The 237564-nt window shown below is 38.5% G+C and overlaps 1 protein-coding gene across 6 annotated transcripts; it reads right to left on the bottom strand.

Moving 5' to 3' along the window:
* Positions 1-5972: 5972 nt before the first annotated feature.
* RBMS1 (RNA binding motif single stranded interacting protein 1) lies at positions 5973-153160 on the bottom strand. Of its 6 annotated transcripts, none has more exons than XM_082285319.1 (14): positions 152954-153160; positions 74466-74641; positions 49338-49396; positions 46435-46526; positions 35073-35230; positions 31866-31945; positions 23172-23287; positions 22220-22269; positions 22036-22129; positions 18749-18799; positions 16545-16655; positions 15790-15870; positions 14437-14521; positions 5973-6116 (listed from the first exon to the last, which is right to left on the bottom strand). In XM_082285319.1, the coding sequence occupies exons 1-13, from the start codon at positions 153026-153028 to the stop codon at positions 14444-14446; spliced, it is 1221 nt and encodes a 406-aa protein (XP_082141445.1). In that variant the 5' UTR covers positions 153029-153160; the 3' UTR covers positions 5973-6116; positions 14437-14443. The 6 variants fall into 6 exon arrangements, with proteins under 6 accessions (XP_082141445.1, XP_082141444.1, XP_082141446.1 ...); XM_082285318.1 differs by lacking the exon at positions 5973-6116 and adding an exon at positions 9104-11604; XM_082285320.1 differs by lacking the exon at positions 5973-6116 and adding an exon at positions 9104-11604 and having other exon boundaries at positions 23181-23287; positions 152954-153159.
* Between the last annotated feature and the right edge of the window lie 84404 nt (positions 153161-237564).

The following is a 237564-nucleotide window of genomic DNA, read 5'->3' as shown; positions in this document are numbered from 1 at the left end:
CGAGCAAATGTGCTACCAGACTGCTGGCTGACAAATGGCAAAGTTATGCCAACGTATTACTTATTCTGGAGGCGCCTGAGAAGCAAGCAGGAGGATAGTAATTCATGTGCTAAAATATATTCACATTTAGCATAAACAAAGAGTCCTCAGGGTCTGCAACAGGAACATATTAGCTACATGTAATTTATGCCAACCAGTAAGTCAGTGGAACAATTTCATTATTAGATATGGAATTTGAATGACTTGTATTTTCTGAAGTCAAGAGTGGGCTGCTCTACTGTCATTTAAATTATTTCAGAATAATGCTCTGATGAATGACTACATTGTTCTTCCAATAAATTGACTCTTGTGCTACATCCCCCTTCCTGCTACCAGCCACACAATGAAAACACAGATTAGTCATGTAGCTTTTCACAGTGGCTCTTAGATTATAGTCTGGCTGCTTCTTGGTCACCATAAAGAGCAGACTAATTCAGTAGTGGTGACTCCTTTCCCTTTCTCTTTTCCTTTCAGGAAGTTCTGCCGAGATCCATGCAGCCATCCATACTAAAACTTGTTCCCTAAAAGGTGTGAACTAAGGAAAAATTTTGGCTTGCCCAAATAAAGGCAGTTTGAGCCTTAAAATTCAGCAGCAAAGATGCTGACAAACTGACCTTCGTGCTCTGGGCGTGTCTGCAGGTCTGAAAGTAAAGTTTCATGATTCTATGGGTACAAAAATCAACCCATCAGAGATATGGGGCACCTCTGCAAGCATCAGCTTTAATGAATAGAAGGTGGATTTTGGTGGTAATGGCTAACAACCAGTCAGATGTGTCTCAATTTTGTCTATAAACTAAAAACAACATTCTGAAAGAGATGGAAACAAATTCCTGATGCCTGCTACCTTATAACTCATTTTACACACTTAACTAATAACACCTTGAAAAGCTGTTACTGTACGAAGTGGACAATGCAAAACTGTACCTTTCTCCCTTAGTAGCCAATGGCAATTCTGCAGTTTTCTCCTGTAGAATTACAGGTTGGCTATAAAGTGAATTTTTCAACATGTCAACATGAATTAAAATGGAATTTACAGAGCAGACAATATGGGCTTGAACCTGCTCTTCACTGGAACAACTTTTTGATATTTTGTTAGTATGAAATTTCATTAGCATTAGCACTAAAGCTTTAACAGACCCAAACCCATTTGCCAACCTGTTTCCTTAGGGAAAAGTGTTCTTATTTCCTTTCCAATCGGCATGACAGACAGCAAGTTAGGGGAGGGAGTTAATTGTCCCCATTAGTCATCACCTTGTCAGGATGACTGGCAGTCAGTAGCCTTCAGGCTTGCTTGAAAAGCTAAAGCCAGTTGAGATCTTCTTAAGTCTGGACTGGAGAGACACCTCTGGACCTGCTGCCCCTCAGTGACACCTGAAAAGCTGGTCCAATATTTTATGCCAGGTCTTTAATATGTCTGTTAGTTCCTCTTCATCCAAAACTCCTGCCAATAACAGGGGAGAGGAACAAAAGGGAATTCAAGGTTTGAACCCCATTAGGTTCTCTTTCTAGCCTCCTCCTACTTCAGCAGTGTTATTCTTGCAAGTCATTGATAACCAAAGATATGCAGGAACAATTTGTTACCATCTAAAGTAATCCACTAGAGTGCAAAATAGCCTATAAAAAGAGTAGCCATTTCTGGAAAAATCTCTGCTTTAAAGCTATGATATATTAAATGGAGTTTACACCAGAGCCTTCACAAGTAGCTGTTGGAAATAGTTATTAAAGGAGGTATTAGGCTAGATTCAGATCTTGTGCAAACAGTTGTAGCTCCTGCGAGTACGATCACACTGACAGGCTGGTTTCAGTCCTTTAGGCAAGAGAGAGGCAAAAAAGTGAGAGACGCTAGCAGAGCATCTGCTAGTTAGATCAAAAAAAGTCTGTCTTGTTGGCAGAGCTATTGTCCTTTGGTCACACCAATCCTAATTTGAGTCCTGCTTGCAGCAGCGTATAAAACCTGTGACAAACATAGTCATGCTGACACTGAGCTGGATGCCAAAAGAAGATAATCACAAGTACTTGAGACTGCAAAGAAAAAAACCAAAAAACCAAACCAAAACAAAATCCCAACAAGCCACACACAGGGATGGAAAACTTTCAGGTCTGAAACTGGGGCGGGGGCGGGGGGGTGGGGGCAGAAATCGTGTCTTTTCCTCCCCAAACCTCATTCAACACCAAAAAAAATCCTTAAAAATTGCAGGCACATGCCTGGATCAGATCTTTTTCCAGAAATTCAAGTCTATGTACTGTTTAGCCTAAAGCTAGGGTGTATGCAAAACAGAGAAATACTTTATATTTCCAGACTTACAGTATTTTTATTTGCAACTGTCTGTGAACTGTCCTACTTGTTCTGATTGCTCTTTGGGTCTTTTATTGTGCCTGATACAGCAATCTGGCCTGGTCCAGAGGTGAATCATCTAATTACTTTGAAGACTGACAAAATCCCTGGCAGAGATTAACAAATGCTTCTTGTAGTCCACATCTAAGAGCAAGTCTGTGCAGGTCAGAGCCACTGGCCTCAGGCACTGGTGATGAAGGCCAAGGCTGTGTCCAGCAGAACCTGGACCCAGAGGGGTTCCAGAGGGGAACACAATAGTCTGAAACACATTGGCTACATGATTCTCCCTGACCAAAAGGGATGCTGCAAAAAGCTTCTGAGATCTGAAGCACTAACATCCTCTGCAAGTTATGGTTAATTTATTCATTAGATTCAAGCTGTACACATAGAGACAAGCAGCAAAAATATCCAATTTGTGGGCCCCTTCTCCCACTTGCCACATCTGTATTAGTTGTCTGGATTGATATGTAAGAAGCCCTCTTTAATGATCACTGAAAGGTTTTCTTGAATGCACTTTGCAAAAATGACCTGCCTTTTCTATATCACTTTAAATACTTAGAATAATTTTGGTTTGTAGTACAGATTTTTTATTTAGCCCCCAAGACACCAATTTACTTTCACAGCTTTATCTACTTCCTGAGAAGTAGAAAGGTATTTGTTTGTTTTACACTGTGTTTGGAATGAACACGCTTTCAATTGTCATGGCTCTTATAAAGATATAACAATCATAAAACGGATGCTCCCAAGAGTATATGAAAATAGACTGGCTTTGAGTTAACGGGAAAAAGATTTCTAACTCTGGTCTGGGTTGAACCTTTGCAGGCTGCTTGACTTCTCCAGAATTCCCTTGCTGTTTGTCTCCTTTTGTGTTTGTCTGTCACCTACAAGCTACTTACCAATTCTCCCTGATCTTTCATGGAACTCTTGTGTTTCTGGTGACGTTGTGGTTTCTATTAGATTTTTTTTTTTCTTCCCCTCGCCTGCTGTGCACTGAATGCATCCTTGCATGTTTTATTAACCAAAAGAAAATTAGCTTTAATTTTCCTCTAGTAAAGATAACCCTACTGTTACGTTAATAAGGACTAAAAACACATTACCAGAAATGTGAGCACCTGCATTGTATTGTGCAAAGGCAGGATGAGGTTTTGCTTTTAATAACAGGTAACTGTAAGCACTCCATAATGACACGCTATGAATGCGTGTTTACCTTTTGGGATTATTTCGGTTTATCCCGATGCCCTCTGGTGGCTGCACCAGGAGCTGTTATTTAAGCTCCTGGGTGAGATCAGCAGCTGTGGGACAGCTGGGGGGCTCTGCCCTTTCTGTCCCCCCGAGAGAACCAATAGCCAAAGGCGGCAGCAGCGGAGAGAGCCCGAGTCCCAGGTGGCACAGAGCACCCCTCGGAGCCCGGGGCTCTGCACCCCTCACTCACCTTGTGAGTCCAGTTAAACGAGGCCAGCTCCAGCTGTTGGCTCTGCTGATGTAGCACAACATTGCTTAGGAAATTAATTGCAGGCTTGAAACAGGGCAGCACCATGCATTGCAGGGCTGATCAGATGATCCCCACTTGGAAGAGATGAGCTGTGCATATGTGGACTGTAATACACAGACTGGTATGATTTGTCCTGAATTGTTTTTCCAGAGATGACTGGCTAGTTTCATCTGCAAAATACTTTTTAGGAGAGGAATTTCTGTAACTGCCTAATTTATTTTTTTTTTCATAACTGAAACCTGGATTTTCAACACCTTTGTACAAAATTCACCCTAAAATAGAGGGTAAAGCTTGCTGTTTCTAGAAATACCACAGTAAAGACAGAGCTAGACCAATCTTAAATACGAATAGTTTACCTAGAAACAACTTAAACCCAAATGTTCCCACTCTCCTGCACAAGCTTACTTCCCTGCTGCTGGCTGTGTTCTGTAACTTCTGCAGCTCAGGGCACAGAGACTTGCTTGAATGCACAAGTGGCAAAGGGGCTTTTTGCTGTGTGAAGCCTGTGGGTTGCTGATGAGCTGCCTCCTTCCCACTCACGTCAGAACCCTCTGCCTACTGGCAGCTGGAACTTGTTGAAGTATGGAAAGTGAGCAGAGCAGGGCTGAAGGAGGTCAGGAGCTGACGATCCATGCAGCTGCTGACTTCTGGAGCATTTCATTCTACTGAGCTGCACTGGCCTCTCTTAGAGCTATTTGAAATCTAGTTTTCATTCTGTTCTGGCAAAGACAGCAACACTTGGAGCTCTTTGAATATCCTTTCCTCCAACTGCATTTGAATGCTTTCCTGACTCAGGGAAGACCTGGAGTATGTCAGCCCTTACTGCAGCCCGTCTTGTGCCTCCCTTCCCTCTCCACGGCTCCCTGCGCATGAGGGTCCAACTCTGATCCAGCCCAGCTGTGTAACCTTGCTCAGAGTGCTGGAAAAAAAGCGGTGAGAAAGTCTGGAGAGGTAAGAAAAGTAACATTATAGACAGAGGTAGAGCTAGTGGGACCAGACTGCCAGGAGCTCGAGGGTTTAGGAAGGAAAGCAGCAATGTTGAAGAAGTATAAAATCTAAAGAAGAAAAGAGCAAGGCAAGTCAGGAAGCATCAGGTCAGTCAGTTTGTTGGGGCAAGGCACCCATGACAGGGGCCCTGACGGAGCTTGGCAGAAGATAGAAACATGACAATATTGAGGGTCTGCTCCTGGGAGCTGCAGGGACTGACTCTTCCCCTCCTGCCCAATGTCTGCCTGGCCAGGAAAGCCACTGCTGGTACCTTGCTGGGTGAGCAGACTCATGCTCAGCCCAATGGCTTGGGAAATCCTTTCTTTGCTGTGGGCTGGTCAATAAATAACTGCTTAGTGTGCCTAGTTATGTATATTCTGCTTACAGATTATCTTTGAGACTGGCTAAAGATACCAGAACAAACTGATGCAAAACCAAGCTGGTAACAAATACCTGTAAATACATTTTCAGGATTTTTTACATTCACTGGAAGGAAAAAAGAAAATTAGCAGTGTTTTCTCATTGGTATGAAAGTATTTCCCACTGGGAAAAGGCTGAAGCACACAAAGGAAAAGTAATTTTCTATTTGTACTTTGAAAAAACTAAAACTACTTACCAAAACATAAAATTTACTAGTGTTTTATCTTGGGCTTCTTGTAAATCATTGCTTTATTCCATTACCCTTAAGTGCTTCATAGACATTGCCTGAAACCATCATTCCTGTGTGTGCATTAAAGGTGGTTAAAATACTTGGGAAAATTTCTACTGCAGGTGACTTCTTTAACATCAGCGGAGTGCATGTGCAGAAACCATTTTACAAATATTATTCCCCTTGGTAACGCTTGCATGTGGGGCTCTGGAACAATAACACTACTTAGAAAGCTGCCTGAGCAGGTTGACCCAAACACCTGCAGTGTGCATGCGGGAAGTCTTTAGGGTGCCACATACCTTCATTCCTTCAGCTCTCCAAAAATCCCTTTGTATTGCACTGAAGCTGTCAAAAGAGGTCAGTTTATTCAGCTGAAGGGAGACCAACATAACACAGAGGAATTCAGAACACCACTGATGTAGGTACTGAGTGAGGGGATAGTGTTGAAAAAGGCAAGATAACTTGAACAGTTAAAGCTTGCCTGTGGAGAAGCTGGCCTTTCTTCCTGGACATGGGAAAAAAATCCAGTAGTATTTTCCTGTGATACGATTTCTTCTTTACTACAGAAGAGGGCTGCACAGATTCCTCAGATGGTAGATGTGGTTAGAGCTGTCCTGAAAAGGAAAGACTGACTCATTCCACATGCAGGCTTTTACACCCTCCCTCTGATCACTACACTGTAAATCTTTGCTGTTCTGACATCAGCTTGGCTTTTCTTAGTCACTGGAGGAGAAGTTGCCAAACAGAATAGGTTTTGTATATCCTAACCCCTATTCTGGATAGAATTAATGGACTGAGTCTGAAAGCCAAAAGCCTCAGATTTGTTTGGGTTAATCAACGCCAGAATTTGTTGGCGGGGGAAGGACACAGATGATCTTTCACAGTTGAAAGAGTACATCAGTGTGGCAAGCGTTTGGAAGGTAACACATGTCTTAAATGCCACCAAATAACACAGTGGCTTTCACAAGACACTGCTGGACAGGATAGATTGAGTATCTTATTCCAACCCATGTGGAAGTTTGCAAAAAATTTTGGAGTGGTTGATCACAGCAAAAGGAACAAGTGCAGGAAGTACGCACAGGAGGAGTAGGAGTACAAACCCATATAAATATTCTGGCACATCAAATGCATTTCTGATATGATGATTCTGTGGAAAATTAGGTGGCACAGTTTTAGTCAATCATCAATTTTGTCTAGTATGGTGGAGGTACCATGGCACAAATTAAAGCTGGAAGGGGAGAGCAAAACAGCACTTACTAGTTTGGGGTTTTTTCCCATTAAAAACTAACACATAGTAGTGTTTTAGACTACTCTGACTTACACTACAACTGTTCTAGCCCAAGATTTAGCAGGGCTCAGTTGGTCAACAGTACTTGGTTATACTGCTTGTTAATGCATTGCTTGCACTTGTCTTGCACCTGTCCAGAGTAGTTAATTTAGAAAATAGAGGAAAAGATTATGTTCAGTGCCTAAAGAAAAGCTACTTTGCAATCCCTAACAACCAACGAACAACAGGGTTGGCACATGATCTTGCACAAAACATATATTGGTACACCATCATCCTACATGAATCTGATACTTACCCATATTTGTTAATAGGTTAAAAAAATTATTAACAGCAGGTTTGCAAGTAGAGTTCAGAACAGGTTGCATGCAAGAGGATGGAGTCAATGTTTGAACAAACAAGTTGGTATTGAGTTTTATTATATACAATAAAAGTATATTACATAAAGACATTGTATTACTGCAGACTGCCTGATAGGAATGATACACACAACCTTATTAGATCGGGCAAAAGGTACTAACCTGAAAAAAGCATTAATTCTTATCAAATATACAAGTGAACTAAGTTTATCATAGTGATAACTAGAAAAGCAAATAGAGAGCAAAAACCATTTCCAACCTGTATTATTCTATTTACATACAGCTTTTGTGAGGAGTATTCATACTTAATTTAAAATGAATGCTTATTAATCTGAGTTTAATTCAGTATGGTGATGAACATGAATAGTATTCATGTTCATCAAAACCCTTTTAAAGTTTTTAAAGTTTTCTGTATTCATCTTCTCATGCATTGCATTTGGGACAGGCAACATACTGGACCAATATTTAAAATGACCCCCAAAATGGTTACAGGAGTTGAGTGTTTAGTAACACAGTGTGATGGTTTTTTCTCTCCATTAATCACAGAATCACAGAATATGCTGATTTGGAAGGGACCCACAAGCATCATTGAGTCCAACTCCCTGCCCTGCACAGGGTCATGCCCAAGAATCACACCATGTGCCTGAGAGCATTGTCCAAATGTTTTCTGAACTGTCAGGCTTGGTGCTGTGACCACTTCCAAAGGAGCCTCTTCCAGTGCCCAGCCACCCTTTGGGTGAAGAATCTCCTTCTAATATCCAACCTAAACCTCCCCTGACACAACTTCAGGCCATTCCCTCGGGTCAGTTAGTACCATCATTGTTGAGGATGTCTTCATTGCATAAGCAACTGTAAATCAAGTTTCCCATCCTCCAGGTGAGTTACTTTGCCAGCTGCCTCGGAAACATATTTATTCTCAATATCTCGCATGAGTATGGCATGATTGAAAGCTCAGGCTGTGCACTGCCAGCAGCATGCCCCCACCTGTCATCCCCAGCAGGCTGCCTGGGATCCCTCACAGCCAGGTGTGCAATGGAAAGAACTGCCTCCCAAGCTGGGGAGAGCTCTCCAGCGCAGCACAACCTGGCATTAACAAGCCTCTCCTTTGCCTATCCTATCCAGCTCCTGTAGTAGGGAGCAGGAGCCCTCTGGATGACCCAGCCCTGGTCTCTGCTGCTGGGCACACCCTGGGGTGCCCAAGGCTAGACCAGAGCCCGTCTCCTGCCATGCACATCAACTCAAAGTCATGTCAAGACCAAGCAGTTGCTAAAGCATTTGGCTGAGGAGACACAAGAGTTTGAATTTTCCCCTCTTGCTTTCCCAAGCCATACTTTGGTCAGAGCAGTCCTTTACCTGATACACACCATCTTGCCAAAAGAATAATAAAATCAAAGATTACCTTTAAAGAAATAAAGGGCTTAAAGATTGCAGCTGGAAGGCCAACACTGGAGATCTCTTTGAATGCCAGTAAAGTATCACCTCTGCTCTGCAGAACTGGGTATTCCAGCCCACACCAGCACACGTGGGAAGACAAAAGCCCTTGAAGGCAGCAATTCAGTGCCATGAGCTACCAAAGTCACCCTCCATCTCCAACCTTACCTCAGGAAAACGGCATTTACAGCCACAGCACGCAAGCCTGGTTACACACAACTCCCTGTGTGGGCTGACACACAGCAGAACGGAGTTCTTGCATCCAAACCAGACATTTCATTATATATTTTTCACATATATTTTCCTGTTTTGTATGAAAGAATTAGTGACTTTGTAGTGTGGCGTGAGAGAGTTAAAATTTAGTTTTGACGAAAGATGGAGGAGAAAAAACCCAGGCTGTCAAAAAGCAATTCCAAACATTTCAAAATAAATGCAGAAGTTTTACCATAGCCTGTTTGGGTTTTCCCCCAATAAAGGAAGGTCTGAAGGAAAAAGACGATGCATTTTTGTTTTTTTGGATCTTTTTTATTCAAAAGTTTTCAAAGAAATAAAACAGAAAAAGCTAACAATCTAATCAAATTTACAGTTCAAAAATGTCTTTTGGCGTTTAACAACAAGTCCTAGGAAACAAAACTACAGAGTTATCTTGAACCGGACAAATAAGTTACCACTGGCAAGTTTGTGGCACTAGTAAAACAAAAATAAAAAATTAACTCTCTTGATCATATAGATATCTCTATGAAAATCTTTTTTTTTTTCAATCTGTACAAAAGGTCTTTCTTCATAAATTAATTTTTTATAATTTAATGGCTGTCTACTATGTGATGTTTAAGTAACTGATTATTTCTTTATGTACAGAGGTTAAATTTCCCAAATCTTACCCAGACAATGAGTATGGCACTTAGTTCAGACATTTCTGGCAGCAACTCTTCCCTCCCTCTAATCCAGCTATCATACTGCAGTTTTTAATTAATGCAAAAATAGCAAGTAGTGAGAGATCCAGGTTTGGAAAGTTACCAAATACAGGCAAGGTGCTGCAGGAAGTCTGGACTTTTACAAAGCAGTAATATTCCAGGGAGCATAGAACCAATAATACCACAACTTTTTAAAAAAAGAAAAAACAAAAACACATCTCTTATGACTATGCATTTCACTAGAATCTACACTTCTCAGAGCAGCAATTTACTTTTGAAACTATGAAATGTCACCGACATCTATACTCCAATACTCACACAAAATTTAAAAACTAAAAAATACTTGAAAGAAACAACTGCTTAGCCCTAGCTCCCGAGCTAGGATGATTTGGTCTGTGGAAACAGGGAGGGCCAGCAACCTGTCCCAATACAAAAGGAAATAAACTTTGAGGTAGATAACTGATCATATACAGCTGACCAGAGAAGTACACAGTTTTGGAAGACAACTTAATTTATCATTCGATTTAAAACATATGCAATTGTAATAAAGAGCTTTAGTAGCAGTGAATTATCTAATATGTGAAGTACAAATAACTGTGTATTTATGAATCAGGAATTTCATAGTTTCAAAATTGGTTTTCTTTACACTTAACACTTGTAGTGATGATGTAAAGTGTGGCACTGCTTGGATCCAAGTCTTCCTTCATGCTTTTGTGTCCATACATCAATTAAAATTATAAAACCTAAATGCAAATGTACAAAAAAGGCACATTCTCTTAACCGCAAACTGGTCCGGCAAAAATAAAGAGTACAGAAGACGCAATGCTGAGACAAATCAGAATTATTGGTTACTGGCTCTTTGTTCTTTGGTAAAGTTACCTTTTAAAAGTGCCAAGTCTTTTTATTTTTATTTACCTACTATAGAGAGCTAGTACCCAATCAATTATGCTTCTACTTAAATCTCAGCGTATGTTTGAAAACGAATCCTTTAGCTTTTGCCATTTTGCTGTAATAGCAACTTTTCTGTTTGCTAAGTCTCAGCACAATCCTCATCCTAAAGCACTATCATTAGTATAAAGGAAGGACAAAAACATTCGGTGATATCTCCACCCCAAACTCCCTACTCTACCTATGCTAAAACTAGAACATCAAGTTAGTTTCTGAAAAAAGGCAAAAAAAGATTTTACATTGCATCATACAGCAGAGTTCCTAAATCATTCAAACTACCAGAGGGAACTATTGGCATATGGCCTTACAAACAATTTATACTATTAAAATTTCCCCAGTCAGAAAATGTGTTTCACACAAAACATTTTTTCCCCTCTTGCATTTCACTACCTTACATATTATGTGAAAAAATCATTAAAAACACTTACTACACATTAAAAAAGCCAAATTTTCAGCAATTTTTATTGACTACCTTTAAAAGCCCTATGCTGCTGTTTTACAAGGCATAATAGACCAGCTCATTTGGTCAAAGCATTCTACACCATTAGTTTGGACTACTTACTGAAACAGCTACAGCATTGAAAGATTTAAGGCAAATTGGAATTTATAGAAAAGGATAAGACACTTCACACTACATTAAAAGAAAAACAGAAAGCTAAGAGACCAGACACTATAACTGCAACACTGCACTAAAGCAACATTCACACACTGCAAGCACAGAACATCGTCTTAGATGTTTTACTATTTTAAACTTCAGAAAATCCATTTCATACAAAAAAAAAAAAAAAAAAAAAGAATAAAAGAAACGAACAAAATAAAAATAAACCAAAACACAAATTCTGTCATGCACGTGAATAAGTCTTCGTGGTCATCTGTGCATACCCAGAAATTTGAAGGTTTTTTTTTTGCGTCATAACAATTGATAAAAACTTTTCTTTTACTAAAATAAACCTGTTCATGGGAACAGCTACTAGATGAATTTAAGGTTTTTCTTATGCACCTTATAGAACTTATAGCAAAAATAGTTTTAGTTGATTTCATTATAAATAACATTTTCAAGAACCTGTGCAAAACTGTCAATAATTCCTAAAGCACAATTGATCAGTAAAATCCATGATTGTTTCAGCCTTTGCACCCTTCTCCAGGCCAGGTCAACACTGGACATCTGTAACACAGAAAGGTCAGAGCTAGAGCAGAGTTACAATCACACAGTTTTTTTCTAATTTAGCTGTCCACAAAACTAAATAATTTCCTACTTTAGACAGCTGTGAGAAGCCAAACGAATCTGAGCATACCCCCTGAGAAGCAACACAGGCAGCACTGCAGGTGCTTGGCCCTTCCCAGGATAAGGCTCTCCACCCGGACAGAGCCAGTGCTGTTTCCCCCTCTCTCTCTAACAAATGCTCAGCACACAGAGCTCCCAGGGGGAACTGAGGCTACACTCAAAGCTCTTCCCTTCTTTATTGTTTTGTTGTTGTTGTTGTTCCTTTTAAATTGACCAAAAGTGGTTGAGGGTGCTACTCCTGTACTCCTGTGGCATCTCTGAGGCTTTTAATCTCTGGAAAAGGAACAATAACTTTCTTTTGGTGCGGCCTCAAGGAGGCTACGTACAACAGCTAAGACAGACACAGCTACTGTGCCTCCCTGATGATAATACTGAACAGCAGGTCAGGGCTCATCAAATTAGAAGGCAGAGTTTTTTATGTACTGGCTTATATTGCCACATGGGTTTAAAAAAATACCCAGCTAATGACAAAAAAGTTTAGACAATTTTTTAACTTTTCAAAGGAAGGCAAAGTTTGGTATTTTAAGGCTTGTACATTTGTAGGTGCATAAAAAACAGGTTTGGTTTTTTTTTCAAGTCCTTTTGACTATTTTTCACATAGGAACAACTTTTTGAAAAGAAGCTGTAAAGTTATTAAATGTAGCTGCCAGAGGAAAGATGCGGTGTATTTCTGATTGACTGCATCCACTCATGCAAATGTGCTAGTTGTAATTTACCCCTCAAATTATGGGAACATGGATATTGACCTTCCCAAAAATGCTGCATGTGCATTTAGAAAGAAGTTTCAGTTTGACAACAGTAAAAAAGCCACAACAATCAAGAGAGTGCAGTGTTCCCTGTATTTAGGGCACCAAGTAACTGCCAATTCCCTCCCCTTCACCTGTCTGAAACAAGACAAGTACCAGCATGTTCCAGGGACAGAAATACCAAATGCCATGCTCTGAGGCTGAAATCAGCTGGGTAATATTAACCTTCTCCATGTGCCCACTGCTACAGCTGACACAGATTTCACTGGCTCCTACTGCGTATAAATACAGGTAACAGTGCTTCTCTGAAGAATAAAATACGTGGAGAACTGACTTACAGCAAACACATAGAATTGCTCACAGAGCCTGGAATTCTACACAGAGTTATCAATACAAAACGTGTCTCAGATGGCAACAACAACTCATCCTTCCAGGAGACTTAAGGCTGTTCCTCCTGCCTGGCCTCAGTCTATGGGGAAAGATACTGACAGGCTGGGAAAGAGAGGCAGGATGGGGATGTGACATGCAGGATTACGCTTCGCTGGCTACCACAGATCTCTGTTGGTAAGGAGGCTTTACATGCCCACAGGGAAGACTTAAGGCAAAACAAATAATTCCTTGAAAAGCGGTTAACACCAGGCAACAGCCTTGGCATGGGAAACGTGCAGGAGTCATGATTTTAACACAAGGAGATGGATAACGAGAAGAGCCTGTGGCTTTGCTTTCTGCCTGCCCTGGAAGCAAATCAAGGATGTGGGCTTCCTCTAGATGCCAGCATTTGGCCCGACTACAGGAATAACACAGGTCATATGCTGTGCTATGCAGGCTCTGCCATCTGTTGAATTTGCCAAGTTTCCCCATTGGTTTGTTTCAATCTTTCCATATAAGAAGCTGTTATGCCAATAATGGGGATGAGAGCACTGTTGTCAAACAGCACAGCAGACCTGCAGAATCAAAGCTAATGCCAAAATGTGTGTTTTGTTGGATCAATACATTTTAGAGAGATATCACACAACTGTAGCACATAACTGATTTCGACTTTTCCGTATCAAATAAATGCCACAAGGGCTGTAGAAAAACCCTTCTAACATGTGCCTCCAGCACATTATTGCAGCTGAATTGAATTTTTCAGTGTGAGGTCTTAGAAAATGTGATGTAAAAAATTATGTAGCTTACAAAGCACTTAAAAAAACGATGAGTTAAGGAAGAACTAAATTCCAGGATTTTAAAACATGGGTCATGGAGAAGGGAACAGTTAGTGCAAGTAACATTTTCTGGACAGAAATGTACAGAAGGCAAAAGAATTTTGAATGAAGTAAGTTCAGGTAAAGCTAATGATCTGCTAGTAAAAAAGGTCGTGCAAGCAGAACCAGAGGAAACCTGGAGTAGGAAAGTAAAACTCTGGAATTAGAGCCAAATGAGGACACAGATTAAAAACTGACAAAATTCTGGACCAAGCAGCTTTTTCCTAGAAAAAAGGATGAGCAGGGAAATCTTCAGGAGAAAAGATCAGTAAGGATTTCTACCAGACCACCTCCCTGCCCATGGTCTGTAAGGCAGCCACAAAGCTGCTTCTAATCTTACATGTACCACAAAACTAGAGCATGATATGTCTATCAGTACAGCTCCCTTTAGCATTTTGATTCTTGTATTTTTGCATTAATTCATTGTTATTCTGTATAAAGCATGCTGCTAAAATGAACAGATTAAAATTGAACATAATCCAGTTATGGTCTAGAGAAATTATTAAAACAATATTACTCAGAATTCATTAATTCACTTCTGGATCCCATGTTTCCTTCCCTGGCTTCAAATCAGCCCCGAGTTCAAATCAGCTTCACTGTCCCCAGATATTATCATCAGTATTATTTATATGACATAAAAAAAATTCACTATAGAGTACTGTAAGTTATGAAATAAAGTATCTTTGAATTCACATCTTTCATGAGACAGGATGAGGCCCTACCTCACAGTTACTTATTTTGCTGATACGTGTATGGAGAATGGTCACTGGATGTCTCTACTGTGACCTGTTGCTGACCACTGGCTTCCTGCAAATAAAAAGGAAGACAAGCCATGAAACAAAATCAAGCAGCATTACCTGCAATCCATACTTCCATTTGACTCATGCAATTAACAGTCTTCAAATCTAAAATCTTCCTCACATTTCTCAAATGAGGTATTCCAAATCTGAGGTGTTAACTTTACCTTGATTTATATTTCAGAAAACGGAGAAATAAAATGATCATGCAAAACTTATATTTCCTCAGCTGCTTTGATAATTAAAAAAAAAAACCCCAAACTTTTGACATTATAGAAATCAGTAAGACAGAGAGAGCAAATAACTGCTAGAATATTTTCTATCTGCAGATGTAAAAGAGCATTCTGTCCCTCTCCTTTTAAAGGGGAGTGAGAAGAATGAGATCTACTTACCACAGAAACACTATGAGTACTGTGATGGGATTGGCACTAGGCAACACAAAGAATTGTAGATAGGACTTTGCACCAGGCTCCCCAGAAACCAGGCAATTAATTCATTCATCTGAGAGTGCTCTGGCAGACAGAGCAATCAGGTAATTACCAAAAGTATTTCTCCAACCCACATGGGCAGATGCACCAAACTGATTTAAACAAATTCTGGAGTTTCTGAATAAATAGACTTTGAATTAAATGGTTTTTTTCCTTACAGGTTCTGGAAGAGACTGTCTGGCAGTCATTCTGAATACATGAGCTGCAGCATACCATGTCTACCTTCTTAGAGAAGCACTGACCGATGAAAGAGTGTAAGGTAAGTCAAAATAGTAGATAAATTATTTTGTTTACTTATGTTATGCTCTCCAACGAAACTAATCAACTCCTCTTTGATGGAGAGATTTATTAGACAAACATGCACAGTATCCTGAGATGCCAGGGTCAAATCAGGACTCTGCAAAAAATTACAATCAAGGTCTGTTGGCAGAGAATTTTGCTCAAAGGTAAACTAAGTGAAAGATCAAAACTACAATACACTCCCTGGCTTGTTACTATTTGAGTTAGGTTTGACAAAACACAAAGTTTGCCTGAGCTATGCTGATAGAGAAGATTGATCCAAGTACTGTACTGCCATAAGTACAGGTCATTTTTTGTTGTAATACTGGCTATATTAGTTGAGAATAATAACATTTTATAGTTTTAATACATATGGCATTCACAGTACATTCACAGTTACAATATTTGCCTTTAAGCACGAATTTTCCTAGCAAAAAAAAAAAAGAAATTAATATCATATTAATATTTCTTATCTCTGGTCTTTCATAAAATATTTTATAAATATACTGACCTCAACAGGAACCGCTGCTGTCTGGACATGTGTGTACTGGGGGATGTAGGCTCCTTGCATAGCTGTTGTGGCTGGCATGTACTAGAAAGACAGAGTCCATTATGTTGAGGTCAAGTCCAATATAAGTTTAAAGGTATTCAAAATACCTATCATGGTATTATTTAACAGATACTGGCTGTTTCCCTAAAGCAATATACATGAGAGAAAGACTTTTGCGTCTGAAATCAATAGGCTTTCCAGAAAAGTCATGTATCTGTTTTGAGAAAATTCAAATTTAGACTTCAAAGAGTATGTAAAGGACTCTTCCTTCTCTGTTAACCCAAATCATCATATTTTCTTCTTTTAACCCAATCTGGTCAGAAAAGAAGTGTCTTGCAGTTTAGAAGCTAGCCTGAATTTCTTCTGATTTAACTTCTGTTCCATACTTTAAGAGAACAGAGTTGCAGAAAGGAGTATAAAGAGTAAAACCAACTGGTTTAAATCTTTTGGATGCAACTCTGAAGTTACCTCCTGGATTCCTTTCATTTGCTTTGGTCTATTTTTATTTACTCATTTCCAATTTCTGATCAGTTAATAGGCTGAATAAAAGTTGCTGAATATGATTTCAAAATGGAGTCAGCTCCTAAGAATTCACTGGACATGAGATGACTTACAGGATTACTTTTTTCCACATGCAAGCTGCACAGGCATACTGTGATCTACATGCGGTATTTTCTACTTGGGTAAGTTCTATTTTGTATCAAATTGCTACATACTGTTCCAGTACTGCCTAATGAAAGATGACTCATCTGCTGTGTCAGAGGGCTTATCATTGATGCAGGCTGTAGTGACATGGTGTGGTCCATGGAGGGAGTCAGAACGGCACCCTGTTAAAACAGAGAAACAGAAATTGTTGCAGAACTGAGATTTTAATTTCATTTTTGATTTGAGAGTCTAAGTACGGACTGTTCTTATGAGGGGATATACCACAAAAACTCTCCTTAATCCCAGGCACTGACTCGAAAAGCAGGTCTGGGGCATTCTGAATATTTTACTTGAGTATCTGTAGATGCTCAAGGTGGAAGACTTGCTTTGACTTCCCATTGTGCATTCAACTGATGTGCAATGCACTTGAGAGACCTGCTGAAAATGCTTTGTAAAATATGAGTTTAACCAGATGCTGACTTGAAAGCAAAAATTTGCACGTTACCTGGTACGGAATCACTTAGCTTAAGCTTTGGAATTTCATGCTTTAGTAAGAAACTTTTATCTCATCTTTAGGAATGGTGGCTTTGGAGGAGGAACATTTGTGTCGGGAGAATTCTACCCATCACACGCGATGCTCACACAGGAGACAGCTGCCCTGCTTAGTGGCTGGTTTCATTACAAACACATTTCAGAAGAGTGACTTAGCAATGCTGATTCTTTGTCTAAATACCAGCTGCTCTGATGACATTTCTATTGCTTCTGCACCATTTTGTTAAGGTCATAAAAATCATACTCTAAACTTTTAAACACTTCAGATTTCTAAATATGGAGGGCACACTCATAAGGTTTTTCAGAGGTAACTGAAATGGAAGATTATCAAGAAATTTCATTTTACCAATCATGTTCCATAAAAACACATCTCCTAATACTTTGTATGACTTATGCTTGCAGCAGTTGTTGATTAAAATTAGTGGAGGCTCAACACTAACAGAAATAATTGCAGTGTACTGAAAACAAGTATTTTGAATCAATAACTAATCCTTAAAAAGAAAAAAAAAAGTATATAATATACTTGGAAAAACAACCATGTGATCAGTGTAGATGAAATGAGTCACAGGCACATCAAACACTGAAAGAATTTCCTGTCTGTAGACTGCAGGCTTCTCTGAAAAGCAAATGAGCAAGACAGCACCCGTCTTTGCACAGGCCAAAACTGAACTTCAGTCTAGAATCTAGGTCTTTATTTTCAACTGTGAAATCCATCTTGTGTACCTGTGAAACTAAGACACCTTATAGCATTATAACATATCAGCTCTTGTCTTTCACAGCATTATTTGCAGGATGTTGTTTTATGAAAATCTGTGTTGATAGAGAAAGAAGTTTAAACCTGCTCTATGTGTATTTAACATCAAAAACCACAAATACAACAACAATTAAGTGTGTGAGAGGGTGTTCTGGTTCAACATCACCTTCTCTGCATGCCCAAGAAGAAAATGTTCTGCCAAGAAGATTTACATTTTATAATCTGCATGGAGAGGTTAATTAAAGTCAAGACAATATCCTTTCTATATCTGGAAACAGACCTGTTTGTTAACTATGGGAGTGCACGTATTAAAGTGCTGTTATTATTAATAATGTTCATCTCAAGAAACCCAGTAATTCTCAGATATAATGGTACTTAATTGGCAAATGACATAGACAAGAAGCAAAATGTCATGGGAGAGTAGAGATTAGAATGCCTGACAGTCTGGTACCAATGCCACAGCCGAAAGTGTAGGGAGACTAGCATTACTCATGAGTGGTGAAACCAGAACAAGCTATGCAGGTTTTCTCAAGTGAGTGCCCATAAAGTAATTTATATCACTACATCCATCTGTGTTTCACAAATTATCCAGTCTGAACTATTGTAGACCTATTCTAAAACGTTGGGTCTCCAATTCCAGGTCCTGAAAGGTAGACAGTATGTGAAACATTTGGTATTTGCAAAGTACTTTCCATTTACAGTAAAAAAATAAAACAAAAAAAACCCAACACCACTAAGTTTCCTCTTGGAATTTTTCTCTAATGGTCCTCATCACACTGATACTCTGAAGGTAGCTTTCTTTTTTTCCTAATAAAATGAGGTCCCAATTCAGGCTACTGTCTTTGTTTCACTTTTCATTTTGATCCATGGAAGTAATTGGGCAGGAATTGACATACTTCCTGTTGTTTGAAGTAAGTAAAGTGTTTATATAATAGATAGGCACAACAATGAAGAAGCATAAAAACTTACTGGGTGCTGCATTATATATGGTTGAGGCTGCATCCAAGAAGGACTCTGAACCTAGAACAAAATTGGTATTATATTCTTCATTTTACACATTCTTGGAATACTCCAACTTAGATATAGTAATAATTTAAATCATGTTAACCTGCCTCCTCCCGTTTTTATTGACTTTGGCTTTTTAATCCAATTAGTCACTCTGTGGAACAACATTGATTTCTATGAAAAATGTATTCATTGTAACCTGTAAATCAGAGACGAGATTTGGAGACCATATACCACATACACTTTTCAGAACAAAATACAGTGTTTTTAGTGCAGGTTTCAGAAACTTTATCAAATACAATGAAAGGGGTCAAATAAGGGAATGACAGATTTCTGCTATGTTGAAAAAGGAGGCTCCTTCTATCTCAGAAATGTCTTTGGGGAGAAGTAATTGGGATCTCAGAAGGTATAGCACCATCTGCTTTCTAGTGTGATCAGAATAAAATAAATTATTGTATTTTCACAACTGAAAAAAAATATCAGGGATTCTGCTGTAATCTTGTTTCAGGAAAAATGAGAAGATTTAGGAGAGCTGTTCTTTTGCAAGACATTGTGGTATGTTATTCCCAAAGCACAGGAAGAGGAGAAGGTTCTGATGAGAGTTCCTGCTCTTGCAACAAGCACATTTTCTCTCCAAAACCGGTGACCACCCAAACACTTCAGTTGCAGTAACTAACTTTGCATGACAAACTGAATTATAAAATGGGAAACTAATAGGTTATATTGTTATCCTGGTTAAAAAGAGCTGGTTGCAACAGCTCTTGGAAAAAGCATGCAAGAAATACAAAAGGTAAGGACAAAAAACATTTCTTCCCCACCTGCTGCAGGTGTGTAGGGTAAGGCAGGAATCTGACCTGCACCACACACAGAACTGGCTCACTGCTGCCGGACATTTAAAGCCCTTTAAATGCCTCTACCATCATTTCCAGAGTCCTGTGAACAGGACAGGTAAACACATAGCCTTGAAAAAAACCCAGGTGAGGTATTTTCTGGAAGATGGAAATATTTCTTCCCTCCTTTTGGTACTGACTTTCAAATCAGAGTTGTTGTTTTTTTTCTTTTTCAGTCAGGAAAAAAGCAAACAGGAGTTCAAAAATGGAATGGAAAAGACTGGAACACTCCCTTTCCTCAGGCAAAATCTCAATGGCAAAACTACTGGTACAGCCTGACTAAAGCTTTGGCTAATCTCGCAGGATGATAGTAACTGGCTCGGTGCAGTCATTTGGGTACACAGGGGTTGCAGAAACAAACACTAGCCAAAACTTGATTAAATTTGTTTACCTGAATAAGAATAAATCTAGGAGCAGGTTATACCATGCCTCAAAGAAAAAAAATAATAACCTGTGTGATATGTTCTGTTGTTTAGAAGACAGAAAGCTGCAGGTTTCAGTGAGAAGGGTTCAGTAATGAAGATGTGACTAATACTCAAATTGTGAAACTCTTCTGGCCAAGAACCTCCTTCCTCCTCAATACAGAATACTTCAATTTAATTTCAATTCCAATTACTGTGTCACTTAAAGCATAATGATATTAATAACTCCATCCACAATAATTTAAGCTCCATGCCATGTATATCGTAATACTGGTAACTACATTTCTGGAAACATAACGGATTGTGGTCTGCCTATCTCAATAAGCCCAAAAAACAATACTGTATTGCTAAGCAGTATGTTTCCATGCCAACTTCCAATTTTTACCTGGATTCTGAATATCAGAGAGTCTTATATTGATAAATAATTTATATTTTAATACAGAATAGCAGATAATTTTGCTGAAATACTTTTCTGGCTAAGAACTTACTGTAATTTCTGAGGTAATGCAGTACCGAGCAGAATGATTCAGTATACTGAAAAATAAGTCTAGCACTCTCTGCCGAGAGCAAACATCGTGTTGCATAAGTTACCTCAGAAATTAATATAAAAATAATCCAGCTGCCCTTCACACCAGAGAATGCTGCTTTAACTCCTACTCAGCACTTTGCTCGTGCAAAGTGGCATTAGATCTCCAGACTAATATCAGACAATTCTTCCTCATCCTCCTCACTTGGAATTGAAGGTTACATGGAAATTTCTGCAAGGGACAGCTGACAAAATGGCCCACAGTGCCTCTGTTAGCCTCCTGTCTCCCCCTTAGACACCCTTCCATATTCATTCACACACAGAGGACATTAGAAAGCTCAGCATGTCTCCGTCAGTAGAAAATAAACAGCCTCTTCTCCTTCCCCGACATATAGAAGTAAGAACTTTCTAAATTTAATGAGTTTGAGTTATTTATGACCTGAGTCACTGCTGTTTACTCCATCTATGTGTTAAACAGTAAAATGCCAAAATAGCTCATCATTTAGCGTAAACTGGCATAATTGGCAGGTCTTAAGCAGTAATTACAGAGCACATATCTGAGACTGCCATACTAGTTGTATTTAAAGCAAGTTGTTTGTAAACTGAAATGTATGATGCCCTAAAATTGAGGGTTCCTAAGAGATCTACATCAAAGTACTAAAAGTGTTCCATATAATTTCTCAATGTGTTGAATTGTATATCAATATCCCTTGTGATGACTCAAGATGGCACCTATCAAAATCCCTCTTCAGAAAGTTTTGGACTGGGCTCTAAAACCAAAAATGCCCACAATTTGTGTTTTAATTTACTGTTCAAAATAAAGTACCCTTTGGTTTAGAAATACTGTGCTAGGCTATTAAATGCTTTACTCCTCATATAAAACCACTGAATTTGAATGCTGAGGTAATTTGAACTCTGAGCTCTGTTTTTCAAATTTCCTTCTCTAATTCTGTACCCTTCTTAGTACAATTACATAAGACATTATTGTTGGGCTGTCTGAAAAAAAACCAGAGAAAAGCTCAAAATGCATGGAAAAATATCTTTAAAAATGAATTTAATTAAATCAAGAAGGTTTTAAATAAAGAATCATTACTTTAGATATACTGCTGGCATTAAAAGAATTTGACTGAGAGACAACAAAAAATCTCACATAAAATGCAGAAGTGGCTATAAATCCCTCAGCCATCAGCACAAGTTGGAGACTTGGTTTTGCAAGACACCAGGATCTCATTAAATCACTTTGCTTCCTGACACACACACTCTTAGGTTTTCAGGCTGTCACTTTCATGCTGTACAGCACGAGGAGGCCACTTCATTAAAATGAAACATTATTGGAGACCTTGTAAAACCAGATGTAACAATTGATAAATAAACATAATGAACCATTTCAGCTACCAAGTTCTAAATACAAACCTGGTATGTAGAAACCGGAGAAGCAATATATGGCGTAATAGATGTCTGAGTAATCATTCTGTTTGCTGTAATACTGTAGGGTGATGGATAAAATCTAGAAAATGCAGAAATATTTATTAAATGCCAGTTCTGTGCATCTTTCATAATGCAAACATTTTTTTTCTTAGTGTGCCATTCAACATACCCATTTTGTAAAGCAGCTGTGGTTGGATCATATGTGAGTGTCATTCCAGCCTTAAAAAAAAAAAAAAAAGGTGTAAAACAGAGAGTTGACAAAATTAATTTTAATTGTAAAGGATTTCTCTTATTCTTTCTTTCATTGTCTCATCTTTAACTGAAAATTTGTATTGAAATAATTTATTGCCATAACTCAAGGAAAGGTTAATTGACAGAAGTAATTATATAGTGAAGAGAATCACCGATATTGACTGTGAATACAAGTTTCCATGTTCCCATCATAAGGAACAAAATGCAATCTACTAAACACCTGGCTAAAAGAACATGTGTATGTTAGAGATTCAGGGCATGCAGATGATTATGTTAGGGTGTTGCCTACAATATATAAACTATAAGAATGAATGGGGAGTGCAGTTTTTCAAGAAGGCACATTTGAATTTTCCTGCCTAATACAAATGAGGTGTCTAGGCTTGCTAACCACAGTAAGTCTGCAAAACTATTATCTCAAACATTAAAGATTAAAACAACTAAAAATAATTGACTAAATAATTGACTAAAAATAATAATGCTGCATGGCACTGGTATACTATTTTAATCTTGTGAAAGTGATGTGCATTTTAGTGTTGCATACATCAAAGGATTATTTACTGCATGTAAGCACAGTTATGTTTCTGGTAGTTTAATAATAGGAGAAAGCTGAAGTTTATAATTTGACCAAGTTGAAGGAGATTTTATTGTCCACTTTAATGAGGTAGGACTCAGCATTTCACATTTTGCTTTTTCTCCTCAGAAGAAAGACAGAGTTAAGTGTTTTTTTTATAGAGACACAAACTGTCAGGTAAGAGTTGCTTGCACATTTTTAATATGCCAAAGGCCCAAGCCAAGAAGTCTCAATGCCTATCATTTTCCTAAGTATTCATTATTGCACACCCACACTAAAGCTTGAAGGGAGGACTTACAAGTCTCACCTCGCCTTCTCTGTGCCATGCTCTTCCATTCTGTATGTATTTATTCTGATTCTGTCTCTTTTTCTGTCCTCCATCGGCAAACTTGCACAATAAAGGTTCTGCAGGAACTGAGAAGAAAGAAGAAAAATTAGTTGAAGTAGCACTCATACACAGGTGTTCAACTCTCCAAATGAGGTATGGTTTTAAGTTATATTCCAAATATGACAGTTAAATAACACAGAGCTGTACTACAGCATTAACAACTGTTCTGCAGGGCACAAGGGCAGCTGCCACACACAAACAGAGCATCTGGAATGCCTTATATCTTTGATTTTAAACTACTGCTGTAAAACCTGTTGGAAAGAAACATGATCTGTATATCCTGAGTATGTGTGTCTTGGTCTGGGGATGAACAAGAACTGCCATCAGAATTCTGAGCTTTGCCTCTTTGCAAGTATATCTAAAGAAGGAGGAGAAAAAATCTGGCCAAAGGTCTATAACATATTCTCCCCACCCCTTGGAGGTTTCAGTAATGGCCCAAAACTTGAAAGTGTTTTACTCATCCAGAACAGGCAGAAGAGCTGGCACAGTACATCCACTCACTCCAGCTGGCAAGGGAGAGTGGGCACCTTTATCTCCTGACACCTTGCACTGAGAAAATGCCACAACTGTCAATTCCCATTTTATCTCTGCTCTATAAAGAACACCCAATGCAACCAGAAATTCTTTAAGATTGTACTTTTCGGATTTTTGCATCCTGCCATGAAACAGTATCACCACACTTTATTATTTTTTATTGTTACTGTTATTATTATTTTTCCTAATACAATCCTGACCATTATTTCAATTTTTAATGTCAGAATTGAAGCAATGGAAAGGTTTGCATAGTATTCTTTCTTTCCCTGTTACCAGCTTCCATGTTTCCAAGTACCTATGGCTGAAGCACAGCTCTGCTGCATCACACCACACCCTCCCTAATCACAGGGTGGAATCACTGTTATGACTTGGATGTAAACGCTTCTCTGCCAATAATTCCTAGTGCATGAGCTGTCTAAGCTTTACCATGACACTCCTCCAGTCATTCTCTGTTTGGAAACATCTTCATGAGACATGGCTGGACCTGAAAACATGTAAGTTTCCAAATGCAGAGTAAACATGTGGGGTGGGAAGGCCACCTGCAAAAAAACAACCCCAAGAAAAATTTTCAACAAAATCTATTGATATAACCATGGTGAGTGCTGACGTCTCTTCACCCTGCCTTCATTTGCAAAAGATGATTGGTATTGAAAACCTCAGAGATGCTTAACCTTGCAAAGAGCTTGACTTTTAAAACTTTGGCACAAAATGAGCATTAATGGCCAAGTCATCCCTGGCTTTGGGTGTCACACCTAAAACACTAGCTCTGGTTCTACTGGAAAAATATCCACTTCCTGAATGACACACCTTTTGATAGCCTTCTCTATGAAAAAGGGAGACAGAACTGGTGTGTGGTTCCCTGTCTCATCTCCAGCACTGGCCACACAGGTCAGAGACCTGCACCTCCCCTACCTGTTGCTGTTACACAGAGTCAGACTATAACATTAAACATGACAACCAAATTAATTTAAAACCTATTATCCTATAGAGAATAGTAATTAAAATCCTACAATCATAAAATAAACCAGGAAAAGGTTAGGCTAATGACACTGGAAAAATATACGAGACTTATGGACGATGGAGTAAATGAACAAGGAAATAACAGAAACCCTAAAGTAGGAGACAAACTGGAAAATAGTGTCTTCCAAACCTTGCATTTCTGAGGGGATTTTTGGCATTCCCAGAACTGAGTTTTACTTTGGGGTCTTCTGTTACGTGAAGCAACTTCTGTTTCAACACATTTGGGGCAAAAAGGTACTATGTTAATATGCTGATGGATGATTTGATGTTGCTTTATAAAAGCTATATCCCAATAACCTTGGTCACAACACATAGCATTTTAGTCCACATACAGTTCTCTTGAAATAAGAGGAGGTAATCTCAGAATATGCTAGCCAGTATGGGTAAATTTGTCAGATTCTGGTCTGAAATTATTTTGATTGATTTTACACAGTGAGGAAAACAAAAATCCATTGGACAGTAAGAGAGGAGGTCCAAATACTGAAGTTAACTGCCTTAAATGAAAAAAAGCTCTTCCCCAATTTGAATATCTTTGGCCACTTACGCATTATTTCAAAAAATCTAGTTTTGTGGGGAGCATATGTGACTTCCAAAATATACACTATAAAATTTTGGATGAAGTCAAAAGAAACTGGCATGAGAACAGTACAGAAAGACATAAGAAAAACCCTAAAGGTTTCTAGCCCTGTCATTCTGTGTTATAGTACTCACAGGTAGTAAATGCTTTATTTAAAGCTGCATTATGCTTTCATTAAAAATCCCTACAATGAATTGTAAAAGAATTTTCTGAAAGCATTATTTGTGCTTGCATTTCCCATCATTGTCTCAACATAAAGATATTTTTAAAAAAAATCAGAGCAAACCTGTCCAACTGTTTGAATAAAATGTTCATAAAAACCTATTTTAAGAATAAATCTGAATTTTTTGTCAGTAGATAACTGAAAACAGCTACATTTTAAATGATCTTTTGTGTTGCATTGTAAAAATACTCCAACAAATTTAAAGAAGAAGAAAAAATGAAAGAAGAATTATACACATGTACTGGATTTTGCATATGTAATATCCAAAACCTGCAGCAGTGAAGAAACCCAAACATTTAAAAAGCCATCAGTTAGTGATCTAACAGAAGTTAGTGCTCCATCTTACAGAACACAGATCCAGCCATGGGAACCCTTTTTTCTCTGACCTTCCACCTTCCCTTGCTCCTCACTGCACCCACGAAAGAGGCCAAATGCTGTGAACGCTCCAACTCACGTAAAAAAACCCAGTGCAGACCATCTACTTTATAGCACCAGCTGCTGTGAGCAGGCTGCACAGCATTGGCCTTCCCTGATCCTGGTTCAAGATCTGAAAGCTGACAGTGGGGACTGCTCCAGTTGAAAGCCCAACTGCAATTTTTGGCTGCTCTTCCATACACGTGACCCGAATAGCACCGTGTTCATTCCTGCAACAACACAACGACTGATGGTCATCAGAGGGAGGGTCATGAGAAGGAGATAAACCTTCTTGGGAGCCAAGTATGACCTACTGATCTCCCTCCCACCAGAGAATGAACATAGACCTTACTCTCTCCAAAATGAGACCTGAACTTTATTTCTTCAGCTTACCTTTTCTTGTATTTTTCACAAATATGCAACATATTCTCTCTCTTGCACATAAGAGTGTGCATATAACAGATATATATTTGAACAAAAAGCTCCAACAAGTCCTACAAACCAGTTAAGCAATCTTTTGTAGTCCAGGAAGGAAGGGAGAGTCATTTTTATTGTTTAATTGCTGGGAACTATGCAAGCCCAGTGATGAAGCAGATCATTAATCATTCAGTGACTTGCCTGTATGCACAAAACCAAGGCAGTGTACAAATATTCAGAGCTGCATTCACAGCTGAGAGGTGCCTGATGTAAAAGGCTATGACTTACAGTGGAATTCAGCTTTTCAGCTAGGACCGTATGTTTAACATGTCCACGCTTCTGACACACAATGAAAACCAACACTGCCAATGGTTTGCAGATGCCTGTTGAGCTGCAGCTACGTAACCATGAGCTTTCCTGGCCTTCAACAGCAGGTCATGGCTTTAAAACTTGGGTGTGGAAAGTGCTGATCATCTCATCCTGCCCTGAATCACCCTCCTCTAGGGCTAATGTTTTTAAAGAAGAGAGATGTGAATGCAATATTAGTCCAGAGAGTAAAGTCTTCCTTGTAGACACTTTGTGTGCATCTGCACATTAGAATTCAGTTTGTCTTTGTTCAGCGTCTACCCAGATAGCTACCAGGTGATACCATAAATGCAAGAACAAAACTGATGTCCTTTGTTTTACTTTGTGTTTACACCCTTGACTTTACATGGCTGATTTTATCAACTTTTCAATAAACCCTGCTTTCAGTTACTAAAAAATACAAGAAAGTTGAAAAATACTATTCTTTTAGTCAGTTTTCAATTAAACTGCATCTTTTAGAGACTTTCATTACTTATTTTCTAGTGCAAAGCATATGTGACTTAATGAATTCTGACATTAAAACATCACTTTAATGATAGAGCAGAAGATACAGCTAGAAACTTTTGCCAAAGGCTGTGGGAATTAAAAAAGAAATTGTGCAACCTAAGATTTGGGTAGCTTTGTATCTTTAAGGAGAAGTTAAATATTATACTATTATTGTCACCATCCTAGTCTTCACTTAAACATAATGCTCAGGATTACACTGTTTTAATAATTTATACAAAGTTTAATAATTTGTCACAGAAGGATATTTTGAGAGGTTTTAAGAAGCATTTTTCTTTTCTATTCCTATGTTGCTTCTTAAAATTAAGCAGCAATTGCAAATTATGAATTTTAAAGCAGTTAAACCCTCTAATTCACGGATTTCACAAAATATTCAGAGTTAATGATCTTTGTGAGTCCCTTCCAAGTCCAACTCTTAAGTGAATGGCCCATACAGGGATCAAACCTACAATGCTGGTGCCTTAGCTAATCTCAGGGTCTTGATCTAAGCAATGAAATTTTTGCCCCTCTGCCTTCAATGTGACAACCAGGAGTGACACTGGCACTGGCAGCCCTTGACACCCTGTAGCAGCAGTTTTCAGGCTGTGGTTCATGTGTATTTTCTAAAGGACCTGTGAAAGATAATGGAAACAAAAGTGAATTTATGGTCAAGCAGCTTAAATTCACTAGAGATGTTCAGTGCTGGATACTTTGTAAAGGTAAGAAACAGAAAACACTCGAATATGACTGACAGAAGGCAGCTACGTCAGGGCTCCATTTTCACTCCTACCCGCACTAGAGAGATGTCCATGACCAGGTAATTTCAAACAGTAGGGTCTATCATTCCTGGTGGACTTCTTCCTATCCTAGTCAAGAACACAGGCAGGAGCAGAGCTCTCTCACACTCAATTTCCTCCCTAAAACAGAACTGGAGTGACCAATATCTTTATCCTAAGTGGGAAGAGAGGGGTGGGTCATGGATAATTTTTGATTTTTGCATCATCACCATAACCAGCCATTCCTGAAGCAAAAATGCTCTCTACCTTACACACATGAAACCAAAATCACCTTAGTTCTTTTTCAGTAAAAGAAATATTAAATAATCCATAAAGCCTATAGAACAGGCATAAAACTTCTGCAACTTTTAAACTTCTGTATTCTCATTTTAAATAAAAGAGAGACAAACAGTCAAACTTACACATACCTTACACATTCTGTAGCACAGCTACTTTAGGTAGTTATTTACATAACTATTCTCATGTATCATCACACAGCTACATGCTACTGTGACTGGGAGGAGCTGCCTTTCAAGATTTTGCCCACAAGATCATTTCTACAATCACTACGGATCCAACACAAGACTAAAAGACAGTGAGCATTGAGTATCATCTTCAGGGGAGGAAGGCTAAGTATGCTGCTGCTCTGCTCTCACTGCTCATCTGCTGCACCCTGGCTCTTTATACCAGTCTGGTCTGTGTCCTCCAATGCACGTCATGACACATACATTTCACAGGAGAATAGAAAAGCTTTAAATATTCCATTCTTAACTGAAAGCAATAGTTCTTTAAGGAGAAGAGTGAAACTAAATGCAAAAGTTACTTTGAAATTAGAGCAATCATATAATAAACATTCAGTTGAGAAGATCATTAAGTACAAAAATTAGAGTTCTGAGTTTGGTTTTTGGTGACAAAATGGAAAGGAAGTCATAGTCCACAAAACACAACCAACTATTACAATAACCTACATTAAAAAAAAGGACAAACCCCAACAACAAATGGTGAAACTAATGCATCACTTCTAGGAGTTTCAGGATTATACCAACTTGCAGGGCATTTCAAATTGCTCTCTGAGCTAACCTTTCTTCTTCTTTACCAAAGATAAACAAGGACACACTAAATATTGAATATATTTCATTAAGCTAAATAAAGCCTGAATAGCCAGTTACATCTGGGTTTAACCTGCTCAGCATCATCAATGCCCAGTCACTCACCTAACTCTAGAGTTGACACTTTTGTGACCATCCTGTGTTAATCCCCAGCCTTCTCAGATTCTTAGAGGTTTTTTTGTTCCATCCTCTCATGCTCCAGGGGAGGTTTCACCTATGCTTTCTATAACTGTTTGACCCATTCTTCCATTTAAACCCAAACTTAGTTAAAATAACAAAGCTGCATTATGAAAGTGTGTTTTTGTTGAACAAATGTTCTTCCTCCCACACCTATTTCAATACAGGCCCATCTCTCCTACCCTCTTCATCCTGATAACAGTGTTTTTAGAGCCAGCTCCCTTTGCTGATTTTAGCCAAGTTTCTAGGACACAATGTTTTAATTTAAACATAGTTCCAGTTCTACGATTTTGTTTTGCATGTGTTTGAACCTGATCCTTTATAATCCCAATGGTTGCTAATCTATTTCAAAGCAGTTTCCCTATCTTTGTTTGTTCAAGAGCTTTCCCACTACCATCCAGTTTTCTCTGTGCAGGTAGTCCAAAATCACAGTTGCCTCATGGCTGCGCCACTTTTTGGCAGACTGCAGTATGGTATTATGCATAAATTGAATTCTCTAATAAGACTGCACTATTGGACAGGTGGCTTGCTCCAGGAAGAACGTGAACTCCATAAAAACCTTTGCAAGGAGCTGTGAAACTTCACAGAACCAGCATGGAAACAGAGGCTGTACCCTACACAACAAAATTGAGAGTCTTTAAAAACGAAGGTTCTCACAAGTCCCTTATGCACCTGATTATTCATCTCTTTTTCAGTATCATGGAAGGTGAGACCCCATCTCACTTAACTGACTTCCAGACATTTGGAGTTATCTATTTATGAGTGACTGATCTAGACACCCTTTGTTACCACAAGGAGAGTCTCTGGAGGTGTGTTTTTCTTTACCTGTTCTAGACAGAGAGCCTGGACAACTACTTTGCAAAGTAAGCATTAGGAGTTCAAGCCTGTGAGGTGGATTACATCTTGAGACCCCTGTTTAGTTTCCACTTTCAGACAATGGACAGTTCTGTGCAAATTTCTTGTCCCTAATTCATCACATTTTTATGTTAATTATTTCCTTCATACTGCAGAAATTGTTTCTACAATTCCATGCAGCAACTTTTTATTTCTGCCTGGTTGAACCTACTCATGTAAGGGTGCTACTCCAGCTTCAGCAATGGCCCACCAGAGACAGAGCATGATTAGCAATGACATGCTTGATGGCTCATTCATTGAGAAAGGAGAATGCAAGTGAAAATAAAAATTAACAGACTAAAAAGCACTAATAGGAGCTTCTGTTACAGTTTTTTTAGTGTCATTACTGCCTGTTGATATACAGACAGGCTGTAACATTTTTACTAAATGTAATAAAGTCAAAATAATAACATAACTAAAGTATAAATGCAACAGTGCACTTAAATTTACCAAAACTTTGTAACAAAGTTTTAACTAAATAATAATCTCAGCAATTAATCCCAATGCAAAGGGCCTGCAAAAGCAAGGCTAGGGAAGTCAAAATACTGCATTAGATTAGTTTTGCTGAAGGGAGTGGTTTCCTGTACTCTGAAGCATTTTCCATCCTTACAGCAGCACAGACTGCCTCAAACTGGAGCAATCTTTCAGGGATGAGGCATGTTTGGAGTTTTACTAAACAAGCTGCATTCTTGTCTGCCTGCCGAGGGCTACTTTCCTCCTCCTTGGTGACAGGGTCTGGCTACAGAGAACATTTCACCAGTGGGATAAAGGCAGCTTCAGCAACCACATCAACACTGTAATTTGTAAAATTCCCACTTGGGATTCTCAATAAAATGCCTACTGAAAGCTGCCTGGAATGTCAGGCACGTATTCTTTCCTTATTGTCCTCTTTACTTTCTATTTTACTCAGCAGCTCTGAATTTCCTCTCCTCATTCTTCAGTGTTCATGGAATATACATTTTGTCTCTTAGAAACAGTGCTGACAAAGCAGACAAACTGATGAGGAACTTGGTGTGACAACAAAATTGTACTAAGCCTTCTCTGAATTTTGCCTTGCACAATATTTCTAGAAGCAGCATTCTATGCTGATCTCCTTCCATTTTCTTGAAGGACTTCAAAGCCTACACTGACTTGAGAGTTGCAGCTCCCCAGTGAATGATTGTGCCAGGCACTGCTGCAGATTCCTTTTTTTTCTAAGCAAATATTTTTTTTTAATACTTCAAAAAAAATCATCAACAGATGACAAAACCAGCCAATTTTTGCCTCTGAAAAAAGCCCTGTCCATGGACAATCAGCCAAATTCTGTTCTCGTACTGCTATTTGTTTCCTCACTTCAACTGGGATTATGTGGGATGTAAATTTGTACATAGCTGGCATCTTAGCTGCTTGTTTCTCTTCTAGGAGAGAACACTACTAGATTCCTAGAAAAGGTTTACAACAGAAAAGCCATATAGTGTGTTCCAAGCAAGCATTACAGTCATCCAAAAAGACACAGTTTAATTTTAATAAGCCTGCCTCTAAACGAGAAGCCAGATACAACAATCAGTGTAACAGGCTTCCACCATGCAAGCAATAACCTATTCATACATCTTGTAAGAAATATATGCAACATACCAGAAACTCCTGCTGGTGTCTTTATGAATTTTCCATTAAAATGAGCAATCACTGCTTCACATTTTTCTGTTGACTCCATCCTAAGAAAATAAAGAATAATTTACATAAATTAAACACTCAACCAGATTCCCATGTTTGTGATTTTTTTTAAAGCATATTTCTTGCTTTTCCTCTCTTCACTGCTGTGGCTTGCTTTCCCATGTGTGAACAATGGAGAAGATGTTTTCTAAGAACATATAACTTCAGAAAGGTAAAGCCAAACTCAATTAAAATTTTATGTGCTCTGAGACCAAACTCAGTGCCAAACTGAAAATAATACTCTTATTTACTCAGAAATTATACTGTAGCTGTCCAAGCTGGATAAAGTACCTCTGTTGTCTTGAAAGAAACAGAAGGACTGACTCACTATCACTCATAACTGAATCCTTAGTGCCCATGCTGCACACAGCAAAGGTTAACACCACTTTTCAGAGAGGATTCAGAACTGTCTGTGCAGTTTAAGAGTAATAAACTCAAATATAAACCTGCCTGACTGCATGACCCAAACTGACCTGGCAACTTTTAGCTTATACACATCATCTCCACTAAATGATGCACCTGGCTCTTATTTAATTGTCTCCAAGTTCAAAACAGGAGCCAATACCAGCACAGCTGTGATGGCTACTGAGAATGTATCCAAAATCTTGAACAGGTTTGTGCACTCATGCTGTCAGATCTAGACTTAACAGACTGGGCAGACAGCTGGAGAGGTCCTGCTGGCCTGGGAGTGGCTCTGGAGGCTGTGGCTACACCCTCACGTTGCACTCTGCATGTGTCAGCCCCAGCTGCCAGCTTGGACTCAGCCGCAGTGAACGACTGAGATGTGCAAGTACAACAAAATTTATTTTAAAAGAAGAACATTTTTTTGCAGCTGTCTGCAAGATTATGTTTGGTTAATATTGTACAGATAATTTCTTTTCATTTGTTCATTAAGTTCTGTAATTCATACCTACAAATTAGGCCAATAGCCTCAGCAGCAAAGAACTGGGACTAAAAATTAGTAAGTCTTGGCATCTTTTTAATTATGATAGCCTTTCTGCACAGGCTGACAAAATACAATCATAGACAACAACCAAAATCACCAAAATACCACACTGAACAAGAGGCTTTTCTAAGGATTCCAAAAATATCTCTTAGAGAATATTCAGAAGTTCTGGATTGTTGAATCAGGATGAAAGAAATCAAATTTTTTTTTTGTTGCACATGAAACAAACAATATAATTTAGTTTCAGACTCAAGTCTGGACTTGATAAAATACATTACTCCCTATTAAACTAATAAAAGTCTCCCAAAGGCAAGAAATTAAAATATTTATTTAATGTCTACAGGTTTCTTGGAAAATTTTAACTTTAATTAATATTTATCCAAAAATTTTCCAATACAAGAAAAAAATGTTCACCTTGCAGCAGGAAAGAAGTTCTAGTTAGATACAGGAGCAATATGTATCCTATAACTTACATATACCATACGCATGTATATAAATAAAGATTTATATAAAAATAACTTCACCCGTATATATAACACATAAAATGCATAACAGAGAAACTATTGAAGAAGTACTGTAAAACTATCTATTTTAATGTCTTCAATACAAGTGAGGTTTTGGATACCCACAAGTCTTTTGGACTTTTGCATATGATTCTAGAACACTTCCAGCTATATTAGAAAAAATATATCCTCTTATATTTCCTACCATAACACTGATTCAAGGTAGAGGTGGTAAACAAGTTTAGGGAGAAGAGACTGAATGAATTCAAAATGCCTACTGAATTTTAGAGTGGGTGTTACTGGATTCTACCCTTCACAGTACCAAAAAGTGAAAGCTACATATAAAACACAGCTATATGAATGAAATTAAAATGTCCAATTAATTTTACCCCAAAAACATGACAAACACTTGTTGATTTTTTTAAAGGGGACAGGAAGAAATTTTAGCAAAGCCCAAACCTGCTGGTTTTCCACTCTTAAATAATGAATATCGTTCTACTATTTCTAAATTTGTTCCTTTGTTACACCTTCTTGAAACTGGACAGTGTGACAAGCATATAAAGTTGGGCGTCAGGGCACTTATGGGGGAGAGATTTAAAAAAAAGAAAAGTAGAAATCACAGTGCTATGAAATACCCCCTGGCCAACTCACAGGAAAACCAATCCCTAAACCTTTTGGCCTCATCAGGAGATAAATTTGCTCAGTTCTTTTCTGTGCACTCATTTTAGATTCTGCTATTTGTTCAAATACAGAGCTATTTTAATATTGGCTGAACATCGGAATTACTGAAATTTCACTTCACAGAGATTTTTCAACATATTTTGAGAATCCCAATTCTTTGCTCAAAACATGCTCTTATTTTTGATAATAGAAACCTTCAATTTAAAGCCTCTAAATTTTGATTGTTATATTAGGTTTAAAGCAGGACTTAGATAAATAAAAGCAGCACAGAAAAGACTTTGATGAAGAGATCCCAGAAAAAATAACTGCATTAACTGAGAAAAAGTAGACTCATATGGACAGAATATTTGGGAGGTATCCACTAATTTATAGAAAATACTTGTTCTGTTGATTGGGGTGAGATATTTGACTTAGCACACAAATATTTTAGGATGAGATTTACTGTAAGTGAATAAAAATATTTTCTTTCCCAGTTGACATCATGTTAATGAGCCTGAAAATTCAAAGGGCTGATGTTCAAAGGGCAATGATGAGTTCATTTTCTCCAAGGAACTAATGAAGAAAAACAAAAAAAAAAAGGAGTGGGGGTGGGGAAGAAGGTTCTTCCTTCTGGTCTGCTGACTTGGATTCAAACTTCAAAAGCCAGAAAAGTCACAGGACAAGTCTCTCTGAAGCATCACGTAACTCTTGCTTACTGGTTCAGGGATAGAGGAGAAAGGAGAAGTACAGAAAAGAGAAGGAAGCGGTTTAGAGTGAATTCTTATTCTAGATAATTGTTCAGTAAGAGCAATGCATTTAAATTTAGCCACCTAAGCAAGATGAGACACAGCTTTACCAAAGGAAGAATTAACAAAACCCTGCTGGATAACTCCATCTCAATCTCCCTTCTCTTTACCAACTTTACAATTTTCATTAATTTCTGCCTTTTCCACCTATTCTTGCCTTTTCAATCAAAACAAAGGAAAAAGGCTGCCAGCATGGCTAACACCACCGAAGTACCTTGCAAAGCCAACACCACGGCTTGTCCCACTCGAGTCCCGCAGTATCCTTGTAGAGATAACCTGCCCAAAGGGCTTCAGCATGTTCTCAAGCTCCTGCTCATCCATTGAAAGAGGCAGATTGGAAATGTATAAATTAGTTGGGTCTTGCTCTTGTTGCTGAAAGAGAATTAAAACCAATTGTTACTGTTGTTGCCACTAACATTTTGAATTTAAACAATTACATATGACTTTTGGTGCAGATTTTTACTTCTCAGGCCCCTTTGTAAAGGCTGCTCTTTCTAGTATTAGTGACCTCCATCTTCTGCCACTGCCTGCAGCATTCCTGAGAAAGTTCCCCTTCTCCTATTACTGCTGACACCAACATTTTTAAGTGGAGATAAAGGTGAATAATTGACCAGTTTATAGTCCATGTTAAAACTCCACGTTTCAAATTTTTCTGAAAGGAAAAAAAAAGTAAAAATGATATAAAGGAAAGAAATTAGCAGACAAGAAATGCAAGAGTGGTGGAAAGCACTAAGAAAACCAGATGCAAATTAAGAGAAAAGATTGGGATGACAACTGGAAAATAATATGAGGAAAAAATGAGAAAATGCATTTAAGAGTCTGTACGTTGCCATAATACCAAAAGAATAGGGTGGCACAGGAATGAGTGGGACACTGTTGTCTCCTCCCAGATATGAACATTTTTGACTTTTCACCAAACTTTTACATGATGCATTCAGACAATACAAAAGTCTTCCAAAAACTTTCCCTAGAAACAGACAAAATGAGAGAGGAGGGTAGCCAGGAGATGAGCAATTAGGAAGGAGACAAATGTAGTCACATCTTTGCCATTCTCTGATCTTAGGCTACTCACTACTTTGTGTGATCTCTGTACACGCCACAAAATGACACCTCAGAGAAACCTTTTTGTTGAAATTGGTGATTTTCAGTGTTTGTCTACAGATTTCCCAGCTGTGGTTAGGGAGCATCTCTTTCATGCTGGTGATTGTTGGCCATGCTCTGTGTACTGATACACATTTTTAACCTACACAGATTGACATGACTTGGCCCTTAAAATTGTGTGAAACTTTGATGTCGTCATTGTTACTCTGGTATAAATGGAAGTCTCTGCAGGATGCCCACATTCAGTAGAATTTTTCTGGCATCAGCAGTGATATGATCTGAAACATACACAATTTTCATAGAATCACAGAATGGGTAAGGTTGGAAAGGACCATGTCTGGTCATCCCAGATCACATTGCACAGGATTGTGTTCAGACACTTCTTGGATATCTCCAGTGAGGGATACTCCACAGTTTCTCAGGGCAATCTGTTCCAGTGCCCAGTCACTGCACAGTAAAGAAGCTCATATTCATTTGCAGGTAGAACTCCCCGTGCATCAGTTTCTGCCCATTGTCCCAACATATTTATTGGTCCCAACATATTTGATGGCACAGTCCACAATACATTCTCCTTCAGTACAAGAGGGCTAACTGGCTTGCAGGGAAGTTTGAATCAAACCAGACAACAAAAACAAAACCGTACAAAACCACAGCACTTTCCTCCTGCCATTAAAGCATTTCTTAAAGTGATTATACTGTATGGATGGTGATATCTTTTCATGCAGATCAGGCATCAATCTGCTCTTAAACCACCCTCATATTAATAATATCTCAGTACTTTTACTAGCACGTTGCATAGTTTTATATCTTGCTATCTTGGATATCACCTTTCACTTTGGGTTAGTTTTCCCTAGGAGGGGGGAAAAAAAAAAAAAGAGTGTTGGGGCTTGGGGGGAGGTCACATCTTTGAGGCAGAGAAAGGAATTATCCTGTTCCAGAAACTAACAAGAATTAAAAATTGGGAAGCAAATTCTAGGCTAAGAAACATTTACTTATTTGCATTTTTACCCCAAGCCTCACATTCAGTTCAAAAGAGCTAATGTTCTGAAGTTTTCCACAAGGTTTTTTTAAGAAATTTGAATAAAAGACCTGTAGGAGAGAAATGTTCTTCCATTACACCCTCCTGATGTGCATGCCTCTGCCACTGGTATGACTGTAATTCCTAGCCACACCAAAATCCCACACACCTTACAAAACAGACTTTTCCAGCTCCCAGGTATGTTGCCCTCATTGGCCCCTTTATGGTCCATTACAAATGGCATCTGATTACTGTGCACAATTTTTTTCTTTTGTTACCTAGTGGAGATATCCCCCTTCCAAAATAATACTGAATCTATACAGTACACAGACAAGTTTGGGGTGCAAATGATCTTGTCTTAGGATACCTGACTTCTTTTTCATATTAGAAACACCAGCAGAAAGAAAAGAGAAGAAAATGGATTCACTGTGAGGCCAGAGCTGACATTAATATTATTTGCTGGGCAGTATTACAGTAGTTAGATCTTGACATTCAGTTCAAATTTCCTCAGGCAGGAATGTGAGATGAAGAACAGCTTTCACAGTTTTAGAACTGATTTGTTACTTAGATAGCATTAGGCAATTTTGTTTTGTACCTTGAGATATGTAGGGTTAACTTCCTTTTGCAATGAGTTCTATTAGCAAAAGCTTTATAGGAGGTTTCAGGCATAGGCATTACAAAATTGCACTTGTAGCCATAGCAAGATCTTCTGAAATTCCAATTAATATTTGAAAGGAAAAGTTTTGAATGCTTTATTTTTTATTATAGACTGTAAAATACATTGCAGGCAAATATCCTAAAACTTCCCTAAATAATCTAAAACAGTGTATCAGCTGGAAAGTCAGAATCTTTGCATATTTCTATTTAATTTCCTAATGTTTTTATTCTAGAATAACGGGAAGTATTAATTACATTATAAAAGTATTCTCATTAAAAATTCTAACACTTGAGAAGATAAAAAAGGCACCATTTTGTTCACAGTAGTAAAAGTGTAATTTACATGGAAAAAAAAAATTTCATTCAGAATCACCCAACAGAGAAGGAAATTCAGTCAAGTGCAGAAAGTCAGTGAAACATTTCAGGTAACTGGGTAGAGCACACTCCCCTTTTCTTGGGCTCCTATTGCAGCCCAGGGGCTACCAGATTCCCACATTATCCTGGCACTGAAGTCAGGATGAGACCATAAGTTTCCTTGCCAAAAAGGGGCACAGGGGCCTACTGCCAGTCACTGCACATGCTGGGCATTAGATTCCTGTATTTATCCACCTACCAGAGAAAACTTCATGCCATAAAATCATGTAACACTATTGTTAGGGAAGGCAATACTCCACTTTGGAAGAATATTAGCAACTTCACCACTAACTCACATTGCAAAGCACTTGGGAAAAAAGTGAAAAAAGAAGTGCATCTGAGGAAACTGTTCTAAGGAAATTGTTTTCTCTGAACAGAAAGCATTTTGTGATGGAAAAATTTTACTTGTGGCCCATGAAACAATCTGTATTTTGCATTATTAATTGTTGGGTTTTGGTCAGGTACATGGTGAATGGCTGACTGGAAAGGACTTACTTCTGCTTTCCTGACCCTTTCTCCACATCAGTCTAGCACTGCCTGAATACTCGCAGGGATTCAGTTACTTCTGATCTGATCCTTTGATGGAACACACAGACCACAGCAGACAAAAGGGGAGTTTGAAGACACTTCTACACACGTCCATAGCTAGAACTGGCAAAGATAGCAGGCACAGGAGGGAAACAAAAAGCAAAAAAGCTGCCAACAGATGAGGATGTCTCACTGAAATCCTGGAATACAAGTTGAAATTTCTTCCATCTGTAATTCTTCCAGCAAAATAGTTGAAATGCCAACAAACACATTCCATAGTGCATTGAGGTGGTATCTGCACTGCAGGTGCAAACCCACGGCCACCCTGGGGAGCAGCAGCAGTTCAGCAATAAGGATAAATCACAGAACCACAGAATATCTCAAGCTGGAAGGGATCCATAAAGATCACCAAGTCCAACTAGGTCTGGACAGATTAATTTAATCCACTTCTTCACTTTTCAGGAAAAGAAAGAGACGGCCATTGGTTCTCAAAAGGGTCGTTTACAACACTCATTTGCAACCTCTACTACTGTTGGAGTAGATGCAAAGTGAGACTGAACTTTTTCCAGACCGTATTTGGAATTCTATACGGTTTGACAGTGGAAAATTTCTACCAATTAATGTGTGAAACACCTCCTCTCTTCCTCTGCATAACTTTCACCATGCAGCTTCTGTCATGTCCACAAGACTATGACACCTTGAAACAGCTGTCTGGGTATGTTTTGGGAGCTCATAAGCAGCAAGTTAGTTCCTTCCCCTTAGAATATGCTGGATTTCCAAGCTGACTTCCAAATAGCAGCCACAACTAGGACTCTCCTCCCATCTCTGTGCTATCTTACACAAAAGGCACTGTACAAACAGATGTTTGCCATTATATAAGATTTTGGCATGGAAAATGGTTACAGGTTAACAGATAAAATTCAGAAAGTTAGGAGAAAGACAAACTATTTAACTCATCCCTCTGTCTCTCTGGCAAGCAGGAGTTTAATACCTTAAGTTATGTGACTTTCTTCCTTACCAAAACGTGTCTCACCATAGCTTAATTCACAGGGTTATTTCTATTCTGTCTCAGAAGAGAAAAACAATTCCTTTGATATCTGAGTTTTTAATTCCTCTTCTGGAATTAAGGAAAAAAAAAAAGTGAAACCAGCAAAAATACCTTCCAACATAGCTCAAACCTTGCCTATACACTGTAATCATTCTAAGTGATTTAAAGGCAGGTGTTTCTTCCTCTGCTTAAAACCCATGAAATGGTATAAGCCACTTTCACCTTATATACCTTAAATCTCTTGAAATTATTTGCACTATTTTATGGAAATGATCAAAAGTCAGTGGGAAGTTCCCTAATTTTGGGCAGCAAGCCTCCATTAACATACCGACAACTGAATATAATGGTGTTTTTTAAAGTCTACACAATTTAGGAAAACAGCTTAATTTGAGTGTCTTCATATCTCATGCAGGGTTCTCCTCAGCTAACAGAACCTTCAGCAGATCCTGAAAGATGCTGAAATTGCTCAGCATCTTCAGATTATGGGCAATGTCAAGGAATTCATAGGCTACTCAGTAATATCCATATTACTGAGGAAACTAGCAAGTCTTGTTTTTAGCAATGCAAGTCGTCAAGTTTCTATCAGTCTTTTCTCACCAAACACCTTTAGCTGTGTCTCCAGAAGTTCTCTACCAGAATGTAAAAATAGAAAGATGCAGAGCAGAGCTCTTGCAGAGTAACAAGCTGCTTTTTCCCAAAGAGCTCTTACAGCACTCACACGATAAGCTGACTCCAAGACACAGCATTTCTTATAAAAGTGATGGGAATGATCAACTGTTAGTATTTATTTCTGTGGAAAGAGGTGATCAGGCTTCCTACATAATGTGAAGTGCTCTACCATCATCTGAAAGAAATTAACAAAAACCTCCCTGTGCGTGAGGAATTGTTCCTAAATTGAGAGCAAGAAACTTGGCAAAATGCTAAGACATCTGTTTTCTGTTGCTCTGTGCAAGGTCAGAGTGAATAGATAGCCATTCAGAAACATGTGACTAGGCACTGCTCACAGCATGGAAGATCCTCTGGCTGATAGGGAAGGAATTAAATACTTGTCTGCCTTCATATAGATACTACTTCATAATTTACAATTGGCCAGTGTCTCACTGAAATATGTCTGTTTTAGCCCCAGTTTTAACACTGTCTGACCACAGAATGTTAACAACACAATTCAGGGAAAAATCACTACCATAATCTTCACTTGTTCTCTAGAACTGCATATGATTAATCCACTAAACATTTAAATTTATTTTTACAGGCACATCTGTATTAAGAAGAGGAATTTAACTACAATAAGCATAGTGATCAATCTGACTATGGCTGCATGACTACATTCCTTTTTTATTCCTCAACGATTTTGCTTTCCCTTTGCCAGAAGGGCACAAAGGTACTGCCTGGGAGCACTGAATGAGCTTGCCACTGTTCATAAGAAGGCACCAGACCGTTGTCAGAACAAGCCACAGTACTACTTAGCAACTGAGGTAAGACATTCGTGAGTTGAAGCTCTTTACTCAAGAGAAGTGGTTGTTAACTGTATTTAATGCACTTGCAGTTCCTGAAGTGATAGTCATTTGCCTCCCAGGTAAGCAAAATTTGGCTTACCTTCAATTTATCTTATAATGACTTTTAAGAACTTTTATGAATATAAGGACAAAAAATTATTATATTTATTTAAAATCTGCTAAAGTAGGATTTAATACTATTACCTACAAAAAGTAGTACAAACTAGGCAAAAAGAAATCTTTTCTTACAAGACAGTTGCTAAAAACTGCTGTAGAAATCTGCTTGAGTTAGCTCCAGTTTGCCTGTCATCTGTTCTTTGGCATTCAGAAGCCCAGATGCAGAATAAAAAAATTGCAACCTGCCTACCTTCTCCAGTTAGACTAAGTGCACTAGCTACCATGGTAACCTAAACTATTTTTCTTACTTTGCTCTGTAGAAATGAAAACTGATTTAATTCTCCAGAAGGTTGTCACAGTGTAGACAAGTACTAAGAGCAATACATTACTGAACCTCAAAAAAGCCATTTCTCATTTTTGCTAACTCAAAACCACGTTCTTATCAGCAACATAAAGGAAGAGCTGCCTTCAATACATTATACTTAACAGCTGTGGAAAAGCCTTGATTTCTGTTACACAGATGAGGACAAGCAGCTAAGCAGCTTTTCCCTCCCTAAGTTCACACTTTATATAGTGTGACAATTCATCTTTTCCAAATACACTTGGAAAAAAGTCACCAAGAGTAAGTTTAAAGTACAAAAACTTAGGAAAGAAAGATAAAGCTACCTGCACGTGGAGAGTACATCCCACTTCTGCCTTTGTAACCAGGAGTAAAAAGTATAAAGATTGCAAATTTGGATCATCTCTGCACTCCAGAGGATCAACATCAACTCAGACAATGGGCTCATATTCAACACAAGTGAAAACCCACCCCCATGTAACAAGTTTCAGAATTTGTTCTGATGCTTTGAGGGCCTGTAGACCACTCCAGAAAACACAAATTGTATCTTAAGAATGGTGGAAGTCAATATGTGATGGGAGAACATCCTTTACACTGTTAGCACATTGTTATGCTGACACAATTCAAATAAGAAACAATTTTTAAGACAGCCCTAATTTTTTTCACAAGCTTAAAATATTTGAAAGTATTTAGTGGTATGTTAATATGACAGCCAATACAAATAAGCAGGACCACAATTCATTGTGTCAGCGGAAGTGAAGACTTTAAGGAGGAGGAAATTGTAACATTATGAATCTGAAGTCCTAAGTCCTAAAAATGTGCAGCTCTGGGGAAATCTTCGAATGGATAAACAGTGAGCCTTCCCACAAAAATGCACATTAGTACATAGAACAGCATTCCTTAGCTCAAATTAACAAGTCTCACTGACCACAGAAATCTTCCATGTCCATGGACTACTTTCAGGGCTTCTATTGTAAGTAGTATATGTTTTCTTAAGGTAACCTTATGCTTCCAAAGGAAAAAAAAAAATAGGAAAACACAAACTGGAAAATAACAAATATCAATAGTTTAAGTTACAAATTATCTTGACTATCTTACAGCAAAGCTGTACATACAGAAGAACTAAAAATCTCAGAGAGAATAGGAGACATGAGAAGACAAGGTCTTCAACAACAAAGTCTGGAGAATCAGGGTCATTGAGTCCATCACAGCTGTGTTGCACTTGGATGGCCAAATCATTTTAAAGAGAGGACACCACACTAATTTTAAACACATGGTTGAAGTTCAGTTGTGAGAATGTACTTTAATCCTTCTTGTGATGCCTAAAGTACATTGCAAGCTCTTTGCAAAAAGTGGTAATTCCTTACGTAGATCAGTTTCAGTAGATATACGCCTTTCACTATTATCTCAGAAATCTATCAACCTACCAGGAGATGGACAGCCTGGTTGTGCAAATGTCACTGCCATGACAGGAAAGGGAGTTGTTTAACACTCAGTGAAGTCTAAGCTGACTGGTATTCTAGCTGGCTTGTGCACTTCTACATTGCTGTCAGTATAATACAGATATTCTCTTGCTGACTTTATCTGAGCTACAGACACAATGATTCTCTTCCTGTTTCAAGTTTTCTAGACAGAAAGATGAGAAGAACTGTGGGTTTTACTAACCATTCTTGTTTAGTAGCTCTTTTTTACCTTTTACATTTACACATTAGTTTACATCCAGAAAATAAGAATTAAAGTCAAGTTTCAATCTGAAACAGTTGCTTCAGTAGCTACAGGTGAATTCAGTTAATACCATTTGATGGGACAGAACTTGGTGTAAGCAGTGACTTGAATGCTTTACGTAACCTCAAGGTCAAAAGCCTAAGAGAATTTAGGTGTGTGATATGTCCATAGCATTTACACCTCACCATTTCTAAAACATCCTTACAGAGTCTCACCATTTTAAATCTCCATTCAAAACACCAAGACATAGTTGATTTTCTGTGTGCATCTATCTCCCTATACACAAAGTCACTTTCTGTCTGCTCTGAATAATGCAGAAACTTGGAGTTATCTCCCTTTTACCTGTGGGGAGGTGGGAAGTGAAGAGGGCTCTCAGAAGAATCACTCTTACAGCAACCATGACTTTTCTTACAAACAAAATGGTCAGAGCTTTTCAACTTCTCCAGCAACAGTGATGGAGAATTTCTCCCCGGAACAGATTTGGCAGGATTTGGCCTGAAACCGTATCTTGGGCTCTGGGCCTTCCCAGTCTGCTCAGCAGCAGCAAAACATAGCAAGTGGGATTTTTCTCAAGTCAGATCAACTTGGAAGCAGACTGCAAAATACAGCATGATTTTTACCCCGTGGATAGGAAAATCATATTAATAATAATAATAATGTAGTTCACTACTTATTATTTTAAAAAATAATGTAATTGTAATTTGAAGTTATCTCTATGAAACAACAAAAAATTTAATGTATAAAAATCTGAACCACTTCCACTAAAGCAGGATTTGCAGGTGAACTTGCTGATGTAATTTTTAACTCCCCCAACTAGAGCTAAGCAGGACACTGCAAGAAGGTCTTTATGGCAGCCAGAGTCAGAACATGCTTCAGCAATAACATTTTCCTCCCCCTTCAGCTGCTGCAGGTCAGGAACCACATCTAGGGGGAGGCTGAGAGCACTGAGGAGCTGTGCTGCTCCTGACACACTGGGCACAGAGTAATTACAACACCTTCCCATGGATAAATCATGACAATAGGCATGGATTTCCTCTTTGAAACTGCAGCAGCTGCAGTGGTCAGTAAGGAAATCGATTGCCCAGCCAGCCAGGAAACTCCTCAAATCCTTCTCTGTGACACTAAGGCTCAAGCCTGAGCAGTATCACTGCAGGACCACCACTCCATGGCACAGGTGATTGCATGCAAAAGGATAAAATAATAAATACACAAACTTTTATAGTGTCTTGCATGTGAAGGGTCTGATTTACTAATCTTGCCAAAACAACTGTGACCGGCCATTCCCAGTTTGGAGCATGTAAGTAGAGACAGGATTTTTCAGACAAAAGGAGAACACCATTGCCCAGGAAAAAAAAAAATCCAACAGCTCAAAATAGACAAAAATCAAAGCACTCAAACTCATAGTCACTAGTGACTGTTTGTTGCAGTACTGTTCGTTGGGTTGGTTTTGGGGTTGGTCTTTTTAATAATTCAAACACTCTCTCTGTGTTAAGAAGCAGAACAAGTTTCACTGCAAGGCAAACCTCATAGTTACAGGTTTCCCACAGGTCACCACGCTTGACACAGGGTCAGAAAAATACCCCAAACTGTAGGATATTTTGGTGCACATTTCTTCATTAATGCTGACAAAAAGAAGTATTACCAATATTGCAACTGTCAGAGGAAATGAGTCAGAAATATATACTATGAAAAAAATTAAGAAACTATTAATTAGATTACTATAGTTAATTATTAGAGCTTCTCCATCTACTCAAGAAAAAAAATCAGACATCAAAGCTCATTAAGAAAATGAATTTACATTATTTCAAAATCTCTTTTTGCCCCACCTATCTAGATATCATATTCATAAGATGGCAGACAGAACTTTGAAAAATACAGGGTATATTTTAAAGTGATCACCTAGAACCTGAAGATTAAATAAAAGGCATTAAATTAAGCACACATAAAACCTTATAAAAGGAAAAAAAACCCAAGTATTTTCCAGTAAGCATGTATGCTTGTGTCACGGCTGTAATGAAACATGCATTAAGTATGAAGCATATGGTTTCCATTTTGTTGCCCTGGAATCCATCCAAAGACATTTATGTTGTTAGCTTAACTGTTCTCTTCAGCTGAGAAGCTGTGGAAAATATCTCATCTGAAAAAAATCTGTACCTAATGGATAACTATAAAAGATTTGCTCGATTTGCAGCTGACTACTTTCATAAAAACGCCTCTGAGATTACTAGAATTTAGGTTTTTTTAATTAGAACATAATTTTCAAACTAAAACTAAATTTGCTGTAAGAGGTACCAAAATTATATCAGCAGATTATGATGGTAATACTTTCTTTGGTTAACAAATCTGTAGATGTGTTTATGGCTCTCTTTTGGAACCAGGCCATCTGACCCAACAAGAACGCATGACAATATCATTACTAATGTATCGTCTCCCTAATTTCATAAAAGAGCACTGCTCTGAAGATCACATTTGGCTAATAAGCTGGTTCAGAGGCAAGGTTCATTAAAAATTAGAGAAAAAGAAGATAGCTCTCATACTGTTATTTTTCAATAATTCTTGGGTTTGCCTTGATGCAGAAATAGGTCATCAAAGAGCTGACTAAGACATCTATCATGAATGCTCAGATTAAAATTTTACTTATATTAGCAGAAAATATGGTTTCAGAAGGGCTGAAACAAAGTTCAAAGGTTAAATTTTGCCATGGTATACTTAAAAATTCATCCCTAAATTACAAGGCTTCTAACCTCAGTAACAATCTATGAAACCTTTCATACTTTTGTGCTGTAAACCAATTCATTAATCCTGCTGTAGATCTTACAAATGCTAAACTTTTGTTTGATGAAGCTGATGGAAAATACTAATATGAATAAACTGACAAATGCAACCAGATCAGTTTGGAGACTTTACAATATTATGCTTCTTTATTTCATTAGTTGAGATTATTTGGGATATGGCAGTCATAAGTCTCAATTTTATTACCTCAATAATCATGTGGCTTGAGGATTGTGCTCTCTGTAAAGGACTCTGCAACTGGAAACTCCACACTGCCCTTGTTGTGCCAATGTACAAGCTTGCTCCCCTTCACAACCCATTGTAAAAAATTAGCTGGTTAAGCTGGTTATTTTAACTCACCTTTGCCATCTGTGCTTGGACTCCACTGGCCTTTAAAGCAGAAACCGCCTTCTGAGCAGCTGCTGGGCTGTCAAAGTCAACAAAACCATAACCTGAAAGAGAAAGCATTACTTTGTTAACAAGACATCAACCAGCTTATAAACAAACACTTCACATCCAACAACCATGCTACTGGCACAGTTATTTAAAACAATTTTCTTGTTGATGAAGAGGGACAATTTGAACTCAAGCACTTCATGTAGTTCCACCCCCCCAAAAAAACCTAGCAAAGTTGAACCTTGAACTGTTGGAGATCTGCCCAAGTGGAACAAATCCATTTCCATGCCCACTCATTATAAGAATTTTGGCCAAATTGCTAACAAGCAGTATAGAGCTTTGCTTTGTATTATCTGGTATGTAACTTCTAACAGAGATTATTTCAGAGATCACCAAGTAAAGCATCATCTGCTAATTTTTCTGAAGTAAATTCTTATTCCAATTTGAATAAACAACAAATAAGTCTTTAAGTTACTTTTTGTTTATTCAAAACTGAGAGAGGAATTTCTCCCAATATATCTCCCCAACATATCTACCCAATTTTTGGTAAATTACTTATCTCACTGTATATACATAAAGGACAGTTAAATTTAAAACGCGAGTGAAAACGCAGTTTCAGTGAAAGCAAATGATTTTTCCTATTACTGAAAGAAGAATGTGAAAAATTGTCCTGAAAGCATTTTCTATGCCATATAATGCAATCTTTAAGTATTAAAATAAACTCAATGCCATTTGAAACAAATTCCATATATTTACAATGACCACTTTTCTTATTCTGAACAACAACACATAAGGGATTCCAGGAAGTCCAAACAGCAATATACCTTGGCCTTAACAGACACTGACCTTACAGGCTGGGATTTTTAATCCAGCCTGGGAATTAGAGGCTCAAGGCTCACCAAAAGGCAGTCAGAGTTTGAAAGCTACTTCCACAAGATGTTACTGCAACCCTCACTATGCATTTTTCAATCCCCTTCTTTTCCACTAATGAATTGCCCAAGTATTAAAATCCCTTTCCAGAGTTAAAGTCAGGGTAAAAGAAAACAAATGAGAAAACCAACAATGTAATAACCTCTGGATGAGTAGAAAATGGAAATATTTCTTCAAAATATATTAGTATCCTCTTACAATATATCTACACCGATAAAAGGTTGTCTAATGTTATAACTGAATCAGCTTTAAAGCTCTTAACTTGGGAAAAACAACTCAAGCAGCCTTGTACATCAGTGCAAGCTTATTTATGCTGCCAAGAAGCTGAAGAAAGCAGCATATTGTTTTGTGTAACACGTGGTGGTGTGGATTGTTAAATCCTGACATGAAACAAAGTGAATTAGTTCATATGAAGTTTTGTGCTGCCAAGGCAAGACTAACTTCCATACCCCAGACTAGCTCTCCACACCCATGGCAGCCTGGGTTATCACCAACACACTGCAGGGTGTAATACAAAGTTACATACTGACACCAAGCATGCCATCAAAGCTGGCTTTGCCACCTTCCAGATGATACAGAAACTCAAGTGCTCCTTGTTCCAGTTAGTTTAAATCCCGTGGTATGTTTTCTGGCAAAAGCCAGAGATGCTGTCAATCTTTTGGTTAAATTCCAGTTAGATATCTGCATTCTGCCTACTTATGCTCCCACTGCAATTTCAGTGACACACAGTGAGCTTCCCTGGAGCCTTACCTTGCAGTATATTATCACAACCAGCTTTTCATCAGTGAGATTTAAATTCTGTATTGAAAAAGTCATCTTAAATCTCTTAAAGAATTAATGTGAGAATTTCTGTATCACTGAAAGGACTACTGAACACTTGAGGAACTGACAGGATGGACAGACTAAATCAGTTAAGTGCAATCATAGGCATTAACTAATTCAAATAATTGAAAAGGGTATCTCCTCTTTCCTAGTCACAACAACATCTGTATACAAGCTAGGAAAAATTTTTCTAGAAATTTCGTATTCTGAACTGTCAGGACCTGTTTAATTTGCTTAAGATGGGGAGTTGAGAAGCTATGTCCCTGCACTGCTTCCAAGTTCTGCACAAAAACTTTGTCTTAATTAATGATGAACTCTCCTCCCTCTGCCTATCAGCTTTCTGCTCATTCATGGGCATTATGCTTATTAACACTGCTCAATCAGCTGACTTAGTATTTCACTTTGCTTAGAAATTATCCTCTTAATTGTAAAAAAACGGAAGTCTGAAATCTGGTATTTCAGTGTCTGCTACCACACCTTCTCCCACCAGAAACATGCTTGGATAGGAATCACTGCAGTTGCAGTGAGTGATGAAAATCCATGAACTGATGTATCCAGCTTATCTAAAGGAGTTCAAATTTTTTTTTCCAGCGGCAATTACTTTGTTGAAAATGAACCCTCTCTTTGCTCCCAATACATTCAATCGAACATAACAAAACACAATTAGAGTACTGGAACGTGTAATTAAGTGCTGCTTAAAGCTACACTAATCAATGGAGCTTATTTCCACAATGTATAATTTTTTAAGATGCTCAGTATAGTTGAATGGTCATCTGCAAGCTTCCCTAGTTTATCCAGGCAAAAGGGGAAAAGCTGCTTTTAACTCCATTTTTGTTTTTAAAATAGAGGGGAGCTGCCAGCCAGCACTGTGCATATCAGCTTCACTCTGGCTTGGCTGCGCCACCGCCTCCGGCTGTCTGCCAGCTCCACTGGAGGCAAATGCGTTGAATACACCAACCACCAGCAAGAATAAAACTAGTTTAGGAATAAGAATGGGAAAAAAACCCCAAGCCAAACCAACAAAGGTAAAAAGCACTTAAAATACAACTTTAATGTATTTTCTAGAATCAGTTATGACTTTCAGGGGAACGCAGTATAAAGGAAAATATACATACCTTTGCATTTGTTTGTAGTCTTATCCAAAATAGCCTTCGTGGATACAATTTTCCCATACCTAAAATGTAGTACACATCCGTAAGGAAAATGAGAAAAGAACATCCTATTATAATAGACACACAAATCACTTTATTTTATATCATAGTACCCTTTACTCTATGCAAAATGAAACAATATATAGATTATATAATTATGGAATACAAACCCCTACACAGATGGAAAGGACAAAAAATATCAACAGTTTCAAGCACAACCTTGTTCTATTTGCCCTATATTCTCAGTGGCACAACAGAATCACAGGGCAAGCCAGAAAAACAACGCTTTATAGAAAAGAATTCAATGCAGTTAAAATCTTGGTATGCATAAGAGATCATGTTTTAGACATAAGCTGGGACTCTCTCAGTATATAGATGAGTTAAAGCAGACCAGTTGCCTTGTCAGTGCTAGACTTGCTAGCTAGCACAGTATGGAAAGAGAAAAAAAAGAAGAGCAAACCCCAGCAAAACCCCAACTGACAGACACAAAAATATTACCTCTGACTTAATATTACTCTGTTCTGGAAAGTGACAAGTGCAAGATTTATGAAAACTGATCAACAAAGGTGGCAAAAATTTCTGCACATTTCTGTAAATATAAACAATTTCAACTAAAACAAAAACATCCCTCAGGAAAGTCAGAATTTTCTTATTGCCAGTTTCTCAGCTTCTCAGTACCTGATAAGCCCAGTCTGCTATGCAGCCCGAATGTGAGCACACAGAGATTTGAGCAACCAAGCTTGGGAAACAGGAGGACAGCAATCCCAGCTATAAGAACAATTACTGTTCCTGAAGCACTCTGCAAAGTTTATCAGAATTAGGTATTTTAATCATATTTAGAGTAGAATTTATTGCTGCTGGTGAAAACTTGCAATTTCGCTTGGAATAAAAATCCCACTTTTAATTTAAAAGCAGCAATTCTCCTGGCCTGCATCAACAGTAGGACTGGAAATGCAGCAAAGGTTTCCCAAGCTCCTTCCCCTCTGTTTGTTTTTCAACTACACTTGTTAGGATGCCTTCAGCACAGAAGAAAGAAATGATGCAACAGGAGTTTGCTTTCACTTGAGAATGTAATGTAACTTATTACACTAACAGAAGTATCCATGCACTGGCTGCTGAGAGGCTCTTTATCACTGTACAGGAACCCAAAATGAACTGAGAATTATGAGAAATGTTATCAGTATATGAAAGGGGAATTGAGGAAAAATGAACTTTTGCCATCTTATCTGCTAAATAAAATTTCAACAGTGACTATAATTTCAAAAAGATATTATGTCAAAAGTCAACTAACTCCATTTCTGCAGTAGCTGTAATAGTCTTAAAAATTCTTCAGAATATATTAGAAGCCTAATAAATTAAGCTTAGTTTGTTACAAGTATTCAAATAAATGTTCACTTGCAAAGTGATAGTTATTCAAAGACAAAGCCTATTTACAAAGTACTTTCCCCACAGAGCATTCAAATACACGTTTCAATGTAGTTATCACTCTTTGTGACCAGTTTCAAGACCCTACTGTTTATGCAATGAGTTATTGGATGGCTTCAAATAGTTGCAAGGGGGTAAACCAGGGACACAAACCATGAGGTGGTAGCTTCCTTATTTTATCTGAAACTGTGATCATCTACACTGATATAAAATAGAACTATCCATCTATAGCCTAAAAACATACAAGCATCAATGAAAATCAGTGCATACTTAAATTTACCATGTTAGAAGCTGTAATAAAGCAATAGAAACTGTGTGTAATAGTTGGAGCAAGTACTTCCTTACTAGTGCCACTTATTTTCCAAATACGTCACTCCATTCAGAAAGCTTTAGAGTCCCTAACTCAAAACTTCTCTCATTTTCTCCAGAATTTTTCCGAGTGCAGAGTAAACGCACATGCTGTGAGAGAGACAAACTGCTCAGGGTGCTTGCACCCAGCATGACATTTGACAGCCAGCATTCTCCATATCCTATCAGCTTCACTAAGCTTCTTAAAGTGAAGAGCTACATAGCCTTTTGTGGGAAAAAAATCCCTGAAGGATGATCTTGTCTCTGCTACTGTTTCAGTTCTTGAGAGCATAGAAAGTGGTGGCGGTGAAGAACTCCAGCCTTGGGTACTTATGTACACACAGTAACCCGGCCAGCTGGATCCTGGCTGGCTTGGACTGCTCCGGCCCACAGCGCTGATGCTCACGAGCCCATGAATGGGTGTCTGCACATCTGTTCTTTACAGAAACTTGATGGACCACCTTCCACTGTGCAAGATGGCTTAGTGATTTATTGTACTGTCCTAGATAGCACGGCTCCTGTGAAGAACCAGCCACCATGGAAAGCTGCCAAGAAATTTCAGCAGTGTGAGTCTAGGAACAAACTGGGAACCAGTATAACAATAGCAGCTATTGCCAGGATTTCTCCTACAATTTTCCCTCCCATGTGTGAGTTGTTCTCCACTCATGCCATGAGGCACAAAGCAGTTTACTTGCCCTGAGCCTGGCCAGCAGGATGCACTCCCTCCTTGTTCCCAGCATGTGCTCTGATACCAGGGGAATTACTATAGCAGCTTCTCCCAAGTGCTTCCTTCAAATTATGACCATCGCAAAAACTTTACTTCCCCATGAATTCTACAGTCCTTATACTCTGCTTTTAACACAAGCTCCTGTCTCCAACTGCTCATTTGTTGGGTGCAACTGCAATCAATACCCTGCAGAAATCAATGAGCTATGAAACACCGGCCAGGATGTAAACTGGTACGTACTGCCTGCCTACAAAAAGGATTACAGCAAGCAAGAGAAAATTTGTATTCCAAAGATGCCTATGATGTTAGGCCTTGCCTGAAGATCCTAATTCCTCTCAAAGCTTATAGACATCTAGTTGTCTTAGGCACTTGGTGAGGCTTCTCTCCTGCTCCACAGCCTCACTGCATGCTTGGTGAGATTTCATACCTACAGCAGAGTGCTATTCCCATGGCTGGCGGAATTGCTTCTACAGCGACTCGCGATTGCTCATTCCCTCTCAGCTGAAACAGTTTTTTAAAACATGCTTTCTTTTAAGTTAAGTACCAGTCTTAAGAAATAACTGCTAATCTGGCTGATGACAAGCAACTAGATATTTCTTATTAAGTGGGTTATTTTTCTCCCAAAAATAGCATCAAATTTGTGTTCAGCAGCAATAGAGAGTTCTTTTTTTTTTTTTTCTTTTGAGTGGTATTAACACATTCTTCAGTCTGAATTATCTTTGGAGATGGAAAGATGTTTTCAGCTTTGTATCTGTTTTCTATACAGCACTCATACCAATATCAACTCACACACTGAGAAAGAGAGGGCTTAAGTAAGAGGCAGGTAAATAATTGCCAGGGTGCACTGGCTATGGGATTAACAGGGGTGTGCTCAGCTGCCTGTGACCCAGTGTACCAGATATGGTTATAGGACAGAACACCAATACAAACATCTATCTGGACAGGACATAAAGAAGAAACATGTTCAAAACCAAGCTAGGAAGAAAAGCAGTACAGCTGCTTCATAGGATAATGTTCACTACTGCTCATTACATACTCTTAGTGCAGAAATGAAAAAATAAGCCTCACCTGCTCATGCTGCCCCAACATCTACTGCCAGGCAACATGAATGTCAAACACTGCAGTATAGCTTTGTCTTAGATGCCTTTGAAGTGGAAGACTTGAAGCGAAGCATTACCACATAATTTTTTTAATCATATTGTTCAGCAACATGGTCAAAACCAGTGCAAACAATCATCCCGACAGATTCACTGCAAATAGCTAGGGATGCATTTGATATTTAAAACATCTCTGAAGCCTAATTTTGGCAACCTCCATGACGTTGAAAGAGAAGGGTCCTTAGAAAACTAAGTACATGAATCAACCTGAACCACTACTTATGTTTCTCCCTTTGTACATCTGGTAGTATAACGAACATATGTAGAAATGTGAGGGTGGTAAGACGCCATCACGAGCATGACAAGGAATGAGGAATGAAGTAGCTTGAAGTCTCTGCCCCAAGTGCTGTTTTGAGTGTTGAAAGAACTTATCTGTGTGTGCATTAGGGGAGGTACAGCAAGAACAGGCAGTGAGAGGCTTGATAAGGTTTGTCTGGAATTAATTGTTCAAATCTTTGTCCACAACATAATGTAATATACCGCATACCACCAAGCTTCCCTTTGCAGTACTTTCAACCAGTCTTCCAGCTTTTGCTGTGAAGGATTTCTCTACCACAAGATGTTGACTTGGACAGAAATACGCCAGAAGGATCTCTGCTACCATGGAAAGTCCTCACCTTTTATTGCTGCTTAGGTCCTCCATCCTGAACTGTCCAGAACTTTGTATTGAACATGAACAGTGATCTCCCTTTGCCCAAGTCCATTCCAGTTGTAAAAAGAACATTCCTAGGGATCCTGCTGTTACAGTTTGCATTACTGTAGTGCCGTCAAAACTCCTCTGATATGCAGAAACAATGCTGCATATCTTCTGTGTTTATTCTAGATTAATTTTTACATCTTAGCGTCTTATCACTGCCCTTCATGTAATACTCTTATTTTTACAATCCAGAATCATGTGGTAAAACCAGACATGGATTTCGTAACTTGTAAGTGGCTCCAAGTACATGAATTCACTTTAAGGTGGAATTGTGAAAGGAAAGAGAACCTGGCTGAACACAAAATTTTCTGGTAGGGAGCCAATATTCTCACCAGGTGACTCAAAGACTGGAGGAAGCACAACAAACAGGCAGATCCAGCAAGGAAGGTCACATGGGAGACCAGATCAATTAATCCTAAAATATAATGCAGCTGCTGAATAGATCCACATCAAAATAAATTGTAATTTTGACTAGGGTAAATAACTAAAAGAAAATGCATAAAGCAAATACTTCCAAAGCAATTCCTATATATTAATTGTAACACTAAAAAGAAAAAGCAGGTGGGCCTGCTTAGTCTGTAATTCAGCTTTAAAAATAAAAGAGACAACAAGAAAAACAAGAAAAATTTTTCTTATTCAGGATTGCCTTATTCACCACACAACATGTCAGTGAGTACCTTGTACATACTCTAAATGCAGCAAATTCCAGTTGAAAGGAAATCTTTCAGTATGACCTTAAATAAATGCACACAACCAACACTTGACTTCTGCAAATCAGTGATGTACAACATTTAAGGTAAGATCCTCACCTCCCCAAACACAGAGTATTCTGTTTTGAACACTATGACTCAAAACATTTATGTGCAACCAATGGTCCTCCTAGCCAGGACCACACCACCATCTATCCTGCCTGTAGAGTGGGTGGAAGCTGCTCCATTCATCTCAGTTGAGACCTGAAGAGGAAAAGCCCTAACAGCTCATGGGAAGGCCTAATCTCTGCTGGAGTTCCCAGTTCCGCTGTAACACCTGGTGCAAAAGGAGCAAAGAAAATTCCCTGGGTCCGAAAAAAAGTCAAGGGAGTTGTCAGCAAGAGCTGACTTGGTACAGCTTGCTCCTGTTCCTCACTGATCTTCCCATGTTCAGGGCATTTCTAAGCCAACAGTACAGCCAAGGGAACATAATCTGCGCCATCAATCTTTTCTCCTGGATCCAAAAACCAAGCACAAAAAGTTTTATCTGGCTCCCATACTTCCCTGTCTCTGCTGCATTTTGGGAAAGTCGTGTACTGAACCTTAAGTTCTTGCTCCCTTTTAAGCTTGGACAAACACAGGGAGTTTTTGTTTCTCTATGTATCAAATTTATAATTTTCCAGTAAGGGGAATTTCAGAAAATAAATGTCAATACAACACTGCCAGTCCTTGTGATAGCCTACTCTGATCCCACTCTTTAGTTTTGGGTAAACATTTCTTACAAAAACTTGATAAAGAAATGTATTCAATCCAGAAGAATACTGAGTTTGGAGAACAGAATCAAACCATATGGTTTCCATTTTTAAATTCTTCTTCACCACATCTATGCCCTAGTGCAGAAGGAAACATTGCTGAGAACATTTTGTCCGTATTTTGTTTTCTGTTGTTGGAAGACACACTGTTCTTTGAGAAATTCTTTGGAGTAACTCAGTTGCTTCATGGCCATCATGCACCTAAAGGTTTTCTACCAGAACATAGTAGGTGTATCTACCACCAAAAGCTGGACCAATCATTCTAAGTGTGTAATTAAACATTACATAAAAAGTTGCAGTTATTCTTTCTATTTTTTTTTTCCCCAGTTAATGGGTATGGATCATCTAGCTTAGTATGAGTTCTGTTTTGAAATTGTTATAGATTTGGCTATTTATTTGGTTTACTAAAGTCTCCTTTCCTAGTATCAGATATTCAAGCACTGGGTTAACTGAGATGTGCCCTGTTTCAGGCATTAGACCATATTTTTTACTATATGCAAACCAGAACTTATTTGTGTACCTAAATTAAAGTGTTATTTTGATGACATGCTGTTAAATGATCAAGTGGTTTTGACATAAAGCTAGTTCCTTCCTTTCTTACTAATTGTCCCTTTGGCACTTTGGTATTTCAGAAGAAAGATGGTATTTTCAAAATATCCAAGTAGTTCTCATTGTCATTTGTTATTATTTTATTTGGGAGATAAAGAATAGCTCCAAATAAATTAGAATTTATTATTATAAAAGCCAACTACCTTTTTTTTTTTTACAAAATTACAAAAATTACAGTTTCCTTATTAATGTAAATACTTTTGAGACCTGTGTGCTAAAAAATAAAAAGTAAAATTAAAAAAAAAAAGATCCCCCAACTAAAAAACCCAAAATACCCTAGGCTCCACAGAACCTGGGTTTTACTGTCAAACCAATATTCTTATATACTGCTGTAAACTCTTCATTAAGATCAGCAAAGCTTTCTTCACAAGCTATGTTTAATTCTTCTTTTAAATACTTCTTTTAGTATATTTCTGTTTCAATAAGAATCAGTGTATGTCATCATCATTACCAATGCAATTACCAACATCACCACAGTGCAAACTACTATTATTTTGGTACAAATATTTTTCTTCAGGCTCAGTAGGTTACAATTCCATATTTCCCTGAGAACTAATCAAAAGCAGCAAAACCAGATGCAAGCCCAGATATTCTCTCATCTCTTGCAGTTGTCTGTCCTTAGAGGAGCAGATGCTTTGCACAATGGACATACACAATTTAATAAAGTGTGAGCAAATGCCTTCTAAGTTTCTTGGACAATATTCATTTCAACAGATAAACTGTTTTATGAATAGGTATTTGGTTTGTAGTGTACAGGCTCTACACAAATGTAAATGCTCCTCAGAGATAAAAATAATCAGGAATTCAAAATCCTAATGGACAGTAAATTGACACATTAAAAAAGATTTTGGAAATTATTATTTTTCAGCTACCTAATTTGTTTTTTCCAAGAGTAGTTATTTCCTGATCCAGACAAAGATAAGCTGTGGGGAGAGGGAAGACATGTTTTTAGAATCAGGAAATGTTTGCTTCCTTCTGCTCTTGCTTTGTAGAGATGTGAATAATCTCTATCCATTCCTCAGAAGCTGACTGAAATTCAAGGGGAAAGAGTCCCGTTAGCATTCCAAAGCTATTTTTATTACATTTTCCAAAGGTTTTCTAATTAGTATGCTCCTTTTTGCATGACAAATTGATTATCCTAAAAGCAAGACCCACTGCACAATGTCCTTTCATTCAGCACAGCTGAGGAAGACTTTAGGTTTTAATGTCTCTGGGCATTTTAAACATTTCAGAAATATTTCAGCTGACACTAAAGTAGCTTTCCCAATGTGGCTTTCTGGAGTCTTAATGAACAGACTTCCAAGAACTGCCTGCAGAGGTGTTTTCTCTGTCAGTCTTAAATCAACGAAAATGTAAGGGCATGTTTATCTAGTTTTACTTCATAACATTAAGAATGTTGCAGTATGTGAAAAAGCAGTTTTTCTTCAGTACTATGATGACACAGTCATGGAGGGGAAAAAAATTAAAAAGAATCCATTAAGTATGAACACACACAACCCCCCCTCCCAGCAAAACGCTTTTGGAGTTGGAGGGGAAGGCTCTCATATTATGCCCTGTCAGGCATCAAGAGGAATTCAACTGATGCTACTTTGAGAAAAAACACAACAGCTGTAGAATCGATTTAATAAGAGATTTTAAAATGTAAGTATAAAAATCTTTACATTAGGGGTTTTGAGGGCTTTTTTTGTTAATTTAAAATAAAGAAAAAGGCAAATACCGAAGGATGAACCTGTAACTTCTCTGACGAGTCTATCACTATCTGTAGCCTCAGTTGCTCCACTGAGGATGTGAATTCAGATACTTGGCAGAGCTATGATTAATAATCACCTCTCTTCAGGGAGAGATTTTTGTCAAAGCCCTGAATCTTGGCCTATCCTCACTCAGCTGCAAAATGATTTTTACTACTAAACATATGGCCTTTAACTTCCATTTAATCTTCCATAGGCTAACAAGAGAATACTGCTCAATGTTATGGTAGGGAGAGACAACAGCTCCAGACACTGAAAAGGGTGAGGGCAATAGCAGCTGAAGTGGCAGAGCTGACCTCTTGCCCTGCACCAGAGATCACCTTTCATATTTCATAGACACCTAAAGATTCTCATCAACGTAATGACTCTTATGAAAGTCAGAACATGAACATGCTGGTCCTAAATTTGTTGACTGCATAACTGTTCTAACTGGAGACACATGCTGTGAAGAAAAATGGAATTTCAAGCAACAAATTGTGAAAACCGATCCTGTTCAGTGCCTCTTGCCGCCTCTGCCCCTGTAGTAACCCAACCTGACTTCTGACAAACTGAGGTGATTTCGCATAATCTCTGAACCATCTGCTAGGCTATCTGTCACTTCAGTAGCCTTGTTACTTTACAGTTTATAGGTTAAGCAGGATAAATAACCTATCAGAAACACAAACAGATTTGCCTCTTTGACACACTTTGAAGTGCAAATATTGTCTAAGTAATCATAGCTTGCTTAGTCCTAAACTGAAGAAAAAGAAAATAAAAATCAAACAAACGTGTGTTATTTCAGAAAAGGAAATTGTTTATCATCATCTTTACAGTTTATGAAATCTAGAGCTCAGCAAAACTAAACTGATTTTTCCTAACTAATTTTTGCCTACACTTTTAAGAGATTTTTCTCTTTACCCATTTAAAAACACACATATGAAGTATTTTTAAATGTGTAAACTATGAAGAGTGAAGGTTTTCAAACATCTGTTTGCAGGGACACAAACGCTGGTTGACATTAAAAGTGCTGTTTCCTGCCAATGATCTATTGAGTTTGTTAACCAATGAGAGTGAACGACCACTCTGGTTTTCCTTATAAATTACATGGCATTGTTCTTTTGAGAAAAATATTTAAATATTAAGTGATGTGTGCAAATTAGAATGGTTTAGAAACTAATTAGCTACTATTCTGCTTCTAATATAGAATATTATAATTTATATGAAGTGCTCTTCCACTGAAAGCATTACAGAAAGTTTTACCACGAGACACAGAAGAGAGGATCCTTCAATCGAAAATAGTTTGCAGTTTTTCTGATAGTCACAAACAATAAATCTCACAATTATTACAAATTATCATAAAACAACTAACATGTATTAAGTTGATCCAAACAAGAAGTTGCCAGTAAATGCTACAACATCAGAAAAATCAAGGAATCTGCCTCTCAAAAAAAAAAAAAAATTAATTTAAAAGATACTCAGAATTCTTCTCTAACTCGCTTTTTAGTACTACCACCACTCTCATTTAAGAAAATACAGGATAATCTAAATTTTCTGCAGCAATTTTCATGTGCAACTACTGACAAGGCTATTCAAGTACATGGGAAGAGGTTACAGTTTCCTACTGTTACAAGATTGAAGAATAAAACCGTGTTAAGAAAGCAAATGGTCTCACCCTGTTGTTTTCTTACCCTAATGCTACAGAATGGACACAAATTATGCACTGAAAAAAAAAAAAAATCTGCATTTTACACACAACTGAAAGCCTGAAACAGTATTATTTGCAAATAAATTATCAATTTCCGTGGCTCCCTGAAAGAATATAAAAGATATGAGCACATAGGGTTTCACATAGCCACAAAAGATACAGCTTTTTTTTTTTTTTAAATAATAATTCATTTGCAAGCATAACCAAAAAGTACCAAAAAGGTTCAAATTACAAGCCTGAAATGTTGTTTCTACAGTCTAGTGATTTCTTTTATCCTTTTCTTCATACTGAGAAATGGTCACTACTCAAGACAATGACTTGGGAAGATGAGAAATTAACCCAGATGAATGCTAATATGTATTTATAAGCCAAGCTCATGGCAGGGCTGCAGACGTGCATGTATTGATCTACCACTACCTGCTGTTTTAATCTGAAAGTAAGGCAGTATTTCCACACTCATCCATAAATCTTGGCAAATTTCAGCCTCACTGATTTTGCAGAGCCTACACTAACAGCTTGAAAGAATAAAACTATGAAGACTTAACAGAGCAGTTCTTGTTATTCATAACTCTTTCCTCTTCCCTCTATTAAACAGTAGAGATCAGCTTGGGAGCATAAATGAGTCTCTCTACCTGAAGACCTTTTATTTTTCTATTCCTCCTCCTCCATCCAAGGAAGCCAAATTCAGTCATTGTCAGCATAAGATGCATTGTCCATTATTTTGGCCATTCCTAAGCATATTTCTTTTTCTTGTGGGAGAGAATTAAGGAAAAGGCAAAGGGAAAATAAAATAATTTATCTACACTTCCCAATACTTTTTCTCTTGTTTAGTCAGAAGAGTATAAATCAAAATGATTTTATCATCTGACTACAGGCTTAGCTAGTGTGAGATTTCCTCCTCTCTGGATAGATAGGCAGACGTCTATTAATACTACAAGCCTGTATACTTGCAGAAGACTACTCTTTAATTTATTCTTGCATATCAGTTTCACTTCTGGTGAAGGTTGCTAACCAAGTCTTATACCCTCAGTTTAAATAGATGATGCTCCAAGAAAGCCAACAGTCCAGAAAACCATGACATTGGAGACTGCCATAGTACAAGGGCACTTTCAACCACATCCCATTTCCCAAGTCCTGATCCATCTGCCAACTCCGAATGACAAAAAACTGTTTCTTGTATCGTGAAAATTGCATATATAAAAACTACAAACATATATATGTACATGCATACATAATGCTTTTTCTTGCATTGAAGATGTCTTTTTGCTGGTATAATGCCTATCATTGATAACTTTTTCAAAATACATCAATGTATTTTGTATGTTTTCCTTCCAGTTTTGTAACATTAAGACACCTCAAAAGCCAACAGGATTTCCATGACTTGGCCTGCTGGGTTAAAGTACATTATAGACAAAGATGCCTTTTTGTCCTTACCTCTATCTTGCACTAATTTAACACTCCATCTTGGAAAGTGCTGACTGCCTCTCTTCTGTCTGGAAGGCAGAAGACGAAAAAACCCAATACATTCAAATAACTTCCCGTTTCTCTGAACTGCATTTTACACTGGTACTTTTATGAAATACTCATAGTAACATCCTGCTTTCAACAGCTATTCTATACTGGAATTAACACCTTGTAGCAAAGAAACTACAATAAAGTACGAACTCCTTTAATTTCTGGTAACTTAACGTCAATTGTATCAGAAGAGCACTAAATGGACAAATTACTCAAAATCACTGCTAAGCCTTCCAGATGCCTTGTCCCCTTAATAGCATGGCATGTAGACTTTATCTCTATTTGAATCTGCTTCTGTAGTCTCAAGTCCCAGCTGTGCTGAATAGCAAATATCTCCATTTCAATAGGGAAAATGGTTGTACTAAAATAGTTCTCTCCAGGGGTCAATATACTTCAGAAGGGCATTTAAGTGGCTGTATGTTATTGAGCAGAAACATCAGCTCACATATTATTGATTGTAACTGCATGGCTCTGTTGAAAAGATGCCTGCAGTAGTATTAAGTGCTGAGATAGGGACAGAGGAGTGTTATGCATTAAAAAAATACTATCCATCTGTTGCCAAATTTTAGATAGATGAGCAATCACAAGCTGTAACACAAAATCTAAAGCGCAACCTCTGTGGCTGATGCGTCAGGGTCATATTCAGTGACACTTCCTCAGTTTCACACTGCTTAGACAGTCTTTTGAATATTGATTGAAGCAAGCAGGAGGCAGAGTTTGATTTCTGCAGTTTTGCAAAGAGTATGTAATAGATACTTACACGTAAATTTTAAATATACCCTTTTCTTTAAAAACACCATTAACCTGTTCTGATCCCATCGCTGCAGCAGCTCAGCACAACTGAAGCCCTCTGCACCATCAGTTCACTGAGCCCTGACCTGCAGCCAGGGCAGCAGGCACACACACTGAGCACCACCAGACTGCCCTGCAGAACACACTGAGCTGGCTGAAATTCATGTGATCCCCAAACCCTCAGCTCCAGTGACTTTTGCATAATGACTATGTCAAATATCATCATGGGAAGGTAGGTCCAGTGTCCTAGACTGCACTTTGGCAGTATGCCCAAGGAAGAACTTGGATCACTAGGCTTCACAGATGACAGAGGTTAATCCTGGCCTAACAGGAAAAAACTCAACGTAAAAGCATTTGTGCAAAGGGATGAGTCAGCTGGGCTCAGAGAAAATTAGGACCCTCCAGCTGGCTGTGTCAACTGCAAGCCTGGATGAAATCTACATTAAGCAGAGTAAGACATATATTCAAAGTTTTGTAAAAGGAGCACCTGTGGGAGTTTCACAAACCCAGAACATCAGCTGCCACAGAAGGGACTAGTCAAAAAACACATTCGTACACAGAGTAAAGAAAAACCAATCAAACACTGCATGAGTGCAAAGCTGACAGGCAAGCCCAAAGTCAGTAAAGTTAATCCTGTATCACCACCTTTCTTGGACAGATTCAACAATATATGCCAGCAAGGAAGCTTGTATGATATGATGACAGTGTTTCTGGGCTTTAAAGGCCTTTTCAGAGAGCCTGAGCTGACTATTTCTTTGCCTGCAAGAGGGCAGCAGAACAAAATTTCTCCTAGAAGTTATAAAGTACCACAGGAAAGAAGCCATAACTTCTATCTGAGGATCAATCTCAATGCCTACATTTCAGACTTTAAAATAGTTAGTTTTCTAATTTTTCCAATCAATTTAACTAAACAAGATGCTTAAAACAATTCAAATAGAAACCTTGAAACACTTTACATGAAAACCACTCAGAGGCAGGGAAATGTAATGGATACAATTATCACATAGGAAAGGACTGAGAATGCAAAGAGGCAATGGCTACACACAGTGTCAGAGAGCCACCCCCGAGTAAGGAGTTAAATAGTATCTAGGTCATTCTAAAGTCTTTCCTGCACACCCTCAGCTCACTGCATATCGGAAACGCTGTGTGGGAAGGCCAGGGAACTAAACGCACAGACCAAGTATGACTCAGACTGCAGTAATTTAATGATACTTTTATTCCCTTAAATTATCTTTGGGATTAAAAGAATCCACACTCTTAACGTGAAACCAAATCACAATGAAAGGAAGAAATCACAAAGCAACAGATCTTTAACAAAAGGTATCTAGAAACAAATTAATTATTAATGGCAAGGACCAAAACCTTTCCTTAACATACTGTATGGTCAGAACAGCACAAAGTGAAGAATTTGAGCCCCAGTCAGATGTTCTTCTGAAAGCCTAGTGAGGATGATCTCAGCAACAGGAATGTCAGAGAACTGCCTGCCAAAAAAATAAAGGAGAACTGTCATAGCTAAATGCTGACCTCTACCACTAGGGGAAAGCAACTTGAGAGAAACAGCCTCACACTTCCTCTACCACTGAAGAAGTTCAACTCAAGAGCTGTCAAATATCTTTGGCACAAGCATGAACAGAAGAAAAGTATTGGATCCTGAAGAAGGCAGAACATCAATGACCCAGATCCAAATACAAATCCAGCACAATTCCTGAGAAAAAATTTCTGCAAATTCTCTACCCCTGAACAAAGCAGAAGTTTGGAACAGAGACTAGTGAGCAGAAGAAAACATTACCTTCAGAAATACTCCCTCCTGATTATAATATAAAATACTGAAAATTTACTCTTTCCTCTGCACTTTAAGCTGCCTCCCCATCTCTCGTTTATGAAAAAGGACAAAACAAGGCACAGTAACTACCAGAAAATGAAGAGCAAATCTAAGATGCCTTCTATCACAAGTGCAGTGCTGTATCCCCCCTTTTTCCCTTGCCCCTAGCCCTGGCCACTGCCTCGGGTTCTCCCTATTGGCTCCTGTACCCCAACTCCGCCCATGGACCGCCCCTGGGCCCCTGACAAAACCGCCTGCTCCCTGACCATGGGGTCTCTCTGCCTCAGGAAACCACCTGGACAAGATGCAACCATAAAAGTCCTCTGTGGTTTCCATGAGGGTCCCTTCTCTGCCTCCTTTGCTTTCACCGTGTTGCAGAGCCCAGCTGGCCGGAGCAGGAGCTCAGGGAAGTCCAGAAAGGACTACAGGAGGGCAGAATGGCTGCCCTGCCCTAAGCAGCCCAGCTGTGCTCTCTGAGAAAGCTGCAGCTTGCTAAACCAAACCTAGCACTGCAACACACAAGACCCTGAAAATTTTCATAGAGAGAAACACAAATTAATTTCCCCTTTTTCATGGCAAAAAATTTAACTAATTTTGTTGCAGCGATATAAACAGCAGTAGGTGCCCTTTTCAGAAGGGGTTTTTATCAGTATATTATAATACCATTATAAAGAATTGAGCATCTGGCTTTACAGCTATATATTTAGATGCATTTTGCTCTGTTTCTAATTAAACTGTATCATTTTATATCCCATGAGATAAAGAAACAAACAGTGTTCCCAAAACCTATATCCACCACTAGGATACTTGTTCAGCAACCAGTTACCTGAATAGTCAAGTTTTGCTACTGCTCACCTTTCAGCTACATCCAGAACAGTGAGCCTGTGCTCACAGATTACCACCTCGATCTCAGATGGGAAACAGTTCATCAGTGGCAGTCAGAGCTGTCCCCTCTTCCTGGGAGGGCCACTCTTTTCAAAATATTTAATGACATTTGTGAAACTGCATAATCCAGAGTGAGTGTCTTAGACTTCAAAGAGAATTAACAAATATATAACTGATTAAAAAATAAATAAAATGGGTGGAAAAAACCTTCAGAATTTCCCATGGAACAAAGTCATATGCAATTCACTTGGGAAGAACAGAGGACTGGGAGAGATTCTTGTGTATTTTTAAAATGTCATAACTCTGAATATTTGGAAGATGTTCAAAAAGAATTGATCCTAATTTACATTAAAAAAGTACATTCATGCTGAGGCCTTTGTATGATGACGGACTTTTCAGCAGCAGTCCTGGCTTAATAGTCTTTCACTGCTAGTACTATACCTCTGTTCTGAAATGTGGAAGCCCTGTAAGCTGTCTCAGAGAAAAAGGGACAGAGAGCAAGACCTTCCCTCTCATTATTTGAGATCTTCAAAATGTAGCACACAGACTTTTGGCAACAAATAAAAAAGCCTTAGCAATAAAAATAAGACAAAGCCTTCCATACTATAAAAAACATGTAGCTTCAAGTATGGGAAATGTACGAGTTTGAATACAGGATCTCTGGGGAGGAGGGGGAGGAAAGGCAAATGATTTACAAAGAGTCCTTTCCAGATCAACAGTACCACAAACAGTGATGAGGGAAAGGAAATGCACACTGCTACATCAGCTCTGCTGGATACCCCACCATGCCCATACCCTCAGGCTTTGAAGGGAAAAAGTTTCTGTTCTCTCTGCCAAATGTCTTCTCCAGAACTCAGCCAAGGCATTCAGGCTTAACACAGGGGAGATTTCTGCCTGGGGTACTGCACAGCTACAGGTTGAAAAGAAGGAGAAAACACAATGCCAAAAGAACCAGACATTGCGGAGTTCATCTGGCACTCTGCACTCATGTAGCTGAAAAGCTCAGGCCTCACTCTCAAATAAATCCTCAGTCCACGCTATGGAGCAGGGAGTGGTTTCAAACCCCAGTGCTGGCAACAGGAGCAGTGGGTGCCAGATGCTCTGGGCTTTCCAGGAGCAGGCCTCTGTGAGCACATTGCACACACACAGCTTCAGTCAAGCTTGCATCGTCTCTGGGGCATGGAGAAGCATTTCTGTTTGTGAGCACAGCAGTTCCTTTGGGCTTTGATATATACACTAAATGAAATTATATACCGAACTATAAAACTGTGCCTGTCTCTGGGCTCCAAAAGCTCTTCAGTTACCCTTTCAGCGAAGTCCTTGAAACCAGAAATAAGTAGTTTGGCTCTTTTTCAGGTCTTTAGATTTATTTCTGACATTAAGGGTTTGCAAATAAAAGATTGGAGGTTTCTCATGTATTTGTACTACCCTGTATGAAGCTCTTTTCTCACAACTTTAGATCTTTTATTAACATAACACTTATTTCACTATTGCATTCACTCAGATGATAAAGTCCTTACTAATGCAACAGAATAATTGTTGATACTTTGAGAAGACTGGTGAAAGCTTATTAGTGACTACATGTAAGCCAGAAAGCAGAACTAGGATTAGAAATATTAATAATGTGTAAGACGTAAGTCCACAACGTTCTCCTAGGAAAAAATACTGATCCAGACTCTGTCTTCTAAAGATAACATGTAAAATTACAAAACAGCACAGAATACAGAAAAAAAGTGTTTAAGAAGAACACACATTTTAGGCTAATATATTTCAGTTAAGATGGCCAAAATTATCAGTTAATTAAATGTAATTATTTATAACCAAAAGTGAAGTTACACACATTTGGTGGACAATTTTCCTCTTCTGGTAAAATAAAGAGATTAAAGAAAAGAAATGGAAATGTAAGGGGCAGGACAGGAGTACAAATCAGAACATATTTCTTCCACTGAAATTGATTCTGTTAATGGTTAACTCAACTCACACAGGTTATTTCAAGTAGAATGTTTGTACTAGTAACAGTGTCAAAACAGACCCAAATCAAAGTCTTCTTTTTTTGAGTTTTCATTGCCTTTTTTTTGCTCTATGTCCATGTATCATGACATTATCAACATTCAAATTAAAAATTTGACTTTTTTTCCCAGGTACAGCACATCTATCTACAAAGATCAGATATTTAAACAGTGAAATGTTAATTCTTCTCTTGGTAACCCTTTAATTATTTAATTTTCTACCTTTTTTGAATGTCAAAACAAAATTTTAGGACTTGAGAGAAAACAATTGATGATCAAGGCTTAAAATTCTGTGGAGTTTTTTTAAAGATAAACACTGTTTTTTCTATTTCCTCAGTTAGACATTTCATTGGAGGTAGCAGGATCTGAATTAAATAGTCTACCTATATTTGCTACTGCTTTCATTCTGCAGGTTAAATATGAATATTTATTGTGTGGGTTGCAAAGTGTTTGGGGCAGTTTTTTGTCAACTGTAAATGTAGCTTGGCAATAACGTAGGTAAAAAAAGGTTAAAAGGCTATCAGAAAAATGACTGGCCTTATACAGTGTCAACATCAGATGGCTCATTTTTTAATTTCAAGGAGTTAACATTACAGAAATCAGAGCTAAGCAGAATGAACCTTTAGCAAACAAAATCAAGACTTCACAAGATTTCTACAAGTTATGTGAAACCACGTGAGATATTGGTCATTGGATATAAGAATCTGCTTGAAAATACTGATCCTGATTTCTATGCTGAATGGGCTCCTGAAGAAAAGGACAAGCTTGATGTAAGCACGCTGAGGCCAAATCCAACTTGGGCTCTAAGCTGAATCAATTCTGGACTGGTTTCTGACTGAGACGCCTGCCTAAGTGGTCTCGGACAGAAGGGACAATTTTTGGCAGCACAGAATGTCAAATTAAAAAGCCTGATTAGTACTCGTTAGCATTTTTAGTAGTCCACTGGAATTAAAAAATCCCCGTCAAAATGTTCTTGAATTACTGGTTATTCCAGTGACTAACTGCTGTTATCACTTCCCATCTGCATCAGGTCCCTGCCATTGGGGAAGCTGGGGACTGGGACCCTGATCAAAGGCATTCCAACAGCTGCCACCGGACATTTCTTTCCTGCAGCTCTGCGGTTGCATCTCTGTACAACAAATACCTGCAGACTTGCAAATACTCACAGATTTTACAGCCCTGCACTACCAAATCAGCTTTTTGTTTTCCAAGGAGAAATCTTCAATGGTGGTAACGTTACCAAATCTGTTTTCCTAGTGCTTCTTTTACAAGCAGCTGCAGCTGAAACATTCCTTCCACTCTCTTCTCCTCCCTCGCCCCCACTTCCTCAAGGAAATTCCATGGGATCACCATTCCTCTGGCCCCACACTGCAACAAAACACTCATCTCCCAGGAGAGAGGGAGCTTGTGCAATCACTGGATCCCCACATCTGTGAGCACAGGGCAAACAGAGTTCCTTCGTGCATCTGTATTTGGATTGCTTGTTTTTTAAACAATGTGCTGAGGGGAACTGCTTTTAAGTTAGGCTAAAAGAAATACTGAGTTTGAGAAACTGCAATCTTTGCCTAGTAACAAAATGGTAAGAGAAAATTAAAACCATATTTGTTTTAAATTAGAGGCATGTCAAGAGATTATTTGCATCTGGAGGATAGGACAACTTTTTTACTTTTCTCTCAATTACAATTTCCCCGAAAATACCTATGGGTTCCTAATAACATTCTACAAGAAAGCATTATTGTAAAAAAGACACCCTGGAACTTCTCAGAGAGGATTTCAGTGTAGATTTCATTTGATCATGAATGTAAAGCTGCCTGAATTTTATTGCTAGCTAATTAAAGTCCAAATATTGAGGGGAAGATAGAGAGTCTTCCTTCATGTTATGCCAGAAAAGACACTTCATAACATGACTGCTGAAAGCAGTTCCTAAACAATAAAGGAAATGACTATTTAAACCAAACTTCACATCTCCAGGCCAATCACAATTCCCATGGCATACCACGCAAATGCCTCGCTACTTCTTGTGGAAGTCAAGCCCTGACAAAAAGGAGCATTTTGGCCTCCGGATCAGGCCTACATCTCTCTGGTGCATCTGGCAAAAGGAACATACAATAATGAGTTCTATTACTTTTCAGCTGTAGAAATGGGATACATATTTTTGACAGCAACCTCTCAGAAGATCACCTGCTAAGACAGAAGCCAGCAGAGCTGGTTTGCACACCACAGTGGCAGGCCACTCCTCCTCTGACAGTTTGTCTGGTTGAGAAGCTGGGTGCATCGGCTGGGCAGGACACAACTGAGATTAGCTAAATCTGGTCCCAGGGCTCCTGTGGGTGTTTCTCTACTGTGTTCCACACCCCTGCACAGGCAACAGCACTGGCACAGTCAAGTGAATACATCCAGGGAGCACACCTTCACCATCCTTGGTGGTATGTTTGCTCTGAAGAGCAAAACTGAGTGAAAAGTGCAACTAAGGAAAATCTACTGCAGATAATACAAACTCCAAACCATGCCACAGTCCTTGAACAGGGAATAAAGAAAAATAGCATGCTGGTATTATACAACAGAGCTGAACAACACAAATCATATACTGCTCAATTACTAAAGAATCTATCTCCTCCTAGAACCAAATGATATACTGTAAACCTGGTGTTATTTATTCAGACATGTATGCAATAATACTATTTTAAAAATGCACACATAACTCTAAAAAAAAGAAATTTGCAGAGGGCTTCTTTCTACCCTAAAAAGGTAAGAACAATAGATAGGCTCCTACTCCAATATAATCAGTATTAATACTGTTCTCAAAGGGAACAGTTTCAGAGACACTGATGCATCACATTTAATTATATGACATGAAATCATATTCCACATAATTATGAAGGCAATACTTCACTGCAGCCAGCAAACCATGAAAGAAAAATGCAAGAAAAACAGAGACTAAAGGAAAAAAAATGGAAATACTTTAAAAAGAATGGGAGAAGTTAGCTTTCAAAACTTTCCCACTTTCACTTAGCCATACCATCTATCTAAAGGGGTTGTGTTCATGTGCTGTAAGTATTTCTAAGCAGCAGTGACCAGCCCACACCACTCTCCCAATGAGTTAAATGCAAGAAATGTTCGGACTATTTTCTAAAGTCCAGCCCTTTTTTTCTAATGAAATATGCTGATTAAAACTAGCAAATTTCTTGATCTTAAGCGACCACAGCAGTGCCAGCTCCTTGCTACAGTAAACGTTTGAGCTCCAGTTCACCTCTTTTCGGTCCTAAGTGTGTTTAAAGGAGATGAGAAATGGCAACATGGGAGAGGTCACAATTACACAGCAAACAAAGAACATGGAAACATTAATATGTTAATGGCTGTCACGTGACAATGAAAATATGTCTTTTATTAAGAGAGGGAATTGAAACAACTTTTAAGTGATCTTGCCCCAAAACAGGGAAACATTGGAGTATATAACTAAGTAGGTTTTGAAAACAAAGCTGTATATCACATCTGGCTCACATGTTTTAAGAAAACCATTAGCTTGCCAGTTGTTTTAGCTATCCCTGTGTTCATGATGCTGAATATTTAGCAAGGAACCCTTAAATTACTCTCTTAACAAGACAGGTGATTTCAGAATGCACATATGCAAAGGCAGCCACAGCAAGGTTCTGTTTCTGTGTTCAGACCATCCTGGCACAGAGCAATGGCCTGTTGTGATAATTCTATATTTTGTTACATTAAAGCAGCTGCTTTCCTGATTGTAATACCATTAAAAATCCACAATATGACCCTACAGCGATAACTTAAGGGGAAAGGCCAACTAAGTGAAACTGTCCAGACAAAAAAGCAATTTCAAAAATATCCTATAGACTACAAACAGCTTGATACAAGCAGCACAGTGTGAGAAAACATCCTGGAAAGGAGAATACCAAAGGGTGGGCTGGCCAGATGATTTATGCTGAACTGAATAGAGGAGACTTGGGTTAAGTCTCAAAGCTTGAAATCTCACCCAGGGACTGGGGATTGTCAGGAGGATGCAGGATCTGCTGCATCATCCTCATTTAATGATGTAAATGCCACAAAAGGAGGTCTCTGAAGAAACTCAGCATTACAGAGACACAATGCTGCTGCAGGCCAGCAAGTAAATCATAAGCAAGACAGTGGAAAGTACAGGGCTTTGGAACCATGTGGCTTCAGCATAAAGGTCATCCTCAGCAAAGCACAGTGCTTAGTGAGAGTCTGGAAAGTACCTAGAAAACATGTCAAAGCAAGTTACAAACTCCTGACTGAATCTGCTAAGACCCAATCACGTAAGTCCCTAATCAGATAAGCAGGCTCAACCATTTCAGTGAATAACTGGAGTGGATTTAATCTTGTATCTTCAGATCCAGATATTCAGTAAGTTAAAAAAAAATACTAAGAGTCACCAAATAAGAAAGTACAGTTAAAGCCTAAATAATATGTTCAAAACCCCACAGAACAGCTGAAGAAAGCATATCAAGTATTGGTACCCACACCAGGAGAAGGGAGTGCAATTAGGCATGGCTGAAGTTACCACTGCTTCTGCAACCCTGTAAAACCAGCTCTTCATGGCAGAGGCTTGCTCAGTGCAGATCTCATGCAATGGCACTCTATGGTTGTGAAAAGAAACCACACAGCAGGGTCAGGCAGCTTCCTGCAGGCTTTCCCAAACCTCACTGGCTCCTGTCCTCCGCTCCTGTCCTATTTAGCTGATTGCTCCTGTCCAGCCTCCCACAGAAAAGACAGGATCTGTGGGCCACTGCATTGATTGCTTTGCCTGCTCCCACATACCTGATGGGAAGCTCTTACGGGCACGACTGACTCATGCTGTGTCCCCCTGACACTCCTCTGGCTCTGGACTGACTGTTATGACATCCTTGTGACAAACAATACCTACTTTAGTCTTCCCCACACTTCTGCCTCTGGCACAACTGACATGAAGAAATTTGTTTTCTACTCAATGCAGAACTGGAGTAGCAGGCTCAAGTTTGAATGAACTATTCAGAAACATGGCAGCTTCATTTCCCACACAAAAGCCAGTAATACTCTCTGAAAAACAGCCATGCTCCCAAGCCCTCACAACAAAAACATAATGTGCTCTTTTCCACTTGGAAAAGAGGAAAAAAGCTTCACCTAATAGAAAAACAGAATCAGACCAATCAGATGAAGGTGGAGACAGATTTGTAGACATGTATACTGGCAAGTTGTACTCTTGCCAGGAAAATGCTTTTCCACAAAGCTGGTGAACGTTTGTTCACTGTGTTCGTAAATACTGCACAGCTGTGCTAAAACAGGAGAGCAAGCCCAACACTTCCATAACTGATAAGAGGCTTCTCTAGTGATTCACCAAAAATAATTAAACAAAATAAAAACATGGCCAATATTAGCACTGCTGTCATGACAAGAACTAATGCAAATTCTGACTAAAGCAAATAAAAGTCACAGTATAACAATCCCCCACACAAGAATTCTGTAGATTATTCAAGCTTGTCTTCTGAGGGATTCTGTCAGAAGCAATCCTTCTCTACCATAATCATCACTGAAAATAACTTTTCAGTAGAGTGTGTATGATACAAGTCCATGATGATCAGAGGGAAAAATCTCTGTAGATGGAATGTTTCTGGTACTTGCAATGATAATGTTTTTCAACCATTATTTCCTCAACCCACAGGTGTTTCTCTTCCTGATCTGACATCAGCCAAAAGATACAAAACAAGCCAGTGACCTTTTTATGTACATCCACTGAAAGCTGCTTATTGCCAGCTAGCAAGATCATTTCTACAATATGCAGAGCAGCCTTTCAATCCATTCTTAGCATCAAGCACTGCAGTGAACACCCTCTTAGGACAGCAAGACCCACTCTATATGGAGAAAAGGAGGTGTCATGGGTTAGCAAGCATAGTACCGGAAGTGATGTTACTCTGAAAGCCTCTCAGTAAAATCTCAGGCATTTGGAAAGAGCTGAAAAAAATATTTCAGAGACCTGGAGTAAACAACAGTCTATTCATTGACTTCTGTGTGTCCAAGATTTTATTCTCCATTTATTTTGTATTATCTCAGCTTAAACAACGAACATGGTAGGTTCACTTTCAAGATTATCTTGTTACATCCTAGAAGTTTAGGCAGATTTACAAGAAGGACACGGTTTGCATCTGAAACTTTCCATGGTCTACAAAAGTGGCTTACTGAGCTTCGATGAGCATGGAGAGGGCTGCTATTCCTATCTTACTGCCACATCAAGTTAGTTCTTAAGGGACTATGTTGTCCATGTCTAAAGTTTCTGGACATCTCACTTGCTTCCTCAGCAGAAATGGAGAATTTTGAGACAGTCTCCTTTCCTCTTAAGTAAAATGCTTAGGAGGGAAATATCTCACAGGAATAATTGCCATGACCTTCCAAGTCTGTAAATTCACATCAGAATTGATTTAACAACTTCATGGCTTAAGTTCTTGTCTGTTCTTTATTTATAAAATTCATGCTATTCCAACTACAATTATATATTGAAAGCAACAACAAAATCGGAACCTTTGGCTCTCCAAGAGGAAGGGGACCAGTTACAGCGAAGTATTGAATGTATTTTTTTCTAGGCTGTTCATGCACCAATGACATCTGAGACTGTGCAAACCAAAATGTCTTCAGAAAGAGATTAAGGAGCTATAGTAACCACTGCACAAATAGTAGTTACTGGGGCGGCTCCAGTGCAAAATAACCTCACAGCTCTGTCCTAACACAACATGAGTGCACAGGCCAAGGTTTCTTCATTAGTTCAAAAGACAAAAACGGGAAGGAAAAATCCACTTCTGTAAAACATGCATTTGCAACTAAAATGCAAGTTACAAGAGGTCATTGTCACATGTAATGCAAGTTACAAGAAGTCAATGTCACAAATGTTTAATTTATCAAAAAGTCTTTTCACAGGTTGATTATCGATTCTCTTCTCTGCAAAACACAAGGATTTCATTTGCTGTTGGAAAAATGAGCAAATATAATTTTTTTTCTTTAAAGACCTGAGAGCAAGCTGTTTTTATTATAATACTAAGATGACTTATATGTGAGTACTACCCTGAAAGTCCATGGGGGTTTTTTTAATAAAAATAGAAAATCTCCTCTATAAATTAGGTATCAGATTTTTTGCAATATTCAAAACCAAAGGTACTTCATATAAGCTTGGATTTACAAGCTTAAATTTACAGCTTCTCCTAGCTATTTTTCTTAATTGTGTTGTGCTTTGTTTTTGTATACTCCTAGTCACTTATCTGCTAAATGGAACATAAAATTTTTTTTAGAATTTCAGACAGTAGCATTATATACAAATCTTAATAATTCTTCATCCAAGATACTTATATTTGGAGTTTTCTTACATGTAGTATTGAAAATTTTGCTGAGTACTTTTGATTTCAAAATAATCCAGACAGGGCACTAAGAATTTCAAAAGTATTAAGACATTTTAAAATTTCAGTAAAACATTTAAGGCAGGTGATTTTAAGCAGTGTATAAATAACCCAACTGCACAGTCTTTTGACATATAATCCATATTCAAAAGTAAGAGGCATATGCTGCTGCAGAAATTAAAAAACAAAACAAATAACTCTCATAAGCAAAAAAATCTTATGTTAACAACACTGCCTGAAAACCTTCTGCTAAGACAGAACTTCAGCCACTAGAGAGGGTTCTTACGTGGATCAACTATTTCTAATCATAAAAATAACTGTGCTGTAAAGTACAGCCATAAATTAGTCTGAAATTAGGCTAAACCTTCAAATGCACATTGTAGTTTACAGTGATTCAGAACAATTACTCGCGTTTGTATCAACAGATTATCTTGGTACTGAACAGAGGAGATTCTCTATGCAGGCTCTCAATAGCAAGTTTCACGTTTAGGTATTAATTTTTTCTGAGATTTCAACAGCACTATGGGTAATCACAGTTTTTATGAAAGCAGTGGGTTGCTTCAGTTCACCATTGTATTCCCACTTTCTTTGCTTCTCCAAAGTGTCAAACAATATTTTCCTTCTGATTGCCAACGAAGTTGAAACCTGCCACCATAGCACAGCATGGAGGTGTTTGTTTATGGGTCTGGTTTTCTTCCCTCATAATCCAAACATGCTGTATACCCACTATAAGCTTTTAAGGTACGACATTATAATTAACATTTAAACGTAGTACTTACGGTTGGCATAATTTTACCAGGTCCTGATCAGTGGTGTTTGGAGGCAGTGCTCTGATGTAAAGGTTAGTTTTACTTAATTGATCCCATCCTGAGTTGCTGCTGCTACTACTGTTGTTATTACTGCTGGTGGTGCTGGGACTAGGAGGAGCCATTGGGTGGGCTGGTACAATGGACTGCTGCAAAGGAAAAAGCACGTTAGAGTAAAGTACAGGTAGCAATCACAGCATGCACATCAGCTCAGTCTACAACCTGGTTACCATCTGGAGCACTGTGTTCAATCTGTGCGTAATTACCCACGGATTTTAAATACAACTGCATTCACACCACATTTGGGACAGGATTCACAGGCACATTCTAATACACCCAACCACCATTTGATGCATGCTCAGTGCATGACAAAGGCTCAAATTATATATAAACTCCACTGAATATCACTCGCAGGATTTTATCGCTCCTCATTGTGTCATCTGGCGTGAAAATGAAATAGGAGACATTGTTCCTCTAGGTGCCAGCAGGTACAAAGTTTATAGCTCCATGACTGTTTCACATGTCAAATTGCGGCAGACACAAAGACCATGCTCTTTCCTTAATCTATCCAAAAATGCAAAAATAATTAGAAGCCTCTTTTCTCTCTCTTCTGGATTTTAGTACTTCACACTATACTGCTACTGATTTTTTAAAGATAGAGAAGGAGCACTGATAGCTTAAGGACCAGACTTTAAATGAATGGTGTGCCGTGGCAGAACTTTCATACTACCGACTATCTCCATACTTGTGGATTACTTCACAATTGTCAAGAAAAAAGGCCTTATATAATGGTAAGATATTCAAATTTCAAAACGAGAAAAGCACATAAGTACTTCTACCTACTCCTCAAGGTATGTAACGCTATTGCTCTTAAAAATATCCTAGAGGAAATCTGCAGTAGAGAAATCATTTGCATTAACAAAAGTATAGCAGGGTACTGTACAAAAAGTACTATGAACATGTCTGTGGTATTGTAAGAGAGGAATACTTCAAAAAATATACTAGAGAACTGAAGTTGCCTGTATACCTCTTGTGACTACACGGTTTTGACTGACGAACTGGCTGCATGTGCCCCCTTTCCTGCAAAAGCCTGAGCTTCCACCAGAAGCTCATAGCAAAGAATTGGCCTGTAAATGCAGAAGAAAAGGACAGTAGGGGGAAAAAAATAAAGTGGAATAAAGTGAGATGTCAATGCAGACTCACTTGTTCCCACCCTAGTGCCACTCTCTTCTTTGCATTAGTACAAACAGTTGTATAGCCACAAACCGAACCAAAAAATTATCTTCCCTGATCTGGTACACCACATGTGGCTTTGCACTATGCAAAAGCTTTGGCTGTCACAAGACAGGAAACAGGAATGTGAAGGCAGAGAGGAAAGGATTAGAGTTTACCTCTGTTTAAAGCACCCATGAAACTACACACAAGAAAATAAACAAGAAAATCAAAACTATTCTGGAGATAACCTCAGGAAATTGGAATGAAAGTGTGAGTGGGAGAAAAGTACAAAGGCATGCCTTGTATCAGATACTTTATGGTAATTATGTGTTTCTTTTTTGTGTTTCTCTAGGAAGGTTTTGAAATCTTCCAATTTGGCATGTTGCAAAGTTTATTATGCAGCTATAATGGCCTGGAACAGCCAACTGCAAGACTTGCTATAAAATCAACATTGGTAAGTAGTACATTGTTGCTGCCTAATTTAATTGAATTGAAAATTACATGAATGAAATACATTCCTGATCATTTAACATTTCAAAACTGAACATCAGTATTTCATTGCCATAGGGTTAGAGATTTTTTTGTTTTGTTTTGGTTGTTTTTAATAAAGATCTTTAGAAAGATTTTTAGAAACATCAAATCTCTTCCAAAATATTTATATTTGGAATTGAAGCACTGATCTAGAATTTCTTCCAGGGAAAAAGATTAAATGCTCCCTTCCAAGTTTGCAATGGAAACATTGACGGATTTTTACAATAGCAGCTCAAGTCAGTCTGTCAGACCACTCTGCTTCCAGTAATGCCAGGCAATTATTTTTAGGGTCACAAGCAATGCAGAATGACAGAGCAACTAGCTTCAAAACATTTTCACAACAGAACAGACTTAGTCTGGCACAGTGATATTCTCTTCAAAAAGCCTTCAGTGAAGTTCTCAAAATGCAAACAATGATCAAATGCACAACTGCTCTGTTCATGGTTTCGAAATGCGCACATATCGTTGCCAGAAAACTCAACATACCTGTCTTCATCTAAACTGGTAATTACAATTGAAGGCTAAGAGCCTCTATTAAGTTTTTCAGGATCTTTGGTGGGGTTTTGTTTTTATTTCTTACATTGTTTTTCCCTTAAAATCTTTGTTTTTCTATGTTATGAAGACCCGGAGTTTTGTAAAATCTTGTCACCAGCTGGCCAAAGGCAGGAGAGGAAAATGTGTGTCTGTGTGTAGAGAGAGCAGGAATCCTAACTCTGTAAAACATAAGCACTCCATTCTGAGAAAATTAAACTTCTATTTAAACATGAAGATGTTCTAGTGCTAGTGGTCACATTCAAACATGATGGGAATGTAAATGGGACTACAGTTGTCTTCCTAAATTTACAGACAGAAGGTTTTTCACTGCTTCCACAGAGACTATTCATACCTTTACAAGCCTTAAAAGCTTTACAAAACACATGTGCTGGGTGCCGTGCAGCTCTCAAAGCCTGCAACCCAATGACAGCCAGCCAGCCACTAAAGGGACAGTGACATCTTAAAGCCATACAACTAAAACACGTTTTTTACATTAAAACTTTAATTTTAAAATCCGAATCACTCTTTCCACTCTGTTCCTCATAGACAACTACTTGTAAAAACTAAATTATAGAGGTCCCTCTGTTGTTCAAAGGGGCCTTTTTTTCCAGTTGCTCTTGCTGCAAAGGGCTGGTTGGCAGTGCAGCCTCGACACCGTGACCGCACTGGCGGAGCCTCCTACGCTGACAGCGCAGGCCAGGAGAGTTTGTCTGCTGGCATAGTTGCATCACCTCCCAAGACAACATCAGCTAAGCCGATAAAAGCACTCTTCTGCCTGTACAGCTGCATCCACACCTGGGCTTTGGCCAACATATTGATGTCAGCGAGAATGTATGACTTTTTTCCACACCCTGGCTGATACACTGTGCTTTGCTGGCAAGACATTCTGCAGTGGAGACCTGGCCAAAGTCTGGGGTTGTTTGTTTAGAAACAGCTTTCACAAATCTTAACTGAGAGCTTTGTCTAAAACCTGAAATCAAATTTGAAAAGTTTTGGTGTACAAACTGTAGTTTCTGCTGCAAATCCATATCAAAAGCTGTTCTTAAGTTTTTACTACATGGATCTTACAACAACTCGCAATATCGCAACATACACAAAAATACATTTTTTTTTTTTTTTAATCATTGCATCTTAAATTAAAACATGGAACTCAAGGATAGGAGGAATGAATGTAAGCGACAGACCATTATTTCTTGCGACAATATTCCTGTTCACTGTTTTGCCATTCCCTCCTTAGTTTTCACTCCAAAAGGTAATTAGCAATCGTTCTTTTCACATAGCAGTTTCCTTCCTCTCATCTTCAACAAACATCTAAGCAAAAAAGGCCAGTGACAGAATAATCAGCCCATCTGCTCTATGATCTCCCCATCCCATTCTGGAGCCAGCTGTGAGGAGCTCCCAACACTCCTGCCTGATCTCTGAGGGACCTTCCCTCCAGCCCTCCGCAGCCCCACCACAGAAATGGGAAAACTTATTCAGAAAATGAAAAGCTCAGTGACTGAACAGTCCCTATGAAGTGCCTTAAGACAAGGAGAGTTGTCTGCTGTGTTTTCTTCTCAATATAAACCCAAGTGGGAATAATCGCAAGTACTGAAAAACAGCTGGAGAATATACTCATTTTATATGAGCCATTCCTGTCTTTCTTACATACCATTCTATGCCTAAGGACTGCAAATGAGTCAGAGCAGGATTTTGTCTACCAAGAAAGAGGAGAATCTCTTTGCTGTCAACTGAAAAAAAAGACACCAAACCAAAATGGAATAACCCCAAGAAATTCCATCGACCTGAGAGATACTGATCCCTGCTGCCTTCAGACTACAGAAGTCCAACAGAACTTCAACGAGCAGAAGGTAACTTGGACAATGACTGTCCCAAAGCAGAGTATGATCACTACAGTTGCAATCCATTTAAGTCTCTTTGTGCAATAAAAGCATGCATATGAAGTTATATAACATACTAGCATTTAATTATGAGTTTAATCACTCAGCTAAAATTCCTAATGGGAAAAGTACCACAACTTTTAACAACGGAGTTAGTTCTCATACATCAACTCTAAATTCAAACCATAAACTGCAGCATACAATAACTATCAGATTTAGCCAGAACTGCTACTTGGATCATCTCATAGTATCAAAATCTCATCAGTAGTGTTTCCCTAGCTTTGTTCAGGTGACTATGCTACAAGCACCTGCTTACCCTGCCTGGCTTTGCCTAACCTCACTGATTTTGAAAGCAGCACCTTCAATAACTGGCATTGATATAAAAATTACCATACGTTTTTGGGTATGTGCAACAGTGGGAAAAAGTATTAAATCTGGATTTATTTTTTGTTAAAGTGAGGGTTGCTTGTTTAATTTATTTATTAATCCACCTAACACTTTAGGTTAGAGAGAGCTTTACATGTACAATGAAAGCAAGGGCTCAGGAGAACAGAAGAAGCCATACCTAGTGAAGCAAGACACTGCAACACTTTGTGCACAGCTTAGGAAACAGAAGTCATTTGGAATTAAATTATGTCCCTAGCAGAAAGAGCAACTCCGAGTGTTTAACAGAAATGAGTGTTCATGGATGAAAAGTCAATTTATTGCCTTTCTTTAAATAAGGAAACATTGAACCTTGATCACTTATTCTAAGCCAGCAAAGTAACGGCTGCAGTGGAGATGCCATTTTGAGTGTCCTGCACTATTCTGTTTCATGTTTTTCCTCATCATGTCTGAAACATGATGGCAAGCAAAACTGAATTTCTGGAGGCCTCTCCAAGTTCAATTCTCAGTGGACATGAGTCAACCAGTAGAAACTGAAAGCTCTGCTGCTGCTTTACTCACATCTCCTGCCTTAGGGTAGGTTCTCCAACTGTTGTTCTTCAGTCTGTAAGCGCTTGTCACAGGAAGATTCAGCAACCAAATCTAAGCAATTTCAGCATACCACCAGTATAAAGAGTATCTCAGAAGCTCCAGACTCCTATTGAAAATCTCCTCAGGCAGGAAAAACCCTGATACCTGCCTCCTTTTTCTCCTTTAAACCGCCAACCTTCACTTTTCTTTGCATGGATAAGATAAAAAATACGATTTCATAGTGACACTGTAAGAGTCAACAGGACTATTCCAGCAAGGGTTGGTTTCCTGCACAAGGCAGAAACTATGGATATCGTGTTTTGTGATCATACAGAGCTATTTGCATACCCAGGATCCAAGCCTATTGCGTCTTCCTTTAGATGGTGATGACGGGTGTTAGTGCTTCAGCCACATGGAGCAGAAACAACTACTGGGAAGATGCAGGACCTTGAGGATGGAGGCTGGCATCAGGCAAAGACTCTGCCTGTTACAAAACATCACAGGCAGCCCAGGAGCACCTGGAGATCCAGCCGTGTTTCTCCCAAAAAACTCTCTAAGTGTTCCCTATCTTGGTATGAAAGAACTGCACCAAAAATACTACAGTTGGGATTACAGCAATGATGGACTGCAATAAATAGGATAAAAATTAAGTACTCAAGGAAAAAAACATATCACACTGATATATTCACTGAACTGAACTCTTGCCTTAATACATAAGTTTTAAGATGAATTTTGCAAGATAAAAATATAGGGTTGTATCTTTTTTCTTGGCTGTATGTTACAGCCAAGTCCTATGAAAACTATTTTTCTAAATACAGGTAACAGTCTTTTCCATACTAAAAGAAAACAAAAGGAAACAAAACCATAGGTGGATAATCATCGTGCATCTATGAAGATTATAATAATTTTTTAAAAATTATTTTCACTCTCATTTGTTTTTAGTTAATATTCTCTTTCTTCTTCATTGTGTTTTAACTAATTTGAACCAGTTTGCCAGTAAGAAAAATGTTTCTGGTAAAATCCAGGGAAACAGTTAATGCATTTTTTCTGAACCACTTAAAGAAGCCCTTCCTTGAAACAGAGAAATGCATGAATGAGTAGGTACTTCTCAGAGCTTCCTTTTTAAAAGCTCATGAAGAGTGGCTCTATCAGCAATGAAACAAGACAAAGTCTGGCATAAACCCCTAGTCATGGCTCAGATGCTCCTAACAATTTCACCTCTAGACTCTTCTGATTATAACTCAAGCTCTCTCCCCACTGAGCTATTTTGCTTCCTTTCCTCAGATCTTACAGTAACATAGCAGGACTGAACTTGTTCTCACCAGAAAGCAACAATTACCAAAACCAGAAAGTACCCAAGTTAACCATTCCAGCTTCTTACAAAATGTCACGTCTTCATATTTTTACAGGAAATGGAACCAATATTATTTAAACTACACTTATTAAAGCTTAATGCAACAGGAATCTTCTGTTCCTAATGAAAGAAAGCTCAAAATCTATCTACATCCTTTCTATGAAGACACTTGAAAAAGCATGAGCATAATCCCAGCCACATTGAAGTATATGACAAAACCCACACTGATGCTTCTGAACAGATTTTTTTCTCCAAGAATAGGGTGTGGAGAATTTTTCATTGTTTTTACTTAAAAAAAAAAGCTTTCTGACTTGGAGTTGGCAGGTGAGATGGTAATAATAAAACAAGAAATGAGTGCAAGAAGCTGGTTCAGGTAGGTCTTCTAGAGTCTCAGTGATAAACGAAAATGCTTCAGTTCCCAAGAACTCACCTACTCCACTGACCTTATCCCCTGACATGGATTTTTAGGTGCTCCACTGACTGATTCCTCTAGTTCAGAGACAAATAAAAGGTGCAGAATACACAAACCTAGCCACACCACAGCACAAAAGCTATCCCAAAGGAGAGCAAGGGGAGTGATGAACCAGGCTACATCCTGTTCCTTTCCAGACGTAATGAGCCCTTCCTTTCCCCTTCCACCTGCTCATCGTGAATCACAGCGTCCGTCTTCCCTCTCAGTTTTATACCTGGATTTCCTGGACTATCCCCCGAAACAACACCTTGGTACCTTGCCCTAGCCACGACAGAATTATTGACGCATATGAAGCAAAATACTTGAGTTTTAGTTTCTGAAAAATGAACAAGCTGCAGCAATCCAACAGCTAGGCCACATTAAAAGAATCTAAAGAGAAAGTCAAGATGCTGAAGTACCTGAAGAAAGAGAGCGTGGTACTAAGATCTACCAGACAGACAAAAAACATGTACATGTTTTTGTGGTTAGCCTTTCACTGAGCAATAGACACAAAAGAATTCACTGCCAACTTCCTTCTTGATTCTCGTATACACACACAGGCCTATGTCCTTCACTGAAACCAGCCAAAGCTTTTGCCCAGGATCCAGAAAGCACAGGGTACTGAATATCTAGACTATTTTGAAGTTTTTGTTCTAGCCTGAGGATTCAAATTATAATTAAAAGAAAACACATCCATTTTCAGAGAGATGTAACTTGCATGCTATGGTTTATGCAAGCACCCAAAAGGTAGCAAGTCCAACACGTGACGCTGAATCCAAATAATAAAAAATTCCTCCCTTGCATTACGCATCTCTTGGTACATGTTAATAGCAGGGTATAAAATCCTACTATGTTCTCCACAACAGGAAACATTCAAGATATCCTTGGTAGGAGAAATGCTTCACCTGAAACAGCAATTAACTTAGAAACTCCTGGGTCATGCAGTAGTTCAGATTAGACCATAGATGGTCACATAAGAGCTTGCAAATCACATACAGCTCACAAGCAGTTCAGTGGCAGCTCAGAGGACAGCACTCATGGAATCTAAGTAAAAAATTATTCAATAAGCTTTTCATAAGCATTAAGAGGTTCACAGTGGTCCTTTCTCATTGTATAAAGGGCTCTGCTTTAGCATTAATTACACAGGAAACTCCTACCTCACTACCTCCATTTAAAAACTCTTCAAATGTCAGCGTACTAAGATCGGAAAATAAATAATATGTATTATCCTCTGACTGCACTTACAGTGTAATGGGATGAAGTGGGACTTAAATATATGGAAAATGAGAGACATGGCTTTATCCTGGATATTTTTTGGCTCCCTTGTAGGAAAATAGAAGAGAGTAGGTAACCATTTCTCAAAGTAAATCCCACAAAACTAAGCTCTGGTAGTGAGACTCCTGCACCACATAAGACAGTTACTTCTGTTCAGAGGACAGACTCTCATTAGAAGAATGGTAATCTCCCACTCTACTGCTATTTGTTCAACTTTTCTGTCATTATCTGTTGTGAACTTTTACCCCCAGTGCCAACAAACAGGGCCATGGGGACAATATTCAATGCGATCAAAAACATGCTGCTTTCAAGAACTCCTATTTGTGATGTTTAAAATGCGTTTATTTTTATGGGTGTAGGTAGTTACATTGTTAATTTCGTAAAGCAGGAAATATGACATCTCTTAAATATTACGGATGCCATCCATCACTGTATTTTGGAGGTTAATCCTGCTAAGTCTGCACATTTCATAAAGCTGATTAAAAAGTAGCAGAGTATAGATACAGACACCTTGGCTTATTCAAGAACTGCCTGAGTATCTGTATTACAAAAACTAACAGTACAGAAAACAAACAAAAAAAATTATGTTAAGTATGTTTGGCCAGTCTTTAGTTCTTTAAAATAATAGAGAAGGAATGCCTTTTTTTTGTAAAGTTTAAAACTCTGCATGGAAGTTTCTGAAGTATTATTTACTCGTCTTCCATATTATATTAGACTTTAGATACGTATTGTCTCTTACTTTAAAAGTGTCACAGATTTCATGATGCACACAGGAGAATTTTACAGCTTTTTATTTCAGCTTTTAAAAAATTATTTTTACACTTCTTTTTAATTTCTTTTTTTTATTATTTTCCAAACTCTTGGCTTTTCCACCAAAACCTACAGTGTCCCCATTCTGCTCATCTCACTATCCTATCCACCCTCCCTCCATAGACAGCAATTATAGGATAGAAATGGCACCACATTGAAGATGCATGTCAAAAGAAGCATCTGCTTTTCTGGCAAACTCCACACTGTTGGTGGCATTGGAAGTATTGCTATACTGTTTGTCACAGGGTTAGACCACAGATGGCTCTTTTGGCTGACATGGGATCTGCTATGTCATTTTTTGTTTATTCAAGTTAAATAAATTGAAGAACTTGAGCCCGACCGTGCATGAGGGAGTCAATTCCTATCAAAATCCCTTTGTCTAAAATTGCTGATTCCTTATGGGCAACATACTGCACCCAGCATAGCAGCAGCATTGTTACTGTGAATCCCTCTGTTCTGTTTTAAAGAAGATAATGGATGTTCTTCCTCCTAATGCCATTACACAACTATTTCATAGGTAGCCCAGTCTATTCCTGCTGCTTTTTGACAACATCAGTGGAACAGTTGAGGCAGCTGGCTATCTGGCCCTTTCTTCTCCATTCCAAAATCCTAATCTCTCTGAGAGACCACACCACAGCCAACATCTCCAGTTGTCAGAAAGATGGCACATCAGACAAAAAAAGGGTAGAAAAAGCCAGTTCTGTAAGACTTCATCATCCAGACTGAATCTGGATGTCCCCATGAAAAGGCTCTTAAAGTGGCACAATTTATGTTTCAAAGTACGGATCCCATTAGATATTTTATCCTTCCTACTCACTTTGCAAATGTTTTTCCTTTTCTAAGTGTCACCAGGCCTAACTAATGTAATCAGCAAAGAACAAGCCAGTGTAGATACACTGCCTGAGTGCAACACAAAGGTTACTGTAATTCTGATACCAAGAAGGTCCAATTCTGCTGCTCAGCAGCTTGTTACATGCCTATGTCAAGTTACAGTTGAACCAACCTCAGTGAGAACAGCAGCATCTTGCATCACTTTCCATGGGAATAAACGACTCCTCCATGAGCTGAAGAACAGGAAATCATACTCGGACCATCATAGTCCTTCCTAGTTACTCCACTGCAATTGTTTCCATAGTCTTTCACAGTGTTTGCCATAGAAGTGAGGTCAGCATGACCTGTGCTGGACTGAAAGTTCCATTCATCTTTTTGCTACTCACTTCAGAAATTTCAAGAAGTGCCCTTAGGGTTTTAATATTCTGCAATATGATAAAATGCAGCAGATACAACTCATTATAATCAACACATTGAAACAGGTCATGCACAGCATTGCTGGTAAAGGATTAAAGCAAGTCTCAGGCATAACTAGGAAAGCACATCCCGAATTCAAGAAATACTAACACTGTTAAATTCATCAGGATTTCATACCCCACTGCCTTTACATACTGCAGTCAAAAAGAAGGGAAGCACAAGATACTTCTACAATTATTTCAGCAAAGATTGAAATGACTATCAACTAAATTTCAGCTAGGAGTTTGTGCTAATTTGTCGTGGTATTTTGACATTCAAGGAGTCCACGTTTGAGACTATGCTGCTGCAAGTGGTGCATGTATACATACACATTATATATATGTTATTTAAATATTTATTATTATTTATGTTTATATTTATTTTTATGTAGATATGGTCTGACACTGAACTTGCAATTTGCTATGGGAGAGTGACCACATCTCCATAACTGTGATTCTTCTCCATGGGAAAACCACCAAAATGAACAGAAGCAGGCAAGTGTTATTAAATTAGTAATACAGTTTTAAAACAAGAGGAAGATCAGTAGAAACTTTTTAAACCATCAGACTCATTATGTAAGGAGTTGTCAGTTTTCTGCACTTGCACATATCGGCCTAGTTCCACCCTCACCCAGTGGTTCAGCATTCATTTGCACATGCTGAAAATCTACCCAGAAGTTTTATAAATTTCAACATTGTATAGAACTGACAGACCAGAAGACAGCAGTGTATAACGTTGGCAAAACTTCTCAACACAGGGCTTTTCTACAGAGCACCAGGGAGCAAACTGCTGGGTCTGCATGCTGCAACACGTACACCAACTTTGTTTGGATTGTAATGAGACTGCATGTAGCATGTATGCGTCTGCAAATGACATTCCCAAAGTCCTCTAAATTACTCCCAACACTCTACGTGGTTTCCTAGAATAAAACGTAGAAGCTCAAATCTCATTAGAACAGAACTGGAGTTTAACTTCATTGCTTCTGAAACGTTTGCCTCCTGCATCATTTCCTATTTGGGAGGAGAGCGTGGCGTCAGTACAGGCACCTGGCTGCAGTGCCTGCAGCGAGGGTCTGACACAGCAGCAAGACTTACCACAAATTTTCATTAATTCAACTGTATCAGTGCAGTTACACACACAGTGACACCTCCAGCACAGACAAGATCTTAATTGTGCTCTCATGGAAGGCAATGAACACTGCAGTGCTGTAAGCTTGCCTTATACCCAGCAAAAGTGACTTAAAGTAAAAGCTGAGAAAAAGCTGTGTGCAGGCAGTACCGAGAATAACTGTTTCCAAATTTTTGGGGTCGGTGGACACCATACTACTTTTGACATTTCTCAGAGATGATCCTGAACCTTGAGACTGCCATACTAAAACTCGCTGCATGCAACCTTTTCAGTTCACTACAAATGTTCACTACAGCAGAGCTGACATTAGAAGTCCATTTTCTCCAGATGTATGATGTAATACACAGTCACACACAGGATACCCTGTGCTCTTCAGGAAAAAAGGAGTGGTCTGTCATGCTCAGAACAATTTGTACAACTTTCTCCTATGTAGCACATAGAGATTTACACGCATGCACAGGCACCACAGGACAAATTACAATCAGTTTAGCCTGACAAAAGCAGCTATGTTTAGCTCTTGGGAAAGACGGAAACAAGAACAGCTCATCCAGCCAGTGAATGATTCAGACAGATACTTAACACCACCTTTCCTGCAGCTGATATTAATACAGAAAATGCTGGTAAGATGGTACAGACAACTCAAGACGTCCACAGTTGATCAGGTAACACTAGCAGCCAAAAGTGTAGCAACAGCACAAAATATATAGTTTCTCTCATTTGTTACCCCTTTGCCCTTGAAAGTGTGTGTGTGTGTGTGTGTGTGTGTGTGTGTTCAAGTATACACACATAAAGCAGATTTATGTACATTGTCCTAGATCTGCATACCCCATATATCCAAATCTTGAATTAAATCACAGGCTGTTTGAACATTGTGGATTAAAACATTATCACCTAATTTTTTCTTTCTTCTGCGAGCCTTTATGAGCGGCTATCTTGAAACAATCTGCTAGAAAGAATACTAGGAAAATGTTGACATTTGGACAATTTTATCCTGGAAAAGACAAAAAAGTAGTAATTTTTGCCTTTAGATATTTCCAAAATCCTAACCTGCAGTTGTAGCTTGGTTTAGCTGCCTAGAAGTTAGAGGGAAGCACTTTCTTCTCACATTTCGCATCAGTACATCTTTTTCATCTCACAGTACCCAGTGGCTATGCCCTCCAACACATTTTTCTGTCTCCCAACAGACAATTTTTATGTACAAGAGTAAAAAAAGGAGAATTGCTTCATTTCTTTAAGGAGAATTTTAGATGTTACAGTAATACACAAATCACTTGCTTCATTACCAGAATGCTTAATGGAGCGATCACTTTTTCAGCATAATTTCAGGGAACTGGGACTAGGATACTCCAGAACACAATGCTTAGTATAGTAAAAATACTATTTAATGCTATTCAACCTGGATCAAGTAGGGCTTGTTAGCATTTGTTCAGCATCAGTTTCAACAGATCCAGGCTATTTCTTGCAAAACCATTCCGTTGTTTAATGAAAGCCAGTTTGGGCAGCATGTCTACATCTGTGGCCTAGAGAAGCTGATTTTAAGTCACTTTAAAGCACAAAGTTGCTGAACACTCATTTAAGACAATCTGTGAGTGAACTCTTTTGAATTTTAAGCCTAGCAAATAGGAGCATGACACATTTAAATTAGAACTAGTAGCAGTAGTACGAGAATCTGACCAATTAGTAAATCTAATCTTCTTTATGCAAACTTATGAAAAACGTAAATATTTTCCTAAATGCAAGTGATCAAGGGCACACAGATGAGAAGCAGTTCTTTCATACATAAAGGCAATTCACTACAATACTGTGAACACAACAAATCTGGGGACTTGATGAAACATAGCAAGGAGTTTGCTAAAATCAGCATAGCAAAATCCAGCACATAAGCCTACTTTTGTAGATAGCAGTCTGCTTCTCCTTACAAATAAGGAAACCAGTATTCCTTCAGTAGGATGAAATTCTCTAAGTTGTAAAGGTAGGCCTTTAATCAAAATTGAAGATTCATCCACCAAAACAAGAGCAAGGTTTCCAAGGGCAGGGCAGCTTCTGGTGGAGCTCTCCAGTAGATGTCTAGCTGCACATTAGGAATGATTTGTCTGCACTGACCTTTGATGGCCTGAACATAGCACCAGTTCAACCAAAAACAGCGTGGAAAGCTGAAATCTTTCAAACATTACTGATCAGATGTTTTAACATGGAAATTAAACTCCTGATAAAGTTGCCAAGTAGAAACAGCGCTTTCTGAGATATCTAGGATGTGCAGATAGTGAAGAGGAAAAGGGCGGTATAGGGAAGTCAAAAAGCTTTAAGACGGGTGGTAAGATCTGCTGGTCTGATAAAATGGCTTTGGTGCAGTACCAAATAAAGAACAAAGATGGCTTTGCTGGTCCTGCTGGCAGCTCAGCTTTCAAGCCAACCTTTCCCTCAGTTTGGCTGAAAAGATCCAAATGCAACGGAGGCAATTGTGGACCCACAAATCAAGATAACAGTTCAAGAAATAGCTTAGGCTGGCATTACTCCAAAAAGCAGCATCCTTGCCCCTATGGCTGCTCACTTTCCCTCCTGGTGTCTCCCCCTTGCTCATCAAAAGAACAAGGAGAATAAAAAACCAAAAAAAAATTTAAAAGGGAAGTTCAGACTGCTTCATTTACCAACGGTGCAGACTCATGAAAGTGGTAACAAAACAGCATTAGGCTGTCAAACAATCTGGAACTAAACCAACGCTGGTTTTTCATACACAAAGCAAGACAACTGCAGCAAAAACACGTGGTACCTCTGGCTGAGTCTTACAGGTAAGAAAACAAGCAGCATTCACAAACCTGCCCACTAAAAGGAAGTGAAATCCTGTGTACGTAACACGTGCAGCGATGCTGCTCTGGCCTTAGGGTCAGATTTTCCTTACAGCCTTATCTGAAACAAACCCACGTCAGTCTTTTCTCATTCTTTAAAGGATAATGTTTTGGTAGATGCTTATCACCTATTAGATCCAATACTTTCTGACTGCTGACTTTTTACAAATGACGATCTTGTCCAAAATCCTTGTGCATGCAATTCAAAAAAACCCCATGTTACAACTTTATTTATCATTTCCGGTTCTTCTTGATAGCTGTAATTTAAATTGAATCATACAAACAGAAGAGCTGTTCTAAGTCACTTCCAGAGCCCTCATCAATTTTCCTCACATATTGCCTTCTAATTTAAAAATTCACTCTTGGTTTGAACCAAGAGACAATTTTTATTTTTCTTTTGTAAACTACTGTTTTAACTCATGTAGCTACTTTTTAACTCAAATTTTGAATTCTGACAGAAAAGTGATTTTAAGTGGTTAAGAACATCATTCAGATGTCTGAACGTCAAGCACACAATATGACATATTTTAAAATGTTCGTAACTTCACAGTGTATTAAAATGAACAATTCCTTTTACACCCAGAAAGTTAGTTCTGAAGTTCAGTTACAAAGATTTAGCAGCTGTATGCTAAGAAGATGCAGGATGCCATTCCTTGGTGCATCCAAATAGCTGCTGGGGTGAATGTCTGACTGCACAATGAATCATTGTCAACTCTGAAATGAAAAAACACAAGAATTAGATAACACCTAGGAAAGCTTCCAGATGTACTACTAATACAACATTAATAATACACGAGAAATTCAACTGCAAAGCAGAACTGGTCATGGCAGTGCAGGTAAGAGTCTGACTCAGACATGTGAGCAGCTACAGCTACAATCAGAGATGATCCAAGGAGCGCTCACAGCAGCCACAAAGTGTTAGGAAGCCCCTGCAGTCAGCAGGCCATACATCAGCACAGCTGGCTCAACAGCTGCAGCACCTGTGGGAGACAGCCTCCACCTCTGGGTGGTGAAGGGTCACATGGCTTGAACCATGTCTGGCTTTATATACAGATAGAGATGACAAACACTAGTCAGGAATAAACCGGTTCATTTGGGCACAGAGCCCAACTCATCCAATTTCAATAGTCATGTTCTCGTCCTTGGTACAAGAATTCAGCTGAGGAATCATACCTCTGAATGCACCAGAAAGTTATAGATGAAGGAAATATTTCTAATAAGTACATTTGGAATCAATAATTAACTTTAAAACACTGCAGTGAAAGGAAATCTGCCCAGCCAATGGCTAACATTTTAAGATAAATTAATCATTTGCCCCTGCTTACTGCACAACCCCAGTGTTTAGCAACTGCTTTCAGTTTTGTCTTACACTGTGGACAGTTTCAAGGAACCAAATTTTTAATAAGTACATTCAGCTGCACTTTTCTTAGTGGCAATTCTACCTTTGCAGCTTATCCATCTGCACAACAGTTGGATGTTTAACACTAATAATCTTGTACACCAGCATTGGTTCACTATAAAAGTTACCGTAAATTGAAGTGGAACGACCATGTATTGCATTTCCTTAAAAACAAACAAACATCTGAATTTTGAATTTATGCCATTAAATTGGATTTCAAAATTTAAACAGGACAACGGAATACTCCAATAAGGACTTCCCAGTCTAAAAAAAAAAAGGAAAAAAAATAAAGGAGAAAAAAACCCCAAACCCTGAGGAAGTTCATTTCATAGGAAAGACAAGGCCATAAAACCACTAAAGATAACTAGATTAAATTTCTGTATAATCTAAGCCACTGAACTTCACGGAGTTATTCCTGTTCTCAGTAATATTTCATGGTTGACTGCCTTTCTGCCCAACAAACATCTGCTTAGAAATAAACTTAGCTATTGCTAACAGTAAACCAACTTTTACTCTTTTCAAAACCCAGAGTTCTACGTAGTTTCAACAGTCCAGTTTCTTGCCAAAATGAACTTTGCCATTGTTATTAATCCGGAAATATCAATAATAGTATTTAGATGAATGTTCTCATAGACCATAAAGAAACTACTTATAGAGTACATGGCAGGCAGAATTTGAACACAGTTTTATCATTCCAAATAATCTGCTCTATCCTGAGCTTCAGGGGACAGACAAACACAGACATCTATATAGGTATGTGTGCGTGTGTAAATATTTTTTTTCCCCAAGATAGTCCTAATTGCTGAAGTATTTGAACCACTTGCAGATGTTAGTACATTTCAATGCGAAATCTGAGACGCAGGAAATGAATATTAACAAGTACCTTTTGAAGGGTCAAACCTTAACAATTCATTCAAGATTATCCAAAATATCAGTGATGGGACCATTTTGAACTTCAGGTCACCATCTTAATCCCTATGAATAACCTTTATAGGTGTGGCTGACCTGAGATTTCTATTATTACCCAGGACAATGACCCAACACAGCACTTATTTCAGGAAATGAAGAAGGTGGAGATAGATTCAGCCATTTTGAAAGAGGGTCAACAGAGAAGTGTCACACCAAAATAATGTCTTTTGATAGAAGGATAAGACACACAGATAGCTAGATGTTTCTTTACATCATCTAATATACTGGAATACAAAACCATACATTTAATAATACCAAAACAATAAAGTTGCAAAGAAACATTAAATGAGAAAGCACAAAATTGTCAAGAGCTTTGGAGCAGGGAATTCCCAACAACTTACTGAATACATAAAGAATGGTTACATGAAAAGCCAGAGTGCCTTTTATAATGACTAAGCCAGTCTACAGCCCTTAGTGCCTTCTGAGACCATGACACTCCACACCTGACAGATCTAAGAACAGTATGTTTGCTGGCAATCTGACAAAGTCTGCTTCCAAAGTTAACATGATTTTGTCACTGCAGCAATTAAAATATCGACCTAATGCTGCAACAATGACTTCCTTAACCATTTCCATCTCGCATTAGCCTCCACAGCATTGTAGAACATTGTAACTGGGAATGGAGGCAGCAATTAGAGCACTTCAAAAAACTAAAAAACCCTTGCATTTTTCTACAATGTGCCCTATGTATCACTAGCACCTTTAACCAGCTGAAATTCTATGTAGTGAATTACCTCTTTGTATTCTTCACCATTAAAATTACTGAAGCTTTCAAATGTACTCTATAGCTCCTCAGTACTGCAGGATACTACTGGCTGTCTCAGCTCAAAAATTGTCCCCAGTTCTGGAATATTTACACATATATGTGTGTACTGGAAGCATTGTTGCTCTAAGACAATAAAGAAATGTTATAATTTATATTTTTAAGTGAAACACTTTTTCAAAAACCTGGTTTTGATGTGTTTCTCACAAGTAGCATTCAGAGATATATCTCCTCAATGCTGAATAAAAGCCAAAAAATGCCCCTGTTTCAAAGGTTAGTTGCTAAGCAATTGCATTTAATACCTATCTCAAATGGTTTTTCCAAATTACGCAGAAGTAGTTTAAAATAAGCACAAGTACTATCATAATGAGGATCATGCAAGCCAAATAGATTGGGTGGAATAATATTAAAGCAATTTAAACACCATTTGATTCTGCTGAATGTGAGTTTAACACCAACCCCACAATATACCAGCTATTCAGCTCAGGTTTCTCATTGGGGAAATTCAGGAGCCTTCTGGTTCTCTGTCTCAATAAGCACTTATTGATGTCAGCAGTCTCACCCCATGCAGTGGCACCACTGGCTATGGAAATACGCACTGGCATAAGCAAGAGTCTTAAAATTCAGACCCACAATTTTAGAACTCTTCTTGAACTCATCTGGAAGACAGACCACTAAACACTCCAAAGAATCTTGTCTGCTGATGGTTGCTTTCATAGCGGACAGAAATCCGTGGAACTGTGTGCCAGCTCTACCAGAGCCCAGGTTTACCCAGTGTGGCTGCAGCTTTCCTGGGCTTGCAGGAGGCACATCCCCGGCCCGAGCATGGCCACCCTGTCCCGCCTCCACAGCACAGCCACAGTGGGCAGAGTTAACACAGAGCTGTACTGTATGTTACTTCTACACTACAAGCTTCAAAGAGTTTCATGCTGTAATAGGTTATTTAAAACCTTAGCTAAGTGATTTGCTAAGCTAAGCCAGAACAACACACATGCATGGAGCAATACAAACAGTTCCAAATGGGTCACCGTGGGCATGCTCAAAGGTGGGCACACAGGTGACATGCAGCTGCCAGTCACCTGCAGCAGCTCGAGTGACAGGGTCTCCCCCATTCCCACAGTAGCCCACCAAAATATCTGTTGCACAACTGTTTAAAACATTATTGGCAAATTATACACATAGGCAGAAGAGAAAGAAAAACACCACAAGACTTGAAATTCCTTCATAGCATGAGATCTCCTTTGCAACACACCAACCATCTCTTCAGTGCTCAGCTGAAGAGCACTCCAAAGCCTGGGCAGGCAGCACTGCACCTGGGGATGCCCAAGAGACATCACTGCTTCCAAAGCAGGAAAAAACAACCTATGGTCTGGTGTAAGAAGGCTGAGTGAAAGAGGCATCACCGACTTACAAAATAAAAAGCAGTATCTTCCTCTTACCCTTTAAGTGGGTTATGTACAAATAAAATATGGAACCTTAAATCAGAGTCTCTTCTCCAAACTCGAGGTGAAAGGGTTGGACAATAACCAGTCTCCCTGAGAAAACTGAGGTCGTATGCCACATGCCTGCATACAAGGTAGAGGAAACTTCCAGGTCCTGTAGCACTAATTTATTTGGGGTTTTTTTCATTTCTTTGTTTTAAGAATTCTGTATTTTTATTTGTGGACACATTAACAAGGATCTGCATTTGATTTTACCCTTGCCTGCCTGGTGTTTGGAGTGATTTTGGACTGTTGCAGTGGCACAAGCACAACCTGATAAAGTTTCTGTGGGTCAAATAAACCTTAAAGCAGGATTGTGAATCACCTCAGAGTAGCCAAGCACCTGTGAACACTGCTTCAGATTTTCACAGATAACTGGATACTCCTTCACCAAGCTGCAGCAGCCTTCCTGGGAGCTGGTAACACCAAAGGCATGAGAAGTGCCCTACAGTGACTAACAATCCTGGGAAAAGTTCCCTTGTAACGCTCATCCAAACTCACACCTGAATCCTTAGATTTCGCTCCTCAAGCACAGCAAAAATGGAAGCGCCATACACACACCTGGAATATCCTAAAGGACTGGATTCTAACACTGTTATGCTGTAGTACCCAAAAGACAGAATATATGAGCTGTAGTTAACCTAAGGACTCATGTTTCCACTTTACTGAGCAAAGCACCATATGGTCAAGGAGATTCGGATATAAAAGGACAGAAAACAATAGAAGGTAAGAAAAGAAATAAATTCCCACCTAAGCAGAGAAAAACCCACACAATCAGGTATGAAAGTGCCATTGCCAATAACAGACACCATCAAGAGACAGAATCAATGGTGAAATAAAGTTACATATATTTAGTTGCCCTAAAGAAGCATTTCCTTTCACAAGCAGGTAAGCATCAGGCTAGACTAAGTTTGATGCTCGTCTTGCCCTGGTGTTTCTGCTGTTCTTAACAGAGGAAAATGAAGCCCAAATGAAGGTCCCCAGAACAATGTGTTGTTTGTTTCCACTGCAACCTCACAAAGTTCTACAATTCTATCAAATAAGTAAATTCTAAATACCCGCTCTATTTGACACATCATTGTTCTACAGCAGAATACTTTAAACAAATAAGACACACACCAGTGATTTCCTAAACAATTATAGTTAAGCATACAACATGGCTTTTATGAGGACACATGAACAAAAAGGTATTATTATAAATTATATTATTATATATTTGTACATTTTTGTAATTGCCGGCTTTTTTTTTGCAACAGGCCCTAGAGCTGATATATCCTTATACTACATCATAAATTAAAAAAAACCCATTTTTTAAATGTTGCAGCTATATTCTTGTTTTGAAGAGCTTGTAAGACTTCAAAATACTTACTAGATATTTTTAAGCCAATGCATCTTAGTGCACAGGTTAAGTCTTGAAATTGGTATAGAGTTTTACTGTTAAAAATCAATTTACATTAACAGTAATAAAAGTTACTAAGTTTAAACTCCTAGAAATAAACTAACTCAAACTGCCACAAATCTAGTTATCTTGAATTTGTTTAAAGCAATCTCTCACCAGCATTCAATTACTTCAGCTGCAGTTTAAAACTACGTTGTGAGTCAATGCACACAGCTGCAACTACACTGCCTTAACTGCAGTCTCTTGAGGGAAACAGCTAAAGCTGTGCTAATCACGGTAACCAGCCCTTACAGCACATGATTTTTTTGTTGTGTGTATGTTTCCTAAGTTGCTGGGTTAGGAGGCTTGTGCTTATCCAGCCCATGGTTCCTCTCCTCGTTTCTCCTCTATTTCTAACTCATCCCTTCCCTTTCCTGTTGCATCAGGAAGCTGCAAATACAGTGGCTTCTGCAGGGCTGTTATAATTACCACAGTACACTGCAATTCTGAAACGTATGCAAAATAACTCACAATTACTTCAACACAGCTCGAGAACTTTCAAATGTGCTTCTGTTGGCTTTCTAGAAAACTTCCGACCAACACTTCTTCCAGGATCAAAACCTCTCCATGCACCTCTTCACTAGGACTACAGATTTATAAGCCTTCACACTGTCTCCCAAGTAAGGTGTTTTAAAACAACTGGTTGTAGAAAAGGAGAAAAGCATTCATAAGAAGCTGGAAACAGATCCATGAGGGAAAACTGCTAGGGGTTCCTAGTCTCCGTTGACTTCTTTTGTCACATGCCATCTTGTGCAACCACAACTTTAAAAAGGGGGAAAAAATGCAGACCAAAAGAGATATAATGTCAAATGATCATTATTTTTATTTACTTGGTTGCAGCACTGTGCGGATGTTTTAGGAGCCATCTCAAGCTCTCAGGAAAGGATTTTCCCCTCCCTTCCTTCCTTCCCCTCTCCTCCCTGCCAGCAGTTACAATTTAAAGGATCTAACCCTTCTGAAATGTGTTAACTCAAGCAATTTTTTTAACAGTTGGAAGTTTCAGGGGAAAAAAAATGAACCCAAAACAAAACAGCAGATGTTCAATACACAGACTTCTATCTTCCCTTCCATGTGAAACTAAACGGCAAAGACACATACTTTAAACGATAACATTTCCAAAGACATAAAAATATATGGTTCACCCTGTTAGAAATACTAAACAAAAACTTCAAATTGCCAAATACTGATAAGACAATCATATCACTTTTTGCAATCTGTAACATCATGCCTGAACAAGATAAGGTGTTTCCTTTTATTTCTTTCATTCACGTTTTGGTGCAAGTATAGAAACCCACTCACTGAGTAGTTTTGCTCCCTTGAGAATAAAGCAGAACTTCACAAACAATCTTATAGACGGACTTTAAAAATTAAAGTAGTTGGTACTTAATGCAGGAGTACAGTTTTGTGAAACCCAGGCAGACCGTTTAACATTGTATACAATGTAAAGGGAAATAGAGTCTGTCACCTCAAGCCAGTGATACAAAATTACAATTCTTATAGTTCTGAGAGAAAGAAACAAAAAGAAACTAAAGCCCATTTATTTCTGTAACCAAAGATGTCTGTTCAATCTTAGGCACCTCAGCCTCCCCCTGCCGCAGCACCACCCATCCACGCAGGAGGTGTCGTGTCAAATCCTTCTGGGCACAGACTGCTCCATGGAGCTGCATGTTTTGAGTTATGACCATGCCCAGGTCTTGCAAGTTTAATGAGGTTCCTTCTCACACACACAGACACCACACACAGCACCAACTGGGAAATAATAAAGTAGGATTACAGGTGTAGCTTCTTGATAGGTTAAACCTATAGATAGAGTGAAGGGCTAATCTACATTTTTAACCTGAGATTGGCAAAAACTTTATTCATTTAACCATCATTAGAAACCCACCTTAACCTTCAATTTTTAAAAAACCCAACCTTCGACACAACACTTGATATTAACAGAGCTGCATGAAAAGATTGATCAAAAGCTTTGTCTGTCTCTCCATACACAGGCCAAACATCAAATCAGTGTTAAATTCCTCACATGCAGCTACACCCAGTTAATCTTCTTGAAAGCATGAAACTATGTAAATCTCCTTATGCTGTCGAGATAAACATTACACTCATCAAAATGTAACAAGAACCACTGTTACTGGGCAAAGCTGTTAAAAGGCATAGACACCGGGCTGAGCACCCAGGCTGTGCTGGTAGGACCCTGCACTCACCTCCTTCCCAGGCCTCCAGAGCTGCTTCTGGCTTCCTCTTCGAGAAACCTGAGAGCAGAGGAACCTCCCTGCACAAAGTGATTTAAAATCCCTAATCAAATAGCTGGACTAGCTCTGTAGATTCAAGGAGCAGATGGCAGGAGAAAGCCTAATTTTCCATTTACGATAATTTTACAGAGTGTAGAAATATTTACTTCAGAGGAGCGCCTCCCAATTTACATGAGAATAACAAAAGTGGGAGGAGGGACAGAGAATCATCTTGTTCTCAACAAACCAAGAGCTAAAAAAGCCTGTATTAAGCAGTAGAGTATATGTCATTTTGTTTCCTTTTCATTACGGATGCACACATGAGCATTCTTTGCACACCTCAAGTAACCTTGATAGTAAAAATATTAGCTTACACCTACCTTTTTCAGACAGGATGTATGGCTATGAGCGTTGTGATAGGTTATTACTGCAGATACTGTGTAGCTTTCATTCTTTAACAAGACCTACATCTGCATTTCATATTATTTCTCAGATGAGCTGTCACTCATTTAAGCAACATCTCAATTTTAAGCCTGGTAGGAGTATTTTTAATATGCCTGTCTGCCCATAACGCAGGAAATCCTTTTGAGCAGAGACCACATTTTAGTATTCTTATAAGTACTCTGAAAGAGACAAGATGATCAGGCGCCACCGAATCAAATCTGACCTGAAATTGAGAATGCTGACTGGCTCCTACATGCCTGAGTTGCACGTAGATAGAGTGTAGATACAACAGGTAACAAACATAATACTATTAGCACAGATTTGTTTATAAAACAAAACGTAGTTATTTGGGAAAACAAAAAGAGATTATGGGTAAAGATCTGAACCTACTCTACCTATATGGCATTTTGTGAATGTTTGAAATTAAGGTAGAAAACCACATTATAATACAATGCCTTAAAAATAAATCAGGAGAGTGTCACCTTGCCTTTTTACAGTTAATCATTCATTTTTTCAACTTATAGAGACTGCTATAGACTCTTAAAAATGAAACAGGATAGTATTAAACATGAACTGTTCTTTTATTATTCTCGTATGTATGCAAATAGCAACACACACATATAAGCTACTCAAAATATTTTAATTTCTCTTTTAAGTTACTTAAAATTTTTTCAGCTTCACATACCACACACTGTTAGCATAGGAAATCCAGTTACTCATTTGAGGGACATTAGTTGACAACTTTTCCTGCACTAACAGTCACTAGGGTCTCAGGCTAAAGCACAGCTACAATGCAATTGTCTGAATATGGGTTACACCGAGCATACAGAGACTTAATCTGAACTTTTCTTAATTACCAAGGGTCGAAAAATTAGGCTTGCAGTGCTCTTCAACACTGTTTGACATCAGCTCACCCCTGCAGGTGAAGGCTGAGTGAAAGGGAGATCAGAAAGCCAATCGCTAATCGACATTAGTCTACATGAATGAAGTTAATAGGAGTTTTCCATGGACTTAACTGGAGAAAAGCACAGATCCTGGCTCCTTATGTAGGAAGTGTTTGAGCAGAGAATAGCTACACACTAACAAAAGAAACCTTTGGTACCCAGGGTCTTAAGCCCACATAATACCCCTGTATTCATTTCTTTCTCTCCCTATTGGGAAAAAAGGGTCTGTTTGTTTTTCTGATTCAGTCGGCCCTTTTAGCTCTTTGAATCTAAGGAGTGCACTGTGAAAAGAAGAGCATCTTATCAGCCTGCTCCAGACCAGCAGGCAAACTCACATCCGCACACAAAACACAGCCCTGCCAGCACGAGGCCTGGCCCCGCTGCCCTCGGCTCCTGCCAACACCCCGCCCCGCACCCGACACACTGCACAGCCACCCAAGGGGCCTTCCTTGATTAATGGTCCTAGCAGGGAGAGCACGAAATAGTATCGGATGAACTGCTTCATTTATAAAGTATGCAGGAGCACCAAACAAGATGATCAGCATGGGCGTATCCAGGACATTTATTAACAATAAACCAAAACCAGCACACACAATAAGCATGTTTTGTTACGTATGGACTTGAACATTTTGAGTACAAGATGCAAAGATAACTCCATGCACTGCTGGGCAGCATCTGCAGAGCACTGCTGAGATAACACATCAGTGATTCTTATCAAAAAGATACTTCTATAAAATAACAGGGAGAAAGGAAATAGCAATTTTTTCTTAAGCTTTAAGAAAATATGAGAGCCTAACTTTCACTGTCATGCAGGTTAGCCACACAGATCATGTGTCATCCCAACAATGCACCAAGGGTTCAAAATTTCCAAGCCTATGTCCTCATTATTTATATGAAACCCTTCACTGTGTGCAGCAGCGATATCTGATTTCCTATTTCTACCCTTAATGCATTCTGACCCCGAGCAAAATAGAACAAACTTCCCCATTATTGCTGACTGAACCCGTCAAATTACTTGTTTCAGCTACTAAGTGCAGCAGACACGGAAGGATTTTTTTCTCACCTGGAAAGAAGCCTGCCATAGTATTTTTGGCATGCTTTGTCAAGCCGGGAGCTTGTCAGTGACCTCTACTCTATTTACCCTCTGGCACACACACAGAGCATGCTTTCCCACTAACTTAAAAAGTAAGTATTTTTCTTTTTTTATTTAATCAAAGAGTCAATGAAAAATAATACACTAAGCAGTAAATAATGTAAGGTTAATACCAACATTGCGTCTTGTGTGTATAAAAATGCAGCCAAAGACAAACGGTCCAGCAAGGTTGTAACACAACTATTTCAAATATTTTATTTCCAGCAACTAAACAAACAAACAAAGAAATACCTCTTTCAGTACATCTCCATAGATGCGAGTGTTCCGAGCTTATCAGAGCGATCTCTCTGCCCATAAAATGTCACAGGGTCCCCCTGTGCCCTCCCCGGGGAAAGCTGGGGCGCGCCCGAGGGGCGGCGGAGGTTTTCTGGAGGGTTATTTGAAAGAAAAAAACGCGCCCAGATCCCCTCGCTTATTTTACGCCGAGTGAAAAACATCCAGCCCCAAGTTTCGCTGTTGCGACACCGGGTCCTTTCTAACATGTTGCCGAGCCCGCCGGGGCCGGCACCCGCCCGGCCCCAGCGGCCGCCCCGCACCGCCCCGCACGCCCCGCGAAGGTGACCCGGCGGCGGCCGCCCCGGCACTCGCCAAGGTCACGGCGCGGCTTTTACGAAAGGGTAAAAAAAAAAAAAAACCAAAAAAAAACCCAAAAAAACCCACCACCTAATTAAAAAGGAGAAGAGAGTTTCTTTCTGCAAATCCCAGCTCTCGAGAAGCGAGAAGGCTGCAAGCTGCAACTCAGGCCAGTCGCCACCCCTCTCCCCACTCCTCCCCCAGCACCTCGGGGCTGCGGGGGGGAACGTGGGGGAGCCACAAATCCACACAACCCCTCCCTTACCTGCTTCCTATAGGGGGTCCGACTGCCGCCCGCCGCGCTGCTGTTGCTGCTGGGGAAGATCATCGCCCCGCCGGATCCCCCGCTCCCCCTCGGGATGGGGAGCAACTTTGGCGGCCGCCGGGCTGCGGCGCGGCGGGGCTGCAGGGCGCTCTCCGCCTCCGTGCCTTCTCCGCCGGCTGCGGCTCCTCGAACCCTCCGCTCGGCCCCCGCCCCGCCCGGCCCCGCTCCGCGCCGACCCTATCCCGCGGCGGCCGCCCAGGCTGCCATCCACGGGCCCCCGCTGACCGCCGCCGGCTGCCCCAGCCCAGCCCGGCCCGGCCCCACCTCCCGCCGGCCTCAACCACCGCCCAGCAGAGGGAGGGAGCGGGCGGGGAAGCGCCGAGCCGCGGCGGGGAAGCGCGGAGCGGGCGCGCTGCTCGCGCCCCGCCCCGTCCTGCGCGGGGAGGGGGGCGCGGAGCGGGGCGCGGCGCCAGGGGAGGCGCGGAGCGGGGCGGCGGGCGCGGACTCCCCCGTGCCGCGCAATGGTTGCGCCTGAGAGGGGGGCGGCGGGCCCGCGTGCCGCGCATTCCGCCGCGGGGCGCGCCCGGCGGGGTCCCGACCCCCGAGCGGCTGGAGCGGGACATCCCGCGGCGCCCCGGCTGGAGCGGGGACAGCCGCGTTTGGTGCACTCCCCAACTGCGGGGCTGACCGCTCCGAGGCGATAAACACTGCGGGCTTTAACTCTCTTTAAGTTTTTCTTGACTAGGGATGAGGAGGGGGGAGGAACATCCGGTCACAGCCCTCTCCAGTGCCTCAAGGCAGCATTTGGGAAGCAAGGGGAAATTCTTAGTTTCTTCACGAAATTTAGGCCTAGGAAATGTTAGAGTTCTTAGGCTATAAGACTGGGACACGCAGAGACAAGGAGTTCCCAACTTCACTCGCTAGTAGTCTGCACTATTTACATTACTATATTTACATTACCTACTGATGTTGACAATATAGTTTCTAAGAAAGTCCAGAGCTATAGCTCAGTCAGGCCACTGACTGATCAGTGACACTGCAGAAGAACTTCTGTCACAGACATGCATCATCAGGCACCTTTTGGTTTCTCTTCCTCTTTCTGACAATACAGTGGCCCCAACCCTGTACACCCCAACATGTCCACAGGAAACAGCTGGGAAGAAACAGAAAATTGTCAGGTACTTCATTACTGTAAGGCCAAATAACATCTGACAATGCTAGTATTTACAAAACCACATTACCTTCAATTACTTCCCCAGAAATAATCTCTAAGTATTTTGGTATCCTAATATATTGCTACCGCAGATCAGAGCCCATCTGAATAGAGTACAATAGGAAAGCAACAACACTTGGCAGAACTACATTCTGCATAACTTTCCTTTTTCTCCCTCTTTCAAGTCCTAAAATGGATCTCATTCAGTTTGGCCTTGATTTGATAACACAAGTTTAAGGTCTGCTAGTACTGGATGAAAAGCACTGCAGCCACATGGTGATCGCTGGCACTGGAAAACATTTGATGGAAATAAATTGTACTGACAGACTTTGTGTCAGATCAGGTACTGTCTGTCTGTACTAGCCTAACTTCACGCTGGGTCACAGAAGATTCGTATTCCCACTGCTGGCATGAAGGTAGCACATTAATGCTAGGATAAATTCAGATTCCCTGGTCTGGTTAAAGCCTCATGCCTGCTTTACAACAACATCAGTTGGCATCAATACTGAAAGAGCAACAGTTCAGCAACTGATTCTGGGTGAAACCATTTTTTTTTTTTTTTTCTCTCTGATCAGGTTAATTTTCTTCCAGATCATTTCCTTTGTTGGGTTCAGCATGTGGCTGTGCTGCTGCTTGTGCCAGCGTAATGGAGGAGGTAGCAGTGAGCAAAAATAGGCAGGGGCAACAGGGTGGATACTAGTGCTTGTTTTGGCAGCAGTATCAGATTATATTGGCTTAATATATTCATGTACCTGTGGCTTAATTTGACAGAAGTGTAGCTGTGTGCTCATGCCTTCCTGAGATGTACCTCACACAGCAGTCGATCTGTGCTCTGGTCTTACTTATTTCAGCCCCTTGGTCACAGATGTCACAATCAGACTCAATGCCGAAGCACCCTCTTAAAGCAGTACAAACTGCAACAGTGACAGGCTACTTCTCCTGCTCAGATCTCTATTCCCAACTGAAAAACAAGAAAAATATTTTCTGGACAGTGTTGCAGTCGCTCCAAAGGGGTGACAAAGCTTATGTCTGCTCCACCTACGGGAGGGCTTTGTTAGCTGGAGATGCGTTTAGTGACCACACCTTCCCCTCGCAGGGAAAAGCTTTTCAAAAGCCATCAATCATCCCTTGCTTCCTTTCCTCTCCTCTTCCTGCCCCATCCCCCAGGGAAGAGGCTGGAGGGATGTAAACACTATATGCTCGATTGGGTCTCAGTCACTGTCATACCAGGGGAGGCTCTCAAGAATATTCCAAAGCAGTATCTGAAACGCTGCCGTCTTGCCCTCTCTGCTGTCTCATGTCCCAAGGCTTCCCGCGATTTGGACACGGTTTCCCTCTCTTAGATTCAGTATGTGGCACGTTTCTCTCTCTTACCAGTACTTTCTTTCCTAACATATTAGGAAAGCACGTAACAACGAATATAATCCTGTAAACATCTACTAGATCACAATCTAACAGTATCTGATTATTTATTTTTGTTAAGGAAAAACTCATTACAGAATTTTCTGGGAAGAAAACTTGATGTAATTTCCTAAGTGTTAATGTGCCTATCAACATTATTTGTTCTTTTTAAAAGGCTTGAGTACTCTGTCTCCATTTTTGTCTCAAACAGGGAAATAGCTGGCTTCCAGTAGGTTAGACAAGGTTATCAAGAATACAGAGCCAGACTCCTTACAGCAGTGTGTCTGGAGAGAAAGGGACAGCAAAGCTAAATCGAAACAAGAGAGTTTCTGACTGGACACCAGGACAGCCAGGCATTGCTCTGAGAGGTTGTGCACTCTCCATTCTTGAGCATTTTCAAGACCAGAATTCATACAGCCCAAAGCAACCTGACCTGATCTTTTTGCTGATGCTGCTTTGGGCTGGAGGTTGGACTAGAGATCCCCTGAGGTCCCTTCCAATCTGAACCTATGCTCATATGAAAAAGCTGCTTTGTTCTTACTCCAGAACATAGGCAAAATTATTTCTGTGTAAAACCCAGTATTTGAGATTATGTTGATAAAGCTCAAGACAATTGCCTGGACTTTTCAGTACTTGTGCAGTGATATATCGGTTCAAGTACTGTCAACAATTCTACATATTTTCTGAGATGCAAGAAGCATGCCTTGTTTGAAAAGAACAGTGTCAGTCTTACTGACTTAGCAATGCCAAAACTGAGATGCCTAATCTATAAAATATATACAAATATGATCATAAGAATAATATTTTCAAGTACTTTGTTATTAACTGCACACAACAGGTGTGAACAGACTTGCAGGTAGCAAGGAATTTGCTGCTTGCAGTTATAAATGAGCAATTCATTTTGATCCTGAGGGAAAAAGGTGACCATAGGGTCTAAGAGTGCCTCTATAAATCATTCAGAGCTTCTTTAAATTACCCAGAGTTGCTTATTCAGAAAAAAAAGGAAAACTTATGAGCACCTCTGATGCATTTTGGAAATACAATGTAACAATTTACATGTTCTGTTTTGTTTGCTTGCTTGTAGGTTTGCAGAGAGATGGTGTAAATACAGAAAGACAGACTTGTCTGGAAACCTGGAGACAACTGAAAGTACTCAAGAATCTTTCCAGTAGGCTGCAAAACTAAGTCATTATTTTAAAAACAGTTCTGCGCATTTAAACTGCTACTTTACCATTTCTGTTCTAAATCAAATTCATGGCTTCCTTTACTTATCTCAAAATTCAACCAAAGTAGCTATTTCCCCTCAGGGGATTTAGTGCCTCTGTAGGACAGATGGTCTCTCAGCCCTCGATCTGCTCTAAATGGGAAACTTACAGTCTATTGCAAACCCCTGTGAGTCCTGACTGGATCTCCTGAATTTCCTTACAGCTCTGCTCTCCTGATCACTTCAGGGTCGTCTGAAGACCCACTACTGGAAAAGTGACTGTGGATACCTCATTTCCCCACCCTGAGGGTACCTAGGAGATTTTCATCACAATGCTCCGTTCCCTGAGCATCCATCCTCTCATCACACCTGGTCATACCGAGAAAGACAGAAACCAGAGGAGGCAGAAAGCTGAGCCACAACAATGCAAAAATACTTTAAAATACCCTATGCAAGCCAAGGAAACAGTATGCAGGGCTGAACTATGAAAGATATTAAGCATTTCCTGTAATGTGTTAATAAAGGGATATGTGAAGCTGAGTATCATACAGAAGCAGATTTTTAATTTTAGCCTTAAATTCATCTATTAGAACTGAAAGTATCAAAATAATTTCCAACAGCCAAAGAACAGAGTAAACTCCATTGCATGGGAAGCTCCTTTAGAAATAAGTTATCTCACAATTAATTGTTTTTACTTAAGTATTCCCAATACACAGGTAATGAAAAAATCTGTATCTTGCTAAGTGAGGATGAGGAGGAGAGGTCAGTAAAAATGGGACATAGTAATGTTGTGAACATGCCAAACACTTTACATATAAAATCTTCTTTAATTTTTTTTTAAATTAGAACAAGAAAATTATTATGAAACTGCAGAAGTATATGATCTGCTAAGAGGGAGGTATTGCATACACAATGAGAAGCTGTTGTTTAAGAATGCAGTATTCAAAATAATCACATGAATATATTCAACAGTAAGAAAAGGAACTTCATGATGATCTGAAGAGGGAAAACAAATAATCTTTTCCAGCTGTACCATTTCAAATACTGGTACTAAAGTACCAAATTACGTATACTCTACAGTAGAATGTGAAAAAAATGCCGTATTATCACTCATTATAAAATACATGTGCACAACCACTATAATAGATTTTTTTTATCTGAACATCACATCAGCTCATTCTCTCTGGGAGCCCTCCAACCTGTCTCTGATTTTTTCATCACCTCTACTGCAGAGGTTTTTCCCTTATGTCCAACAGCTCGCTGTGAAAGAAGAGCAGTCCGCTGTTCCTGCAGCGCTCACAGAATGCGTCTGCTATGGCCACTGGGGCTGCACCTCCAATGACATGCTTTGACTCCTATTCATTTTGGCTTGCTGTTCATTCCTTCCATGCTTCCTTAAATGTTCTTGGAAAGATTCTTAGTATAAATTGCACAATTATACATAATTGTTGCCATTCCCTCACTGATGACTGGTGTTAAGAACATGAACAGAGTGAGCAACACAATCTCTTGTTAATGCCATGCCATGCCAGCATTTTATATTATGGAAAACACTATATATTACTTGAAAGCCACGACAAGATACTTCCTTATAGAAGCATTTCCACTGTCAAACAAATCCCCTTCCTAAATATACCCTGTATATTCTGGGAAGCACAAGTATGAAACATAATTACTGTAAAGGATTACTACGTAAAAGAAATTTAAGGTGGCTGCTCATAATCAGCAATTAAAACACAGGTCAAAATCCAATCCTCATTTGTGGAATGAACTGAAATGACTCTTAAAGATCTCATTTCTGCCATTAGTCTGATAATATTGCCAGACACTTGTTTGAAACTATAAAGCAGTCAAAGTGTGTAAACAGATGCCGAATATATTGTAGAATAAAATAATAAAGTCTGTCCAAAATGACAAACATATTGCTTTTTCTGCTTTGTTATTAACTATGTAGAAAGTTCATCAACATTATATTGAACCATATTTATTTTTTAACAGAGACTACTAAGAATAGTTTGCTCTTTTGACATGCTTTTTTGACGGTGTATTTTTACATTTTTTGCAGAACAAATTTATGGAAGAGAAGAAGAAAGCAAAAGTATTAGCTAAGTATTTTCTAGGAAACAATGATTCCATGCAGCTATTTGATTTTTATATATTTGCATATTTACATTTTAATACAGATATTAATAAAAGAAGCAAAATCTGGAAATACACAAACATTTTTTCTAAGACTTCAGTTTGTGGGGTCCTAAAGCAGAGTTATATATTCTGGTTTTTAAACAGAAAAGAGGCTCTTCCTAGCCACAATATGTTCAGTTTTGGTGTGCTGGGTTTCCTTGGATGACATTATCCATCATATTGACCAGGTTGGAATGGTTACTATTTTATCAGAATTTTAGAAATAAGAAAGAAAAGAAATTAAAAGACTCCTACAATTAAAATATGTTTGAAGATTGAGAACAGTTAATGACAATGAAAAGATAAATCACTGCACAATGGTTAGAGTGGAAGATCTGACCACAAATCGGCCAGACAAAAATTTTATTCCTTTGTGTGTTGTTTTCTTGGTATTTAAGGCAAAGAAATAGCGTCAGATTTGTCAGTGCACTGCTGTTATAGAAAAAAAAGAATTCAGCTTCTTGCCTGGTCTTTAAACATCTATAAATAGGGACATACATTCTGAAGCCTTGAACAAAACAGGCACTACTTGCATTGTAAGCAGATTTGGTTGTAATGCAATGAGGAGCAGGCAGGAATCATAACACACATGGAAAAAAAGGAAGAAGACAGAGAAAGTTATGTATGATATGATACATCAAAAAGGTGGAGTTGTCATCACTCGTGCAAAATCAGGCTTATACACTCAAGCATGGGCTTGAAGAATACCTGAGGAAAAGCCAGAGTAGCTCCTGTTCTGCAAAGCTCTGCTACAGACAGCAGGCACACTGGCAGCAGCAATGAGCCAGACTGGGGACTGTGTACAGTAGGTGTATACATGTGGGTACCTTGGAACAAAACCACAAAACGCCACTCTTTCCAAACAATGTTGCTGTCCTAAGATGACTCTTCTTGCTTTTTTTTTTTCCTTTCCCTGAAATGAAGAAGTCCTGTTGTGTTTGTTTGACAAATACAGTAGCCAAGTGAAGAACTGACAGCTCTACCCACTGACAAGCACTGTGCACATTTTTCCTGTCCTCACACACTTTCCTGTCAATTAACCTCATTTCTGACCTGCAAATGTCTTTACAGTGCTCCAACTCCCCTGAGTACACCATCAACACTGTACCGGCTCTCTGGGGTCCATTTACATCATCTCGGCTGGAGTGTGAGAAACTAATTTCCATATAGATTTCAAAGGGGCATATAAATTTTATCTGTTTCAAAATTACAGCCTTTACCCTCCATGTTTGTTTTATAATCACATATAAACAGAAAGATGTTTGTTTATAATGCACAATCTGATTTTAATGACCTAATTTAGAGTACAAAGTGAAGAAACAAAGTAGTGTGTCAGAAGTTAAGCAAACGTTCAGTAATGAGCCTTAATGTTATCTCATTTTCAATATCTTTAAAATAAAAATATCCACATAAACCTTGATAGAATTGTTCCTGAAGTACCTGGAATACCTTACATCTCTGAGAGGCATTATGGATTTCCGTCTGCCAAAGAAGCTGTAAATTATATTTTTCCTCGAAAAGTACATGCTCTACCCCTCTAAGTTTTGAAACTGTGTACTTGCTACATCTGCAGCACCTCCACAACATCAATATAACACAGAACAAAATGATCAACAGATACATCTTCAGAATAAGAAAATTCTTCCTCCCATGTAAATTCAGTGCTCATAAAGGTCATCTGGCTCATGGTCATAGCAATGAAAGACCTCCACCATCAAGGCACTCAGCATTGGCAGTGGAAGGCTTCTCACGTGCCAGTAACCTCCAGAGCCCACTCTCAGAGGTGAAAGAAGGTTGTAGCTCCTGCTGATGCAGCCCTTCCCCAAAGGGATATAGGATCCTGAAGGTGTAGAGTGTAGGGATGCATCACAGATGGGTGAAAAGCAGGAGCTGAAAACCAAGGCCACCTTTTGACACACTGTATATCCATCAGCTGCAAACGGGGTTCCTGCCACTTCTGCTCTGAGCTAAACTAGCAACCAAATGCATTGCTACCCCAAGTCTGTGTCTTCACAGTCAGCATTTGAGTTTCTGTAATTTTAAATTCAGATACAATCTGAATATTTATGTTCAGTAATCAGTAAATTAATCAAGATGGCTAGGACAATTTATTTCAGGTAGTAACTCATAGACTTATTTACTAATGTTCCATACTAAGTGTCATGGGCTGCTGGCAGCAGCACAAATCATGGTGGGAAAATATTTTATTGCATCATAATTAAGCTTTACATTTATTTAGGTAAATAGATTCTTAGAGTTATTTTCAACACATGCTCTTCAGTTGGATTCCAAGTATTTATCAGATACTGCACAACCATATTTCACAGGTCTGCTCACCAATATCAATTCACATAAATCAAAGATAAAACCTGGAATGAAATCCTGGTCTGATCAATAGGAGATTTACCAGCAGGTCCCAGATTTCACCCAGAATGAAAGCACTTACATTGTGCTTTTGTGACTTACTGAGTTTATTCCTCAATATTTTTAATGCTCAGAGATGCTGAAAAGGAAGAAAACTTCTAGTCCTCTCCCCCCCTCCTGGCTCTGAGCTTCATGGTTATGAGCCCTTTGCTTAATCCACTGTTTCTTTTGCTTACTGATTCAAGTCACTAACCCAGCAGCTTTTCTTTCTGCTATGGCAGGGAGTTGAGCTGGGTCACTGAGCTGTCTAACAAGACCATCACAAGTTAAGTGGCAGGAGCACACAGCTGGGGGAAGGCAAGGTGGGAAAGTGCGCGTCCCTCCTGGGAGGAGGCTGGGTGGCTTCGCTCAGTCTAGGGCTCCCTCATGGAATTTGACTTGAAACATTTTCACTGACAACCATTTTTTAAACAATACATTTCCAGTCATATTCCAGAAAAGTGAAGTTATTGCAACAACCAGACCCCAGACATGTTATGCAGATGCACTCCAAGTGAGGTGGGTGAGAGAGTTCAGATAACACAAGAATTAGGCTGAACTTTCGCCCCCAGTTCCAGTGTTCTTTGAAGTTCTTCACTGCCTTGGCAACTTCTTCCCCTATCTTCCACTATTGCAGCTCTTGTCAGAGGCTCTGCATAGTCAGGATTTTCTCCATTCTGGGATGTTCAAAAAGAATTTTGCACTAAGCTCCTCAGGGACCAGATCTTCACAATGTTTCCGTGCTTGCAAGTACAGCTTGCTACACTCATTTCTCTGGGAGCAAAACTCCCAGCTGTGTTTGTTGAATGGGGCTCTAAGACAAAAATTATTTCAGCAAATGGCTACGGGAACTTTCTATGAGTACTTACTAGGAGGAAACAGATGATCTTCTTCTAGAAGGAATTAAATTTGGATAATTTTCTCAATAGTATTTTAACATGTATCTGTGAATATATGCCCATGCATATATATCAGGCTTTTGCTACTTATCCATCAAAACCACAGGTAAACAACTGCCCACTTCAGGGCCTGGTCCAGTTGTCCCCTAATATAATCCATAAGTACATAATGAAGACAACAGGGCACTATCATAATATTGCTTTTGACCCCAAGACACAATTTACCATTCACTATTCTAAAGATCATTGAAAAGTTCTCATGTAAATATTTGTTTACTTAATTACAGATGGAGCTTTGCTGTATTTTTCAAATTTTTCTGTCAGATATAGTATTCAACCTAGTTAGCTGAACTCCAGTCCAAAACACCATGTGACTGTATTTGGTGAAGTACACAAAAATGTGCTTGGACAAACAGAATGCTTCTGGAGACCCACAGATACCATTGCTCTAGAACACAGGCTTAGGTACTCCAGTAGCAAGGAAAGGGTAATGACTTGGAAAGGCAAACATGCCTGCTTCTTATACCTCTGTATAAGAAGATACCTCTAGTGTAATCAGTTACTTTACAGCAGACAGTCTCATTACTATAAATTGCAACTAGAGGCACTTTTGCCTTGCAAAGGAATTCATAAAAACATGTCAGATCATGTCAGCTGAGATGTTATATAAATCACATTCTGCACTAAGTGAAAAAATACATTTTGCGTCCAAGGAATTTCAGATTGTTTTCTGAGTAGAGCCCACTGTTTCACAACTCAAGAAGAATTTTCATCAGAATTACAGACATCACTTAAGAGACATGAAAGTTGAAAATCTAAATATGCCTAAATGCTTCCATTTTAATCCCCTTGTTCATTATATTTCCACTAAAGTTGCTACTTCATTCCACAAAAGGGTTGTCCCCAACAGTGCCTCAGACTGTGTAAGCACACCCTTAACTTCTGCGCTTGCATGTATGGAAGTGACATTACCCAGAGAAAAGGAGTGTTCTGAAATCAACTACAAATGTAATGACAGCAGGTATGAGTGAAGAAAAATCCTTACGTTGAAATACTAACTTCAACTGCTCTTGCCACGAGAAACTAACTCCCAACTTTTTCTGACACTAGGAGGTGTTTGATTTTCTTAAATGTGATTCAGTAGTCGGTAACTTGAGAAAGAATAAACGTTTTTTTCCTCGAGACGACATGCAATATCACAGTTCATGGGAGTAAATCATGTAGGCACATGATTTTGCAGGAACTAAGCCAGAGTGAAAAAAAGACAAGAGAGCTGCATTAAGCCCTTGGTGACTATATTCAGTGGGCTAAGCATTGGTTTCACCAGCGGATTTGACCAAATTGTTCTTTCTTCATTCTCACAGAATGGAAAAAAAAAAATATGAGAAGCTAACTCTTCGAGATAGAAATGACTTAAACTGCAAAATAAAAGTCCAGTTTGCATCTTCATTAAAAAAAATTAAACAATAATATTACATATTTTGTATCAAAATATGTAATATCTGGCCACAAATCAGCCTAAGCAGAATCACAAAAAACAACTCATGTTGAGCTTCCTTGCTGTAGTTTTTACTAATGTCATTGTAGGATACAAAAAAAACCCTGTTTATTTCCACTAAAAAAATCAGGTTAAGTCTTTGAAATGTCACCAATGTTGACGACCTTTAATTTTTTAACAAAACAAAAGGCAGTCTTAAATTAACTAAAAGGTTAATTCTAGAATGTATTACCATAACATTTCCATTTAAAATAGTACATCCTCTTATAATCTATATTTTAGATTCCTCAACTACACTTGGTTTAAATACTTAAAATTGTCTAATTACTGATTTTCTATTATGTTTGGCTGATACAACTCGAGTTGAATCAAAACTGTGCTAGAACTCCTTTGTTAAAATGCTAAACCAGCCAGGCAATGTGCCTCTCATTAACTACCAGCTAGTTCTTGACTGACACTGTCGATTGCCTGCGAGGCAGCTCACCCTACAATGGAAATTATTTTATGGTATCTACCTGCGGATCTCAGTTTGTGCTGGACTACTCCTCCTCCTCCTTCTTGCTTCTTTCATGAACTGTAAACTATAAAGTAAATATATGGAGGGAAGAGGGGGGGAGAACCCTGCCTTTTCAAGCTGAGAAACTCCAGACTTCAGAAGACAGATAGTACTTAATACTATTTACTGTACCACTGTAATTATTTGGTAGTTGATCAAACTAATAAACACACCCTTTGGCAGAATGGGGACTTCGGACTACTTGAATAGATGTGAGCTCCTTTTCTTCACTGAGACTTCAGTTGTAGCAGACCTGATTTAAGAGATGTCACTCCCTGCCATAGCATTCCCTCTCCACATCCATGCCAGCCACTTATTCCACCCTTCAAAGCAGACATTACCACACTTCTTAGCTGGATTGAATCAACTGCCTTATGTGGGTGTGCTATGAAGTGGAAAAGAAAACTGATACAGTTTAAATCTGTAGATATACATATATATTTTTCCCTAATTCTAGTTCTTTCCTAATTTCTTAGTCCTGATCTAGAGAGCAGCTGTGACACATAACAGGATTGGCTAGACCTGGGAAAAGAGGCAGAACGTCTAAATCCCACCCAACTGCCAAGGGAACAGCAAAATGAAGATGCAGTCTGACTGCAGAGTCCTGACCAGCCTCAAAACTGAAAGTAAGCAGTTACTTGGGAGTTTACGTAGCTGCACATAAAATGTTCTCATTTTGAGAAACATTTGCAAACACAGAATGTCCTTAGTTTTGTCTTCAGATCTCAAAGAAACTTGCAAATGAAATAATCTCTGTTTAAAACCATGCTTCAGTGAAAGACACTGTGCTATACTATGTGCATGGAAACAAACTAATAAACCTCCATAAAGAGAAGGAAAATTGTGTGATTTATTAATCTGAATATCAGTGGTTTAAAAAACAATGTGGAGATGTTGCTCATTTAGCAAAAAGCTTAGGTTGACAAATTTCCTCACGTGTAGGGCAAATCTTTCTTCAACAGCTGAAATCATGGTTACAGTAACTTCCTATTCAGTCATTTCCTTAATTAAACCATTGAACTTTAATGTGAAATGCAGCCATTACAAAACCAGAAAGGAATCTGAACAATAACAATCCAGTCAAATGGGCAGCACAATAAGCAACAGCAATGTCAAGAACACTGGCTGGCACGTTTTGGTTGGAATCAAGGATGCTGTGATTCCCTGAGATACTAAATCAAGTTCAAGTAAGCTCTGTGCTGGATCAAAGCTGCACGAGCTGCATGATACGATGCAGTGAAAACTTGGCACTAATGGGCTCTTTGGTAAAGGTTACTTAAAAAACAAACTGTATGTCATCTTCTTCCCAAATTTTTGAAAGGTGACAGTCTGGCAATAGCAACGCCTCATCATAGTCTCAAACATCTGTCCTGCTCTGAAACTGAAGATTACCCAAATGGATGCATTTTTTAGTCCCTTTTTGCCTCCCTTCTACTCCAACCCTGCAGTCCCCAGTGGTGCCCAAAAGGTCAAGGTTCTCATTTTAAGCATGCTCTTTCCCTTGGACAGTCACTACATTCACGCCTGTCTTTGCCTCCTACAAATGGTCCAGACGCCCCAGACAGCTAAAAGCCAACACCTGGGAGGATGCTGGTCACCACTGCTCTACCCAGGGCAGTGCCTATTGCATCAGTGACACTGAGTCTGTTCCTTGAGCAGAGACAGAAACCCTGCCTGGCTGCAGCACTGTGACGCTGCCTGCATTCAGCAAATGGGGCACCAGTGCAGAAAGCCACAAGGAGCTCCAGGCAGGATCCAGGTACCCCTGTGCCTCCACAATTGCACTGCACACTCTGCTTCAGCAGCAGAAAAGCAGCTCATGTGTGCTCCTACCTGACCTGGGCCACGTTTGCACAGCCAAACAGTTCCACCAGGCACAGATCTGGCCACAGTATTAGGTTTTGATAGTATTCAATACTATTAGCTCTTTCCCGTTGCCCAGACAGCAATAACTTTGTGGGTCTCTAGTTACACAGGCAGCTCACACTCTGGGTAGGTGCGAAGGGTCACAGAGTCACTGCAGGGAAGGGCATAATCTGTTTTCCAGGAGGCTTTAGGTGTTGGGGCACAGTGCCTTCTTGAAGACGCAAAGCCACTAGCCAATCTAAACACACAGCACCTTAGTTTCTGAGGCATCAATAGGTCATTAAAAAGTAAACAAAAGAAAAAGTTTACAGAACAAATGCTATCAAAATTCTGGTGCCCACTATCTAGAATATAGATATGCTTAGAGAAAACCTTACATTTGATCAGGATAGTTTTGACTAGAATAACCAAAGACTTTACAAAATAATTGTAAATACGCATACACTGCCTTTTTTTTTTTTCTTGCATGTTTTACACCCCTTAACTCAAAAGTGAAAGGCATGTTAGATATGTGGAACCAACTGACCCAGTGGATCCCATACTTGGGTTACACTTACAACTTTAAATTGGGTTAAGGACACAATGTTTAATTGTTAAGTGTAAATCTCATTGCAGAGATTGATACTCAGTGCACTAGGCACACTAAAACTTGTAATTTTTCCAGGAGAATTGGTATCACCATATCTCCAAGAATTCTTAGTTAAAAAACCAAACAGACAAAACCTCAGTTAAGAGACTACTTTTAAGACACTGATCTGCTTGGGCTGTGAAATAAGACAGAATGGTGTTCTCTTCTCTGCCTCAAACAGGACTCTTCTAAATGTTTCTCCTAGCTAATTTTGTTCTTAATTGGAAAAAATAAATCCATAAAGATAAAAATCAAAAAATCCCTTAATTATGCATTTTAAAGTGCATGTTGTCTGCAGTCTGATCCAGCTCCCAGACAGTGGGATTTTTTTTTTTCCGTGTATTCAACAGGAATGATGGGTATCATGTTGCTAACTTCAACGCTGCAATCTGATTTGCACAGGCCAGCTCAAGTGGAGAGTTACTGAAATCAGCTGGATTCTTTTACGGTACAAGATAACAGTGTACAGATAACGCTGAAGACCGAGGGCTAGGCCTAGAGCCTGCTGATTTCTCTAACTGGCTGCACCAAATACCAACAGAGCCTCCCTGGCTCTGCCAGCAGAGCTCTGCACAGGAGCAGGCGGTGCCCCAGCACATGCTGCAGGGCCCAGCCTTCACCTTATGCTGCAAATGCCCTGCGGTGGAGTGCTCAGGGTAAACAGAAATCTTGTTTTCACAGGTGTCAATCCAAAGAGACTTTTTGGACCAGTTTACAAAACCCAGTGGGGAATGAATCCTGGATTTCCCTGTTGCTAGGTGCTCATAAAACACCGCCAGTCTTCATGAGCTCGTAATTAAGTTATAATAGCCATCATAAAGTTGCAAAATTCCTATATACTAGATAAGACCATAATCCTGCTGGATGATATAAAGATAACCAACCACTTTTTCCTTGAAATTAAACATAAATGTGATGATGTTTTCTAACATGCTACTCTTAACACTGCTTTTACTTTACAAACTCTTTTAAGCGAAATATTTCTCAAGAAAAAACAGTACTTGTATAATAACCCTGTTAAACAGACTGACACACAGAGATATGGAGGCTTTGTTTGTAATGAAGATACTTTACTAAAGGGAAAATAAATCTGCTTCTGGGATGAATCTCCAAATTGAAAGGGTTTTTCAGGTGATGGAAGTGTATTGTGATGGGTCTCCAGCCTGATTACTTCCTGCAGGGATGGTTTTGTCATTGTGCCACCACCACTCCCCTGTGACTTCTAAACAACCCAGGGTCACTGTGTCCTCTCTTTAATTAGTATCTCACTGCTGGAGGGAGGGGAGAATGTCAAGGAAAAAAAGAATGAGAAGACACTGTAAACAAAGGTCCTCAGGGGCATCTTAACAATTTGGACAAGGAATGAAAAAAATGCTCTTTTGTTGGTGGCAAAATGAAAAGAAATGGTTGGGGTGGTCCAAATTTCAATTTTAGTTAGATGAATTTGGATAAAATAAAGAGCAATCATGCTAAGAAAAAAATTAATTCTGTTCCCAAGAGGGCTTTATCACCCAGCAGATGAGGATGCATTCTATATTTTACAAGAAATCCAACTCAAATATTGTGTTCCAAGCATAAAGCAACCAAAGCCCTAAGGAATAGCCTCTGCTTCCCTAAGTACTATGACCGAGCTCAGTTGAGGTGATAGCAATTATCTTTATTTGCATTAAAATAAAACTTCCAATGAGCATCTTTTGTACAAAAATATTTGGACTGTAATTTACACTTACATTTTTCATAGAAAAATTCAGATAATCCAACAATAAAGTAAAATAATAATAATAAAAATAATGATGCATAATAATGCATAATAATGTATATAAAGCAGTAATACCACCTTCACACTAGATAATTAACTTGCCCTGAAAGTTCTCTAGACTGATGATTCACAAAAATAGCAAATATTACTAAAGACTGGACTTACCATAAGGCAAATGTTGTGCATATGAGCACATGGGTTAAGAGTTAAAACATTTACCTTTTTTACTTTCCAGAATCAACAATACGATAGAGAAATTTGCATACTTTTTTAGCTAAATACAACAAAAAGGTCAGTGCTTACACAAAATTTTATTTTCCTTAGAATTTGGAGTATTTTACAGTATTTCAGATTAGCCTTTTTCCTGTTGTCTCCTGGAAAATCAGGAAGTGAAATTTGATTTTAAAGCAAAACTCTGCCGACAGGAGGGTTTCTCTTTAAAGCTGACAGTATGAGAAGTTAAATGGCAGTTTGTCAGTCACTTGGCTATTGTAGCACATAGTAGGTGGCCTTCCCCCTCCTGGAATTTCCTCCTCCAAGGTAGGCCCTCAGGTTACTCGTGCCTTGAGTAATGGGGAAGGGAAGAGAAACCACACACGTTTCTGAAGAAAACCATACATGCGAGGAGCTGCAGAAGAAACAGACATTTGGAATATCCCATGGAAACAGGAGCCCCAAATTCAAGCTGGAGGCAGCACTCACACCCCATCCTAGTGCCTGCTGCCTTGAGCACTCAGGCATGGATCTCTCTCAATTTCTGCTATCCACATGGCCACAGTTTTTATATAAAATAACACAATAATGTTAATAAGGAAGAAGAGGAATAGACTCTGTAGCCTGTGGCTACGGCGCTCATCCCAAATATAAGGAATCCACATTCGAATCTTTCCCTTGTATTCTGTTTCCAAACTACTGAATGCAGAAATACAGAGTATATTTAGGTCCTTAGGTACCCACAGAATTAGGCACCAGTTAAGGCAGGGCTTTACTGGAGTGCCCCAATGACAGACTCAGCTGCTCAGCCCCTATAAGGATTCAAACATTCTATTTCTCTAACTAAAATTAAATACAATTGAGCAATATGGGTTTGGTGACTTGTCTTTTTGGTCTTATTTTAAGGCCCTGGATCGTGAAGTCTCATGAACAATAGACTTATGTCAACAATTCTAACACATCGCTTCAGTTCATGGATGCTTTTGGTTCTGTTTTGCCTCTTGAAACTCCCGTGCCCTGAGCAGTGCAGTCTCCAAAAGGTGGGGTTCAGCCTCAATGGCCTAAGTCTGGCTGCGAGCTGAGCATTATTCCATGGTTTCAGTCTATACCACAAGAGTGGTGCCCACCAATACACAGGTGAGCTCAGATTCTACCTTTGGATCACAGCATAAATATATAAAAAACTCATATTTCATCTTAAATACATTAAAAAATACAAAACATCTCCCATCTCTTCTGTGTAACACTGCAGTATTAAACTGAAGAACAGTCTGATTTTGTAATTAATTTTTTTTTCAAAATCAGATGTGGCTTTTAAATATTTCTGGTTTTTTAATCGGTCTTATGATTTTCATGACTTGGCTTATGGTGCCAAACACTTAGGGCAGATAAGAGTGCCATTCTACATGCCCCAACTCTTCTCCCACCTCACACAACCACAGCAGAAAATTCTTCTTTTTAAAATATAAGCCCAAGGAAACCCACCAAATTCTGTGTGTGAGGGGAAATAAAAAGCACATTTGAATTGTACGAATTTTAGCTTTAAAAACATTGACATTGATTAAAGATTTCCATAGTGTACAATTTACAAGAAATTACCTCAGCAGGGTGAATGGATTCGGTTTCATAATCACAAAGTTCCCTAACTCCATGGTATTATATTCCAAGCAAGCTTGTATATTAAGTTTAATTTCACTTTTTTCAGGAAGTGATTTTACTCAAGATTGAATACAGCTGTTAGCAGAGCTCACTGTTCCAAAAATGCTTCAATGCAAACTGAAAAAAAAAGTTTCTGTAGGTGAGGACTTGCAGCCAAGCTCCATTCTCAGAACACACTACTGAAAAAATACAGTCTTTAAATATTCAAATACTAAAGAATGGGAGAGGTCTGTGTAACACATTTGATGACTTAAACGAATTGCTCCATCTTCTTTGACAACACAAAGCTAGCAGACTCCCTGCTTTTACAAAAAGAAACATGATGGTAGATATACCTCTTTTTGTTTTGTGCCAAGCATTAGTATCAAACCCTCACTTTTCGGGGGGTGGGGGGTTTAGTTTCATTTACTATTTCATCTTGATTCTGTTCTTTTAATATACACAGAAATGTATGCTGGCATAGAGAACAGGGCCTCTGCAGAGGAAACGCTGCCAGCTAAAAACACAGGATGTAATCGAGACCACAAGAGACACATACTCAGTTATAAATGTAACTATGCTGGAGGTATGGGAAGGAAAAAAAACCCTCTTATTTTTCTCTGCCAGTTTTAATTGTTTCAGTGATACTTTCCCACTCTTATTTTGTGCCAGTATAAGAAGAAGAAAAATAATCAAATTTAATTACTTTTGCAGCTAAGATAACTGCAGGATTCAGTATTCAGCAGCCCAGACGTCCATTTCTCCTTGCAGGAACTCCCCGGGTGTTTTACACACATCTCGGATGACAAGCACACACTCTCCGTGCAATGCGAGCTTGAGCAAGGGCACTGTCTGGTCAAATAAGCACTAAAGGCATAATTAAAAACAATATTAATATAGCCTCAAAGACCCCCAGAAACAAACAAATAAAATAAAAATAATTTCAAAATAAAAATACTAATGAAACTAAAATTGAAGACTGGTAGAAATACACTATAATAATCCATTTTCATCTCTGACTCGCCTGCTTTGAGACAAGAGAACCAGGAAGTAAAACAGACTAAAAAACGGGGGGGAAAGGTGAAACCAATTCCTGTCTTTTCTACAACAAAATCTTTTCTCTGAAGTAATCGAGAGTAAGCGAGGTACCTAAAACGCTATTTTTAATAATAAACGGGTTTCATTATAATATGACTCAAGACTTAAAAATCTGTTGTTAACAGGCGGCCTCAGGCTCCCGCCGCGCGCCGGCGAGCGCGGGGCGCGGCCCACACGGACCGGGGCGGGCTCGGGCCGCGCCACCTCCTTATCGCCCGTGTCCGGCGCTTCCGACCGCGGCGGGGAAACACCCCCGGGCTCCCCGGGGCTCGGGAGGGGAGGCAGCGGGAAGCGGCGCGGCCGCTCCGCCCGCGGGACCGGCGGGAAACTCGCCCGGCTCGGATGCGGGCGCAGCCCGGCAGCGCCCTGAGAAGCGCTGGCTGAAACAAAGGCAGCGGTCGCTCCCAAGGAGCGAGCCCTGCCGGAGCCCTGGCGTTCGGGCTCAGCGGGTGTTAACTTTCCGCTTAACTTCACGGCAGCAGCCCGGCCCGCAAGGCGGGAGGAGCTCCAGCTCTGGAGGCTCCCGCAGCCATCTTGTCTCTCAGCTGTGGAACTCGCCGAGCAGAACAAGCCCGTAAGAAAAGCTCCTAACGCTACAATTCCCCGCTAGAGGGAGCTCCCCAAGCCCCCGCGGCAGGAGGAATAAGAACTGTATTCAATTAGGGAAATCGCATTTTGACTTTTTCGGAAAGTTTGTATGTGATGTATTTAGAACACTCCACCGCCTGCCCACAGCCCTCAGTGCTGCAGAGCTGCCGCTCCGTTGCCAACAGCCTCCCTGAGTCACCGCAATATATCAAGCAACCTTGAAGTTTGGAGGCTATCACTGTTACGCAGTCTTTATATAAACTCACCGGTTCATAATGCACTTCAGAAATAGCATGGAAGTCAAAAGTCCCCCTAAAATATTTTTTATATGAGTATGCTCAGTCTGAATGGCAGATACATGTCCACACGCAAAAGTGGAATGCGGATCAGAAAACCCCTTTTGCCAGCCCTAAGGAGGCTTCCCTGGTTGATGTGCAGGAATAGGGAACAAATTCTGGTTTTGCTTAAACCATCAGACGTTTTGCCTCTGAATCCAGTGAAGCAGAGTTAGCTATAGATGGACCAAACCGGAGGGGTTCCTATGCTTCTCCGTACTATGGCTCTAGGGTTCCACTTAATTTGCAGGAATTAAGCAGCTCTTAGGCCAGGCATCAGCTAAAAAAAGCTCTAGAGATGGGTACAGTCCTGGGATCTATTTGTCAGTTTCCATCTGTCCAAAATGCTCTACAGACCCTTCTCCAAGTGCAGTTTGTGCAGAAGAGATGTGTTTTGCCTTTATCAAATAAACTAAGAACATCACTAGAAGTTTCTTCTTTGCCTGTTCAACATTTTTCCTTAGGAAATACAGATCCTACAAGAAAGGAAAGGAAGAGAAAATCACTTTGCACAAAAGCTTGAGACTTACATTTGAGCAGTAAAAAGGCCCTATTTGTGATAATAGACTGGAGTCTATTCATATAAATTTAGACAGTACATGCTTTTATTTCAACATCCACTGAAATCCATATTGTTACTAATTTGCTTAAAATTTCAGTAACAGATTGCTAATATGTTTGGAACATCCTTTATCACTTTAATTGTGTATCAGTTACCCCACCATTACAGCTTACTACCGCTCAGACTCTAAACTGTACACTAATTTTGAACTTATTTTCTTTCAACAAAAAAACTACAGTACAAATATCCAAGTTTCCAAAGCCAATGTAAAACTTACATAGATTTAAGTTTGTCCTCTTGAACCCCCTATCAAAAAAAGGCACTCGTGGTAAAGGGTTCTAGTGGATCACACACAATAGGATGCAAGAGCTATATTGGTTCTATTCTGCTTCTGCCACTTTATAATTCCTCTGCTGTGACTTCATTCCTCTCTCAGTGGAATACACACTGATAATCCTGGGATCACACTTTAAAGCTATTTTGAACCTACCCATGAAAAAGGAGGCATTAATTATGATATTAGAGCTATGGTTGCTACTTATCTACTGTTAGTTCTCCATTCTTATTTGAAGATTTACAAAAAAACCTGTTATTGCATGTATTCTATCAACATTTTTTTACCCTTGGAACTTAAATAAGATTTTATGTACTTTGACCTTTTATTTGATCCAGTATTAGTTATTACTATTGACTTTAAAGCATTCTGCTTGTACACTTGCAGCATGATCCAGATAGTACAATGGCTGATAGTTTTGCCCATGTTTCATGTTACCTGTTTGGAATCTTGATGTTTATGCCAATACTTTTTAAAAGTAATTGACTCATACAACATTTGGGAGATCCAGTTAGGTCTTCTTCTCAACTTAATACTGCTTTTGATTTTAACAGCAGAGAGAGTAGAATACTTACAGTACTTCAGAAACAATACTTACTGTGAAGAAATAACATCTAAATCAAATGTTACTGAAACATGCAATCAATAGTTCTTTGACAAGCACTGGTTTAGGCAGGGTCAAGAGAGCCACTTGGTGGAATGACGTTCCATTGCTTTTTTTGGCCTTACATCCTGATATCTATATAATTTTAAAACATCACAATAGTGCATACACCAGGTACAAACAGTACAAAGTAGGTGAATACTGTTCTTCTGATTATTATGGCAGAATGCACAGCACCCTGACTGACTACTGTCACCTAATCCTCACTGTAGTGTCTTAAAACCTCTGCAGCCAACATGGGAGACACATGACATATATTCAAGTGGGACAGTGAAAAGTTCCTTGTACTGCAGAGCTGAGCTGAGAACTGGAACCGGTACTGTTCCCTTTACTGTTCTACTTTGATATGCTGATAACTTCAGATAATTTAGTTTACAACCTAGAAGTAAACAGAAGAATCTAAAATATTATAGAGCTAGTACACAAGGAAATAAAAATAGTAGTGATTTGTTATCTTATTCATGTTTAATTACTGTTGGTTTTAACTGGGAAAAATAACGAAATACAACAGAAAATGTGACAGGCACATAGGGAAAAGTGACATTTTTCTGTCTACCTTGCTGAAGTGATCTGGCAGGCTACTGCAAATATTATGAAATAGATAATGGCTAAATATTATGAAATAGATAATGGCTGTATGAAATATGGAAAATGGAAACATGGAGGCAGCCACCAGACAGAAAACTCTGCATTTGCAGCCTGCAAACATTCATAATGGAGACTAGATCTGATCTAAGACTCTGACTGACAAAATAAAAAAAACAAAAGAGAAAAAAAAAAGTAGCTGGACCAATCCAGGTATTTAGTTTAGACAAGAGAACCAGACACAGTGTTGACAGGCCAGCCTCGGAACAGGAAAGCAAATTAGAACTTTCTTTACCTGTAATAGGGAATTACACAGTTGCAGTATCATTCTTCCTAATGCAGAGTCAGGATTTATTTCTTTGAAGGTACACAAGGTACACATTTAGTGTTTTAACTAAAGGGACAATGTAGGGATTGCAATGTTCTAGGAGGTGGCCCTGCTGCTAGACTTTCTACTGTCTTGAGTATTATTGGAACAACCTCTTGTCTTGATTATTTGCAGACTACCCAAGCTATCCATTTACTGGAAAGTGGGTGACAAGCAGGTAGTCTGGGATGGGAGAGATGTGAGACCGGATTCATTAATTCCCCATGCTCTGGGTAATCACTTATTCTGATGTTAGGAGACTACTGAAGATTTGATTTAGATTTATTTGAAGGCTCTGGGTAACAGACACCTTATGCCCACTTTGTTGTGCTATAAATACTTTCTTGAGGGGCAAGGCAATGATGAGTAACAGCCCCTGTCTGTCCTGGTTAGGAACACGCAGAAAACTCACGATGATCAGCAAGCAATAACAAGGACATTCCTTGTTTTCTTCCGTACTTGGTTCAATCCTCATGGGGAGGTGGAAGGGGTGTCCACCAATACAAGTATTTTGTTACTTTTTTAGCACATGCTCATATATTCTTTTCTTTTCTTCTTTCAGAGGTATATCAATAGATAAAACCAATCCTCAAGATAAAACAAATAACTCCACAGTATCCCTTTCTTCCAAATTCATAGAAAGAACACTGACTCTCTAGATCTATGTATAGATCCCTTGCTCACTTGGTCATAAAGAGCAAAGTCAGGTCAGAGGAGAGGAGAATTATGGAAATAATTCAATACTGATTTGAAAATGGTGGCTGAATAGCAGAGACAGATTGGGTTTAAAATGTTATCCTGCTGTGGCTGCTATCCTAGGCAGCTTTAGGATGTATTCCCCTATTCTTTGAGAATAAAATGGTGCCTTCCGTTGCAGAATGCAGAACTTCCGTGAGAGAAGTAAAGAACTTTGCCCCATGTAAGCAAAAATGGTGACATGGATTCATACAAAAAGGAGACATTTGCATTAGTTATAGATTCTTTTTCCATGCCCCCCTCCCTCCAGCCTGTGTGTTTGCCATTACTGTGAAGCACAGAGCACACAGATCACTCTTAGGGAGGAAGAGATTGTTGCTGGGGTCAGGCACAAGGTATTTCCTGAATTCATTATTCTCAAGTACAAAGTTTTGCAAGCCTGTTGCCTGGTCTGTCAGACAGCACTTTGTTTTTTGAGTACTCGAAATGTTAGATCTTACCATGCAACTAGAAGTTGTGCTTTACAGAAGTTGTGCTTGTATGCAGCATTCAAATATATAAGCACATGAATGTTTTAAAAAATAAAAATACATTACAGTACATTATTTATATATACATTACATTATCCGTATACATAATCAGTATATTATTTTATACAAGTTTTTTATGTTTATATATGACAAAGATACATGGGAATATTATAGTTCCATAAATGCATGCTAATAAATGTGGTGTGTTATCAATGAATTATAAAACACCCATTAATTCTTACTCAGTTTTCATGGTGTATAAAATAACAATCCTGGGTTTCCTTTTTCCGCAAAAAATAGACTAAAGAGGCTAAATTTTGACTAACCGTTTTCCAATCTAAGTCACTTGGCATATTTTTCTATTACATGCACAAACTTTAATTACTAATTGGAATTAATTAACATTTTTCATTCTTGAAGCACTGCACAAATAATGAAGCTTCTCAACACTATTATTACTATTCATATTTATTATTATTATTATTACTAAACTCTTCATTTACAAATGGTGGAACATCTGTAACCATTTTAGGGATCTATCCTCAAGCGTAAAAACAAGACAGCAAGGTTTAAAGACTTTTCCCCATTTGTGAATTGGTGTTTAAAAGCCTATTGACTAACACAGAATCCAGTTGAGAACTCAGTGTCTTAACACCTTCAAATAAAATCTTTTGCTCATCTATTCCATATTCAACCTCACTGACAAGGGCCAGAACATAAATGTCCTCTAGCCTTAAACTTCCTTGACTAAATAGGAAATAACTATTGGCTATAACCAATAGCTCCCAAGTTAACTGTAGTGGATCGTTCCTGGGCACCAGGAGTACTGAAGCAGTCTGTTACTATTATTCCCAGCCTCTTCATGTCCTTAAAACCTACCTGATGACACAATTTTGTAATTTTCTTTTTCACTACACGTGACCCTACCTTTGAATTCTTAAAGTCTGGTGGTAAGGTAAGGTAAGATCACAGAAAAAGTGATCTGCATCTGGCCTGAGCCCTCAGTTATTGCACCATAGCCAGCATGGCATGATTTTCACATTAATTCTCAAAAGGTTTGGTTTTTAGCAGTTAAGGACTTGCTTAACTTTGGATTAAGACATTAATCCCAAAGTTAAAACTTAAATTCTTCTTGAAGATAACATCAAATCCTTCCTTCTCTACCTTAAAGCTGGTTTAGTAGCTCTGGAAATGCCTAGATTTTTCAATATGGGCAGTGGGAAAGGAAGCTTCCCCATCAGCCCTGTGGATTTACTTCAAACCTGCTTTTGGAGGTTTGTGATCAAAAAGAACAAGTGTGCAGTTCCCTTTTTTGACTCTCTGCTGAGCATTTGAGGAAGGGTGACAACTTAGACAGTGGCCTCTGTAAGTACAACAAACACAGGCTGAGACCAGCATCTCATTTCACATCACCAACAAACCGCCACTGAACACTGACAACTTTGTTCCCTTCCTACTGGCTACAATGCCTTTAGACAGTAACATCAGATTGGAAATTAGGTATGTTTGGGAGAAACAAAGATTTTTTTTTTTAATCAGTTGAAATAAAGGCATGCCAAAATCATTCACATCTTTATAAACTAACTACACTCTCATTCTAAAATCTTGAGCATTATAAATGATAAGACAATTTGCTAGATGTAAAATAAGTGAAAACTGAACTCTCAGAAATCGTATCACTTCTGCTGAAGTTACTTGCAAAATCAGTGAAAAGCAAAATTATAGAAAGCAGGCCACAGAGGCAGCACTTGATTTAAAATCATTTATCTTACAGCAGTGTAGTTCAATTGACCCTTTTATTAGTCAGGAAGAAGATGTAGGATTTACCCCATCTTCCATAAATCAGGGCATGGAAATCAGGACAGAGTTTTAAATATACAATGAGGCATTTAATCTGGAAGATGGATACACAAGGAGGGTCCAGAGGCAAAACACCACCAATCTGAGCTAATCTCTCCATTGGTATCAGGGATGAGCATCATGCAGCAAAACCAACAAACCTCACAACAGTTATTGACAATAAACCCCTTTACTTCATTCTGAACTTTTTCTTATTAAAGAGTTAATATAACATTTCAAAATGATATTTACTGCCTTTAAAAATCTTGAAAATTAATTGGGGCAAAGAAACAATTAACTCAGCCTGAAGCAGAATGCTCTCAATCTAGTGTTTCACTAAAATCTCTAAAAACAATATATTTCAGGTAAACTAAAATGTTCCATTGCATATGGATTCCAAATGCACTGCCTTTCACTCTCAGTTTTCAAACTCCAGCAACTCAAAAAATTCTTCAGATAGTTCTTGTCTTACCAGACAAATGACAGTCCCCCAAACTATCCAGTCTTTTGATCCACTTTATAAGGCATAAAACCCAGACAGATGAGATATGGTTATGTTTGAAACTAATTAACAGACCCATGCTTTAAGGCAAAATAGGTTTCTTTGAGGTGTTGGGATGTTAGAAGAGGTTGGCAAAGCTCCTCAGGTGTGGAAAGACCTCTGCCTGTAGCACCCAGCTTCACCACACACCTGCTATCCCAACATCTGTGCACCGGTGTTGTTCGCTGCTCTGCTTTCCTTGTTTGTTTTTAACTGCAGATATGAAGTACAGTGTGCTGTGCCCCGTTTACATGAATGAAAAGACCTATTTACAAATACATCTTAGCCTTTGCAAATCTGATTTCTCCCTAAATATTACATGCTTTCCTCATTCCATTTTCACTTTATGAATTTACTTCATGTCCTGTGATATGAAGATGATTTCACTGTAAGAACAGACTGACTGACTGGATTTTTTTCTTAATCTGTACAACAGCAGTCATTGTTTACTCAGAAAAGGTAGCTCAATTTCCCCCTATTTCCATACTTTGAGATTAAATTAATTTCCTCATTTCATTTGTAATGATGACAATAAATACGTAATTTTATTTATATTTCAATTAGACTTTTAGCACAACTGTTGGTCTATTTTATACCAAAGACTACAAAATCTAGTACTGAAATACTCTAACACTATGGCACAGGATTTTCTCCAGAAACCTCCTAATTCTAGCTTGAGTTTCACAATTACTTTTTCCTCCACTGTACCAAAAAGTTAATATTAAACTTCTGCAACTCATTTTTTACCTACAGATTACAGAAGTGCCTGACTAAGCCATGTTCTACATGGCAATAACTTTTATGTAATAAATCAGTAGTATCTCACATTAATATAATCCCTTTTATAAGACATAAAGGTAAATAATAACTGATTGCTTTTCTCAGACTGCCAGGACATGGATGCCATGTTTTATTTTGCACATCCTCAGTTGTTTTCTCCAACAGTAAATGAGAATTCACTAGTGCAAAGTTTCTTAAATTTCTTTCAGCAACAATACTAGCATAAACATTTCCCCCCTTATCCTGCTTGTTCCTAGTACTCATTTTTGCTGTGTATTTTTAACCTGGGCTGGTTCCCAGATCTATTTCATTGTATGGCCCCACTAGCAGCTCTGCTGGCATTGTTGATGGGGTAATGTGGGGAGAAAGAATGGCTGGAGACAAAGATGGATGCTTGAAGTTGGTACTGCTACAAAAGAACACATCTGAAAACACAGCTTTAGTTTTACAATGTATCTTCTGTATTAAAGGATACTGATCTGAACTGAGCTGCAGACCTCGGAGCACAAATTACGAGCACTTAATGTTCGTCTGCTGTTCACCTCCTTTAGACCCACTGCTTGCACCAGCCGCTTCTATTGAACCCATACAGCAACGACTCTGTTGACTACTGGACAGCAGTGAATGTTCTTACTACAAGTTAGGCTTTGGCAGATGAGCATTTGCAATCGTGCCTCTAGTAATTTGAGGTATTGCTGCCTCCAGGTGTCCTTTTTGCTCTTCTGCCAAAAATGCCTGTCTGGCAGAGTGAGCAGAAGGGAATGCTTGAGCCTCAGCTGCTCCAAATACAGCGTGTGGTATCTCCGCTCGGCAGAACTTTTCCCCCAGATTTCCCCAGCCTCCTGCACCAGAAGAATTACTTTTCAGGCACTCCAACTCCTGACTGTGAGAAGAATTTTATTCCCATAGGACAGACTGAGGAGGAGGCTGGAAGGTGAACTTTCATGTGCTTGCCAGGTAGTCTTTCTGTTGCTGCTCTCCTGTATTCCCTTGGCTGCTGTGTCCTCACCCCCTTCCCCAACTAGATTCTCTTTAATGAGGCTCTATGACCATCCCAGATACATTGCTTTCTCACCTTCTGCCTACAGCACACTTTCCTCTCTGGTCCTAGGTAGTTACCAAGGTGGGGATACCTTTCTCCAAGAAGCAGTGCTGATGGTGCTGTACGGAGGAAGCAAGGCAAATTTGAGTGGCAGTGTCAAACTCTTCCAGGGAACAGCAGAGGCATGGGCAGGTGTCCCCTTGCTGCCCTCACTGGGGTGTGTGAGTAGGGAGAGGATAGACAAGGAGGGTGTGGTTAGATGGGGAAAGTAATGTTTGACATCTGTGCCAGATTCACCAGAGTTAATCTCTAAACTCCCTTAAATTATTGCTTGTATAGGAATAGTTTAAAAGTGCATTTTTCTCATGTTTCTCCATTCTGTTACTGATCCAGAGTCAAGAGGCTTGTGGTCAGGATTAAAAATAAGGAGGCTCAGCCTGTGTCTTTTTCAACGTTAATGGCATTTGTGACACATCCTGAGTTATGACTCTAACAGAAGAAAATGTCTCATGACCAGAGTTACTTGGGTGGAGCCTTTAGCTAAGCAAAAGCTGAAAAAGAGCCCATCAGTGCTTTCTCTTGATGATTTGAAATTGTAATCTTGTTATGAAAATTACCCTTAGGAAGACAACAAGGAGTTCACAGAGGAGGACTGTTGCTAGGGACTTGCATGGTTTGGCAGTAAAATACTGCAGTTTGTAAAAAGCAATTTTCTGCTGTTGATTTAATAATATTTAATAGATGGTACTCTAAATTTCTATGTTATTCGTAACACAGTTGCCACTTCTGAGCTTTACTGTTGTGCTCTCTGTATACCTTTAGACAATATAGGGTATATCTACAGAGTCCTCTCCCTATAGACCTGGAATTACACAGCCCTGTGCACTTGGACCAGCAGTCACCTCACTAGCACCTCGGCAGAATTTGTCTCAACATATTTTCTCATTGGCTCTGGGCTGATGTAAAGTGATATCAGCATGCTAAAAAATCAGGTGAAAATATCTGCAGGTATCCCTTAGGGGTGTTCGCAGCAGCTGCTCTGCTAATCAAGGAACACTGGAGGACATGAGGAAATTCTAACTGCCCACCTAGAAAAGCATCACATCTTCCACGGACTCCCCCTCTGCCCTTTGTCATGCCAGGTAGGTGGCAGTCCCTGCCTCTGGTGCTTTTACTATGAAGCTGGAATGTGTTGGCTGAGCTGCAGGAGAAGTCCCTCCCCCCCTGTTCAGCGGGTTGTTAAAGAGGGGTGAATTGCATTTTCTCTGAGGACCATACCCCAAGGATACATAAAAAAGAAAAATATGAGAGGTCTTTTTCTTTGCAGCATTAACTTTTCTGGACCACACTTCTCACTGGTTGTGCTACCATAACACTTAGTTCATAATAAAAAACTTTTAGCCTTCACTGCCTCACTCCATTTGCCATTAAAACTCCCCTAAAAGGCGACAAGCATTTAATTTTCTTCTCGATCCATCTGCGACTTGTATCGGCGCCATGCTGAGGGCAGCAGGAGCCGAGGGTGCCGGGAACACTTGGCAATACCCAGAACCTGGAGCTTGCGTTTAAGCCACAGCTCCCTGCCAGCTGGAGACACATTTAACATTCCCTGCATGACTTCAGCAGTTCAGCCACTTTCCCACATTCCACAGCTGGCCTCCCACCACTGCTCAGCCTGCAAGCACACACCACACCGGGGTCATATTCTTGCCATCAATTCTCAAGTACAACTTGCTAGTGAAAGCACTGGAGAGTTCTGTTTAAAATGTGATGGCACCATAAGACCTGCATGTCCTGGCGTCTCCGAAGTGGCAAGGCTACATATAAAGAAGTACTTTCCCTATGCTCTTCAGCTCTTCTGTGTTTTATAAAAGCCTGCATATCTTGGGAGCCACAAAATGGTTGGGTGGCAACCCTGTAAAGTCCCAGAACAAATCCCTACTACTATGAGTAATCCCAGTGCTTTACAACAGGACACATTTGGAAAGAAAGTCCTTCAGTACTGCATCCATGGATGTTTATTGTTAATAGTTCTCTTTTTTGACTGCAAATTCATGTTGCTTCACATGTACGCCACATCCATTTTTGTCCTTGTGCAGAAGTTAAAAAAAGGAAGCATGGAGTCAGGAGATGTCAATTTTTAATACCATAATTAGCTTGATGGGTTTCAGTGGTTCATATTTTTTATGTCTACAAGTTGAACTGGCTTGTACCTTTTTTGTCATGCTTCTTTTGTCATGAAAAAATAAACAACAATAACTTTCTAAAAGAATTGATGAAGAAATCTAAATTCAGTAAATTTCAGTGACAATTCACTACAGCAACATTCTGGCAACTTGTACTTAGAATTTATCTTAAAAGAAAACCCAAAACTATTCAAACAATTTATAGGTTAAGCATCAAGATTTTATGGGGATCACTAGAAGGGAAGCCTATTGTATGATTTGTATCTGGATTCCTCATTTATCTATTACCAATCACATCAGTGGTTAGGGACTGAGCAAATAAAGAATACTTGAACAAAATTAAACCTGCATGTCTGGGTGTGTTGGGCAGAAAGGTCTACAAGTTCATGTTAGTTTTCCCTGGAAACAATCAATAAGCGAATATTACTGAATTTCTGGGGTGCAGCACAGGACTATGAATTCCACTGAAATAATGATTTGAGTAGCTGAAGTGATCTTGCCATGAATGTACAGCAAGTGGTTGTATTGGGTCTAATGAGTTAATAACAGTTGTGAAACTGGACAGGGAACAATGCAATGCTTGGGCATTTCTCATGTATCATTTTAGGCCTGTTTTGGTATATAAATAGGACCTCATGATTCTGCAGCATCTTAAAGCAACGTGAGTTAGATCCACACATATACCAGAAAATATTTACCAGAAGATGTATTTTATTTCTCTTTTATCTTTTGATATTTATTTTAACACTTACTTTGCTAATGTTTGAGTGAAAACCTTAGAAAATTAATCCAGTCATGTTATCATTGAAGTATAAAGACATTTGGCCCACATTTTGAAATATCAAGTAACATCCTCTCACTTACTTTAAAAAGCTAAGTTAAGTCACTATTAAAAGACAAGTAACACTCAAATAAGCTTCCTCTTATAACAAAAAGAATCAGCGAAGCATACTTTTTATAAATTATTTTCTATAAGCTAGTTTTGAGCAAAGTCCCAGTTTAGGAGTTAACAAATGAAATACGCTCTAGCTCTAGTTAATACAAATTTATCACGGAAGCAGTGACAACCCCTTATCTGCACCAGGATTGTTGACATCAGTACCCAGGGGGAGTAGCTACAAATGCATGCCATTATTAGGGGAAAACTGTGCTGCCAAGAAGGTAGATTTATATTAGCAAACATTAAAATGTTATTAAGGCAGAATTCTTTACAGCCACAAGACATGCTGTGTAGCATGATATTCTTACAGTCTTAAAGGAAACGTGATGGTTGCACTTGAAAGTGAAATCTACCAGCTTTTGGAGTTTTTCTCTCTCCATTCGCTGGGCATAAGCCCATTCAAGTTAATATGGGTGATGTTACCCATAGATAGCAACAAAAATTTCACCCAAGCCCACAGGGAAACCTCTCCAGTGCACAGTGGACACAGCTTTGACTTTACTGATGTGCTTTTATGTTTGGCATTTCCTTTTACTCTGCTCAGACTACAATTCTTGCACCAGTCACTGTCTAAGCCCAGGGTGTCCCCACAGAGAGCTCATTTCCAGCCTGCAGGCACAAAGCTATGTACTAGCAAATGGACAACTCCTCTCTCAGCCTACCCAGTGCCTATCCATCAGTTTTTGCACCTAGACTGTCAAGATATTCTTTTGACTTTGCAAGCCAGGACCTTCCTTTGGCTTCCCAGAATATACAGAAAGCCATCTAATATAAAAAGAAATATTAAAATATAACATAACACAACATAACATACCAAGAAAGAACTCATTAGATATTGAAAGAACTTTTTTGTATTAAAGATATGAGGGAAAGGTACTGGCAACAGTTGGCAATATAACATGAATTGCATCTGACAGAAAGGCCTAATTCAAAGGGCAGTAATTTGAGAAAATATACTTCAATGGTAATAAAGTCCCTGTACATTCACTTCTTGATTGGGCTGCTTGGAAAAGCACTTTCTAATTCTGTTAGCAAACATGCCACAGGATTGCTAATGAAATTTTTTATCTACTTCTCACACAAGAGTCCATGCACTACTCCTAAATTCCGAATTTTTGAAGCAATAATACTGGCATGTCACTGTCCTCCAGCTGAGTATCTGTCCAGATAAATGAGAGGCCTTTTTTTGAAAACTGAAAGTTATTCACCACTGAGGGATTGAGGGTCTTGACAACATAAAATGATTATTTTTCCTCTTATTACCAGCTCTAGTATAGAGTAGAATGTAATTATTCTATCACAACTGTAATAAACTGCAATTTCAGACAGCAGCATGAATAATTTTTGGTCAATGAGCAAAAATTATTTAAAACAGCTCAGTGAAAGTGTAAAGAACGTATAGGTTAAACACCTCAATTTCAAGTGTACAAATAATACAAAAACCTGTTTTCATCTCTGATGGATGAGTCTTGTGATTATCTGAAATTGCACAGGATTAGTACTATCCCAACAGAAAGCAAAGGTCAAGAGGTCTTGATTAAGAAAAAGAATATTTGAAAGAAAACATTGTCTATTTGAAACAAATGCAGGCTCCTGCACCTGGGGAGGAATAACCCCACACACCAGTACAGGCTGGGAGCCAACCTGCTGGGAAGCAGCTCTGAGGAGAAGGAGCTGGGCGTCCGGGTGGACAACAAGCTGTCCATGAGCCAGCAGCGTGTCCCTGCGGCCAAGCAGGCCAGTGGTGTCCTGGGGTGCATTAGGAAGGGCATTGCCAGCATTGCCCCTCTGCTCAGCCCTGGTGAGGCACATCTGGAGTGCTGTGTCCAGTTCTGGGATCCTCAGGAAAAGAGAGACATGGAGCTCCTGGAACAGGTCCAGCAGAAGACTATGAAGATAGTTAAAGGACTGGAGCATCTCTCTTACAAGGAGCAGCTGAGGGAGCTGGGCCTGTTCAGCCTCCAGAAGAGACAACTGAGAGGGGACCTCATCAATGCCTGTCAGTACCTGAAGAGAAGGTGACAAGAGGATGGAGCCAGGCTCTGCTTGGTGGTGCCAAGCAACAGGACAAGAGGCAAAGGGCAGAAACTGATGCACAGCAAGTCCCACCTGAACATGAGGAAGAACTTTACTGTGAGAGTGACTAGCATTGGAACAGGTTACCCAGAGAGGTTGTGGAGTCTCCCTCACTGAAGATATTGCAGAACTGTCCGGATACAATCCTGTGCCATGTGCTCTGGAACAGCCCCACTCAAACAGGAAGGTTGGACCAAATGATCTGCTGTGGTCCCTTCCAAACTGACCCATTCTGTGATTCTGTGATTTATGTTTATACTTTGTTTGTAAGCTTTGAACTCCTCTTCTGGATCCTGATGAAACTTTGGAACATTTCTCATGTACCATTCAATTAGTGTCCATTTTTCTGCAGTGTCATCAGCTGCACACAATCTTGTTAATTGTTGTGCAGTTAAACAAGTCATATACTGTACATTTAAATTCATATACTACATTAACTTTCATTTTTACACACATCCATTAAGTTTTTCATTAAAAATGTTCCTTCGAGTATAGTCTCTACATAAAAATAAACACTGGCCAGTTAGTGAAATAACATTAGTTGCAAGCACTACAAGAACTATTATGATATATACATATGCAAAAGTGGTATCCAAAATAATTCATATTTTTAAAAAATTCAAAGTAATAAAGAAAAAAACTAGAATAAATATAAAATAATACTGGTGACTCTGGAAACTCCTAGTGTTATAATGTGAAACACAAGTATTTCTGGGACTAATGACATGCTGAACTGCAGTTACAATTCAGATTATCCACTTTCAAAGTCTACCAACTGGCTTGTTGCTTTGACTTTCCTTTATTCCTTCAGTAATTTGTGTTTGCCTTTCATGGGTTACTATACCAAAGCAGGGACAAGTATATGGATGCTCACTAGTCACAGAAATAAGGGTACCCAAACCAATCAGAATTAATTTTGCAGTATGTTAAATAACTATTAGTCCATACTTGCAACTCCCAAATTCAGGTACATGTTCACAGGTCCAAACTGAGTTCAGGTTTTGCTATGCCCTTACCATTACTTTGTATATATAATTTACTCCTTAAGCTGTACAGGTGAAAAAGCAGTCGTGCCCCGCAATGCACTCAGCCACCATGGGATAGAATTACAAGTCAATGTTCTCTCCTCCTGTTTATGTTCTAAGTTCCAAGAATGACTATCATATGAGTACAATGGAGGTCTTTTCAGCAGTATGCTGACATGAAAGAAAAGTTCAGCTATGTTGTTTAATTGTGTATACACCAGTGCTAGGCAACTCTCCAAACCTTACTGTAAACATTGTTTAAGGTTCATCCAGATCAGCACGATAATGAAGCTTGTGCTTTTTACGCTTAGCTTTTAATGACAGTTGCTTTTCTTTATGGTTTTATATTTACCTCTTCTGAAGCACAGTTAGAGACATCATACCGGGCTGACCTTTTCCTTTTACAGTTTGGTGGGTTGTCCTCTAAAGCCTTTGTCTAATATTCTGTTTACATCGTGTTGTTTTCCTGGATGGAGAACTGATCTATTGTCTTTTGTTAGTTTGTCTGGAGGACATATTCATCACTGCCTAACAAATGGCAAGACTAGATTGGTAAGAAGAAAAGTGCATGTTCAACAAACATGGTGTTGAAGACTTTAATGGAGCCAAAAACACTTAAAAGTTCCATTAACTGTATGATTACTCTGAAAATATCATTCATGTTCTAACAAGTATGTATGCACATAATAATGTAAAACTGGCACCTTTAACTCTAATGTATAATCACTATGAAGTTATTTTTGTTAATGTAAAGACATCTTCAACTACAAAAATATACATCTGAGACCAAAAATATAGGTCGTGTGCTCCTTCAGTGGCGAGTTGTTCGAAGTGCCGACTGGGTGTGTGTAGGCAGACAATTATGAGACAAAGAACACTGCATTCCTAAACTTCAGTTCAATTTAAGAAGAAAGTCCATTTATTGCTCAAAGGACATAACTTACAGTGTTCCAAGTTTCTATTATATAAGTGCTGCTGCATTTTATTTTCAGCAGGACAGTGAATTTTTACTGAAGAAATTGCCATTAGACTGCACATAAATGTAGTCTTCACATGAAACCCCTTTTTGGGGATGAGTACTGAAAGATGTGCTTTTTTGTAAATGGCTTTTATTTTGCAACACAACAGAAAAATCAGTATAGTATTTACCCAACCCCAATTATATATGTCTAAAAACTTAGCAAAGTACATCACACCTACATTTTTATCTATGTGCTTGTCAGAATCTAGACATTTCAGAGCTCTGGTAAAGACAGGCAGACTTCAGACTTGATCTGCAAAGGTCAGCTAAAACTTCAGATTTTTAATTGTGTGACTATTCTTAACTACATTAATAAGTTCCAAATGCTGTTTTCATGGTTAAGCATTTTATGAATTGCGATGCAGAGCTGAAGGTTGTTAAAACTGACAGAAATAAAGTATTAGCAAAAAATAACATCTCTGTTGCAGCTGAGATGTATATATAGGTCTCCTGACAATGAGATTAATGTGTTGCATTGTACTTTATCAGGTCTGCGATGAGCCTGACACTATCTCCTAACACTGGAGATCTCCCTAATAGTACCCATTAGTCACAGGATATTGAATGCACAGAATGCAACAAAGTTTTAAAAAAAGTAGTAGTCTACCTTAAAGGTAAAAGGATTATCACACCAAACACTTCTACTACCCCTTTTGCCTATTCCTAAGTGCACTTTGTGTCCTGGGTTTCCCTGACACACGAAAGCCCCCTGAGCCCTCCCACGCCATGCAGTGGATGCCTGGCCTGCGTGCGGGGCTGCCGGCCTGCTCCAAGGGAAGAAAGAGGAATAACCAATAACCTGCATCCATGGCCAAGCATCTTCCAGTGTGTCACACGAAGCTTCTAGAGACAACCCTCCTGACCACCTGGGCTCATAGGAACAGAACATGAAGCAAAAGAACAAATACAAGAAAATCTGCTTTTCCTTTACTATCTATTTCATTTCAAATAAACATCCTCTTCTATTTCTCTTGAGAATTTGCTTTTGAAGGTTTGGCTGGATCCTCAGCAATTTCTTACACTGGTCAAAGGCAACAGAGAAGGGTGTCCTCAACTATAAGAGATATTTAGCCAAAATCATGATCATCACCTTCCCTGGCACAACAATACTCTATGCAGGCAGAGAAATGGGAAGAAAACAAGACAGAATGGTCCAACACCCCTCATTAAACCTGCCCAGTATAGGGCTTCAGCCTGTACTGGGAATGGATTCGGGAAAAGTGAGCAGAATTGACACTATGGAAAGAACATCCACTTGAGGACATTCTCTGTACCTGCAAGGGTCTGGGTCACTGTGAGAATGAACAGTCAGGAAATTATTGTCCATTTTGGATGCAACAAAGTTCACCAATTTATTTTTTGTTCTCAGTAACTTTTTTTTTTTTTAAATAAAAAACCACTTACAGTGCCTTAGTGAATGCTTCTGTGAGAGATGCTAATAGGATCTTAGGGATATTTGCTCCTTCCTTGCTGAAACAAGTTGGTATGTTTGGAAATTAACTGCATAAAATCCCAAACTTAATTGATATAAAAAAAAGAAGAATGTAAAAAGAAATTAAAAATAGAAACTTCAAGAGTCAAACATAAAACTAATAAATTAAATCAAGAAAAAAACCTTTTTTGCTTAGAGAACTATTACTAAAATCCAATAAAGACCAGGAAATACAAACATACATATTTAAATGCTTCATATATTTATGCTCCAATGCATTTCTAGAAAAAGAAAACATATATTGTTTACCCAGCATAATGCTCTCTTTAACTAGAAAAAATATTTAATTTCAAGTATTCCTAATGTGTAACTTGATTCTCAGTTCTTAGCTACGTATCAGTCATGGGATACATTCCATAGTTATGAAGTATTACCTTGAGAGATTTCATGCTTCCAAGCATACAGCCAATTTCTGCCCTGGGATGCAAATGTACAATTCTCTTTGAAGTCTGTAAGAGTCCCAAAAGTAGAACATGCTGCACACTGCAACTGAGTTTTTCCTGTATTTAGTGTCAAATTGTACTCAGCATTACTTAACTCCATTCCCCTCCGATTTTAATTGGAGGGCTACAACTAAGCAGAGTTGGTCTCTCATGCCAACACTTACTGCAATTACATGAAATATGTGTCTATGTATAAATCATAGTAAATGTGGTTTTTATAAAGCTAAGCAACTTCATATTCATTCCTCTGTGTAACATAACTTTTTACTTCTAAAACTCTCAGTATTTAATTAAATGTGTTAATATAGTTATGATATATTCATGTAATTACTTGTGTTGTACACTACTTCACATCCTAGAAACCTTTCAATTTAAAATTAAATCCAAGATACCTGTGTAATTTCAGTACTCGTAATTCTCAAGAAAGGAGACATCAAAAAGAATGCAGAGAAATCTCATCTGTGTTCTGCCAAGTGCTCTGCAGCCCAGTCCTGAATAGTGCAGGCAGGGAAAATGCTCACTTAGTGAAGTGAATAAATATTCATTGTGCATTTATTTACTTCTGCTATTACTGGATTTAGTCATATAATTAAAACTATTACAATCATTAATTAGAGGACAATATAGTTAATAGAGTTTTAGGTGACATGAGTTTAGCACACTGAGTCAGCTTAATTAAGTCTTGTCTACATTTGGAAAATTACCAGAACTACTCTGAAATAACCCTGGATAGGGATGTATAGATACATGAACATCTATATGGAAATTTAATGCACTCAATAATTCCAGAAAAGCATTTCCTTATAAATTCCATTATATTTTTAGGTGCAGACAAGCTCTAAATCTCGTTAGCGTCAATACTCTGCACCGTTGACAGCTTTTACTCTGTAACGCTCCAGTGTGTTTACTTCAGTACCATCAAACCTTTAAGGCTTCGTCCTGGAAAGAAGCAAGAACAGAAGCCTCGTGCATCCACTAACAGATTTAAATATAACTACATCTACAAGCAACACTGTGACAAGGCAATCAGCTTGCAGAAGAAGAATTCCTTTTCCTGTTTAGCTGGCTTTGAAAGTGGATTAAGTTGTTTTGGACAATGGTACTCTTTTTTTTCAAGAAGAAAGCTCTGCTCACTTGAAAGTATTTGGAGATAATTTTTCCAGAATACCTAATAAATCCTTATACCTGGCCTTCCACCAGTGCTCGCTGTGCTAATACTGTGCCCAGTGCTTGCACAGCAGTTACCCTTGAGTTACACTCAAGGATCTCTGCTGTCAGAGTCAAGGAACTAGATGCCAAATACCATTCTCAGGGGATGACTGCGCACAACAGAGATGCAGGATGAAACTACATGCTGCAGAACTCTGATGTTATAATTTTTGAGTGTTAACATCCCCAATATAACCTGTGATCAAAAAAATAAAAATCAGAAAGAAAGAAAAGCAAAAGCTACAAAACAGAGACGTTAAACGTGAATGAAATAAAAGGGATCTTCTCTTGTTTTGATGTAGTTACAGCTTCAGGACAGCATACTCAAAGCGCAAAAATCACTCTGCATTATTTGCAACTCCTTCTCCATAACACCAAAGCCCTTTTGTGGGCTGTGTTGCTCCACAGGGGTAGGTCATGACAGAAAAATACAAACTCTGTGTGCTACTCCTTTGGAGTAGGATCTCCACCACAGCCAAAGGCCATAACACACAGTGATTCTGGCCACTTCACATAAAATACGAATTAAAATATACAGATCATTCTATTTCAGCTATAGAAACTGCAAATGCTATTCTGCAGTGATGACTTGAGCACTTCTAACCTGCTCCTGCTCCTGCTTTTTCCTCCAAGTGATCTTAATTTAAACAGAAAGCCCACCTCTCTGCTCACCAAAGCAGGCTGGAATCTTATTTCTAGTCCAAACATGGGATCTCCTCAGGCTGCAGTGATGGACCTCAGCCTTGAGCTGACTGACGCATGACCAGAGCAGTGTGTTTGGACACATAAGGATTCTGGGATAGCACAAACAGCACAAATGAGCAAGGAAAACTAATGTAAGAAAGCATGTCTCTATGCTTGAAGCTTAAAAAGACAAGTTACTGTAAATTCTAAGTTTCATTCTGACTGATATACTGTACCATTTCAACTGAGCTCTATTCTCCATGCATACTCTTCTGATGTTTTATACTGAGATGGGAGCCTTCTGGGGTTTTTTTCTGTTTAGCCAATTCTGCTTGGAGCAGTGATATTCTGTCTACTAAGTGGATACTAACTCCATTTAGTCTTTGCTACACTGTGTATTTTCTTGGATTCAGATTCATGCCAGACCTTTCAGCATAAGAGAATTTATGAACATATAAAATATCAAAAAGAATTGCAATACCACCACATTGCTTGAGAGAGTGTTCAGGAAGTTCTTGCACTAGTTTCAGTGTAATGAGAAAACAAATGTATAAGGTACAAGAAAGTAAAAAGAAATGCAAAAACTCTTCAGTTCTGTGAATTTTACCTCTGTAACTTCTACCTCTGTAACTGATACTATCCAGTATCACAACAGGGCTGCAGCAGATAAGAGGCAAAGATAACTGTCACATTTGTCCCAGGAGCACCTTTTGTCCTCTCACAATCTGTATAAAACAAGGCCTTTGCCAGAGGTCTTGTCTGTCTGCTCCCCAAAATCATCCATTGTTTTTGTAAAAATAACCTTTTATTCTTGCTGAACTTTAGCAATCCCCAAACTGAGTTCTTGTAGAATACTGCCTTCAATCTCCTTTTGTTGGAGATGCAACTCCCCATGGATGGCCTGGCAGCTGGAGGTGTCTTCTTGTGCCATGCTGTGGCACACATGCCACAGCCTCTCCACTGAATTGGGCTTCTGCTCTTCTGTGCTCTTTTCACTTATTCTTTTCCCTTATCTGTTCACAACAGCAATTTTCCTCTTTCAAAATTAGTTTTCTTTACATTTTCCCTTCATCTGGCTTTGTACTTTTCAGCTACCTTTTCCTCTTTTCCTATCTCAAATGACAACACACGGCTCAAGAGACAGGTCTACAGCCAGCTGCTAAGAGCCTATTTAACCCACTTCCAGAGACAAGCTCAGCGCTGGGGGCAGAGAAATCAAACTGGATCAGCCCCATGGAACCATCTCCCTTCTGTCCAAACCCATCACTCCCAAGACAAGGTGCTCTGAGCCTCAATGTGGGAGCAAGGACTAACACTGGGTAGCTCTAAAGGTGTCTGTCGCTTCAGTGAAGCCAACATTAAATAAAATTACAGAACCCCTGCTACTTCTCTGCTGTTATCTCAGTGGCATTCCGAGACATGGTTTCCTTTTCTCTTTTCCAGATGCTATTCCTGTAAGTATCAATTACCAAAAGATTCTCACTAAAACTGTGAAATATTTGTCATTCCCAGACATGGCTCTCAGCTTTCTACTCCCAGAAATCCCAGCTCAGTCTCCTGACATCATCCAGTAATTAGGCAAGCCAGAGTTGCTTAAATTTGTACACAACCCTTGATACCAGCCTTCTTTCTTTTTGCTGTCTCCAATGCATCCAGAGGCTCCTGAACTCTGCTTTAAAGCTACAGGCTGTCTGGTACAGTCTGGAGATTTTCCAGGTCACTTAAACTGAAAAATGGGGGCCGTAATAAAATAAATATTCAACTTAATATTATGTTTATTATTTCTTGATATAAAAGGAAGATTCATGATTTTTCTGCAAAGACTAGATTCGAGGGACATTTAAATTAAAGAACACATGCAGCTCAGTAACAGTGTCAAGAGAAGGACTGAGGTCTTAATTTAGGAAAAAATCACAAACTAGTGCCCATTTTACACATTAATGCCTTCATTACACAAACAGCATCCCAGAATATTTTATAAATCATACATGCACATCCATACTTCACTAGATTGCCTAATATCTAAATTACTTGAAGCACAGGCTATCCTGCAGAGTAGACACCACACTTTCAAAGATCAAAGAATAACAATATTTAGTCAATCATGGAAACTGAATCAACTGTGAATATTTTCTAACAACTGGTAGCTAAATCTAAACTAGACTACATATCCAACATGTTTCTAAAAAGCGTGCATACAACCACCACCAGAGCACTGGGATGTGCAGCATCCTCCCTGGATGACAAGAGTAGCACAGTTTCCATCAGTGAGAAAGACAGAATACATTTTCAAAGACAACACTCAGATAAACTCCTATTCTTAAAGGTGTGGCACAGAAATGCCAGGAGTTCTGTTGTTCAGCATATACACATTTCTAAACTTCATATAAACATCAGTAAAAGAGGAGCCACTTCTACTAACCTTGACAGAGCTGAACAGAGTGTAAGTAAGCACGGAAAATGGCCCATTATATTTCATATGAATAAAAAGGTATCTATTATTCATGCAATCATTATTCAATTATTCATCTGACATAGAATTCCACTTTCAATTTTTAAAAGAAGGAAAGGGGCAACAAATGTAAATTATGCATAGTTGCTTTCCTGCCTCTTTTGGGGGCAACATGGCAAAGTAAACTTTTGTCATTCTCTTTCATTTTTACTATGGTATTTTGCTATTTCTCCCACAAAGTAGCATGCCTACTCAGCATTTAAGTGTTAGATGCTTGGTAACACTCCTCCCTAGTCCCAGGCCTCCAACTAAATAAAATTCCAAGAATAGCATTTAAAATCCGTAAGAGCAAAAACATCCCTAGCACACAAATGTATCTTCATTTTTTTCCCAATTCTATATTTTTGGAAAAATCTGCACTTTTTTTTTATATTTGGATAGCCCAGTCACCATCAAGGTAAACACTCCAGGACAAAGAAGAAAATAAAGAAGTGTTCAACTGGTAATTTCTTCTCTGTTACAATGACTTGCAGTGATAATGCTGCTATCTTTGACTTTCTCGCAACGAAAGTCATCTTAGGGCCAACTTAATCCAGTGTAGGGTCCCTAAATATATATTCTGGCACCTAACAAGGAACCTGATTTTCAGAATTAATGGACAACTATGATCAGTTTAGTTAGCAGTGTAAAAAGGAACTGACATTTGGTGGGTTTTACATGTTTTTCTCATCACCAATCTGGTTGACAACCATAGCTGTGATTTTATTTTTTTTTAAGATCTAGTAAAAGCAGCATCTTTAAGATTAACTCTAGGATTTGGGAACATGTGAGTTCCTATTATTATACCTGCCATTGAAAATCCTTAGAAAATCTGGGGGAGAGTATATAAAAGACACTGGAAAGAAGTGCTAATAAAAGCAGAGCGAGCTAAAGAAGCTGGGTGGGTGGGTTTGGAAGCCTTTCATGTATCCATAGCTCCTGCAGCTGATGAACTTACTGTAATTTGGAAGAAAAGTCATGTGAAATATAGCAGAACTGTTAGCGAAAAGCAATAGGAACATGTAAATTCTTCCAATTTTTTCCACTAGAAAGAATACTGCCTTCCTCATTATTCTGCTGTACCTCCGAATAATGTCTGCTGGAAAGAAACAAGATTTGGGGGCTAATTACTGTTTTATTTAATTTTTAATCCATGTTCCAGACAAAAACCTATCATCACATTCAGATTTGATGCAGGAGCAAGAAATGCCAGCCCAAAAAAGTGGTTTGGTATAAGAATGTATACAAGTCTGTCACAATTTACAGCATAATTTTGTAGCACTATAATGTTCTGCCAGGAGAAAAACAAATAGACAAACCTAAAACCTCAAATTTTAAGCCGCTTAAACAAGATATTTGCTAAAATGGCATAAGGGAATTTGCATGATTTATGATTATTGCAATGTCATTTGCATATCTGTATAATGCCTGGCCTGTTAAACAGAAAAAGGGATTTCCTTCTATACCTTTCCTTTCCAAATTCCATAGCACAGCTTACAATGATGGAACACGGAAGGAACAGTAGCAGTTTCTTTAGAGCCTCTCATGCTGATGGATGGCTACCAGGGCCAGCCTTACAGAATCACACACTTGTTTGGGAAGGACGACTGGAGGTCGTGCAAGCCCAACTTCCCTCCAAGAGCAGGTTGCTCAGGACCTGTTGAGTTTTTCACCATCTCCAAGAAATTCCAAAACCTCTCTCAGTACCTTCAGGTCACACTTACAGTGAAAAAAAGATTTTCTTCATATCTAATCACAATTTTCTTATGTCCTAACTTGTGTCCATTGTGTTTCACCCTATTGCTTATTCCCCTCTATGATAAAATACCAGCTCTGCAGACAAGGGGAGAGCAGTGGATGTCATACCTGGACCAAGTGGAGCACTACAAGTCTCTGTACCAGGACTGGTGTGTTTAAACATTTTTACCTCAGAGAAGTGCAAAGTTCTGCACCTGTAAAGGAAGAGTCCCTTGAAATTATGTCAGCTGAGAACTGACTGGCTGAGGAGCAGCTCTGCTGGAACAGACCTGGGGGCTGTGGCAGCCAGCCAGCCAAGCATAAGCCAGCAGCATGCTCTGGCTGCTGCTGGGCTGCACACAGAAAGGGAAGTGACTATCCCCCATTTGAAAGGCTCCGTTCAGAATCCCAAATGTAGTTTTGGGCCCCCAGTAAATGGCACTGATAAGCCAGAGCGAGTTCAGTGCAGGGCTGTCAAGATGGCTGGGGACTGGATCACATATTCTGTGAAAAGCTGAAGAAACTGGGTTTGTTTGAGCTGGAGAAATGGAGGCTTTGGTGGGAGTTAATAGCAGCTTTTCATTTATAGAATGGAAATTTCTGAGAAGGTTATTAAGGAGAAGGGGCAGGTTCTTACAGTAGTCCATGGTATGAGGACAAGTCAATGAGCCTAAGCTGAAACACCAAAGGTTCAGACTTGAAATAAGGAAAAAAAATCCCCAATAGCTAGCACTGAAACTAGCACAGCTGAGAGGCTGTGCATCTCCATCCCTGAAGACTTTCAAGAACAGACCGAATAATGCTCTAAGCAGCCTGGTCTGATCTTCTAGACAAACCTGAGCTGAGCAAAAGGCTGATTTAGAGAGCTCCTGGAGTCCCTTCCAACTTGAATTATCCTGTGATCCTACCCCATGCATCTCCAAGAAGTGTCTTGCTCCACTTTTTCAACGCATCCTCATTTGATACATTTAGACAGCAATTAGATCTCCCCTTAGCCTTCTGTTCTTAAAATAGCCTGCTCTTCTAAATAAAGCCATCTGTAGGACCTGGGCATAAAAGAGGGAAATACCCATATTCATCAGAGAAAGGAAAAAAACTTCACCCAAATACAGATGTGGAAAGAGTAGAGAACAACCTAAATACAAGCACTTTGAATACAGTCCAGTAAAAGGCCTGAGTGGTGAGAATAATGAATTGGGAAAAGAAATTTGGGACTGAGAACAAAGAAACTCCTTCTATGACCCAAGTTCCCTGTGTTCAGGGAAACTGGAATTTGACTACTCTGTCATTTATTCAAACACATCAAAGAAGCTACTACACATAGCCCTTTTTTCCAGCTACCTGGAACAATAATAATCTGAGCTTTTGGACAACTGACTGGGTCAAAAGAAGTAAGAGGTATTCTAGAGCCTTTGACCCTGATAGGAGCTATGTTTCCCCCTCCAAAATGTCCCCATGTATTCCCGTCATTTTCATGTGCAATAGTCAAAAGCAAATGGTCACTAATCAGGAAAGCTACCCAGAGTAAACCAGAGGGTCACTGACACTATTCACAAAATTCAAAGTTTGTATCATAAACCCTTCTTTAATGTTTTTTCTAGGAGACAGAATGTTTTAGCTAGTACTTTTCCAAATGAGTCACTAACACCCTTGTCTTAATTCTGCAGCTGCTGCTAATTTGAAGTGCCAGCCTTCTCCCCCCTTTCCCCAGAATGAAATAAAATATCAATGTTGCACTGTGCTGAAAATGGAAAGTTAGATGTAACATTATGCTACAAGGCCTCTGAAAGTTTCATTTACGTTTGATTCTTTCTTTTCTCCCAGGCCTATACCTAACTTAAGCCCTCTCAGCAAATTATTTCACACTTACCTCCACAATCATTGGTCCTGAGAATGAAAGACAGACTCAAAGGGTTTTTTAACACTTAGTGCACCAACATCTAACACAATTTGAAACAAAAGAGCAGATATAGTAGAAAAATTATGTTAACAATTATCTGCATTTACGTGTAATCAGCAGATTTTGGTAACCTAAGAGCCCTGTTGGCCAAGGCCACAGAAAACCTTTTATCCAGAAGAGCTACACAGCACCACTGCATCAGACAAAGGTGAGGCCTAAGAGGGTGGACTTCTTTTGGAGACAATTTCACCCATAGCCATGCAAATCTCAAATTTCTTAAGTATCTCATTAGCTTCTCCACTGTGAAAAGGTACCGCAGTTGGGGGGTTTGGGGTTAGTTTTCAGCCAGACTGGTTTCTTGATTCAGCTCATTGACTGATCATACAGGGCCAGCACAGGGAAAGGGATAGGAATGGATTGCTGGAAGCAATGGGGGAAGACAACATTGCCCTTTTTGGCTCTGTGCATAGTTATGTAAAATTAAAGTGATTATGTAGCTATGGCCTGAGGGACAGAAGAGGTCACAGATACTACCAGAGCCTATAAACTGCTGTGGAAATTGTGTCAGTGTGTGTTGCCAAGAGACAAGCACAGGAATTCATTTCTTAACCTGTTGTAAAATCCACAAAGTGAAGCCTGTTCACTCCACCTCTCTAGAAAAGATCAATACTTCCCTCTCAATGCACAAGAGTCACACCAAACATTTTGTATTCCACTTTGTATCAGTAAGCACTGTTTATCTACCTTGAATATGAAGCATTTCTCACAGGCCTTACATGCATGCTGAGATTTCAGAAATTTATCTTAAATATATTTTGAAATATTTTCAACAAGTCGGAACAACTGAGACTAAATGTGCTCTTACAGTCTCAGACCACAAACAAGAACACAGTACTCTGAAAGCTACCATGGAACAAGTGAGCTGTGTATCTGGTTGTACCCATGTCCAAGCTCCTTGTCTTCCTCAATTCTGAGATAACATAATTCAGCTCAGAACTTACTGAAATAACATTTAAATGCAGATCTTGGTATTTTCAGCTGAGGAAGACTAAGAAGATGCATGAAGTCAGATAATAATTATCATCTATTAACCACAGTAAATATGACCTGAATCTGTTGTGTGTCTGTTTCGACTGAAATGAATTAAACTCGAATAGAACAGATTTTTATCAGCATGCTTTTCCAACATTTTTCACTTTTTTAGAAAAGTAGGAGTTTTTCCAGTAAAAATAGTTGTGAATACTACTTTGCACAGCTCACAAAAAGTCTATACAATACAACAAAGACAAGTATATAATTTTAGCTAAATCTGAGCATACATTTTTAAGGGACTATGTCTCAAACCAAAAGCATAATTAAATGAAAAACAATTTATTTTTAAAAGCCACCGTTATTTTCTCAATTATGGAAGACTGAAACTGAAATACATAACTGTACAGAGCTATATTTTCCCATTTATTACTACGCCTTTGTTCAAACTTCTTTACTACTACCACAGTTACATTTCTTTCATTAGAAGTACTGTGTTAGTAGTATCAATTACCTTTCTGAGTAAGAATGATGCATCTACTATCAATATTGATAGGTCAAACTTTGCTACTTGGACTTCAAAGCAGATGAAAAATTGTGTCCAAGGTGGTTTTTGATGTATATACTAAGTAGACATGTTTCTTAAAGGCATTGTTTTATAGAATAATAGATTTAGAAAACAATGCTTAGCTACATTGTATTATTCTCCATTCAAAATGTGAATAATTTTGCCTACCTTTTCTTTGTTCTTTCAACACTGAGTGGAAGCTCAGAAATTTACTCAAGCAACTTTATCCTTGAGACTGAGACCTAGAGACTGATTCTCTAAGTAGAAGCAAAATATTTAGAAGTATATAGCATGCTCAATTCTGGTTTAAAAGTAATGAGAAAAAAACCCTACTATTATTAGGAAGAGTATCAGCTGAGTTTTGAAAAAACCCCATACTTTAAAGAACTGTTTTATTCAAAGAAAATTAGCCTCTCCCCCCACAAACTTATTGCACACCTTTCATGACTGCCTTGGGATCCTGTGCTGAAGGTAAAGCTAGAAAATACACTTGCACAAATCAGACACTGTGCAATTCTGGCTTCTTACAGCTGTTGCCTACCTACTGGATATAAACTTCACAGACTCAAACCCGGTGCCTGGAGGGGGTTAACAATCAAATACAAAAGGAAAACAGCACTGGATAAATGTCTCAAGACTATTTCAAGTCACAGATTGGTTTATCACTCTTCTGTAAAAGTCAGTCCCATAAGACCATCAGACTCAGGATCTGCTCGTATGTCTGCACTAAAGTTACTACAGAATCACAGAGAGGGACCAAGATTTTGTTGACATTTGTTAAATGAGGCAAATCACACAGCATCAAATTAAGCCCCAAGCGTGGTGTACTCGAGGGATGAGTTTAGTCTCAAACTTCTAGAAACTACAAAGCTAATAAGAACCTGTAATTTCTACCATTAATTCAGTGGAGAAAATATTTTTTACTTTGTCATTCGTAAATTCAGTCTGTAGCGTCTGTATATTTATACCATTCCTCTCTATAAAGAAGCTAGATTTGGGGAGGAAAGTTGCGGCTTTAAAAGCTCTTTTTAAAAGATTCCCTTGGAGAAAAATACAAAATTAACACACCTTACAGATGCCATTGCTGCTTTTCCTTGATTCCAGCCCTGATCACACAATCTCTGTGTTGTGCTCCCTAACTTTTGCTCCTCTGAAGATTAAGACCATCATGTCATTGCAAATCATCTCCAAATTAAGCATGATCAGCATAATCCAACCATAAATCAAGGTTCTAGTAAATGTTGCTTATCTGAAACCAAAGGCAAAACTCATGTTAGCTTCAACAAAGCCAGTCTTCGAGATGATGGTGTTGTGAAGTGTTACTACATTTCATGTTCCTTTATCAGAGTTATTTAGAGAGTTACAACAATGTACATTAAAATACATGTTATGAACACTTGCAGAGTTTTGTATGAACTTTGCTCAACCCATTTCTAGAAAGACTTTTGCATATATAAGAATTATTCCAGCCAGAGTTTCTAGAAATACTTTCTGAAGGGCATATTTCTGGTTCATCACAGACCACCTGAACTGAATTTTAGAAGTTAAAAGTAGCTACAACTGGGACAAGGACAGAGATGCCCCTCACAAAACAAGCTGGCTGGAACAATTATGTAGCACAATCACTGTGACCAGTGATGAAAAGTTACTGTGTGTATACTGGTGTATGGATGTAAACAGACGTTCCCAGTTTTAGACTGGGATGTTTGGAAGACAGTGCTCTTTCTAGGTAATACTCTTCATTTCTCCCTATTTTCCATCCTCTGAAATGGAGTCAGAGGGATTACCTTACCACCAAAATGCTCAAGCTTTTCTTAAAATTGGTGGATTTTAAAATTCTTTCCCTTCCACAATAGAGTACATTTTTGGAAGGAATTCTTTGGATAGTTGCACGATAAACCTCCAGCCTGGCTGGAATGGGAGAGAGCACATTCAAGAGGCTGAAGAGGGTAATGGGATCAGGTAACTCTGTGGAGACAAAAAAGTTTGTCTGCAACTAACCTGTGCGGTTTTTTTCTTTTATTTTAATGAATTTCTAAGCTCAGTGAAGAACCACAGAGATCACAATTATGGACAATTAATATAACTTCCCAGAACACAAAATGTGCAAATTACTTTTATCCAACCTTATAAACACATGTACTCTGCTTTACTGTAAACTTGTCTTTTACTATGTACAGATTTTGCAGTCTTAGTGCGTACAGAATAAATCTAACTAATTGGAATTAGTAATCATTTATGCTGATGAAAATCAGTCCATGAGCTACTAAAACTTTTTAAAGGGTAACAGACCTGTGGTTGGTGCAGAATGCAGTGCCAAGGTACACAATAGCAGCAAACAATTAGCAGGTCCTGCCTCTTCTGCTTTAGAAGCAGATGGTTCTACATCGGTCTATTGATTTCATATACTGACACTAAACTGCAGCTTATTCAGTGTCTGCTAATAAGATAATTTCATGTCTACACTGCTTAATAACTAATTTCCTTCTAACTCTGCCATCAACAGGCTTGGGTAAAAATTAAGTGTTCCCATTTTAAGGTTTGCTCTCAACAGCCTGAGAGCAAAGTTTTGACATGGCAGAATCTGCCTGCTCACTACAATTTATATCAATCTACAGTCCTGCCTACAAACCTACACAACTTCCAGAAATATTAGTTCTTCTCAGAGATGCCAGGGCACCAGTTTGAAGGTACTAAATGATCAAGTTCAAAGCCCACTTGAAGATAATTCAGCAAGATTCACCAGACTTCATTAGGTCTAGGTTTTGTTACCTAACACCATACAAAATTACTAGAATTCAAGTATCACATAGGTATTATCTATGACTATTAAATGCTTAACACTTTAGATAAGCCATTCTATCTACAGGAAATGTTGCCATCTTCTATGAACTCTCTCTTATACAAAGAACTTTCCTTTATGATACAGAAGCCTACCAGGGGAATTAGCCATATTGCCACATAACTCTCCAAGGGAAAACCAGTAATACAGGTAGTTATCACAATTTAGTTGTAAACTGTTGTGTGCATTGTGACCCTGCATTCCACTTGATAGGGGAAAACAAAAGATAGATTCACTTTTATTTCTTACTTGACCAAAGCAAACAGATTGTGGCCTGGACATGTCTCTATACATTTGTATTTGTTTATGTGTAATCTGTCTCATTAAATATTACAATACTCTGCCCGGCACAGCCAGGTTTTACTCCTGGGCAGACAGGCCTTTAAGCACTGGTAGAACACATGTAATCGTAATAAAAATAATTTTCCAAAATGTTGAAATACAAAATCTCTCAATTATAAGTAAAGCTTTAAGTATGGAAATGAAATACAACTGAGCTGAAATTTGAAAAGCAATGTTACGGAAATGCTTAAAGAAAGCACCCAAACCATTAGAAACATCCGGGGAACTTGGACAATATTTTTGATGCTCTCTGACCAGCCATACAATGCTGCAATATAGAAACTGTCCTAAAACATACATTCATTAGAAGACACAAAAATTTAGCAGATATGTCAAACATATTCCAGAATAAAAACTGTCCTAAAAATGAAGGTTTTACAAGCTTCAACTTAAAGCTATTTCAATCTGTTTTCATTGCCATAATATTTCATATTAAAAGTCCTCTTCCAAAGTTAATTTTGCTCATTTCATTTAAGTCCATGATTTCACTAATCTCTTTTGATGCAGAGCTCCCTAAGAATAGGGGGAGGGAGGTGCTGAATCACAGCAAATGTTTATATCTCCTCACAGAATATATCACTGAACCAGCTTGAATACTTCATGAATAAGATTGTGAAGATCATAACAGTCAAATACAAAATCTGTTTTTTAAAATCTAAACCATATTTGTAGCAATTAAAATAGTTGACCACATCAACATTTTAACCTAAAGGGCCATTAGGAATGTATGCAATTTATCTAATGAGTAATTTTGAGTGCTCCACAGAAAAATCCATTTTCGAGAAATTCCTATCACCTCCTAGTTATTGATTTGCAGATTATTAGTCAGCAGATTTTCCATCATTATTTAAATAAAGATAAGATGAGAAGCAAAACTTCTGGTTTAGGATGTTTTCCTACCTCCCCCAGTGTAATCATGTACCATTACCCATCACTCATTCAGCAAAGGTGATTCACTCTTATTGTCATTCGTGTTTAACAAAAACCAAATATTTCTCCAGACTTACTGAAAGAGTGGACACAGAGTGGACAGTGAGCTGTTTTGGGGCCCAAAGAATAGAATATCTAAAAACTATGAATTAAATTAATATTTCCGCATGTTTAGAGGGGATCCATGGTGGGAAGATTGCTTGTATTACTGGATTCTGCATACTTGAGTATCAAAACTTACAGTTACTGGTCCTTGTATTTCTACCAAGGAGACAGCTATTTTTCTTTTATTTGTTTTGTAAAATCGAGATCTCTGAAAACAGGAAACTTTCACTGGATCTCAGATATTTCATTTCATGTGTGTAGGTCAAATGGATCTGTGTTCTCTCTGCTGAAACAGAGCAATGTAATTTCAGGTTGTATAATTTTATAGCAAAGACTGCAAGACAGTTTGAAGATGTCACTGACTGCAATACAAATCAATATTAGATTATCTGCACAGGAAACATTTTCAAAAGATGGTCCACCATGCTTTCTCATAGGATCATGGATTTCTAGGATCATTCTTTACTAACTACTACAAGCTATTACAGTGTATCTCCCTCTTCAATTATTTACAGGTCAAAACAGCTGGGTGATACTGCTTTATATATATTCCATGTTATGTACTTGGTTTGTAACTTACTATTGCCATGCAAAACCATGAAGATAAAAGTTTCTGAATAAAGACATTTGTTTCATTTGAGAATGTACATGCAGTCATACAGCTAAGTGATGCAAAAGGCTGTCCTTTAGGCATTCTATCTTTCTTTAAAATAAGGCATTAAATATATATATATATATGTAAACGGTACTGCAGTGATTACTCTGCAGCATAATCTTTAAATGGCTATAGCCTGTACATCTTTAGCCTAATGTCGATTGCACATTTAACAGATTAGTCATTTCAAATCACCTTAAGACCTTCATCACATTTCTATCAATTTCTGTATATATGAAAGCACATTTCAAAGCTTCCTCATTGCTGCCTTGTAAAATGTCTCATGACTGTCAAACGGAATTTATTTCTCAGCCAAGGAGTATAAAATACATTTCACAATACAGTAACACAAACGCAATAAAAAGAAGAGCCTATCAAGTGTGCAGATAAAAGGAAGGGAATTCTTTCCTGTCATTGCCAAAGAGGCAAGACACTTCAATAGCAAAAAAATAGAAAAATCACAACCAAACCCCACACCACGGTTATAACCTCTAAAAAAAGTTCACACATTGAAGACTCATATGGGTCTGTTTTGATTTGTGAGGAGTGTCACTGGTGGTTGGAAAGGCTTATGCTAAATGTTCCAGACAGCTGATGCAACCACCTCTGCATCTGCCAGTTTGCAGCATGATGCTTCTAGAGCAGTGGGGCTGGCTGCCCTTAAAGACTTGAAGGAGAAAGGGAAAAAGGTGGAGATTCTCCACCGCAAGAACTACTAACATCCATATCCCCGCAAAAAGCAGCTACCCGTCTACAACATTAATCATCAGCAGCTGGACCCTTTGATGCGTTTTTTAATCCAGTTTGAAAACTGCGAGGTGGCAGCTCACAAAGGTCCAACTCCACAGACAATGAGTACCCACCCGAGTCCGACAGCTTCCCCAATGCCCGTAATTAATTGGAATTAAATACGGCCATCCCCATAGCAGCAGTAAGCACGCCCTGCCACCCCTCGGGATGTCGCAGCACCCCCGCCACGGCTGAGGCACGGCCATGGCAGCCCCAGCCGGGCGAACTTCGGGTCTTCTCCCCGCGTTCCAGGGGCTGCGCTGGGCGAAGGCAGCGGGAGCGCGGCCCGCAGCGCTCCGCTCTGCGGCGGGGTGGCCGAGGACGTGGTTGGGAAGGAGGAGACACACCGAGAGCCCTGGGGAAGAGGAGGGACCGGCAGCGGGAGGGGGAAGGCGAGAGGGGCGTCAGGTCGGAGACTGCACGGTCGGGAAAGAGAGGAGGGAGTGGAAGCCCGGCGGGGGCTCCCGAGGCGGCGGCGGGCGGCAGGAAGGGGCTGTCGGCTCTTTCCTGTCTCCGTCCCCCGGTGCAACCTGACCGCCCCCCCCGGGCCGTGCCCCAGCCGCGGAGCCCCCGCCCGGGCTCGGCCCTGTCCGGCCGCTCGGAGCGGGGCCAGCCCCAGACCCGCCGCGCCGCCCGGCGTGCCGGACCCTACCTTCGCCTGCAGATACTGGGGGTAGTAGTAGGTGGTGTACTGGGGGTACATCTGCTGTTTCCACACTTTGCCCATGAAGCTGGAAATGTAGCCTGCAGTGCAGGGATGGGGGGGTACTTTGGGGGGCTCCAGCCGCCTCTCCGTCTCTAGCTCTCCCCTCCTGCCTCTTCCTCTCCGGCGGCGGCGGCTGCTGCTGCTCCTCGGCCGAGCCCAGACCTTCCTCCACCCAAAAGCCACAGCGGAGCGGAGCGGGGGCAGGCACTCTCGCTCTCTGCCCAGGAGCTCCTGCCAAGTCCCCGCCCGGCCGGGCCGAGCAGCAGCGGAGCGGCGGCGCGGGGAGCGCTCGGGGCCGGCGCGGCGGTGCCAGGCGGCGGGGCAGGGCTGGCGGAGGGGCGGGGGACAGGGGCGAGGGGAGGCGCTTAGCCCCGCTCGGCGCCCGGGGCGAGCCCCAGCCGTGGCCCCGCGGCGGGGCAGCCCCCAGGGCGGGGGGCGGCGAGCGGCGCCGCTCGGCCCGAGGGCCGCTCCAGCGCCGGGGAAAGCTGCGGTGCCCGGTGGGAGCGGAGCGGAGCCTTTCCGCGTTCTGGAGGAGAGGAGGAGGAGAGCTGCAGTGGCCGTATCTCGCCCGGCTCGGCTCTGACCTAATTAGCCTGGTGGTGCTTTGTTATCGCCTTCCCTCTTTTGTGCATCCCGCTGCTGAGCAGTGGTGCAGGGCACAAGCTGGAGAGGAAAACTGGGTACAATTCTGGAAAACCAAATTTGGCTTCAGTTCTGCCTGACGGTACAGGGTCCATTTATCTGCCGGAGCAGAAGAGACTGCAGTGCTAAAATCAGTTTACAGAGCAGCAACCACAAAGCTAGACCAATTTCTCTGGCCCATTGCACGTTCTTAAATTTGTACTTCAGCCAATGGTGCCGAGTTCTCCAACAGGAAACATTCCTGTTGTAGACAATAATAGCTGTATTTTTTCACTTGAATATTTTCTCTGTGAAAGGTAATTTCCTGAACATTAGAAGTAGGGACCGGCAGCATACTATGCTCTACTGTTGTTTGTAAAGAAAACACTTAGTCCAGTGGGTTTACTTCTGACAAGTCCATCTCTTTTCAACCCAAAGATAAGCTGATCTTCAGAGCATTAAGCCGATGCCATTTCTTTGTCACACTAATCCAAATCATTTTTGTCTTGCAGCACTGTTTGATTAATAAAACATGTATTTAAGGTCCACCAAAACTCCTGAGTTTATTAGCATCAAGCATATCACTAAATGTGATAATAGCAGAAAGAAATATTTAAAACCTGAAGGATGTACAGGCATCCCAATGGGATTGCAAAGGCAGCCTTTGTGCAGCCGTGAATCCCCGGTGCAGTCTGAGCAACGAGAGGTAACTGCAGATATTCTTCCAAATTCCATCTGAGCAGAGGACAATTACACAAATGACATTGCAGCTCTCCTTGCTAGCTATTAAGATCACTTTAAAACTTTTTGCCAGGGAAGAGAATTGTACTTGCTTTGTGGTCCACACAGATTAAAGGACCAGCTGTATCTTTAGGAGGAGTTTTCCCCAGAAAAGGCATGGGAGCTTTTGAGTTTTGGTTAGGTTTGGGGGGGTTGTTTGGATTGTTTGGGGATTGTTTTTTGTTTGTTAGCACACAGCTAGAATGACTATGAAAACAAGGAGAAATACAGAAAACATATGAGTTGGTAATGTCCTTTGTGAGAGGCACAAAGATTAAAGCTAGGGAAAAGCTGATCAGAACAGAAATACCAGGTATTTGAGGGGGTTAAGAATGTGCATCTGGAGAAGCTGAAATGGCCATGGCTAAAATCAGCTGTCCTCTGTTTACTGGCGTTTATGCAGTGGAAAAAGCATACAGGCAGCAATTATCTCTGAAGAATGCCAGGTAATACGGCTCCAGGGTAGTGCATGGTCAGAGGATAGCAGAAATGAAGTTTCAGAGCTTCATGGGGAAATGTGTTACTACAGCCCAGATACGTGAGGATACTGTTGTAGACTGCTTTGAGAACTGCCAAACTGTGGTCTGAAGTTCTTGGTTGAACTACAAAGAATGTGGTGCTGGCCTCTCATAAGCTGACAGGTTACGGGTACTAGTACGCTTAGTTTTCTTCAGAGAAAAACAGAGTAAGAAAGAAGAAGAAATAAAAGCTGGTAACTGACGGATGCACTTTGTGGGGATTTTCCTGAGGAGAAGGAAAGAATGAATCTGAAAGAAAACGTTATACTAAAGACATCTGGAAATAAACAGTGTTTTCCTAGAATCTATCTTCATATAAACAGCAACTGTGGTTGTCACAAGTATATTGTGCAATCCTGAATGAGGAGAGAAGCATCCAGAAGAAAAAAAATCTTTAGGAAAAGAGGAAAGGGGAAATGCAGCCTCTATCATTCCAGCATTTACAACTGCAATAGTCTCCAGCTTAACTGTGTCAAGTTACTGGTAATGGCTGATGGCTGCCAGCGAGAGGAGCAGCAATGCACTCTGCCACAACAGCTCCTGGAAGTGATGAAAGAACAAATCTGGCTAAGAGAGTATTTGATTTCAACCGTAACAGCTAAAGCTGATCTCCAAGTTCCTTCCCTGTCTCTCCTTGCAGAGACTTAGAACTTTCTCAAACGAAGTCTTTTGCTCTAAAGATTAATCTCATCCCCAAACATGTGTCACTGTTAAAGTAATGATGAAACCAATTCGGTTCCATTTTCAACCAGAATATTTTCTAATTAAAGATCTACTTCCACTGGAATATCTGCGAAGCTGACATCAAAGAACTTCAAAATTCATAGTTTAAAATTTACCATTGAATTAAAAAAATAAGCCTGAAACTTAATACTGCAAACTTTTACAGTGCAGTGATCCCAGTGATGATTAATGAGTTTGCAAATAATACTCAGTTTTTATTAAAAAGTGGTTAGAGGATATAATTATTTTATTGGAATCATTTACATGAGCTTCAGTTACAGTATTTTAAATTTTTTTTTAAATTTATGTTTAAGGTGTTTACCATATTAATTAATGAAGACTTCTTGGGTCAAAAAAATCAAATTTAGCATCACAGAAGGCAATCTCTGCTTCTGTCTTTTTAATACATTGATTATTCAACCAACTTAGTAATATGAATGCAAGTTGAGCAATACAGTCAGGATGGCATTGCAGATGAAACTTTAAACCAAATTACTAATTTCTTAACTTTTCATAATAATGGAAACGTTTGGATTTAATTACTTATGTTAATTGCAATGCAAATAAAAACTTTTAAATTGAAACGGTTTGTGCTGTCTGGCAGCACTAACTCCTGTCATAACTAAATGCTCACAAGGTTTAAAATGCTTCCACCATTTATGCACCACACAAGGTATAGGATTAAGAAGGAAGATAAACACTGAACTGTGTTCTGGAAGTAAGTAGATACCCAAAAGAGTAAAAAGCTGACTTCCTACAAAATGTTACGGAAAACAGTACTCCACAATTTTGTCCATGGCCAGAGTTCACTGAGTATTGATAGAACAATATTAACTTCTACTTGATTCCTTTGCATTACTTCCGTATCATGGATATTCTCTAACTGCTCAGGAGTGCTTAAAATATGATGAAAACACAATTGGGTTCTTGCAGCAAATGCCTGAGAAGCGCTGTATGTGCTGCCATGTCAGAGGAGTTTTAGGGCAACTCAGTGGAACCCAATCACTGGTTATGCCCTGACTCTAATACTGTTGTAAGAGAAATCCCATTCACATTTTACAGATTAATTTAAACATCAGGAGTTCTACCCTAAGGCAGAAAAAGTCAAATGCAAGGCAGAATAGGAGGGAAATGTATTTAAACCGTCTCACTTCAGGAACCAAGGGAACTGCTGTACTCTGCACCATTTGTGGTCTTTGCATTGGTTGAGGTGAAAGAGACAGACGTGTTTATGGTGAAATCGTTATTACTATGACACAGTCTGGGATATTTGAACAAGACTTTTTTTTTTTTCTGGTTAAGATACTAACTTGAGTCTTGGGAGATCTTTCCTCAAAACCAGATGTACCACAGCATGTGGGTGAGAGGGTGAGCAAGTCGCTAAATTACCCTGTGCCTTACTTCTTTTTGCAAACTGTGTCAAACATTCACCCCGTTCTTTGCCTGTGCAGGGCACCACAATCACTCGCTAAGAATCTGCCGATTGCGATTCACATAAAAGGACTAAAACAAATAGAAGCACCGGCAGTACATCAGTTGTGGATGCAGAGAGGCCAGGTACTGCGTCCTAATTCACGCACAAATGTTAACAAACCACGAATCTATTTTACATTCTCAAAGAGCATGTTAGGGCTACAAAAATGCAGCGCAGCTTCTTTGCTCTTCCCCACGCCTTCAACACACACTGTTCCAATTACTTGCAAAACCTCCTTGTTGTAATGCCACCCTTAGCCCCATCACAGGGCCTTGACTGCTTTGCAACACAAATGAAAGACTCTTCAATTTAGGTCGCACTAGGCCACACTCAAGCACAAAGGCTAAATAAACGGCCATTGTTCATGGGCCACCAAGATGAAAAGCACTTGATTGTTGTCATCAATTAAATCAGCTCTCTGGCTTTAGTGGCTATTAACCCTTTCAGCAAATTCTTAAATATTTATTTCAACAGAGTGAGTACAATTCTGTACTTTTACAGTAGCTCTCCTGGTGTAACAGCATTTCCCTGGAACACTGCTGAATGTAGCGTGCCCTTGTTTATCCTTAGAGCTGAGCCATGCACTGCACTGGCTCAGCTGCTCCTGACAGCTGCAGGCACTGTGATTCACTTCTGAAAACCTACAGGGCTATACACTATTCTAAGATTGTGCAAGTGAAGCATTTAACTGGCATTAACATACAGACATTTAACATGCTTCTGCATTTGAGCCTCCCCTTTCATGGTTTCATGTGCACCAGGCAATGCTCCCAATATTGGCAATGGATGCCCACAAAAGATGCCACCACACTGCTTATGAAAACGGTTTGTGTTTGCAGCTAAACATATCACCATGAATTTGGGTAATAACCTTTTCCTCATGTTTAGATAGGTCTCGAAGAATTCTTTCCAAAGTAAGCACCCCACTTCCTATATTTTCTATATTCTGGTTTATCCCAATCATCTAACAGAGATGACTGCACACTAAAAGCAATTTGTTTTTTTCCGGCATGCTTCATAAAACCTTGTGAGGTACCTCTTGTTGGTCCAGCTCCATAGATCTATTTAATACATGTTTTATGTAAATAGTCTTCTCACTGATGGCAGAAGTGAGTTGTATTACAGGACTATGTTCACTCTAGGGTGGAGGTAGTTAAGAATCCCACTTTTATTCATACATTATTTATCAGAAACTTCCATCCCACGCAGTTCCTAACTATCCTGGAGTCTCTCTGGCAATACAGACTTCACTGTGTGAGCAGATGAACAAGGAACAGAATAATTGTATCGCTATAAAATATTGACCAGCTATGATTCTTTCATTAGAACATTTCCTTTCAATTTTCTCATCTCAGTTTCAGGGCAATATTTGCCATTCCTCCCGTCTCTCCTCAAACACCAAGCCCAGCCTGCTTTGGCTGCAGCATAAGAATAATTGTGAGTGTCTTTTTACCAGCTTGACCAACAAGCCATTGTTAGTCCTGATGGGATTCAAACCATTGATTTTAATCATTTGTAGATAATTTGGAACAAACATCTTTTTTTTCTGCCATACAAACAAAAACTGAAAATTTAATTAACACAGAGAACAGCCATCTTATTTCTGAAGATTTTAGTTACATATTGCACTGTCTTTAGGCACATCTTAAGCAAGTGAAGGATACATCCTTCAGGCTTCATTCTAAAATGACCCTAAATGCCCCTAAATTTTCCTATTTTTGGAATAAAACTGTTCCAAAGCATGGAATGTCTACTTTCCAATCTACACATAGTTGTATTTTAGACAAGTTCTACAGCTTATAAACCATCTAGCAAGTCTTTCCAATGTCTCAAACTCCTCCTGCTGCTTCCATCACACACAGCAACACCTTGAGCTGCCCCATACCTTTGTGTGATCCCACCTAAGGGTGAGCTGGTTTAATTGAAGTGCTGGCAGGCAGATGGCCCAGGCTGAACCCCACCTGTGGACTCTCAAACAGAACCCCAGCTTCCTCGCCCTTTCCCACCTACTGACTTTCAAGCAGCTTTCAGGGTCATCCTACCTTGACGTCTGCTCTACCATCACCTTTCACTGAAGTCACCCAAAGACTTCAAAAATCGTGATGGCATAAGGGATGATGAAGGTGGCTAGGGAAAACAATTACATGAGCAGCCTTATTTCCTTAAGAAAGCACATGAATAATTTGAAAACCATAGGCAATTTACCCATAATCAAATATACAACATTAGGGTCTACATTTTTGATGTCTTAAATTTGTAATTTAATGGAGCTAGAGAATAAGTCATTTTAATGAACTTTTAAAAACCCTTTGTCACATGAACGAAACACTTACAGTATGTATCTCAACCGATATGTATCAGTGCTATTTTTATTTGATTTTCTTTACACAGAGAAAACATCTTGCCCACAAAAGGACCAGACCACATTGCCATTTAGAATTAGTCCATGTATTTGAGCTTCATTCACAATTTGTCATGTTTATCACAAACTGTTTGTAAATGCTGAACACTCGGCCTGTGTACATGCAGATTAACACTTACAGTGCAATACGCTATCAGAGCTAATAGGTGATGTGTCTCTACTGCATAATTCAAAAAACGTTAATGTGTCAGCACCCTTGATCTGCTGTAAAAATGGAAGCTTCCTCCTTGGCTTTGAATCCATCTCTGCCATCCAGATGAAATGCCAGGTCTTCAGTCAAGCTGGGATGATTCATTCTAGCTGATGACCCCACTGTGGAAGCCCCAGCATTCCCTGCTGAAACAGTCTTCAAGTCATGCAACACTGACAAAGCAAAGTTCAGCAACTTCATTTATTTTCCTCTGTCTGGCAGACAGTAATGCCAGTGCTGATGGGAATTTGTGGAACCAGGAGCAAAGCCCAGCTAGATGTCCCACTTATGGTGTATTTCTCAGGTGATTAAAAAGTTTTTTTATTTCTGAAAATTGCTAGAGGAGAAGTGTCAATCTGATAAATTGAGATTCTTCTGGGTCCATTTTGTGCTGTTTCAGGACATGCCAATTTACATGCTAGTGTGACTGAGAAGACAAACACTTTTGCATTTAATTATAAACATTTATGATATTTATAAGCCATCCTTTTACTGTACTGTGATTTTTTTGGATTCATCTTCACAATACTTTTCTGAATCCATTTTTTGAGTGCATTCACAGACATGAAATTGGGATGAGAAAGGTTTGTGTGACTGTTACAAGATTATAAAGGACATAAATTGTGTTGCAAACAATAGAAATAAAATAATATATATTAGAAAAAATTCTGTAATTTTGGATTTTCTTATTCCAAGGCTAGTTCTCCAGTTTTGGGCCACCTTAATGAGTTTGTTGTTTCTAACATAAATAAGTGAATACACTAATAAAAGCTTTGAATTCTCATCTGTAGATTTAACTTTTTTGTATCATTCTTGTTTCCTAAATTATGAGTTTCATCTTAAGATAGTTCTCCCCATCCTTAGGAATTCATGCCTGTTAGAAACACTGTTGTATCAAAAAAGGGTTTCAGACAGACAGCAAAATGTTCTTAGCGTTTAAAAACCTTTCCAGTTCTTGTGTTTCATAACAGCTCTTTATAAACCAATGTGTATTTATTTTGCTGGAAAGTTTCCCAAATAAAAATATTGCATTTGCAGTACTGGTCTCTGGGGCTTTAATCCACTGAGAAACTTATGAAAGTACTCACTGATTGTGGGATAATATTTCTATCAGATGCTAGCAGTATTTATTGCATCATTTTATGAATTTTGACTCTTTAAAAAAATAATTTGATGTTTATAAAGCACTTTTGCTTCCATTTTCACTAGGGGAGACACAAAGACATCAAATCTCCAAACATATATTCCTAGGGGACCTAAAAACTGTAAATAAACAAGGCAAAGTCTGAGCTGTAATCAACACATCTCTAGCAATGAAGAATGTTAACAACTTTTTCTCAGAGGACTTAGAGACTAGCAAGTATTTGATAAACCTTGCAATCATGTTGAGAATTATAGTTTTGGTATTTCATACTTTAATACTGGCTGATCAAATATGTTAGGAATTCACAAAGGTTTTATAGTTTCAGTTTATTATAATTTCTAGTTAATTTACAACCTTAGACTCTCTACAAAACCTAAGGAACGCCGGCATGTGTGATTACAGCTGTAGGGCAGAATTTTCAGAATATCACACACAGTTCTGTGCGTGGGACAGCCCTGCCAGGCAGGAGCAGCAGTGTTTTGGACAGAACAACGTGGGAAATCTGGATGCTCAGACCTCACAATCCGCAACTTCCTCACAAGGGGAAGAGAAGGGGCGGGCATTGATCTCTTTTCTGTGGTGACCAGTGACAGGACCCGAGGGAACGGCAAGAAGCTGTGTCAGGGGAGGGATAGGTTGGATATTTTAAAACGCACTGGAACAGGCTCCCCAGGGAAGTGGTCACAACTCCGGCCTGACAGAGCTCAGGAAGCGTTTGGACAACGCTCTCGGGCACATGGTGTGATTCTTGGGAATGGTCCTGTGCACGGCAGGGAGTTGGACTCGATGATCCGTATGGGTCCCTTCCAACTCATCGGATTCTGTGATTCTGCGAAGTAGCAGTTCCTGACGCCTCAAGAACAGCGTCCGTCAGGCGGTGCCGCTGGTCGGGTGTGACAGTGGGGACGGACCCCTGCCTGGGAGTCGCAGCCGCCAGCGACCCCCCGGCTCCCCTCCTGTGCTGGCACGCCTGGGGAAGGCATCCCGGGCGCTGCGGAGCCGCTCGGAGCCCGGGCAGCACTCCCGGCGCTGGAGCCGCCGCTCCCGGGCAGCATTCCCGGCGCTGGAGCCGCCGCTCCCGGGCGGCATTCCCGGCGCTGGAGCCGCCGCTCCCGGGCAGCATTCCCGGCGCTGGAGCCGCCGCTCCCGGGCAGCACTCCCGGCGCTGGAGCCGCCGCTCCCGGGCAGCATTCCCGGCGCTGGAGCCGCCGCTCCCGGGCAGCACTCCCGGCGCTGGAGCCGCCGCTCCCGGGCGGGCCCCGGGGGCTCCGGGCGCTCCCCAGGCCAGGCCCGGGCTGGGAGCGGGGCACAGCGCCCCCTAGCGCCCACCGCGGGCCGGGATCCCGGGACAAGCGGCTCCAGGCAGGAAACGCAGGGAACTCGGTAACGGCAAAAGCCCAAGGGATGCCGTCATCCGGACACCCGGGGAAACAACACTTCAGCCTTTTAAATTCCATTTCTGGCGTCTGAAACGTTTGATGCTGCGAGGTGCCAGGTGCTCCTCGCTCCCGGAGTGCCATGAGGGAGATCATTTCCCACGGGAGATACAGAGCACCCCGCAGATCCCGCGGCACTGCTCCCTGCCTGCCTCATTATCAGCTCCATGAGCTGATGTTTTCTATTTCTGTAAGCCTTCCAGACGTTGGCCTTTCCACACGCCACGATGACGACAGAATCACAGAATGGTGTGGGCTGGAAGGGACCTTAAACATCTATTTCCAACCCCCCTGCCATGGGCAGGGACACTACATCATTCTGAATGCTAAATAAAATCAAATAAACTAAGTTTTGTTCCTTATTTCTAATTTGTATTTAAAAAGAAAGACACAGCAGACCATGCTGAAAGCCCTTCTACCTTTTTATTTTTTTAAATATGATTTGTTTTTATCATGGTTACGGCATATAATACATTTAACTGTAGTTTCTTTAACTACTGATTGTGTATTTTCTTACCAGCCCTAGACATTTTCCCCCTCTCAGAATCCAATAAAGTATTCAAAACACCCACAAAGGAAGTAAAATTAATCTGAGAGAACTGAAAATTTGAATAATTAATATAAATGAAATTAATACTTGTTGATAATATGTTTACGTAAGTATTTAACAGAACTAAGTAAATTCATCATACATCTTTTTACAAATTTATACAAGATTTTAACCACAGCTGTCAGTTTTTAGTACAGTGCACAGATTCTTGTTACCAGTAAAAGGAAAAAAAATCTCTTTTTAAAATATAGATTGTTAAATTAGTGGATAGGTTGCTTTGTCCTTTCAATTTCAAATTTTTTTCTTTCTTTCTTTCTTTCCAGTTATAGTACATTCTTAGCAGGATATAGTAAGACAGACATATGAAGTAATTTCTTATCAGGATAAAGAGGTGAAGATATACCTAAAAAAAACCCATGCTCAATATAAAGTCCTTTTGCAAAATGTATATATGAACCAACTCATCTGGGAGCAGTTAAGCACATTTGTGTGTGTGATAGGTATTATTCTTGCAGGCATAAATAAACATGGACATCATCAACTCAAATGTGGGGGTCTGGTAGACTGTGGATTTAAAAGGCCTTCAAACAGGGAGGAGCCTTTTCTCAAAACAGCATAGTTAAAATTAAAAGAAATTACATGTTTGCATGAAGAATGCTGATATTTGACTTCACATTTCAGCTCAGCCTCTTCAGTTTATCAAAGGAAAAGATAAGACATGGCTCCAATCACAGTTGCTCACAGAGCTGCTCACAGACAAGACCTTCATAATGACCTTTCTTCAGTCTGCCATTCAATCATGGCATGATTCAAATCCAGGAGTCAATTTTTATGTCTCAATTTTTCCTTACCTTTGTACATTCCGGAAGCTGAGAAAATTGCTTAGGGAGGATCATACCTTCTCATGAACAACATTTATTTTATTGCTAAAAGGTAAGCATTACTCATCTTTTAACATGGGTCATTTGGCCTTGCCTTGTGTCTGATGATCCAATTCTTATGAATAGTCCTTTTCATGGGTGTGACAGTCACCCAGTTACTTTTACTTTGCTTTCATGCTGCTGTCCCTGGCCCTGTTTATCTCCCCATCTCTGGTCCTTTCCTATTAGATTAGTTGAAATGGTTGAGGGATCAGAGATAAGGGGTCATCTATGCTAAGGTTCTTTAGATCTTAAAAATATAGATGCTTACAATTTATTAAAAAAGTGAGCAAATAAGGTACCACTTTCACCTAGAAAATCTGCCTAAGCAGACAACTTGTAAAGAGCTTATTCATAAAGAGGAAGCTGATGTAGTAGACTTTGGACTCCATCCCTCCAGGAATAGACTGGCTACCATGAAGATGGAGCACAGAATCCCAGCAAGCTGCAGGTTTTTGGTTTATGCACCTAAACTCACACAAGATGGAAAAAATTTGCTTTATTTCCTCCGTGTCACTTTGTTTTTATAGTCTCCTGTGTTGCTGTAATGACTCCCTTCCCCAGGAAGAATACCATCAGGCTCCTTTCTCTCTGGAGTTCTGCAGCTCTGGAGTTTGGTCTCTGAAAGTTACAGATGGAACAGCTGGGGATAGGGGTGGACCTTATCTATAAAGAACTGTTTTCCCTTACAAGCTTGTCACCTATGAATCTTTTCTTTCCCTTTTCACTTAAACACGCTTACAAACACAAAACCACCTAAACTAGACCTAACTCTCCCTCGAGTGGAGAGATGAAACACTACTTTGTTTGGTTAGAAAAAAGTTGCAATATATGCTCTCAGATAAATTATATAACGATCTCACTATCAAGCCTTGTGTTACACACAAAGGTAGAAAAGCACTGCTGTAAAACACTGGATTGTCCTGCATTTTACACAGCACAGAACTCCATCGGAAGCACAGACCTCGATCAGAATAAGATTCTTTTAAGTCTTATGGATAAACACTTTTACTCAGCACTAGTTTTCACAGTAATAATTTGCCATGGATTTCCAAATTCTTACAACCTGTTTCTTCCTTAAAAAAGGTTCCTGGAAATGTCTGTCCTTTCTCAGTAGCTGTGCACTCACAGCAAGTGGAAATACCTTGTTGCACATTATTTTTACAAAAAAATGAGAGAAAAGAGAGATGCAGAGAGGTATTTTTCTTCCCAAACCATCATGTTTGACAGTTCTGTTTTACACTTATGGAAGATTCTCAACAGTGCCTCACCCTAAATGGCTTGTCAGTGACCTACCTCGGTCACACCATAGAGAGTTAGCAAACTCAGCCTAAACTAAGTGTGACTTCCTGAGATGCCTATTTCATGGTTATTGCAGGAAATTAATTGGGATACATTGGACAAAAATCGCAAAAAAGCTGGTGAGCTGTGGTTGTCCCACTGAAAGAATAAATAAGCACAGGAATCTAGTCTTCAACGACAGCCAACAATTCAAAAGGACAAACTGGCATCATTTTAGGCACAGTGCTAGTGGTAGGCAAACATAAAAAACCCACAGATCAGTTAGAATTTAGCATCCAGAAAGCTCAGTGGCTTTGTTGAACATCTTTGAACCATGAAACTTGTGAAATTTCTGCAGGGGTGTTAGCACTTCCTGGCTTTGGCAAGGCAGGAACTATTGCACAAAACAGCCCTTATCAGGGGATTTTGGTGCTGCCAGTCCCAGTGCCAGCAAAACCCAAGAAGCCTCAAGCAATTATAAATGCTAACATGCAAAAGAAAGAGTGAAAGTCTCTGAATATAAAGAAAGCATAAATTTAGGATTCTTTTCAAAAATTTAAACCAACAGAAGTCTACCCTGAATTAATGTTTCCCCTTAATTTCAATAGTGTCAGGCATTAAATTGTGCAACAGCAAAAAAATACTTGCCTTGTAAATATTTTAGCAGAAAACATGCTTTAAACAATTTGCCTTAGTGAAAAAACCCAGAACTATGGACATTACAAGGCAAACATTAATAAAAACATGTAGGGTATGATAATAGTAAGGAACTAATTGATCTCCCAGCTACAATGCCATTATTATTCGCTACATATTGATGATGCTTTGTATAAGAGGCTTTATTTCTTCCTTCAGAAGGATTGCAATCTAAACTAACACAGACCCAGAACAGATGGTATAAACAGAGAAGGTAAAAGTAGAGAACAATAGACAAGCCCAATCTACATATATTCCATCTGTTTAAAATTAATGCTTTCATCACATTTTGTTGGAGATAAAAATTAGTATCTCCACCTGGTCGTGAGAGAAGTACACGGATGGAGGGGAAGAATGCTGACTCTGTGCTCTGCTTTCTTTCAACCAAAAAATATTGCCAGGCATTCTCACAGGAGTAGGAGCAAGTGAAGAGCTGATAGGATGAAATATCAGTCATTCTCCATAGCATTATCCCGACCAGCCCACTAGAAATTTTGATCATAATTCAATGATAATGTGTAAGAATTAATTTTAGTGATTCATCCACCACAATGGCAATCTTTCTGAACAGGGACAATGCATCCACGCTCTCAAGAAGAGAGAAAAATTTCTCTTAAAACTGTACTTACTTCTCTTACTTTCTTTTTAGCTTGTAACATCTCTTCATCAGTGAAAAGCCTTATTGTCATGAGGTGTGGACCTCTCTTCAGAGCTGTAGAGGGCCCTTTCAACAGCATGTGAGCATTCAGTGATTAAAAGTACTTCACTTTGGCTTTGGTTGAAGGCAAAATCCAGAATAACTCAAAGTCAGTGTGTCTGCATCAGAACACGTAAGATAAATGAGAATGACTGACACAGAGGGTGTAAATCTTTTAAAGCTGCTCTGCCTCTTCATCCAAGCTGCAAAATACATGTTGTCCTGTTATAGCTGCCCTTGGTTCACTACTTCCTTACTAACAGCTTACAGCACTCAGAAACTGTGCAGTGACAGTTTCCTTTGTAAAGCACTTCCCAAAGGCCCTGGAGCAGAGTAAGATTTGCAGCACAGTAGGAAAGAAGGCACACATGCTTTCATACATGGGACAGATCCAAATATAAATTCATTAATGTAGGAAAAGTTGAAGCCATGAAGCCCAGATCAACTTCTACAGAGATCTCTACAAAGATAGAATGGAAAACAAATAAAATCTATGTCTTTCTGCAAAGTGGAAGAATTTGAGAGTGATGAGGTGGAAAGAAAGAGGGCCAAACAGAGAAGTTTTTCAAAGCAATTTCATTATTGCATATAGTGCAACTAAATCCAAATAAAATTCAAAGTACTCCATGAACAGCACACCTACCAAAGCTTGATTACCTGTGTGTTTGTGCACTGGAAACCGCTCATCACCAGCTACCCAACTTCATGTCCCTTACTGCCCAAGTCCAGTGAGAAAGCCAGCTCCTACTGTGTTCCCAGCCACTCACATTCCCTGACACTGCCTCCACAGCATTCCTCTGCCTCCATCTACTGCTTCAGGCAGAGGCAGCAGATCCAGCCACTGGTTCCTAGTCAAGAAAGATCTTGCTGGCCAGGCAACGTTTGCTGATTGACTGGTGGCAGTCTGACAGGACTGAATGCTGCTGAGCTCATTGTGCAGCCTCTCCCTTCCTGGGGGCACTGCTTGGTGTCTCTTTCCTTCTCCTTTTCTATTCAACTGATTTTCACAAAGCCTGTAGGAATCTGATGGGTGGGATTTCTGCCTTTCTGTCTAATTTCAAGTAATCTTCCACAATTTCAACACCAGCGTTGAGAATTACTAGGGATGCACATGGGGTGCAGCTTCAGAACTTTGTTTCCTGATGACAGCGAAGCTCTTAGAAAGGCTCTTCAGAGAAAATGTTGCTCACCAGCATTGGTGCCAAACACCAAGGATGATGGGATTAGTGCTGATCCTCTCAATTGTCCTTTGGGCTTGTGATGTGTCCTTGAAAACTCAAGTATATTATAAAACAGCAATAATGTAACCATACTGAACATACCTATTATATAGACCATGGTAAATTCTCATAGGTGAATGGTGATACTATGAATTTTTTTTGTATATTCAAAGACAGCTCTTCTACAGAGCAATCTCCTGACAGTGAACCTCTGTTGCTAGTTACCACATCTATTTTAATTCAGTGCAATAGCTCAGCTTCAGCCTAACCCAGCAATGAGATCAATTGATGAAGTCAAACTGAAAAAAACCCCTACTTTCTGAGCAATTTAGTTCCAGCATCTCTCTGAATAGGATTTAGTCAGTGAATCTTCGCAATTCTGCCATTTGGTCTTGTGTTTGCTGTGGGTTCTGCAAGCATTTGTGCCTCCAGAGGAGAATTTTTCCATGTCTCCATGGAGCAACGCTACAGTAACTCTATTTGATAGAGCAAATTGATGAACCCCAAATTAGAAAAATATATATTTTTAAAAAGAGGATCTTTCTTCTCATTAATTCCTCAACTCTTTGCAAATATTCCTAGCTACAGTATCTTAGTTATGGTGTTCATAAAGAATGAGTGATCTCTTAGAATCTTAGTGTGATCTGCATAACCAGAGAAAAATGAATTATAATAAAAGGCAGGGTGGAGTTATGATTATATTCTAACACTAGCATTTTCACAAGAGAAAGGCCATTCTGACTTACACATAGGATGGTTTTGTTTGGTTGTGGTTTTTTTGAGACAATTAAAGAGCTGAAAAAATAGATAACAAGATGGGAATAATTAAGCAGTTCTTAAGAAAGCTTTTGCGATAATGAATAGGATACTAGTCTACAAATTCTGCAAGCTTGGTAAAGGTAGAAGAACAAGTATTGCAGCTTTTCAAAGGATATACAAGAAAAGCCTGGGGAATGTCAATTTGTAAGGAAAGATGATAGTAACAACTTTTTATAGCAAGAACAGAGATGTTGCTGGACAAAAATGTTCCCACACATCTTCTCTTGTAATAAGCTTTTGAGTGTTCAAGAATAATGGGTAGGATTTTATTCTACAGAAAATTTTAAAGATTTTTTTTTCCTTTTCCTTCAGGGAATCGGGTTGAAGAAGACAACTTGACAAAAAATTTACATTGATTTGTCAGCAAAGATTGAGATCTGTTTTGGATTCCTTTTGCATCATTTACAATATATATGGGGAAAACATTAAAAATATCTTTTTGCTTTAAGTAACAATTCACAAAACCAGGAGTTTTCTTCTAAAACATACTACATCAGAAATGCCAGTATAAGCAGAGCACTGAATCCGTGTCCCACTTACTTTTGGGAAATTGTGCATAAACTGCTAAAGATGTAGACAACATCAATAGCCCCATAAACCAGAGAAACAATCAAGCAAAGCAACACGAATAGTATAAATAGAGTATAAAAAACAATAAACCCCAGGACATTTCCAGTGATTACCTTCTATGCTCAGAAAAGTCTCTGTAAAGTGGTTATTCAGATTTGGTGGGAAGAAAGAAAACAGATTCGTTACTGAAAACAATTTGTGACTAACTTAGGTTGGGGTGGGTGGATAGTTCTTTTTTGGGTTTGGGGTATTTTTTGTCCTTTTCCATCATTTATCAATTCATGTCAATCACTGTTATCTGCCAATAGCAAGCGGTCAAATTTGAAAGGAAATTTCAACCTGTGAACTTTTTATCTTGATCATTTACTTTTTCTTTTTCATACTGAGTGACTTCACCTAATTTGTATTTGTGTTTCTTCCCTCTGTTGGTTCACTGACACTGTCAAAATCTTTTAAAAATGGCCAAATAAAAACAGGAAGAAGAAAAGACAGAAAGTAAACAAATGAGAATCTTTCTCTCTTCCTATCCAAGATAACCTAGATAATAGCAGTTATGAACTATGACTAAATCACAAAAAGAATGTTAACTGATATTCACTAGGATGTGAAGAAAAACTTAATTTAAAGTAACTGTTCTTTGATTGCTGCTTGCTTTTTCTAGTCTATCAGAATTACCATTCATCTACAAATACTTGGACACTCTTCTACACAACACATTAGGCATGGAGATCCCTTCACAGTTGTACATAAACATAATAAATTCACCTTGTTCTGTTCCCTCTTGATTTGATGTGAAAATCCACTGGATTTTCAGAAGTGACAGACTTTTTCTAACGTGTGGGAAACCCTTGATCAGAAACGCAAGTGCTTAAAAACCTAAAACTTGAATATATACATCAAATTGAACCAAATATAAAGCAAGTAAAATCCAATGTGTTCTGAACAGATATTTAGTGGGTAATACCAAAATAGAAGGAACTGAAGCATGTGCTGGTATACCAAACTTATCTCCAAGTAGAATAAACAAGATAATTTTAAGAAATCTAAATTTAGCCACCAAGCTAATTAGAAAAGGTGTAGAAAGCAAGGCTGAAGGTATTATCCAAACACTATAGAAGACAAGTGAAGAGATAAATCTGAGAATTCCTGTAAAATTTATGTCACAGAAATGGACAAGACAAAGAACAGCAATCATAAAAAGTCCAAAAGTTGTACTCCAGGAACCTATTAGGGCATCAATCTTTAGACACTGACATAAATTTGGAGTTTTGTTAGAAATTAAGTGGTAACATATGATTTCTAAATATTTATGAGACTGTATTAGTATTCAGAAGGGATTAATTGATTTCCTGCTGGAGGCATTGGAAGCCTTTGGTGGTCAGATTTTTAAAAATCAAGGTGTTTATTTTGATTTTTAGGACTGTGAACTCAGCAGCTTGCTCAGAGTTGGATCAGATAGGTAAATTGATTATGTAATTGTAATGAAATTTCAGAGTATATCCATTACAACTGATTATGCCATAGGAAATAAATCACTAAATGCAATCTCCTGGTTTTCTTTTTCTTTGCTTTTTTTTTTTTTGTTTTGTTTTGGGTTTTTTTGGTTTTTTTTTTTTTTTTTTTTTTTTGGTTTTTTTTTCTTGACACAATGTTAGATAGGAATTGGAAAATCTAGATAGAAATGAAAAATCCTTTTCTCAGTGCCTGGTCTTACTGACTTTTTAGCAAAAATATGATTAAATATTTACAATGTTGATACTAAGATTATGAAATAACACTAAAATATTTACACATAATTTATTTTCCTTTGTAACAACAGCTACTTTGTTCTATCAGTGATGAAATCACTTATTATAGAAAAGGAGAGGCCTATTAGGTCATCTTCTGTGTCTGCCTCCCCCATCCAAAACCAAATAGCTCCTCCCTGCTTGGAATTTTCCAAATGGCCCCTATGTTTATGTTTATCAACCTGAATTCCCTGTTTTTCAAGACTATGGTTAAAATTGCTGTACATTTTGATAACAAAAGCTTCCATAAGAAAAGCAACAGAGCTTCTACCTTGCAAAGCTATGAAAAATATCATCATTAAAACTTTTTACACCCATTTTGAGTTTTCCCAATGGTTAGAATCAGCAACAGCATGATGAGATAATTGCTGAGTGACAATGGAATAAATTCAAGCAAACTGCAGTATGCTAATGTTATGCAATGGTACTTTGTACATGTATTTATTAATATGAGAGACCTTTCCTTTTTTACTTCAGACCACTTTCATCAGTTTCTTGGTGCATGCTGTCATTTCTGAAAGGAATTGTCTACATGGTATTGCATGACTCTATGTGTCTCTAAATGCTGATTTTTTCCCCTCTTTACCTATTATGCTTGTCACAGGAGCCTCTAGCCTGAAATCAGCATAAATGAGTGTGGCTGGCACTGTGTGCATGCACAGTCACACAGCCTCATCTGTGAATCTGCAGCAATTAATTATATTTATAGTGAAATATCTGCAGAACATTTGCATGTATGAATTATGTATTGAGGAAAAAGCAGTACACTATGGTTTATGCATTTTTTGTTCTCATGAGAGCCCCTTTGTATCTGTAATATATGCTATGAAGCAAACCAGATTTTTATTAATTTGTCTATCGTATTAATGATGAAATATAATTTTAAGTAAAGACATTATTTTTAGAAGTGTTTTTCAAGTAGCTATTTATTTATGATTTTACCCTTACATTTTCAGATAAATTGTCCATTACTGTTAAATATATTTTTTTTTAACATTAAATTCTTCTAGCAAAGACCAAGGAAAAAACCCCCGAATCATCAATGAGTACAGGCCAGAGTTTAAGGCAATGAAGTATGCATGAAATATAAGCATGATATGATTATCCCTCATTATGGTTATTACAATACATAATGAGCAGTGTCAGTCTGTTATCTTATCATTTTATTATTTTGTGGATTCACCCAAGAGTAAAATGTAAATGTAGTAACAGAAGTAATGAGTCAGTGGGCTGGGAAGGATGATAAAGAAATAATAAGAAGGTAGTATGCTGCAAAGACTATTCTGAGCTAGACTAATTGTATGCTCTGAAATTAATTATCTGCTATAAATACGACAGGTGGCTAAGTTAGCTGTGAAAGAAAATGGGACAGAATATTCAGAAAACCTTCTCTCTTTGCTGAAGAAGTTTTGGAGACAATATTGAATTAAAGATTCATATATTAAAATTAATCTGCTCGAGGCTCCTGTTAAGAACTTACTCTTATTTTTCACATACTGTCCTAAATAGGGATTTAAATATCAAATTAAAATTTTTTGTGATGTAGTGCCTGCATATGAATGACTAACCTTCACTTTCAGTGTACATCTGTATTTTTCCCAAAAGCAACAAAAAATACCTGAGAAATAATAAGAAATCAAATAATTAGTTTTTTTTAAATGGTATAACATACAGTAGCTTCAAAAAAACACAAATAAATTCTATTAAAACCCCAATTTATTTAATGATTGCTCTCTCATGGTGTGACTCCATGTGCCTGTTTGCTTGGGTAGAACTTTGCAGCCTTGCAAAGAAATCTTGGAGAAAGGTTCCAAACACTAAAACTGAAATTATTTAAATTAAATCTTCTGTGAATATTGCTCCCTAATTATCCTAGTTGTTTACAGTTACCACAGAATTTTCACAGATTAATACAAACCATTAAAAACTAATAATTATTATAACACTTGAGAAGAATTGTAAGATGAGATTGTTTTTCGTACAAAATCACGGTCAGCATAACCACACACTCCAGTGTTCCTTCATTTATCTTGCTGTAGAACAGTACTTAGCCTGGAATTATCTTAGTTAGAAAGGAGGAGGGGATTACATTATTCTTCAAGGTTCTGTTGCAGGAAAGATATTAACATTCATTGACCTTGCAGTGGCAATTTGTACTGATGAGCATCATTATATGACTGGTATATTAAAGCAGCTTATTAGAGTTAGGAAGCATCCTATGCTATTCAGAGACACTATTACCATTTGAGATGTGGCTGTCATGGAGTCTTTACATACAGGAGATATTTGGAACAGTGGAAAACTACTAGAATAGCCTGGCTAAACCATCAAGTTATTGTAGCTCTCAGCTCAACCTTCAAAAATCAGATAAAATGAAAAATTCGCATTGATACCTTTCTGGTAAATAAATATGGCATCTTTCCAATTTTAACCACAGAACTACCTTCTATTAGTGGATGAGTAAAAATTAAATGGTATAGTGAATGAGAAATACATGTTTGGGAGTACAGAGTCACTCTCCGTTCTGACCATGGAGATGCTGGCCGAAAATAGAACTGTGATTGCAGTATTCTAAATAGAGAGTCACCCTGCAAGCTCTTCTTAGGAGGTGCAACACATCTCATTACCACATTTTGGAAGAAATATGTTCTTAACAGTGGATTTTCTTCTTGTATTGAGGCCATGAATATAATTATCACTTGATAATTTACAGTGTGCCAACTGTTTTACTGCATCTAGTAAGCAATAAAGCACTAAAGGGAACATGAAGTTTGTGGCACCTGCAACTCATTAAAAGGGCACTACCAGAAACAAAATGTTTAGTTATCATGTAGTGCTTGGCTATACACAAGCAGCATTTAGGATTAATTTAGGGATCCTTGCATAAAGGATCACTGGCAACATAAGATGTTCAGGGAGTATATGTTCAGAACACAGAATATAGGAAGCATTACCAATTTATGAAGGGAAATTAATTTTCTTCAAAAGTAGAGCACAACATCTCTGGCATGGTCTGGAATGGTCTTCTCTGTATTCTCTCTTGCCTCTCATGTTCTGAACACACTTGTACTAATAAAAGTGTTTACTATGTAACCACAGATGAGGACAGTTCAAATGAATCATTTCTCTAATTAAATAAACTGTTAGGTACATAAAAAGAAACCTCAAGTTTTGTTTCATAACATTATTAAAGTTTCCCTAAGATGAAGTAGTTATTTAGCTAAAAGCATATGAAATATTTGAGAAGTGCTATGGCAACCTCTGTGTTGCCAGCTCTTGTGGGTACGGGGGCCCTGTGCAGCCGCTCCCCCACAAGCAATCAAGCGCCCCTGACACCCTGAGTGCAAATACCAGATCAACTGCACCTGCACTGCAAACACATCCACTGAGGTTTAATCCTACATGCTCCAGGACTGCCTGAGAAGAGGTCACTCGGGGAACTCACAGAGCCTGCTCCTGGTTGTTCTCTTCATTTGAGGCATCTCACATACTTGCAGGGGATGGGCTGAGAACTGTATGAATTGAGCTGGGTATACAGCAGGAAGAGTATCTTTGTAAGGTGGACTACCTTCTCCAAGGCTGTCCTGTTGGCACCCACAATGTGCATAAGAAGCTGCAGGATCCAAATGCAGGCAGAATATCAGAAGTATTCTGGAGGTAAAGAGGGAAGAAAATCTGGAGGAAGGAAGCTGGTGATACTGAAATTGGGTGGTTAAATAGGGAATTAATAAATAGAAAGACTGGTTGTGTCAGGATCAAAAAGTTTTTAAGAAGAATAGAGGAGGCCTGGGAATTGGTTGACTGGGAGAGAATGATCTCAAGGTAGAACTGACCAAAAAAGTATTGCTTGAGTAAGTAAGCTGAAAATAGAAGGAGAACAGGAAAGCAATAGAACAGCTCATGTTTGGTAACAACCTGGACTATAGGCCACTCAGCCTATATCCATTTAGAATGTTGAGATAAGACTGACTGGACAAGTAGACTGAGACTTCTAGTGAGCCAGGCTCAATGTCATGTGAAGGCTGAAAGTGAGGCCTGAAGGGCAGATGGTGAGCCAGAGTAAAGGAAGATGTGAAAGAAGAGGCAGTAGAAACCAGATCAGAAATAAGAATGAAGAAACTGAGAAGGGAGGAGAGAGGTGAGGCAAAAGAACCTGGAATAATACAGGTAGTACCAGACGGGCTAGGAAACTCTGGGATTAGTGCCAGGAAGCAACATTAGGAAAAATAGGTCTCTCTGAGGAAGAAGATGAAGGCTAGGATGAGAAATTAAGTAGATTTCTTGGATGTCCAAGTACATCATGATGGAACAAAGAGATTGGAATAGCAGTAGAAATCAAGTACATGTGTTTGCTGTTCTGACTGTTATCCATTACTGGATGGGGTCAGTATGAACCTGAATGTTTTAAAATCTCACCATTCCTCTCTTGTTAGCAACATCTGTAAATCCTTCTGAGCTACTCTCCACCCTGCTGCTGTCCCTTCACCATCCACTGGAGCGTCCTGCTACCAGCTATGCCAGCTGAAGTAGCTGAGCAGTGCATCACAAACTTCAATCTTGAAATGACCCATGTGCACAGGAATAACAGTATGTGGCCATGGACAATTTTTTCCTTTTAATTTTAAATATTTTTGAAGTTACATCCAGAAGAATCTGAAAAGATTGGCTAAAACCCATGCAATGGTAACTGGTTATAAATATTTCTGTGCAAACTTTAAACTGGTAATTCTTCAATACAATATTGTGAGCCTTTGGGCTTTTGAGAAGAAAGCAAGACTAATGTGAAATATTATAAGCCTCCAGTAACATGGAAGATATTAAGCCTTATGGGTACTGCCTGTAGATTGTTCATGATTCACAGTTGCTCATACTGAATGAGTCATCCTAAAGCGGATAATCAGCAATCTTCCAGCCGTTTTCCTTTTCCACCAGCAAGGACTTTGTAGGCTTGAATTAATGAGAGGCTTTAAAAAGTAGCTGAGGGAAGAGAATTCTGTTTTTATAGAGATCAATGTAAGTAGAAATTAATCTTTTTAAGAACTAAGTAACTTACTGTTGAATGCTTTTCTATGCTTTCTACTGAGAAACCAGTTAGTCCTCCCTTTTCAGAATGATGTGCTCAGTTTACAGCAACAGCTTTGTACTTCAGCATTCGATGCAGGCATGTAGTATATGGAAAGTAGCAATTAGAGTTAAGTGAAAAAAGAAGAGACCCGTATTTGTTACTCATGGTTGAAAACTGATCCAATTAAACTCTGTTAAATTGACCCATTTTACACTAGGCTAACCCTGAATAGGGCTCTGGATAGAGCTTTTGGGTGTGTGCCAGAGGAGGGACCATTGAATGCACACTTTCACGTCTGAAGTGGCAAATATCCTGTAATGGGATGGAATGATATCAGGACCAGCTTTCCAAGAAAGAGTTTGAAGCGTAGCCCCCTAACCTTATAGTAGTCAGAGAACACTGTTTTTTCCTCCTTGTACATTCACTGCACAGTGCCAAATATTTTTGGATTTGTGAAAACATATGCAAATCCTTACCTGACACTATTTCCTACTAAAAAATTATTCTGGTTGTGCTTCTTTCCACACTTTTGTTCCTTTGTCCTTCTTATCATGAGGCAATTATAAGAGAAAAACAAAAAAAATAGATTGTTAATTATAACAGACTGATTACTATGGAGATGTGTTAGCATCAACACGGAGATGATCAAGATCAGAAAGTCCTTCCTGTGGATGTTTTGTGGGTTTTGTAAAAATAACAACAAAATGAAAGAGTACAATTTATTATTCTTTAAATTATCCTCAATATACTGGATAAAGAATGAACATACTGGACCAATAATCTGTAAAACTTGCCTTAAAAGAAAACAACCATTTCACAGAATTTTTTTCCCTACTGCAATGGAAAGACAAGATAACCATATAAAAATAAGCCCTTCCCCCTCACTCTTGTGTACAGTCCTATCACAATCCTTTCAAGTGCTGAAAGAGAAGTCATTATTATAGAAAGACAAGGCATCTTGTGAGTTTTTTACTTGAACCTGGTGCAACAGGGACAGCTGTCTCCCAAAGTAGTGATGTAACATTTAACTCAGTGAGCCAAATGTAGTCTTTGTGACTCGTGGATCTTCAGCAGGGTTGTAATGGAAATTAGTCTGTTCCAATAGACTTAGCTGCTTCTTCAGAACGCCACCTACTTTTATCATTTTAGTTAATATTCCAAGGGTAACCTCCAACTCTCAGCCCTCCAGCAATTTCTATTTAATTCATCATTTATTGCTGTTGCAATATCTCTTTTGAGGTAGTCCACTGCTCAGATTACTGTTCTCAACAATGTTTTATAAATTGCCCAATTTCCTAAATAACAGTGATCATTTTCTTAGTTACACCTCAAAGGAGGAGCCATCATATAGAAGTATTTTCCACCTTTTTGTTGGCACAAAGGAATGGGAATTCCTCTCATTTATACGCAAAAAGCAGCTTTGAGGTTTCTCCCAAAATTTGCATCACTGCAGCAGCTTAAGTAGGAATAGGATTTTTCTGTTATCACAGCAATGAATCAGAACTGTTTGTAATATTTGCTTCATGGCAGCAGAGAACTCAGGTTGGATTATATGAAACTTATCACTGAGGAAAGCAAAGTAACAATGAAACTCAAATCAGGAGAAGGAGATTGCTATTTCAGTGATGCAGTTTGGAATAATTATTTTCTAATTCCTCTGTTAATTTCTTTAACTTTACCATCTTGGGGCAGAAGAACCAGTTTCCACTTTTGGAGGTTCAATGTCATGCCCAAAGCCCTGAGCTTTACTGTGCTTTTTAAAGGAGCACTTTTGGAGGTTCAATGTCATGCCCAAAGCCCTTAGCTTTACTGTGCTTTATAAAGGAGAAGCCTGAATTTTTTGAGATGCATGCAAAAAAGTCCCAATCACTGGGTACATGAACATCTGCTTCATGTCACAGCTTGGCTCTGCCAATTTCTAGGTACAGGGAGCCATAGCAAAAGTGCTATAAAAACCCATAAATCTTTGCAAATATTTAGATGCAAGAATATCATGCAATAAAAAAGAAAATCAGTATCTGCAAGACTCAATCTATTAAGGTTCTTGTGTTTCTCTGCATCATAACAAATTAGTCCTCTACAAGTATTTAGCAGTAAGATAACACCACCTTTTTCTATCCTGCCCTTCCTCTGTCTCCAGGAGAGGCAGATATTGTAACAGATTCCTCTCTTATCCATTCTCTTCTCCTACAAGTAGGAGTGGATGTATTTAGAGCCTGAGGTTAACCAAGATCAAAAATTCAAAACATTAACCTAGAAGAGCAGTTAGAAGGTATTATGAAGAAAGAGATTTACTCTTTCCCTTCCAGAGACGTCCAAACACAAAACCTCAGAATGTTCCACCCAAGAGAAGAGAAAGCCTCCCCTAAACTGATGCTCTGCAGCACAACTTTGTGTTGGTTGCCTACACAGCGTCCCCCCTGCTGCAGTCTGGGTGGGCTTGAGCTCAGAGGAGCACAGATTGCAGAGCACTGCAAAGGCTTTTTTTATCTTCTTACTCTCATTGTACTTATCCACTAATGTAAATATTTCCAAAACAATATCTGAATTGTACAGTCATAAATGCATAGGCTGGCAAATCTTCTCAGCTGCATTAGTCACTTCAACTGCATGTCTAAAAATTTGGTTTGGATGAAAACATTTACAAGTCTAAATTCTAAACTCTGTGCCTCACCATGCAGCTGCTGAAAATTCCAGCCCCAAATATTCTTATTGGATACACCCTCCTGCATAATTTATTCCAACTGCATAACAATAAAATCCTCAGAAGAAAAACTGCAAGAACGAGAAGAGCCCACTATGTTTTTCAAAACAGGAGATTCAGAGAAAACAGCTTCTTCAGTCTCAGATTGTAAATGTACATCCCATCCCTGACTCTGCTAATAGCTGTAGGATGGATTATTGCTACAGCTGCTAATTGGGAGCTGGATTTGAACACTTGAACAGCTTTGCGATTGGTTGACATCGAGTTATTACACAAATTGATAAAATACACCCATGTGGTAGAGCTGCAGTAACATAAACCTAATTTTTAGCAATAGAACAGATTTTCTCCAGCATTTATCTTTCTACTTAGCAGTTCAGAAGGAGAAAAATGGGACAGAGAACAGGAAAGAAATGCTCAGAGTGTCTGGAAAGCCTCTCATTTCAATCTTTGCATGTACCCAAGAGGTGAACACTAACACGGGTTGGGGACCCTGTTCTCCTTGGAGTGAATGCTAATTTAAACTTTCACTGTGATCTGATATGCTTTAAAATGCAGCAAATCCCTTATTTATGAGTATAAAAGCCATGAAAGGGCTTTAGAATCTAACCCTAGGGGGCTCTTCAAGTGCATGAACCCAGCAATGTTTAACACTTACACTTAGTCTTGAACAGTTGCTTGAAAAGGACAGAAAAATACCTGGTAGATGCCCTCTTTTCTGAACAGTTGAGAAAGCTTCTTGCATGAAATGAAAAAAACATTTTCTTAAGAAAATGCTTTCTGGTAGTGTAGCTATTGCACTTTGCTCTTTAGAATTCACATTCCTAGAATAGAGCTGTTGCATACATTTTTTATGACATAATCTCTCACATAAATGCAGTTCTTGGAATGCTGACAGGCCAATAAAGAAGCCTTGCTGTATTGGGGGAACAAAAAATATTTTGGGTCTAATATCAAAAGAGTTATTAAATGTCTCCTTTGATTTCTGTGATATGAGTTTTCACAAGTAAGTCCACAGCACTGGCAATGAGATATTATATAAATATAAAAGGAAGGTGTACTCTAAAAGCTACAAGCAATTAAAAGGCAGTGTACTCTTCAACTAAGATTTGAAATATGTTCCATGAAAAACAAGCGTAATAAATGAATTCTGTTAAGCTGATGCAGAGTCAGATAAGGTACCCTGGGATCAGTAGTTATACTTCTGTAAATCTTGGTTAGAGATTTCTTCACTGACTTACATTTTGCTTCTCAAAGTGTTCGTGTTGCTCCTAACAGGACTACAAAAGAGTCCTTTCATAAAACTCTGGTGATCCTCTGGCACAGTATTAGACACCAGTATGGGGTGTTCCCAGCAGTTTGCCTTCCTTCCTCCCCTCCTCCACTGCCCAAGGTTAGCATCCAGGCTAGCCCCAGGAAAAATTATATGAAGAACCTTCATCCCCAGGGTTCACAGCCAGAAGCACTAGCATCTGCTGCCATTGGTCTTGGGTTAAAAAACCACACCAAATAGTGAATGTGGAGAACGCTTGGAGGCTGACACGCAACAGGTATTTGCTTTTTCCTTCCTTGTTCCAAACGAAGCATTCTCTCCAGCATAGGGACAAACTGTTCCTGGGACTGGGAAATGTTCAAAAGATCTCTCCCTGCAGGTAACCCTTGCAGGCCTGATCTGCAGGCATCCCAAGAACTGTAGTTCTTGACAAACTTCAGTATTAATTACTGCAGCATTGCTCTGACTCTTCCTGAAACTATGAAGCACACAAGGACTGCCATAGCTGCTCATTTCATTAGTGCTTCCTTCTTGAAAAATAAAAGAAAGCATTCTAATAGCACATGACTACGCAGCACATTCAGACACATCTAATTAGAAGCTGCCTCACTTATTTCTAAAAAAATTTGTAACAAAATTAAAATTATTTCTGGTATAAACCAGGCTACATGTTACAGGCTGTTTGCAAAGGGAATACTTTCCCTCTTTAAGTAAACTATCTAGCTGCTACTATTTCCACCTGAAAGCCTTAACAAGGGTAGGAGCTATCAGTACCTATTCTTTAGCTTTTTAACATCTCCACAAAAGTAAATACTCAGTCCCATTTAAGCCCAGCCTCTTTGTGGAACCAGCCCCTCCTGAGCAAATTTACCAAACCAGTAAGCTATACCTTTTTCAAACAGAGTGCTCTCACCTGCAGTTCTTGCTCTGTTTTTCCCCGACAGCCTACAAGTGAGGTCACTGGTAAGTCACTGAGGACAGCAGGCAGCTCCAAGTCTGTTTGGGAGCTTTATAATGCTGTCCTGTTCTAGAAAACTAGACACATATAATCCAGTCCATTCCAAGAACAGGAGCAATATCTAAAATGCAATACAACAATTTCATTAGCAGAACTAAATAGCAAAACTATCGTTTGTATTATACCCACTAGTTAGTGGAAATTAGCATTTTACCCAACAAGTATATGAATAATTATACAGAAGGAACATTGTACCAAACAATTCATTTCCACATTGAAAAATGCACAGATGTGGAACATAGTGTTTGCCACACCATGTAAGATTGATAGTCCAGTGCTTCAGCTATCCCACCTTAGACAGTGGTTAGTACTTCATCATCTGATGAAGAATCCCTGAAATGAACAATTGTGGATTTCACCATGAGAAAAAATCCTAATAACTCTTCCTTAGTCAGTAGAGTCTAAGGGATCAAGAGAAAGTTAAAATGTTAAGGGTATAAAACATCTCATAAATTTGTACAGAGACTGCAGATGAAAAGGATAAGGAGCTTCCAAAAAAAGCCTAACATTTATACTGCATGGAAAGACAAAAAATATTCATCCTCATCATGCAATCAAGTGGCAAGCAAAAAGAACTAACATTCATTCTGAATTTAAACTGATTTATTTACATGGGACAGCAAAATTATTATGAAGTGATATTAGCTACAATCCCATAATTGATACAATTAGAAAGCAGGAGGGCTCAGCAGAGGGGGCACAGCACCACCTGTCATCTTGCTTCCTAGACTGAGTTGGCTCAATTATCTTGAGTTTGGCAAAGAAGAAATACACAGCAAGGGAGGTGTAAAACCTCCAATTCATCTCATCTCGGTCACATAATTTACAAATTAAGATTAAAATTCAAGGCCTGGATGAGTCATAAATCCTTAGGGCACTTGAAACTGTTGTGTAAGAGAATGTGAATAACAAATATAGGTATGTAAGACTACTTGATGTATACATATAAATATGTCCTAATTTATTTTGTAAAGTCGGAAAATAAATTAAATAGAGTGGTTCCAAGTACTGACATGCCAGCATTTATATCTCGGTGCCAGATTTATACATTACTTTTGAATGGTATTTTTTTCCTTTCTCTCAAAGTATAATGGTTAGTTAATTGATATTTGTATAATTTCATGGAAGTAAAGTGTACTATGCATAAATGAGGAATTACACTCTGATGAAATCCTAATTTTTTAAAATAATTCAACAGCTTGTTACTTAGTGCAACATCTGAATTCATGACTTAGGAACCTCATTCACAGCACCCTCTTGCCTTAGACATGGTCTGAAAGACTAACTTCTAATTACATGGAAGGCCTATTACATGACAGAGACAACAAACTGTTTCCCAAATCTGTGAGTGTAGACCAGGCTTTGCTCAGCATTGTCCATGTCTACTCCATGCCTGTTCTTGGGGGCTAAAAGGAAACACTTCATTCTCATATAAATTCATTTTACTGAAAATTTTCCCAATAACATATTTTCTTCCCTCCTTTTCAAAACTACCAGATTAAAACAGGACAGAGCTAAAATGATAAATGAATATTCTGTCCTGATTTTCACAGGAACCCTTTACTTAATGCAAACCTGAGTATGTAGACAACAGGCTAAATCCAGCCTGGGTTTAAAAGCTGATGCAATTTATCCAGTAGCTTATCCTGAGTGGAAATTAAAACCATGTACTTTATACTGGCTTCTTATTCAAATGCCAGTTGATAGCTACTCTTACAGTGCATTCCAAACTACAAAGACAGAAATCTAAATTTCACTGAAAGAAAACAGAAATATATCCACATTGCTCATTGCCATTTGACCATCAAACTGCAGATGTTCTCAGCAAACAGAATTATTGTATGTGCCAACTACACAGTTGTAGACACTTAAGAAAATTCTTAGGAAAGCACAGGAGATCCTTATTAATTTAACACTTCCTTGATTTCCTTCAAGTCATCATTCATTCTCATAAAAGACTAATCATCATAAGAACATATTCTACAAGCACATACTAGCCTTTAAGATGATGGAGAGTAATTGCTTAGCTCTATGCAAAAGTGACATGTGGATATACAGGAAGAATCACTTTTTATTCACAGAGGACTGATTACATGGAACATACGGTGGTTCTTCATATCATTTTTTGACAACTTATTTAGTCCAGGCTCCTTCTGGAGGCTGAATTTACCTATTTTTTATATCTGTCCTTGAAAAATATCATTTAGAAACTAGAAGAGAGTTTCATGCAGTGAAAAACTGAAACTCACTACAGGGGCTTTTTGATTTTTCTAAAGACTATTTTGCTTGAAGTTTTGGATTTTCCTGCTATTTCCCAGCTGGATTATTTTATCAGTGAAAACTCTTAGATTGGGTGGCTCAAACAACAATTTGTACTTGGAGAGTTTACTCAGGTTTTCAGTAAGGGTAAGCTGTGAAGGGTGAGGCATGATGTTGTGAGATGTGACATTGTCTGATGTCGTTGTACTACTCACCAGAATAAAAGCTAATTCTCAGTACAGACCATGCAGAAGTTATTCCACAGTGTACACTCAAGTTTCCAGTAAGGATAGAAGAAACTGGCAATAAGTCTGAAATCCGGCAAGGTTTTATCAGTTCCTTTTGCAGGGCTACTTAGAATTTCACTCTTTGGAATATTTCAAGCCTGGCAATGTTTTTCAGGGAGCAGCTTGCAAAATCAAGTTTTAGCTTGGAGTTTTATAGGCTGATAGTAGGAAAACTGTAGCAACACACTTCTTCAGAAGTGGTATTCCATGCAAAACATGACTGAGAACAGGATGGGAAAGAACCCAAGAGTGCCTGAATTTTATCTCCCAAAACTGAAGCTGATGAACCATAATATTCCAAAGTCACATGAATGCTCTGGGTCTGCTTGCTTGTAGCCCAGTCCTGCACCATCAGAAACCTGTAAGAGACAGTGCTGGAGCCTCTGTCATCTCTATTACAGTTCTTTCCTTCTCCATCTTTCTGTATCTATTTGTGATTCTACCTTTTGCTTGCATGTTGAGCTTTCTAGAGCAGATACTGTTGTATTGAGAATATACGGTGGGACTATAACAAAACACAGTGAAATTACCAAGGGGATTAGTCTGTGATTCAATCTGTGATTAAACAGCCAAAGCATTATGATAATACTAATAAAATAACTAGATAAATAGATGTGTGAGTGCAGGTAAATTCTTGTAACATCTTCCATACTGTTTTAGTGTAATATGTTCTACTAAGATGCCTTAAGATTAAATGGCGTTTTGTATAGGCACTAGCACTGGACTGAAGTTTTGCTAATTTTAAAACTTATTTTTCTAATGTCTTTCTAGCTAGATGCTATTTAGAACGACCCTTCTATTTTAGGACTGCAATTACTAAATTAAAAGGGAAAAAGCCTCCCACAAAAATACTGAAAAAAATTCCTTATGTTTTTATCACCCTCAAAATGAGTGCCTGTGGAAATATAAAACCTGTACAGAGATAAGCCAAGACTTCTTACAAATTTCTCTTCTCAGTACTCATAAGTCATCACTCATGTAAGCATATAAAGAACACTGAATACATGTAGGTAGGACAGCTGTGACCTGAGGCCAAAAATCTTCTCTGGACATTTTAAGGGAGACCTGTAAGTTCTCTTTCTTAGGCTTTTCACTTCAATAAACAAGGCTTCCAAATAGTATTTGATTCTAAGCATAATTATCAATAATGGTACTTAATTTATTTTTGTTCAATGCTTCCAACATCTAAACACCCATCTGGAAAAATACCCCTGCACTGAATCCCTGCTGAACTCACGATTCTGATCTTGATGTCTGAAGAATTTTGGACAGGTTATTTTGAAATGGTCAAAGGAAATATTTGACCATGTTGTAAGAATGGATTCCATATTTCTTTAGATTTCCACAGAAGAAATGTCCCTTAGAAACAAGAAAAGATTCATTACAAATGTGAAAATCTGTGACTGGAAGACACAGAATAAAAAATGTTGGACATATATCAACAGCAACACTCATTAAGATTAGATGCACCTTCCACATTCCTGCACCTGTCTGAACAGAAGAGAATGGAAGAACAAACAGTAAAACCCTGGTTAAAATGTATAGCACAGCTATCTTCTTTTTAAGGTACTCAAACACTGTAAGACCTGCAGCTGTCAAAATGCTCAGGTACATTGACTGATCAGGTAGGTCAGAGCCATTGGACAGAAGACACATTGAAATTAGCAGTTACATGTTTCACAAAGACTGCAAGCTAATTTTGCTCTTCAACAGCCTCATCCATCAGTGATCACCCTTTGTTAGAGAAGGCTACTCTCCAGCATTTGGATGCAGAGTGTTTATTTCTTTCATTTGTTTCTCTACCAATTTTCATAAGCTAAACCACTTTTTGGCAAGGAAGGAAGTTTTATGTATTGTAAATATTTTAATTTGTTTTCTCTGCACTTTTTTTTAAACCCATACCTAATTATTCTGCATAATACATTTGAAAATAAACAGGAGTTTAAATACTGCAGTCATCAAATTACTTCAGTTACATTTATACATACCTGAATATCATCTGCAGTGCTTTTTTGGGATTCAGATCATTTTTAACATGCCCAGAAAGTCCTAACTAGGTGCCCATGTCTAAAATGTTAACGCAAGGTGCTAGTTTAGGCCAGGCCCTTTTTCTTGTGAGTCAATCATAGTACATGACTTCTAAATTTCCGTATCTTCTCCATTTCTCCTTTGCTGCTCACTGAAACTACTTTAAAATATTTGGTTTTGTTTTCATTAGGTTGTCAAAAATATTCTTCAATATTTAATTAATAAATGTTGGTTTAGAGATTTTCAGGTGAGTTGGAACATGCAACTGGTTTTGGAAATGCATGCAAACACTGGTTTTGGAATAAGACAGATTAAGCTTCTCTTCAGTGTTTCCAAGTGTTTCCATCTAAACATAAAACCTTGCATTTTAGTAGTCTTTACCACAGGGAACAGGAATTTGCTCTGTTGGAATTCATGATGCAACAAATGCATTATTATCTGCTACACCAATATACATGTGCAACATGGAATTAAAATTGCTCCTGTGCCTCAGCCATCACACATACATGCACAGGTGTGCAGTGTTTATGCATGTAAATTTATGCCATCAAAAAAAATTATATATATATACTTTAATTCCTCACTGAATATATTTGGCCCTCATTCTCTGCTACTTCCATTTAAGGCTGTAGTAGTGAAGAGAACTATATGGAGTTTCTGCCCAAATTACATACAGGATAAAGTAGTCTATGTTGAAGCAGCCAGCTATGTTCCTTCAGAGACTCCACTGTAGCTGAGAATTGCTCAAACAGTCTGTATTACTTATTTTGCTTGGCACAATCTCCATAGCTTGGAGCTGTAAGAAGAGAAAATAGCAAGTGTTTTAGGAATGAGCTGTGCTGGTCCTAAGTCTCGTGAGGACGCCTTAGCACAAAAGGGTGACACTCTGCGAGAATTCTCTGTGAGAATGCTTAGTGCTGCCTTAGCACCAGGAACATGGAGAAGAATCTTACTGGTTAGGAGTTTCTGGTCCAAAGAAAGGAAATATTGCCCCACTGTTCATAGGAATCTTACCCAACAGCTTTAACATTAATATAGTCTGTTCATTGAGGACAACTAGGGCTTATGTCCTTAAGTTAACTGTGGGACTCACGACTGCACAGAGGGACCTACAAATCAGTTGCACAAAGAACACAAGTTACAGATGTAAGTACACACACAGTTAAACACGTAACACACGTGAAAATGAGTCTTCTTTTCACAACCATGTAAATAGTTCACAGAACTGTCCTTGAAAAGGATAAAGGCTTCCTTCACACATGTGAGAGTATCCTATTTACTATCGATTTTTCTTGATTCTGTGCAATTAGCGTGCTACCCTTCTACTCTGCTTTAATTAACAAGGTATCTTAGCCCAAAGACTGCAATCCTAGGGTTCTTTCAAACTATATTAGGCAGCTAAAATATGAAATTAAAAGAAAACAGAGTTCCAGCCAACAGAAACAAGTGACTCATTTCCTTGTGAAAACACACAAGGTTTATGTTACTCTGGCAACGATGTTCACCATTCCAGAATAAAGTCTCTTCGCTCCCTTCAGAGCTTTTATATATTCCTGTTACAATCTATGTTCCACTGTGACCTGACATTGAACCAAGTTATTCAGTTATTCACAAGAGACTATAAGCTATGCTTTAATTTAGACAGCTTCTAAATCTACTCCTTTGAAAATGAATTAATAAATACATATATTCTTTTTCATGGTGAGGATTTTAGAGGAGAGAAGTTATTTCTGAGGCATATTGGTGATATGTGCCTTATCAGAATTGTGTGTTGCCATGATAAACTGGAACAGTTGTGGCTGCGTTCACACAACCCTCCAAGCAACAAACACTTCAGCATTCCAGCTGCTGGTTTTCACAGGGAAATCAATTGTATCACATATGTCAAAATACAAGTTAGGAAAAAAGCCACAATTTATAATCTTATTGTGAAATTAACCACATGTGTCACAAGAACACCAGCAAAGTAGGGATACAGAAATTCTGCCCTTTGGAATCCGTGCCAAAAAAAGGTTTTTTAGTACAGAAGGTTCCTCATATATTAAGTCATAACACCCTTGTGCAGTGAGAAAGAAGTACAAAGTTCTCGTTTGAAACCAAAACTATAATTTGGTATTTGTTACTGATTTTCTTCAAGATATGTCCTTAAAAGTTAGATGAGAGATTGCAACTTAACTGACAAGGCAGATTTTCTGCTTAAATTTTGAAGCTGTTGCCCATGTATTTGGAGATTTCTTTGGAGTTAAAAAGGAATTCAGGAGATTCTGTCTGCCTGAGTTCTTGCTTTCCTTGATAGGGTAGTAAACATCAGTCTTAAAAGAAGCATTTTCATGGGAGACTGTGAACATTAAAAGTTCTAAAATACTGTGTAGGAAAACTCCCACAGAACACATGATGAGCAGAAATATATTGCCATAAACTTCTGTGGAGTAACTGAATTTGAAAACCATATGCCAGAAAATGAAGTTTTATGACATTTATGTGAACACATAGGTGTTTGGCTGAATGGCTTCCTTTACCCATCTTGAAGATTTTTGTCACTCATGTACAGCTCTATCATGTAAACTAACTTTTGAGAAACTTCCTTCAAAGTCCCTAAAAGCTTTGTTCTTATCCTTTGAGGGATCAGGGTTTCATCCCTGTCCCCCTGAAAGCAGCAGGAAAGAACACACAAAACACCACTTTGTGCCCAAGAAATAAAACGTTTTCATTTGTACTCAGATTTTTCCCATTTCATTATATTAATATTAAGCTGAAGATTCATAAGAAGAAAGGAGAACATTAAACTGAATTTGAATAAAAATAAATGAAAGCGCTGAAAAGCTTTCCCTGAAAAACTACTGCTTTGTTGTGGCAGCCTGTTAACCCCTCGATTCTGCGACGCCACGTCCCCCTGTTCCCTGCCCTGGCCTTGGCCACTCCCTCAGACTCTCCCTGTTGGCTCCTGTACCCCAGCCCCGCCCAGGGACCACCCCTGGGCCCCTCACAAAACCACCCCGCACCCAGACCACGAGGTCTTTCTCTGCCACCGAGGGTGCTGGGGTAAGATGTGAATAAAGCCATCTCAAACCCTCATGAGAGACCTTTCTTGCCCCCTTTGCCATCCACGGTGTTGTAACGCTGCTGGCTGCCGCAGCCAGAACGTGGGGCTGTCGAAATGGACTCCGGGATGCGACTGGTTGCATGGCCCTAGGAAACCTTCACTGAACTCACAGGGAGCAGCAGCCTGCTAGGCAGAGTCAAGCAGTTACAACACTTCTTCAATAAAACCTTCCCAAAAATCACTGACACTTTTTAAATGCTTCCTGGGCTTGGCTAGAATTTCATTAAGTTACTGATGTTCATGATGACTGACAATGAATTCTATGATTAAACTGTGGAACCCTCAGCCATGAGTTACTATTAAAGCCAAAGGCACAGCAGAATTCAAAGCACAATTACACATCGTGATCCACGTTCTTGGCTTCAGTTCTTTCTGTTGAACATTGCTGAGACAGCACAAAAAAGTTAGGAAGAAGATTTAAAGGGGCAGATGTGCATTCCCTGACACTAAAAATCTTTGACTGAGGCAAAATTGGAGATTAGAATAATGCCACCCAACCCCAATTTTAGTTTCTAAGAGACGGCTCAGGTCTGAAAGATGGCAGGGAAGCTGGTACCACATGATCCTCAGCTGCCTCAGTTGCTGTGTCTCACATGGCACGCCTTGTAGACATACTTCTATTCTCAGTTTGTGGAGGGCATTCTGAGCACTGCTGAAAAAACCAGGGATTTATATACATATAAAAAAATTAGGACCAGACGGGATAAATTCAATGGGGCTATACTGTTCTAAGACATACAAATATATTACAAAGCAAAAACTGCCTGCTAGCTAGCTGTTGAAAATGAAGACTCTTTTTCTATGACCTCCTACTTGCTTCACTGAAATACCTGGAACTGGTCATTAACAGAGGTAGGCTACATATTTGGAATACCGGAGGGATTTCAGGTATCTTTCCACATGGCAGTTCCTTTGCTGCAGTTCTGTTATCACATAGTAATGTAATGCCTTCATAGAGATAAGAAATGTAAGAAAGAATATTTTGCCTGTTTTTTCATGTTTAATAATTGAAACAAACAAGATGTAGCAGAGCCAGGCAAAAAATGCTGGTTTATGAAAGTCATTAAGGGGAAAAGGGTTCTTTCATACTGTAAGATCCCACAATTCTGAATACTGCCATAAGCATTCTTGGATATTACAAGGCACTGAGAAAGTACTACATAATAGGAATGTGCTCCAAATACTTGTTATAAAATATGCATAAGCTGTAATTGCCTTTGAAAGCTGAATGTTGATAAGAAGAAGTAATAATTGTGGTTTTGGCCTTGATCCTCAAAAAGACGTCTCACACTAATAAAATACAGTAGCTAATACAGAAATCATTACTATCTTAAGAGAAACATAATAATTCTGCCTAGACTAAATTGACAGACTATATCTGCAGTATATAAATGTATTAAAACAGATAAAATGGCACTAGTTTACATGAGGTTGATGCATGATGTTCACTGTTATAAACTCACAAAACCATAAAAATAAATTTCATCTTAAACTGTCACATGCTGAATAACAACTCTGTTATTCAGTTACTGTTACTGGAACATCCTCCTCATAGGACCCAAGTACACAGACAGAAAACATTGTTTGAGTGTAGTCACTGGCAAATGACAAGAGCAAACTCTTACATTGACATCTCTGATTACAGCATGAGGTTCAGTATGATTAGCAATAGCCTGCTCATTACTGTCATTTTTACATTTCTTTATATCTTTCCAGAGTGTATGTTGTCAGGGTACTAAATACACTAATATGCCAAAAAATAGGAGACCATGTTGTGCAGCAGCTGTCTTTGACATCCACAAACCTCCCTGCAGCACTATCCACAATTTACCTACTACAAGAAACAGAATTGCTGTGAGAGTCGCAGCTATGGCTGGAGAGGAGATTTCTTAGATGTATCTTCCAGTATGAGGGCAGAGATGTACGATAAGTGTCTGCCTCCAAGAAGCCTGCACAGGCAGAACAGTATTGAGGTGACTGGTTCCTTTCGACCTGTTTTGCTGGGGAAACAAGCTGTTACTTTTTTGCTAGCTGGGTTGTGGATTTTGTGGGCTTGTTTCTTATTTGTTTGGGTTTTTTTCCCCAAGCACCAGGTAGCACTGCTGTGTACAATAAATTACAACAATCAAAGGAACATATCACAAATGTAATACATGTGGGTCCTCCTGGGTCTCCAACCACCATTTTTCTTTTTTTTTTTTGAATGAAAACACTTCAAAGGACTGTTCTTACCTGCAAAAAGCAGTTCTTTTAACAATAGTTTTTGTTGCCTCTACAAAAAACAAGGACACGGAGAAATACATTTTCCTTTCCCCGATTTAAATAACATGTAAAGTTCAGTTGTCAAAAAAAAAGTGAAAACATCACCACTTGTGCCCTACAGTAAACAGTGCCTTGAGTCAAAGCTTGTGTTAGAAAGAATATGCACATACAGCTTGGTTTAGAAGTGCCATTGGAGTGTGCCTCACTGTTATGAGGTTTGGGTATTTGCATGGATTTGTTGCTGAAAGAAACTTTCTGCCAAAGCAAGTAGTAAACAAAAATACCCAATATTAGTTATCTGAGTGGGTCAAAAATCTTCACAATGCTTAATTAAAACATTTTATGGCTCTTCATACCTTGAAGGCAGAAATAGTATCCTTTGGAGATCGGTGTCTGAGTACCAGGAGGAGGCTGTTTCCTCTGAGGACTCATGTCAGTACTATGAATGCTGAAGAAGTTGCAACCCTCCCGTGGTGCTCAGAGTCCCTGGATGTGAGCAGCTGACTGTGCCTTGACTGCCTTCTGGCTAAAGCACCTGTATATCCATCCCATGGAATCCAGAACATGTCAGTGGAGAAAGTTAAAATGCACCCTGGCTTCCTTGGTTTATACAGAGCTCTGTGCTGTCAAGAAGAAAAACCTAAGCTCTTTCTAAACCAGCTAGCTGAGAACTAGGTAGTTAGCTACCTGGAAGCAGAAGAACATGGAGGTCTGCACAGGTTTATTGCCCTTCTGAGAAGTACTTTCTTTTGGCTGGACCTCCTGCGCAGGCAGAACCCATCTGTGGAGCAACTGCCGAGGGTTATGAAGGGAGCTGTGCTCATCATGTTCTGCATGGAGGAAAGGAGCAGTTGGCAAAATCTCAGCAGAAAAAACCTCAGGCTGAAGCTGGTGTTAACCTGGGATTCATTACTGAAAGTGAAGTTTTGACAGTTCAAAACAGGACTGAAACCCAAGGACACTCTTTTACCTACCTTTGGGATTTTGGGGTGAAGCTCTTTTTTGAAATGTGCCTTTGTATTGGTTACTGTTGACTGCATATATATTCAGCACACTGCCAAGAACCAACGACAGTTTTCTGTGTGCACCCTGACAGCCATTCTGCAGATTCTCTCCCATGATTTATTGAGTAAGTGCCACCTGCTCACACTAAATAAAGGGTAAAGTGGGCATGGATGGGAAGAAAAGCCAGCTCAACAATTGCAATAATCTCATTATCCCTTCTGAATTGCATAGCAGAGATATGGAGAAGGTGGACAAAGACTTTAAAAAAGGAAAAGACTTGAAATAATAAGTAAAAGAAGAAAGAACTTTGAAATCTAAGAACAAGGAAAATAGAAAAGGAAATACAGGATGGGCAAGAGGAAAAGAGATTTGCATTAGTAGCAGATAAGAGAAAATACAGGAAATTTACTTTTAATGGTGGAGATAACACAGAGGAAGAAGAACTGAAGGAAAAAAATAGAAGAAAACAAACAAACAGGAAGGATCTGAGAATACATTTAGTATTACATTAGTAAATAATATGAGGAAAACCTCTGTAACTTAATAGAAGCCAGTATCCCCTGACCCAGGCTGTCTTAAATCTGAAAAAATACATGTCTTTTACACAGACTATGTTTTCAGCTAGTAAATGCTCACCCAGGCTAAAGCAGTTGATGTTCTCCTACAGTGCAAATGGCATCTGAGCAGAGTTTTGACTCACTAATACCCCAACTTACATTTGGACCACCATGAAATCATGTTTTTAAAAACACCAAATACAGATAAGTGCTTATGGAAAGTCTGAGATGGGAGTGGGCTAGAAGAGGCAGGTTGGATACCTGACCTTTGCCTACAGGTAAAAACATATCTGTAATCAGTTTTCTTTACCTTCAACTGCAGTTCTTCAGTACTATGAGATTATTTCTAAAAAACTTCCTATGTCTTTAAGAAGGAGACCTCTGTACTGCAGTGATGATATTTAGGTTCTGCCCAGCAAGGCATGTAAGGAATATTGTGGTTTTGAGTTTATTATCAGTGATTACTCCACAGGTTACACAGACAGCTGGCTCTGGCAAGTCCACATCAGATGTGTGAGGATCCACCCACATAACTAAACATGTATAAAGCTCCTGCTCTATGACTCACACAGATTTACTTACCATAATACTGAGCTGAGGAAAACATGCAGCAGGACTTGATGAATGCTTGTCTTTGTATTCCACAGAAATTTGCCTGAATAAATATTTTATTTAGTTTAAATAAAAATATCTTAAAATGTTTTCTCTACTGTTCTGTTCAAATGATATGTGGTCCATAAAATGCTAACTGAATTCACATCTGGCTAAGCTCAACATTTGTCTTCTTGTTCTTCATTTTATTTTTTCTTTAAGGGATTTTGAGTGTTAAGGATGATAAAGTGCTGACATTTATGGGAACATTCCATTATTATAGTTTGTATTTGATAAAAGTATATGATTGAACTTTACAAATAAAATCCCTTCATGCTTCAGCAACTCTAGTTTATAATAGGAAGTCTAACATACTATTTTCTTTTTATTTTTTTCTTTTGAGTAAAAGAAATTATATAAAATCCCAGCTCAAGATATTCGTCATCTGGGTAGCAAGCAGAGAATAACAAATAAGATAGGATCCTGGTATGAGAATACAGAAGTGAGTATTTTTAAAGCACAAGTTGATGTTACATTAACTATTTCTCATCAGTTGGCAATGATTGCTGCACGTCAGCTTTGCCTAAATAAAGGACAATTATTCCTCATGCTTTCTGTTTATGGTAACTGTCATGAGAACATTAACAGTACAGAATGTGTATCTTTGAATTTGGAAATGTACCTTTTGGAGGACAATGTAAGTAAAATCGTTGCAAATGTAAAAGTGTAGAAGAATCACTATGCTGTTTTCTCTTGCTGCTTGGGGGAATTCCAAGAATTAATCCAACTAGACAGTAGGATGGGGTTGATATGGTTGTTGTTGATATGCCTAATGATTTTTGAGGAAGATGGAATTCCTTAACCTAAAGTTAACAGTGAGCTTCCAAGTAGCTGGGAGAGTTCTGAAAGTTATTGGAGCTTTCGTATTTTAAAAATGGCTCTCTCAATGCAGTCTGTATGTTGCTTATTGTAGTCTGGTTTTCTTGCCTCTTGAGTGTGGTTCCAAATACTCCTTAGATGTGGAATTTACTGTTGACAGGGGTTCAAGATCTGATGGGATAGGAACACACAATGCAATTCAGCTAAACCTCTCTCTCCTTACTGAGGGATAGACACAAACCCCCAAATACTACTCAGAGTCTTATTTAGTTAAAATGCTGGAGTTTGACCTGGTCTTAGTGTCTCTCTCTTGAGGAAGACATAAGAATATAACCTCCTGAGCATCTGAAAAAATGGATTCATTTTGAGAGAGCAAATACATTTGAAGTTGGAATTGGATTTATGCTGCAGCTCCTCTGTGTGTTGTTGCACTGGCAAATTGTGTTTAATTATGAAGAGTCATAAATCTGTAGATTTATGTCTACAGATAGAGTCATAAGATCTGTAGATTTCTGATCCTTTACAGAAAATGGACCTTCTGAGTCTAAAAGGAATTCCTACTACAGCAGAGTGCCTTTTAAAAAAAGGCATCTTTCAATCCCACCCCCACCAATGATAGCTCTATATTTGCATGATACAGAGTTTATTAAGAAATATACTCCACAATTCCTAGAATCAGGGAAAGGCAAGAATAGTGCATTTTGCAAATGGCCACATAGGGCTTCCAGTCATGTTTTCAGGCAATGCTTCTGGTAACTACCAAAGAATAAGTTAGTAGTATAAGAAAGTAAGACAGCACTTGTCATTCCTTGTGTTCTAGATCATAATTTTCACCATTTGTTGTGCTTCAAGTAAGTGATTTTCTGTGCTTTTTACTCTCCAGGTCAGTGGAAGACGTTTTGAGTGGGGAAGGCAGTTTTTAAACAAATGCTTTCTTTAGTGTAGAGAAAGAATGATGACTTCTGAGACAGAGCAGCTTGCAGTAAGTAATCTCCATTATATGTTGTAATAGGGGGGAAATGGCCCTGAGGTGGTTATGTGTGAACACTGACAGTCTGGGAACATTATCTCACTGCAAGGTGGGAATTGCAAGCACAGGAATCAGATCTTGCATAAGCAGATCTTGCTTGTGACTTCCACAAAGATGAGCTACACAGTGAATCAAGGTGGCAACATGACAAGTGCTTTACTTCAATTTAGCTTTACCACAAAATTCAGTAAAATAAGGTAGGATATGAAAAATACAAATATTCCACTAATGTCAGTAATAGGATGATTTCCTTCCAGATATGTACATAGAGATAGAGGTATACAGGTACTTCTATATGCAGATGATTCACTCTGGAATGACTGCCCAGATAAATAAAGGCAACCTGCTGACACAATCTCTTTAGAATGCTGCCATTGCAAGAGTCATCTTCTTCTTTCAGATTGAAAAGGCTCCATTACACATCTTGATTTGTGATGGAGAATGATTACCAGTGATTAGACTGGTGTCAGAGAGCAAGGCTTCTTTGGATTGCCAGAGAGATAAAGAGATATTAAAGACCTACAGGATGTTTCTAGAGGAGAATAGAAAGCAGGGATTGTTCTAGCTGAGTTGCTAAGTTTTGTTCTAAGTCCTGTAGAGAGAGCACGGCCTGAAGACCTTGTGCCCCAACTTACACTGGTATAACTACACTGACACAAATAGAATTGCAAATCAGAAATTTGCCTAAAAAGCCATTAAAAATATGACTCATGGGAGCCATGTCAATATACCTGTTTATAAGATAATATATTTTATATTTTAGACTTACATTGAAAGTCTTCTACTGTTTGAATTTTGTGCAGCTTGAGAAATTAACAAAACAACAGTCCTAGGTTGTAAGTATCTCTGCTCAATTTTAATTTAAAAGTTATGATTTTTAGTACAAATATATATATAATACATGTTAATTATAAAATATGTAATAGTAAAAATTAGTGTGTTAGTGGCTTTCTCAAAAAAGTGTACTTTCCTGAAACAGAACTTTTTCCAGAGCTCTTGTATATCCTATAAATATATTTCCACTGCTTAATCACTAATTTGCAAGCCTGATTTTGTATTGGTTTGGAATTCAGCATTTTCCCTCAGCTAAGATCAACTCTGAACACAAAATCCCAATGGAATAAAATTATTATTCAAAAAACTTTAAAAAGCAGGGGAAGCCCTCTGCCATTTACATCAAATGATGGCAATTGAACCATTAAATAAAAGCAAGAAGATGAAAAAATAGAGTGATTGATTCAGTGCATCTTTCAAGCTTTGAGATGGTGAGTTTGTTAACGAGAGTGGCAGAGAAAGAACAGAATTTTCATACCAACCGTTTTAGAATTTATAATTTTTAGAAAGTCTTGACATAACAATTTTGCAAGTCAGATTTCATTTAATGATGGCTCTGGCAAAAAGTCCCCTTGAACAGTTATATACACTTCTTATCATCATAAGGTTTCAACATATGGTTTCATTTGCCAGTATTTAACCAAAGGATGAAACAAGAGATGGGCTCAGGTAGCAGGGAGAATAAATGTGAATGCTTTGGTTTCAGGGTGCTCAAATCAAGATACCTCAGAAGAAAACTTCAGTCTCTGAGTAGCTTGTGCTCCTTATCTTCATGGATCACCCAAGAATTTGTATTTCTTCATTTCATCAACTTTAATAAAAAATGTGATTCATACTTTCCCAATCCAGTATTTAAACAGATAGATAAGTAGATAGATAGAAAGACAGATAGATAAGTAGATATACATAGCTTGTGTTTATGCTTCTTGTACATCCAACCATAGTTAAAATTCTATTTATGAGATGTAAGTAGAAGTAATTCCTCTTTTGGTGGCTACAGTATGCAATTTATTTCAGAAATTCTGTTCATCTTTGGAATTACTCTTTTTGCTCATATGTCATACAGTCAAGTTATATTTAACATCCGTACTATAAATAGTCCTATGGGGATGAGGATGTATCTTCTAAATTAGTAGAGTTTCAAGCACTCACAAAGTTACAAAAACATATCTCCTGTTTATTTTTTCAACTTGTTTATGAATCACAGTGATGTTTTTTTCTGTACCATAGTGGGAAAAAATAGCAAAGAACAAAGAGTCAAAGTTATAGTCAGATTAATAAAGTGACACTATGTAACTTTTTGCCTATGACTAAAGGTAGGTCAAATTTACACTTTGTTTATTTAGCCAGTTTCATTTTTCAGGTCACAGTAAAATGATACCAGAATCTTTACAACTGCTCTCCAAAGCATTTCCCACTATCCAGCAAAAGGATAGTTATTTGACCAATCTTTCATCAAAACAGACCTACAGCACTTTGTTTACATTACCAGCCACAGGGACTCTAACAACAGCCTTTGAAAAAGACATGTTGTTATGTAGGTTCAATGCATTTGGTCTTCCTTATCAAAAAAATAACGCTTTTTATAGTTGCAAGGACTGTATGTGCAGATTAAAAAGATTTTGCAATATGGAATAATTTGGGCCAAGTTTTAACTTTTCTTAAAACAGTTCTAATCTGGTGGGAACTTCCTCTAACTTGTAAATAGCCTTTGAAAATAGTTAGCATTCTTTGGCAAAGAGACAAAAATAGAATAGCTTGGGCCAGGTTTTCAAAGCATGTGTACATTTTTGTATGCTGTCTGTTTAAGAAATTCAAATACATGATTTTGATGACTCATCACAAAACCAAGGAGAGGAATGGATGCTTGCCTCATGTTTTTAGGATTAGCACCTAGGAAAGTTATATACCCTCTTAGCTTTGTTAAGGATAAAACCACTGAGAAGTATGACATTCGTCATCTGAGGTTTTTACTTGCTGTTTGCAGGAGCACAACAGTATAGCAGAGTACTATATTGGCAGAGACGTTGATAATTGTCTCAGATGTTTTATTTAAACCTACCCAAACTGGAAAATTTGCTACTTTCTACTGAAATTTAAGCTACTTTGATCCCATAAACCTGATACTTTACTACATGATTTTTCTAACTGCAGTGATGGTAACTTTTATATCTAATACATGAGAAGCCTGGATTGTTTTATTTGATTGCACTTAATTCAGAAAATAAAGTAGTCATTAATTCATTCAAGCCAATAAACATCTAATTTTACTAACTGGAAACATAAGCCAGATTTAAGAAAGACTTTCATATTAAAAAAATTAAAATAAACTGAATGAAGTGAAACATTTGTGTTTATGTTCAAAATATTGAATAATAGTAGAAACCACCACCAAGATGAATTATGGACAGGAGTTTGTATGAGAGATCCTTCTAAGACCATTTATAAATGGTTACAGAACTCTTGGAAAAATACATATTCATAGACCCACTTTGATGCTAGACTCTTTTCTAATCTGACTGAAATGACAAGAAAATTTCTACAACTGATGAATTAATTTCTGTTAATGAGTCTCCAAGGTCCACATTAAAACTGCAAGTCATAAAATAAATGCAACATCCTTCCTTTCTCAGTGAAGGATTTTCAAGATCTTTCATGATCTAGAAAGTAAAGTACCTAGATTAAGGTAGGAATACTGTAAGATATGCATCATGCATCTCTGTAAAATGCAGTTAGGGATGTGACTTGAACATTTTATCCACCTATGCTGCTCTTTTTTGAATTTCAATAATAAGCAAAGTCTGAAGCAGAAATGAAAGGTGTCCATCAGTTTACAACAAAACTCTTGAAGAACCTAAGTGACTTACATTAGCTAATTATCTAAACTTTCTCAGATGTGAGGTTCAATGGCAGTAAGCCAATGTAGCTCTGACGAAACCAGCAGAGCAATGCTGGTAGAACTCAAACTCCACTGGGGGGTTTGAACATGGAGAGAATGAATTTATATCATGTATACTCAAATCAGACTTGCAAAGCCCACTGCTTTTATAGTGCTGTTTCCATAATTTCCAATTTCTTTTGAGATGTGTGATTCAACTGTGAAAATTAATTTTAGAGTCAAAGTTGGCATAAACAGCTGACAAGTCTATTTTAAAAGTTTCATTTGATAAAATGGCTTTAGTAAACTCGATATAAAAGGAGCGCATAAAGAGTTGTTGTTTGAGAGGCCTTGTGATCCTTTCCCTGATAAAATCAACTTTGCTTTAACAAGTAAGAGTTGAGAGAGTGTTAATGGGACCTAAGCATGTTTTGGAAAGAAGTAATTCACACTGGCATTTCCCTGTGTGCCTTTTGAGGGTGGATCAGCTCACACTGCAAGCTATGAAGTCACAGCCACTCCGGGCACTCAGCTCCCTTTCTCTTCACTATGTTATGACTCTGCCAGTTACGTTGCTCTGGGCAGGGGCCCAAAGCTTGTAGTTCCCTCTCTATGATCATGTGTTCCTACTACCAGGTTGGAAAAAGATGCATGTAAATGCTAAACAAGTTGCAGATGGTAGTTGAATTGGAATAAACTGAGCTCACTCTACAGGAGGACATGAGCTGAAACACATAACCACCAAAGAGGAAAAAAAGGCATAATTCAAAAGGAAAATAACTACTCTACAGCAGAAAAATGTAAAAAAATCCTCCATTTGCTTTTTGATTTCTGGGAAAGCTTGGGCAGGGGCCATTTCAGTTTTGGCAGAACAGATCCTGCTTGACAAAATCATCAGAGAGCAAAGAAGAATTTTCTTGACCTCCCACTCAACGAGAGGCCCCATAGCCACAGAAATCTATGGTTTGCATTGCAACGGAACATTGCACAAGGCACTGAATGGTGCAAAAAAATCATCCTTCTGGAGAGAGGAAAACATTTCGTAATGGTCTGTCTGCAACATTTGGTTAACCCTTCTTCTCTGAAGAATGAAATGTAGAAACCTGATACTCTAAATCTAGAAAAAAATATTTTAAAGGCTTTTTTTTAAAGAGAAGTTGTATTTTATTTCTAGGTTTATGTGCTCATAACTCCATTTTGCAAATCCCTCAGTCATTGCTGTTGAAAATCCAGCTAATAAATTAGAAGCATATCAAAAATAGGGAGGAATTTAACTTACAAATCATAGTGCTTTGGGCTTTAACCTTCAAGAAAAATTATATCCACCACAAGAAGACATTTACTTAGTTATTGACTCTTCCGTGTTTTAAAATCATGGTTCAAACCTTTTAAAACCCCTTGGAAAGATAAACCCAAGAATAGATCAAACTGAAAGGAAAAAAGTGTGAGGGCAGCTATGAATCTGACTGAAGCTGCTTTGTTTGCTTCAAGATTGTTTTTCTGTGTCTATATTCTGCCTGTGAAGGATAGAGGAAGAGTTGTGTCGCTGACAAGCTCATTCTTTTATTTTTTTATTAAATTCTAACATTATTGCTTATCTTACTTTTTTTTTCCTTTTTGCTTCTATGGAGATATATGTACTACAATACTGAGAAACTTCCATGTCAATGCATATACTGATTTTCACTGAAAAACATTTATGTGTTTGTTCCAGTCTCTATAAATCAGTGTGTGGTCTATTAGGCTGTGTCTTACTCCTTTTTCTCTCTTCAGACAAAAGAGTTTTAGGATTCATTGTAAGATTCTACACATAAATTTGGACAATAAACTCTGCACTAATGTGTTGCTTACAGTTGGTACACAGTAGACTACACAATTTTTGTCAGCTTAGTAGACAGAGGTTAAGAACACCTGTATGTTGTGGTCACTTACTTAGAACATATTTTTAGTTCTCTTCTGCACTTACCTGAAGTATCTTCAAATACAACTGGAAGTTTGTACAACCTATATGGAAGTATATAACTATATAAAGACATCTACTTTATAAACAGAGGTAGTGAGGCAGGTAGGGTGAGATTTTTCAATGTGATGCCACTTCATTTCAAACTTTAGACCCTGGGGGCCTTGCTGTTCATAGGTTCACACAAGGAAAGCTTTCATTAACTTACAGAGCCTTTGTGTTCAGTACATTTAAGCATCTGTCCTCTTAGTTGCTCCTAGAAACCAAGGCATTCAAAACCAAGTACATAATCCAGCATTTATTTGTCAAACATGAGCTGTAGGTCTCTGCACATTAAGTTATAAGCAATATATATTACTGTCAATTACACCAGCCTCTTATAGAACTAACATCAATTTTAATCTGTGTCCGTCATCCTCACACCTGATCTGTTCCTTTCCAAATCCTCCAGCTGATCCTCTGCCCCTTCAAATTTCTTCATAAACCTGACACAAAATTGTGTTCAGTTTACATCAAGATCTTTTTCCTAATGGTAGTATTAATCCACTCTCTGGATACAAGAAGATTCTTAATGATTTTTTCCTTTCTAGAAAAAGATAATTTTTAGGCAGACAGCCAGGATCCTAGCTCATGTCTCCCTCTCATGCTCCTTTTTCACATGGAAAAGCAAGTAGCTCTTGCCTTTTTGCCTGCAACAGTTGCTGACTGACAGAATAGTTCCTGGAGTCCTGGGGCATTTGAGCACACTGACTTGGAACTGGATTGACTTCAGCCAGCTTGGAGAGGAGGGAGCCACAAAAGTTTTAATGCTCTCACTTCCTTTTCCATTTTCAAGTCCTTTGCCAAGGGCAGCTCATTTAGTCTGGGGAATCTAGCCACAGGAATCTGAAATCTATTTAAAGATGTACATTCTTGAAAGGATAGTGGTCTAAATCTGATTTTAACTCGAGCACAATTTGAAGTTTGACTTAACCAAGGTCCAAAGCCATAGAGTTTTAGATTCCACAAACAACCCAAGCATTACTACCTGCTATGATGGGGTGAACAAAGTGTTTTGTTTGAGAGTGTAAATGTATTAATTCTGCTGCTTTTGATTCAAAAAGAGTTTGCAGGTAGTTGCTGTTCCTGGAATTAATCTTCCTTGGGTTTGTTTAGAGGCCAGACTGGGAACTTTAGGAAGAAATCCTCACATCTATAGCCTTCCTTTCTAGTCTCTGGGGTATTTCCTTTTCCCCTTTTTCAAGTGGGAAAAGATCAGGAAATTTTGTTCCACTTAGAAGAAACTATCTCAACTCATAAGCTTAGGCCGATAACCCTAAAACACCAAAATCATACCTGAAGTGTTGAAGTGCCCTCAGTTTTAATTCTAGCCAAACAATTGTAATGTTTTTCTGAGCTACTTTGATAACTAATTTTTATCATACGATTATATAAACAAAATTTTAAACCCACAAAGTTTACAACTTTTCTGCAGTTAAATTGTTTGAATAATATGATAGGACAAACTCTTTGCCACTAGAATTATGCATGTAATGAGTCTCAATGGGATTAATCCTGACAAATACAAGATTATATTTTGTTATGTTTATTAGCCCTGTTTGTATTGCTTAACAATTTGAAGTATGCAAAATACTGATTATTCTTCATATATGTCTTTCCAGATTTAAAGAAGATAATTATATTGTTAAATTAACTTATCTTTTTGGTTTTAATCATTCCTAAAATCCTATTTTTGCCCTCAAATCATTTGCATTTCAATGAAAGCAAATATTAAATCAGAAAATTCACTTTAGTTTATAAATAAATGTAATGTCACTTCCCTGTCAGAACCAATACCAAAATAACTGTGTGCATTGCTTAATTTCAGTGCTTCACTTTGAAAAAAAAAAAAAAAAAATCTGCAATAAATCTGTTCTCAAAAATTAAGTAACATGGTCTTTCCTGACTGTATTTCATCAGTTCTCAGAGTGTTACAGAGACACAGGCTTTTTGATTAAACGCCGAGGCTGGTGGAATTCAAACACTCTGGGTAATGTAACAAAACAAAGAGCAGTAAAACACTTATGACTGGCAGAAGCATTAGCACAGATTTTTATATAGAAAGGGAACATAAAGCCAATATCCTTTGCAACTGACAAACTAACACCAATTGTTTGAGGGATTTTAGGTAATTATGGAGATTTTTACAAGTCCAAATAGATTTCCGGTGCAAGATATCTGGGGAAAGCGTCTTGAAATTTACATCATCAGGGTTTTTTGATGAGCCAGCTGGCTACCAATTTCTTTCTCCTTGGAGGGTAAGCCCATAAAGTAACCACACTTAGATGAAAACCTTCCGCTAAGGTTATTTAAGGGAAAATGTTACAAAATTGCAAATGGCTATGGCTTGCTTGCCTTTAATTTTCATCTCCTTAGTTTCTCTAATCAGTCTTTTTCTTCATACTAAAATGACCTCACTAGGTCACTGCATAAATTTGGCTGTACTGGATTAGAAAAGTCTTTCAGAGTGATTGGCTTCAGTGGTCATTATCTTCAAAGTCTGAACTCCTCTCTCAGCAGCCCCACCTACCTAATGTGACCATGCACAAGGGTAACAGAAGAGTGATGCAGAAACTGCACCTACCTCACTGTTGTCCTACAACCTATTTTTCCCCTGCCTAGAAAGCCCACAATTATTTTTCCTCAGTTTCATAGGCAACAAGAAATTCTGGCCTATAATGGCCCAAATAACTTAATATGCAAAGTGATTTCTTCAATGACTATAGTAGATCAAGCAGAAGAGAGATGTTGCTTTGGCATACAACAATTTTATAGAACAAATTAAAATGCACAGGCTAAGATAAAAAAATCTCCAAGATCTAAAGGTTGTTTGAAACCACTGCACATAATGAAAAGCTCTTATATAGTCAGTTCTTGAATGCAGTAAGGATTCCTTCAGTGTCCTTAGCACTCCAAATTTCTTGAGTTATTTTACACAAATTCAGGAAATTTGTTTGAATCCCAGTGTAAGCAGTGCACTTGCTATAAATACTAAAATGGAATAAGCCATTTCTGGATTGTTCAAAGTTCACCAACACAGAAACACCAGCTGAACAATATTGGTAATGGAATGTGTAGAGTCTATCTTACATTTTTCCCAAAGTAAAATAAAGAACGCAATGCCAAACAGGATTACTCTCAGTCCTCTCTACTGCAATCAATCAACCACTCAAAATCAAGTACCATTTCCAATGGATATTTCATAGAAGAAAATTAGTTTTAAGGAGAAACATGACTTGCAACATTGCCAAGTTAATGCACTGTTCCAGGACACAGCCATGTGCTGTGGGGTCTCACGTAAAACAGGAAATATTTGGCTACAGTTTCAGCCTTAGGCCATGATCCAGAAATCTGATCCATGTGTGTACACTACACAAGCTGGAACTTCAGCACCAGTTGGATTCAATTGCATCAGACTTCTGCACCCTTTAAGAGAAGACATGGGAGCAGGTGGTGGAATGTGGGTGGGGGAATGAGGGAGGAAAGGTACTTTTGAGGAGTGATGAGCATCGAGGAGATTGCACAGCAGATGGGTTGAAATGCTTCAATAGAGGTTAAGGGCTCTATAAAGGGGTTCTTTCACTTTCTCATCATACCCTGAACCACGATTCCCTCAAATTTCTTGAGTTCTCTGAGATATGAGATCCCACCTCAGACTTCTTAGGCCATGTAGTTCCCACTCTCCATCCCTGAAGTGACGTTTACTTTCCTTACTTCATTTTTTTAATTTTATACAGGAATGGGCTGTACTAGACCTTGACTTATTTCTATCCTCACTGAAAATTTCTTACCCTCACACCAGCAGCAATGACAGAAGGGCTATGCAAACAGAAAATGGAGACCATTTCTCCAGGTACTAGTAAATCCAAGAGTCTGGGGTGCCAGAGCTGTTTCCAATTACTCCAATAGAAATATCAGCCACTTTCTAGCCCTATTAGCATACTGTTTACAGGACTCCAAGGTTTTGAGCCTTTCCCTGATGTACTTTCCAGGAGACAATTATATGAACTTGTATAAGACAACTGATCCACAAGTGTAAAAGTTCTTTACATCCACCTTATCATTACCTTTGATAAAACTGCAATAGTGCAGCAGAAATTAATGAATCAAAAAAAGGTCAAATGGCTACCCCAAATGCTTCTCTTCAATAAACTAAAACATGAAAATACAGGTAAAAGCTAACACCAAGTGACCAATTCATAAAAACCCAGAATAACTATAAGAATACAGGGAAAAAAACCGATTGTGTTTTCCATCAATATCTTTAAAATTCTGCTAATACATGTTGCAACACTTGCCCATAATTTGGCTAAAGGAGATGGTTTTTCGTATTCACCTCTGCTCTGTTTGGGGCTTGTAAAGCATTCCTGTGCCTAAGTTCTAGATCCAAGTTCCTCAGTGACCCAACCTAACAGTACTTCAGACTCATAATACAGAGGATGTATTTCACTTTGCACAAAAACCCACACCCACTTATTCAAAAAGCAGAAGCAGAAAGGAGACATTTTTTTACAACGTAGTGTGAGGAACAGCTGGAGAATTTGTCCAGGAAATAAAAATCTCAGTTCTTCTTTAGCCTGAGGAGGTCCAAATTATAGTTTTGATCTTCTGAAAGTGCCTAAACTCTTAGGCTACAAATGTTTAACAGATACAGAGTATTCTGTGGCCCTCCTCTTGAAGCTGGTTGACATATATAAAGGAACACTGAATTTTGGGGTCAAAAGCAGAAAAAGAAAGGTAGCCAAACCAGCCAAGTGGGTTGATTGCTCCCACCTGTTTAAGCTACAGGGTATTAAGAAAGCCAAGTCAGCTAACCCCAGTTAGACTAGAAAGTACACATAGGTAAAAACACAGACAAGGAGTTATGTTTGAGGAGGATGTCTGTAGAATGTCCTTTTTACACCATCCAGGGAGTGTAACTGACCTATGGCAGTTCTTCTGTTTCTTCTGATACTGGGGAAGTTGAATGTAGTCACATGAAGTTAACCCTCTGTTTGTTACTGAACAGATGATATTATCCCTGAATTCTGTCCCAAAATAACTTTTTGGAAATGTATCTATGTTTGTGATTTGTTTTGTTAATGTACTTTCAGTGCTCTGGATCTTCACTTTCTCATGGTGCCATACAAGTGCCACTGTGAGGAACTGCCAAGAAAACTAATAAGATAATCTGTCTAACAAAGCCAGGCATTTCTTAGTTCAACTTCAGTGAAGAAACAACTTGCCACACCAGCAGCTGAACCATGCTGTGTCAACAAGACGGAATGTAACTTATTTCATGCTACAATGTGCATTAGAACAGAAATCAAGGCATGATTACTGCTTGATGTGTGGGTTTGTTCAGGCATAAGAACAGCAGTTTGAGAGTGTGCCATGATGGAAAACATCTGGCCCATTTGGGCCTTCACTTGCACAATCAACCTGGATATGTCCATGGACAATAAGCCAGCTGGTCATTCCTTTCATAATCACCAGCTTAATATCTACTGATATTCATTTAGGAAAACAGCTAAATCTGAGAAGCTATCCTCAAGAAATTTCGCTGCCTTTTTCTGAATCTAACAAATCTAACAAATTACAAAAGTAACACTTTTTGCTGTCTGACATGCCATGGTGATGCCTTGGGCACAGGGTTTTTCTAAGCCAGAAGGAAGAGGATATTCTGCAACAAAAGGAAGAGAGGAGTTTGTACAGGTTTTGATTCATTTCCCCTCCAATACTGCCACATAATTTATAGGATAACCACAGGCAAGAAATTTTGATAGGTTTTTTTGACTGAAGGAGACAGCTCCATGCAGGAATAAAACAGAAGAACAAAGTCTGTAGCAAACAACAAAATTAATTTTGAAGGAAAGGCGAAGTGTCCCAATCCTAGACTCAGAACAGAGAAGGAGAACCTAATAACTGGGCACTTGGCTATTTTTTTTTTTTTTTTTTTATTTTAAATTGTAGTTTAACATTCTTCCAAAATATTTTCTTTCTCTTCTTGAGTGACAAATCAAAATGTTTAACAAAAAAAAAAGGTAGATAAGAACAGAACATATATATATTCTTCTGCAATATTTAGCAATTTTATGAGAATACAGTCAGGTTCCTAACTCTCTGTAGCTGTGTTTCTCATCCCAGCACAGATTTCTACCGCATTTACTACTTATTACTTCAAATTATTTATTGAAAAAGAGATCTAATAAAGCTTTGATCATATGCCCATGCTGTTATTTATAGTTAAAAGGTTTCCCTATTACTAAAACTTAGTGCTCACATTTTACACATATTTTGAATACTATGTTTGGTCTGACATGACTTTTAAAAATACAAAGTAGGGGTAAAAATAACTAGTGATACTGTTACATCTGAGATCCACAAACTGAAGCACACCCATCAGAGGGAGCCAAGAGAGGAGACAATAATTTATCCAACTGCACTGAAATAAAGCAGATGCGTTTCCAGTCACTAATGTTGTAACTTAATGTAACTTTTGGCATGACATCTGAAGTGCCAGTGTGCTGTGTTCTGCTTCACAGCCACCCTCACACCACTAGATACCAAAGTGGATTCTGAGAGAATTTTCATGCTTTATTTTGCTGTCTGCTTTCCTTCCCTCATCATCATACCTTCCCTCTCTCTTCTCCAAAAGGAAGTCTTAGAATCAAAAGATAAACAAACTGTTACACCAATCACTACATTACAAAAATAAAGAAGCACTAAGAAGGATTTTGTAGCAAAAAGTTGTAATGATATGAAGAGAAGGCAAGATCATCCTGCTTCACTTTCTTCATGGGAAAGTGGGGATTAGTAACAACAATGATGAAGATGCAGAAAAAGAAGAAACCCCATAAAAATCCTTTCTAGAATTCCTACCAGCTGATAACACCAGTAGTTGCCTTACCAATGACATTGGTAACAACATATGAGGACTTAAAAGGAAAGTTCATAAAATAGTTCTATCTTTCTGTTAAGTAAGCTCAATTGTTCAGAAATAGTTCTCAGAATCCTCTGGTAAAGCTGCAGTCCTGTTTTAAAAAAAACAACCTTCCAAGGAAAAACTTGCAACCACACTTTCAGTGGTAATAAGATGGAAGTTTTACTTCCAGGGGTCTGAGCCCTTAGGAAACACAAGAGAGTGTTTTAAACCAAACTTGATGCACACAGTTTCTTTGGAGTGAAGAGAAAGAGGTTCTTCCACTAGGCAATTCAAGCACTTATATGAAGTATTTGCCATGGATCTGCACTGAAAGAAAGCCATTTCTTCATTAATTATATAGGAAGCATTAATTATACAGCCAGCTAATCAAGCTGGGTGAAATTAGGACCTTTAATTCAGTAAGCTGAACATTCTGTCATGTTTTCTGCAAGCTGCTGGTGCTTATGCTTTCAATGTGTCTTAACCACTTTTTTGAAATGTATTTAAACTTTTACGTAATTCAACATTACCGAAACCTTATCACTAACATTTTCTATACATGGAATGTGGTTAAAAACAAAGATTTTGCTGGAAATATTTTAGAAGAATTAACTTGTGAATTTTGTAAGAGAGCTCTCCTTTACAGGCACAGATAGTTAAATGTATTTGTACAGATCACTAAGACTTTGGAATGCATTCCTCCAAAGCAAAACATTTTCTGCCTTCCTATCTTCGGAGTCTGCTGTGTACTTCAGCATTTTGCAACTATTTCTTAGAAATAGTAAAAGATTATTGCTAAAGAGGTGCAGTAGATTATTTGTATGAAAATAAGTTTCTAGGTTCCATTTCTTTACTTCCAAGGTGTGCCAATAGCAACAAAAAAGGGAGCAATGTATTGCCTTACTGGAAAGAACAAAAATACATGCAAAATTCAAGAAACCACAAATTCAAGCCCTTATGCCACATAAGTCCTGATCATTATCTCACTGAAAGCTGTGGAACTTCTACTACTGCTTTAACTGAAACCAGGTTGCAGACCTAAATGATAATGTATCTTAAATGTAATTATTTTCTACTTCATGATAATATGAATAATTATAAAATATCCTAGAAATCTGAGGGAAAGTAGCCAAAGTCTAATATTAGGTCCTTTCTTGAGCAATATATTATACCTATTGGCTGCAGAGGCACAACCAATGGAAGTGAGAATTGTGAAATCGAGCAATGTATGGGGAAAAGAAGATGCAGGTACAGTTTCTAATTCGTTATAAGCAATGGTCTGCTGCATTGTGCTTTCCACCAGTTATTGGAGAGTGAAAGAAGTTAAAAAGAGTAGGCCTGTATAATTTGGAAATAGAGAAATAACACTATAGAAATAACTAGGATACTTGGGAGCTTGGCACTGAACCAAAAAACGCTTCTACTAAATGAACAACTAAATCAGACATTATCACCAAAAGAACTGTCTGCACGCACACTCATCTATAAACTTTGGCAACGCCCTCATTTTTTTTAAGTTCCTGGCCCAAACTTACAATGACAATATTTAATGCATAGTTAAAAGTTAATCAATGTAACAATACTTACAGGAGTCTACAAAAAGCTTAAAACTATAGAACTGGCAAGGATGGATTGTTGATTTATTGATTGTGGAACTTAGTGCTCTGGAGAGATTTAGCCAATGCTGTCCCACGAGAAGTCCTTTGAGCTCAGCAGTAAATGAAAGCAAGATTGTTACCCATCAAACTGTATAGGTTCCAGCTGTTGGAAATGCCTCCTCAGGGGCTGGAACCCTGGGGTGGACAGAAAAATTACTCAAAAAAAACGGCTCCAAAATGATGGAATTTTCATTCTGCTCTTGAGCTGGGACTGGGAGACTAGGCATGGGAGTAAGCAAAATCCAAGCTAAATCCTGCAGATAGAAGGGCTGTCTGTGAGAGTGATCATGAAGAAGAGCTGTTTAAAGGGATGCTCTTCAGTTAAGGACCAAGACGAAGATATACTACAAGAGGAAAACGAGGGAAGCTTAAAATGTAGGGGAAAACTGAAGAGGATTCATTTGGCTTGAGGAGTCCTGTTTCTGAAGACAGAAGAGAGTCTCTGTTGAGACTTTTTGAGAGCAGACAACAGGATGAGTTCTTTAGTTATGTCTACTGTTCACTTGCCTTCTTAATTCAAGAAAGACTGGAATTTAATTGTTTGCTTGAAAACCCAAGTAGACAAAGGTGTATGCCTCCCCAGCAATACAAATGCAAAGTCAGGGTTTGGGCTAATTGTCTGGATTAACTTGGTAAAAATCTGGAAAGTCCTGCTCTTCCTAAATCAGATTTGAAAAAGTACATGGATATAGGTAGGGTTTTTTACTCTTTTTCTTCATCACCTTCTCAGAAACCTATGTAAATGATGGCAACAAAGACCTACTAGAGAATATGATATGAAGACACTTTAATATCAAAGCATCCAATTTATTTTCAAATACACTATAAACGATTGAACATTCTAATTCTGTCTAACAGTTTGAGATACATAGATATAGACACACAAATTAAAAAATATTTCTTATCTAGAAGTGACTGAAAAACAAAGATATTTTATTCAAAGTGTCTTGTCGGGGTCCCTCCCCCCCTGCCATGTGGTCCTGGGAGAGGGGCCCTGAGGGCACAGACACGGCGTTTCCCTGCCCCTGCTCAGCCTCGTTCCCCATTGGATGTTTTGTGTTCCCCTGCACGGGCAGAAGGACCCTCGGGTCCGTGATTGCCTCAGCTCCTCGGCAGATCCCGGCCATGTGGCTGAGAAATGAACATCTCTGAAACATCTGTCAAGAATCTGTCCATAGATATTTCTTTCCACGGGCCTCGTTGTCTGATACACGTGTTGCAGTATCCCCACTGTAACAGTGTCTTACCTTTCACAAAGCATATTCACTTTTTTTTCTTTTTTTATGAACTCATTGTAGGATGCTGATAAATTGTGAAAAAAGAAGAATCTTAACAAGAAAATATTTGCTATATCAAATGTACTTACTCCAAAATAATTGGTTTTATTTTAGACATAATTTTTTAAAGTCAAAATCAGTATGTCTAATAGGTCTTCTGGGAATTCTTGAGAATTACTTTACTTTTTCAGATGTTTTCAAGCTATATGTTCCCCTGTATGAGGGAGTATATATTAATCTTCACTCATATCCTGTTAAGTAAAACAATGTGTGAGTAAGAGTTATGACTACGTTCTCTGCTCACATCACTGATTCATACAGAGAAGTTGCTCTACTGGGTTCTTTCTGTTTTTCTAAAATTATTGAATGCTATCAGCAAACAGCAGGCAGCAAGACTTGGAGCTTCTAGATCTAGTGCAAAACTCCATAAAATTGATTGAATCATCCAGCAGCTTTAATGAGATTTGGGTCAATCCTTTATAACTCTATTTGCCTTCAACAATAATTTCCTTTTACTGGCTGCAGTTTTAAATCCTACCTCAAACCTCAAAACCTCAACTCGGGGGACCACCATTTACTTAGGTAGTAGATTTTTCTCTGATTATGTTTAGAACAGCAAATACTGTGGTCAAACAGTGAAGAATCAAATAGTTGGGACTGAGGAGATCTGAAGTTTCCATTATGTATTTTCCTTTTCTTTTTTTTTACTTTGAACTGTCTGTAGTGGAGATCCCTTAACTGAATGTGCTTGTTCAGCTGGGGTGTATTAGATGTGTTCCTGTTGTGCACCTTGCAGTTTAGTTTCACTCCAGAGGAATTCATTAGCATTCCTTGTTTAAACTAAAATACTATAGAGAGAAAAATCAACTTCCTCTTGCCACACACACTCACTCTAAATATCAAAGCAGGAGGAACATTCCCTTTTGGTCCAGTAAATACCTTGAAAAATAACAAGTTGAGATAACACAATTTTTCCACTATTATACTTTGGGAACATCATATTTGGCCAAACTCAGAGCTCTGAAAGACAGGAGGTAGAGAGTTAAGGAAAATAACAAAAAACAACTGAACTTTTAATTACTGCTCTGTTTATATATTAGAAGAACTAATATGTGTTGAAGTCACAAATATGGTATCCTCTTTGTAAAGGCAAAGGGATTGCAAAATTTCAGACATACAAGACACACTGTCTATGTAGCATCAATGTGGTGCTGTAGTCCATATAGTGAGAGCAGCTGTGCTTGGATGGGGTGTATCACCTAAAAACAAATATGATGATAGCTTGTCCTAGGTCGATTTAAGTGTCCGATTATAAGAAGAACCAAGACCGAGACAGTCAAAACACATTATTAAAAACATGTGAGTTTTGCTGAACTCTGTAGTTTTAAGAGGTGCAGGAATCTTCCAGGCAACTTCAATTCTTATTAAGCTGTTATTTAATTTCCAGTGTCAAAACCAGAAATGTTCTTGGTGGCATCACATTTTTGTTGGCATACGGATGTGCAGCTAAACTCTGTAGCAGCTAGCAAGTGGTACAGGACGCTTTACACTCCCTGTGTGCTTCTCATCCAAACTGTACACCTGGAGTACTGGAAAGCAGAATTTAAATGGATTTTGAAATGCTTTTGAGGACAGAGTCACTGAAGGGGAGGTGAAAGTAGAGAAAATGTGAGGCTCATGGACTGAAATTTTTATTCCATGGTATATAACATAACTGAAATATATGAGAGTACTTAGGATTTTCTCTTTTTTTCTCACCTTTATCATACTTGCTGCACCTCTCTGTCTCTGCAAGGTGACCCTCCTTGTCCTCCAGTCTGAAACTGCTACTGCACTTCCTGAGCACACATGGTAAAGGTTAGGTTGCTCAGGCACTCAATCTAACCTGCACCTTTAAAAGTAGATTTGTAGGTGGTCAATGAATGTAAAATTCTGTTATCCTTTAACTGCCTGTGAAACATATATGTCATCAGAGACATTTTAAAATAAGGTAGAAAAATGCCAGCTGCCAGAATCCTAATGATTTTCTAAGGTATGTGAAAAGTATGTATTTTCACATACCTACTTTCACATTTTACTCATAAATATGCATGTTCTTCTTGAACCCACATTCTATTTGTTTCCAGTTTATATTGTATCCTTAGAAATGGTAAGATTGAGATAAAGTTTTTTCATAATTCATGTGAATAGTTTAATTTTTTTTAAATAAGTATTTCAATTTAATCACCATTTACTCTTATTATAGGACTTATTTAATGCCATTTTTAATGCCATTATAGGAAAATACTCTAAAGCACTCAACTGGGACTTGACTTTTTTTCTTTGGGGGAAATATCGTAAGTTCTAAACTCTTACAAGTGTTGCAATGGAAAAGAAACAAATATCATAATATAAATGCATACAAAAAATACAAATATCATCGATGTCCCATCAAAGGAAAGTGCAGAAAAATACTTTGGATTAAACTAAATACTCCAGTTTGATATGACTGTCTTAAAATTGTATCTAGTAGGCAAACCAATGCAAGGTATTTTCACAATTTTCTTATGCTTTGAAATAGCTGGAATGAAATTAATTCAAATTCTTTAAAGCATTTTCTCTCTAAAGAAACTAAAAGTCCTTGAAAGTTTTCCCAAATTATGCTACTTTTGATAAACTGGAATTTTCCATTTAAATATTACCAAAATATTCCACCTCACTCCAAATATTAATTTAACAATAATAAGCTTATGTTTATACAACCTTCCATCCAAAAGTATTTTATGTTTTTCACTTACTTGTGTATATTTCCATAATTTAATTGTATCTTTGAGCCTCCACTGAAGCATTATTTGCATTTAATATCCCTAATGTCCATTCTGATTTTAATCTCTACTAATATTCTCTTTGAAGATCAGGGTTCCAGGCAGTAAAATTTCCTTTAATATTATCTGTTTCCAATATCTATCTGAGAGAAGACATGTTTACTGAAATCTTATACCACTTGTGAAACCTGAGCATTTCTGTGTTGATTATACTTTCAAATACTAACGTTAGCAAAATCAAAGATGCAATCTTTATGTTTGAGAATAGGAAACACAGATCAGAAGGCTTTTCTAAGCATACAAAGCACATCAGTGTTATTTGATGAAGGATATCAACTTTTGTATAAAGCAAAACTGCTGAATTTCATGATATTATTTCATGATTATTTATTGACTGGTTTTTTCTGAATAGCTATGTATATACATTAATAAAAATTCAAGGCAGTATCATTATGACATTTTTTGTTTTTCAATTAATTCCATTGCAGAACTAATGCTAAAAGATTGTATTCTCAGGAAAAAAAACCCAAAAAACTATCATTTATACAGTTGAAAAGGTTTTGTAGACAAAAGCCTTTTGTATTTGTAACTCAGAAGTCAGCACCCTTAATACATTTAAGGCATGCTATTAAAATCCATTCAAGCTATCAGATTAATTTTGAACTGTGTATAATGATTAATGCTAGAATTTTTATTCTGTTTGAAAAATTTGAGTGCAGTAAGAGACATCAGCTATGCTAGTTCTAGTGTGATTTAAGCGTTACACATGGAAACTCATTCCTCCCATCTTCACTTCCATGACTTCTTACTAAAGCCAGAAGAGAAGACAAATCACATACTAGTCTCATGGTGTCTGTTTTTGTTTGCCTGAGAGTTTACATCAGCTACACTTCAGTGCTTGTTAATATTCACCAAATATTTATCAGATAGTCAGAACTTCAGAACCTCAAACAATTCAAGGGCTGAGTAAGATGTTGAGATCATCAAAGCTACTGCACTGCCCACAGACAGAACAAACTATCCTTACATCATTTCTGACAGGTCCTTGTCTAACTCCTAGTAAAGGGGATTTCACTACATTGCCAAGCTTTCTCTTCCTGACCTTAATTATATTTATTATTAAAATAAATAATTGAATGCTAACATATAATCTGAAGATCATTACTTCTTGTACTGCCCTTTACAAATGGTGGAATAGATTCTAATTCTCCTTCACAGCAACTTTGGATTGGTTACACTGTTACCAGATCTCTTTTCTTTCTTTTCTCTGGACAAATAACTTCAGGTTTCTCTGGTTTGCCTTTTAGGTCATGTTTCTTGAACCTGAGAACTTCCTTGCTCTCCTCTAGACACTGACTGGTCACCATCTTTCTACAAGCATGTTATCTACAGCTGGATACGTTATTTCAGCTGCAGCTTTTCATGCTTTCTGCATTAACTTCTGCTTCTGCTGAGCAGATCAGAACTCTCCACATCTTGCAGGACAGGATTCTGTTTTCACATCCCAGCAAAATGTTTGCCATTTTCAAACCCAAATGATGATGTTGAATAATACTGGTGGTAATCCAAAATAACTCCTTAGTCCTTATCAATACAACTGCTGCCTACGTAGCCCTTTCTCTGTGTTCTTGCAGTTCAGTAGTCTTACACTACACTTACCTTGCAGGTACCTTACATTTCTTCCCACTGATTCACATGCAGTTTGTTCTTACACAGATCAAAATCTGTGAAGACTACTGTGTTCCTCTGATGGCTCTGATAAGTACTTGTGATTCCAAGGCCTTACGCAGCCTATTTTCCACATCAGAACACTACTGACAATATTGAAGAGTAATTTTGGATTTAACAGGCTTTGCAGCTACTTTGTGTTGATACACTACGTAACAAGAAATCCTCTATTATTGTGCTGCAGAAAACCTTTGGGTGTCTACTTGCTTTAAGGCATAAGATGCAGAGCACTTCATGTGAGGTTTTTTGTCCTGAAGTGGAAAATTCTCCACTGGTACTTTTGAACTCTGTTTCTGTCCTTCTTTCATTTGAAATACTAGAATTATTACTGAAAAGGAATTGTACCTTCTCTATAAGACCAATCCATTAATATAAAATAGTTGGACAGATAACATTGCAGGAATAGAAAATGCTAAACCTTCTGCTTCATAAAGGAATTTAATAAACAGCTGTAAAAACTCCAATTACTCTTTGGCATAATTTGGAAAAAAAATAGTGTTTCTATTTATTGCTTAGTCCTCTAGAGACAGTGTTGCTTCCTGCAGTCTCTGATTCTGTTACCGACTTCTGGTGAAATGTGACTTTTTTCCTCTCGAAGGCAAGTGTTACTACAAGATGCTATTCGATGACCTACAGTTACCTGCATTGGTAGTCAAGCAGCAGGTTTGTCTACAGCCAGTTGTTTCCTACTGACACCTCAAAAATGCCTAAGTAAAAATTGTCTGTATGCAAGAACCAAACAGGATAGAAACAAGGTTATACAAAACAGTTGAAAAAGGGAAGTTGTCTCTTGGAAATCCCACAGTGTCTAAATTCATGGATTTCTGTGTTTATGAAGTTTCACTCAAGTTGTACGTTAATTTGCCAGCAACTCATTTAAATATAAGATATTCATAAAATTTTCAGTTCACCTTAAATTTTACTGAGAAGTAAGCAGACAATATTTTATACATCTATCACAACTGGACAAGCTGTCAATTATTAAGTCATCACATGAGGTAAGAAAAAAATCCACAATCTTGCTTGTAAGAAGGTGAAAACAAAAGGTAACCAATTACTGGGAGGGTTGATTATATGCTATAATGAGCTTGCCTACAAAACAAAAAAATTCCCCAAAGGCCAGAGACTCCCCACTTTTTCTTGAGTTTCTCTGGGGACCAATTACATCCCTTGAATGTGCGCTCAGCCTGTTTTCTAGGTTCTGACCAGCTTAATTTTTCAGCAACAAGACCAGGTGTGAAAACATATCATCATCTAGGTGTAAATGGCAAAATTATATGTGTACAAAATTTACAGTGTCTGCTCTGGCACATGGTGATCTTCTGCTTTGTTGGAAGCATACTAAACATGAAACACATATCGAGCCTGGGACCATTTCTATCTGCTCCACAGTGATTCCTGATCAACACTGTCCATGAACACCAGCCATGGGAACATCTTAGATGACTGCATCATTATGATGACACATTCAGGTCTTCTAGAAGCACTAAACTCGCCTACAGCTAATCATTAGAACTGCAAGATCCTAACACTGTTAACTGTTTCTCCTTTCTATTTGTTTCACTGGCAAAATGTGTTATCCTAACTCCCTGACAGGCAGCTTCCTATTCTCGGTTGGAGAAGGGGAATCTCACAGTGCTTGCTGGAAACATTAGCTTCCCTTCTCTCTCATCACCATATTAACAGAATAGAAACAGGAGACCTAGCCTGTAAGACACAAATTATAGAATCAAAATTTAAAATCTAAATAGTTTAAACTCTGAAGACAAACTGAAAGGCATCCACAGAATAATATGACTCATGTCCTCATACATGTGCCAAACCACTAATCTGCCTCTAGATTATATTCATAGTTATACAGAAAATACTTATCTCCTGCACTGTTTCAATACAGTTATTTTTTTCCCTACCCCGTGTCACAGAAATAATGCGTGTAAAGCCACAAACAGAAGTTAATGGTAAAAATTCTATCTTGTAAATATTTAATATTTAAACTTTAAAAACCACCGTGTGCCAGACATTTAAATGCATGTGGTATCAAATCCTTCTGTCTCTTAAGACTGTCATGTGTAGTGTTCCATGCCTGAAATTTATAAAGGACTTAAGGCAGTTATGTGAGTGAGAATACTGTGATCATGTGATACTGATGTTTCCCATTCTTACCCTGTGAGTTAACAATAAAGGGGATTTTCTCTCTAATTAAGAAGCAGTTAAACACAACTCCTCCCCAAACAAACAAATGTTACTTAATTGTAATCTTATCTTTTGACTTGTTCTTTTGGACATAACCAGATGTGAACAGCCACACACCAGCAAAGAACTCAAACCAGGCAGGAAAAAACCCAAAAGTCTCAGAATTCTCCAAAAGCAAGTGAGTCTCCAGACTCAGTTACTATGTAAACTCTATGCTTCTTAAGTCGTTTAAAGACTTAGTAAAAGTGGCTTGTGGTTTAATCTTTTAATTCCATTGCTCCATAAATTTCCTTGTAAGTTCATTGAGCAAGGAATTCAGACTAGATATTTGGAGCCCTTTATTCTAAAAGGGGCTGGGTATGGAAAAATCTGCAGTACTGAAGCTTCTAGAAGAGTTTGCAAACTAAGCTCCAAATTTACATGACATAAAAGCCATTATCTTTCAGGGATTCTTGTGTTTCAGACGGTTCACATTTACAATCAGATGCTTGCCATAGGAGACGCTCCCTATCAGCAAACATCTGTGGAATGTACTCAAGCAGTTACAGCTAAACATACAAATTTGTGCCACCAGGTCAAAAAAAGAAAATACAGCACGGAGAAAATCACTTCCATATTTTGAAGATGTTTTATAGATACTGTGCATGGTTGTAAAAATTGCAGATTTGTGTGCTGAAAATCTTCAAAATATACATACATATCCTGCTTGTTCTAATAATAATTCCAACTTAGATTATAAATAACTTTAGAATTTAAGTAAATCTGGTTTAACAGATAGCCACACTTGGTTAATATCCTGAAGTTAATGGTTATATGTCAAATAACATGATCAAGGTGGATAAAGTACATGAAGAAGAGAAGCTTCTACCTTGTGATTTCTTAGAGAAGGAATACACAGGCAATAGCCAGAGGCAGACCACAGGCTGCCAAGAAGGAACCAATAATTTCTTCTTTTGATGTGACGTTTGAAATATATATAGGGAAGTTAGTATGTTCTTTGCGTGAATCTAGAATATTTTCCAACTTACATATATTTTATTTCCATAAAATTTAGGTTTGTAGATTTGAACAAAATGCATAACAGTATGAAAAAACATGTGGCAGGTATTCCAATTGTTTAAAAGTCTTTAATAATGAAAACATAAGTACTGAAGCATTTTATATGAAAAGGTACCTTAGCTTTATCCTAAAGCTGTCTCAGAGACAAAACAACCTAGGCTGAAAGTCAAGATATGACATGAGACTTCTCAGATCATATTTAGTAAAATTTTATATTATGATAAAATATTTAAATAGTACATTAAAATATTTATTAATATAAAAATTTAAATATTTTTAAATTTGAAACTTTTTAATCAGTAAATAAATAACAAGCCCTACAGAAAAACTAGGAAAAATTAGGCTTTTTTGTCTCCCTTGAGTTTCTGATTTTTTAAATAACATACCATAAATGTAAGTGAAGTGATTTTGCAAGCCTAATTTTACCCTATAAGTTGTGTTTGTCCATTGGCAGTATCCTTAGTGCTGTAGTGAACAGTCATGAACACACAACTTCACGTTGCAGATATGCTGTACACCACCAAACCCTTTGGAGTCAGCATGGCTAATTTTTCTCAAGAGAAAATCCAATTCATGCAAGAATTTAGAATATGTTTTCATTTCAAAGTAAATCCATACCCTTATTTTGGTGTGCCTCACCTAGCCATAAACTATGATTTGCATTACAGTCACTTAACCTCAAGTTAGCCAATTCCATGGAGCAAGTTTCATTTGATCTAGTCAGGTGCAGTCAGAACGTGGGCTGATCTGTCTGAACAGCAGTGCAGTACCTTCCCTCAGTTAAACCCTGCATGCCCAGAGGAACACAGAACCTATTCAAGAATTTTACTGGCAAGAGAAATGTAGAAAACTTTTTTAAATGTAGGTCACTATCCTTCTCAGAGTACATGGCATATGTTTGCAGAAATCCCAGTGACACGCACAGGTGAACACAGTACATGTAAGGTAACTTTTATATAAATTTAGGGTTCACACCTTAAGAAAACTGGTTGATGTGCTCATGTGTCAGCAGTGACCTGAGGTAACACTGCAGTGCTGATATGCTCATTATTATGAAGCACATTTCCATCCTCTCATCCAAGCTTTCAGAATATAATCTCGCCCACCTTCTCCTTTAATGTCATGTTCAACCACCTAAGATAATTATACAACCTTCTACTCAAGTGTAGAAAAGTATTCTTCTAGAAAAGTGGAACTCTTACACGGCATGTTAACTTCTAAAATAGCTTTAGTTATTAAGTTTTTTCTTAGCCACAGTGCCAGTATTAAGTGCATCTTGGAATCAGCAGAGACTGCTGGTTTTGGAAAATCTGATTATGGAACCTTACTTCTGTTAAATGATGATGAAACACTTTAAAAATCTATGCTCTAGTTGCACAGTACAGTTGAACATGCTGAAACAATCTGCCACAGTGTTCAGGGATTGTTGAAACTGAACCACAAAATGCATGGCAAAGGCTATAAGCTCTTATTTATCCATCTCAATAAGAGGCCTTATTTTGTCTCCTTTCTGTCAGTTTGAAATGGGGACTTTTCCCCCTCAAAATGATGTCTTGCAAGACACAAGGCTGTATTATTTGGTAGGTGTTCATCACAGCTAATAAAAACAAAGATGATGAAAATGTTTTTCATTAGGTCTTCTTCATTAGGTTAAATTAATAACTGTGCAATTCTAAGAGATCTCAACAACTTAATTTATCAAATACCTATGATGTTTTTCAAATCACATTTATCAAATATGATGTTTATATGTGAACTTAAGGAAGGAGATCAGTTTTTTTATATTACTGTATTGTCCTTCAACTTGGGATTGCAGAGCACTAAGCAACGTTATCCCCAGTTTATGAGAGCTATTTGGAGCATTCTGAAGGACAGATGGCCTGAACAGTCATAAGGCAATCCCAAAACTCCATATCTTCTAAACCTTGGGACCAGAATATCTCCCTTGGTTCCCGTGGTCAAATTAAAGGCTATATGTATCAAATGTGTTGTCTATACCATGCTTCATAGGGCTCATAAGCTCATGCAAAGTTTTGAATGTATGAAAGTTTATGAATGTATTTAGCGTTAACCTCAATTTATCACTTAGATAGAATCCCTTTTGCTAAATGATGTGAACCTCTCGTTAGAAACCTAATTGCTTTCTCTTTCTAATCACGAAGTCAGTTGTTGTTTGCTAATGCATTTCAGGTGTCTTTCCCTAAAAACTGACTAAGGTCCTCCAGTATCTTTCTGAAATATGGGTTTCAGCAATCAGCTAAGACTCTGTCTTCTACAATTTAACCATCTCTGGCTTTCCTAATCTGTTTTGGTTTGTACATGTGACATTCAAGCTCTCCTCAACTAGAAGAAAACATTAAATAAATCTCATCAGACCAAGCACTCATTTAGAAGTGCCATTCAATGAAAAACCAGAAAGATTTTGTGGTGATGCTTCTTAAGGGGTTTGTGATTAACACTGTGGAGACGCACAGAGCATCATTAGTGCCAAATGGTGTGAGCCATAAGTTCTGAAGCCCTGTGCAGCATCACACTAACATTTGTCACTCACATGTCCCCTCCACTGTTTTTACAGCTATTTTGAAAATATTCCAATACATGCAGGTTTCTTGTAAAAATGGGCTTATATATGGATAGTAAATTAAGTATTTTTTACTTTAAATAATTCATGTTATTTGGGAGCATGTTCTTGTACATTCTCAGGCAAAATTCCTATCCACCAAGTTAGCAAGGCACATATAAAAATTAATTTCAAGCCAAGATAATAAGACTTATTTTGAAATGAATGCTGAACACATTTGTTTCTGGCATGGTCACACATTTGTTTTCATGCTGTCAGTTTGGGTTTGACATTAAAATCTCACACAAATACAGACTTAGGCTTCAAATATATTTTGTATTTTTCTTGGGTAACTTTTTAAAAAAGGAGATACTCCTGTGAAACAGTTTGATTTCAACAGAACTGTATTTTTCCAACAATTAAAATATTGCCAGAACATTCTTAGCACTGCTGAGAAGGAAGGTGAGATGGATAACACTTCTATGTGAAGCTTCTGGTTCTCAAAAACCACATACCAAAATACTTCTTTCCCGTTCTACTTGCTTCTCCAACTGCATTATCACATAAAAAACTAAATTCTACTGCCTTTTCCCTCAGAACTTGGCTATGTGAGCCAGGTAGACTGTCTGCAGGACTGTGAGACATGAAAAACAAAGTGGTATCTCTCTATAAAGTGAGGGTATTATGGGATATGAGGGTATTACTACTCTGCACCCACAAAACAAGCAGTGCCTAAGGAAGTTGGAGTAACTTAGCTTCCCCCTTGTGGGAACAAATGCCTGGAGGCTGCCATGAGGGATAGAATTTTAACTCCTTAACCCTTAGGACTACAGTGGATGACCCAAGTGTGGTCACAGCTCAGGTGGTCAGACCTGCACAGCCTTTACCTGGGCCACTCACGCTGTGTAACAAGGAAGGTGCAGCAGGACATGAGAGCAGCCCAGCAATGAAAAGTGTCCTCCACTGAACTCTCCCCTTTCCATCAGTATTTCTAATGAGACCAGATTTGTTCAGATACAGCTTAGCACCCCAGACCCATGGATGATTCATGTAACATAGGTAACCTCTAGGTGGAAGGAAAATTTAAAGCACCGAAAGAGTAAAACACCCGGAAAGTAAATTAACAGAAGTGAGTCACTCAAATGGAAAAAAGAAAATTACTGTGAAAATAAAGAGCTAATACGAATAAGCAACTAATCTTGGACTGCAACCCCCATGCTGAAGTTTAGGCTACACTTAATATTTTTGGAATGTATCCTAATTTTTCAAATTTGGGGGGGGAGGGTTTCATTCTAACTGTTATATCTGTACAAAAAATTCAACCATAAAAAGAGACTGTACAACAAGAGCCCCATTCTCCACTTTCAGAGTTCAACAGAAAATATTTAAAGAAGAATTATAAGGATTTCTTTGAACTCTATGTAATACAATTGCCATTTTGATTTTTTTTTTTGCCCGAACATATTCTTCAAAAAATACAATGTAGGAGTTCAAACTATACATACATTCTTTTACATTTTTCATATCAGGCTTTTCCTATTCACATCAATAAGAATTTATCAACAAAAAACCCGCAATCTGATGTAATTTACCTACTGTTAGAGTATAGATATGTTGTTCTGTCTATTAAAGTATAATTTTAAGCCACAACTGACTAGTTTTGGGGAGCCCAACTTTTGAAAATGTATTTTTTTCTTTCTTTCTCTCTGAACACAGGGAATACAGAGAGTCTACTGTTCATTCAAATCTTTTCTGTCCTAGGACATTATATTCACATTTTTTGCAGATTTTATCTTTACCATTCTTCATCTGACTGATTTGAGATGCTTATGTGCCCATGACTTTCACAAGAGCAGGAAAGCTGCATTTCAGGATGCTGGAAAGAGCATTGGCAGTACTGGTAGTAGAAAATAATGTCACCAAATACATCAGCTCTCAATTACCAGTAGGGTATTATCTGGGTTGTGGATTATCTGTGTCACCCTGAAAGGAAACCTGCTATATTATACATTCCTAAGTCTAGCAGAGAGATGAGCCATCTTCCCTGTCATGTGGTGTCATGCTTCTCACCCAGCAGTAAATTCAGCCCAGAGTACTGTCCCCCAACGTAATTTTCATATTTACTTGTGTTGCATTACTGAGTAATTCCACCATCCACTGCCCTGGGGATTCAGAAACAGTATGGCTATAGCACAAATTTTGGAGAAATGTGGATAACATTCTGATATGAAAATGTGCCTTGGCAGATCACAAGTCACCATTAGACTTCTGCACAATATTAGGAGGATTTAGCGAGCTTTTAGAAAGAGAGGTGATTATAATCCTCTCCTAGGACATGATTATCTATGTCAAATTAATTCTATATTCAAAAGTACAGAAGTGCTGTTAGGATCACAGAGAGCGTTAATATGGTTATAACCGTCTGTATGCCCCAAAGGTAAATAACATTTGCATGTGGTGCACTGACACTTTCTTGAGGCATGTTCTTCCTTCTCTGTGCATAATTCTCACCACTTCAATTTTCATTTGTAGCTTGCATCTCATTAAAACATTTCATTTTGCCTAACAATGTGTGAGCAGAACCATAGGTATCACAAATCAGCATATTGACAGTGAAGGAGCTATTGCATTGTACATACAAAACCTGAGTTCTGTGCGGGGTTTTTTTTTTCCCAAAGAAAGGAGAAGACTAAGCCATGCTACAGTGAAAGAGATATTTTTCTTAATACTTATTATTTTTTTGCCTTAAGCATATCACTATGAAATATATCTTCTGAATTTCAGATGTCTGTTAGTATGAATTTCAGTCAGATTTGTCCTTAATGTACCAGAATACACAGAAAGTGGAAATAGTGAAGTCAAAATAGTGTCTCGTAGTTAGAACAAGAAACAAAAATGGGAGTAGTGTTCATCAGGAATATATACCACCAATATCTAATGCTTATCACTTTCTTTTCTAAACCTCAAGTTCACCCATTAAACTAATATTTGCCTATGAAGTTAAAAGGCAGATTTACAAAATCATGTGAGTTATAGTTCTTAGCTTGACACTAAGAGCATTAATGATAAAAGCAAAACAAAATATCTTTAAAACTGGAAACACTACTACATAGAAATCACTTTTGCTTTAGCAGGGTTTTTTTTATGTTGCAAAGATTATATCAAACAGAAACATATTGATCTAATATCTAGTTTGAAGAGCCATAGAATGTTCTTGCAAGTGTGGACAAAGAAAAGTTTATTCTGTGAACAATACTGAAAGTTTCTGAATAATCTATGGCTTATACATGAGTGCCTAGACATCACAAGATGGCTAAAAAAGAAAATAAATCAATAAAAGCTATATTCCCTGGCTCACAGTGATAAGATTTATTTGCAACCAAATGAAGGATGATTTTTTAAGAGAGAAGAGGGGACTCTTGGTTTTCCTCTGCAGATCAGTCTGAGCAACTGAATATCACATAGGCATAAATAACGAGAAGTTTTAAGAACTACAGTGACTGGCAGCTCTGTAGGGGAGTTTTTTGTCTTACCACAAGCAGGTTGCTTTAGGCTAGCTATAAGCTCCCATGCAGAGCTGTTCTCAAGTATCATTAAGAAGAGAGATTTAAAAAAGACCATCACTATATCTGGGCAGAAATATTATTGTACATACATAAAGATGTATGATATATATTCATAAATATATACAGGATGCAACATATAAAATATACTTCTAAAAATATGAGACAGCTCACATGTACACATGCTTCATGTCCAGTCTTGCAATTCTGAAGTCAAAGGATAATTTTGATGGATAGGTCAAAAGACCTGTGACTGCATAAAGAAAACATAATTGCAAGTATTTTGTCTACAATATTTTGCCTTACAGCCAGACCGTCACTAAACCTACTTCAGAAAGTTACTTCGATAAATGCCTGTATATCTTTTATTATCTTATTCTGGAAGAGCTTTGTCAGGAGCTGAGAAGTGGTTTCCATCCAAGAAACAGTGTTCTGAACCTTGCCATGTATGTGCTCAGCAAGTGCCTCACTGGATCGAGGGCAGGCCAATAAAGATTCCTAGGCAAAATCCTACTGATAACCACACGGAAACAGTAGATTTGTAGCAGTGTAACAGTGCAAAATATCTCTAATTTTTAAATAATAGCTTTAAATATAAGTGAGATTGTGTGTTTGCATTTTGGATGTTTATATTTTATAGTATCCTTTTAAATTACAAGAGACTACGCTTTGTCATAACAGATGAAAGTATGTTCTTCTTTTTTCAATACATCAATAACTAAACAAGTAAATTTAACTATACAAAGCTTATATATACAAATATTTGAAAAGTTTTATTCTGACTTTTTAATTGAGATTTATTTTTATGAAGCACCATAAACCTCTGTCATATTATGGCTACAAAAAGAGAAAGCAGCCTTTTTTTCAAAAAAAAAAGGTAGAAGAAAATCAGATTTTTCTTCGTGTCTAGTGATCACTTTCTGTTGATATTGGTTAGCAGGAGGAAAACAGCAGACAAAAAGACCTAATTTCATGCCAGCAGTGTTTATTTTGCAATGGGGCTATGAGTTCTGTGAAGAATGAAAGTAGAAAAGTGGAGTAGACTCAATGAACTGAAGAATGCAGTAGGAGGGGAGGTAAGACGAGCTGTAAAACTAATTGGTGTCCAACATGTTTTGGACTGCATTTAATTTTCTTGAGGGGAAGAGAGGTCAAGAATGGAATGAAGTCAATGAGAATAGGAATAAGAAAGTGGAAAGCAAAATGGCCAGCATTAAAAGGTCAGCGAATATCCCAGGGACAGGAAATGAACTTTAAACAAAACTATAAGGTAGTATTTCTATCCACGTTTGGGAGTTGTTAAAATTAGTATTAAAAGAAGGAAACTTAAATAACCAGATGTTTCTTGTATGAAAGCTTGTTTCAGTCTGCTTTCAATTTATTGGAGGCCTTAGTAAGACCAAGATTTTGTGTGCAATGCAATTAGGAAATGAGTATTTCAGGAGAGTGCTAATGTTATTTAAATATTTTTAAAGACTTCGATATTTCACACTAACTTTCTTCCTGTTATATTTTTATATTTCTCTTGAAAGAAATCTCCACACTGAATTGGGAAATTAAATGTCTCACAAGCTTTAATACAGAATTTAGCCACAACAGCCAGCCTGCCAGCATCAAGCTAATATATGGACACTTTGTAGTCTACCTGAAGATATTTAGGCTATATTCATAAATTCATACATGACCTGTAAAGTCATTCATAATCCTTTAAATTATGTTACTTAGAGCATCAACTTTGCCCCGCAAAGGCACAATGTTTCATTTGAAATCTTTTCTGCCACTAAAGCTTTGGCTAAAATTGAGTCCAGAGAGGGTTAGTTCCTGTTCCTGGTTTGTTTGTGTGCACATCAGAATGAAAGAATATCTTCCCACTATACTTAAGTTTTCATCCAAAGCCCACTAGTTTTAGTAAGAATCCTTAATTTTCCTTGAATTGGCTCTGAATCAGCCTCTTTGTGCTCTGATCTGGCTGGACAGCAAATATTTTTCTGCTCTAGAATATGTTTAATTCAAAACATCCACTATTTTTATCACTTGCACAGCTCCATTCGTCTCTTTCCTTCCCAGTGCAGCAAGTAATTTATAGATGCTGAAATCATACGGAGTAACTCTGTTGAAGGCACTGTTCTGGTAGCATCAAAAAGGGCAATGAATGGGCCACTAAGAAGCCCAGAAGAGTAAGGAGAGGTCCTAGGGCATGAGGGACACACTTTAACTGGCATCTAAGAAGTAGCACCCCCAGGGGACAATATTTGTTTTATGAACAAATCTCCCTCTGCCAAAAAGCAGCCTCAGCTGTTGGAATTACAAGTTTACGAAGAATACTTTGTAGTTACAACCACCCAAAGTAGAAAAAGCTAGTTTTTTTAAAAATCACTGATAGACCATGTCAACTTTTACTCAGGCCAAATGTGAGAATATGATGTTAGTTATAAACACATCCCCATTTTCAAATGAAATTTTGATTTCTTTTCCTTTCAGTGAATATAAATCTCAAATCAATGAATCGGAAATCATGCAACAGCTTTGTAAATGTAGTGTCACGCTTCCTATAAAGATTTAAATGACACTGGTGCTAAAAACACTGTGTTAGGCTTCCAAATTCTATTTCCTATGTAGTATGAACTCATGGAGTGACCTCATAGGATGAGCAGGGTAATTTATTACCTTTTCTGTTTGAGACATTTCTGATAATACTTCAAAAGAATGAAGATAACAAGTACCATATCCAAGGACTGTGTGGATTTATGTTTACATTTACATGGCATCTCCTCTTGGAGATTTTCCAGGTATTTTTGTGGAAATTTGAAGAAGCTTACCGTGTAAGGATTAGTACCTTTAATGTACCAGTAATGCCTTAGTAAATTTTTTTTTTTTTTGGAGATGGAAGTATGAAGCATTTGAATGTGAATAGGCCTGCACCAGATTATCTCATGTTTAGCAAGATAACATTAAGGGAGACTTACCCTTTAGTCAGATCTGAAGTAAATACTTTTTAAAAGGGCAGAAGAATAACATACCCAGTAAGAAACTGCCAGGGGATTTCACTAAAAAGTATAGAAGGGTCATAGCCAAAAAAAACCCCAAAAACCTTCAGAAAAATATTTCCTATGTAGACCTGAAAAATAAAATGGAATTTTATAATATATTTTAAATGGTTTTGAGTTAGTGGGAAGTCATTTGATTCCCTTCCTTTATCCCATTTCCCTCTTCCCTCTTCCTTCCTTTTTCCCCCCTTTTTTTCTCTTTTCTTGACCAAGTTAAAGGCTTCCAAGTCTTCACACAAATTTCCAAAATCCAAGTTGTCTTCCCTCAGGACTGCTATTGCTCATATCTTCCCACAAACGTCCCATGAAGTTCTCCTTAAATGTAACTCTCTCATGTAAGTGATTGGACCTTTCCTACGGGTATCAAAGACCCATATGGCACTGAAAATGAAAGCTGGAGAGATTATTCTTCCTAGAACCATAGTGCAAGGAAAAACATCTAGATTTTATTTGTGTTGTGCTGAAGAACATCACAGATTCATTATTACTCTACTATATATTCATATTTAAGCAGGAAGCTAAGAGCAATTATTTTGAAAAACTAAATAGATCCCTCATTACCTAGCATATGCATTTCACTCAGTGAAGACTAAGAAACCTCAAAGACTAATCTCTCATTAATACACGACATGTTCACAGAATGCCTGCCAGAACTGGGAAGTCAAGTTTAGATGGAAACTTGGCATGGAATTACTGGCTTGTCCCTTTGAGGGTTGGGAAGGAAAGGAAAAGAAAAAACAGTGAATAAAACCCTGTTTGCATGCTTGCATGCATGTACATATGAGAAGACTTTTTAACTTCATTTTCTCATTAAAGTAAAGAACAGTGAAACTGTAAAGATTCCATGTGTGTTCTCATAAACTGTGCTTTTCACACATCTTTTGTTAGACACATGGAATGTTAACTGAAAGGGCTTATCTTAAAAATCAGCAGGGTAGTTGGAATGCAATTTTACAAAACCTGGCCATCTTTCAACAAGAGTGGGTGGATTTTCAATGCAGCAAATGTTTGTGTATTAAAAAGTATTTGCCATGGTGACAAAGCTTGGAGAAACATCCCATTAGCCACAGACGGGAAGCCGTTGCAGATTGTTCTGATTATCCATGCCCAAAACTTAGTCTGGCTCTGTTTATACGGCATTTCCGATAAAAAAAAATAATTCAACATACCCCTAAAACCTGAGCAAACTGTTTGCACTTACTTACACATGCCTTGTGCTGTATTTTCTGGCTCAGATTCAACACATGATTAGATTCTTACTTTCCTGGAACTTAAAACATGTGCTTACAGCTAAGCATATGCTTAAATATTCTGCTGCACTGGGACCCAAGATGATGTTCCTATATTCGTGGTACAGCCAGGACATCTTGTGAAACAAATAGGAATTTTAGACTACGACCTCTAATCTATAGCTCAGTAAAGAGATGAGTAGAAAAAGTTGATAAGGGTTTGTGGTGAGGTGAGGGATTGTATGAGGGAGCACGGGAGAGCATCTGGGCATACTTTGCATGTGTCTGTCCAAAAATCTTGTCTGCATGAATCTGGGACAGCTGCATTAATCATGGTCCCAAGATACTGTTATTAAGAGTTGGTGTATTATACCATTGTGATTTTGGTTTAGAAACCTGGAACAAATAAGATATTTACTTGCTAGGGCACTGCCATTTTCTCATTATTCTTACAACATTGCTCTTCTCTCCATGCAATATGACACTTTTGAGACCAACAATTTGGGATGTTAGAATATTGCATCTCACCTCAAAGTTAGGAGTCTCCCTCATTAGAAATATGAAGTTCTAATTTCTGCTCCTCTTGAATAGTAAGCATGTGCTCCTTTTGAATAGTGAGCAAGCAATGTGGAGCCTGCAGAAGTTAGACTGTCACCTGCTGTGGTGAAAGGAAAGAAAAATCACCATGACAAATGGTATCTCCTGGAAAATGCTCCATTATCGCTGTAATATTAGGTACAAGCAGAGTGGTCAGAGTAGCCCTGTAAAGTGCATGTGGGACCATCAGAGATGAGAGGGGGAAAAATTACAGGTGAAACCCAATCTGGAATACATATAAGTGCCCAAGTCAGATGTGAACTCATGGGTTTGATACCTCTGGCTCATATGTAATAATCAGAGATGGATTAAAACATTCCACAGAATCGTGAAAGCTTATCAGTAGAATGTCTTTAAACACAGTAAGAACCGTATTAAGCCCTGTCTTTTAAAATACAACACAATGGACATTTTTAAAATCATATATACTTAGGTTCTTCTGCAAATATTCCTACAGGAATTAAATTAAATAATGGACTGAAATAGTTGAAAGTGTGTGTACCTCCTATTTTATTCTTTTGTAACATTCTTCCGAGACATAACCTGGGAAGCTTAAAACAGACTCATTTTACTCCTATTTTCATCAACAATGTTTATAGGTAAATGATCTTTTATGTGCTGGAATGAATGACTATGCTATAAAACTAAGTATCCTACAGAACACTGCTTTGAAGTTATACTTGGCTGCCCAATGTAGATGACAGACAGTGTCAGGAAAAGGGATAAAAAAGCTTAAAGGTCATAGTAAGGTCAAAACAAATAGGTCACAGCAAATTAATCCTTATCATCTGACCAGTATGGAGCAAGAAAAGGGCAGTGTTCAAGCCCAAATCTGCTAAAATCTAGTGGAAAGGTATAAAACAATTAGCTGCGAGACTGACTTCTTTCTTCTTTTCAGTTGCTGGACATGCAAGTTCAGGACAAAAGGAGGATAAAAATAAATATAACTTTAAAATATTCTATTTAATGGTTTATGTATCCAAAAAAAAGTTTTTCATCACAGATGAGCTCAGTTGGTCATTTTTTACTCCAGTGCAAGTTTTGTCTGAATAAAAAACACAGAACAATTGAAAATATTTTATCTTCAGTAATAATTTCATAGAAATTATTACTTCTTTTCCATATTTGGTTCAAAACTGTGCTGTGCTAAGAATTAAATCAATATGACCACAATTATCATTGGCTTTTAACAAGGGAAAAAAGTGCAAGACATTACTAGCTTTTCAGAACTCTTTTTCCTTACAACTGATAAAATGTTACTAATGTTCAAAGTAAGGTTATCATTTGTAATCAAAATGCACAGTAAATCCTTCATGGAGTTTTGAATAAATCTATTAGACTTTTTATCAGAATATAAGAATATGTAGACACTATTTTGTAACCTTTACATGTCCATCCACGCTTGCTGTTATCAATGTACTTAGATGTACAAAGTTGTACATTCATTCCCTGGATTACGTAAGTGATGCTCTCTAGAAACAGCATAAAGGAAATATTATCCTTAAAAATACTCGTACTTAAGCTAAAACTACTTAAACTGAAACTGCAAGTTGGCAGGGCTGTAAAGCTCTCTGGAAATGGATGGAATTTTCATCAGAGTCCTCTTTTCTGACTATGGTATCTTGAAGTGCTCTCCCTGACTTTCTTTTCTGATCGTGCCTGCCAGCTGTGCTAGAAAGATAATTTTTTTTTTTTCCATAACTTCCATCTCTCCTAGGTCTGTGGGAGGCAGGCAGGACTAAGACTAACTAAGCTGGAATGGAAAAACTGCTCTGAGTAAAGCTGCTCATAGCTAAGAGCTCTTCTCTGTCAGAGCTGACTCTGCTCTGGTGCACTGGGCCCCTCCCCTGCCCGCAGCCTCAGACGCTGTGTGTGCACAACCTCCTTCAAACTGTCCAAGCCTCTCCTCTCATTTTTCCTTTGCCTCCTTTCAAGCAGCCCACTCAGTTCGTGAACAACTGTTCTAAATCATTTTCTTATCTGAGGTATATCTGTCTTAGGAATGCTTCAATGGCAGGGCTACAACTCTGTGCAATTTATACTGTTCATGCAACAGAATGTAAGACACAAAATCTCTTCTGTGTTGAACAGGTACAAAATGAGCTTCTCAAATTATTCATTACTAAAGCCTTCATTAAGGCTTCATTAACCAGAAGTGATTCCCCGGTGATCTCCTCAGACATGCCAAAGTCTGTCAGAACCAGTCTGTGGGCCCTGACATCTGGAAGACTTTGCATGCTTTCAAACTGGTTTTTACCATGCCAGCTGCAAACAACTGCAAAGTCCTGAGTGAGACAGAAATCCATTGGAGACCAGTGGAAAGGTAGTAGAACATGCCAGGTTATTTAGCTTAAATGGGCCATTTAAAAGGAGGGTAAATAGAACAGCAGACATATGTAGTCCATATTCTGAAGAAAACTAAAAACATAATATTGGGGTAAGGATGCACAACTAAGAAGCATTAAAAAAAAGGCATTAGTGTAGTAAACATATCAATCACCAGTGTGATCATTTTACCTATGTGCTATAACTCTTCCTGCCCAACGCTGAATTCCAGGATAACATAGCTATGTTTTTTGCTTAATGTGTCTCATAAAGCTTGTAGATATCCCATGAGTGAAAAGAATTTACACTCTTTGATTACATATTCCTGTAATACAAATTATCAGCTGAAATCTACAGCAAGTATCCCTCTATTGGAAGAGGGAGCAGACCAGGTCAAACTTTTAAGTCGATGTGAAGGCAGATTACCTTTGGAAAAAAACAAACGCCCCCAAAACATGCTAATTCAGTAAAATCAGAAATACTGCATTAAGATTATAGCATTCCAAAGTGATTTTAGAACTTAATTTGTTTTCTGAGAAGGACTTTGCATTTATCATGTCTCTGTGATATTTTATATCTGCCCAAGTAAAACAGCATAAGAGGTTGCATACCGGGAAGTGATAACTAGTGGTGTCACATTTCAGCATATAGAGTTTAAATATTTATGTGCAAAAGTCATTTAGCTATAAGCCTGTTTCCTGTTTTAAACCAGATGCTGTTGCATAAGCTAAAAATATTTAAGAAAAGGTCTCGAATGATAAGGGATTTAATTTGTAAATGTCCTCTGTACATGGTGGCAAAGGACAATCCTGTGGACTTGAAAAAGCAATTGTCTAGTCTTGTGTGTGCCTCAGCCTTGATGCTGAGATGTATAAATCATTTCTGTGCATTTGCACAGTGGAATTTTTAATACAAAGAACAATTTGCATTTACAATAGATACATTTCCCTGAAAATCATTATATATACACTTTCCCCTTGGAAAGCTTGGGGTGGTTTCTTGTTTTTTTGTTGGTTGGTTGGGTTTTTTGTTTATGTGCATGGGAGTTTAAACTATAAACAAGAAAGAAAGAAAAATGAGAAGCAGCAAGAAATTTAATCAATTATTAGAACATTCCTTGCAGCTCCCAGGTCCGGGCAGGTACTGTAGTGTAGAATAAAAAAAGTAACTTATGACCATAAAATGGGCATGTTTTTAGAAGGCTGGAGTTTTCTCTATGATATTAAATTGGAAGAGGTTAAAGCTCCTCCTAGAAAATATGGGCCTAATTTTGAATGCACAGAATTTAGCCTTAACAATCAATTAAAACAATGCAAAATCTGTCACTAAACAAAATTAAAACCAGCATTTTCAGCCTTCTGTATTTCAGTATGTCCCTTCAATTGAGACAAAAATGTCTTAAACTCAAATCTGCAAACCTATGAGGTAGGGCACAACTCAAATCTGCAAACTATCTATAATAAATAAAAGCCACCCCATTTCACATAGCTGTTTACAGACACTGATGATATTTCTTTTCAACTACAATTAACTGCAATGGGTGTTAAGAGAGACAACAAGCTGCAACAAGGGAATATGTACCATGTGATAATGATACCATGATATCAAGTAGCCTTATCAGCCACTTTTCCTCTTTTTTTTTTCCTCCCAAACACAAGTATCTGACCCTTACAGCTTCCTATTCTCCACATTCTTCAGCCAGTTTAGGAACTATCCATTTTTAACAGGAAAGTCTAGATACACTCCTCACTTGCCATCCTCACTTGCCATCCATACAACCACAGGCAATAAGGTGCTCTGCATACTGCACTACTGGGAGAAAACAAAGCACTGGTTTGCCCTGGTTTGTACCATGAGATTTTCTCACAGCTTACCAGTATATTTCAAATCCATAATCATATGTCTGTAATCTTGGATGACCTACAAATATTCCCTTCATAAGTGTCACAAAGACCTCCCACCTGAAGGAGGAAAGTAGGAGTGCAGTTCAGTTTGATCCTAGTGTATTTGTGAATCTTTCCTAAAATTAGATGTTGTCTCTAGTACATCTTTAGAGGTACTGTATGCACTGGCCAGCTGTCTGTCCACTAACATCTACCACCACTGCCATACCCGGCCAGCTGACGTGCTGAAACCAAACTGGTTTGCAGTACACCAACCGTGCTGATGTTGGTTCCTCTGAAAGTTTGCTCTGACATGAAAGACAAAATAGGTTGCTCACATAGTTTCATGTGGAAACTGCAGCCACTTCTGGACATCCTGTATGTGTGCAGAATGGCATGTTTGTTATCAACAAAACTGTTTGTGCTGACGGAAATCAAGTGACCTTTGTGTCCTCCCATCTTTTTTAACTGGCCATATCTCCATACCATAAGTATATCTAAACAACTCACTGAATGTCTACTCTGCTGTATAAACAACTCCTTTGAAAGCAGAAGCAATTAATTCAGAGGATCTGTGGCTTTTTCCTTCATTAGACTGAAGCAAGAAGGTGCAGGGTAAGATCTCCTTCAAAAGTGTGTTGACAAGCTAAGCCACTTCTGCACATGCTTGTTTAGGTTGACAAGCTCTCCTTTGAATCAATTTTTAAGGCTACTGCACTTGACAAAGTGCTACGGAAATCCCAGAAATCTTAGAGCCAAATATGCCCTGGTTCAGTACTAAGGGAAGTGGGGGGATGGTTGCAATTTTTTGCCTTTGTTTTTTCCATTGTATTTGGGGCACGCAATACGTGATGTTCAGCAACCTGAAATCTTGGAAGCAAATTGAGTAACATGTGCCTGCCAAGATACAGTACAGCACAGTGTTTATACATGTCACATAAATGTGATTTATATAATTAAACCAATAGAAGCTTCCGTACGTGGACAAGCCTTAAAAAGTTTTCTCTCCAGACGTGGCCTTCCAAATGAACATGACAACAAGGAAAGCTCCTATGTTTATGGTACATAGACCTTACTAGTGTTCAACAGCAGAGCAGAAAAGCTTTGGAACGTTTTATTCAACTTTTTTTTTTATTTTTTATTACTTTACTGTTTCACTCACCACAAACACTGAAACAGCAGAAGGTACAACTCACTCAAACTCCAAAGATAGCAGTTCATATATAATTTAATTTTAAAGCATTTTGAGACAGTATTCTTACTTTAAAAAATATTTGCATTTTTTGTAGTGTGTGGAAGATTCATGCAATAATATTATTTCTTAGTATTATGCAAGGAAATAATTCTTTAAATCAAAACAAGCAACAATACTTTTCTCCTAAAATCAAACGTTGTAATTATTCACTTCTACAAATAGGAGACCAAAGCTTGGCGGGATTCAGTCAGTTGCCCAAAATCACTGAGGAAGTCTGAAGATTCCTAAACCCTGATTTTGAGCCTAAGTAAAATGTTTTAATAACAATGACATCTTCTTGTTTAAAATACATCGTGTCTTTTCAAACTAAGCACTCACATCACAGTGAAGAAAAGGCCTGGTCAGTAGCAGATGTGGGAGAAAGGAAAAGGGGATTATGTAGAGCAGCAGCACAAACATTTGCTTTACTCAGAGCATATGGGTAGGAGTTTAGAAAGATTTTTCAAATCTAAGGCCATAATAAAGGTCATAAAACAGTAAAACAGTACAGCTTTTCTTGACATTTCCATGCTGAAATGCATTTTCCATCCTTGGTCTATATCAAGGACTGTGGACTGTGGTCTGGTCAGCAATAAGCTGAGGCTGGTGAGCATACTGCCCACTGCAAAAACAGACTGCACAGGACTTCTCTAAGCAAACAAGCATATCCAGAGAGGAAAATATGAATGTGAAAAGCTCACACACCAGATTTGTTTTTGTTTATAGACTATTTCCAAATTAAGAAATTCTTAGTGAAAATAAATCTTATCTTTTTCTAAGAGATGGTGCTTCAGTGCATACGACTCCATGCCTTCTCACATATAAGCAGAATTTAAGAATGCTTCACCACGATAAGACTCTGTCTTGCACTTCAGTGAGTTTCTCAGCATTGAGCCTGCTTCTACAGAACTGCTATTGAACAGCACAAATATTTAATCAACCACTAAAGATTGTTAGAAAGAAATATTTAGAGGCAGTGTTTTAATTTTGTTCTATAGCACTACAGAAACATGGAGGCACTCATTTCTGCAGCATCCTTCAGTTTGATTTAAATTTAAATTGCAATTTAAATTCTCAGTACTTACTCTTGCAAGTGAGGGAAGATTTAAGGACTAGACTCCAAGATTTTACAAGTTGCAATAAAAAGGATTTTTTTTTTCTGACTTTTATTCAGACAAAGGTCTATGAAATGGAGTGGTGAGTATACCTTTTTCTGGATAATGATAGCAATAGATGTTTCAACTGACTATAGTTTGCTTTTATGCATGTATTAATGTACAGTATTAAAAAGAACTAATACAAATGAAAAAGTTTATAATGAAGTGATTAAATGCTTTGAAACAGGGCTACGCATTTTATTCATTATGTCAACAAGTCCCAATATATGCATTTGAAAATCAATCAGAACATTCTCATCATAGAACAGCAGTTTGCTTTTAATTTAAATGATACTCCTCTTCGTATATCTGAGATTTAAATCTGGACATCTGTCAACTCAGATCTCAGTCAACTGTGGGCACTGTTGAAGTTTGTGAAGATATGGGGGAGAAGAAAAAGTATATATACTAGCTACACTCACATGAAGCTATTTTTAAGTATATTGTAAATAACTAAAGGGAACATAGCTGTTTATACTTGAATCAAGAACAAAAGAAATTTAGGAAGATTGTGGTATAAAGAGATTTTGAATGCATGTCAGAACATTGCTTGAAAACCCTGAAAGATCAAAAAGATTTGATCTGTGAAGGGAAAAGAAAGAGGAAAAATCAAAAGTTGTAATTGACAGTTAAGATTCCAAAAATTAAAACAGAAGAAAAACACTAGGAAAAAGAAGCAAGTATGATTGATTAAAATAAATGGTGAGTTTATATTACCTTTTAAATGCTTCCAGGCAAATGCCTTACAGTATATCCTTCAAAGTAATTACAATTTTTGAAAAACATCTTTATACAAATTGATCTTTATACCACATAGTGGCAATTCCACCAACAAAGGTTAGGGTTGTTACAGAATGAGAAAAATATCATTAACATGTACCATGTATTGTACAGTTAGCATTCAAAAAACCTAAAACTGTTTTTCCAAAGATAAGTCATGAACACACAGAGTCCAACAAGACTCTATCAACATAGAGGTTAAGCTATAATAGTCCCCCACATTTTGTCTGGTTTGTAGCACAGCAGTATAAGGGCTGTGTTTACATCCATGATTCTCCTTTCTAGGTGGATAACCAGGTATGCTCTATGCCCAACAATGCTGGATAAATTTGCAAGAAGAAATAAGTGTATGTTGTGCAAGGAGAAAACCCTAGAATGTTTTAAAGAAGTAATCCTAAGGAATAGTAGCTTTCTCTTGTAATTGTATGCTGACATTCTGGAAGGGACTTAAGGCAAATTTATCATGTGAAGAAAAAGCTTCTTTTTGTGCTTAGCAAACATGATTGCAGGTTTGGTACCAAATATCAATGTAAAAGTCCTTAATTTGTAGTAAGAATGACTTACACAAATGAAGTCCGTGCAAAAGTGCACAGAAGATTTGAGGATCTAATATCTAGGATAGATGTGTCCTTTTAGGTATGCTATTGAATACACTGTGCTTCGAAGGAGATAAGAAAAGTAGCTGTTTCAGACCTTTTTTTAGATACAGTGTGTTCCAGGGGCAGAAATACTTGCTTGATTTCAAAAAACATACAAGGTAAATGTGTGTTGGATGAGGACTTCATTCTTGTTTCCTTGTCACTTCTGCAACCATTTGCTCTGCAAAGTTTCTCCTGCATGTATATAAAGGTGATGGGATTTGTTTTTCTTACACACATGAATTAACTTCTAGAGATGCTACAGGTGCTGACATGGACCTGTTTAAGAACACCGGTTTTG

This window comes from Coloeus monedula (genome assembly GCF_965178545.1).
Source record: "Coloeus monedula genome assembly, chromosome: 7".
NCBI lineage: Eukaryota > Metazoa > Chordata > Aves > Passeriformes > Corvidae > Coloeus > Coloeus monedula.
This window is presented reverse-complemented; position numbering and strand designations above follow the sequence as displayed.

Excerpts from the sequence above, each read along its gene's own strand:
- RBMS1 (XM_082285319.1), bottom strand. The coding sequence starts at position 153,028 with ATGGGCAAAGTGTGGAAACAGCAGATGTACCCCCAGTACACCACCTAC. Across the intron at positions 22,130-22,219 it reads ACAGCTGCTTTACAAAATGG|ATTTTATCCATCACCCTACA; the intron begins GTATGTTGAATG and ends TGCATTTTCTAG. Across the intron at positions 14,522-15,789 it reads CAGCAGCGGTTCCTGTTGAG|GAAGCCAGTGGTCAGCAACA; the intron begins GTCAGTATATTT and ends TTTTATTTGCAG.